General features: G+C 43.4%; 8 protein-coding genes across 16 annotated transcripts in view; 4 read left to right on the top strand and 4 right to left on the bottom strand.

Annotated features, from left to right (window-relative positions):
• The window catches only part of NOLC1 (nucleolar and coiled-body phosphoprotein 1), a 10,929-nt gene extending 4,015 nt beyond the window's left edge, over positions 1 to 6,914 (bottom strand). The window contains exons 1-11 of the mRNA XM_058841741.1: positions 6,775 to 6,914; positions 6,610 to 6,665; positions 6,409 to 6,533; positions 5,202 to 5,317; positions 4,287 to 4,428; positions 3,695 to 3,798; positions 2,889 to 3,039; positions 2,211 to 2,351; positions 1,729 to 1,818; positions 328 to 474; positions 1 to 111 (exon numbers count right to left, since the gene is read on the bottom strand). The exon at positions 1 to 111 is cut by the window's left edge and continues 456 nt beyond it. Of these exons, the coding sequence (XP_058697724.1) occupies positions 1 to 111; positions 328 to 474; positions 1,729 to 1,818; positions 2,211 to 2,351; positions 2,889 to 3,039; positions 3,695 to 3,798; positions 4,287 to 4,428; positions 5,202 to 5,317; positions 6,409 to 6,533; positions 6,610 to 6,665; positions 6,775 to 6,885 (1,294 nt within the window). The 5' untranslated portion in view covers positions 6,886 to 6,914. The remainder of the gene's footprint in view (positions 112 to 327; positions 475 to 1,728; positions 1,819 to 2,210; positions 2,352 to 2,888; positions 3,040 to 3,694; positions 3,799 to 4,286; positions 4,429 to 5,201; positions 5,318 to 6,408; positions 6,534 to 6,609; positions 6,666 to 6,774) is intronic.
• Positions 6,915 to 11,165: 4,251 nt separating this feature from the next.
• Positions 11,166 to 46,890, top strand: PIK3AP1 (phosphoinositide-3-kinase adaptor protein 1). Of its 2 annotated transcripts, XM_058841738.1 has the most exons (17): positions 11,166 to 11,355; positions 16,976 to 17,392; positions 28,778 to 28,926; positions 29,755 to 29,899; positions 31,435 to 31,577; positions 32,744 to 32,876; positions 33,621 to 33,817; positions 36,038 to 36,227; positions 39,061 to 39,156; positions 39,673 to 39,852; positions 40,607 to 40,669; positions 41,323 to 41,528; positions 43,071 to 43,143; positions 43,480 to 43,635; positions 45,351 to 45,421; positions 45,605 to 45,714; positions 46,793 to 46,890. In XM_058841738.1, the coding sequence occupies exons 1-17, from the start codon at positions 11,343 to 11,345 to the stop codon at positions 46,845 to 46,847; spliced, it is 2,397 nt and encodes a 798-aa protein (XP_058697721.1). In that variant the 5' UTR covers positions 11,166 to 11,342; the 3' UTR covers positions 46,848 to 46,890. The 2 variants fall into 2 exon arrangements, with proteins under 2 accessions (XP_058697721.1, XP_058697722.1); XM_058841739.1 differs by lacking the exon at positions 16,976 to 17,392.
• A 4,620-nt stretch (positions 46,891 to 51,510) lies between these two features.
• Positions 51,511 to 96,515, top strand: TM9SF3 (transmembrane 9 superfamily member 3). The gene is made up of 15 exons (XM_058841743.1): positions 51,511 to 51,670; positions 59,603 to 59,798; positions 66,084 to 66,206; positions 70,968 to 71,128; positions 73,268 to 73,345; positions 74,263 to 74,394; positions 74,911 to 75,077; positions 77,444 to 77,538; positions 79,411 to 79,541; positions 88,078 to 88,217; positions 89,738 to 89,806; positions 89,899 to 90,045; positions 90,203 to 90,286; positions 90,392 to 90,468; positions 94,881 to 96,515. Exons 1-15 carry the CDS (start codon positions 51,593 to 51,595, stop codon positions 94,946 to 94,948), a joined length of 1,746 nt encoding a protein of 581 aa, XP_058697726.1. The 5' UTR covers positions 51,511 to 51,592; the 3' UTR covers positions 94,949 to 96,515.
• An 8,867-nt stretch (positions 96,516 to 105,382) lies between these two features.
• On the top strand, positions 105,383 to 201,757 carry TLL2 (tolloid like 2). 6 transcript variants are annotated; one of them, XM_058841724.1, is made up of 21 exons: positions 105,383 to 105,565; positions 136,900 to 137,010; positions 163,016 to 163,087; positions 165,527 to 165,697; positions 166,495 to 166,612; positions 167,001 to 167,179; positions 167,474 to 167,579; positions 172,558 to 172,682; positions 176,577 to 176,692; positions 178,607 to 178,709; positions 181,492 to 181,608; positions 185,043 to 185,188; positions 186,130 to 186,325; positions 189,617 to 189,742; positions 191,467 to 191,627; positions 193,002 to 193,182; positions 194,473 to 194,598; positions 195,422 to 195,549; positions 196,305 to 196,518; positions 197,534 to 197,784; positions 198,980 to 201,757. In XM_058841724.1, the coding sequence occupies exons 1-21, from the start codon at positions 105,415 to 105,417 to the stop codon at positions 199,112 to 199,114; spliced, it is 3,033 nt and encodes a 1,010-aa protein (XP_058697707.1). In that variant the 5' UTR covers positions 105,383 to 105,414; the 3' UTR covers positions 199,115 to 201,757. The 6 variants fall into 6 exon arrangements, with proteins under 6 accessions (XP_058697707.1, XP_058697709.1, XP_058697708.1 ...); XM_058841726.1 differs by lacking the exon at positions 136,900 to 137,010; XM_058841725.1 differs by lacking the exon at positions 163,016 to 163,087.
• A 2,504-nt stretch (positions 201,758 to 204,261) lies between these two features.
• LOC131580484 (cytochrome P450 2C19-like) lies at positions 204,262 to 210,389 on the bottom strand. Its single transcript, XM_058841746.1, has 9 exons — positions 210,190 to 210,389; positions 209,689 to 209,851; positions 208,990 to 209,139; positions 208,524 to 208,684; positions 207,945 to 208,121; positions 207,295 to 207,436; positions 206,801 to 206,988; positions 205,509 to 205,650; positions 204,262 to 204,820 (listed from the first exon to the last, which is right to left on the bottom strand). The coding sequence occupies exons 1-9, from the start codon at positions 210,367 to 210,369 to the stop codon at positions 204,639 to 204,641; spliced, it is 1,485 nt and encodes a 494-aa protein (XP_058697729.1). The 5' UTR covers positions 210,370 to 210,389; the 3' UTR covers positions 204,262 to 204,638.
• A 14,592-nt stretch (positions 210,390 to 224,981) lies between these two features.
• Positions 224,982 to 238,277, bottom strand: LOC131580483 (cytochrome P450 2C20-like). Its single transcript, XM_058841745.1, has 9 exons — positions 238,065 to 238,277; positions 237,564 to 237,726; positions 236,865 to 237,014; positions 229,251 to 229,411; positions 228,672 to 228,848; positions 228,023 to 228,164; positions 227,521 to 227,708; positions 226,229 to 226,370; positions 224,982 to 225,540 (listed from the first exon to the last, which is right to left on the bottom strand). Exons 1-9 carry the CDS (start codon positions 238,242 to 238,244, stop codon positions 225,359 to 225,361), a joined length of 1,485 nt encoding a protein of 494 aa, XP_058697728.1. The 5' UTR covers positions 238,245 to 238,277; the 3' UTR covers positions 224,982 to 225,358.
• Positions 238,278 to 241,585: 3,308 nt separating this feature from the next.
• On the top strand, positions 241,586 to 250,392 carry ZP4 (zona pellucida glycoprotein 4). 3 transcript variants are annotated; one of them, XM_058841759.1, is made up of 12 exons: positions 241,586 to 242,106; positions 242,441 to 242,562; positions 242,641 to 242,743; positions 243,301 to 243,456; positions 243,848 to 244,035; positions 244,186 to 244,283; positions 244,622 to 244,752; positions 244,940 to 245,129; positions 245,204 to 245,351; positions 246,667 to 246,745; positions 247,069 to 247,185; positions 247,309 to 250,392. In XM_058841759.1, exons 1-12 carry the CDS (start codon positions 241,908 to 241,910, stop codon positions 247,440 to 247,442), a joined length of 1,665 nt encoding a protein of 554 aa, XP_058697742.1. In that variant the 5' UTR covers positions 241,586 to 241,907; the 3' UTR covers positions 247,443 to 250,392. The 3 variants fall into 3 exon arrangements, with proteins under 3 accessions (XP_058697742.1, XP_058697739.1, XP_058697740.1); XM_058841757.1 differs by lacking the exon at positions 241,586 to 242,106 and adding an exon at positions 242,265 to 242,367 and having other exon boundaries at positions 242,470 to 242,928; XM_058841756.1 differs by lacking the exon at positions 241,586 to 242,106 and having other exon boundaries at positions 242,252 to 242,928.
• A 56-nt stretch (positions 250,393 to 250,448) lies between these two features.
• On the bottom strand, positions 250,449 to 281,188 carry LOC131580487 (uncharacterized). The gene is made up of 9 exons (XM_058841760.1): positions 280,967 to 281,188; positions 270,929 to 271,782; positions 263,592 to 263,753; positions 260,893 to 261,079; positions 259,979 to 260,130; positions 258,699 to 258,725; positions 257,131 to 257,249; positions 253,150 to 253,274; positions 250,449 to 252,648 (listed from the first exon to the last, which is right to left on the bottom strand). The coding sequence occupies exons 1-8, from the start codon at positions 281,010 to 281,012 to the stop codon at positions 253,178 to 253,180; spliced, it is 1,644 nt and encodes a 547-aa protein (XP_058697743.1). The 5' UTR covers positions 281,013 to 281,188; the 3' UTR covers positions 250,449 to 252,648; positions 253,150 to 253,177.
• Between the last annotated feature and the right edge of the window lie 2,881 nt (positions 281,189 to 284,069).

Below are 284,069 nucleotides of genomic sequence, written 5' to 3'. Positions count from 1 at the left end.
CGGAGCTACTTTGTGCTTTCTTTGTGACAGCTGGTGACTTCTTTGCTGCAGGGGTTGCTGCTTTAGTTGTGGGCTTCACAGGAGCTGCCTTCTTGTCAGAACTATCAGAATCTAGAACAGAAAGAAAAACAGCAACGAAGACTAAGTCCCATTCCTTTAACACAAGGCTAACATTCAGATTCAGCACTGTACACAGTACATCTGCTTGAAACAACACTTCAGTGGGTATTCCTGTCCAACTGCACCCTCAGACCGTGCCTAGAAACAGAAAGGTCTGAACAAGAACAACATGCATGTACAAATTCTCCTTTTCTCCCATTCCAATACCTGAGCTGTCTGAGGAAGAACTGGAGTCTTTCTTTGCTTGTCCAGGCTTGACAACTACTTTTGCTGGTTTAGAAGTATTCTTTATCACAGGTTGTTTAGCAGGGAGCTTATTCCCTACCTTCTTTTTATCATCTTCAGAGCTGGAATCTAAAAAAACCAAAAAATGTTCTCCAAGTTAATAGGCTTAATGTGCAGGTTACTTTAGTGGTAACATGTATGTAATTTACGGGTAAGTGAAAAGCAAAATGGCTTGTGGCTCAAGGCAAGGGGACAACATTCATTTTTCCACACATCTTCTTTGTTGTGAGAAAGTGAAAACTAACAGTTTAAGTTCTTCACTAAGGCATGCACAAGGAAGTAAATATTTGGAGAAAAATGTAGAAGAGGTACTGAGTAAAGAACTTTAGAGAAAGTACCAGTATCATCAAACTTGGGGAGAAGAAACATTGAAAAAAGAATCTATGTGGTAAGGATCAAAAAAAACCATAAAAAATTAAGATATAGAGTTGGCAAAGCATAAAAAGTGAGGCAGCAACAGCACAGTATCTCATTTTAGCTACCTCCCCTATCAGATGAGATAGCAGCAGCTTGAAAATGGAGACTTCTTGAGAACAAATACACTTTTGTATTGTGTTACATGAATCTGGAATGTTAAACCTGATCTATTCCAGTATTTCTGAACACTTTAAACAGCAATCAAAAACTTGACAATTTTGAGAGAAACTATGTAACAAAACCAGAAAACACAGAACTGCTGACATTCACTGGAGTGTCACACAAGTGACACAAGTGCTAGGACTAGCTGACTGCAGACAGACTGGCAGCTGCCACCCAGTCCCTGCCATGGCACCAGAGATGCTGAGATATGCCACAGGAACATCTTGAACTCAGAGGGAAACTGTAGCACACAGGGAACTTACATGGCAAATACCAAAACTCAAACCTGGTCGACAGGAGAGACAAAGCACACTGCTCCCATTTGTAGTGTCACATTAGGAGAAGGCAGGCATCTTCTAAGTCTATTTCAAACTTCATATGGTGATTACATTTTTATTTCAGAAGCTTCTCCAAACACAATAGAGTAACAAATCCCAAAAATCTCAAGACACAGATGCCCAAGAAGAGTTTAACCATTAAACTTCTGTGAGAAAGCTGATTCACAATTCCCTGCTCTTTTCAACCAGTAATATGGGGACTTTTCTGCACTTGCCAATGGTCTTGTCTCATGGTCATACTCCACCTTGAATTGCAGGCTGCTGGTTTCCAATTTCACATCTTGCTAGCCATGGAGACTGAAGTTTTTAAGCTGATACGCTAAGGCTCTCAGACACACCACTATGGGGCAACTTGACCAGTAAAAATATTAACACAAAAGAATCAGAGCTTGATTTCTTGAATTACCTGAGTCACTGTCAGAACTGGATTCAGCCTTCTTGTTAGTCACAGCTTTCTTCTGGGGGGCAGGGATTGTTTTAGCTACTGCTGTTTTGCCTGCAAAAGCAAGTTTAAAATTCATAGGCCACATCCACACCAAACCTCTGTCCCAAGATCCACACTTTAGCAGGTGTGAAAAACCTCCATTCTCAGTACACCAGCCACTCAGCCAGCCCACTGGAAGCCATGCAAGAACTTGGCTTATTCCCACTAAACTAGATCCCAGTGACTTTTCAAATCAGCATGTGCAAATCCAACCTGACCACAGTTCAGATCCACGAGTTGCACACAGTGTTGTTTGTGAAGCCTTCAAATTAATCAGAAGCATCCAGAAGAGCAAATAACAACACAGAGCAAAGACAAATGGCTTTTCTGAGGAAACCAAGACCTCAAAACCTTGTTGGCACAATGTAGTACTTTCCCTGCAGCCTCTCCTCCTCACAACATACCTGCTTCTGCCTTTGAGGGCACCTGCTCTGCCTCATCACTGCTGTCTGAAGAGTCACTGCTCTCAGCCTTTTTTGCAGGAGCCTTAGCAAGGCCCTTCTTTGTCTGTGCTCCTTGAGGAGGTGGTACAGCACTGTATGGACCTATGAATAGAAACACAGCATTCAGATGCCTGCATGATAATGTGAGCAGCACAAGAAGTTTGTTTTAGTTAGAATAAAGCACTTCTGCTATTCACTTCCATTTATTCCCCTTCTGTAGCTACAATCCAACACTAGCTTCTAATCTGAAAGATTATACCCACCCTGCTGCTACCTCCTTGTTTCTACTCTTTGAGTTTAACTCTCCTCTTGAGGTTCAGCTGACCCAATCATCTCTGCAGAAGTTTTCTCTGCACTTTTAGAAGAACAGGAGCTTGTCAGCAAACTTTTTCAGAAAACAAAAACCAAACCCAGATACGTCAATTTTTTAATGTTTTCATTTATTGCTTTCTCAAATCCTCTGGTTAGAGAGTCAGACTGACCTTGGATGATAGACCTGATACTCACAGCAGGTCTCTACTGGAATCCTAAAGACATTATACCACACTGAACAGAGGCTCATTTAGCGCATCAGCTGGACTGCCACTGAATGGCCCTGGATACTTCACAAAAAAACCCTATTTAGTATCTTTTACATACCAGACTTTGGCTTTTGTTTTGCAGGTGGCTCTTCATCGTCTGAGCTGTCAGAGGAGTCCTCACTACTGGAACTCTTCTTGGCACGTTTGGTTTTCCCTGGACATGCCTGAGTGGCTGCAGGTTTTGGCAGAGGTGATTTCTTGGGAACAACCTTATCAAAAGAAATATACATTAAAAAAGGAAATTGCAGGAATCTTGTGAGGACAACTGAATGTGGATCTTGCTTAATTCCACACCTCACTTAAGAGCAAATTCTCAAGACAAAGGGAAAAAGATTAACAGAGATTCTCAAATGCAAATTTTAAGAAACATATGAGCACCATTATCTTTCTAGCTCCTCTGCTATTGTTTTCTGCTCCATGAACCCTTAAGGAGGAACTCCTCTGGACAAAAGGGCCAAGGACTGACTGAAATTCAGCAACTGCCACACGATTAAAAACAACTATGATTATTTTTGTGTTGCAGGAAACATTTTTAAACACTCACTAGTGGAAAACTCAAATTTACAGACAGCTAAACATGAAAGAGTCAGGCCAAAGCAACTTTATATAATAGAGACACAATGTCGTTATGACACAAGAAGATGTTTTCCTGGTAAAGGAAGGAGCAGAGAAAGCAGTAGGAAGGGATTAGGGAAGAAAGCAGCACTTGGAGAGATGCTAGAACACATAATCCCATTGTACGAAGGAGAAGCAGGTGTAAGCATGTCGAGCACAGCTTCTGTGTAGTCTGTGCCTGCAAGATGGTAACAACCAGTCTTACTAGATTTCTACACTGTTCATGAAGCTTTTCATAGTCTAATTTACCTTTTTTGGTGCAGCCTTTTCCTCATCAGAATCTTCACTGCTGCTGCTACTGCTTGCTGCTTTTCCATTGACAACTTTGGTGGCTGCCTGGGCAGCTTTACCTCCTTTTGAGAGAAGTAAAAAGGGACATTGCAAAACATGCTATGGTAGATGAGGGAAAATTACATTGAGCAGTGAGTATCTTAGAGAGAAAAGAACCACAGAAGCCTATAGAAAAGATTAAGGCAGTACTGCAAAAGTGTCGGTTTATCCTACTGCAACCTCAGAGGAAGCATTCTGGAAACTGTGTCTTCTAACTTATGGGAAATTCCAGAACTAAAGGCTTAGTAAAGATCTTCTGGGAATTTTGAGGGGAAGACCATGGTAAAAGCAAAACATAAACAGTTATTCAAACAATGCAGTGTTCAGGACCAGATGCTATATTTCCATTCAGTTCTACACCTCTATGTCAGAACAAACTAGACTGCAGTGCAAATGGCAGTGAAAGCAGATTTTCAGACTGCTATGGTAATACATGTATAGGTACAGACCCCAGCACTCCTCCTCTGCTTTTTTGATTTTGCTGTTTTTCATGATACACATTAACAGGTACCTGATTTAGGTGTTGCTGGTTTTGGTGGTTGCTTCTTTGGTGCTCCTTCATCTGAGCTGCTTGAGTCAGAACTGGAACTCTCTGCTTTCTTCTGAGGCTGGATTTTGGTTCCAGCTGGCTTCACCACAGGTTTTGCACCTTTCTATACAACAGCAGGAAAAACTGATTAACCCTTGAAGTCATGAGGGGAAAATAAGGCTAGTAAGATAGACACGTACACAGAGTGTACAGCTATCTTTCACAGAGATTTGAAAACACCACTCTGCTTCGTGTTCAGGGTCTCAAAATCCTGGGATAACATTTTTGCTCTAGAAAAACTCCCAGAAATGCACTGGAAGCCTCCTTTGCACATCAGTCTCCAGTTCTGCCTCCTCAAAATGGGGCAGGTCTGAGGCTAGCACAGTTCTCTTCCTTCTACAGATCACACTAGCTTGAAGGCTGAAAATACTGACTGGGCAACTCTAGCTGGTCTCCTCTAGTGTACAATGTTATCACTCTTCCTCCCCTGACATCATTCTTCCTTGCCTCCACTTCAAGACCATGACTGCAGCAAGAAAAAGGAAAGAGAAGATTCTCTTTTTACATAAACACACACATATATAAAAATCAAACTTACAGTAACAACTGTACGTAAATCTTTCTTTGCAAAGGAAACAAGCCCTGGCAGTCTTAGCATAAAAGCAAGGACCAGATTTGGGTATGAAACAAAGTGTGTGTAGGACAAAAAATTAGTTTTTCCTGGGACCAGTCCAAATGGCACTACAGAAATGTCTTTTTGTTTTGTATCTGCAGCAGCCTGGGCACTTCATAGTTCAGGACAAGTAAGCCAAACTTCACATGCAATTCTGTTGGTTAAATTTGCTATTATTCATCACTGTCAAATGCGCATTAAAGATACTGGAAACAAAAGCCAACCTTTGCTGGCTTCTTCTCCTCCTCCGAGTCTGAATCATCACTGGAGTCCTCACTGCTGCTCTCTGCCATCTTGGCTGCAGGAACTGCTTTTACTTTGGGCACAGCTGATGCTTTAGCTGCAAATAAGAGACAGCACACATTGATGACAAGTTAATTCACAATTTTCATGTACCTATATCCTGCACTAGCAGATATCAGAGCGAAAGGATATATTAGGGTCATTAAACCATGACTGAAATTCATAATACTTACTTTGTTTCTTGAGCAGTGTGTGGCAGACTGCTCCAAAATGGGTAAGCAAAAAGATAAAAGCAATTCCAGACTTTATCTCTGTTGCACACTAATTTAAGTGCAGGCTTCTATCACCAAAAAGGACAGCCCACAAAGAAAGAACACCCCCCAAACTGAGATAATATTAGCTGGGTCTCCACACCTTTTGGCTCAAAGAAACCTGCTGAACAAGTACAGACTGGTGCTCGCAAAGAGAACCACTGCAATGCCATGTTAAGGTTCCAGACACCTACACGTGTTTTAGCCAAATCCATTTCCTGGTTACTGATTGCTTTTTAATAACATGGAGCAAAATAAATAGTTTTGTTTCATGTTATATTTACAACTGCCCTTATCAAATAAAAATCAGATCTATGTTCAAATTCAGCTTTAGGATGGCTCAAGTTGAAGACGTATTTTCTTTCTGTGTCTCTCCCTCTCCTCATTCATTCCTCCTCTCTGGCAAATCTACTGCTAGGCACACACAATCTTGTGTATAGTGATTAATGAAAGCCACAAGAACAATTTCAGATAAAAGGGAAAAGTTTAGCTCACCACATAGCAAAGTGCAGCACAGGGATGTATTTTTTGACAGCACTAGTACATGAGCTTGAAAGAAAAAAAGGGTAGCAACCTCACACAAGCAGCAGGTGAGCAGGGATGCCTGGCATTTCTCTGGAATGGCTAAAACCTACGGGATACAAACTCTGCTGCACCTAAAGTTTAACGAGATAGAGACCTCTCTTAACTAAAATTAACAAATCTTCCATGTCATGGGCAAAAGGCCATGCCAAAATCGAGATCAGTCAATACAAACTTAATCCCTTACAGCTGCTGAAAGAACTCCGAAGAGCTAGTGAAGTTGAGCTCTAAAAGCACGTGAAAAGCCAATGCCAAGCACAACCCCGGTCTGCACTGGGGCCGCCCATAAACCTACCCGGCTTCTTGGCCGGGGGTTTCTCATCCTCCTCGCTGGAGCTGCTGCTGCTGCTGCTGGCGGACGGCTTCCTCTTCGCCTGGGCGCCGTTCGGGACCAGCTTTCTCTTCCTGGCCGCTGGAGACCTGTGGGCAGAGGGGCTGAGCGGGGCCCTGCGGGGGGGGCCCGGGCGGAGGGCACCCGCATCCCGAGGGGACTTACTGCAGCCAGTAGGCGAAGATGTCCAGGAGGGAGGCCGCGTTGGGGTCCTGCTCCTTCTAAAGCGAGAGAGGCCGCGTCAGCCAGTGTCAGTCACTCAGTCAGTCGGTCACTGAGCTCCCTTCCCGCCCCGCCCCACCCTGTCCCGCCCCGTCCCGTCCCGCTCACCGCCGCCGCCTCCCTGGCGAAGGCGCGCGCGGCGCCCTGGCAGCCGCTCTCGCGCAGGAACGCGAGCACGAGGGGGAACAGGTCGCTGGGCACGGGCCGCCGCTCCGCCATGATGCCCACGCTGACACGTGCCGCGCGCGCACGCGCCGACTCCAGCGTGCGTGCGTGCGTGCGTGAATGCGTGCGTGCGTGCGTGGTGCGTGCGTGCGTGCGGCCGCGGCCGCCCCGGTGCGGCTGCTGAGTTACCGAGCCGCGCCGCCTCGGGGCTCGGTGGTGGCGCGGACGGAGCGCGGGCAAGGACACTTGTGTCGTGAGGGCACGGGGAAATGCCCCTCAGCGCTGGTGCCTGCGTCAAGGCAACGCGCTGTGCCGAACGGCTGCCTGTGGTGCAAAGGCAGGAGAGGGGCTGGGAACCCGGCAGAGCCCACTAGATTCTGGAAGCGGGAAGACTTAGACTTAAGTTCGCTTAAGCCTCGCCAGTTTACTCCTACTTGTAATCCGTTTTAAATCACTGAAAGGACAGTGCTGGGGAGCGGGAGTGAGGAGCCGGGGGAATGCCGGCGAGCAGGAGTTGGGTTGCTGTGGGCAGAGTCCTCAGCAGCGGGGCTCAGCCCCGCACGGCTGGAGCGCGGCCCGCGGAGAGCGGGGCGCTGCTCGCAGGGTTCAGCGGTAGGCTCAGGAAACATGAGATGTGAAGCATCTGAACCCCTACAGCAACACGCTGCATACTCCTACTAAATCCATACAGGAGCAAAGGGAGTTGGTAAAAGTAGCACCATGATCCTAACGCGGCAGCCTATAAGGGAGAGACAGAAAAGGAATTTGAGACAAGGCTATCTACAATATAGGCTTGAAGGGCTTCAAGGTTGGAGATAGGGTATGAAACAGGTATAGCTCAAGTAAATGCTGAAGACTTGGCCTCGACCTTAAGTGGAGCTTCTGGACCTACGCAGAAGGGTGGATGTGGAAGCCCCAGACGAGGCTGAGCAGGACAAGCTTAGTGTGTTAGTGTACTCAGAACCCTGATGAGGATGAGATTTCGTTCACCTGTTGTATACTGCTGTGGCTTTAGTTACTTTTCCAGGGAAGTTTGTTTCCTGTAAAACTGGAGGTTTGCTCTTTTGGACGTAGCTCTGTATTTCTGCCTTTGTGATGGATGGCACTCTTCTTCAATAGCGTGTGCTATAAAGCTTGCTGATGGCCAAGGAAGAAGAGAGTCTTGTGCTTAGAGTCTAGATTTAGGGCTGCCAGGGTAAAAAAAAACAGTGGTAGGTAGGCAGTGTTTTGCTTTTTACTTCTCCCCTACCTAGCCCTCTTCACTTAACTCTTTCCAAATATTGCTGTTCTGTGCTGTCTGGATGTTCTCTGCCTTTGTTCCTAATGAACATACACAATTGGGTGGGCTCTGTTCTCAGCAAAGCATGGCTGTTGCTGGTGTTTCTGGAAGGCTCCATGTTTGCACTCATGGGGAAATAGAAGTCAGCTCTTGTGGTATTTTGTACTGTAAGATTCTGTCGTTTTGTACAGGTGCTGTTGCCTGTGTAGCAGAAAAGGAGTGTACAGCTGAGGCTTGGTTAGATGTGTTTACTTGTTTTTGAGATGCCCTGCCCCTTTTATGTATGGAATAACATGGGGGTGTGTTCCAGAATGGAAACTGTTTCCAGGAACTAATATTTCTTGTTTTTTGTAGTTTCCCTCTACAGTAACCTACAGCTGCAAGCTTAATCTGCAAAGCTCAGTAAACTTTTGTACTTTTGCCTGCATTGGAAAGGAAAAGATGCAGCTTTTGCTGATAAACTATGGTTATTTTAAGCCCTGCTGTGTGAAGTAACTTCTGTGACGGACCAGGGAAATTTCTCACTGTGTTTGCTTCCCTGGCTCACTTTGCTTCTCCTCTGGTTAATAAGTATCTCCCTCTCCTGCCTGGCCTTTTCCAGTTTGGTCTGTTCCCTGTGCTGTGTGGCAGCTTCTCTTCAAAGGTGTGCAGCTCCCTAGGTGTGTTCCCCTTGTGCCTGCAGCTGTCCAGATGAATTGGCAGGGAAAGCTATTTTGTCCATGTATTCCTCAAGAGTAGTGGGAGATCCTGAGATCTAAAAAGCAGGCAAATTCCACTGATTTATGTTACTGCGTGTGAATTCCTTTGTTCCCCTCACCTACTCCTCATAACTCTTTTCAGTCCTCCCCTTGGCTCCCATATCTGTTGTTAAGGCTGCAGGGAGAGCTGTGCATGGGATCTTTCTAATATTACAGTAACTAAACTGTCCCCAGCACGCAAGGTCAGGCAGCTCCAGTGCAGAGCAGAGCAGGACAATCCCCTCCCTTGCCCGGCTGCCGATGCTGTCCCTGATGCCCCCCAGGACACGGCTGCCCCTCCTGGCTGCCAGGGCACTGCTGACTCATGTTCAGCTTGCCATCGACCAGGACCCCTAGGTCCGTTTCTGCAGCACTGCTTTCCAGCCTCTCTCATTTCCCAGCTTGTCTCAGAAGAGAACATTTCCACGAGAAGTTTCTGGCCTTTCCACTCTTTTCATGAGCGAGAAAAAGTGAAGAGAGCGTGAATATTCAAACACTTACTCAATCCTTTCCTTGTTAATGCTTGTAACTACCTAGCAAGAAAAGCATTGGCTCCAGAAAGAGCAATCTAGTCGTTTTCTTTGGACAGGGATAAGACACCCCCTTGAGAATAATGCTGCAAATGCAGCTGTGCTCATGTGCTGCAGTGAACTGAAGTGAGGAAGGACTTTTAAAGTCAATTTTGGGCAAGGTAGAATAAAATGCTCCATTTTCTGTCTCTCTGTTTTGTTTTTTCTTTAGGAGGTTTGTGTTTGTTAAGCCTTCCTACTGTTCTAGGGAGCAAAGAGGCTTTTCCCTCAATTTGTCATCTGAATTTTTAGCTGGAGGTTGCTGAAACAACACCAGCAGCTATTTTATGTAAGCTCATTTGTGGAGGCGCATTAATTTCACTTTAGAGACTTGGGAAGTTTAAATGCTAAAGAGGTTTCTTGTGGGCTTTGCATTGATTAAATAAAATGCAGAGTATCCTAAGTGACACTGACAGACATGGAGAAGCCCTGTGGGTTTTCCTGGAAGCTGACTCTGCTTGCCCTTTCTGTGATACTGCAAGGCTTTAAAGAGAGAGAATTTAAAAACTCATTTCATAAGTGCATGTTGAAATTCCCATCTAACATCAGAGAGATGGTTGTTTTTAACTTTTTATACTGGAAGCTAGAAGATACACAGCTTTACAAGGGAAATAATGTGGAACAGTCATAAAGTCATACATGTGGTTATTAATCTGTTTTAATAGTTCTTAATATATACTTGTTCCATAATAGTAAAATAATTTGCTTAGAGGCTCTATTTTCCAACTAGTTAACTTTGGTCTTTCACATAAATCCCATGTTGGTTCTGTATTTGCACACTTCTCTAGTGCCCATGTGTTCTTTATTCTAGTGTATATTTTTGGGATGATTCAGAGGGGAAAGTTATGGTTCTTCTTTGCATACCTGGAGTTACTCATGAGGCTCTATCATCAGGAAGTGCTTTTTGTCCTAGTACTTTCCTACTGAGAGAACAAACACCTTAGTTTTGGCAGACAAGCAGTGGTACATGGTTTGTAAGTTTGAAGTAGGTTTTGAGTAAAGATTTGAAGGTAACAAGAGAGTTTGACCAACTTGTAGGAGTTGATGAATGGAAAATAGTTGGTTTCTTTCTGCTTGTAACCACTTCTATTCTAACATTACTGGTGACATTAAGCTGCATACAGAATGTGCACTGACTGCTTGGGAAGGACTGCCTCGACTGGGAAACCAGATTGTAAGGGGTTTGCTTTTGCTATGCTGAAATCCATCAGCGAAAGATCTCACCTGTACAAGTGGGGTTTTTTATGTTTGCAAAGGAATAGGCTGAATAATTTAGGAAGAATCTGTTACTTTGTCTTCAGTAACAAAATTAATCAATCAATCGAGTCCTCTGTGAACAGTAACAGTGTCCTTCTGCTGCTTATTGTCTCTGTAGTCAAACATGAGCATAGTCTTACAAAAACTGGTAAATCTCTTTTGAAAGACAGCATCTTCTAGAGGAAAACACAGAACATCAAGCTACTTCATTTTGTAGGGAACAACTTTGCTTCCCCTTAGGAGTTTTCCTTGCTCATAGAAGACACGACAAAACCTAAGTTAGGGATAAAGCAGATATTGCTCGTTCTTTCCCACAGCTATCGCTCCGGGTTTGTCGAGACCGTTGTATCACTAACACAACTTTTTCTCGTTGCAGCGCTGTTTCCTCGGCCACCTAAGGAAAGCGTAGCTGGAAAAGGCCGTTTCTCTCATTGGGGAAGAGTCCCGCCGAGTACCGGGAAGGCGACGCAGAGCCGGGCAGGAGCAGCCCCGAGCCCGGTTCTGCAGGGGGCGCCGCGGGCGGGAGGCGGGGCCGGGAGGAGCGCGGTGCCGTGTCCTGTGCCGTGTCCTGTGCCGGGGGCGAGGGACCGGCCGCGGGGGGATGCACCGCCTTGCCGCGCCGCCGATGTGAGGGAAGGGGAGCGGCCCCTTCCCCGCCAGCCCCGGACCATGGCGCCCCCCGGTAGGTACCGCGGCTGTCGTCCCGGGAGCCGCGGGGAAGCGGCGGGGTTTCTCCGCCCGGTCGCGCTGCGCGGGGCCCCGCTGTGCTCCGGCGGGCCGGGGCTCTCTGCGGCTGCCCCGCGCCAGGGTGCCGGCAAGCGGAGCGGAGCGGGGCCCTGGGCGCTCCCCCCGCGGGGCGATGCCGCTGCGCGGCTCTGCGCGCCCCTGGCGCCCCGCTGCTGACGGACGGGGCTCAGGGAACCCTGGCGCCCTTCAGAGCAGCGGGGGCTCCTTTGCTCGTAGCCGGGCTGCAGCGCTGTTGCTTCACTTGTCTGGAGCTCAGGGCACCTGCTGGCGGACTTTCCCTGCGGCTTAAGTGCATTTCGGCTTGGCCGATCAGCGAGCTCTGAGGGAGGGTGTTCTGTAGTGTAATTTGCCCCTGTCCGCCTTTACCACTTGCATGTTCTTCTGTGATATTTTATAGAGAAGTCAGTTTTTTCTAAATACGGCTTTATCCTTCAGCACCATTTCCTTTTGGAGCTATGACTTGGTGGCCCTTGCCACAGTGGCACAGGATCACAAGCTGAGCTAGTTTGCCATAGTTGAAAATGTTTTAGCTATCATATGTGCAGGTAAAAGTATCTAAAATAGAGTTGCAAACTCGAGGGGAGAGGGGTTTAGCCTGTATTGTGTAAGTCTTGTTAGTGCCCGATTTGCAAGTTCCTCTCCTTGCAGGGAAGTGTATGGGTTTCATCTAAAAAAGGAAAAAACGTGCCATTCTCAGGGTGTGAAGCAACATTTGAGTTTCATTGACGCATATCTCCTTGTGAGGTAAAAATAAGCTAAACGGTGGCCTCAGGAGACTTGTGGGCAAAACTACTTTTCTCCTTATAAACAAGGTGATTTCACAGAGACCCTTAAAAAGAGAACAACTTTAGATTAATGTATCATAATGCAAGTCCCTTGTTCCTCTCTGTGAAGTTTGGTTTGCAGAAATTTTATCTGCTTTGATTCTGCTATTTCCTCTCACTTGTCTGCAGTATTTTATTTAAAGTGAAGATTTTCTATTCCAGTTGAGATAAGAAGTCTCACTAGGATGTTAATAATTATTGCATGTGATCACTATTACTGTGCATTCCATGTATGCAGAGGGTGTATTTATTTAATCGTGCATCACTTAAATACACACACTTCACATACTGAAATATGGAAGGTGCCGAGGACTTCTCTTAAATGTCTAAGAGCAGTTTCTATCACCTCCTGGAAGTGCTCTCTCTTTTAAGAATATGATTATTAAGACACTTTGGGTTGTGTTTCCTTTATACCATAGACAATTGTCTTTCATGAAGAGTGAAGTCCCATCTATCAAGGATTGTTATTTTGGACAGCAATATTTCTGTATCCTACATACCCATAATGAATTGCAAAACACACTGGAATAGGTTACATAATGCCTTTCTTATGTAGTCAGAATTGGAGATGGATTTTTTCTAGCAGATGAAAATATGCCACTGCATATGATCCTCTGAGCTGGAGTGAAGGATTTAGTCTCAGTTTTTTTACCTGGTCTGTGGACAATGAGAAGTCATGATCTGCTTATGAGGGGTATGTGAAAGATGACACAGAAAAGTTGTGTATTACTACAAGCCCTGAATATCCTTCATGGGGTCCACAAGTATAGTAGCAAACTTCATGATCTATAAATTGAAAAAGGGTCAAACCTTTTGGCTTATGGAATGAAATAATGTAATAACAGTTGATAATGTAAGATGTAGTCTTACCTAGAGCTGATATTCCAGCTTCCCACAGTATTGTTTAGCTATTTCAGTGGCAATCAGAACCATATGAGATGGCCATAAACCACTATTACATGTTTGGGCTGAACCTGAAGATCATCACCTTATTACTTGCAGACAGTTTGGAGATGAGCCTGATTTGTTTGCTTCTCAGAGAGGGACTGTGAAGATGTGACATGGTCATGTATACTTCTATTCTCTTGCCATGAGCATATGTGATTTTTACTGAATTGTTTCATCCTCTTCCATTCTGTGCAGTTTGTAAGCTAGGGAAAGCTTTGTATCATGTCGTTTGTGCTCTTTGATTTGGGGGGGCTTACACTTCAGTTGTAGGTCTTAGGCATTTCTGTGGTACTGGTTTGTAATGTCAGTCTGTTATCATTGCTGTATAGTGAAGTGTGCAGCTAAACATTGATGAAGCAGTTACAGCTGGAAAGCAGTTCAAAGGTTCTGTTTTATCATTGCAAACTGCAACAGAACTGCATCTTCATGATCTTGTGTGAAATAAATGAACATGCTCTGCAGTGTTGTTAGTAGTGCCAAAATTTTGTAAACACAGGTAAAAGTATTTTTAATACTCTAAGCTTAGGACTCCAGTAACAAGGTATTGTTAAAATTTAAACTAGATCACACTTGAGAGTGTGAAAGATAGGCTTGTGCTAGCCAACCATTTTTCTTCATCTTGTATATAGTGTTCATATATTTCTTCCTTAAACTGAGGACTTTTCCAAAACCAGCCTGTCAAACCATCCATCTGAGAGCAAGGTTTAAGGAAATAAAATGTTAGGTATTCATCAAAGGATTCCCCTATATGTGTACAATAGGCAGAGTGTACATTATGTTTTGACCTGTGCTCTGTGAGTTTTTGTGATGTTTGAAGAATAGTGAAAAACCTCCCTGTAATGTTCTGTACTCTTTTTACAGTGTTCCCTCAGCATTGGACAGTAGTTAATGCTGGAAAGGCAGCTATTTGGTTAGACAAATAATAGCATGATCCAGGAAGGAGAGTCCTATGTCATTCTTCTTTTAAAGGAGAATGTTGCAATTGAAATGATTTCTAGATTTTTGTGGGTTTTTTTTAAACACTCCCAATGCTGACTTAAGCTTATTTAGCTCTGCAAGACCCACTTCCAGTATTTTTGCTTATTAACATGGGATGTTACTTTGTCTCCACAAGTGGAGTCAGTAATTTTATTTCTCACTTCTCGTTTTAGGAGCATTGTTCCTCAGTTTATTGTGTATGTGTAAAAGGCTGTAGAAGCTGAGGTAAGAAGGCCTGAGTAGAGCTTGTACAGCTCTGTTCAGGGGAATGGTGCTCTCATAGAGCAGTGCTAGTTAGGAAATCAATACCTTTCCTAAACACCAGAGGAAGTTCCTTCCTGCTGGATGCAAAGGTTGCCCTGCTCGGGCAGGGAATTTGCAGTGAGTCTGTCAAGTTTGCATCCTTTATCTACATGGCGGTGAATGGAGGGATTCTTTGATACTTTGTACCCCTGCAGTGCAAGGCACGTTTAAATTCAATGGCTCTTCCACCCTGTCTCTGTGCACAGCTGCTTACTTACATTGAAAGCCTGGAGAAGGGCCTGTTGGCCCACAAGTATGGTTGTGGAAGCTGTGTGCTTCTTAAAAGTGAATGACAGGATTAGTTGTTCCATTTTACAGAATGTCAAAGTGTGCAGGAGGCCATTACTGATTTTTCCAGAGACTGGAGGTGGGGCTGCTGCCAGAGAGCACCAGGGTAGGACTTTAAGAGCTTTAGGCACACCTCAGGGAGTCATTGTGTGCTCTCCTCATCTGTTGAGGTCGGGCTCAGCTGGCCATGGTGCAGTGTGTGGGCTCCATTCTCAGCAGACAGTTGTGCTGTCCTTTCCCACTGTAATGCATGTAAATCAGCCCAGGGCAGTGGAAGCAGAAGTCTGTGGTACATCTCCCTTTCTAGACTAAAACTTGAATTCTGCTTGGTTTTCATGTTTTTGCTCCTGTAATTCTGTTGTCTTTGCCAGGTGGTGTTCAGCGACCATCAGTGATATTTTGGCAGTGGTGGTGTGCTCACTGGTGTGAAAGCCATCTTTTTTTACAGCAGTTCTGCACTCTTAGCTTAAAGGTCCCAAGGTCATGAGTCCTGAGGACTCTGCTTTATGAGTTTGCTGGATCCTCTCCTTTGGGAGCACTGTCTCCTACAAGCCCCCATCTGTGCTTCAGGAGCTGTACTCACGCACAAACATGCAGCTGTCCTAGTGAATATGTCAGCAGTGCACTGTCCATGTTCTCCTTAGCTAGGATATCATCCTTTCACTGCTAGGGACTTCCTTATTTATGCAGGTAGCCATAACACTATTAGTCAAGCACTGAGCACATCTCCATTCAGTCGTATCACTGCTGCTGAACTACAGTTTAAAGCTGCTAATTTTATAGTTTAGGCCTGGGATCCCTCAGCCTAGACATTGTTTCAGTCTTAATGACGTTTCTGGGGAAGGTGATAGAATAAAGTCTTTGGAGACCGTGCAATTTTGGTTGAATTTTTCTAAGATGACTGCAAAACTGTCATCTTCTGTTCTGGTAAGTGCACTCTGCAGATCCTCTTTTTGGCTGCCAAATTTTAGGCATTGCTCTCTGCTTTAATTGGAAAAATTTGCCTTTGCTTGCTTCATGATGGAGATGAGTTGGAAATGTTGACATTTCTGAAGAGTCAAACTGGAATTAGAAGACAATTTGTTAACAAGATTTTAAATACTCAACTCTGGAATTTACCATGGGCCTCTGCTGTAAACCTCAATTTTGGGTAAACTTCTTCACAGGTAAATGGAAAAATTAAATTTAGATGTAAAAGTTTCCTTGAGATTGGTAGAAGAGCACTGCATCGTGTCACACTGGTTCAATTTGCATCTAGTCTTAGAAAGCTGTTAACATTTTTAAGTGCTTTTGTGCCAGAGCACAGAAATGCATGAGCTTGTAGGTACAAGCTGTCTCTAGAGAATTATGGGAGAAGTCAACTTTGGTGAGCATATTTTGGGCTGTCTTATGGCTAACACTATTGTATTAGCTCTTTCCCTCTGAAGAGAGTGTTTGTTATTCCAAAAATTGTTGGGAAAACTTTCTGTGACAGTTTTGAGAAAGAACCCTAACATGGCTTTGTGAAATGTCTGAAGCCTGAAGGACAGAGTGGCTGTGGTGTGAGCACTGGGACTGATGTTCCCTTAGTTACATGCATACTTTGCAGGCAGTTTGCTTTCTGCTGCAATGAGAGCAAATATCTAACACCACGGGGGCCATAGTGACTTCCTGTAAGCATTGTGTGACCTAATTTAAATAAAGGACTTTGTTATTTTAGATGTCCTGTTTGGTGTCTGCTCCACTTGGGCTTGTAATGATCTGCAGTTGTGTTGCAGAGACCCTATAATTGCCTAAAATTATTTTAACTTTTAGTGTGAGAGTGAACTCCCCTTTTCAAGCTAGTTTGTTTTGAAAGTCTGGTTTTTGTGGGTTTTTTTTTTCCTATAAGAACACTTTAAATCTATAAATCTCTGTGTGTAGTTTATTTCACTTGAAACTACATAGGAAATGCTCTTATTTATAGGAAGAACATTTAATTTTTTTTTCATTTTTAAGAATGAAAAAACTACTTAAATTTAATGGAGTAGATGCAAGCAGGAGTTCATTCACCCTTAGAATTGCTTTGTGGCTGTGAACGCCTCACTTTGGATAGAACTACTGTTCTTTTGAAATGCTTTGTAGTTTCTGACAGGAATTAGAGACAGTGCTGTGGGTTTTTTGGTTGCAAAGCTGTGGGTCAGTTCATGGTTTGAATTTAATCCTTTTTCCTGTGATCATCTTGCACCTGTTCAGGAGCCCCTGGAGAATATGACGTGCTGATTGTGTATGCAAGTGACGCCACTGAATGGTGTCAGTACCTCCAGAACCTCTTCCTCTTTACTTGGCATGTTCGACAGCATCGCATTCTGAGCTACCAGCTGGAAGACGACTCTGCCATCTCCCACCAGGAGCTGGACCTGTTCAGCAGGAGTCGGAGTATCATCCTTTTGCTTTCTGCTGAGCTGGTGCAGAGCTTTTATGTTCCTCACATCCTGCAGAGCCTTCAGGAAGCTTTATGGCCCCCGTACAAAGTAGTCAAGCTGTTCTGTGGTGTTACGGACTGTGACGACTATTTGACCTTTTTCAAGGACTGGTCTCAGTGGCAAGAACTCACAAATGATGATGAGCCTGATGCTTACCTTGCAGCTGTCAAGAAGGCTATTTCAGAAGGTAAGACCATAGCTAGGAGCTGTGCTTTCTGGTTGGAGGAGGGAGATACATGGTACTGTTTATTCTTATTTTAACTCTGGTAATGTACTTTACTTAAACAGCAAACTAAAGCAAATTGTCCAACCCTTGTAAACTAGAAAGTTATGCAAGCATATTTTTTCTATTCCTGGTCGGTTGGTCCCTAATTCAGGAGAAATTACCAGCAACTCACAGAGAACTTCTGAATTTGAGGTTTTCTTGGGTGCCTGCTTTTGAAGCAAATTGCAAATGAAAGCTTTCTATGTTTAAATTTCTGCCTGTAAATATTGTATTCTGCAGTTTATTGAGACAAATTAATGGAAAATTGTCTTTCATTAATATAGTTTAAGGAAAAGAATTCTCTTTTTCTTCTGACTTGTTTCTGTCATATCAGAACAAAAATAAAGTCTAATACATATTCTCTAGCACTGGGCTAGAGAACGTAGATTGTAGAAGATATAACTATACTGGCAACAGATCACTGTGTTACTTACAATGAAAAGCAGAGATTGATTAAAGAATAGCACTGATGGCCTTAAAAATAACCCAACCAGTCTGAAAGTGATCACCTTGTAACTAGTGTAGAGGACTTACTAGCACAGTAGTATTAACAGCTGGAGACTATACAAGCCCAATGTACTGAGTTTTAATTGTTTCCAAACTTTCTATACCCTAGAAGACTGTGTAGAATTCCCTTCTCATTGTTTCTGTTGAAATGAAGGTGGAGAGCTCTGAGCAGTCATGCTGCTCTGTGTATTTTTATGACATTACCATAGGTAGGGTTATAGTATTCTTTGTCAGCCTCAGCAAGACTGGAATCCTGCAGTTGCATCTTGGTTTAAGGTTTATCTCTATACCATGGCATAAATGAGGCAGTGTGTCTAGTGTTGTGTGCATAAAGATGCATTATGCCAGGATGCAACAACTGCAATAATCATGATGACAAATTTATCACAGTAAAAATAAATTTTGAATGTATGATCTTGGCTAAAACAGTTCCCCTGAAAAAAGATTATTTAGGGATTATGCTGAAGATGTCACTCAGATAACCAGGTTGCAACAGATAATTCTCTTAGTATGTTTTAAAAATCGTTGTAAAGTGAAATTTGCATCTCCCTTTCACACACCCCTCTAAAACATCTTGTTTTCCCAATGCTAGAGCTAAACCAAACCTAGAGCTTAAGTAGTTTGGCTCCTTTCCTTTCAGTCTGGAAAAAGACAGAAAACGGTGGCTGAACTTTTATACTCTGCAAAATAAAACCAAATGGAGATTAAATTAGCCTTTCTGACACTTTGTGTCAAAAGCAAAATTTAGGTACTGTTTTCTTCCAAACTCGGCTCTAGAACACAGAACCAATATTTTCTTGATTTAAAATATTCTGTTCAAAACTGGGGAGATTTATTAGTGTTAATAGTGTTACTAAACATACCCAGGACTGTCAAAGTTATTTTAGCCCAGACTAGGAGTGAGTTCTAGTGTAGTTGAAGAGTGTGTGAGAATACAAAGGGATGTTGATTCTGAAGTCTTTCCCCAGAGGCAGTTCTTGCCAGTCTTGCTGCCAAGCTTGCTGCATTCTGAGCAGCAATTTAGTGGGCTTCTTGGCTTTTTAGTTGGCTGGCTGCCAGACATCTATTACAAAACTTAGGGTAAGGCTCTAGAGTCTGACTTCTCACAGTTGGATCTTCTCCATCTGTGCTGCAAATTAGCACGTGCTGAAACAAACTGTGCTTTGGCTTTATGTAGGTGGTGTTTTGAAAGGGAGTTTGTTGCTGTTTCTACATGACAAAAAATAAGCTTGTTTTCTGTTTTCTCACTTTAATAAGAATACACTGATCTCAAACTGACTCCAGCGTATCTGGAAAATACTTGACTGAGAGAAAAAATGGGATAAAAGTAAACTCACTTGCTGTGGAGTCTGCTGTAACACGATATGGATAGTTTGGCACACAAAGATTCAGAATTTCTGGAATTCTGTTACTGTTATGGCAGTCATAGCTGATGTGGTTGTCACCTGCATGCCATATCAGGTGTTTGTTTTGTGCACATCAGAGCAGTTGCAAAGGTGAGCCCTCTGCTGTCACTCTGATTCTTGTGAAGGAAGAAACTATTTAAGATAGGCTACCTTCATGGCCAAAGTATTTGGATGAATGTATCAAATACTACTTCTGTGTGGGGAAAAAATTACTCAGTGACCTCCTCTATTGTGTGATTCTCCACAAGTTTTGTGAATGGCCTCAAATGCAAATGTTCTGATATTTCCCCTGAAGACAGCCCCAGGTGTAGATAGTTCCTTTTTTTGGGTGAAACTGTGAAAACTTTCTTCTTGATTGGTGAAAAAAAAATCTGCTGTATGGTTTGGTTGCAGCATGGGTAACTTAAAATGTTTGTGACAGCAGACCTCTCCCACAAAGAAACACAGCCTCTGCTCTGGTCTTAGTTAAATCTGAATTTTTCCTGATTAAGGCAGTCCTTAATTCTTACAGCACTTAGCAGAAAAAGTTCATGACCGTATTTGAAATGGTTTGGGCCTGGATGTCTTACTCTGGGAAATACTTCTCTTCACATGCACTTGCCTGTACTTCTAACAGCAGTGTCAAAACTGGGCCTGATGCTAAAATGACTCAGCTTCAGCTTCCTAACTGCTGAATCCTGAGCTAGTGAGGCGTGGTACGGGGGTACAGGACGTGGTTAGGGCAAATTCTTCTCCAGAGGCTTCACACTGGTCCTGTGCAGGCTGTGATGTTGCCTCTAGCAAAGCTCTTAGCTGCGGTTTGTTTAGGGCATCATGGGAACATGACACCCTCCAGACATCACATGCTGCAACCTATTTTAATTTTTATTAGTTTACTATGAATTCAGAAATGAGGAACCATTAATCTAGTCTTTTTGACAATTGTGTCCCGCTCTTGCTCTCTTGTAGATGTGGTATTTTTACTTCTAAAGTTTCTCAATTCTGGAAATCTACAGAGCACATGATGGTTTGCATTTACAGGTACTTCTGTAAAGGGGACTTTTTCAGATTATGCAATAACTGTGTTAAGAGGATGGAAATCATAGAATTATTACGGCTGGAAAAGATCTTCAAGATGGAGTCCAACTACTGACCTAACACTGCTAAGTCTGTCACTAAACCATGTCCTTCAATACCACATCGACATGATTTTTTGGAACAGTTCCAGGGATGGTGATCCCTCCACTTGCTTGGGCAGCCTGTTTTGATGCTTGACCACCCTTTCAGTGAAGAAACTTTTCATAGTATCCAATCTAAGCCTCCCCTGAAGCAACTTGAAGCTCTTTCATCTTGTCCTATTGCATATTTCCTGGGAGAAGAGAGTCTACAGCCTCCTCTCTGGTAGCTGTAGAAAGCACTAAGTTCCCCCCAAGTCTTCTTTTCTCTACATTAAACAATCTTGCTCAGGATGTCTCTGTACACACCAGCTCAGGCCCAGGAGGGTATTGTCACTAGCCAGGGTGTGGTGACCAGCCTGCTGCTTAACCCCTCTTGCCTGGCTTGTGATAGCTCTGCTGTGTGCATTGAGCAGCTGGGAGTCAGAGGTGCACAGTAGGAGTCAGTGATCTTTGTCTTCCTCATGTGTTCTCAGAGCTCACTTGACATTTCAATTGCTCCAGTTTATTTGTCCCTACTTATGTTGCTTTGAAACATTTCAAATTTCCCACTTTAAAAGCTGATGTTTCCAAAGCATTTTCTAATTAATCAGTGGCTTTGAGATTTCTGTATTCAAGCCATCTCTTGTGGGTAAAAGCACAGGGAAGTCCACATCTGCCTGAGATTGCTGAGTTCAGCAGCTGTGAACTGTGCTGCTGAAGGGCAAGTGCCGCCTTGGCTGAGCAGAGCTCTTGAGCACTGGGACAAGAATGAAAGGGGAGTACCAATAAACTCTTTGTGAAATAAGAGGGTCAGAAGTCAGTGTAAGGAATCATACAGTGAAGATGGAGGGCCTTGGACAGTAAGAAGGAAGATGAGAACTGTTTTTGAGCTTTGTAGATCAGAAGAGCTGAAATGTTACTCCACCTTCTGAGGGGCTCATTGAGAGATGCTGGAGACCAGGGCAGTACGCTTTTTTTGAGAGGGAAATGGCATAAAAAGAACCACATAAGCTGTATAATTCTTCCTTCTGTTCATGTCAAATAATTAAATTCCTGGCTTTCTTCTGTTGCACTGATGAAACCACAGGTGAAACTTGAGAGCATATCATTCAGGTTGGAAGGGACCTCTTGAGATGATCTAAACTTTTTGCTCAAGCAGTTAGATAAAGCAGGTTGCCAAAGATCATTTTCAGTTGGGTTTTGAATGTCTCTGCAGGTGGAGACTGCAGGACTTCACAGCCTCTCTGAGCAACCTGTTCCAGTGTTTGACCACCCTCAAGAGTAACAAAACATTTTTTTTGTGTTCAGATGGAACTTCATACATTTTAGCTTGTGTGTATTGCTTCTTTTCCTGTCAGTGGGCACTGTGGAAAAGAGTCTGGCTCCCTATTTTTCGTTTTCTCCTATCTTGTCAATATAAGATTCCCCCGAGTCTCCTTTTCTCCAGGCTGAAGAGTTCCAGCTCTTGTAGCCTCTCCTCTTATGAAAGATGCTGTGGTTCCTTAATCATCTTTATGGTCCTGTGCTGGACTCAAGCTGTAAAGATAAAGCAACCTTGGAATAAGTTACTCAGAATTTAAGATCATGTTGGACAGATGTTCTCAACTGTTTCTCAGCTCAGGTGAAGTTGTAGTACATGTGAGATTTCCTTCAGTTTTATTCTTCTGTAATTATTTGATTGCTTGCTTTTGCTAATAGTTGCCATTTAGGGCTAGAGACCTAAATTCACAATGTATTTTTAAGTTTGGCAAGAACTGCCACGTGGTGTTTACTTCTGGGTCTCAGTGCTCTGTGGAGGAATATTTTCTGAGTAGTTCTCAGAAATTATTAATATCTCAGCGAATTACATCCAGCATTAACTTCTTCCAGCTTGTTGAAGTGGCCTTGAAGACATGAGGTGGTAGCATGCAGTTCTCTCTCCCTCCTCTTTGAAGGGGTAAAATGAATTCTTAAAATGAATTCTTAAACCTGTCTATTGTGTTTAAACATAAAATGTGGTTCTTTGACCCTGCTCATTTTAGAGGAGCAGGTGAGCTATTAGTCAGCCCTCTGGGTGCAAATGAGAGCCCACTTTGTTATATGGGAGCTCAGCAGCCTGTCTACTCCTCACTGCCTATCAAGGAGAGGAAATTGTGATGCTCTTGCACAGGAGTTCAGGTTGAGAGAACATGCTGGTAGCATGCCTCTCTATGCATGGGTATACATGGCTGATGCTGGAAAGTTAGAGACTTTATAGAGCTGGTTAAAGCAATTGGAGAAACCTTAACTAAGCCCCCAAGTGATAGTGAGAGTTCTCTGAGAGAAATGCATGGATGTTCTTATCCATCTATAGCATATGGAATCAAGCAGTTAAAATAATCTTCCCAGCTGGAGGATTGATTAATTCTTTGTCATCAAGGTTGTTTCATAAAGTCCCAGTTTATTTACATAAAAAAGCAGTACTTCATGGGTTTTCTTTCATGGCAGTATAAAATTCAAGCAGTGCTAGCATAGGTGCATAGCTTTCTAAACAGAGACAATGAAATGATAGCCCAGAAATAGTAAAGGACATAAACAGTTGTGGTTAAGAAGCTTCAGACTATAATAGTCTTTATTCACCTTGTAAATACTACTAGTATTTCTCTGTGGCTTGTGGTTCTGACAATCTCCTCACAGGTTGCTTTATGGTGACGTCTAAGACTAATTCTAGGTATCTGCTAATGATGCAAGGCTTTAAGACACTCGCTTAAAGTAAGAGACCAGTGGCCATCACTGATCACATTCAAGCCTGGAGCAGCTGAAGTAATTTCTGAAAAATCTTGGCAGAAGTATGTGGTCAAGACAAAGATGCTTTACAGAGTGGGTCTGAAGTGATGCATGGAATAGAATTCAGGTTATTTCACAGACCCTTCATGTGTACTTGGACAGTTGTTTTGCTTCCAGGGTTGAATTTTGTAAGATTTTCGTGGCTGTTTGTTATTACTTCAGAAAACTTTTGACGTGTTTTTTCTCAAGTGACTTGAGAGTAACAGTGTGTCTTGAGTTTTCCAGGAGGGAGTTTGACCAATGGCATAGGCTGACCTCAGCATGGAATACTGCGAAAGAGTGTCTGCCTTATTCTCCACCTTTCATCTGTCTGGATGATCGGGTGTGGCGTTGGACTGCAAGGGTGGTATTTCAAGAGAAATTATTTGAAGGAGAGGGCAGGGATGACTGCCCTTGCAGTAGTTATGTGGTCTTAGATCTACTGAACCCAATTATAGAACCACACATTCAGTCAAACAGTGACTGGTGGGATATTTCCAAACAGCTGCCCAACTCTCTGAGGTGGAGTTCCGTGTTTGTAGGTTTTGATGGGGTCTGTCTTTTCTGTCACGCAAGCATTATGTATTGTGCTTAGATTGAAGGTCCTGCAAGAGGAGATAATGAATTAGCAGTTTGGATGTTCATGTTTCTTACCTGTGGCTTCTCAGGAAGACTTGAATCAGTAATGAATATAATGTGATTCTTGGCACCCTTGAAAGTCATAAGAGGTGTGCATATGTTGTCTCTTTCTGCCAAAAGTAGTGGAAGTGAACTATTCCAGCCTCTCTTGCTTGAGATTTTGGTCATGTACTTAATGTCTGTTGTCTGTATGGCCAGAACCCTGCTTCTTCCTCAATGTCTTCCCCATCTGTGTCCTGTTCCTGTGCACCCCAGCTAGCTCTTTAGGTTTATACACTTGATCCAGTCACAAAGTTACACTAGACCTGCAAGAACCTTAGCAAAACTTGACATTGTAAAATACACCTTGTTTCCTTGATGAAGGACGAGGAATAGTTTATTGTTGTTTCAAGCTTTGCACGACATATGAAACATGACTATGCTCTTTGTAGAATTGAAAATCTGTTTGTAGGTGCTGTGCTTGTAGATGAGCTATTGGAGTGAGGGGTTTGGAGAGAAGGGGGAGATATCCCACACTTTTTTGTTCTGTATGGACCACTTTACAAAGTCTTAAATTTTCCTTTGTTTTGTTCATCTCACTTGCTGTTTTTCTGCATGCTTCTCTCCACTCAGTTGAAACGGGAAGTGTTGCTACAGTATCACCCAGTTCTGAGGGTTTATCACAAGGTGTTTCTCTGATGTGCATTTATCCCCTTAGTAAAAGAGGGGCTCTGATGTTAGCATGATGAAAGATAACTTTTCCTGCTTTCCCAGACTACTTGTCAGTACTTTGTCTGATTCTTGCAAAGGCAGCTGGAGTTGCTTTGGGGGACTTAATGGCCTTGTTAGTACTTGGGAAAGGATACTGGCCAGTTGCAAACTTCAGGTAAAAGCAGGAGCTCTCTTTGAGGGTCTTCCCTCTTGTTCTAAGCATAGCAAAGTCAAAGTCTGAGGCCTTGTGAGAGCTGATTGTCTCAACTGATTGATGGACAGAATGGGAGGTGTTTACAAATGTCAGAGAGGGGCTGGTCTCCACACACAGAACGTAGAGACAAGCTATTGCCCAGTTGTGCCATTAGCATTAATATCTGGGTGACGGAGTGCTCTGGACTGACTGCTGAGTTCTTCCAAGCACTCACATGTCCTGTGGTGTAAGGGCTGACTTGTGAGAAACCACAGCTGTCGGCTCCATGCCGATAGCCTGCCAGCTTTGCCAGGAGGAAATGGATGATAGGGCAAGCTGTGTGTGCTCTACAGCAGCAGGTCAAAATAACTGGCTGCTTCATGAGTTTCTGAAGCTGCTAAATGGCTCTTGAAGTACATGTCCCTGGGCTTTTCCCTGGGGTAAGTGTCTGCAGGACAGCTGTGCAGGGAGCCCAGCAGGGCAAGCAAGAAGGGTATGAGGCTGCTGTCAGCAGCTCAGCTGCTGATGTGTCCTGGAGGGGGGCATGTTCTTCAAGGGGAAATGTGGTTGGGTTTCTTGGACCGCATCTCCTCCCCTTGCTGCTGTTCTCACAAGTATTTCACAGACTGTCAAGTGAGGCTTGAGGTAGCCTCTGTTTAAAAGGGAACAGAAAAGAGCCTCTTACAACCACGAGTGTTGACCTACAGCACATGATCATGGAGAAACTTAATTCAGGTATTCACTTAACTTTAATGAGTGTTGATCTCCTCAGTGATGGCCTCTCTAGGCTGGCTATTATTGCAATGTTATAACTGCTGAATCTGTATATGCAAATAGGTTGTCATTACTCAAGAATCTTAGTGTGTGGGAAACCTGCTCTAACAATGCTTTAGAGCATGGATATTATCAAATGTAATGGGATGATTTCCTTTTCCAGTGCTTGCATGTTCATGAGTCAGTCACTAGCACATGACTGGAACTTGCAAGATGAATCATAGGATCACCTCACTGCTTATGTGGGAATTCGGTACTTCGCAATTTCACTATTTTCTGAATGAAAAAACAAATGAATAATTCATACCTGAAACTCTGAGTGCCGGTTCCTTCAGTTATTAATCCAATTACTGATTAACATTGCATGCTTCTTCCTGTATTACCTAACAGCTTTTTGTTCACATGACCTCCAGGCAGTCCATTCTGTTACAAGAATGCAGAAGTGCAATACCAGAACTTCTTAAAAGCTCTCATTATTCTTTATTCTGTAAGTTGTTTCTAGTATCAAACAACACTGTTAAAACAGAGAGACCAGGGGGCTTTTTCTCTCTTGCCCTGCCATTTATCCTTGCTTGCTGTGTATGTTGTAGCTAAGGCCCACAGCTTTGGTTTGATTTTTCTCCAGGAACCACATGTTCTCAAGGACCACATGTTGGCAAAGTGAGGTAAAAATTACCATGCTAATGGTTCTGTATTGGGTTGGGGATGAAGCCCTGAGGATCAGGATCCTGGCAAGCGTCCATTTGTGTGTATGTTGCAGGAACATCAGTGTGTTGCTGTGTTTTGGTCATCATTGTCTCTCTCATCTGCTGTGAGCTTAGACTTTCTGATTTAGTCATCTCAACAGAGATTGCAGGGACACTATTCTAGTAACAGCTGCCTCTTCTCCCCCAAAAGATTTGGCATCTAGCTCTGCATAAACCGAACACCTGAACTGATAGCTGACATATAAGGGAGGGATGTGGGACCAGTGCTTTGTCTCCTGTATGCAGAAGGGCTGCCTGGCACTCCCAGGTGAGAGTAGTCTATGTTTCTCTAAGAGAAGGGTTCCCAAAATGGTTCTTGCAGTTGATGACTTTGAACAGTATTGATTGAAACACTGAGTTAAGGAATATAATGCCTCTGTTAATTTTCTCTAATACTTGGTACCAGTCTGAAAATCCCAGAGACCTCTAGTGCAGCCTTCAGCCTTGTGTCAAAACAGTTGCTTAGCAAAATCTTCAGATTTGGTCCAGTATTAAATTCTGTTTGCTAAATTACATGTATTGTTCTAGGTTTGTTAAAGAAACATTGATATCAGTGGTCATGCCTTACTTGAACTTCTGAGTTGCACATTTTTGGCTCTGCTCTTTCTACAGCAAACATTAAAGCAGCAATCTACTTGTACTCATGTGAGAGGGCTTATTTGCCATGTGGGGAGATTCACATACTTAGTAAAGTGTGTGTGCACCACAGTTTGTGGAAAACATTTCAGCTGAATGATTTGCTAAAGTTTTGTGGCTTAAAACTTGTCTCCTGAGAGCAAAGTTAATTTAATATAATTCCTAAAATCCCATTTAAATGTATTGAAAATATTTTTTAAAGAATTGTGTGACAAAGCACTTCAAATACCCCAAGTTCAAGTCTTTGGTGGTAATAATAATAATAACAACAGCAACAACCACAACAACAACAACCACAACAACAACAACAACAACAACAATAATAATAATAACAACAATAATAATGAAATCTACATTAAAATTTCAGACTGACTTCTAGCTTCGGTTTTAAACTAGGAAGACATGAGCTCCTAATGGTGGCCCACTTATAGTCATTTTGGCTCTCTTGATTTGTGGAAAATTGATGTACTTGGAGATTGGGACATTCTGAGTGAAATCTGAATTCCTGGTAGCTTCTCTCTATGGATGCCACAGGTTTGGCAGCACAGTACATCACTTAGGTCTTTCTCATCAGGACTGAGCATTTTAAATGGAATGTTTCTTATAAGAACAATGACAGTCCAAGTCTGAGATTTTATCTGGTAAATAATTTGTACTACTCTTTACAGATGTGTTTTATAATAAGTAGTAAATAACATGTAAGTTCCAAAATGTTGTCTTAAATCCTTGACTGCTTCACAGGCTTACAAAGTTTGGGAAATTCTCACTACAGGAGATAGTTTTATGAAGTCATGATAGTCTTCTGACAAAATTGAGTTAGTGACTTTCACCTTGTGTTCTGGGAGATGGGGAGGCGGGAATGGTGTGAACCATGTGAATCAAGAAGTAGAAACTAGCTGAAAAAGTGTTCTGTACTAAGTAGCTACGTACTTTTCTTTTGTTTCCTTTCTCTAGCTGAGAAAAGTATTTCCTGGCAGGGATAGGTAATTTCTTTTCATTCTGGCTAGGTTTTTTTCAGCCAGTGGTATCAGTTTGTTTGCACTTCTGTCAATATCCATGATGGTTTTGGGAAATGAGAGTGAGAACATTGTTTTGTACACATGTATTGTAGGCTTACATGTGTTTATTCTGCTCTTGATTCTGTTTACGTAAAGTGCTGTTACTTTACAATGCAAAGGTTCTGGTACTTTTCAATTTCACTCTTGTGTAGATACTGGAGTTTATGGTTCTTGCTCAACGAACAGAACCTCTTTAAACTACTATTATGTTTTATTTTTTGATGCAATACTGAGCTTGGGAGTTGGGGTAAGCAGCATTGAGAAAACTAACGATGCTACTGAAATGACAGAAACATTGGTTTTCATGTTTTACTTTAGGGATGTAATACTAAAGGCTGCTGCCTATCCTACAGTGTATTTAGAGTGCTGCTTGAGTCAGATGAGTTCAGATACCAGTCATTCTCACATTAGACATTCACATGCTAATTTTCCTGTCTAACATGAGGGGAGTATCCAGCTCAGCAAAGAGTGCTACTGTTGTTCTGTAAGCATATTCAGTGCTACTCTACTGCTTTTATGTCTTTGTGAGTTTCCCCCTTGAATCCACTTAAGGGAAAAAAGGAGGAAACTCTGTAGTTTCCCTTTCTTCAACTAGATCCCCTTTTCTGAGCATTACTTTGAGCGGAATTACAAGTTCCACCCCACCACTTTCACGGCTGTTTTTCAGGATGGATGTGTGTGATAAGCATTTTCAGCTAAGGGGAGTGCTGCAACAGAACTCTGTATACTTTATTTTAGACTCAGGCTGTGACTCTGTGACTGATACAGAAACAGAAGACGAGAAGAATCCAGCTGACTCCCACAGACTTGCCATGAGTGAAGAACATGAATCATCCAAGAGCACTGGGGACCGTCCATTGGTGCAGCCCAACCGCATACAATGTGGGGTACTGTATGTCCACTCCTTGGGCTATGTTCTTACTGTGAGCTGGTGCAACTCATCATGCTGCTTTGTAATGGTCAGCTTTACAGGCCTGGAAATTAGTCCTGAATTATTCTTCTGTCACCTTCCTGCTCAGCCCCCTGTCCTCCATGTCTCTTCTTTCATGGACTTGGCTCCCTTGTCCCAGGAGTAGCTTGGTAATGTGCAGTGCTTAGAGCTGTCCAGGCTGTGCTGTCACTTAATGACTGTCTCATTAACATAGCTGCTTGGCTTGGGTGCTGTGAGGTTCACACTCTTCCCTTCCTCTGTTCTGGTGGAAAGTGCAGTAAGCTGACTCTAATGAACTTGCTAACTCCACAGCCAGCATCCAGTCTAATATGATAATTGTGGTGCATGCATTGCAAGTGACCCTGAAAAGCTTGGATCATGGCTTCTTGTCTGAAAACCAGCACTTTTTAGTATAGCATATCCTCAGATGGAAAGAGTCCAAGTTTCTTCTTTTTGTTTCTGTTTAGAATGCAGCTGTGCTGCTTAAGGGAAGAGATGGATTGAGTTGAAAGTAAATAATTTTACAAATCTATCCCTAATCAGTTTATAAATCTATCTAATAAATCTGGAAGTCTATCAGTTTAATGCTTGTATCTATACTGGTACAAGCTGTAGCAGAAGTCATCTAGCCAGTTAGTCTGTGACTGGGAGATGCTCCTCAAAACCATTCAAAATTGTGAAAATTATAGATGGTAATTGATATGTTAGTTGCAATGAGAACAAAATCCCTAGAAAATGGACTTAAGTGTCTTTGTTTTGTGTGTTGTAATGCCTTTTGTCTTAGGTGCAGACAACAGTTTATATTATCATGAAATGTAAACTAGATGGTGAAATGAAAACTGAAGTTGAATTTTCTCCAGAGAATGCATCCTCTGTGCGTGTGCTGGCTGAGATGGAGAATGAATACACAATTTCTGTGAAGGCTCCAAGTAAGATGGACTGAGATTTTTTTTCCCTTCCCTCTCCTTACCCATTGCTTCATTTCTATCTCGACCTATCTGTCCTGAGAGCTGCCAGGGGGATAAAGGGATTGCAATGCAGAAAAGCTTGAGTCCAGGAAATCTTGAACTTGCATTCTCACCCATGATACTTTTGATGAGGAACTGAGAGAGACTGCTGCTTGTGGGCTTTGTTTTCCCTCCAGCAGCAGTAGTGTTGCAGGGACACCTTGGTGAGAGTTCTGAGAACGGATTGCAGCTTGTGGAGCACTTTGAACTTAGTTGTGTGTTATGACCACCATATTAGCATTGGCAGGGCACCAAGAGAGAAGGTAAGCGCCAGTAAATAATTACATGACTATAACGGCATGTGTTTAATGTGTAGTGATTTCTGTGATCATAGCTGAAACTATTTATTCTGGCTTACCTTTTAATTTAGATATGTTCTGTCACTCTAAATATTTACATTTACAAAACTGAAGGTTGTCTTAATTTTAGGTTCACTGAATTTTAAAGGCATGATTTCAGACCCTTAAAGATTGATATTATTTTCCCAGCATTATTTTATTTATTCTACTTTGGTCTGACCTATTGAAGAGTCATTCTGCCATTCTTTCTGAGAATAGAGACTAATAGTCATTATAGCAACTACCACAAAGTCAGTGAAGTGGGTTGATTTAAAGAAGGTGACCTCATGAACATATAAAGGCTTAATTTAATCTGTCTTAAGTCAAGAGTTATGATATAAACACTGACCTGGAAACTAACTTGTACTTTGAATTATAAACATGACCTTCACATTGATGGAGTGTACAATGTAAGCTCTGAAGTTTCTAACAGTAAGGTGAATAATCTGAATTCCTTTATGTTATTAACTGTTTTATCATCTCCTGAGTTGTTAACAGGGAAAGACTATTTTTGGTGGGATTCAAATTACCTGCGTTTCAAAGAGAAAGTTCAGACTTATAAATGCATACTAGACAAAACATCAAGAAGCTCCAAAGTACAGGTAGAAAATAACCCTTTGCACAGGTTAAGTTGCAAAGCTGAAATTCCTTTTAATTGATTTTATTCAGAGACTAGTGAGGCTAACAGAGGTTGCAAAATCTCTAGTAACTTTTCTGATTTCTCTCCTCTTCTTCCCCAGCTCTTTGTATTTATGGTATGGCTTTATGGACAGCTCCAGGGAAGCCAGGGGTGGAGAGATGTGAGGCTTTCTAGTTCAAGGTGGAGTACTTTTAGCATTAGTGATCCAGTCTACTGCTAGCAGAGGACCTAGCAGGTTATGTGCATTGACGTAGCTATAAAGAAGATAGTTCCAAAGTACTTTCCTACCTAGTGTTTCAAGATCATGACTCTTTTCCTGACTTTTCATTAATTCAAGACATCATAATTGATTATATAGCAAAAACTGTTTTGCTACCCATCTGGCAGTCTATCCAAATGCCTCCTGTCCTCTCAGTATATCATGCGAACTCATGCCCATTGTTCATGCTAATGGTGATTTTTGCTCTTTCTTTTCAAAGATTTAACCTCTGGGACAGTGCCCCTGAGGATATATTCAGGGGACTTGATGGTGGGGGAAACAAGTGTCACTTACCATACTGACATGGAGGAAATCAGCAATCTGTTGGCTAATGCAGCCAACCCTGTACAGTTCATGTGCCAGGTAAGGACTTTAGCAAACAGCTGCTTTGGAAACCAGCTCTTTCAAGGCTAGACAAGTAGGCATAAGCAAAAGTGCTTACCGTGAAGTAGCTCTTCTGAAATGAAGAAATGCAAGGTTATTTAGGGATTTTCACCTAACTCTAATATCCCCTTTTATTGAAAGCATGGGTGTTTTTTCTGTCTCTGGAGCACATAGCTGCCTAAGGTGAGTCAGGTTATCAAACTAAGAAAAAAAATGCGGTCAATCAACACCCACATTTAGACCTTGATGACTTCAAAAGATTGGAATGACAGAAGTTGATATAACAGAAAGTACCACAAAGAAATAAATTGTTTTGGAATTTGCACCTAGGGGTTATTAAAAAAAAAAAAAGATGTGAATAGTAGAAATGATTCCTATTAGCTGGAGGAAGCAGAGTAGCATAAAACAATTTGTTGATTCTTAACACTTACTTTTTCAATGCAACCACTCAGTTTTCCTATTCTGTTTTGTTCAGTTGGGGTACCTGAACCCTATTAGAGGGGTAAAGCTTGCACAAGGAAGTTTTCTGCTATGTTGCCCTGTTGCCCGCCTGCATGTTCCTGATCCCATGATCTGCCATGTAATGGAAGCCTACAGAGTAGGCATACAGAGTAGTCTTGTTAGTCACCAATATACCTGGGGCAGGGGAGCCTGTGTTTCTCTTGCTTTTTAGTTCAAGTTGTGGAGCAGTTGGTACTGGTTGATGCCTCTGCTTGGGGAATATGCCTGCTTCTCAGTGGTAAAGAACCCATTCAAAAGCCAAACCCAGAGCATGTACCAGAACAATTCAAAATGGAAAAGTGTATAATTAAAGCAGGAGTGACATTTCATTGGAACAGCTTCAGAAGTAAGTGTATGTACCTGCCAAGAATGTAGGAACCAAGTTTTCTGTGCTCCCTGTTGCATGAGTGACTTTCTCATTGCATTCTGTCTTGTGGAGTATACAGTTCTCATCTATTGAGCTTGATGATAACTCTGTTTCTGCACCAGGAAGCTATCCAAGTTCTTTGTTTGATGTGAACATTTTTACCTTCTGCATGCCTACTGTTTTCTGATTGTGTTAAATAATAAAAACACCGTATAAATCTCACCTTAACTGAATCTCCAGACTCAACCAAACAAAAGTGCTTTCCATTTATCTGTAGGCCTTTAAAATTGTGCCATATAGCATAGAAGCCCTGGACAAACTGTTGACTGAGTCACTCAAGAAGAACATTCCTGCCAGTGGTCTACACCTGTTTGGAATCAACCAGCTGGAAGAAGAAGATATGACAGCAAGTAAGTTTAGAGTCTTGGTTTATTTTTTTTATTTTCTTTGTATTAATTGTTTTACCTTGACGCACCTTAATGCTGCAGTGTGTGGTACCTGCACAGGCTGTCTCAAAAACCTTGGATCTCAGCCAGAAAGTTTAATTTCTGATGATATCTATAGAAAGGAGATTACCATTTGAGTCAGGTGACCCTTTTTTTATTACATGTATCATTCTCACTTCCCTGCACTGTGGCAGATGCTGCTATGTAGACAGCTTCAAACCAGAATGAAAAGATGATGTTTCTCAAATGTCTCCCCAGGTTTTCTGCTTTGTTCTTCTCTGTCTCATGTGCCATTTCTCCACAGCCCAGTCCTTTTCCCCAAACCCCATAACTCTAAGATACGCAGTGGGCACTGAGAAGTTGGGTTGGTATGCTGTCTTTTTGTAATGATGGTCTAAGAAGCCCTTACAAGTCTGTGATCCTACATACCTCTAAGCTATTACAGCACCGTATTCCCCACTAAAAGGTTATAGGACTTAAGCCTGGAGATGCTCGAGATAATTTGTGCAGTTAGCTCGATTCTGAAACCATATATATATATATATATATATATATATATATATATATGGTTTCAGAATATATATATTTTCAGTGATTTCACAGCTGCTTTGGTCTTTGGTCTCTGTGTTTGCTGTGTCTGTTTCTCACCTATTGGATCTGTTGCTACCAGAGAAAATCTTACGTGCTAATGGGCTCCTGTTCTCACAGATCAGAGGGATGAAGAGTTGCCAACACTGCTTCACTTCTCTGCGAGATATGGGCTGAAGAACCTTACTGCCTTGCTGCTTACATGCCCTGGAGCACTGCAGGCCTACAGCGTAGCCAACAAGTATGGCCACTATCCAAACACCATAGCAGAAAAGCATGGCTTTAAGGATCTCCGCCAATTCATTGATGAATATGTGGTAAGAGGAAGCTGAGCAGCCTTTCTGCCTTATCCCACACCTGGTGTAGCTCTGTCACCAGCTTAGCACTTAGTGTTGCTTCAGCAAGAGTGTTGGGGTAATAAAGTGTGTTGTGGTAGGGTGTAGAGTACAGGCATCCAGCCACACCGAAAGCTTTCAGGCTGGAGGGTTAATTGTGTCTCTGGAGCCAAGGAAGTTCCTGGGGCTATTGCACAGAGCAAGTAAGATGGAAGCAGAGACTGTCATGCTGGCTTCCATTCCTCCATGCATCTGATGAAGTTTCTGCAGAGGTGTGGCTGGTGCCTAGTGTACTCTTCTAGTTCTGATCTTGGGAAAAGAGCCCCTTCATCCAGCTTACTTTAGGGCATAATGTGAGAACAGAAAATGTTTGGGAAGGTACAATTTGAGGTGCTCTCTTATTAGTTGTAGTATAGTCAGGATTGCTTACAAGCTCATTCACAGCTGATCTGTGTAGTCTGCCTGTTTCAGGTGATAGCCATTTCTCCTTGCATTGGTATAGTTGTCCATTCCCTATTTGTTCTTTCAGGGTTCCAAATTGACAGTTCATTTCTCTTTGAGCTAACCCCAACCCCAGAAAACAGAACTCTGACTTTTCCAGATTATGACACGGACCTGACTCCAGCTGCCCTAAGCAATAGTTTCTGTGCAGTACTTGGGTAGGCATAGAGTTTCTCCTTTTGTGTCAGTTTGAGCTGTTTCTGGCCTGTATGCTTCAAAATAAAAAAGGAAGTCCTTGACTCAGGTCACATGAATTCTACTTGCCTTTGCTTTAGGTTGAAAAGTTGTGTTTAATTTTCCTTAACGTTGTCTAAGTGCTGGGTGATAGATCTTCCAGCTTTAGTGTGGTTCTGCCTGCCAGTTATTGTAGTATTTAAGCCGTATTTTAGGAGGCATGCGTAGTTCCTGGACTTGGGCCTTGCTTCTTGAATTTATACATTAGAGATAAATAAAAGTAATTCCATATTCTGAGATCAGGAGAGCTGCAGAAACTGTAAATTGTGTGATCAAAATCTTTGCATTGGGGTAAGTGAGAGACGTGCATGAAGTCCTTCCAACCTCTCATTGCAGTACTGTGCTCCTCCCATATTCTCTCCACCAGCACAGTGACAGAGCTGTGTTAAGAGCAGGTCCTCCTTAGCGACCATCAAGCTTCAGTGCAGCACAGTACAAAGCACACTAATCATCTGCAACAGTGTGACCACTGCAAGGTAGTGACCACTATCACCAGTAGTATGGATGTCTGAAAATCACAGTAAACCCATTTACTCACCTAATTTTCTCTCTGGCAAAGGTTCCTCTGCACCTCTGTAAGAATAGCTTGTTGCATGAACTGCTGGCCTGACCCATTTTGACTGCAGAAGGAAGCCTGTGTAGACAGCTTTGACACACGTGCCCTGTGGATTGAGGGCCCATGAGTCGACATTTGTGGATGGAAGAATATCTTGTTGTATTGCAACTGTTAAGATGGCTGTGCTTGTGACATAATTGGAATTTGGGAAGGAGGATGGGATGAAGCTTTACATTTTGCTTCCTTGTGTGTGATTTGGTGAAGCTCTGCTTTCCCCCCCGGTCTATGTTGTAAATGCATAAGTAAGGATTCTGCTCTCCTGGGAATCAGAAGTTGCCTGTATTACATGAACTGCTGCCTGCTGTGAGGTTTCCTGTTAATATCACAGAAAAGGGTCTGCGTGCTCCCACTCTGGGGTGTTACATGCTGCTGCTAATGCCAAGAAACTGAAACTAAATCTACATCAAAGCTAAAACTTTGCTATTTTGCAGGTGCTCTGTATGTGATAAGCTTTCCGCCTTATGGTTAGCTATGTGTGCCCCAAAATAGCCTTTGACAAGCATTTGTATTTTTAGAATGAGCTGTGCTTATGTTGTGGGAGTTTGCAGACATTGGGTAGGACATGAATGTGATGGAGTGAGAGGCTGTAATGGCTACTCAGAATGTGTCAGCAGCCCTTGTTTCATCTCTATTACTTATTAATACAACATAGATCTCAAAAGTTTGTCCCAGATAGCTGTAGTGGGGATTTAAGTCACTTGAGAAACCTTAATCTTTGGGAATGAGCTGTCTTCAGAGGTTTTTTCCATCATTGATGAAAAAGTGAGGTATCTTTTGCTTGCTTTTATTCTCTAGACTATTTATTTAAAAGATACTTAATTTTTTTTTGTCTTGCCCTCTTTCTTCTCCAGGAAACTGTAGATATGCTAAAGAGTCACATTAAGGAAGAGCTGATGCAAGGCGAGGAGGATGAGTCTGTTTATGAGTCCATGGCTCATCTGTCCACTGATCTGTTAATGAAATGTTCCTTGAATCCAGGCTCCGATGAAGAGCTTTATGAATCCATGGCTGGATTTGCCCCTGGTGCCCCAGAAGATCTTTGTATGTATATTCATCGAATTACAGAATCATGGGAAGGTTTGGGTTAGAAGGTACCTCTAAAGATCACCTAGTCCAAGCCCTCTGCAATGGGCAGAGACATCTTTAGATCAGATTGCTCAGAGCCCTGTCTCTCTTACACATAGGTAGTGCCTCACTTACAGCTTTTCTGCTCTCCCCACAAGGAAACTATGCTGCAGTTCTAACATTGGCTGACTGATAAAATTGCTCTATACCTTTTTTTAATTACTAGTGTAAAACATCAAGAGCTATTTCTTCAGTGTTTCAAGGACTCCTTGAACCCTGAGCAAATAAATTAACATATGGAAATGAGACTAAATTTTCTACCATGTCCTGCTTTTTCTTCCTGAGGACTGGGTACCTAGGAACATTCTGACACTGACAGCTAAAAAACTAAAACAACACTATGTAAGATGTGATTTTACTGACAACTGGGAGACTGAAAAACAAGAGCTGAGGTTCTAGCTCAACAACTTGAGAGCAAAAGAAAGTGAACATCTAGAAATATGTGTACCCAAAAGATTATAAATTAAAAAAATCATTATTCTAATCTTCTTGGTTTATTGCTAAAAATAAAGAATAATTCTGATAAATATGCATATGTTTAACCTTTTCATTATTGCATTGATATTCAGTGAGGCAAATTGAAAATATCAAATTAAGTTCCTATGTTAAGCAATTGTAAATTTGCTGTTCTTATTCACCTGTTTGGTCTGACTTCATCCCACTGATCTGTTTTATGAGTCCCATAATGAGCAGCGAATTTAGCTTCTTATATTTTAAGTACCTCCTTAAGGTACTTAAGAACTTCTTGTGTTTCTGCAGTTTTTAAGTTTACTGCTTCAAGGAAAAAAACTTTCTTTTTGAAACACTTGTGCTTATGGGCTATATTTGTCTTGGGCTGCTTTTCTCCTCTTTTTGATTAAATGATACTATAAAACACATTTTTGTTGATTATGGAATCCAGATAACTGTGTTGGTTCTTTCCTTGAAATCATAAACTCTTTTCTGCTAAGTGTTGTTGGCCACTGTAGGGATGGTTTTCCTATCAAGACCAGGATTATTCTGCCTTCAGGTGGAGATAAGCAGTAAATCAGGTTGGACTTGTATGGAACAAAGCTGCTTTTGTTTGCAGTAATGAAAGTTAGAGTTTCTAGATGCTTGGTAGGTCTGCCTGTCATCAGTGCACTTCTGAATGGGGTTGATTCACTAAGCCTGTTAGGAGGGCTAAAAACAAGCTCAACACTACTAAACCAAACTTCCCTTTTTCCAGGCCTGAAATGCCCAGATCTCCCAGAAAATATGCATGGAATTTTCCTGGAAATTGAGCTCCCTTTAATTTAGGACTTTTGAACTGGACTCTGAAAAGCCTCTCTTTCCTGCTTCTTATGGAGTTCTAGTGTGTTGCCTTTACACACAAAGCTCTGCTGCCTTCTATTCAGGAGTCTTTTATTCAAATTCTCTGTTTTCCTTACCTGGTCTGTTAGCCTTTGCCCGAAGAATATTAGCAGCTTCTCTGAACAGTGCTTAAAATCTACCTGTATTGTAACAGATAAGTTTAAATTGGCACAGTTCTCAGCACTTAGATTGATTCTCTCAAAGTGAAAGTGTTTCAATATTATTTAGAATACCAGCATACAGGCAAACCCTCCTGTGAATCAAATGAAATTAATGGGAGTGCTGGCTGGTTTAGAGCTGCCATCACAAATAAAGGATTTAAGCTTTTGTACTGACTTGAAGGTTTGTGAGGATGGTTCACTAGAAAATCATAATTAATTTCCTTTGAAGTGCTTTTTCTAGGAATTACCCTTATGTGAGTAGATATGGGTGTGGTGTAGAGGATAATACCAGGGCTATTTTAGGTGTAGTCATACTGTGACAGTGTGCCCCTTTAATGTGATCAGGATGTGTTTCCACCACAGTTTTTCCAAGGCTGATCAAAGGAAGGTTAGATACCACAAGATCAATTTTTCTGGCAGGAACTTGTTTGAGAATAAGGTAACAGAGGACTGGAGCCACTGTAATGAGTTAAAACTATTCCATATTCTCACATGTAACCCAAACTATCTAGTTTACATAGGAGTAGATCTATGACATAGAAATAGATATGCCTCAAAAATTCACTTATATCAGTAAGCCTCAGCAGTCTATTCATATCTCTCTTGTTTTTAAGATCTTAGGAACATGCTTACCTAACATTTTCTTTTCACTTTAAGATTAGTTTTAGCGTACAATGAGGTTGACCTTTTTCTTTAAATTCAGAATTCTTATGTCAAAATGCTGAATTAACAAAGCACCTTATTGTTTGCTGTCAGTCTTTCCTCACTACTGAATTATCATCTGACCCTCTAAACACTTTCCAGATCCAAGTAATTAACTCAGCCAACTATTTTGACTTTATTCCAATAAATAAAACAAGCACTGTCTTATATGTCATGGGAAAACTTTAATGTCTTGTTTTTCCAAGTCACACAGTTTCCTCTCAGGAGCACTCTACAGAGACCAAAACTTTCACCTGGTCAATGCACACTCAAGAATAGCCGAAACTCAGTGCCTGTTTGAAACCTAGTCAGAACTTCTCAATAGCATTTTTAATCATCCTCAAGTGCAAGCATCAGGCAGCTGGAAAAAAATTGTGCAGCGTAGACTGAACATAGCAACTTAGAACTCTTTTTTGAGGAAAACGTCTGGTCATTTGCCCAGCTTCTTTGATTGTCACCATAAAGTAAAGATCCAGTTTATTATATCATATTACATCATTCCATGTATTGAAGGATATAATTAACAGGTGCATCTTTCTGGGGATTTCTTTCAGATGTAGAGATGCTTCAATCCAAACCAGACACTGCAGTTGCTGGAGATGACGTTTCTATAACTACAAAAGACTCGATGCTCCGCAAGTTTTTAGAAGGTGAGACCTATTTTGAGGGAAGGATGGCAGTAGCACAGTTAAAGCAATTAAATAGAAGCTGAGATTTCTTCATGAACTCTTAAGGATAGAAGATAGTCCACTGTTTGCTTTTTTCAGAGAAAGGACTAGTTCTCTGTTGTACTGTGTGGACCATCACACATAGCTTTTGGAAACCATTGGTCTGTTTGATTTGTTCACTATTAAAATATGTCAATTAACTGAAACTAATTAAATAACTGTTTCTCAAATTCTTAAAGGGGGTTAGGAGATTTTTCACTATTTCTTCAAAACAGATGGTACAGGCATAGTGGCAAACTGTTACATGCTACTAGATGTTAATGACTTTATCAAGTCCTGTCATGAAGGTCTTTGGTACATTTAAGGTACTGCAAAACTGGATGGTTTTGGCTGTGAAATGGCCAGCTTGGTAAGAATGTGGTACATAATGTATCTGGAGGGAATCAGTGTTCAGTAAAGTGGCCAGGCTGCTTTCTGACAAACTCTGCTCTGTTGTAGGTGGTAGCATGGATGTGCCAGATTCTGAGGAAGGAGGTCACGAGCAGTATGGTGAAGATGTGTACTACTCAGTGGAACAAGACCCTTTTCCACAGGAAATGGCTAACAGGCCTCCAGTTCCTGTTCCAAGACCAGAATCTAGCTCTCCACATCCAGACAATGAGCTGTACATCTCCAAAAGTGAGTTGGTTGCCAGTGGAAATGGAGACCAGTTAACTGTAGAATGGCATTGACATGGGCTCCAGTTGCCAAATGTCAGGATCCCTGGATTATTTGACTCTAGAGTTAGGTTGCCTTTGGGATCCAATTCCATATCTGTTTATTCATCATCCCCTAAAAATGTGGGGATGTTATATCCCAAGATCTTGGCCTAAGCTTGCTCTTCATGGAAGCAGTAGCATGACAGATTACCCCCAAATGGTATAAACAAATCCAACTAAATAGGAAAGATCCTGATATTATAAGGACATGATCAGGCTAATAAATTGAGACATTGCTGATCTGTAATGGTATCATTGATTCAACTGCATTTATATAGGACATGATTTTGTACCTCAATACCTCCCTCTGAGGTGGGGTTTTATTGAAATTGAAGAAGATTGTTCTTCTTAATTCATTAGGGAGGTTTGGAAATCTTGATCATATATCGTGGACATTCTAACAAGAACCACAATGACATTTGAGTGAGTAATTTCAGTGACTTCTTCCCACTGTGACAGGACTATGGAGGAATTTCTCTTAGATTTCTCTTAGAGGTGGTTGAGGTCAATAGAAAGGGAATTCTACTGTACAAATCTTTATTTTTTTCAATGGGCTTAGAAGGGCAACAGAAGCTGTGATGAGGTGCAGAATTGTGTATGCTTGCCATATTCACCCTTGCTATTTCTGTCTTCATGAGATGCATTTCAGTATCTAAAGAATGTTTCTTTTGCAGTTTTTGCACAGAAGGCTCGAAGACCTGAGAATCTTTATGTCCCTAGAGGAAGGGTTAAGAAAGGTAAGGCAGAAGTTCACCCTGAAAGTCCTGTCAGTAATCCAGAAGCAGATCTGTTACGGTAGCTCCATTTGTGTGAAATATGACAGAATAGACTGTTTTGCAAAGCTCTGGGGGTAACAGTCCTCTATGAATGACCCAGTCTTTTTGACCTTTTGTGACACTGGGAACTTTTATAAGTGCAGAGTATGAGGGAAACACATCTCATGTCTTGGGAACTCTTCTTTCTATTAGAACTGAGTTAGAAAATGGCAACATCAGTAGAATGAGTTTTCAGTTTCTGGGCTTAAACTACATAGATTACCTAGATAGAGTCTAGCTTTGTGACTCTTAAGGTAAAAGCTCTCTCCTGTGAATTGCTGAGGAAGCAGGGCATTTTAAGGAATATGTTTTATGCTCTTTACTTAAATTACATTTTTAAGAGCAGAGCTTATCCCTGGGATATATTTGTATAAAGGCTACCTCTCAGCTGTGCTTTTAGACCTGACAAATAGTAGAATGACCTAAGAAGAAAACACTTCTTAGGTAGTCTGCACTACCTTTTTTTTTTTTTTTTTTAATGTCTGCTGGGTCAAGGGTGCTTGATCTCTCTGTATTCAGTGAAGAAGGTAGATGCTACAAGTTTAATAATATTTTTGCTGGTGTTCTCTCTTCAGAGACAATAGTCAGGCCTGTAAGGGACCTGTCTCAATCAAGTATCTATGACCCATTTGCTGGAATGAAAACCCCAGGTCAACGGCAGCTGATTACATTACAGGAGCAAGTGAAAATGGGCATGCTCACTGTGGATGAAGCTGTACTTCATTTTAAGGAGTGGCAACTGAACCAGAAAAAGAGATCAGAATCATTCCGGTTCCAGCAGGTACAGACTTACACTACTGTTTAAGAAATACAGCTGTCTCTCTAGGTAGATGTCACAAGCTTCTCAGTGTGGGTACATTTTTTTCCTGGTTGGAGCAGGAAGACTGCTACCATAGCTCCCCAGCCAGCAGAGTTCTTTCCTGCCATGGGGTGCTGTAAAACCAAGCAGCAGTTGGTTTTACAGATCTATTTGTCTTGCAGTAATATTGTCAGTTTTTGAAGATCTGTATACAAGGAATTGGATCAAATCCAGTTGGCTAAATCACCTTTCTAGAGGTCACCTAGCACCTGCCTGGTGGCAGAGGACTTCCATGATGAACATGTAATTTGTTGGTTCTCATCCATTTCAGATCAGTGACGATTCTGTGTCCTAGATGGTGTATTGGCTGTCAAGTCCTAGTTGGTAGATGATCTGATTTCTCCAATTGTTTGTTGATAGCTGCAGGACTGTTCTTTGCAGCTGGGCAAGGTCTAGCAATGGCTGTTAGTAAAAGCAGAATGTTTGAGTGGCTTAACAGAAAGAGGGAGTCATTTTGTTGGCAGCAATGACATAATGACTAGTGGAACTATTAGTTACAGTTTAAAATTTTCATTTTCAAGTTAGAGTGAGTCTCTCTCTTTAAAACCACTGACTGCTTCTTTTGGAGGCTTTTGTTCATGCTGTGGCAGTCTGGTCTCCAGTGGATGAGGTTTTGGAAGTTGTCAGAACAAAGGCAAGGCTTTTCTCCTCCTGGTTCTCACTCAGAAAGGTCCTCTCTACCCAGAAATAGTCAGAGGAGTCCCTTCTTCTACCAGAGAAGAGCACAGTGCTACTTAAGTAAATTGCTGTAGAAGAGACAAAGTGGCATGCTCTGTGCCCCATGCCATGAGCAACTTTCAAAGTCTCTGCTCTGAATTTTGCTTCATGGTACAGCAGTTGCTTCATCTGCTTTTCTACCTATCCAGGGGTTTCCTACTCTCACATCTGTACATATTTCCCTGCTGAAAAAAGCTGTCTTTTTTTCTGCCTACCTTTTTGTACTGTAAGGTGTAATATGCTGCCACACAATGGTGAAGACTCTTTGCTCCCAGTTACATTTCTTCACTGGGGATATCCTGAATTCTGAGTTGTACTCACACTCTGGGATGCACGGCAACATTTTGTGTCCATGTAGCCAGAATTATCTGTTCATTAGTACAGAAAGGATTGTGCAGTTACTCGATTGTGGGTCTTGTTTCTGTGCCAGTGTCACAGTACAAACAGAAAATACAGGGAGTTCTAAATCCAGTCTGCTGCTTATCTGCAACTGCCCATGTGTATGTGAACTTGACCTTAACATACATAATGAACATCAGAAAAAAGTTGGCTTCTGAAAGACACACATGGGTTTCTGAAAGGAATAGATTAAAACCTGTTGACATGGTTTGGACTTCAGCCAGGTCTAGCAAGCTTTGTTACAGCTTGCCTGCAAAGTTAGCTAAAATATAATACTGGTTTTTGTCAGAAAGCTTCTCATCTTCCTTTATCCAAAGCCCTGAATAGAATATCTTGTGATGTTTTTAGGAAAATCTGAAACGTCTACGAGACAGCATAACCAGGAGGCAAATGGAGAAGCAAAAAAAAGACAAAAGTGCAGGTAAAAGTCTTTGATTCTGATATTCTCTGGTAATGAAGCAGCTGAGCATATTAACATGCTCTTCAGGCAGTTGTGTGTCAGTGTGTATTGTGGTTCTGTGATATTTTAATATACACATCCATGTGCCACTTGGCAAAAACTTAGGGAAGCTGCTTTGCTCCTTGCTTTCACAGCCAAGAAAAGGATGCTCACATCTGTGGAGTGTATCTTGATTCATTCATGTAAAGTTATGATTATCCTTATGCAATTGTGTTTAACTCTGTTCTTAAGTGCAGAACTGTCTCTTGGAGGCTGTAATTGCATAGACCTTTCTGAGCTGTTAATTTTCCCTTCCAGATTTGGAAATTACAGTACCCATTCGACATTCTCTTAATACTTTTGGGAAGCCAGAATGTGGAATATATGAATATACCCCCAGGAAAAATGTTTTTCCACAAAAAAAGGAGTTAAAACGAGGAGACTGGAAAACAGAAAGCACATCCAGCACAACAAGTAAGCAAGTTCTGAGTGTCAGCATCCCTGCAGGAAAGCTGGATGGAACACACTTTCCATGCCTGACCCTGGAGTCAACCCAGGGGACAGGACTTCTGTTCTTGAATCCCAGCACTGACAATGCCACCTCAAATCTTGCATGCCTCAGGCCAGCTGTTCTCAAAACTGTAAAAGCAAGTCCAGGTGTGCATCAAGTGGTTTGGGCATCTTTTGTCTGCATCTCTGCAGGAGGAGAACCTGAAAGCTGAGCTTAAGATGCTCTTGAGCCTTCCCAGGGAAAGGATACCACCTGTCTTCAGTTATTAGATGGCAGCTGCTCTGTTCTTGGAAAGGATGCTCCCATGCTGTGATTGCCAGCAGGCTGTGTGCTCTTCTGGCCTGAAGGGCAGTTATATTTCAGGCTGGAAACTGGTCTCTACGTGTTGTTTCTTCAGTTGTTTTACATAAAGGACAGCATTTTTCATTGGTAACTGTGGGACCTCTTGAGTGACTTGGGCAGTCTGCACATGCTTTTCATTACATTTAATTGTGCAAATTAAATCCCTGCATTCTTGCTTTTACTGCAGACTGAGCATGCTATTTTTGCAGAAATCATTTAGGATCAATTTGGTTCTTTGAAAGGAAACCTGACTTCCTGTGAGGTTACTACCTTAGTGATTCTTGGCATGATACCACTGGCATACATCCAGAACAGGTGCCAGAGGCAGCTGGCAGAGCTGGCTGGCTGGCTGAGCCAGTAACTTGCATACAGGTACATGTGAGAGAAGTGTTAACAAGTCTGCAGAGCTCACTCTATGCGGCTTGGTGCTCTTTCTCATGGTGTGATTGTGAGAATGGACCCTACCACAGTATTTAGCACTCTTAAGTGCTGCTGTTTTCACCAGCTGATGAAACTTAGCAGGAAGGGACTGCATCTTAGAAGAAAACCTCTCTAGCCACCATTTCAGTGTAGAGGTTTCTGAATATTAGTGTCACAGGATTTCATAGCCCTATAGAATGTTATCTATTTATGATTGAAACCAGCCATAGCAGTGTAAGATATGTGTGTGAGTTGCTGTCACTTTTGGAGTTGGCACGACTGATTGCAAAAACAGTCTCGACTCTGAGTCCATGACAGTTAAATGGGTTTATATAGATGGGTGCTGAAGACTGAACAAACTTGTTTTCAGCTTGGGAACAGACTAGGAAATATTCCTGTGATGAGTGAGGGTTGTTGTAAGAGGGGGTAGTAAACAATTATTTATTTGGAACAATAACTTCTTAAGCAGTCACTCCAGAAATGAATATGTGACAGAGCTCAGAGCTATCTATCTTCTTTTTAAAGATATGGGGACTGATAATTTAAATGTACATAAGTGTTGAATGTGTAACCCTTGTGAAAATACGTGCCTGACTTGCCAGATGATATTGGCATTGGATCTTTTCAGTTAGATTATGGTTTGTGAGTATTTAACCAGAAGACTGGATAAAGAAAGATAAGACAGAAATTTTCTAGAAAGAAAGCATAATTGAATGGCTTGGTCCTGCGGTTTGTGTTGTATGAAATGTTGTTATTTGGATCCTGAACACAGGAGAAAAGCCAGTGAAAATAAACAAATCTAAACAAGCATTATGTGTGCAAGAATTAAGCATGAGGTTAGAAAGAGCCCTGAGTTAGGGATTTGCTGTTAAATCCACCAGGGTTTATTAATCACTTTTTGTCTTGCTTACTCCAGGTAGTGCAAGTAACCGCTCCAGCACTCGGAGTATATTGAGTGTCAGCAGTGGGATGGAAGGGGACAGTGAGGTAAGCTCTGTGTACTGCTGTGCACTGTTCTGCTGTCCCTAACTACATGCCTTTGTTTTCATGCAAAAAAGAGCTCAGAGCTGGCATTGCATTTAGAGAAATGCCGAAACATAGCCACTTCTTTTGTGAAAACACCAAGAACCGGATTATGCTGTTCTGTAAACACTTCTCTTCGTTTTGTAGGACAGTGAAGTCCCAGAAACAGCAAGGAGCCGCAGCCCAGTTTCTCACCAAGTAGATAGGCTTCCTTTCCCAGAAAGGCCTCCCAGAGTGCCTCCTCGAGGTGCAAGCAGGTAAAGCTAAAATGCAGCTTAAAATGTGTGCTTTCATTGAATCCATATGGAAGCTTTGGACAGAAAGCAAGGCAGTTAGCAAGGCAGAAAGTGAGTGTGTTTTTGAAAAAAGTCTACCAGACTGTCAACACGCAGAGTTAGGAATCGTAAGGTCATTGCTTCTTGTCTGCATGTGGAGGAATCTGTTTCCTAGTTGGTAACAAGGCTGTTGCAGTGCTGTCACTGAGGTTCATGCACAGCGAGGGGCAGCACCAGTGAAGGACACAACGCTTGCCACAGTAAGACTGACCCAAGTGGAGCCGAATCCTGCCCTTGGCAGATATTTAGTACCTGACCCTCCTGAAAATATCCTCTTGGAAGACACAAAGTGTAGTGCAGGAGGAAGTTCCTTTTGGGATTCTCTTGGACTTTTTTCTTTTTGCAAAGTTCAGATCTCTCCAAAGCATATATGTGTACATGTATTACTGGTCTCAAAGAAAGAACTGCACTGGTTTTATAAAAGGTGTTGAGGAGTTTTGCCTTGCTTTGATCATAAACTTAAATAACTTGTAAACATTCCTTTAGTTCAACCAGTGCAAGTCAATTAAATCTATTCCCCAAAAAGTTCTTTCAGTACAGATACTGATAAAATTCTCCAACTGTTAAAGCAGTAATTGCCACTGTGTGGGTGCAACAACAAGGTCTGTGTTGTTGCCTTGGCTTTGGTAAGGATATAGCTGGAATTTATCTGTAGTTAGTTTGAAAAAAGGTTTTGAATCTTTTGATCTCTTTCTATTGCATCTTCATTTCAGGAGAAAGTTACCATACTAAAAAAGTTTTGTTCCAACCAACTATTACAGAATCTCTTTCCAGTAATAGTAGAGTTACTGCAGCAGAAGAGCAGAAGAAATAGCTTGGACAGGAACAGTGCTCTGGCAGTTTGGCATCTGCTCTGTTGCTGAATCAACCTGTTTTTCTTCTTGTGTTACTATTGATGAAACAGTATGCTTATATATGATATTATTGCATGCAATGTGTTGTTCCAGAACTCTCTTTTCTACTACTTTTACATGCAATTTCATTCTCTGTCTTTTTATAGGCCTGTAAGCTGTGAAAACTTTTATCCTCCACCTGTGCCACCAAGAGGTCGCTGAATCTGTCAACATCTGTGGAATATAAGATTTTTTTTTCTGTTTATATATGTCTTTGTACAGATATTTTTTGGGCTGTCTTAAATTATTTATAAGTGGGACCCAAATGATTTCATCCCCTTTATCCCCCCTGAAACTCTGGTGACTTTTCCCATGATTTTCACAGGGACTTTTTTGCGTTCAGTAACTTTTTTTTAGTTGGAAGAATTTTGGTGCTTTGGGGCTTCAAGAAAAGGTGTCATCATTGGGAAGAACTTTGATGTGTGTCTTGGGAGCCCTGCACCAACATGAAGATGCCATTTGATCAAGAAAGCACATGTGTCCTTTTAGGAACTAAGTCCTGATAAGCATTGTTACCAAACCTCTCAATACAGTCTACCAGGGCGTGACTGGAAAACATGCTTTAAAAGTAAAGAAAATAAGATGTTTGAAAAATGATCATTACAGCAGGGACAGGTGAAAGTATTACTGCTTGGAATAACATTTTGGATACAATTATACTGACCTTTCAGAAGGTGTAGCATCCCCCTTTAGCTACTGCTATTAAACCATGGGGGGATGAGAAATTGTCTTCAAGAATGTATCTTGCATACAGCCTTAAAAATGCCTTTCCTTTTTCTGTTCCCTCCCTGAAGAGCACAGAAAAGGGGTTGTGTGTGCTGTATTCACCATGAAAATTCCCAAGATAGCTGGTAAGGGACCTTCTGTATCACAAACCAATGTACTTAAACCTTTTTCAGGAAGGGTGTAGGTATGGTGTTACAAAATCACATGACTGAGCTCTCAAATTAGAGAAGGAACTGGTGGTATTGCTGTGTTCTGTCTCTTTTACATGTGGTCATTATAGCAACAATATGAAGGCATTTCACTTCATACTCTGGAACAATAGAGAGTCTGCAATTATCAGTGCACACCTCTCACAAACACCAGCTGTATTTTAGCTGGCTGCAGTGAAAACAGCTTGGGGGCTGTACTCTGCTCTACTATTCATTTCTACCAATGTGAACCTGCAGCAGTTATGTCCAGTCTTTTTTCTGCCTGAGGGTTTACAAACTTTTAAGGAGGTTCCCTGGTTTGACTCTCTTCCAGGCCTTAAAATCTTCTGTGCATATCCCAACCCTTGGGAGACAAGATTAAGGCTCTGGTTGTCCATGAGTGACATAGATAGGAATTCTGCGAGATAACATTCAGGGCAGAGAATTAAACTTCATTACATACTTGGTTTTCAGGGATGAAAGAGGGGGAATGGCTTGAAAAACAGCATCTGTATTAGGTAATCCCTCTGGTATAGGTAGGACATGTAGAGCTTCTGTCTGATCATATCAGCTCCCCTTCATCTGTAGGAGAGCAGGTGATAGACTTGCAGTTCCTTTCTCTTGCAGGGTGGCAAACCCAATGTGTGAAGCTTCAGAAGTGACAGCAACTGTGACTTGACCAGCACTGAATGAAGGTGGAGAAGCCCTTTCTGCTTTCAGGGATATAGGCATATGCTAAATATCCTCTATGCATTAGACTCATAGAATTTGGGTGACTCCAAATGCAAATACCCTCTCCTTTTGATGACAGAGGCATGTTGTTGCAGGTGTTGTGCTGCATACACAGCACAACAGATACAGAGGTTTCCTTTCTGTTTTTCTGTTTTTGGTTTTTTTTTAATTTTAATTTATTTTTAAGGAACCTCAGTGCTGTCTCCAAGTAACTGCCTCTATAGACTCTTAGTGACAGTTTGCTTTTTCTCATTGTAGCCAGGGGAAGGATGAAGTGAGAGCTGCTTTCCTTTGCTCTTCTTGGAATGAAACATGGTTTCCAGCACTATTAGCTCAAATTGGAAGGAGGGAAGGAGGTTTTGGTGCTGAAATGAGGAAAACAGTGGCAAGGATAAGTGAAGAAATTAGAGATAAACTAGATAAACCGAAAGAAGAAATTCAGGAGCTTGGTTGTTTTCAGTTGCCACATATTTTGGTTTGCACACAGCTCCCTAGTTTTGCTCAAAAGTTCCCTATCTTCTTGGTGCTGACTGCAGCTGTGCCCTTGGAGCTGTGATGTGGTAAGAGGAATTTGTCTGCTTTCGCATCTGCCAGGTACAACATAAAGTAGAATTGTAGGATGTGGGTTAAAAGTGTAATAAGGCAGGAAATGAAGAGCAAATTATATGTGTATCATGCAAATTTTCTTTCAGCACTCTTGGACTGATGCAGCCCAAGGATCCATCTTTCCAAGCTAGTTTTAATTCTGCATCCTCTCCATGTTATAGCCAAGTCTCCTCTATGGGAGGGATTTATCTGAGTATTTGGCTTTAAAGATTCCTAATACCATGGTTGTGAACTGGATATTTATTGTGCTGTGGAGAGATGGTTATATCTGAATCCCAGAAAAGTAGCACATAAGTAGCATTTCAGTCCCTTTCCCTTTTGGAACTTAGATACTTCATTGCTCTGACCTGACCTATCACATAAAGCCTAATGCTGGTGGGGTTCTGGTTTGAAGTAGAGGTGAGCTGGGAAAAGTGGAGCTGAGCCATACTATAAATGCAGTCTGTTCAGGCCCCTTCTGCACTACTTAAGATAGGGAAATTGAAGCTGTAGTTTCAGGTGTTCCTGTCTCACTGTTGCTAGATTAGTGAGGGATCTCAGTAACCAACAACCACTGCAAGACTCTCACCCTATCAAGGAAAAAAGGAACAGCACTAAAATGGCTTTACTGTTAGATGCAGGTGAACAATTGGATGCAGACATGTCTTTCAAGCCTTTTACAGGCCAACAGTTATGCATTTCCTCAGCCACCAAAATCTGTGTTCCACATACGTTGGATTCATCTAATTGTTTTCAGCCTCTTAGATTTCAATGTATGAAGCCCCTGTATCTGTATTTTGTGCTGGTGAGCCTGTGGTGTGTGTTGTTTGCACCCAGGATGAGAAATGCACTGAATCTGAAGATTGGAAGAGACCAGAGAAGAAAACAGCATACGTGCAGATTGCTGGTTACTTGAGGAAGTGCTTGGGAGGGAAAGGGAACAGTGTTTCTGATGCATATTCAAGTTCAAGGACTGAACAGATAATAAAATCACTTGTAAAAACTTAAGTGGTCTGGCCAATTATAGGGACATCAACTAATCCGCCAGGTGCCAGCTGGCAGGCCTGGGGAAAGTGTTTGTTCTTTGTACAGCATGCCTTGCAAACCCTGCTGCAGCAGATGGCTCTGGTTGGCCCTGTTGCTGACTGAGAGACTTAAGTACTGAATAAACTGAAGATGCTGAAGTCTCCTCTCTGTGTCTCCCAAGGGTAAGCTACTCTATTTTGGACTGAGATGCAGTGACTAGAAAGAAACATATGGTGTTATCAAAACTGTCTAGGTTCTCTTTTTTTTTTAGTCTGTATGTGTGTGTGTAATACAAGCATGGCTTTTGCATGGGCTTTTGTAAGTATCTCTGCAGTGGCCTTGCTTCTACTGAAACAGTGCATGCACTACCTCCTGAATCTCTGGAAAAGGCTTCTTTCATATAAATGTACCTTGTGAAATATGTTCAGGGAAGGTAGACAGAATGTGTAAAACTTTAGCACAGGTGCTTTAGCACAGGTATGATGGTAACAGGGAAATCTGTTTTCTGTGTCATTTCTACAAAGCATGGATGACACGCAACAGCATGTCATCTGTTGTGTCTGCTTATTTGTTGTCTCTCTTTGATACGGTATAGCCCTCCCCGCTTTTTAAAAAGAATATATATGATAGCTTTTGACATTTTTTTACTGTATTTCTTGAATTTAAAAGTCGTCTGGTGGATCAATGTTCAATACCATGAGCTTTTTGGATTGGGGGCTTTGTTTGGTTTCAGTTTTTTACTGTGGACTTGTAGTTTGAGGTAAGTCCAGGTTTGAAGGAAGGTTTGTGGGCTTTGTCTTAGCCAGCACTGACAGAAAACTTGTCCTGAACAAAGTCCAGGTGCGGCTGTGCTGCCTCGGCGCCTGGTCTGGGCCCCTGCGGCTCTGTGCCCTCCTGCTGCTTGTGTGAGGGGCACAGAGAAGGGGCCTGTGTATTTCACACAGTCACAGAACCGATAAGCTTGGAAAAGATCTCTGAGAGCGTCGAGTCCAACCTCTGCCTGAACATCACCATCTCAAGTAGACCATGTCCAGTCTTTCCTTAAACACCTCCAGGGCCAGTGACCACCACCTCCCTTGGCAGCCCCTTCCAATGATCGACCATTCCGTGAAGAAACCGCGCCTAGTGTCCAAGCTTGAGGCCATGTCCTCTTGTCCTGTCACTGGTTCCCTGAGAGAAAACACCGCTGGAGCCTCCTTTCAGGCAGTTGTAGAGAGCGATAAGCCTAAGCCTCTTCCTCTCCATGCTCAACAGCAGTCCTGCTGCTCCCAGGACTTGTGCTCCAGAACTTACTTCTCCACAGCCCTGCGTCCCGCTTTCCTAAATGCCTTCAGGTTATTTTATAGATCAAAACGAAATATCAATTACAATTCCACCGCGTAAGAGCGGCGCTCCCATGCGCTCCTGCTGGCCGCGGTGTGTGCCAGCCCCGCGGGGCGCGGGCAGCCCGAGTCCCGCCCGGCCGCGCTCTGTGCCCGCCCGCGGCCCCTCCTGTGCCCGCCCGCCCCGCGGGGCTCCCGTAGCGCTCCCGTGGCGCCCCCGCGGTTCCGGCGGGCGGGCGGGTGACGTGGCGGGCGGGGCGGAAGTGGCGTCGGCGGCGGGCGCGGGCCGGTGCCGCGGCGGGGCCTGCTGGGGACGCCGAGGCCCGAGATGGCGGCGCCCGGGCTGCTACTGCTGCTCCTGCCGCTCCTGCCGCTGCGCGCCCGCGCCGACGAGCACGAGCACACGGTGAGGCGGCGCCCGGCTTCCCCGGGAGCGGCGCTCGGGCCGCGGCCCCCGTGCTGTGGAGGGCGGAGAGCGCGTCTCGGTGGGCGGGAGGGACGGGGAGCCGCGGGCCGCGGGGGCAGCGGGCGGAGCGGGCGGCTGCCGCCCCGCCGGGCTCCCTCCGCCCTGCTCGGGCTGTTCCGGCCGCGCGGGCCGGGATCGGGCCCCGCGCTCTGGCTCGGCGTGAGGGGGACGCCGGGGCGCTCGGGGCAGGGCCGCCCGGTTCTCTGATCCGGTTTGCACATCCTTGTGCGCCCGGGCGGGGTGTCCCACCTTTTCCTGGAGCAGATAAACGCCCTGGCAGGTACGCGTGCTTTGTTTGGAGAGCGCTGTTTGCTCTGCCCTCCTCTCGGGAAGATGTTTGCTCTTGCTTCAGAGCACAGGTCCGAGGCGGAGCGCGGTTCTGACAGCCCCGCGGGACAGGGGTGACAGCTCCCCTGGCAAGAGGCAGGGATAGCGTGGGAATGGGCTGGGGAGTGAGAGCAGGACGGGTACACTGCCACGGACCCGCAAGAAAAATGGGTGTATAAAATACTACTGATGTGAGCGCTCACGCATCGGCGTGAAAATAGTTTTTCTGAAGTGCTCCCAATATTACCCCAAAAGAATCTCTAGGAAAAAAATACCAGCGCTTCGTCAGTTTCTGATTTTACATCGGAGTGTTGTTTCCCATGTGTGAGAAAGTGGAAGTTTGTGTGATAAGCTGAGATGTGATTTTAGAACGAAACTTTCCTGAAAACCATCTCTGTTTCCTGCAAGTGGAGTGGATTAGAATGTGGCTGTGATTAAACACTGGGCTTGTCTGACTGGCAGGACTTTTCTTGCTCTTGAGCAGCCTGGCTGGTAAACACTTGCTGAGTTTCTTAACATAGTTTTCTTAAGGTGAGGTGTGGTAAAGCTTACCAAGTGTTCTTAATAAAACAGATAGATAGTACTGATAGTTTTTGTATAAGTGCTAGGTAATTAGTTGCCTCATTCTGTGCATTTTTGAGGACTTAAAACTGGTTAGGACTGTGTTTATTTTTTGAAAGGGAAAGAGATTTATTGGTGCTGCAATTAATGACAGAAAAGTTAATCTAATATTCAGTACTTTCAAGAAACAGATATTCTTCGAACTAGTTTAGGTCCCAGTTTTGTTGCTGAACCTATGCTTCAGAGTGAGGCTTCTGCTGAGGTGAGATGGTTTTCAACATAGCACTGTGTTTACTTTAAGGGCTGGTTGACTTAAGGGATTATTCATTACTAAATTAATATTGGTAATCTTCTAGGGAAAAAAAATAAAGCTGCTCACTGAATTTATTTGGGTTTGAGCACTCCATTCAAAAGTAATTTCTGATATTTTTTATGTCTTCTGAATGATTACCTGAACAATTATCCATGGAAATCACAAATTCCTTTTGAAGGCTTGTCATTTTTTTCATCTAAACAACTCAGCTCTGAGGGATTATAAGTCTATTTTGGTTTAGTATTCTCGTTCACATAGTGTCCAGTTTATTAACTGGATAGGTTATGTGATAGGTTAGGAATAGTTGGTGTAGAAAGACAGTTACCTTTTTTTGGAAGGCTGTCTCCTTGCTTGGGTATTTTGATATTTTAATCTTGTGTGGGAGATTGAAGTGGAAGCATTAGTGGCATGAATGAAACATGACCAGGGTTTTGTAGTAGAATACTGATTTTAAGATAAAGAACCTGAAGGAAGCATTCCTTAAATACGGCATTTAAATGAATTTTAGTTTTAAGTATGATTGCAGTTGGAAGGTTAATTTTCTTATAACCCAAGTGCATTACTACATTTTGAAGGCTCTGCTTGCTTTTGGAGAAGTGGAAGGAAAATTTAGGATTTGGTAATCTCAAACTAAATTTTCACTGACTTTAAGACTTGAGACCTGTAGGTAGGAATACACATCCTTATCCTTCCATTTCCTCAGTGTGCAGCTCCCTGGGGGAAGGAAGGTGTGCTGGTGCGTCCTGACACAGCTGTACAGGGTGTTATCAGTGCTCAGCATGTTGGACATACAGAACTGCTGCCTTAAGCTTTTAGTGCTGCTATCACATGGAATAATATGCAGTGTGTGCTATAATATGTATTATATGTGTCTTTTATTTTGTAATTGTGGACATCTAAGCAAATACTATAAAAGATAACTGTGGGAGGACTCTGCATAAAGCTCTAGGTCTATGCTATTGTTTCTGGAGATACTAGGTATGGATAGGGTTGTTGAATCAACAGCTATATTCCTTATCTTAAATTTGAATTAATCTTTAAAAATCACATCTGCCTTTCTTTGGAGGGAGAATAGTGTAAATACAATTACAAGATAAAGACATGGGTATTTAAAATGAATAGTAAGTGAAGAGAAATTTTTGACACATCATTTAAAAATCTCTATTGTCTAAAGACGGTACAGCAGCATAACTTCAGACCACAACAGAATAGTTTATCAGGAGCTAACTGAAAACTTGTCTGGTGATTCTGTAACTTATTTTCATGCTTCAGTACATGTCATGAACTTGCTCATTGCCTGTATTATAATAATTGCAACATTATTTGAAAGTTGTCCTTTTATTAGTGGAAATTATAGTATCAATGGGGTACTGGTGACCTTATCACAATGTATACTGATCCTGCAGAAATAGGGCTGGGGGGCTCCTGCCTGGCCTTTGCTTTCGCATCTTCTGTTGCTAGACATGTTGGAATTGATGATCAAATAGACAAACAATAAAACATTCTGAAATATCCTGTGGTTTTTGTTGCAGTAGAATGATCTAGAGAGTAGGTAACATTTTAATTATAATGTTGTTTCAGTTTAATTGTCTGTGCTCTCTAAAATAGAAATAAATGAAAAACATTGAAAAATAAACAAAACCCAGCCTATATTGTCTAGTAAAATTCCTAATTTAATATGGTTTAAAAAAGGTATTTTGCTTGACCAATGAAGTACGTTAAAACCCTGAGCATGTAAGGCTTATTTAAAATTAGTATATAAAATTAGGAACTGTGTATAGTATCTGAAAATCGTCAGTTAGAGAAACACTGTGAAAAACATTTCAATTCATGTAAAATACTTATTTGCATGTGAAGTTGTGCTCAGATGAGCAGCCTGATTCCTCTTTGAAGTTGTGTTTCCATTTTGAAGAGGTGAAATAAATGTCATGGAAGCAGGACGTGGTGTGCTGAGCAATCTTGTGCATCTAGGAAGTGTAGCAGTAAAAGTACTGCATGTACAGTAGTTCAGCCTGTGCCACCAGTACAGTTCTAGACACATCTTGGTAGGCCTAAAATTCAGAGAGCAATAAAGAAGTGTTTCTAGAAATAGCCTGCTTTGTCCTAAGGAGAGCATAAGGCTGAAATCCGCAGTTTAATAGGGTGTGGCTGTGAGGTGCAAACATTGAGTATTATCACAGTGCTCAATAGATAGAATATCTGTAAGATACTGACGACTACAGGCCTGGGATATTACTCTCCAAGTGAGTCTTGCTTGCTGTCTCCTGTATTTCTTGTCCTGCTTCTACATCTTTGCTTTGCCAGTAACAAATAATATAGGTCCTTTTCTCCCCCTGAAAGTTGTTAATTTTGGAGAGCATCATTCCAGACTTCTGCTTGAGAAAAGGAGTAAAATTGTATATTTTCTAAAAGAAACTGTCTTGATTTGAATTTATTTTGCTGAATCATCACATGAGATTTGGCAGTTGTAATCCTCTTTTTGTCTCCCATTGTTTTTTTGCGAAGTGTTTTCCTGGTTTAAAGAAGATTATCAGCAACCTGACAGTCTCATATCTTTTTCTACAATCTTTCATATACTGACTTAATCTAGCCTTAATTGTTTTGTAGAATAAATAGTCTATTTTTAGGGTTAAGAGTGCTAATTTCTGCAGTTGTGCAAAGAGAACATAAAGTTGCTTTCTACACCATGAGTGCCCTATTGGGTAACAGGAAGGAAAGGTTCATGTGCTGTACTGAAGGTCGTGTCAATGTTGCTATACTTGAATAGTTTCTAAACTGTATAGATATATGGAAATGGCCTTCATATTAAGCCTCCAAGTGGTGTACACCCCCAGCTTTTCCCTAATTGTATTACACAGAAGAGATCCACTCCTGGCCAGGTCAGACTGCACAAGCTTCCTGCCAGTTTAGTGTTCTGCTACAGGGAGCTAGAGTGGACCCATCGATACCAGCTACAAGGAGGAGCTGTAGATGGGTTGGATGTGATTTTAGCTTGCACAGGCACATCCCTGCAGCCCAGTGAGCAGGCAGCATGGTCATATTGTGCTGCTTTGGAACAGATGTCCTCAGCTGTGATCAGGGTTGTAGATGATATGTAGCTGCACTTGAGGTGCAGCGTGGCAATTACAGAAAAAAAGTTTCTGAAGGTTTGTCTCCCATAGCTTAATAGCTGTATGGTAGGTAACTTGTGTCAATGCTGAGACTTTTCAGGCTGCATCTAAATATATCACTATATATTCCATAGTTACAGGAATTACTGAGCTGATATTAAACATAGTGCAGAAAAATATACAAAGCTTACAGACATATTTTCATAAATTACATTAAGTGAAACATAAAAAATTTGTGGTTTATAGCATTCTGTCACATGTGGAAGTACTGAACTATGTGAGTAGCGCTACTGTGACCAAGTTGTTAAATGCTTATGTCTGTGAATATAATTAGGATATCTGAGCTGCATGCAGTATATTATCCCTTCATATGAACCAAAACCAGAAGAGCTTGCTGAGATACACCAGAGTACAGATTGCAGCATCTTCTTTGTTGACCTTCTTTGCCTTGTCATTTACTATGTTCAGCTTGGCCTACTTTAGGTTCTCTCTCTCATAGCATGACCTTTTTGCTAAAAGGTATGCTGTATGTAAGCCTTCTCAAAACCTAGCAATCCTCATGAAAAGGTGACAGTATAGTCTCTTACTAGATACTCTAGTGCTTTGTCTTGCAGAAATAAGTTTTCCTTTGTGTTGGCATTGCTATTTGTTGTAGATGATTTGATACTATGAATGCACTAATGAAACAGGGAAGAAAAAAAACCAGACAAAAAACCCACCATCAAACCGACACACTTGAGGTCTTTAATAGCACTGTGTTCTTGCCACCAAACTACCCTACCACTAGGCTAAGAATGTGAGGATGAGTTATGTCATGTCAGAGAAATGTATTTAAATGTGAAATTTAATAATTCAATAATTTAATAATTTAATTTATAATTGACAATGAGCAAAACCTAAAAAATGTTAAGAGAAGAAAATGTCCTTCAGTTTCTGCTAGACATTGCCCCCAAATTTAAGCTGAAGGTGCTTAAGTTGTCTTGCTTCCTACAATGGTCTTAATTTGAGGAGGCCACCAGGAACACGTGATGGATGGCAGACAGCTGTGCCTAAGGACAGTGAGTGAGGTGTTGTGTTTGTTTATGGAGCAGTCCTGAAAAGATTTATCTTGTGCTGCTCTGGGGTGGTTGTGAGAAAGTAGGAAGTAATAAATGCAGACTGAGTTCATTGCATCTGTTTGATGTGGCCCCTTTTCTCTCTAGAGCAGGCTGATGGCATCTTGGAGTCATTGTGGGAAAAACTTGTAAGTCCTGAAGAAGGACTAAGCCCCATGCAGATAAGAGACAAGCGAAGAGCAGATTTGTTATTGCAGATGTTGTAACTACTATTTAGTTATATTGGTAGATCAGAAAACATAGCAAGATTTTGCATATTATGTTCTTAATCTGTTGGTTTCTGCCTCATCTGTCACTTCTGGTATAGTTCCAAAAATGTGGAGGTCCCAGCTCAGTATGAAGCATGTCAGAAAGAAGCAGCTAAGAAAAGCAGTGGTCAGTGCTTTCTTTATGCAGGCAGTCAAAGATGAACTCACAGACCTAAGGATGTTGTCATATTCTATTACTGAAGGCTGAGCAGAGACATAGGTCAGCTCACATGCAAGCTGTTTGGTACAAGTAGTGCTAAAGTGGGTTCTTGACAAATTAAGACCATTTTGAGAAAGGGCTGGAAATATGTTCTGCAGCTGTTAGAGGAAGAAACAGAAGACATGATAGAAATAACAGGCTAGGAAGAGATATGGACCAGCTTGTCCCGTGCTCCCTTGGCAAGAGCTAGAGGTGGATTTGAAGTGCAGATTCCACTGTCTGCTTCTGCAGCTGAGGGGGTTGGAGCTGTGATTTTGCTTTCTTTCTGTTTTCTTTACCAACTTTCTTTAGACAAGTGTGCCGCACTGGTATAACATTTCTGGTTGCTGGCAGAGAGGAGGAATGTCTACTTTCTCTTATTTACTTTTTATTTGATGCTTCTTTGACATTCTTTAGCTGTCAGAAATGCTCTGAAGTGTGTGTTCTGCAAAGGGGCAGGTTTGTGAAACTGAGAAGTGTTTGGTCTCTGCTGCAGCTCAGAATGAAATTAGTAAGATATTTTAAGTTTCTTGTTGGAAACCACTCATGTAAGAGGCTGGAACAACCTTTGGACTTCTTTTTAAACAAAAAAGATGAGCCCTTAATTGAGATGGTGTGTTAGTTTAAAGGGATTAAATTATTTTCCAAAGCATGTTTGTTTAAATCCTTGTGTTTAACTTTTAAACATTTAATCTGAATAATTTTTTTTCATTCTGCATATACTTAATTATTTCTGCATTAACCTCTTGGTATGACTGTGGTTGTTCAGAATAAATGGAGTTGAAGAACCTTAGTTTGTTTTTTAAAAAGGGAGATGCAGAACTGTATTCAGTATTTCAGCTGTGCACTATATAATAGCTATGTCTAATTAATATTTTACTTCGTTTTCTTCTCCAAGGTGTTCTGTGTCTGTGTTTTGGTCTTATAATAGTACTTTATACTTCTGTACCTAAAAAATTCAGGACCTATGTAGTGATTTACTTTCATGTATATATAGTTATAAGTAGGGGTTTTTTCTGCCTTAGAAGTTATATAACTATCCCTGTCCCTCTTATTCTGTTGCAGTTATAGGTGAAGAAGTTGTTTTGCATCGGAGACTTTGTGTATTAATTAGCAAATCTAATACTTCGTCCAGATACATACAGATATAATGCAAATTATTATTTCAGATCATTTAATTTTCCTGAATTTGTCCAGTATTTGAATACTGATAGATTAATGGCTCTAAGTATTTTTTTGTTGTTGTTCAGAAGTAATAAGGGCTTGAAAAAAATTACTGGCTCCTAGACAAGGAATATGTTTTCCTGGCTAGCAATAGCTGTGGAAAGTGAAGAGTGAATGTTCCCTGAGAGAATTTCATGTCAGCCACCAGACTTCTTGCTGTTCTGTTTTTTCACTGTGGGAATGTTGGAAATGCATCAAAACACAGTTCTTCTGTCTGACTTTGGTTCTTGGCTACTGTAGGTATGCAACAGTTTAATTTTAGTGCTTCCTGTGAGGCATTGTGCTCTTCTGGGAATTTTGAATGCAATTTATACCCTTGCTAAAAAGAAAGGGAGCTGCATTTTAGGAAAATACAGAATATCTGTCCGTGTGGGTAGATTGCCTGACTACTTTGCTAAGATCTTGTTTAACAAGACATTAGTTTGGTGTTTCTTTCAGTTGAGATAAGCAGAGTTTTGCTTTTAACTGATCTGTGTTGTTACAAAATTAGTAAAAGCTTAATTATTTTCAAGACTTCTGTTTTTTTCCACTTCTGCTTGCTGATAGGTTCTAAGAAACTGTATGATCAACTTGGCTTTTCTTTTTCTATGAAAATAGGCTGGAAATTTATCCTGGAATCCCTATCATGCAAAAGACAAAAGTGCTCAACTGTCTTTAAATGTGACTGTTTCCTGTGATTGAACAATCCTGCCCTCCTAGTTAATATGAATGAGAACTTCTTGAACATTTTTATTCTGCTGGGCTTCTCATCTAACTCAGTAACTTTATCTTTCAGTACCAAGATAAAGAGGAAGTTGTTCTATGGATGAATACTGTAGGACCCTACCACAATCGCCAAGAAACATACAAATACTTCTCTCTCCCTTTCTGTGTGGGATCAAAAAAAAGCATCAGCCATTACCATGAAACCCTAGGGGAAGCACTTCAAGGAGTTGAATTGGAATTTAGTGGTCTTGACATCAAATTCAAAGGTAAGTGATTCAAAATGTATTTAATCACTTAAAAAAATACACAAATTCTTCAAACTTGGTCTTTTAATGAGAAGAACTGAAATTTTCTTGCTGCTGGCAACTGAGTGTGTTTTGTATCATTGATTGGTACACCCTTCAAGGTTACTGGCACTGGCTTTTGAGTTTACAGTGAAGTTTCCATCTACCTTGAAGGAATATGCTTGCAGCAGATATTGCTTCTGAAGTAATTGATACCATTTTACAAAGTAAAACTAAGTTTTCTGCATATGTTTCCTATGATGATGAATACTTGCAGATTCACTGCAATTGCAAAGGTATAGCAAGGGCTCAACATCTCAAAGTTCCACTGCAACATGAAGTTGATGATTTTATCCTTCTGATTACTGTCCTCTTTAAAATAACTTTGACAAATACCTTTATAGTGCTAACTCATCATACACCAGTCAGGATGGAGCAGGATGAAGCTGGTTTGGTTGGTTTTTTTTTCTGTTGTTTCCTGTCCTCACCATTTTGCCATACTGTTACAGAGAAGACATTTAACTTCTTTTGCAAATGTATTTCTTGGTATTAAGGCCTGAGTCTTCTGTTGCATAATTTCTCTGCGTGTGTCCTTTCAGATATCTATAGCTAGTAGTTGCAGAACTTCAAACAGTAACAGATTATTTTTGCCTCTTGAATTTTAACATTTATTAATTTAATTCAATTTATGTTTCTGTGTATCTTTTTTTCCAGAATACTACACTTCATTGCATCACTAGTGTTTAACTGGATGGAGAACTTATACATAGTATCTCTTGTCTGAGCATTTACAGTCAGATGGGATTTAGTTTCTGTAAGCTGTAAAAGTTTTATCCAAAAGTGGACATCTGCAAAATAAAAGACCTAATCATGTTTTTGCTAGCAGTAGGATAAGTTGAATAAAAGATTTTTAGAAAGTTTATTAATACCTTAAATTCTTCATAATTTTTAATTTGCATAGAGGATAGCATTGCCACACTAAAGGATTTTGGAGTTGAATCTTTCCTTTTAAGAAAGAAGCAGTACCTGTACAAACACTGGGAAACAGTCCTCCTACTGGTTTTTAACACTTGTAGTGTGCTGAAAATTTTGCTCAATGTGGGAGAAATGTTTTCTTGTCAAACCTCATAGAATGTATTCAGAACATAAAATGGAAAAACAGTGAAGGCAACTGGCAGCAATTTAACACAGTGGTGAAGATTAACAAAACTTCTGTTATCAGAATATAGTAAATGTTTGTACAGCCAGTTCGATGTGTAATTTTTACTTCAAGTACCCCAACTTTACAAAGAGATTCTCTTATTCCTGTGACAAATGCACCCTGTAGCTGCAGTACCAAATTGAAAAGACTAGAAGGTTTGTGAATTTAAGTTTACTGCAATGATGTAGCCAAAGCATAGAATTTTAAAAAATTTAATTCTTGTTATTAACACCTTGGAGCTTGGTAGATTGATAATCCATATTGGACTTGAATTGAGCTCCCAACCAAAGTGGCTGCAGGTCAGATGTTCTCAGTAAAGCAGATGGTACTTGGAAGCTTCCTAAGTATGTGTACAGGATGTGTGAAGCTGCACGTGTGCACTTCAGTTTTTTCTCTTGAAGTCTGTGTCCTCTGGATATAAGATGAGGACAATAATCTCCTTGCTGTTAACTGTTATCCAGCAGCTTCTACATCAGGAGCTGTTTTAGTATTTTTAGCAGTGGTCCATGAAGTGAAATGGGAGTCAGCTCTATTTTATTATCCTTAATATGCTGTTGAAAGTATTAAAATACTACTTTTTCTACATTTTAGAGTAGTAAGTATAAATTAATTGGAACTGTAATTATTACTATTTAGTATGAAATTAGTATTTAATATAAAATTATGTAAAATTTGTGTAATTCAAATCCCCTTGATACACAGGTTTTAAAAATAAAGAACTAGAGCAGAGGATTACAGTAGTTAAATTCATGTTTTTAGAAGCTTAAAAGCTGTCATAAACCCACTACAATTTATATCCAATTTATGTGTTATAAAATTTGGATTTCATAGACCAGTCCTCAAAGTTTAGCATTTGTATGAAGAAATCTTTTCCAGTTTGATTGTTGAAATGTGATGCTAGCTCAGTTTTTTGGTGATATTTTAAAGGTAGACCTTGTTCTTTGTGGAAGTGGTGTTCACTTTTTTTTTTTTTTTTTTTTTTTTTGTAACTAGATTGTATCAGTGAAATTGAATTTTTTTTTTTTGTAATGAATAAGTTTTATTTATGTGTGATTGATACTGGCTTCAGCTCAGCATCAGTGTTCCAGAAGCTGCTGCAATTAAACTGAAACAGAGTTGTTGGTGTTTTTGTGGTCGTTTGGTTTTTTGGTTGGTTTTTGTTTTCCTTTTTCCTTTCTGTTGACAGATAGAGGCTTGGTTGGTACCGATAGATTCATGTGTTCTTAAGTAAAAGATAGGGCTTTAAGGAGTGTTAAGTATCTAAAATCTGCAGCTGAAATAGTTATGATAATAAGTAATAAACTTTCACAGATTTTCTTCATGAATATGTGAATCATATCTAAGTTCTGAGTTAAAAGGCATCTGTGCTTTTCTTTATGTGCGTTTAGCATTATGGCAGGATTACCACTTGCAGGCATTTCTTTCTCTTTAAAATATTGTATGAGTTTACAAAATTAAATTCATTTTGAACTTCATACTTTTAGGCTTTTATCTTCCAAAGTGAGTAAAAGTGAAATAGAATTGTTCTAATAAATAGCTTCTGCAATAAAAAATAATTCCCTTCGCAACATTGTTTGACTGGACAACAGTAGCAGGTAAGTGTGAAGCTGCATGTTGTTCATCATATTCAAAGAATTGTTTAGGCTGCAGCTGTTATTAGCTGAAGTACTAAACTGTTTAAGTGAAACTGGCAGTTGAATCAGTAGGCATTGCCTGTATTTTTTGAACTAGAATAAAAAAATTATGATTCTGCAGAAGTGTGCCCTTCTGAGAGTGAAGGTTTCCACCTGAACTCCCATGGTGGTGACTGGTGGGAAAAATGTAGAGTCTATTCAAATCTCCATGAAGTAGTTTTTCTTGTTTTATTAAGTGGCGTATGAAGGGATACATGTTATGGTACAAGATCGCTGGATTTTCCTTCTGTTTCAATATGGACAATGTTCTTATATCACAGGTCTCAAATCTGTATAAGTACCTGTGTGAAGGAAGAAATTAATTATTAACATACACTTATATTGAAATATAACTTTTAAGTTTTTGGTTGGCTTAATTATCTTTTCAAGCTAAATCTAGGATAATGCTTTTTAATGAATATGTCAAGTTCTTTACTTAAGTATTTGAATGACATTATCTGTTATATCTGAGATGTAGTAAATTATTAAATGTATTGAACATTGCTATAATAGCAATTTGAAAATAGCAGTTTGAAAATTAATTTTTGATATTACCATACAGTGCCATTAAAGAAGAATTTAAAGGGGAAAAGTATGTTTTAACAAAATTGCATTTTGTACATCTTCGGAAATGTTACTAAATGACCATTTTTCTAATGGGAGAATTCTTCATCCAAACTTTCTTCTGGTACACCTCTAGAAGGATGACATTGAGAGCTGTCAGATATAATGAGGTTTTATATGGTTCACATGTTTGAATAAAACCCCATTGATCTGACTGTCCGTAGGAGATCTGAAATCCAGCTAAGCACACTTGCTTTTCTCATGAATCATGCTTTTAAAAAAAATTCCCAAATGTGCTACTGACATTACTGAAGCTTTATTACATAGCAGATATTACCTCTTTCACATCCCTGATACAAAGGCACCACAAAACCTGCCTTTAAGCTTGCTCTCCTCTAGGATACACATCCAGCCATAACTTTGATTAGAATTCTCTAACATATGCAAAACCTTAGATCTGGTCAAGCTGTAATTAAGTAGACATCAGATTCCTCAGCCACCAAATTATGTTCTAAGCTTCTTTCATTTAATAATTTAACACAGTGGGTTTAAGCTTGACCACCTAATCCTGTCCTGTAACTAAACAAGAGCTTCAGCTGTTAGTGGCTGGAAAAAGGAGCACTTGTCTTCCTTCACTTGTTTTAAAGGGAGGTGAGAGGAACTGTACTGTGCAGTATGGCTGACATTATATTCCATATATGTAATGTCACGTCTGGGTTTTGCAGAGGTTGTTTCCAGTGATTCTGCTGGTGTTTTGTGTGTGTGCCTTGGAGCAGCTTGTAACACAGTTAATCCAGATTTGACTATACTCTCTCTGTGATGTCTTCTGGTATTCTGAATACTGGGAACAAGATGTGTAAAAATGGGTGAAGACAGGTTTTTTTGCGGCACGCTGCTATCTGCAGCCTTGTGTCAGTGCAGTTGTTTCACTTCAAATGATATTCCAAAGTCCATTTTTTCTAACAGCAGCAAACCTCGCTGTTTATATCCTAAAGCATTATATGTAGAATAGCTCATTTCAATTGGTAAAACAAACAAGTGGCAAATTCCACAGTATGAAAACCCATGGAGTAATTTCTAGAGTAGGTTATGGTCTAACCTACCTGTGCTGGTGCCACTGTGAACCCAAGTCACCTAAAGCCAGCCTGGCCCTCATGATACTTCTCCAAAACATGCTTCTTGCTTTGGCCCTGGGAAATGCTTTCTTTAACAGCCTCTATCAGTTTCTCTTTCGCCTGTATTAATTCATGGCTTGATCTGTGTGTTGAGCAATCCTTTGCGTCAAAAAATGTACTATTAGAAAGGTGTTATCTTTTATCTGAACATAGTATGACAGTGAAGTGACAAATATTTTGGAAAGAATCCCTACTTAACAAGAAATCCAGAAAATAATAATTCTGGGGTTTGTGAATTGGCACTTTTTTCCCCCTTTTAATTAATGTCAAGACAATTAAAAAAATCTGTTAAAATGAAAAAGTTCCAAGCAGAAGCATTTTGCGTGTGGAGGGAAGCATAGTCCAAAAATATAGGATCCAGCTCAGTAGAGGCATAAGTGCAAACTTGAGTTTGTACGTCTGTTTCTGCTGTCCTTTAATGGCTTCCTTCTCTTGAATGTACCAGTCAGTACTGGCCCTGAGAATGTTGTCTGTGCAAAGTCTTCTTGTTACATTTGGTGTACATTTGTTGACTTGAATGGTTTTGTTACTCTCTTTTTTCTCCAGAAAAAAAGTTTTGTTGATCAGGTATACATGGCATATTTTTATTTTTGTTGTTATCAGAGAAATTATGTTTTCTGTTAGAAATATTCTGCTTGCTGTGCTCTTTCTGTGCTAGTGATTTGATTTTCCTTTTAAGCTTTATATTGTAGTTAGTGTATCAAAGAATGTATGCTGAATTTTGATACAAATCAGAGCTGTACTTAGGGCATAAATTAATTTTATCTACTAAAATGGGTCCTCAATTCCAGTGATGACAAAAATATGAGAAGCTGGAATTCTTTACTTTTACTGTGTTTCACTATTTGTAGCATGAAAATGATTGCTAAGATGTAGATGAGGGAACTTGTCTCTGAATACATTGCTATCTGAAGTCTTGTAAATATGAGACCTTTTGTCTTTCTTCACTTGAAAAGGAGACATTAGGGAAGGAAACTGGGATGCAAAAGAATGGCTGCTAACAGTATAACTTAGGAATTGTAGGAGGGGAAGAATAACTTTCTGGCTGAAATAGGGGGATTTATTTTATTTGAAAATGCAGCTTCTTGCACATTCTTTGCATTATTCCTATTATTGTCTTCTCTCCTTTTTTTCTCTTTACTCTAATCGCTTTGTTTCTTCCTTAGTGGTAGTTTCTTCAAAATTGCTGAGAACTTTAAAAAGTTTTATGTTTTTTTACAGACGTTATTCCTAGTCTGTGAAGCTGATTATACTAAAATAGAGAGATAATGTTGTAAACAGTTTTAGGTATTTGTTAATAATTTCTTACCTCTTGTTAAAGTTAGAGAGATCTCATTATCTGTTCAGGTGAATCTGCCATCAGCTTTTGTACCTTAATTTAGTGGGGGTGAAGCAGCAAAAGGATACTGTGAAATCTTTCCTTAGTACAAGTCCAGTATGTGGGAAGCCTCTGCATGCAGAAGTGTAGATTTCTGAACACAGTCATGTGTTTGCTTTAATGGTTCCTTTTTAATTGTTCTTTTTGTTACCTACTTGAGGATAGCCAAGGGGGCTTGGAGACTTCAGCACTGTCCATTCCTCCATTTGCTTGGTTCACCTTCACTTTGAGCCAGCTCATTAATAAATCTTTAACTGTGCTTTAATTTTTTTGCAGATGATGTAATGCAGACTACTTACTGTGAAGTTGACTTGGACAAGGGAAGAAGAGATGCATTTGTGTATGCTATCAAAAATCACTATTGGTACCAGATGTATATTGATGACTTGCCAATATGGGGTGAGTGATGCTATGCATTAATGACTGGATTACACATACTCAAGTCCTGTGCTAGTGGGTTTCATGGAGTCATTTAATGACTAAACTTTGTTACAAGAATATGAATCTGACATGCAAGTCAAATTCAGAAGAAGATGAAATGAAGTAATAGAGGATGAAGTCTTAAGCTGCACTAGAGGAGGGTTAGGTTGAGCATTAGGAAGCACTTCTTCACAGAAGGGATGATTAGACTTTGGAATGGGCTGCCCAGGGAGGTGTCTAAGGAAAGACTGGATGTGTCACTCAGTGCCATGGTCTATTTGACGAGATGGTGTTGGGTCATAGGTTGTACTTGATGATCTCAGTGGTCTTTTCCAGCCTAATCAATTCTGTGTGAAATAAGTTGAAGGCTTATTGCATTGAAAGAACAGTAGGATGGCTGTACTACTGAAATACAAAAACAGTGAAAAGCTGTTTTGTTTCTCAAGCCCTGATTTAATAACTGTAAGTTCCTAGGTTTAAATCTGTTCAAATGTTCAAGTGAGTGGTAATTAGATATTTTACACATACGGTCCATGTTATTGTAATCATGAATAACATGTTTCATAAAATTATTTGAGAGTTGAAACTTTATTTTGCTACTTTTTTATTACGCATGCAAAAACTGTTTTGTTTACTTTTATGGTAATTCAGTAGCTGTTAACAGTGTTGCTTTGTAGTCTGTGTTTATATGGAGATTTATTTCACTTATTCATTTACAGTTCTCAAAATTTCTCTTGCTGAGTATTCTTAATCTGGGCCTAGAAGTGCTTGTGTCTTGAATAAAATTGTATCTTTATTGCCATTGTCTCCTAAGGTCTCTGTGTTTTGTTGCTCTCTCATAAACTGTGATCACATACCTAGTAAAGAGTGCTCTGCAGATTGCACTTTGCATTGATAGCAATCAACCAAACTGTCAAAGGCCTAATCTCCCTGTTGTAGATGTAAACTGAAAGGAAATGAAAAGCAGCCATAAAATGTTTTGGTAAGGTAAGGTCTTTGTTGCCTGTGTTCCGTGGAAGAGGTAAACCTGGCTAAACTAAAAAAAATCTCACACCACCTACAAAAATGCTGTTCAAGTCATGCAAGAAAAGTTCTTTGTTAGCTGGTATGAATACTGCTATCCATCATTCATTAATTTTGACAAAGGGTGGGTTTTTTTAGCTCTTTTTTACTTTAATTTGTTTTAGAAAATATCTGTCTGATGAGCATGGCAGAAATATTGACACTTTATTTATTTATTGTCTATCTGGTAGCCAGGAAGATCTGGGTTTTTTTTGGTTTTGCTTTGATGTATCTGTTTTTAGGAGATACCATTATAATGCCTGAAGAGAAGTAATTAATATTGATTTTGTTCTTTTCAGCTGATTTGCTTATTGTGTGTAATGGCTCTGTAGCTGGGCTTGGAGTAGACCAGAATTACTCTGTGGGGCCTTTACTGTACTAATTGTGCAATTGCTGGTAGGCTTTTTAAAAGCATGCATCAGTGACAGTTGTTGCTACAATACTTTTTATGGCTTTGGCCTTTCAGCAAAAGACCAGTGAATTATTTTTCTATACTAGTGGCAGGGATGTACCCTTTGAATTGCCCAAGGATGATGGATGCTAAGCTGACTGTTTTTGAATCCTATGAGGCTAACAAGTCTTGGAGGCTTTCTTTTTTAGGATTTATTTTTCTGGTCATGTTTCATCATCTAAAATGCCAAAGAACAAAAAATACCTACTAAATCTTATATACACTGACAACTTTTATGCTCTCAGATAAAAAAATCTGGTTTTCTGTGATTGCATTGTTTTTAATGTTTCCCAATAGTATGCTTTTTATGCACAAGAAGTCAGCTAGAAAATGTGTAGAATCTAGGTAGCATCTTTCTAAGATACTAGGAAGCTGCTTTTGATAGTTTGGAACCAGGATCTCAAGCTGTTCTGCAAAATAGGGGACTACAGGATCATAAGTACTGGTAATATTGTGTAAGGATATAATCTGACATCAGTTGTGAAAACAGGTGGTGCTAACAGTTTTGATCTGTGTCTCCTGCAGGTTAGGTAGAAGTAGCAGGACTGCAGATTGGTCAATATTAGCCTCAGTTTTATTCAGGAAAATTAATGAATTCTTGGTGGGAGGCTGAGAAAGGAGTGGATGCACCGGAACCAATCAGAGGTGTTTATCTGCAAGTCTGAATATTTTGGACCTTTGTGTTCCCAGTACAGTGGAGAAAACTGGGAATATACCTTATCTGTAATTGGTTTTCCTGTGTCTCTGTTCAACAACAGAAAGGTTTCAGGCTCTGAGTGCTGCTTAAAACTTAAAGCACTGAGACTTGTTGCAACTGAACAGTTTACGTACTTCTGTTATGAATATGACATGAATGATGCTGTACACATGGCTCTGCCAGCTTGCTGGTGCCTTTGAGTGTGTTGCATAAACTTCTCTAGTACCATGTAATGTGGTGGCAGGTAGAGAGGCTAAAGAAAGCAAATATCTTTTGCTTGATTGTCATTGCATAGCTGTAACTATTTCTAAATAGTTACTAAATTTCAGTAATTATAATGAAGAAAATCATTAGTACTATTTAAGATATGTGGGTGTAAGAAGTGAAGTAGTTATGGCATCTCTGAAATACTCTAAATACTGAGAAAGAGTTTTTTGGTTTCGTGAAGAAAATGTCTGGAACTGGTTACCCTCAGCTTGCATTGAAAATAGCTTTTTCTGAGTGACTTTTTTTGTTACTGTGTGAAGGTTATCATGTTGATCCATTTCATTTAGGTGGTCTGTCTTGAGAACCTTACTAGCCAGCCTGTATTGTATATACTGTGTGACCCAATATCCTGGTTTTTTCCATTGTTGCTTCACATCTTGTAGCTGTATTAAACCAAAATTTTGTTCCGTAAATGTAGATGGCTGGAGTCCTTTTTTAGTGCTAGCAAAAGAAAGTTCTCTCTTGAAGAATATAAAAGAAAAGGATTCAGATGGTGCTAATGTTTGCTGAGAATTCTAGGCAACTTCTCTTTGATTCTGTTCTTAGAGCAGACCATTCACTTCTCAGAGCTCATCCCAGATGAATTCATGTCACTCCTCCTGTCTCCTGGCAAACTTTGGTTAGGTTCATCCTTTATGTTCTTTGTGGTTTTCCACCTTGCTAAGGCTTACTGATATCAGACATATTCAGAAACATTAATTCTTAATTCACCCTAGAAGTCCTCAAAGTACCTGTAAGGAGTACTCTATTTTCAGTAAAGACTAGGCATAAATTAACCTTTCTTAACTGCTGATAACTGAAGGTAATGACATCAAACTGCTATTTGAGGGCTCTGGAAGATTTACACTATTTTGTAACCTGAAAAAGGCAAGCAGATCTTTTTAAGTGCATTCAGAAAAAAAATATTCCATTTAATATTTTTTCCTGAATTGATGTCCTACAGTGGAGAGAGACTAGGCTTGATTGTTTCAGGACATTCCCTAAGTATGTGAAGCACTGTGTTGTTAGTTCATTCCTTCAGTGAGTGATTGATCAGAATGTCCTTTAAGTAGTTTAGAGGTCTGTATTGTCATGGTTCTGGATTCTGCCATGGGAACAGATGGCATGGCAGGTGCCAGGCTGTATGGTAGAGGCACAAACTGGCACCTGTTTTGTGTAGATGGCATATACAAGGCAATCCTGACAGATGAGCATGAGAAAAAAACTTGACAGAAAAATACCACTTTGAAAATTAAAAAACACAGGTGATGCTCAAAGGCCCTTCCTTCATATGCCTGGTGCTTTGTGATAGCCTGTTCCATGTCCTTCACCTACTTGTTTTCCCATTCCCGTCATCCTTATGTGTCTTGAGTGCTGCTTTTTTGTCACTTCACATCTTTTACATCTTTTATGTGATCTTTGATCTTGACATCAAAGGTGACACTTACAGCCTGGGAACTTGTTGACTGTTAAACTTTTATCTGTTTTCACACAGCATAGCACAATCTCTGGAATTCTTCTGTAGCAGATGAGACATTTTGCACTAACTTACTGAAAATTAAGACCTTAATTGTAGAATGGTCTGGATAGTTTGAGTTGGCAGGGAGCATAAAGATCATCTTGTTCCAACCCCACCCCCTGCCCTGGGCAGGGACACCTTCCACTAGATCAAGTTGCACAGAGCTCAGTCCAGCCTGGCCTTGAACACTTTCAGAGGTGGTACAGCCACAGCTTCTCTTGGGCAACCTGTTCCAGTGTCTCACCACTCTCACAGTAAAGAATTTCTTTCTAATATAAAACCACATTTTTGGCAAGCATTGGAAACTTGTGCGCAAATGAAAGCAAAAAACATGCGTTGGGAAGTCAGCTAATGAGGATTACAGAGAGAAAGAGGAAGAACAATGAATGGACAGGTGTAAGATGGGAAATTATAGAGGTCTTGGCTAAGTTCTGTTAGGGAAAGTGAATCTCTGTTTAGCCAGTTATTTATCTGATAAGAATTGCAAATAAAAGTACAGGCACTGTTGTTGAGTCTTCTGCAGTGTTTGTAGCTGCATGGTTTTTCTTTTAGTGCCATTACAAAATGCTTCTTTCAGAGACCTATGGATTGAAAGTGGAATCCAGATATTGGAATAAAAGAGGAGCATAAGGTCTTCTGTGTTCTCTTTGTTTATGTTGCTTTTTTTAGCTGGCAAAACTTTTGTAATACATATTTTAAAAAAATAAATGCAAAATATTTGAAAAGCATACCTGTAATAGATGCTTACACTTGTTTCCTGTACAGGGATTGTTGGAGAAGCAGATGAAAATGGAGAAGATTATTACCTTTGGACTTACAAAAAGCTTGAAATTGGTTTCAATGGAAATAGAATTGTAGATGTCAATCTGACCAGTGAAGGAAAGGTGAAATTGGTACCAAACACAAAAATCCAGATGTCATATTCAGTAAGTAATTTGGTGATGGACCTGTAATAAGAAATTCTGCATGGTGAAATAGCTCAAAAATAGGTACTCGTATATTACAGTATGTACTGATATGTTGGGCTGTGTTAGAAGAAGATGCATCTTCACTCCTTCAATGATTTTGTCTTATTGCTAAAAAACTGTGTCAGTTTTATTAAAAACAAATGTAAAATTATGATTTTTTAAGTATTCCAATCAAACTGGATCTTCTATAATGTGCAGAAAAGTGTTTTAGTGGGAAAGGAAGATACCCTGAAAGGATGGAGACTAGATGTAAAGAGGACTTATGAGTAGGTGTACATCATCTTCATGTTTAGACTTCTGATGTTGGTATCATAGGTTTGAACTGGATTCTGAGCTAGGATAAGAACCCACTGTAAGCCTTTATGCAAACAGTTAGTATCAAAATTTACTTTGTTTTGCAATTCCAATAGAAATTTATTATTTACATGATAAATAAGATTTTAAGTTTCTTTTTTCTGAAGCTCTCTGCTGTTGAGTTGCTGTGATAAAAGCTAATGAGTAAACAATGCTTGCTGATTGAGACAAATTAATTTTTTCAGTTTTCCTCTTTATTTAATTGATGTTACTTAAATGAAGTGATGGTTCACTTGCCATGTTCAACACATTTGTATAGTGAAACCATTTTTTAATGCATTGCTTTTCTTCCATGCATTAGCAGTGGATGTCAGCATAGGATTTTATTTCAGAGAATATTCTTGCCACAAGTACATTTCTCCTGGGCTGAATAAGTTGTATAGTTTGAAGTGTAGATAACTGGGTTTTGTATGTGCTTTTTAGAATTACATTCACACTAATTTCCCTATTTTTGCTGCAAAACGGATAGTAGAAATTTCAGAATTTGCAATTTCAAATTCTGCCAGCATTGTGAAGTCCATTTGCTCTATATTTTAAGTTGGACAGATTTGAGCCAGTAATGAAAATAATATAAGATATTCCCTTCAAATTTTTTAGTGTACAAAGGTAAATTCTTTTGGCACCACTGGGCAATTGCTGGGCTGGCCTGTGTGTGGTGTTTAATTCACAAATTGTCACTGATGGATTTGTTCTAAGTTGTGCTTCATAGTGGCAGATGCTCTAATGAGACATGTATCTGCTTGAAACCATTTTGAAAGCTACTAATGTTTTGAGCTATTAATCTTGAACAAGGTTGTAATTTGAACTGAGGAACATTAGTATCAAACCTCAAAGTGAGTAGTGCTGGCATCTAGGGGTTTTTATATGTCTCAGAACTGTGGTGAGTGGAATATTCATTCTACATTTATATGCTTTTTTCTATACTCAGTAGGACAGCGGCTTTTGGAAGGGATAGTTCCTTCTCATGTATTTTAAAATAGATATGTGCAAGGGGCTGCATTCATTTCAGTATCACTAAAAATCCTGATAATTTTTGGCATGCTTTTGCACAAAGGTTTTTAGGTAGGCTTGTATTTAGTTTGTAAAATTATTTTAATTTTAATTTTTAAATTAATTCTTGCAAAAATTCTCAAAAATACTTTGTACTACCATATTAGCACCATATAGTTCATTAATGCAATTATATTTTCCAAATCCAAACCAGTCCTCTCTGCAGCTGGTGGAGAACTGACAGTAATGTGCTTACTGTTACCCTGTGATAGTCTGTCCATAAACACATACTTTTCCTGTTGATTTCAGAGTCATTTATTGGCAATTGACATGTCTAGATTCATAGTAATTATGTGTGTATATATATATATATTATATATATATATATATATATAAAATATAGATTCTATAATCATGAAAAAGGTTTGTTGTATTTGACAGCTACAAATTGTATCTTTGGTTAGCCTCACAGCAGAGAGCGAGAACTGAGGCAGTGCAAGACTGATTCTTCCTTGTTCTTAAACATAAGCATTGGACAAGATTAGATCCATGAGGCAAGGTGATGTTCATTCTATGCCTGACCTGGATGCCAGTCTTTAAAAACATCATTCCATGTTTTTTTGCCAAACTCCATTCATATTGAAGAAAACTTCTAAAATGGATGATTTTTAATATGTGTTCTGGGTTTCTGCATGTGAGTATAGCTAAAAATACTGTAAGGAGCTTTTGAAATAGAAATATTTCTCTCTTCAGGTGAAATGGAAGAAATCAGATGTGAAGTTTGAAGACCGATTTGACAAGTATCTTGACCCATCTTTCTTTCAGCACAGAGTATGTATTGTTCTAAGACAGCCTTATATTACATCCCTTTAAAATGGTTGCATTAGTTTAGATGTCATGCAATTTTTTGATTATGCCTTTGAATTTTCAGATTTTCTAGGTGTTCTGGGACAATAAAGCAGGGAGGTCTGACTGTTGTTTAGGTGGTAGTGCTGCTGCTAAAATAGGATGGCTCCATTTTTTTAGAGGGCTTCAATAAATACCCAGGCAAGCTTCAGGTCTGCAGAAAATACAGGGTAGTTCAAGAAAATACATTCAGGTGACCAGAAGCAATGAAACTTCAGGGACACGACTGTGCAACTGTGTAAGCTGAATTAGTGCAGTTAGCCATAGACTTCTTTCTGAAGTAAATGCAGAGCAAAAAGCATTAGCCTAAACCAGTTGGCACTACCAGTTGTGTTTAAATCTGAGGTTGTAATCTCCTTAAGGACAGTGTACTGAGCTGTCTACTTTCTGAAAGTAGAGACTTTGTGTTCTGTTTGGAGCTCAGTGAAAACCAGAAGGATATGCTTTTGAGAGCAAAAATAATGCTGCTGCACATTTTGATCCTCTGTAAAGCAATAATTCCTTTGGCTTTGCTACTTAAACCTCTTCTTTAGGAAGGCAGCAGTACATCCTGTTGCCTTTTGCTTACCAAGGGAGTGTACACAGCCAGTTGTTCAAACTTTGCTGCTGCTTAAACTAACTTTGTCCTGAGCAAGGCTGGCTGTTAAAAAGGTTTATGTATGGAGTTTCATGGGCCAGTTTTAGTGTCGCTTTCTAAAAATGTGGTGTTAGTTACAATAGGGTTTATTGTTACTTAGCTAATGCTGACAAGCTATCCTTGTAGGCAACAAGTTATCCTTCTTGGAACAATTTGAAACACATTTACAGTTCTGAACCTTATTGGGTGTGTTTTCTTTTTCTAGATTCACTGGTTTTCAATTTTCAATTCCTTTATGATGGTGATCTTTCTGGTTGGCCTGGTGTCTATGATATTAATGAGAACTTTGCGAAAAGATTATGCAAGATACAGCAAGGAGGAAGAAATGGATGATATGGTAAGATCTGCATTCACGCTTTAAAATCTCTTTTTAGGGCTTATTGTTTTCCTGTCATACATTCATTGTGTTAGCAACTCTGAATGGCTTTCTTCAGTTGGACAGAAAATGCCTTTTGTGTGTCTTGAAAGTGTTAATGGTTTCTTTATAACATGCTTTTAGGTTGCAACTGAAAAATCTCTGTAGTCACTGTGTTAACATTCATATCCAACCTTAGGATAAACTTAGGACTTTGTAGTAGAAGCCTGATGTACTCCTAAGCACCTCAGAGGCTTTAGGGACAGGGAGGGATTCTAGATTTTATTGTGTTGTACATTCAGGTAGTAATTTGTTGTTGTCTTCCATAAGCATCTGAAAAGTAAACTTTTCTGTTAGATTTGATGCATTCAGAAGAGAAGACACACTTCACTTGAAGTTTGCTTTATTAAATCAGACCTTTTGTTTTTTATGTAGCTTGTGTGTTTGTCTTTAATTGTCATGACTAGACTTAAAATTTGTTGTTGTTGTTGTTCCCAGGACAGAGATCTAGGTGATGAGTATGGGTGGAAGCAGGTCCATGGAGATGTGTTTAGACCATCCAGTCATCCTCTAATATTTTCATCGCTTATTGGTTCTGGCTGTCAAATTTTTGCTGTGTCTCTTATAGTCATTATTGTTGCAATGATAGAAGATTTATACACAGAGTAAGTATAATTGTGCCATGTCTTCCATATATAAATGTTTAAGTGAACAAATTAATTACAAAAATTATCGTTCTAACTGGCCTGAAAAAAGTGTTTGAGAGACTTTAGTTGTATTCTGTAGATCAGATGTAGTATTAACAAGTGCTCTTTTAATTTGTAATGAAACATTTTTCTATTGTTATCACATTAGTCAGTCTCCTTTAATTTTCTCTTGTAGTGCTTGCTTTTTGAATGATTTATTAGGAAACTAGGTTGACGTTCTGCAGAATCATTAGTAGATAATATGGGAAATACACGTATCCAAAGTTACACATTTCACTCCTGGTTTCATCCAGAGTAACAAGGTGTTAGTATATTTCTGACCCTCTTTCCTCACCATGTCCTGTGAAGACTGAAATAAGAGTGTGCTCTGTTGTGAATAGTCCTGTTTTCTGCTGACAAGTCAGTATTAAGTCAGTCTTATCACAAGTCTGCTTGGGAATGAAAATGTAATTACTTAAGTTCTTTTGAACACGTAATGCTCAGCCTGTGTTGATGTCAAATCCCAATAAACAGGTGGGTTGTGGTCCTGACTGGAAAGAATCAATTTAAAAAAAATAAATAATATTCAAGTTTAAATTTAACACACTACATGTGGTTCAGCTGTTTTCTTCCTGTACTTCTTAATTTGATTGAGATTTTTGGGTTACTGGGTGAGCTTCATCTGTTTCCGTAGTGATTGTATTTTGGGTGTTGGAGGGCATTATTGGCTTGTGTTTTGGGTTTTTTACAAGTGATTTGTTTTAAGCAGTGACTAAAACTTTCATCTGTGAATATCACTTGTAACTTTTTTTAACAAGTTGTAATACTTCTAATGTGCCACTAGAGAGAACTCTTGCTTTTCAATTTAGTGGCTTTTTAATGGTGTGTTTAAAAAGCCACTCTGTAGTACCAGAATCTTGGCATATTTTCATTTTTCATAGGGTGTTATTCCCCTCCTTGTGCCTCATGGTTATATTTCTAGGTATATATACACACTTTTAATTGTGTAGCATGTCAGCCCTTTAGAGGACAGAATTAAATCATTTCTGAATGTATGTGCCCTGTAGGGAAGCTGTAAGTTAGTCATGTCAGTTGTAAAACGTATCAGAACAGTCTTTTTTGAAAAGATATGTACCCTTAGTCTTTTATTGCAATAGGCCTTTCTGTCACTTTCAAAGTGAATTTAATTCTGGGTGCGTAGTGGAACAATTGACCAAATGTGGTGCAGACAATTCTTATGTTTAGGAAAATAGAACCAGGTCTGGTGTTTTTACTGGTAGCCTGGATTTACACAGTGGCAGTGCCATTTCAGACTGTGCCTGCTCTTGGGGGTTTTGCATGTGTTTCTAAATTGTCTTAAGTTACAAGAAATTTTTAAAAAACTAATTTTGGCAAAAGAGTCTTTCAGTGTGTGTGACCAGCAGGTATATTTGCTTTGGTGGTGCAGTCATGGAAGCTTAAGTGCTAAAGATTGCTTCTTTGAATGCAATTTCCTTTTGAATTTCCTCAAAAACCAAAATGGCAGTAACTAGAATCTCTCAGAGCAGCTAATTTGAAGAAAGTACAGTAAGTCAGCTGAAAACCTACTGCTGTTTGCTGTCAAAGAATATCAGAGGGATGTGGAGAAACAACTCCATTAATGAATAACATTTATATCTTCCTATTCTTAGATATGATCTTTTAAAATACATTTGGAAATGGCTTCTTTGATTTAAAATTATTAGCTTTGATGTAAAATTTCAGAAAAATTATGCCAAAATTAGTAGTCCAGGATTTAATGGGGTGACATTTAAAAATTACTAAGCTCTTCTGATTGCACTACTTAATGCTGATTTGTGACTTCATTATGGTATTTATAGTTTCGAAATCTAATTTTCTGCCAGATGAACACTTTCGATCTTAAAAGTTAATTTCTGGAGATGGCAGAAACATTATTCACAATCTTAGTGTATTTTTGTTAATACTGGCCTTTTGACATTTTATCTGCAGTTGAATCTTACACTTAATGTATGTCATGTAAACAGTTGTTTATGCAAAAAGTATACACATCCGAATGTCAGAGTATATTTATCAGAGGTGAGATTCTGTACTCCAGTTAAAATAGATGCACGTTAGAAAATAATGCAGTACGTCAAAACTCTCTTTCCTACATTGAATTAGACTTGGCCAAAGCCTTGTATACAAACAGTTCTCATTCTTATGCAGATTTTACAGTTTAAGCATGTCTAAATATTTGTATTGCTTAAAAACGTTAAATAACTGCTTCTGCTAAAAATACAGGGGTTTTTTTGCTCTAATCCTGTTTGGTTTTGTATTTCACTTATCAAAAACATCCCTTCTTGTAGGAGAGGATCAATGCTTAGTACAGCTATATTTGTTTATGCTGCAACATCGCCAGTGAATGGATATTTTGGAGGAAGCCTTTATGCTAGACAAGGAGGTAAATTGTTTTCATGTTTCAGCATTTTCACTGCATTGTTAAATGGAGAAGTTATTATATTCTGATTTACAGCAATGTAGAAGTAGCTTCATGGACTTAGACGGAATTCATTAGATTCCTAATAAACAGAAAATATTTTGAGTATATTTAACTTTCATATTATCTACTCAGTCAGTACTGCCTACGCTTTCTAAAAAGGTAACTGAAGTCTTAGGTTAGTTTAAAAGAGCTAAAGAACTGTTAACAGTTGTGACTTCTGAATTGCTTGTTATACTCTTGTGTATAATTTTTGGCTCATGACATGCACAGAATATAATAGCCTTTCCCTTTTGTTTAACATGTTAAACAGCTCACATCACCTTCTCCAGACAACTCCTAAATGGTCCTCTTCTGTACATACTAGTGGGGATGTTAGGCTAACACAAAAAGGATAACTATAGATTATTTACCAGGCCATTAATTGCAGATGGGGAGAACTGTTGATATCATCTTTTAAAAAAAGTTGTTCTATTTTCCAGTATATGCTTTACTTTGTACTTAGCAAATCAAAATGAGCATCAGTAGAGAGCAGAAGCCAAATAAAATTGACAGAAGATTTGAACAGACTGTCTTCAAATGCTCCTCACTATGCCTCTGAGTTAGAACCAGTTAGATTCTTGCAGTGCACTAGCTTCATCCATTCCCTATGCTGCAATAAAAGAATAATCAATATCTGTTATTTTCTAGAGTGCTTAGAAAAAATAATTCTGGTAAGTTCACAAAAAAAAAATCTGTATCTTTTTAGCATGATATACAGGTTAGTGTTCAATCTCAACTTCGAGTTTGGAGGTTAGAAGTTTATCCTCATGTGGCTTGTTTATAAACCTAGTAATTTGTACCAAAACCAATCTAGTTAGAAAAGGGTTGCTGTGCTGTAATGTATTGTGCTCTATAGTTGAGCCAGATACGCTTTTTTTTTACAGGTAAACATATATCAAACTGTGAAATTCTGATTATGTTGGCTTGTGGTGAAAATACATATGATTGTCTTGAAAAAATATGCTTTTTTAAATTCTTTTTATTTACTGCATATTAATATCATGGTGTATAAATATAGGCAGTATTTAAGAGCATAAAAAGTACAGGGAAGATATCTACAGATAGGGAAAAGTTTTAAGGTATTGCCCAAAAGGATTTCTTTGAGCTCCTCAGGGAGCTCTAAACTTAGTAATAACAGCTAACAAGTGTTCTGTTCCCTTGATGCTTAGAGTTTAGAAATCACTTTCTTTCTACCTTTTCTGCTGTTGAAGATGTCAAGAGTCCATTTACCATATGGTAAATGCTGTGGCATTTTGCTTTCTACCAGAGATGGCCATTTCCTTAATGCATCCTGAATGTGTGTAATCAGCTTGGTTGGATCAAGCCAAGCCAGAGCAGCTGTACTGCTGAGTTGTCCTGGGAGCAGTGCTGAGCTCTCCTGCGCTCTCAGGGTGGGAGCAGGTTCTGCACAGGGCCAGCTCTGCTGTCTCTGTCTCATCTCATCTGCAGCTACATCCACCCTTAGGTTTCACACCCTGGGTTCTTTGTTCAGCTTAGTCAGCATGTGCTGTTCTTCAGCTGAAAGGTTCTCATGCTGTGTCCCTTTTCTTGTCTTTTCACCTGGCCCACTAAAGAGATTAATGTGCTGAACCTTGTGAGTTACCAGGAGTCAGATAAAACTTAGTTTGCTCTTAGCTCTTGTGCTGATGTAGTATGTTGTTACTTATTTCTTTCACTTTTTGTGGGAGAAGCAGCCAAACATGTAAATTCTGGAGTGCTTGCTAATAATTTTTTTTTTAAAAAAAAAAAAAAAGCTGTATCTGACCAGTCCCATTGAAATGTCCCTTCTTACAGGAAGGCGATGGATAAAGCAGATGTTCATTGGAGCCTTCCTAATTCCAGCAATGGTGTGTGGAACTGCCTTCTTCATCAACTTCATTGCCATCTATTACCATGCTTCAAGAGCTATACCCTTTGCAACCATGGTGAGTTGTTTTATTGGAAAGTATAAACTCCACAGTACACACAGAAAAATTAGATTTATTTTTTTTTTAATCTAAATACATTCGTAAGTAGTAGCTTTTTCTAATGAGAAATTTGTCATGGGACGGGGTTAAGGTGCTTCAAGTATAATTTATTTTAATCACGAAAACAATAGCTGCTGGATGCCAAAACCAGTCCTATCTCTGCTTAAAGTGACACTTTTGCTTTGTATTTAAGCATAGCATTTTAACAATGTGGAAAGTGATCAACCTGAATTTCCTTCTGGATGGCCAGTGCAAAATTAAATACAAAGGGATTCCAAGTGAAAGATACTTCTAAGCTGTTGCAATCAAGCAAAAAAATAAAAATAAATGATCAGGCAACAATATTAGATAAGACATTCTGAGCAAATCTGTCTTTACGAAAATGATTCAATCCTTTCACTTTGTTTAGTGTTATTTATTGTCCAGTTATGGTCTTGTGTCTGTACATTTACCCCCTCACTTGAAAAACTATGCTTGTTGTAGTACTTTTTCATTTAGTCATGATGACATTGTCTATTTCCATTGTCAAGATTTTGTTTGTGTTGGTCCCTTTCAAGCAACCTCAAAAAATGCTGTGAATAAAATGTAGGAAATAATCACTTGCCACTTGGGCAGAATTTCTTTTTGAACTTGTAAGGGCTAGTGTTTTAAAATATAATTTTTCTGAAATACACACCATAAAGTTGCTTTTTCTAATTTTGTGCAATAGCACTGTTAACTTAAAAGAATATCTTAATACAGGAAGTCTTGTTTTCTTTTCAGTAATATCTGTAGCAAACCTTGGAATTTAACATCTTTTATAGATTTCTTCTTTGCATATCAGTTTCTGTGATTTGTTAGGTTGTTCAAATAATTCAGAGACATTCAAGTAGCCTTGGATTTCTTTCTTAGTTTAAATCTACCACAAAATGAAGCTTAGTACCAGAAGTTTATGTCTTAGATATTGTATTATTTGGGTTTATGGTGGAAATTCAGTATGTGACTGAAAATACTTCTAAGGAATACATTGTTAATGAATGAATGTGGTAGAGATGATAAATGCTAACAAGAGAGACAATTCTTAGTTTCAGGCAAAGACTTTCAATAATTTTTTACTGATGGAGGAGTCAACCTGTGTACATTGCTGGTTCTAGTCACCTCCTTATTAGCAGTATTTTCAAAGCATGCATAAATACCAGCTTTTTACATTGAATTCATTTTTATAAAACCACTAAATGTAATATAAAGCTAAACATGTTTATAAACTCTTCACTTATTTTTTCTGGTTTTCTTCTTTTAGAAATTAGATTAAAATTCTATCTTTGAATATGTTTGTGTCAGTTGGTCAGTGTCCCAAAGCAATATTGTGGTGCTTTTAATTTTCTACTCTAGCATCCATATACAATACTGTCATAAAAGTTTACAGTGTTGATCTTTGATATGTGCAAAGAGACTCTGTTTTACTGCTAAGCAAGCAGTTATGGCATCTCATTTCTCACTCGTATTCTCATTTGGAGGCCAGGAATGCTGAGGGAAGGCGATTCCACATGTGCTGAAGTTTGTCTTGTGAATTTGTTCAACTGATTTGTATTTTAAGACCACAGGCACGTGTATGGAAAAGCAAATGGATATATAAATCTTCAGGGTGCACTTCATCAGGATGTTAGGACTCTGTACACACAGTGATTTTAATGTTTGCAAGGTTTTATGAAAGCATTTGAATCATTGTGACTGTGGCAATAAAACTTAAGTGGAGTTAGCAGGTTATGAATCGGAAACTTCATCAGAATGAGCAACGCTCTAATGACTTCAAATCAACAAGCTGGTTTGTAGAAGGAAATGGAAATTTTTTGCAATTACCATGTTATGCCTCAGGTTGAAGTCCCCAGGAGCCCTCTGGCTTTATGGATGAGATCCCTTTGTGTCTTTCCACCTCTGTTTTCAATGTAAAGAAGCTTCCAGAACTGTCTAATGTAAATTTGCTGCTTTCTTGGGGAAATAAAACCTCTGCCACCTAAATGTACTAGAACACAGAAATAACTTCCTTTACCCTGGCATGTTTTGAAACCACCCTCCTTGATTTAAATTGTTGGCAAGTATTGCCCCTTCATCTTGTCCGCTGTAAATCTGGAAAAAGCAGAAATTGAGTTGCTGAAAAAAGTTCCTTAGCTAAAAGGTTGCTAAGAGACTATTCTTAAACATGTCATCCTGTACTTTGCCAGTTTTGCATTGCCACTTCCCAGTGAAGTATGTAAGTAGTCTTTGTGACTTAATTCTTCTCTCCAGAGGAATTTTCCTGTGGAATTTAGGCAAGGGCAGCTGGTAGAATCAAATCCAGAACATCCAAATTAACACCTATCTTTCACCTACCTGGTGTCTGCTTTTCTACACTTTGTCTTGAAGTCCTCAAGTTGATTGGGCTCTTCAGGACCTTCATGCATCTCATTGTAATCTGTTTTGAACTTGAAAACTTCATTCAGCTTGTATAACTCATTCCTGGTGTCTGGGATCTCCTTGAAGATGTGGCAGAGCCTGGGAATATGCAAAGCTTGTTTCTGAAATGATTCTTCAGTCTTGGGACTCTGCCCTTAGCCCTTTTAGATAAACTTGCAAGCTGTCTTACCTATGGAATGACAAATGTTCTGCAGTGTAGTAAGCAATGAGCATGAACAAAGGCTTAATCTCTTCCTTGGAGTAGCTTTCAGCTGCCCTTCCCTTCAGAATGATATCAAGAATGTGACAGATTTTGTTCAAATATGAGACCTTTTTAAAACTTAATGCATTAAAGCTTTTAACTCCCAGAGCATATGAAAGAGAGAAAATCTCTGTTTTTTTCACTCATCCCTTCACCTTTATGGAAATGCAATGGGTACTGTTCAATTATTCATGCCTTTAGAGTCCAAATTTGATTTTTTGGTGTATTTTGTTTATTATGTCCTCTTACTGGTGAACATTGAGTTCTGAAGTTGTTATATATCTTGGCGTACTTTTGCTTGATGTTTGTCAGTCTTTCTAGTATATTTAACATTCATCTTCATATTTTTTATGTTTGTATTATGTGTAAAAAGTGGAGCGTGGAAGATTTAAGAAGAATTTTAAATAATGGCATGTGACATCACTTCATAATATGTTTGAGGAGTATGGTATACTAATTCTGTGCAGAATTTCTATAGAGTACAGCATGATTGAATTTGAAGGGATTTGAAGGGACCGTTTTAATTCTGGCATTTTATAAGTTGTGACTGCTTACATTCTTCTGTGAGTGATGCATAATTTAAAGATTTCCATTAAGGTTACTGTGACTAATGTAATATTCGGACTGCAAAATCTATGCAGCCTCTACTAACTGTTTCAAGATTTATCATTTTTGTTTTGTTTGAACAGTAGGTTCCTTTGGGGCTAAGGTTTCCAGTGTGCATTTTTAATGATTTAATTAAATAAGGTTAAGCACAGTGTATTTCTCTTGGGGTTTAGACCCTATTGTTTGCATATTTTGTACCTTGTTTTGAAAAGGAAAAAGTATGTCCTCCAACAGATAGCTTAATCCAAGCTGCAGCTTTCCCTGACCGCTTTGAGTTGATATGAGTATTGACTGCCACTAAAAAAAGAAGGCCTGGTAGTGCCAATGATTTTCATGCCTTGAGCCAGATAAAGAAATATACCTGGCTAAAAATAGGAAAAAAATCCTGTTATACATGCATTCAGCAGGGTGCTTCCTCAGTTGCTTGAAAGTGACTGTGGAACCCTTGGTCAAACTCCTTTGTTTTGCTAAAAATAGCCACAGCTTAATTCTTCTGCCTGCATTTTCAACAATTCAATTTATTACCCAAAGCAACATTCTAGATTAACAAATTAGTTGTACTAAAACTAATAACTCTTTATTTTAAACCATTCCATTCCATTCCATTCCATTCCATTCCATTCCATTCCATTCCATTCCATTCCATTCCATTCCATTCCATTCCATTCCATTCCATTCCATTCCATTCCATTCCATTCCTTGTAATGTTTGGACAATGTGCAGAAAACTGTTGCATTATACAAATTTAGTAACCACTCTATGGGAGGGAGTCTCATGACTAAGAGTGCATTTTTGTAGCTGACAGGGAAGATCAAGCTGCTGCTTTGACAGTTAATTTGTATTGCTTTTCTTCCCTGTGCATTAAGCAGACATGGCACCATAGCCTGCCAGTAGCTGTTTAATATTAGATATGCTCATAAAAATTTTAATTACCACCTTTGAAAGAAGTTTAATCTACAGTTGTCAGAAAATATGAAACACATGGCACTAGGAAATAAATTATATCCCTCTTGACAATGTTTCCTTTCAAATATGGAAAACTGAATTCTGCACATTCAGTCAAGGGCAGTAGAGTATTTTTTCCCCATCAAAACAAAAAGGAGTTAGAAAGAATGTAGGCTTGGTCAGGTTGACAATCTCTTCTATGGCAACTAAAACCCACAAACTAAATTGGCTGCGAGTGTACAAATAAGACATTTGTACAACAAAATTGCAATCGTCAATAAATATTTTTTAATGTACTGGCTTGGTAAAAAAACTCTCATAATTTGTTTTGGGTAACATGGTTTATAGAGAACCTCTGCTTGTTTGCTTGATAAGAAAACAGGTTTGAAGATGTACTGTATTTGCCTCTTTGCATAATTTGTGTTTTATGAAGTAGCAGTTAAAAGTTTCTCTGAATTTCTCATGGCTGATGTTACAGTAATAACTCTTAAAACACTCATAAAGACACAACTTTATGGTCTCTGCCTGTCACGCAACTACAGTTACTTGGAGCGGATTTTTTAGTATGTTGTCAGTGACTTTGGCAGGAAGGCAGAGCAGGTATGTGTGTTGATCATGTCTTTATTTCTCCTTCCCATTTGTGATGGTGAAGTAGAGGCCATTAAGGGCCTGTACTGCTTTTCCCATTGTATTCTTATTCTTGGAAACCTTTTAGGCAGAAATCTTATAATTTCAACTTTAAGACACTTGTTACCCCAGTACCCTGTGTTTGCTTCAGTTAGGATTTAGACTCTGTAGGTTTGGATATTGCCCAGCCTGCAAACACTGTCCTTATCATCTGTAGCTACAGGCACTACCTGTTTAGTTTGAGAAGAGGGGCACTGATTTTACCTCAGACCAGTAATTAAGAGGAACATGCCTGAAAAACACCAGCTATCTCCAGTCATCTCTCGAATCCAGAGAAGGCTTGTTATTGCCAAGAGTGGAGAAAGTTGTTTTACCAGTCATCAATCTGAGCAGGTAGGCTACCTGTGAGTCAGGTAATGAGTGGAAAGCAAGAAGGAAGATGCTGCTGAGTTTAACATGATGTGTACAACCAGTACTGGTTTTGTTGGTCATCTTACTAAGACCAGCAGGTTGCTGTAATTAGGATCGTCTTATCTCAGTAGAAAGAACATGCACATCATCTTCATTTTGGACAGCTTATCAGGGCCAGGTTGGGAGTAGGAGGCATTCCTGAGTCTGTGGTATGGTTCATCCTTGTTTGCTCGGTTGTGTCTCCTTTGCACTCCAGAATTAGCTCAGATAATTGTTGGACTCCTGAAATGGCTTCAGGACAAAAGGAAAAAAATGTACTTTTAGGTATCCTCAGAACACAGCACAGCATTAAGACAGGTGGCATTTCACTGTTTAACAAAATGTTGACTTTGTTTAATGCTGCTGTTGGGTATCACTGAAGATGCTGGTTGTTCTGTTTGAAATCAGTTAATTTTTCAGCTGAATGAATAACAGGATGTAAGATGTTACACCACTATCAATCATACTTTGACTGATCTGATAATGAAACCACAAGCACTCAGATTTTCTGGCAGATGCCAATTATAGGTGTACTGGGGATAGCTTGACTTACTGAAGTCGTTATTCAAGGAACCCTTGGTCTTTCTCGTGGTCTTGTTTTATGCAGATGAACATTTCAGATTTCAAAGTTGCTGCTGAGTCACTTTCCCAGATAACACAACCACCAAGCTCTGCTGGATCAAATTGAGCCCTTTCCTTTCCCACCTGATTTGAAGCCATTCAGCTCTGCAGAGGGTGTCACTAGAATGAAATGCTGCTGACAGTCTTGTTTCATCCAGGAGTTTGCCAGCTAATCAGTAATTAGGCCTGGATGTTCCTTGCTTGGCTCCTTGTCCGAGGTTATAATCTTTCTGTGTGGATTCTGTGAAATAGATATTTTGCAAGATGGACAAATACAAGATGCTAAGTGTTGTTCTAGGTGAGCTTCGAGCCTAAGGCTGTTCCTGAGCAGTTTCTTTATGCAGTAAAGCAGTGGATTATTTTTCTACCACTGTCCCCAGTCAGGTAAAATTTTTAAGATCAAGAAATTAAGCTACAGTCATCTTAAAACCTGTACTATAAAAGACCATTGTGGCTTCATGAGCAGTAGAGATGCCCTTTCACCCTGCCTGGGTCTGAGCTTTCTGCCTCAGCCAGGTGTGAAACCTACCTGCCAGAACAGCACCACGGAGCACAGTGGACCACCCACCACATCCAGAGGGCCTTGCTGCAGGAAGCAGAGCACAGTCTTCTTGAAAATGGAAGTGGTTTCAGTATGTTCAGCTCAGAAATCCTTTGGATCTTATCCAAGCCTTAATTCTTACACTTCTCTACTTACCCACTGCACCTCAAACAAGCTGGGACTATTTGGTGAGGATTGTAATAAATGTAGCACTCAAGATGATGTTCTTCGATGTTTCTGATACTTTTTGACATTTTTCTCTGAAAATTCTCATCTGCTCATTCACATAGACTGAACTGTTTTCAAGGGCAGAAACTGTATCCAGTGAGTGAGTTGTATGCTTCTCCTGAAATTTATTCTTAGGCAACCTCAGTGTCCTACTTAAAACTTTATGCTTGCTTACCTGTGTTTTTTGAGTAATGGAAGATAAATGGGAGATACTAAATTAATTGTGTAAAAACTGCTTTATTGTTAATATATTTATACTTCAAGTATAAGTACAACTTAGTGTCTCCTTATTTACCAGTGACATTTCATATTTTAGTGATTCATGAAGTAATTCTTTAATAACCTCTCCTCAAAGATATACAGAGCAGTCTGGAAAGTGCTTCTGCTTGTTGACCCACCAGTTTGGTGTACCCCTCCTGTGAAGCATGAAGGCTTGCTCCATCCAACCCCAGGCAATGTTTTCCCTTCACATCTGACCTAAGTTAGCTAGTAATAGAAGAATAACCCACTGACTTTAGTCAAATGTTGCCTTAAATTTGTGTGACTCACCTAATGTTAAGTTTGTATTATAATGTCATTCTTTCTTTTCAGCTGCTTGCTGTAGATTTCTTAGATACAACACACATGAGCAGCTTTTATTTATCCTCAGAGTAACTGCTTCTTAAGCAAGTCAATCTGTGCTCATAGATCTGTTCCTCTCTCTGTTGTTTTGCATTAACCTGCTACCATGGACTTTGCATTTTGCTGGAGTGAAGACAAATGTAGCTCCTTTGCTCAGGAGGCACCAGGGTGTACACAGAGCCTCAGGCAACAAAGCCATTAAAAGGCAGTATTTTCATATGTTTGCATAGAAAAGGTCACCAGGTCAGTATTCAGTACTGTGGTGATGGCATTGTGGGCAACTGTTCTGTCTTTAGTTATCAATATCAAAAAGCTACCAAACTGTCTAATGCTATTTCTTTTTGTGCTAAAGAGTTATGAGTAGAGAATGTCTTGCTTAACACTTGAAATTTTCCTATTTTTGGGAGATAAATTATGTTGTGTTTAAGGAACAGAGAAGATGGAGCTACATAAGTGTAGTGGCATAAAAAGATTCATAATTTTTAGATTTTTAGAGAGGCTTTGGAAAGAGCATTGAAGCATTGGCTTGACCTTTCCTGTATTGTGCAGAAACTTGATTTCTATATATTAGTAGGGTCATTGTGCTTCTAAATTGTGTATCTTTGCATACCAGTGGTCACTGGTTTCTTTGTTAGTCTGTGTTCATAGTTGCCTGGTTGGTGCATAGTGGAAAAAAATTGAACCCAAAATTGAATCAAAATTGGTAGCATTCTTACATGGTTTTGTTTTTCTTATTGGGTTGGTTGCTTGGTTGCCTTGGGTTGGGTTTTTTTTATCGGATTAAAAATTTTGCACCCATGCTAGATGTTAGTTCCCAGAGCTAGCACTCTCTGCAAAACTGTAAAAGGTGCTGACAACACTTTCTGTTATGAATTACCATGAAGATTTCCTTTTATTTCTTGTGCAATGTATTGAGTATAATGATTAGGTGGAAACAGTAAAGCAAACTGTAATGGTTCTGTTCTCTCAGTTGATGGATGAAAATATACTTTAATAATGTTTATTAGAAAGTTTCTCAGGGAAAAAATGCTTCTATTTGATAAAATACATATTGACTAATGCTTCGTAAGTAGGAGTATGATTCTACAGCAATAACTACTAAAGACTAATACTGGTTCATTATCTTCTTTTGTTGTCTTAGACCTCTTTTTTTAATTGCAGCTGTAATTTTTTGCTTGCAGGTGGCAGTGTGCTGTATTTGTTTCTTTGTCATCCTTCCACTGAACCTTGTTGGGACTATTCTTGGCCGAAATCTGTCAGGACAACCTAATTTTCCATGTCGTGTCAATGCAGTGCCTCGTCCTATACCAGAGAAGAAATGGTAAAGACAAGCATAAATATTAATTAGAAATATTTACTTCAGTATGGCTTTTCTGGTGTTCAGCTTTAATGGAATAACTCTTTTGAGTTGTGCCTAGAAGAACTGCTCAACTGACATTTTCTTAATATGATTTATTTTTCTTTGAATTAAAACACCGTGGTTAATAGTTGCAGCAGATTTTACACTCCTGGATCACTGATTCACATTTTGCCTGAAATGCTCTTTAGTCCCTGTGTAAAAGGGGTGGTGCCTACTCAATTCTTGTATAGATATATTGACACTAAAACCTCTCGTCTGAAGTTAATGCCTCTTACAGGTTTAGGATTGAGTGTGCCTTAGAGGCAGAACTGTTCTGATTAGTGGTCTCCTTACACAAGCTGAGACATATTTGTAGGGGGGAAGCTTGCAATGCTGTTCACAATTCTGTACTTAGGTTGATGGCACGGAGCCTAAAATATTGCAGGTATATGGTTTAAACGGTGAAGAAGCCTTTATAATTTTTGAAGTGAATGTAAAGTGGTGCCAAGTCTCAAAAAGTATATCTATTTTTTTGGAAAATTATGAATGCAATCACTTTTTCCGATTAATTTAATTCTGAGGTGAGAGCAACAAGCTACAGAAATTGAAATATCCTCAGAGGATTTTTTAATAGACTTTTCTCGCTTTCCCTTGTTCAGGGGAATGGAACAGACAAAGTGAAAGGGGCACTGAGACATGTAAGCCTGTAATATCCAAGAAGTGCAGCACACTTAGTCTCTTGTTAGTGGTGGGTTGTGCAGCTCAGATTTTAGAATTTAATTTATATTGTGACCTGTATCTTGGGAATCTGATGGATTTTTCTGGATCAGCATGACAGTTAAATAAACTTCTACTTCATGATGATGGAGTTACACACCACCAACTTAGACAAGTCTCCCTATAAATAATAAAAGCTGCAAATTAAATCACTGATTCCTGGCTGGATTCAGCATCATTGCAAGTACTATAGAGAGGTCACCTTTTAGTGCGTGTCTTCTACAGGTAGCTGGGTATTCATTTTTAGCTATATGTTCATGACTCAGTATAGCATTAAAAATGAATAGTGGTTCTTATTTATATAACCATTATCCTGTGAAATTTTCCTTGCACTTTTTGCTGTATTTGTAGCCATCAACAGCACTATGTTTTCACTGCTTTCATTCAGGGCTAGTGGGTGTCATGGGGCTTGATTGCTTAGGCCCTTTTTGTCAAGAAAAATTCTTACTATGGCCTTGAGGCTGGCTAGAAAGCTAACCTTATTATGCCTGTAGGTGATAGGCATGAGCCTCATGTTTTGTTTCAGCTTTCCCCAAGAGTAACTTTTTGTTTTATCCATACATGTGACATTTTTGAGGGAATCTTTCTAATCTGCTGGTATGACACAAATGTTCTTGTTAGTGTGTCTTTTAAACAATGCTCTGTGCTATATTAATTATCTGGTCTTAATATGTTTGTAAATGAAAAATTTCAATTGTCTCTAAACTAATCCTAATATCTTTCAGGTTCATGGAACCAGCTGTTATTGTTTGCCTAGGTGGAATCCTCCCTTTTGGATCAATTTTTATTGAAATGTGAGTACGTCAGCTGTTTCCCAGTTTGATTAAAAAGTTACAGTTTAAGTCAATTTACAGTATCATCTGCATATTTTGTTTACTCTCTTCAGGTATTTCATTTTTACTTCATTCTGGGCTTACAAGATCTACTATGTTTATGGCTTTATGATGCTGGTTCTGGTTATCCTCTGCATTGTGACAGTTTGTGTGACCATCGTTTGTACGTATTTCCTGCTAAATGCAGAGGATTACAGGTGGTAAGTGTTGCACTATTTTCATCATTAACCAGATTGTGAGACTTTTGTAGAAAAGTAGTGTTTCTTCAGTCTAGATGGGTCTTTTTCAAGTGCATTGTGCATCTTCTTGGGAAGCTTTTTGGCTAGTTGTATGATGGACATGTGTGTTTACTTTCAGGCAATGGACAAGCTTTCTTTCTGCGGCGTCAACTGCGATTTATGTTTACATGTACTCCTTTTACTACTACTTTTTCAAGACAAAGTAAGTGATAGTTTTCTTGCTTGACTATCTGTATTGCCACATAAGTTTTATTGATTAAAAATACAGGGGAAACACCTAGTATAAATTTCTATCTTTCTTTTTCAGGATGTATGGCTTGTTTCAAACATCATTTTACTTTGGTTATATGGCAGTATTTAGCACAGCTTTGGGAATAATGTGTGGTAAGTTCCAGATATTTTGATGGTTTTTTAACAAATTTTTTCAGACTCCTATTTCTGACTTAGTTCATGGTTTTAGTGGTGGAATGTCTGCAAGATCTACTCAAAAAGTCTTTGAGAAGAATCTGAAGAGTCTTCTGCTTATACTTGGTTCCTGCCTTATATAGGAGATTCCTATGGATTGTGTCTTCTGATAGGAAGATAATTTATGTATTGTGCATGGAATTTCACCCTCTGTGCAAGCTTGAAAGACTCAGTATTTGGCAAGAAATCCCGCAAAATAAATTCCAAATAAAGCTGAGGCAATGCTAGCATTTTGCTTTGGATTTTTACTGTCACCTGAGACAAGGAGCTTGTTGCAGCCATTGAGACATCAATGTTAGCACAATATTGATGACAGTACCATATGTATCTTGTGGCATGTATATATGAGGGTGAGCAGAACAAAGGACTGAGAGCTTGAGGGTAACATTTGAGAAATAAGTATTGCAATCTTCACAAGCGAGGAGAGTGCAGGGTACTCCTGTGTGCAGCTGGATTTCATTGCTTTTAAAGATACTATTTTGACAGATGTTTAGAGAAAAACAGTTCATGGCAGGGAGGTGATCTGATAAAACCAAACACTTGTTCACATGTTAACTTTATTTTTATCATTTCCTTTATGACTGTCAGAAGGTGCTCCTTGATTCTTTTGCACTTTTCTATAATGTTTTTTTTGTTGGTGATCCTAATTTAATACTTCTTCACAGTAAATTAATAGTCCTGTAACTAGTGGGAAGATTTCTTAGATTTGAGACATGAGATGTCTTACAGGAACTTGAAGTCTGTAGAGTATACATTTCTTGATATATCAATAGAGTGGGTAATATCACGCTGCTTTATGAAAAGGGAAGGGAATTCATCACTTAACAGCTGAGTACCTGTTCCCCTTTTCTCTCATACAATGTAATTTGCTTCATCAGGTTCTTGGCACATTACAAGACTTCCCTGCTGTTTTGGTAGTCTTGCAGCCATTTTTTTTCTTTAATAGGCTTATACTTTTCAGCTCTAATGTTTTCTTTCTAAAGTGCTCAGGCCAGTATTGATTAAAATGTCTGTGATGCAGAAGCCAAACTTGTCCACCAGTTTCTGTAATTAAAATGTGTTTTAAAACACAAAAAAAGAAGATTGTCAAATGCTTTCTTCTCACGGTAGGACACTATTTGATGGAATATTAGAGTAAAATCCAAATTTTTCGAAACCAGAAAATACTTCAGCACACTAAACTTTATTTCCACAGCTCTATTGAGATTTCTTTTTGTCTTTGTAAATGTGTTGAAAGAGAAGCTGTGAGATTCTTTTTTACTGAGAAGTGCCATTTTCAGCATGTGGAGTGGAGGAAAAAAAAATCCCCTGTCAAAAAGCATTTGTGTAGGGAACTTGCAGCCATTGAGGTCTAACAAAGACATTTGTGTTAAAGAATTGTGCAGTGTGTGTGCTACTGACTGTAGGTCTGTGAAAAGTGTGTGGAGCTGTTCTTTGGAGGCTCACACGGGTGGGCGTGTTGGGTATCACAGTTGGATGTGAGATGAACTAGTTAGGGCCCAAAGCAGCCACAGAGAAACTCTCTGTAGGCATGGATCCTCCAGCTCTGGGTTTAATGCTCTTGACAATGCCTAGTGAACTCGATCCCACATGTAGTGGGATGCTTTGATCCACAAAGTTTGCTGCTTTCTGCAGAGCATCTCAGTTCTGGGACCGGACAGTAGGGAGCCCGTGAGAATTTCCAAACCTTTTGAGCTCCTCATGTTTCCCTCTTAATGGCAGAAAAGACTCATTTCCCAACTTAGTGGAGGGCTTAGGAACTATGAAACGTAGAAAGGCCTCTTGCCATACCACTCTTGAGCACTCAGATAAGTCCTGTAAGTATACTTAAAGAGCTTTCAAAAGAATTTGATGCTTATAAAGTCACATTAGTAATTGCTAATTGGTTTGAAGTAATAGATGAGAATCTCTTTTTACTTTGTGGTTGTTCTTCCTCAGTATTTGGATTTTTCTCTTTATTTAAAAGCTTGTTGTTCTGCTGAAATACGCTTGCAGTCTATTTCTGCTAAACAAATATAGACCATAACGAGGTTATAAATATCATCTGGTAAGGTGTTTAATAAATAAATAAAATATTTTCCTTTACTATGTTTTGGGTTTTTTTTATTCAAATGAGCCAGCTGCCCTGCATCTGAATCAGGAGGACATTCTTTAGTCCTCATTGCCCAGGGTTTCTGCCTCCCTGCCCCATGTTTTATTCAATGCCTGTGAAGTAGCCTTGAGGCTTAACTTCTGCCTTGGGTATTGGCCATTAGTGGCCTTCATGGATAAGGCACCTCTGATTCAGAATAGGTTATGATTTGTTTATAGGGATGAGAGCTTGTGGTCTCATGTGACTACTACTCTCTACTCCTCCCCCTCACTTCCACCTCATGCATTCTCTAGATCCCAAGTGAAAAACGTTAATGCTTTGTTCTCTCAAATCTCGGTGGTATCTGGCATCACATCACTAGAGGAACTCTTAAAGAACAAGTTCTGGAATGTATCTCAGTTTAGCTACAGAAGTGGGCATTGGATCTGTTGGCAGTGTTTGCTTAAACAGGAAAAGCTTGGTAAATCTTAAAGCAGGTGTCCAGTGCCATTAGTTTGTTCATTTACGTTGTAAGACAGAAGATTAATTTCTTGACAAGCTGCAGAAAAATCTGCATGTGCTTCTGTATGATTCCAAGTTCACATCAGCTTTTCACAGCCCGTGCTTGGGTCTGTCCAGGTGCTGCTGCAGTGGTCTTTCCTTGAACAGGCAGGCCTTCCTTTTGCTGCATCCTCAGCTAGCTTGCAAGCAGCAACCTGATCTTGTGTGTGCTGTACTTGTTTTAATTGAACTCTACTTTGCCCAAGTTAGTAATGCAAATCCCTTGGTTTGCTGGCCAGTGGAATGGTTGCCATGATATTTATACAACTTGAAATGCTATGCTGTACAGAAGCTGAATCCACAAGCTCTTTACTGCTCCAAAAACATTGGAATGATTTATTATTATTTATTTAGGTTTGCCTTGAATGTTGGGCTTTTGAGGGTCTAAAAATCAAAACTTTGTGAAAGCTTAATGGCTGACTTCATAAATTATCCCATCAGTCTCCAGGATTTAAAGAACTCTTCAGGATCTGAATAATTCCATAGTCAGCAATGCCAGCTGCAGGTCTGTACAGCCTTAATATGTAAAGGCAGAACAACCACTTTATATTTTTACTGGAAAGTTTGGCATAAAAATTTTAGCATGGGTTAGACTTCTTTATTTAACATGTCTTCTGCAGTTCTGGTGCATAATAGTTCACGGCAATACTTTATTCTGGGCTTTTCTTCATTGCTTCAAGGAAGGAAAATATCTTTTGTCTTAAGAGTGTTCTTTACCAGCCATCCAAGCATTTAATGTTAGGAATTTGCTGTAGTGATTTACAGACCCAGACTTCTTTATCCATCCCTGTGTTGGCAGTCAGACAGCAGTTGTCTCTAATTCTTGCCTGATTTTCAACTTCACTTCAAACATGATGATTAGCCAAATTGACTTACTCTCATTTTGCTTGGAAGAATTGAAGACATTCCCTGCTGATGTTGTAAGACCACAGAATTTACTGATCCTGGCAAACCTGAGGTTCTGGGTTTGACCAGGTAGGTTACTGAATCTCTTTCTGAGAAGAGGCCCTAGTCCAGTGCATTTCTTCAATTTTTCTGGATGTCCTTAATACTGCAGTATTTTGGGTTTAGCATAGACTGTTGCCCCTATCAAAAACTCAGTGACCTGTTCTTTTATTACTGCTGTGACAATGCATACTTTGCTCATGACTCTTACTAATTTGAAAACCACAGGTTGCAATTTCTTTAACTACTAACTGCTACTTGTTAATGTCTTAGTACAGACCTCCTTGGAGTGTAAGACTCCTGGGACGGGGATCTATTATTATTTGTGCTTTGTGGGAGGGAAGAAGCCATCTGCCAATAAAACACTCATCCAGAAGGCATGTAACTTATAATAAAAACCCGCCCTCCCATCCACCTTCCCTGCAGAGTGGGTGATTGTATGTTTTTTACCCTCTGCTCAGAAAAAATGGACTTGGTTATTGGCAGCAGTAGGGGGGCTGCTATATTTATCAAGGCCAAGTGAGCGTGGCCTCTTGGTAAGATGGCTTAATGGATTTGGATTGCTAGACAGGGAAAGTTCCTGTCAGCCACTCAGGGGCAATATGGATGATTAGAGTTTGAGAACAAGTATTTCAGGTAGAGAAGTTTCTGTGTGCAGAGTATGTGTGCCTCTAAGTGTGTGTGGTTTACACCATTGGCTTGTTTTGATGATCAGCTCTCTAACATATTTAATATTTTTTGGTTTATTTTGCAGGAGCTATTGGTTACATGGGAACAAGTGCCTTTGTTCGTAAAATCTACACTAATGTGAAAATTGACTAAGGAAATAAGAAAATTGAACTATGGATCAGCTCCTGTTTTCCTGGGGATGAACTTGCACAGCAAAAAGCGCGAGAAGAGATTTGGGTTTTAACACTGGGCACTATATGGGTCTCCATTTTGTGGATGGCTTAAAGTAACATCTATTTCATTGATCCTAGGTTCTTACTGACTGCTTTCTCCAACTGTTCACAGCAAATGCTTGGATTATATGCAGTAGGCATTACTACAGTATGTGGCTAATCTTTCCCCCCAAAAAAACCATCAAAAAACAAAAAACCTAGCTCATTAAAGATGAATAGACTAGCTCTCTTCAGTGAAGAGGACAAACGGTTTGTTTAAAGCATTTGTTCCATTCAATAAAAAGAGGGAAACTTGGCTGCTAAAACTACTTGATTAGTAGTCTTCCTGGTACTCAACATTTCTAAATTATGTAAAAATGCTGTTCCAGAAAGATTACTCTTCTGATTTTTACTGCCATTACCAGGATAGGAGGTATGTTTTGTATTTTCAACTCCAGGTGCTTTTTGGTTTATTTGCAGTATCAACTACCCTACACTCATTTGTTTAAAAAATAATTTAAACATATATAAAACTCCCATATGCATGTAATATATCGGCTATTGTTCTAGTTGGACCAACTTCCCTTTATTTATCTTTAAAGTAATATCCAGCTACATCTTAAATCCATCCAAAGAAAATACAGTCTGAAGACGGGGCGTGTTCTCTGCAATGCAATTTACTGTACAGTTAGAAAGCAAAATGTTAAATGAAAAGGATTGTTTGTTTTTTAATAAATACTCTGAGGTCTAGATTAAAACAAAACCAACATTTTAACTGAATGTCTAAAGTGATTCTCCTTTTTTCCAAGTTAGTCATGCATATTTTTTTGGGGTTTGGGTTGAATGAAGATTTTCCTTTAGACATCATACAAGGGGTAATAAGTGTATATAACATTAAATAATGTAACTTAGGTGTAGATCCCAAATGTATTTGGATGTACAGATTTACTACAGAGTACTTTTTCTGATGATTCGGTGTAAAAATGTGTGAATTCGGGTGGCTTTTTACATCTTGCCTGCCATTGCATGAAAAGTTGGGGTTTCTTCACAATGTGTGTATGTCATGCTTTTCTGTTCTATTTCTCAAGCTCTTACAGGAATTAAATTTGTAATTTAGAACATTTTAATTTTTGTTAATCCTATCTGAACACTTGTGTAACATCAAAAGCACAGTTGCTTTAGAGTGTTCAGAAAACTAAAATAAACTTTTCGGACAAAAATGTTTTGATTGTGAAAATAGATGAGTTTGCAATTGAGAATGTTTGAAAAGGCAATACTGCTGAGCACCAGTTTCTGTATACAATATTAGTGTGGTTTTCATCTATCAACTCCCTCTTGCTTTGAATTCAGAATTTGCTTACAACTGTATTGCACAATACAACTCCGAAGTGAATGACCAACCCAAAAAGATTCTTCTTGGCTGTGGAGAAGTGTTTTGTGATCCAGCCAGTGTACTGGGGAAAGTGGGGGTGAGTGTGGACTGAAATAAACGGGCAAATAAAGGTTAAGTCTTTCTAAGATGACTGTTAATTATGCACTGTACTTAGTTAGAAATATCGTGAATGTGTTTGTGACAGATTTGAGAGCCATTGGGCTTGATTTTTTCATGGGGTTTTTTTAGACATCTGCCATGTAGGGATGTTTTCATCAGTGTGGCTGTCTGAAATAGAGCACCTGCCATGGTGAAGGAAACTTCCTGATTTTAAAAAATGAGCCAAGTACTTGTATTGATTAGCACTGTACTGTTTCTATATAAAAAATACTGATAATGCAGTAGCCACAATGAGAAATATCCATATTTAGCTTGGGCAAACTGTACAGGTAGGTAATAGTGGGAAGCAGTGCATCCTGCTGCATATGGCTTCTGGAAAGTATTTGAGCTTTCTGCTCTGATTTCCCTGGCCAATTTTAACCAATCTGTCAGAAAATAATTAAGTTTTGCTTCAAGTGAATCATTGGTGTCTATGGGTAAATACTCTGCTGCTAAACAGAATAATTTTTTTTTATTTTTTAGTTTTGAAGTACAGGCCAATTTTAAGAGGAGCTTATAAACTGGATCAACAGTTAGTTTGTCTTTGATCCAAAACATGGAGACTTAAAGCAAAGAATGAATTTTGTACAAGTACGTGGTAGTGCATACGGCTGTGGGAAGCCCTCTTTTCATCCTTGTTCTTCTAAATCTGAAGTGAGAAGCCATTATCTCATCACAATAAATACATTAAGTACTCTGCCAAGATAAAAGTTTTCTTAAAGGGAATGTTTTGATAATGGGTCTGCTTCTCTGTTTAGAGCACTGCTGTGTGATTAGTCTATCAGAAACTTCACTAAACCATTTGTGAATTTCATTTAATCACTTTTTAATGCCACAGGATGGTGGGCTGCCTACTTGCTTTTTCTGTCCTGGCATTACTGGCTTTTGCATATCCAGATAGGATTGTGTATCTTCTAAAGTGACATTGGAAAGATACTGCACAGGCATTGCTTTTGTTTCTGCAAGCAAGTTCCTCCGGAGAAGTACTGTGTTTAAATAATTGACATTTTTATACATCCACCCTAGCACGTAAGTTGGGTGTTTGCTTTGTTTTCCCCCTTTTGGTTTCTGAAGGAGTGCAAAACGTGACCAGTTTTCAACAGCTTGTCTTTATGGTTGCTGTTTGGGGCAAGGCTGTTTGCTCCCCTTCCCCCTCCTTGCCCTCCTCCCCAAAAATGTGGGTATAGCTTGAACCATCTTGCTTAATAGAAATTGGAAGCTCTCTGCTTAGATGATGTAGTCCTTCCTCTTTTATGGAAGAAATAAAGATCTTACAGACAATACTCTTCTTACCCTGGTTGTTTCTTAAGAGTTTCTGGTTCTTGAATTCAGGCTTTTTGATAACTCTTCAGTTGGCTGCTCAGTGCTTTTCTTCCCACTTCTTGGTACAGGGGCCAGGGATTTGGGTAAATAGTTGCATAAGCAATAGACAGTATTGACCAAATGTTTTAGGTAAATACAATTGTAAATATTTTCAGTTGAGGCAGAGTGCAACATAGAAAGCGCCTCTTGTAATTCATATATGAAAATATGTGGTGAATGCTGGATTGGAGGGAATGGAGACTGCAAATAATCATTACATTATGCTCTTTTTGATGTCTGAATGTTTTGAAGACACAGTGTCAATTAATTCCTCCCCAGAATTACATTCCAAAATGTATAAAGGGCACACAAATTGTTTTCTATAGGATATTCCCAGGTGTATTTCTTTAACAAGTTTCAGGTTAAAAAACAAACCCAAAACATTAACACTTTTTACACTTCTGTACTAAAGCAGTAAAATTGATAGCACATTCTTATCGCTGTCATTACTGCAGAGCTAACACAAATGAGAAAGTTACATTTTGCTCTAACTTCACCTGCATCTAGCCAAATTTGCCCAATGAAGGGCAAATATATACACAGGTGAACTGAAGACAGCAAAATTCTGTAACTGTGAGTGCTTCAGGAATTTCTCCACTGGAATCTGTCCAGAAAGCATCAGCCCAGGAAAAGACAAGTCTCCTGTCCAGTCTGTGGACAAGTAAACCAAACAATTGGAGCTGGAGTTTAAGGCTCCTGTTATCTTGAATGAATTCTTGACTCTGCAGCTTATGGTTCATTTCAGGTCTGTTGGAACTGTAGATTGACAAAGTACTCCAGTTTTGGATCCCTTGGATCTTTTCCGGATTAATGCACTATGGCAGAGCAGCCCTGCAATAGCTGTTAGCACTGCTGCTGTCTAAAATCAGTGTCTCATACCAGGGTTAGCCCTGAAGTCACAAAAGCCCCTGCTGTTGATGGACTTCTTTTGGAATAAAGTCACACTTGAAAGTGTTGGAGCAGTGTGTTTATGACTTGCATTCTTCAGGAGCATCACATCTCATTTGAAAAAGAAAAAAAAAAAAAAAAATAATTTTTTTTTTGGTGCCACTTGTGTTCCAAAGCCTTTTAAGAGAACATTTTCATTCTGCTAAATGGCTTTAGTGAGAAAATCCTCAAAACTTGCAGATGAGACATCTGCATGTGCATTCTGCAAGTAGTGTGCTTTTATCTAGGAGTATGTTTCCAGTTCAGGAAAGGGGTTCTTCCTTACTTTCAGGATTTACTTTCATTCAGTGGTTCTGGAATTTTTCTTCCAATTTTGGAGGTTTGGCTTGTGCAGGGAAACTGTAAAGATGGTGTGAGGACCCATGAATCTGGAAGGCTTTATGTAATTTTTGGAGAGAAATCACTTTAAAGGGCAAAATTTGTTTGGGAAAAGAGTAAGAAAACGGCTTTTTTATCTGGTGGACTAACCTATTTGAAAGGCACACCTTGAAACAGATAATGCTGTTAACAATGTCGTTGCCTCCAGCCCTATACCAGTTACAGCATTTTTATTTTCATCAGTGTGTTTGCTACAGTGCAAGGCTTTTGTAAAAAACCAAGGACTCATCTGCCTTGGACTCAACCCCTGTGAACAAGGGGCTGATACTGCCTGGTACCAGCATTTTTTGCTTATTGATGTGTTGATTTTCTCACCAGCTCTTAATAATACAATACAGAACGATTTGTCAGGTATCTCTGGAGGTTCTACCCTGCTGAGGCTTGTTTTGATATGAAAAGCAAACTATCTGAACTTTCCTTACGTTCTAGATACATCTCCTTCAGGACCATGGGCTTGGAGCACTCCAAAGCATACCTTCACAAGCTTGTGCTTATCCTTCAGCTAGCATCGGGTAGCTACAGCATTCCAGAAGACATATGCATTTGTAGAATTGGGAGTTTATGTACAATTAACATAATACCTAATTTTACATAACTGTTATTTTAGGGTTCTCCTAATACTGTGAGGTGTGCTTACCCATATGATGCAGTGGTTACCTAGATAGATTCCAGTTCACCAAAGCCTAGACCTAAGTCCTGTAAACTGGAAATGCTGGATCTGGGTGAGAAAGGCTAGTCTCCAACAGTTCTGTGTAACAGGCTGCCCAACCTAGAAAAACATGCTACAGTTAGACGCCATAGAGTGATTTTTTTTTTTCTGAACCTATATGTCACAAGCTTTTATTTGGTCTCTGAGATGTTTTGAGAGCTGTAGTAACTTTTTCTGAGAAGCTTCCAAACAGAGCTGAGAACATCATGTGAGACTGAATTCAAGGAAGCTTTTGTGGCTGCTCATTCTCATTTTCCAAAGGTTTGTATCAGGAATTTCACACTTAAAGCACTAAGCAAGGCATAGTGGTTTTCTGTGCTACTAGACATGTAATTCTCCTTTAGATTTCATTTTATGCTGTTTTTTCATTCCAAATCACTTCTCTTACCACTTTATTGGGCTGAGAAAAGTGAGTTATGTAATTTAGTGTGAGGCTTCTCTTGCTCTGCTACACAGGAGTAACTACAAGAATGGGGTGGAAATATTCTCCTTATTTTCTTAGTGTCTGACCAGACATCAGCAGGTGAATAGTGAACATTACCTACTGTTTGCTTTAAAAAGGTGTGAGAGTTTTACAGAGTCAGGCACCCATTTACTTGCAAGAATTGGAGGCCTGCCTGATAAAATGTTGAAGAAATACCATTATATTACTTGAGTTCTGCATTTGGATTCTGCAGAATAATTTTTAGTAATTTTAATTGGCAAGATAAAAGGTGATTTTTTGTTGAGAATTTTTTTCCATTTATCTCACTACCAAAGTGATCAAACACCCACCTTTGTCTGAAGCTGAAATTACCATAATTTTTAATTATGTGTATAGTAAAATAAATAATGAAAAAGGAAATCACTGTTCCTGGTTTTAGTCATCTAAAGAGTGACTTGTAAGATGAACCTGTTTTAAGGTGTTGCTTACCTAAGAAGAGGAAATACCTTTGTGTTCTCTGTCTGTGGTTTGGATGAAGATGTTACTGTAGTTAAATCTCCATACAGAAATCCTGTGCAGATGCTGTAACTGGGAAAATTCTCTAAGACAATTTTTGATGGATCAGCATCTCTGCTTTTCTGAGAGATTCATTAAATTCTACCCATTTGTCAAAGAGCCTTAACTCAGGTAGCATATATTCCAGCCTCTGTAAAGGCCTGTGAACAGGGAAATGCAACTATCCCATCTTCATCTCATAACAGAGGACTGGAGATATATTTATACTTCCCCAGATTTACTCCTCTGCGTAAAGACAAGGGGAAGAAAAAAAAAAAAAACAAACCAGAATTAAAAAGACAGAACTTTCCCTATGGCAAAAAGTACTTTGGAAAAACCAATGGATTCAGTTCTTCAAATTTTGAACAGCAGATGCTTTTCCAAAGATGTTCCCATGCCCTTCTTCTTAACCTTGCAGCAGAGATCACCAAAACCACCAGTTTCACTCAATGCTTTCCAAGCATAACTGACTCCTGTGTGAACCCTGAAAATGGATTTTTTTAACTAATGAAACACCAGTTTGACATGCCTCAGTTTGGGAAATAGTGGTCAAGCCAAAATTCATGCTTCCAGATAAGACAGATTTCTCTCCCTGTCCCCCACAGCTTGTCCCTATACAACTCAAATTTACCCCAAAATATCTTGGTTTTTCTCACCAAGGATTGCACTAATGATGGAGAAAATGTATGGTACTTTTTTATGTGGGGTGAATTCAAATCCTGCTGCTACTTTGGTGAACAAAAAGGAATTTTCCAACCAGGGCTTAGTTCTAGTTTCTCTAAGTGTCACTGCCTGTTAAGACAAGGCTGTTGTTAATTATACATTGAGTTGTTAATGTACAGGTGAATGTGCCTGTGACTGCAGTGAGCTCTGTACAGTGGATTTCAGAACCCCTGGAACACACTTAAGCACATATGTTGTCAGCAACTTAAAAGATTCCTTTTAGGTAGCAAATCATTTAACCTTATGGGAGGTACTTCCTGGGTGGTAATGCAATAAACTTGATAAAAAATTACCCACCCCAATCTACTGGACAAGAAACTAAAATGGGTGATGGAAGGAAGAGAGAGCAGGGGTTGATACTTATTTTATCACCTGGATTTGTCTGTGACTGCTCAGGGAAGAAGGGACATCCCAAGAGTGGTCAACTCTAGGAGTGATAAGGGAGTTGAGAGCAATAGACTGCTAGATATAAACCAGAGAAAAAAGGAGATGGGGAAGTGAAGAGGTTTTGTCAGGGTAGGAAGCCTGTAATGGTACTGAGTTAAATGACCCTCTGCTAGGAGGCTCTGTCCTTCTAAGGGAGGGTGATGGTTCTGCAGAGGACTCCATGGTGCCTGTAGGCAGGGATGCAGCTCATTGGGCTACACCTGCAGCAGAAGTCCTTTCCTAGCATAAAAAGAAGCAATGGAAGAAGTTTAAAGAGGAATGAGGGGCACTAGAAATGCAGAGGGAAGAAGAAAGAGAATGCCCTGGGTTCAGAGAGTTTTGCTCCATCTCTCCAGGACTCAATCTGCCCTTGTATCAGTGATGCAAATACCTTGGTTTGTTTGGTTTTTTGTAAACTTGGCAGCAGCTGTGGAATCAGCCGTGGGACAGGCTCCAAGGGAGAGGTGCCTCAGTCACTTTGTTAGAATTGGAGCCCAAGTGCTGGCAAGAGGGAAGAAGCAGGTCTTGTGGAAGACCTTACTAAATTTTGTGTGTGTTTTGGCCTCAGGACATATTGTGTGCAGGGATATTCCATTAGCACTAAGTAGCTCACACATAGCTTAGCTCGTGGATGCTATTCAGAAAGAGCTGTGTGCATTCTTGCTCAGCGAGGCTTGAAAGGACAGTGGATTTTGTCTGCATGTGTTGGGCAGGAGAGGGTTCTGCAAAGGAAAAGACTGCCTTTGACAGCAATGGGTATGGATTGTTTTCTTTCCAGATAATTAACTATTGGTGTCACGAGTTGCTCTGCTGATGTGAGACTTCACTGACTTTTTAATAGCTCAGATGAGACAGATCCTTTCACAGGGCTTTCTGTGTTCCTTAGCTGCTCTGATGTGGCTCTGCCAATCAAGATGATGTGAGCTTATCTCCTAAACACCAGGTAGCAGTCACTGCTCTGGGTACACTGCTTTGGCTGCCAGTTGCAAAGTGCAACTTTTGGTAGTGAGAACTACCAAAATTGGTAATTGGTAGTGAGAACTACTTCAGGAAGGTTTGAGCAGTTCTTATGTTAGAGACTTCCAGAGTTCCCCATAGTAAGGCAACATTATTTTTTGTGTGTGGATAATAGTGATAGACTCCTCTGAACTCCCTCACAAACTCACTCTAATTGCACAATTAAGGATCCATATTTTAATTTGCTCTCTTCCTCCTTCAAAGCTGTAAGATGTCCTCTTCTACACCCATCCGTGTCTACAATAGAGGTTCTGTGTGCAGAAGAGGCTGGGCTCCCCATTACAGACTGTCATGCTGGAAGAGCTTAACAAGCAGTTTCCATGTGGTCAGAAGATTTTTCTTAGTGGGAGACAGCCCAGCTTTCCACAGGGATGACAAGGATTCATGGTGCTGATCAGGGAAGATGTTGACCACCCTTACAAGGGTTCAAGCTTTTGTTTTTCAGCTTCCCATACCCTCAGAAAGTTATATTGCCAGGATCTTTTTGCAGAGACAGAAGAGCAGCTAGTGTTCACCCCATAAAAGCTGGGAGTTCTGAAACACAGGGAGCGGATCAGCTTTTCATTTTAAAATAATGATTAGACTGCTCTTCCATCTGAAAAAAAGAAAGTAGCAACCTAATACAGAAAAAGTAAAAATAGTTAGTGTGTAAATAGGCAGTATAAAACTCAGGAAATGGATAAAGGTACCTTACTCAGATTAGTCTTGATGGCTGTTTGCACTCCTCTTCAAAAACCTATAGTGATGGAAATTCCCTGGTTCTTCATGGCAATCTGCTCTAGAACTTCCCTGTTTTAGTGCTAGAAAGCTTGCCTGAAACCTAGAACTTCCTTAGTTCATTGAACATCAGCTGTAGGAAACTCCAGTGTGATTAGCAGACCTGTTCACCATGATCCTCATGTCAGAGTTTGATGCAGCCTTTTTGGCTTCTGTGAAGAAGACAGTTTTGAAGACAGTTTTAAATATTAAATGAGAGGTGGGGGCAACAGTCAGGAACAGTTTGCAGTAGACTGTGTTGCTGAATCATGTTGTGCCCTTTTGTGCTGAGTTATCATTCATTGCTGTAGGCTGCAATAGAAGGGACAAATTTATGGTTGGCAAATGATTATTTGCCAGTAAATAAATTGAGTGAAGGGAGGACTTGGAACCTGTGCTGTATTGGGAAATGCTGCTTGATGATCCTGCTGTGGGAGCTTGGAAATACACAGCTGAAGGAGCAGTTCTGACACAGAACATGGTGGTGTACACGTTCACCCCAAGAACACCCCACGGAGCTTGTACCCTTGTCAGCTCTCCGCTCACCGGGACGGCAGCTGTACCCTCTCTGCCGAACGCTGCATCTGCTGAGCAGCGTGAGCACAGATCACCTACCTGTAAATACTGCTCCAGCCTCAGCCTAACATCTTGTCAGACCAGAGGCCCTGCTAGGGAGTGTTGAATTCATATGGAAACAGCCGGCTGGCTTTTGTGAGATTATTTGTAAAGACGATTCAGCACCCAGTGAGATGGCTGGGCTTTGGGCATCCACCCTTTCCCTGTCACTAAGCAAACAGCAGCCATGGTGCCTGTTCATCGACCTCCATCACGAGCCATAAAAGTATGATGCTTTCCAGTGTGTTACCCCGTGCTCTGCTGTTAGAGATGTCCAAGGTATCATACCGGCTCAGACAGACACTAGATCAGATACCAAGGTGTAGATTTTGGTGCGATTGAGCATCTTGAATGTGATCCATCTTCCTGATTTCCCAGGCTTTGCTGCATATGGATCATCCCAAAGCCCAAATTTCCAGTAAAATGACAGCCTAGTTGCCCCTGAAAACTACTGTGAAAAGCAGGTGAGAGGGATAAATGCACACCTTGATATTTAGTCCCATCTTTCTTAACTTCTCCCATTCTTTGGTTTGCAGTGATTTTTTTCCCCATCACGGTCTAACAACTCCACTTACGCACACTTTTAAGGCTGCGCTGTGAAACGTTGATTCTCCCGGCGGCGGATCGGCTAATTCTCTTTGGCTGCCCCTCAAGTGCCGACTGAGGGAAAGCAATGCCCGGTGAGGGTGGTGGCAGCTACCGGCATCATTAGCAGTTTTTAACGCTTTATGTATTTCATTACCGCTCGCTCCCGAGTGCGGCGGGAGGCGGCGGCGGCGCGCGGGCCCCCCGCGGCCGGGGCGGGGCGGGGCCTGGGCGGGGCCGAGGCGCGGGCGCGGCTCTGATTGGCTGGCGGCGCCGTGAGTGGCAGCGGCGGCGCCCCCCGCGGCCCCGGGGCCGCCGCCGCCGCGCAGTGCCCGCACCCCGGGCAGCCGCGCCGCCCGCTCCGCCCGCGCCGCCGCCATGGGCCGCGGGGCCGCCCCGCTCCGCCGCCTGCTGCTCTCCCTGCTCCTGCTGCCTGCCGCGGGGACGGGCGCGCCCGGAGCCTCCTTGACGCTGGGGCAACCGGAGACGGCGGAGGAGCCGATGGAGTACCGCGACCCTTGCAAAGCCGGTAGGGAAGCGTGCCGGCTGCAACTCTGGGAGAAGTTTGGAAGCGCGGCGGCGGTGGACAGGTGTCCCTGCGAGGCGCTCCCCGGTACCCCGGGTCCGCCCGGCCGAACCGTGCCCAGGCTCACCTGGCGGCGGCGGGAGTCCCCCGGGCCGGCCGGGAGCGTGCCCGGCATCCCGCTGCCTCCCCAGACACGGCGGGCACCGGCCGAGCTGCCCCGGGCGAGCTGCGGGAGGGCTCCGGTCGCCTCCAGCCCGCGCCCCGCTGCCCGCCTTGCCTGGGGCTGTAGCCCCGGGTGGGAGGCTGTGCCTGGCTTTTCTTTTGTAAATCGCCCCGCGCTCCCACGCCGCTCCCCCACCTGTGCCGCTCCTCCCGGGCGAGATTCCCCTCCGCAAAGCCGGGGAAATGCCGTGCTCTGCATTCAGGGCTTGGGGGCTCTCCCCCCGCCCCACCCCTAAGCATTTTGGCTTTTTCTGTGTATTTTCATAGCCCTTTGGCAGCTGTCGGAGCTGGCCCCGAGCTCTGTCCGGCCCGCAGTTGCGGTGCGTGTCCCGGAGCGGCGGAGCTTGGCGGGGCTGCCCGGGGCGGCAGAGCCGGCGAGACCCGCCTCGCACACAGCCCGGCCTCCCGGGGCATCCAGGTACTCACAGCTGCCTCTGTGCGAGTTACCACATCTCTCCAGGAAGCCTCCGGCTGCTCCCTCCATCCCTTTCTTGGAGTTTTTCGTTCTCTTGTCATACTGCGCTCTGCTGGTTCTGAGTTCGTTGCTTTTTATCTGTTTGAGTTCTAAAAGAGCTCCTGTCATCCCAAATGCTGCATTAATTAATTTAAAGAGAATACGGACCCAGATTTAGCCTCTGAAAAACTAGAAGGTGCTCTTGATGTGAGTGTAACTCGTTTTGGTTCCAGCTGTTGGAGAATGTTGTAGTCTTGTGAATTGTTTCTCTGCTGAGAAATTGGCAGCTGATACCTTGTGAGTTGTGTTACATTGACAGATAATTTTGTGTCCTGTTTTCTTAATACTGTAGGAGTTGAAAAGAGAAAGGTATTTCTTTGTGTGTGATGTCCTTGGTCTCCTGAGTTGGGGCTTTGCCTCCTGAATGTGCTCCTCGATGCTACTCAGTGTCCCTTGGTGATAGCTGCTCTTGTTATCAGCTCTCTCCTGCCTGCTTTTGCGGTACTTGCAGCCGTATCTGCTCACATAGAAGAGCTCTGTCAATGTGATGTCTTTCAGAGCTTCTCTGCCTGGTACAGCAAGTTTAGCTGGCTTTGTATGTAGGCTGAGTGTGGTGGGTTTCCTTCCAAAATTCAGCTCAGTCCTCTCTAGAGGGTATTTTTTGCACAAAACATTCCCTTGATCAGCAAGTCATTTGTCATTTGATATATACTTTGGTGTGTGTGGAGGTTAATTCTTTGTAATGAATATGGGATCCAGCCCAAACATGCTTTACTGTATTTGTGTCTGCTTCTAAATGGTAATGGATTGATCTCTCTTTCTAGTGAAACTAGTTGTTAGTAACACAGCTGTGGTTTAGACTTGGAGAGCTACAGGTACAGTGCTTGCGTCTTCCTATTTGAAAATGTATTATCATTGCTTTCTCCTCAAAATTATACCATTATCTCTGCTGCCTCACTTGCCCTTGTGACTGCTGGGTGCTGCTGTCAGATCAAGTACACAGAAGATGAGGAATGCTTCTTTAAGGACCCCACAGAGGACATTTACTTTATTTGACTTCTCTACATCTAACAGGGAACCTGTGGCAGAAAAGAGGGAAAAAATGTTTTCCCTGCCTTCTGTTTGTCTGCTTTCATTGCAGGACCTTTTATTTATTTATTTTTTTCCTGCAGTCTCCTCATTTCCCAAGTTCTCTCCCTCTCACTTCTGCATGCACGTAGAAAAGACCCAGGACTGCCAAGGACAGCCTTCCTTCATTTACATCAACAATTCTTCTTGTGATGGACAGAAAAACTTTGTGTGTGTTATTCCTGTTAATTCAATTCAGGCAGAATCAATCACAGAAATTATCTTTATTTTCTGACTTCTCAGTGTTTGCCCTTTATGTTTTTCCAATGTCTTCTTTCCAATAGAAAGGGAGGAGTGAACAAGACCTGTGGAGGTCACACAGGTGATTCCTTTCCTCGCAGGAGCAGGCTGGTGTTTCTGGCAGTGCTGGCACAGAGCTGGCTGTGCTGGCAGCCTGGCCCAGCACTGCTCTGGCTTCCTGACCTGGGGCTCCAGTAGTGCAGTTTGGGTTTGTCTCTCACCACTCTGTGCATGTGTGGAGGACAGTACAGTGCCTTCTGCTTTGCTGTAGCCTCCTGCACTGGTGTGCATCATTACTGGCTTTCTCAAGTTTCCATCTTGTTTTATGTAGAAGAAAGAGACTTTCAGTGTGTCCTGACTGGCTGTATTTCCAGGCTCTCTGATCCAGTTTCTCTTCATTTGACTGTGTCCAACTAAAGTGCAGAGCACTTGGAGAACAGGACACTCCTTACGTGCTGTGTACCTCTCTCAGTGTACTGAATAGTTCCAGTTTTTAAAGTTAGCCCCAAGACAAGCCAAACAAGGCTTGTACCACAAGGACCTGTGCTAGACCCTGTCTTGCATTCACAACCTTCTTCCTCTTCCTGTCTTAGACCATCAGCACCAGGTGGAGCTAGGCAGGAGTTCTCTGCTGCAAGCACCATCTCAGAGGGTTAGCTGAGATAAGATTAATAAGTGATCTATTTCTATTGGTGAAACAAGGTGAAGACACCCTTAATAGAGTTGCCCTCCAAGAGGGCCTGTCTGGGCTGTGATCTAATGCCTGTATGGGAAGTCTATCACACTCTGTTCCTTTTGAACTATAGCAGTGACAAGTCTTCTTAACCTCCTTAGGCCTGAGTTCCTCCACTCGTGGGACAGTGTCGGGATCTGTCAAGAAGCATGACTGGAGAGGGCAATGGCTGCAGACCTGCTGTGAAATGCTCAGGTGTCTGGTATGTTTTGCAAGGGGAAACAGGTGGTCTGTGGAGACAGAGCTGGCACTATGAGACCTGTGGTGATGCTTCCATCGCTGCCGTAGGCTCCTGTGCGCGGTCCTGTGGCTGCAGATCATATGAAGGCTCTTTGCCCATTGTGAAGACAAGCTGCTGCTCTTCTTACATGATTTCCAAAGCTGTTAAAACTATAGTGCTTTACTTATTTCTTTTTATTATCTTCTTTTATTTTTTCTAATTTCCTGTGGGCTAATGGCTGTGGCCCAGAAGCTGTGATGGATTTAAATCTGGCAGGTTGTGATGTGAAAGCTTGGCAGTTCCTCACCCCTGCAGCTCATGCCCTGAGGTTGAGTGCAGACTGTTGATGGTTGTTCTGCTGGACTGGGAGTGGAAAGCCTGGCACATGCTCCTCTCTGTTGCATTAGTGGAGGATGTAATAATCTCCTGCAGCAAAGCAGGAAGGACAGCACAGGGCAGTAACCTCCTAAAGCACTGCAACCACTGAGCTACTTGTATCAACACCTGCCCAGTTACCGAGGCTCAGATGATGGGCCAGCTCCACTGCTCCACAACTCCACTGCTGCTCAAGCCCTTAACTGCACCCATCCAGGATTTTCTTTTCCTAATGTGGCTGCTTTCTTGCCTTTTTGTAAGGCAGAAAGAAACAAGGAGCTTCCTGGGTGGCTGATCAAGGGACAGCTGAGGCAGCACTGCCCTGTCAGGTTGACTTGCTGGAGAAGGTGGCAGTGCTGGCTCTGTGGGGTGGATTTTGCTGAGTGTTGTAGCAGTCACTGGAGCTTTTCAAAGGCAATAGTACAAAGGTTCCTGCCCAGAACTGCTCTGTAATAGATGGGAAAATGTCATAAGGCTCACCTGTGCTTTGGATGGATCTGCTGCTCAGAGGATCCAGTTAAGGACACCCAGGCCAGTGTGCAGGTCTGAATGAGGCTGTATGACAGGCAGGCAGCAGCAGGAACCATGGATGCCTTCTAAACAAAACAAGCATGTCCTTCTGAGATGTCAGGCTAACTGGAACCAAAGGAATTAAATAGACTGTAATTTGTTCTGGTAGTTATTTGGTTGCAAGCTTGTACAAATTTGAGGTGAAGAACAAAATCTCTGAGGTTCAAAGTGACTTCTGGGGATAATATCATCCCACTTGGGTCAACAGTGGGAGGGGTAACTAGGAGGGAGGGCTGGGCATTGAATAACTTGTCCTCTGGTTGTGTACAGGCTTGATGATCCCTTCCTTCCAGCTCAAACCTGCCCTGAGGCTCTTTTCCACTTGCCAGGTGGGGAGAAAAAGCTGCAGTTTGGCTTCACCATCTTGATTCCTGGGTACTTTGGCTCCTAATGTGGTATTTCCTGCCTTTTGTGAGCTGGAGGTGCAGTGCAATAGCACATCTTCTAGGTGGGGGGTGGTCTACTGAGGGTGTTGGAGTCCTGTTTCTCTCTGCTCTGGGCAGTTCATCCTGGTGTGACATGTCCTGACTACAGGCTGACCAAGTCTGGGCACTGACCAACCTACATGTCCAGGCTCCCAGGCCAAACACAGTTTGTCTGTGCAGGTGTTTGCACTGGGAGGTTGGCAGAGCTGCCTGCTCAGCCATGGGCTCCTGAGGCACAGGCCAGAGGGGCTCTGCTGCCTCCCTGTGTCTCAGGAGTCCTTCAGGAGGGTTTGTGTTCCTGAGGAGAGCCGCACCAAGGAGGAGTTGCCTGTAGGTACAATGAGCCTTGCATTCGAGCTCAGTTTCTTTCCGTGAGACTTTGATCTCTCCATGGTTTTTGCTCTGGGCCGATGCTTGCAGTGCTCTGGGCTGGCAAAGCCCGGCCTGGGGAGGCTGCAAAGCAGAGCAGGGCTCTGGCAGGGAGATAGTGCCTGGAAAGTGAATTAGTCCCCGTGGATTTTGTGGAGTTCTCAGGATATGAGTTCAAAAGGGGAAGAACTGAGGCAAGAGGTATGAAGGGGTGTCAACTGAGCAGCAATTCCATATCTCCTGTTTCTTTATCGCTAGAAAAATTATTAGAAAAGCAGTTTGGCAGTGATAGATCATCTTTTCGTGCAAGCCAAGGCTCCTTCAAGTGTGGATGCTGCTTGTTCATCACAGGGTGCTGCTGTGCATCCTTGTGCCTGCTCCACCTGCTGATTTGATCCACTAACTTCTAAACATCCTGTGTATTTAGAGTTCTCACACCCAGTGCTGTCCTGAGAGCTGTGAATTGTGCTTCATTGTTGTTCTGTTCCTCACAGCTCTTCCTCTGTAAAGGCACAGTGCCTTTTGTTCTAGAGAATGCACATTTCATTCGGGCTGTGGTGCAAACGTCTGGAGTCAGGTGCAGACATTTCTGTGGGCAGCTGAGGAATTTGCTGTTAGGACCTGAAAGCCTCGAGGGAGTAATCAAATGGTAAAGGGGAGGCAGCCTAAAGTAAAGTCTGGGTCTTTTGAATGTTGCTTGGGTTTTTTGAGAGATGCAGATGGTGTTTTCCCAGTTGGAAGCATGGATCCATCATGTTAGCAGGGCAACCAGAATGCTCTTTGCAGGCTGTGCTATGGATCCAGCCCACTCAGTTCTTGACAAGAACTTTCCTCCAATCTTGCAAGTGGTCCTGTTTAGTTTGGCAATGGTGGGAGCACTGGCAGAGTGAATGCCAAACTGCCCTTTGCTTGGGAATCCCAGAATCCTGTGAAGAAATCTCATGTCCATCTTACAGATTTTCTATACAGCTTCGAGGCCTCTGGGCTTGTATGGAAAGAGGCAGTGCAGCCGTGGTGAAGGTAGCAGTCCTCTGCTGTGGGGTTGTAGAAGAGAGTGGGACCCAGGGGCGGTCATTGTGGTGGTGGCAGTGCTGGGAGCTGAGTCCTGGTCTCCTGACTTCAGAAGGTATTCCATCTTCTCGCCTTCCAGAAAAGGAAGATTCCTTCCTTTGCCACCAATGCTTATAGGAGTGCTTTGAGAGAAGAGTCTGGGACATAACCCAGTCTGTGGAATCTTCAGTGCTAAGCTGATGGAAACTTTTATAGAGGAAGGAGAGAGCTCTCACTGGCTCTCATTCCCTTTGCATTTTTTCCCTGGTATATTGCAGGAAGGGTTAAATACTCAAGGAGGAAATTGACTCTGACTCTTTTTGGGTGGTCTGGGAAAGAATGAGAGACCAGACTGTTCAGTCTTTAATTTACCTGCTTTGGGGAGATGACAGCAGTTACAGAGCGGAAAACAGGTGGGTGAAAACTACTGGAGTCACTCTTCAGTGATCCAGATGTTTGCCATTGAGGAGGCAGAGCTCCAGCAGAAGTTTCCTCCTCAAAGGGAAGGTTTTAGGTGCCTTTGATTATAATCCTAGCTGAGCACAAGCTAATGGCTCTGGCTTTAAAAAATAATAACCACCAACCCTTTTATTGCACCTGAGATTCCTCAGTGGGGAAGTCAATGGCCTGGGGAATTGGAGAGCAAAACCTTATGATCACTGCAACTTGAGATCTGGGTCTGAAGTCCTTCCAGTGTTTGCCCGTCTTCTTGGGATCTGACTGAATCATGCCTGATCTCTCACACTTCTTGGGATGTGTTGGATCTGCTTGGCTTGTAGGAGATGTAACCCTCTGTGTTTTACCTACACCTTGGGATTTAGCAATGGACAGGACAGAAGATGGGCAAATTTAGGACAGAGGACTTCCCCCCCCCCCCTTAAAAAAGTCTGGTAGGGTGGGGAAGAGGTGCTTATAGTTGTCATGGATACTTGTCCTGAGCTTTTATTGAACTTCCTGAACTGGGTGCAGTTCACAGGTGTCTGCCCTTGACCATAGCCTGCACAGGTGGAATCAAGGAATGCTGCTTGTTCTTCAGCTGATTTGTAGCATAAGATTAGTAAGTCACACAGTCCCAGAAAAAGGTATTTGGAAACTGTGCTTTAAGTCTCTCAGGATTTAAAAGTCCACAAAGCTGAGGATTTTGGTTGGAGGTACTTTGCATTTGTGTAATACATTATACTTTTGCATTGTGCTTGGAGATTTTATTCTCTTCCTGCTCTAACCTGTGTAGCATGCCTTGCTAATGGTTAACACAAGAAGTTGCTGCATTTGCTGGTAACCCAGCTCTAGCTTGCTGCTAAAACTGTGCCTGTGGGTGTCTCCCAGGTGAGCAGCTCCTGGCCCAGTCTGGGGAAGAGCTGTGTGGCTGTAGATTGCCACTGCAAACTGCTTGGGCTCGCACTTCAGTCCTTGGGAAATTGACAGCACCATGATACATTCTAACGTGCTTTCCCTGATACTTTAATTTCCTTCTTTTTTCCCCTGGCTTTTGCTACAGAGACCTTTGTGCTCTCTGCCTGCTTCCCTCTGTGTTTCCTACAGATTCGATTAAGATGTTCCCCCATCCTTTTGCTGAAGCCCTCTCCAAACCCTGCCTGGAGAAGTGCTCAGGTCCTTCTCTGCTTCCAGCCTTGGGTGTTCTGCCTTCTCCCCCAGGCTTCTCCTGACACCTCCTGTCCCATCCTGGCAGTAACTCCCAGAGGTTAGCAGGTTCCTCTAGCCCTGCTTGCCCAGAGCAGCCCTGCTGTGCACCCACCTGCTGTGCTGCACTCTATCAGGCAGTGCTGGGCAACAGAGGCTGCTGGCTGTAATAAATGGGCTGCTCTGCCCAGCTCCCCTTCCCTTTGACAAACAGGAGGGGAGTGTAGGGCTGGCTTCTGTGAGTGCAGAGCTGTCTGTGCTGGGGAGGTGGTGATGGGAATGGGGGGACAGTGACCTGACAGGGCAGTCTGTATGCTGATTTGGAGATGGGCAGGCTTGGCAGAAAGGAGGCACCTCTGACACTGAATGACTCTGTTGTCCTGGATCACAAGTATTGCAGGTATTAAGCTGCAACAAAACCACTTTCAACTAGTGCTGAAATGTGATTTCAGTACTCAGAAGAGATAGATGACTAAGCAGAAACTGGCTGTTGTTTTGATTCAGCTACTAGGACTTCTGGGTTTGTTTGGTTTTTGGCTTTTTTTTCTCCTTTGTCGCAGCTGAGCTTCCAGAAATGCTGATCTCCAAGCGTACTTTGATGTTCCCATTCTAGCACTTCCTGAACAGGAAGGTTCCCTGTCAATAGAAACTGCTTAAATGTGCCAGGAAGCCCTTTATTAAAGAACTGTCAATGACTGATTTCCCCATCTTGGCCAGTTTGTGTCAGCCTATCTTGCTATGGAGAGAAATCTCTTACTGCATGTTGAGAAGGAAGCCCCCGGGAAATCCCAGCAACTGGTAAATCCTGGTTTCTCAAACCTTTGGTTTGCGTGGTAAAAACAGTCAGAGACCCACAGCTGCTGCTGGTCCATGAATCAGCTCAACTTTAGACCTGAATGGAAATTCACATCCTCTCAAGTCATTTTGTGTTCATGTAAATGTCAGCACTTGAGTAAAAAGCATCTGTTTAATTTTTCCATCCACAAACCCCAATGCTATTCACAGAGCAAACCATACCACAATGTTATGAGACAGAAATTCAAGTCTGCTGAGTGCTTGATCTCTTTGTGAGAGCTGTTGTTGGGCGTACAGTTGGGTCCCTCTGCCTCCTTATTAGAAGAGACCGATTGTGGCAAGACTGGGTGCTGGGAATTACCTTTCTTCACTTTTCATGTCACCGTCATGCCAGTCTCACACTCCTCCATCAGCGTGACTCTGAATTTAGCATTGTCTGCAAAGAAGCATTGCCTAATCTGCAGCACTTTCATTTGCTCAGAACTTTGGCAAAATTGGCAAAATTTGTTTGGCATTTTGCATGCTGAGTTTCAGGTGGGACCTGCTGGGGGATGTTCATTTCAAAGAGCAGGCTTTGAAAGAGACAGATGTAATTACAACCTGTGCCCTTCTTCCCTCTAACAGTGGCTGTACCTGACAGAAGGGCATGTCCCAGCTCCAGATATCTGCTGTGAAGGACTGTCCACACTGCTGTGTTGGCAATGTGTGTGGTGAAGGCATTGGTTCAGTAAGGCATTGGTTTTGCTTTGAAATTCCTCAGATATAAAAATCCTTAAACTCACTAGACTTGCTAAGTCAAAACTCACAGAAATGCCGGTGTTAGATCTGCTTTGGAGCTTGAGGTGTAGCTCCTTGGGCATGAAGGCAGATGATGTGACAGGGAACTCTGACTAGAACAGCTATCCTGTGCAACCAATCTAACCTGAGACTGCATTAAATATGAGTAACAAAGCGGATTTCTGGCTGCATTATCCATGTATCTGTTGCAGAAATTGGGTAGTGGGTAATAGACAAGGCAGCTGCTGCAGGAGAAGCTTTTACAGCTGCATGGCAGAGGTGTTTGAGCTGTACTGGAGTCAGGATGGCCCAAATGAGAAACATCCATTGGTAAATTATTCTTGCAGACAGTGGGGGAACCCAATATTATGACCTGCAAGTTCAGTGGACTTGGAAAAAAATGGAACTCCTGCACTTCCATTTCCCACACTGAGTACCTTGGACTGAAGTAGATCTATTCCTTGGGTCACTTGTCAGTAGCTCAAACTTGATGTGGGCAGGGGAGTGATAAAGCAGCACGGGTCTGTGCTTTATCTATGGGGCCTGCCACTAGGACTCCAGAATTCTTCTGCCTTCAGATGTGTTTGATATTCCAGAGGTCTAATTCAGCCTTCTGTTATCACCAGATCTTGTACCCTGCCATTGCCCAGATGCTTATTTGTTGTTGTTTGGGGCTTTTTTTGCCTGTGCATTTCCTGCAAAGGTGAGGAGCAGAACATTATATAAAAGTGAGTTTTGAAAAGATTTGGCCGTGGTGCCAAGAGCTGTCGGTGTGATTTTCACAGTGTGATTTCTGGTGCAGTCTGTTTTTCATGGTTCTATTGCACTTACAGCAGAGACCCATAGACCATTTTCTTTTGACTGTGCTGGTACTGCTGACCCAAGCAGGCAGAGATGCTCTGGCTCTTGGGGCTGATCCTTTGAGGGGGCAGGGGTGCCTGTCAGGCTGGTTTTGCCCTGGAAGAGGAGTCTGGTTTTTGCCCTGCTGCTGACGGTGGAAGAGTGTTTTCCTCAGTGACGCTCAGAGCTGCAGCTGCTGCCTGTACCAAGCTGCTGATGTGCTGTGCAGTTGACCGCTGTCTGGATTTAATCTCTAACCTTTGATTGTTCTTGAAAGCATGTTCTAGGGATTTCATTCCCACCCACACTGCTCCTGTGACCCCTTCCATTTCCTGGGTGTTTAAGTACAGAACAGAAAAGATTCATTAACCTGGTAAGTAACCTCTTTTTATGAGGGAAGTGATTTTCCGTCACGCTCTGTTAGATCCTATTGATTTCTGTTTTTCCCCTAGTTGGCTTCTTTTTCCATATATTCTCCCCTTTGTCATGCTTCAGTAGGAAGGTGATACGTGATATGCTGGTTTGGGTTTTTTGGTGGTTTTTTTCTGTTTCCTGGGCAAAGGGCTGGGATCTCCTAAGGCCATCGCTCAAGTGCCCACATCTCTGCCTTTTCTTGGAAAGCTTTGTTGTCAAGGCAAACTGCTGGTTGGTAATAGGATGTTGACATGAGGAGTAAAACCTCCTGGCTGCCCTCTTTTGTATTGATGTTGAAAAGAGCATCTTTTTCTCTCTTTGCCCATTGTACAATCCCTCATCTCTTGGCAGAGGTGTGACACATTTGCCATGGGGTTTGCAAGCATGCATGAAATGGAGACCTCAAACCATCACGTGTGCCTGCTCTTTCTGTCCTCCTGGGCTGTGGCAGTGGCTGGATCCTGGTGCTTTTGTGGTGAAATGGAAGAGCTGCCAGGTTTGGGTTTGTCCCAGAGGCCTGCTGTTACAGGGATTGGTTGTGGCAAGTGTGCGGGGAAGAGGCATCTCCTTGGATCTGAGTGGGAGGGCTTGGGGGTGTCCCTTGTTTCAGAAGGGTGTCATTCTGTGCAAAATTCCACACAGGGAATGGGCAAAGTGCTTGCTTCCCAGCCAGTTCCCCTCATACTGTGCACATTTGTGTATTTCTCCCTCTGGACAGACATCTCTGTGCTATTGCAGGTATTGCAAAGATAAAATATTACAAATATTACAGTGCTAAATACATGCAGTCTCATCAAGACGCCTTGGTTTTGAGAAGGCTGTTGTTGTTTTCTGAGGTACTTGATTTTTAGACAGAGCCTTTCTGTGATTCAAGGCAGATATTCCTGTAGCTGGAGAAATAGTTTTCTTACCAAAAATACATTTTCATCTTTTGTGTTAATTTCTCAACTTCCATGTTTCTTGCTAAATTCCTCTTCTTAATGTATAAATGTTCTATGCTGGTCCTTTGTTTGACTATTGCAATTGAAGTGTCAAAGGCTTAAAGTCTAAGGGAGTATTGTTGTTTCTCTTAGTTTTGTGTTGTTACAGGACGGTGCATTCTGTAGCCATGGTTGCTTAGTTGGTCCCAGTGCTGCTCAGGTTCAGCTGATCCCAGTGATCAGCTTTGCCCAAATAGAGGAGCAGAGCTCTGTGTGGCCATCTAGGTTGTCCTAAAGAAAGGTGCATGAAGAACAGATCCTATTTATTTATGAATCTGAGGCTGTGCTTTCCCTGAAGCAGGGAATTAAACCCGAGGGGTCAGTGGAGGGGTATGAGTTCTGTCTGCAGACGGATCCGTAGTGGTGCAGAGTGGGGAGCTGTGCTCCCAGCTCTCAGCACAACAGGACCTGACTCTCTGGTGCCAGGCTGTTGGAAGCCTTGCTTTCATGGTTCACTACAACATGTGGGGAAAGAGGAAAAAGGTAATTGGGAGTTTTTATTGGGAAAGGGGGTGTATACTTCAGTGAGTTGAATACACCAGAAATCTGCTGAAGACCTTACAGGATCATAGTCTTTGCTGTTAGTTGTAAGCAGCTGTGAGGAAAAAAAACCCAACAAACTGAAATGTCTTAAAATGCCTTTGATCAAACATTTAAAGTTGTTTTCCTCTTATTGCTTTCAAGGTTTTGAACTTTGAGTCTGTGGTGGTTGTTTTTTTGTTTTTGGTTTTTTTAAGTTTCTACATGTCCTTCATTAACCCCAAAGGCTCCTAACATAAAGGGACACTGTAATCTGTACACATTAATGCAAGTTGAGAGGTTGGAAGGTCTCATAGCAAAACAGGGAAGGTTGGTAATGTTGCTGTCAGCAGAGGGTGGCACCATCAAAGGCACAGCTGGATGTGGGCCTGGCTAGGGAGGCTTGGGATTCTCTAAAACACTTTGGAATGATGTGTTCTATCTGTAAATGCAGGACTGGAGCTTGGTGACCCCTTCCCTTAGGACTACTTTCAGAATGCAAAAGTGTCCTTCCAGTTGATGTGAAGGCTCAAAGGATTGTGTTCAGGGGCGTGCAGGTCTTCCTTCCTGTGTGAGGAGTGGACCTCTGCTCTGCTCTGTGGTGTGATGCCAGCAGCTTCTGCTTCCTCAAGGGCTGGTCTGAGGATGCCATTGGCTTCTGAAGAGGGAGACTCTGGAATGAGCCATGTCCTGAATGGACTGGAAGTGAAGGGCAGGGTTGTGCCTCTTCTCTCCTGGATTTGCTGGCAGGGGGGCAGAGAGGGTGACAGATACACCAGAAGCTCTGTGCATCCTGGGGCTCTTGTTACTCATTGTCAAAAACTGCAGCAAACTCTGTTACGTTGTCACAAGCCAAGGTCCTGGCCTTGTCTCCATCCCCCTGCCTTGCCCTGAGTTTTGCTAACATGCATGAATACAGAGTCCTGAAATTCAGGTTCATGGTTCCAAAGTTCATGGTCTTGAGAATAAACAAAAAACTATTGTGGTGGCTGAGAGCTGCATACCCCATTAACCCAGAATCATGAATATTTATCGTGATGGATTACAAAAGAACATAGAGACTATATTGTATTTCCTATAACTTTATTTCCATGGCATCTTTTCTTGGTGGGTCACTTTAATGTAAGCTTTGCTTATTTAGTTGCACACTTTAAGCCGATTAACTTTTTACTAATAAAATGTGTGTTGCCTCCCTTTGTCCCAGCTACCATTTGTTTGTACCTACACTCCTGTGACAAAGAGTCCCAGAGAAATGCTTTAAGCTCTGGATAAATCCCACTGCTGGAGGCTTTGGCCCAGCTGAATGTGTCTGAGCTGATTTCAGCCTTGCATTTTCCCTTTCCCTCTCTTGCCTCCTCCAAGTTGGACCCTCGAAGCAAGGTCTTTGCCTCAAACACCTTTCCACTCTTGAAGCCATTTGTGGTGCTCTGGGGCTAGCAGAAATTATTCAGCCTGTTAGTGCTCTCTGAACTGGGCTGGAGTAAAACTGTAAGTGGTGGGAATTGGAGTTTTCCAGCCATGAAGACTGGTCTGTGGCTCTGTATCTTCAGTAGTTTCCCAGCTGGTAACCACGGTATTTCCTGCTTACAAAATTTGCCCTGTTATTCAGTGTCCAAAATACTGCATGTTTTACTGTGACTTCTCTCTCAGAGAAGTATCATCCCAGAGAGATGATTACATCCTGCCATTTTGTTAAAGACCCTCCATAAAAACTATCCTTTTTCACCAAGACAATTCAGACCAGAACTTTAAAAGTTAGTTGGGAGCCAAAAGGCATGGATAAGCACTTGGAAAATACTTTTGAAAGGCCTTTTATTAATCTGTTCTTTTATATTTGGAGCTTTGCTAAAGCTAAAATGATCCCTTAGAAATGTACTGTTAATACTTAAGAATGACTGACCTGCTTCAAAACAAACTCTGTAACCTGTTTTCATTGGGGCAGCAGTAAATGCCAAAGGAGATGTAGAAAAGCAGGGTAAGACAGAGTGGTTTGTGCAGAAAGTCTCCCTGACTGCTGTTGATCCACAATCCCCTGTCCAGAGATGGCTCATTGTACTGGATAGCTTTATCTTCCACCTACTTGCTTTTTGAGCCTGTGTAGGCTTTGAGCATCCACAGCCTGCTGGAATAACAAGTGCCAGAGCTTAACTGCAGTATCCCTGTGCTCCTTTCTATTCACCTGTAAAGCAGTCAGAGCATCTGGTGTCTCGAGGTTTGGTGTTGCATACCCGTTTCCACTCTTGTCTCCTTTTACACCAAAGCTTCCCATGTGTTGGCTCTTGTCTTGGGGAGATTTGAGGAACTCAGCATTTTTAATTGCAGGAAATGCTCATCTTTTTCTGTTGAAGGAAAATCCCTTTCTTTAAGAAGTCAGATGGAAAAGGAGGGGAAACATTGAGGGCAGTAGCAGGCAGCCATGCTCCACACCTTGTGGGAGCTGCTTAGTGCTTCTCTGCAGCACACTGTAGCAGATCATACGAGCTTACAACTGGCTTTAGCTGGTTTGGGATTCTACTTAGGAGCTAGGGGTGACCCAGGAAGAGCAGTTTTAAGGAGCAATGGAGAGGGACACTTCTTAGCCTGTGAAAGTTCACAACCTCTCCTCATTCTGTTGGCACCTGCAAAACATGAAGTGGCCATGCAAGTCCTTTGGGTAGCTCATACTCAGTATTCCCTGCTGATGGCAGGAGCATGTGTATTTAGTGTAGTGCATTGGTTTCCCTCTTCAGAGGAATATTTCGGGGTTTAATTATTGTTTCAGATTTGTGAAGTTCCTTGGGATTTTTTCCCCAAACTTTCCCAGTGGCTGCTTGTCCTCTGTGTAGGACTGGTGGAGCAGATGAGGTTTCACATGAGTCACGATAGATTTTCAGTATCAGGTGTGTGGGTGCAAAAGGGTGTATTAGCATCAAGCCCAGAGAAATACACTGATGTGCTTGACCATTCCTTTGCTCTCTCACCCACTGTACCACACTTGTAACCTTTCCTGAGCAGTCAGACCTGGTAAGGAAACAAAGCCAGGCATGTGAAGCCATCACCAGCTGTGGAAATAAGGGTTCCCCATCCAGTCACACCCAGTTCCTCTGTGACAGTTATGCCATGTCCTGCAGTAGGGACACTTTTGGTGTTAAAGAACACTGTGAGCCCATCCTGCCTAACCAGCACGTTAGCTGTGCCAAACACAGCTTTGTTTGAGGAATATGGGACGTTGGAAACGGAATTATGTTTTCTCAGCTACCTTGAATATTACTTTTCTCAACATCCTCAGACTGCTAGGTCCTGGTAATACCCCATCTTTTCAGTGGACTTTCCTGCTTTCAGCTCTTCAGTGTCTAACGGTGAAGGAGCTCCGTCCTCTCTTGCACCTAGGTACATGAAGATTGGATGAAGGTTTGCTGCCCACAATACTGCAGGTCTGTGCAAAATCTGGAGGGGAATAGGAAGAGCACAGCTTGAAAACCTCCATGTTAGTCTATGCTGCTTTATGGTGGTTTTTAATCCTGTGCAAGCTGTGTACCATGCAGGGGAGCACTGGCATTTGATGGGTGCTGATGTGGCTGCAGAGGGATGACTGACAGAAGGGGGAGCAGATCTGCTGCTGCTAGGTTGTTACAATAGCTGAATAGATGGGAATGGTTTTTGATGGAGACAGTCCTTCTGGAAAGTGCCTGCATTTTGCTTTCCACTGATCCAGAGCTGGCTCTGAGAGGGTGAGCCAGAGGCAAATCTTTGTTGTCATCCTTTGTGCTAATGGTGGGAGGGAAAGGGGTTTACTGCTGCTTCCTCAGGCTCTCCTGCTGAGCTGATCCCTTGTCCATGGCATCTTCTGGAGGAGCAGGAGAGACTGAAAACCAGCAGCCACTGGAGCAAACACCTTAGCACCACCTCTTCTTTCTAACCCAGGACAAGTGTCCTGCAGTAAATGAGCCACTTTCTATTTTGGTGCCTTCCTTTTTTTCCTAGCAGGGCTGGTGACCCTGCCTGCTGCTGATACTCAGGGTTGCTCATGATAAGGCCTGGCTTAAAGCTGTGGGACAGGAATTAGATTCTGTTTTGCAGGTTTTTTGGGCTGGAATTTTCCCTGACTAGTCAGCCTGTGGTTGGGAAGTGTTTTTAGAGCCTGAGCCAAAAAAGGGCTTCGTTGTCTCAGAGCAAGGCTAGCACAGAGACCGTACTGGCACTGCTCAATCCTGGCAACTGCCTCACAGCAGCTCTGGTCCCTCTCACTTTTGCTCCCTGCTTTTGTCAAACTTCAATCTCCCACTTCAAAGACAGGCACACTCCTGACACAAGACTTGGCTATCCAGAGGGCACAAACAGCTTGTCAGGGGAAGAACTTTCTGTGTAATGATATTTTATTAAAGCTGAGAAATGTCAGAATTGAAGTTTGCTTTTATGCCTCCAGCCCTGCCCTGCTGAGGTGTTGTGATAGGCGCTCATCATGCGATTGCATGACACTGCACCAGGAACAGATCCAGTGGTGTGGCGGAGGGCACTGATTTGCACAGAGATCCTTTCTCCTCTCTTGCAGAGCCAGGGAGACACACACAGAGCAAGGATGAAAAAAGATCCTTGCTAGCCTTGTGCTTTACTGGGTGTTTGGCATAGGAGCATATGGATCACTTGCAAAAGTGCCAAGTACTTGCTGTCACAAAGTGGGGAGCAGAGCTTTGGCAAGGACTAGGCTAATGCACAGGGTGCAGCTGAGGTGTTTCAGAGGGGCATGGCCAGCAGAAATGCTTTTGATTTATATGTTTATATAGTTGAATATTTGCTATGTAAGCTTATGAGTGTTTGTGAAGGCCTGGGATGAGTATCTCTGCCTGATACTTTGTATTCAGGACAAAGCTGGAAAGTGAGGGGTGGACATACTGAGGCAGAAGTGCACCCACTGCCTAAGGGTCCAGCAACTGCTCACTGACCCAGCCCTGTCCACTGATGCTGCAGTCATGGCCACTTTATTCCAGTTTAAAGCTGGGCTGCTGTTGAGGAAGAAGGTCTTTCCTCTCATCCTCCTTCTCCCAGTATCAGTGAGCTGTAGGAGCTGAGCACAAAGAGGGACTGATCTGGTTTTTATTCAGAACCAAAAGGTTTTTTATTTTCTAGTCCTCTGAAAGGCCATAGGAACAAGTGATTGGAAAGGAAGATGGGATGTAAAGAGATATACCCAGCTGCTTCTGGGAGAGTAAATGAATAATTCTGCAAGCTGCATATTGTCTACAGTTGATGGGATTTCTGTTGTGCATGTGCTTGTCTCATCCTGTTTGCTTGTCTGGAGAGTCATGGCTGTAGTTTACCTTCCCTGGGAGACCCTACAGCTTCCATGAAGTGGTAGATTTCCTGTACTGACAGTCAGACATGACTGGAAAGCACTTGGGATGAGTTAGCAGTCAGGGTGCTGTGAAAGGTAGTCGATAGTTCCATATGTCTGAGGCATAAGCCTTGTTGAGTGTCATCTTCTCCTGGATGCCTGAGGGAGCAGAACTCAGCTCAGGCCTTCTCTGGGAGGTGAAGGATTAATGATGCCTCCTACAAATTGCTGAGCACTATCTTTCTATGCTGGCTCTTCACATCTGCTGTAGTGGGATACAGTGCTAAATGCCATGAAAGGCCTTTAAATGGCAAGCAGCTTCTACCTGAGATCCTCCTGATTCCAGAGCCTTTGATTCTGGTCTGGACCTGCAATCTACAAGCAATTACATTTTGTATGAGTTCCACCACCTTGCCTTTAGAGATGGTGATGTGTTGATTTTAATTCTATTCCCAATCTCCAGTGTACTGATTTCTGTTCATGAGTAGACTTGTGTGTTCTGCAGTGCTATCCCCAAAAGCAAAGAAGACTGTGCTGGAGAGCCTGAATATGAGCCTGAGTGCTTTCTGACACCAGTCTTCCATTACTGTAGGCTCACATGTGCTCCAGGCTTCCTGCAAAGTTTAGGGCATAACTTATGAAATAACTCCTGTAATTTGGACCCATGGGAAGAGGCTGAACTGGAGAGGACCCTGCACTAATGGTGGAGGAAGCAGGGGTGGCTGCTGTTAGTATGCTGAATTGCACAGCATTTTCATTCATTCCAGCTGTTTAATGGGATTACATGAGGAGTGGCTTCTGCCTGCAGACATTTAGTGCCTATGGAAATCTGCAGCTGTCTGAGTCGGTTACATGCAAATCCCACGTCTCCCCTTTACGCATAGGAATTTCTGAATGACAGAAACCATGTGAATCAACTGCATGAGTAATTTTTCATGTGCTTCACCCAATATCAATCTTGAGGGATATTTTCTTTTAACTGAGTCTGTGGTCCCCAACAGCTTCCCCAAGGAAGAAGGAGATGCTGCAAGGTGGCCACTAGATGTAGGAGTAGGATAGCTTTGGTGAGTGTGTATCCCCTTACCCTTAGCAATGGGAGACAGCCCCCTGTGCAAGGCAGTGTGGAGCTGGATGTTCTCATATTCCACTTGGTCTGACTGCCCTTTCTGCCTGGTGAAGTGGCAAGGAGTAGGCATCTTCCATCCTCAAGAAAGGAAGAGGAGCTCTAGCACCTTGGTGCTGGTCAGCAGTGGATGGTCTGTCTAACAGTGGAGCACTGAGGTAGAGATCTGAGACACCCAGCTCTATCCTGGATTCTGTAACCATAAAATAATCACTTCTTCAGGACAGGCTGAGAAACATATCTTTGAGTGGCTTTTTAGGGCACCTGTTTGGTGCCTGCTCCAGCAAGCTCTGTCTGAAGAGGCAATGTGGATTTTACTGTGCAAGGCCAGTTCCAGTAGGCACGGGCTCTGCGCTGCACTTCCCTGGGTGCAAGTACAACGTGCCATTGTTGATAAGGAAAATAGTGGCATCTGTTTACTTTCCCCTTTGAATTTTTAAATCCTTCTAATAGCTTCCTGTCTGTTTCTGAATAGAGATATTTACTGTATGCTGCCCTGACTGGATCTACCTCTTGGAGGGCAGTAATGCTGGGTGAAGGCCTTACTGACAGTCCTCCCATCTACACTTCTACAGACCATTGCTTTGGATGTGGTCTAGCTGTAATGTGGCAAGTGACCTCAGGCAGGCTGCAATAGAGGAGAAAGCCACTGTGGGTACTTTAGAAGTCAAATGATAGCTTCTGGTGTCACAGAAACATGTGAAAACATGAAATTATAGCTTATATGGAGCCACAGAGCTTCACTTATGCTTTGAGCAATTCCAGCAGTTACAGCTTGGTGTCCAGTGGCAATGTCTGGATAAGGACTGAGCAAAAAGCATGGCTGTTCTATGAGTAAGTAACATTTTCTGGAGCAAGGAGCAGGAGGTGGTTACCCTGATAGAGGTTAATGAAACACTGGAACAGATTGCCCAGAGAGGTGGCAGCTGCCCCATCCCTGAAAGCATTCAAGGTCAGGTTGGATGGGGTTCTGAGCAACCAGCTCTAGTAGAAAGTGTCCCTGTTCATTGCAGGTGGTTAGAACTGGACCTTTAAAGGTTCTTTCCAACCCAAACCCTTCTATGATTTCCACGTGTTGAGGTGTTCATCACAGGTCTTTTCCAAAGTCTTCCCGCCCTGATCTGTAAAGTGTGTTGCTGCAGTGGCATGATCCCAGGAGGAGGCAGTGTTTGGACCAGTCAGCAACATCTGACTGTGGAAGGGGCTGGGGAAGCCCAGGCAGACCTGCGAACAAAGGAGCTGTTGCTCCAAGATGAAACTTTTCTCTGTGGAAGCCAGACAATCTTCCCATTTATTTGCAAGTGGCATTTGGTCACAGCTCTTTGGCAACATATGGAAACTGTTTAAATTAGCCACATGAGCCATGCGTGAAACAGATGCATGTTCTTGAGCAGGCTTTTATCGTTGATGTTTGAGCGAGTGAAGGGTGCAGCTGGCTTGCTTGGGAAGTGCGAACATGTCCTCACCCAGATGTAGTGCTTGAAGTGAAATAGAACTAGCATGTTAAAGAATGTATCAATAAAGACCAACTTCTCATGGGTACCCTACTGCAATAAATAATATGGATGGAGGTTATGACACTTTACCTTTCACTGCTTTCTTGGCTGCTCACAGCTGGTGCAGGATCAGTTGTGTCAAAAGAAGACAAGTGTGATGGATTGACTTCCTTGCTAGCATCTTTCACTTGTATGCTGGTCTGTCAACAACCTACTTCAAAACTCTGAGGTCTGATCAGAGCACAATTCTACACCTTTCTGAGCAATCTTGGTGAATACAGCATAAAGTGATCTTGAAGAAAACAGAAAACTGTGGCTGCTGTGACCTTTGGGTGTGAATCTTGGGAGCAATTTTGTATGGTGAGAAATTGCACCCAAGACTGACGCTTCTGTAACTGGAGCTACAACAGCCTCTGAAGCCGTGTGGAGCTCTGTACAGGGGGAGGTTTGTGCTGCTACACAGTCCTGGATGCTCACTGTGGTGTTTATGGCTGTGACAATAAAAATGCCCTTGAATATTGAGAGCTTTGACTTTATGTATGCCAGCTGTGATGGGATAGACCAAGGTGGGAGTCACTGAGAAATCAGTGATTGTTGCTGTAGATGTTTGGGTGATGGAGTTTAGCTGATGTGGAACAGTAACACCAAAACACAAGAACAGAGCATTTATGGCAGTGATACTCAGAAAAGGGAAAGGAAGCAATGAACATTTTGGGACATCAGAAAGAACCATCCGAAGGAAAGCCATGGTACAGACCTCTCCTGTGAGGGCAGCGCTGTGATTTTGTGTGCTGCACAGGGGTGTCTGCACAATGCACTATTTATAGAGAGGTGTGCTGCTGCCAGATCTGTAGCAAAGCAGACTGGAGGGGTGCCTGGCGGAGCAGGCTGGCTGCATCCTCTGCTCTGTGTCTACAGCTGCAATTCCAGAGAGGCATTTGAACAGGCTGCTGGTGAGCCTTATGAGCCACAGAAGGGGATGCAGGAGATCCTGTTTACTCTGTGTAAATGGTGAGGCAAGCACTGGGCTTTTTTAAGGTTTCTTATAGGAGTTTGAAACAGACAGAGAATGACCAGAGGGGCACATGGTGTTTTAGGGGTTCTAGAACCAAGTGTCTCTCTGAACCAAGAGTCCTTTCAGCAGCCTGTGCTCTGGGCTGTGCTATGCTGAACTACCAGCACAGTACCCACCTGGAGCACCTCTGTCTCCAGCAGGATTGTCCCCTTCTGGGGAAGCCAGAATCTTTGAATCACATGATGCGAGAGGGCAGGTTTCAGTGACCAAGGTGAATTGCTTGGTAAATGCCTGCTTCTGGGCAAGTTGGTGGTACAGGGAGTTTCCCTGAGGTGCATACTGTAGTGTGAGTGCCCCTTCCCAGACACTGGTGGGCTGAACCCTTTCCCAGGCTTGTGGACACCAGCAGCCACCTGATGAGCATGAACAGCCCTTGTGTGGAGGGGATTCCCATGGCTTCAAATGTAAAACCAGTGCATTTTCAAAATGAACAGGTGAGCCAAACAGCTGTTTGTGATGGCAAATACTGATACTTTGACTGATGGATGAAACTGGGTGGAGCATCTCTTGTGATGTGCTTTGACGTCTCATTTGTTTTTATTCATATGCTTCTTTGGACTGTTTTGCTGGTGGTGAAACTCTCTGGGAAGCATCCTTGTCCCAGGTGTTGCGCTAGCAATGTTTTGTGTATTACAGGGGGTGGAACACTTCATTTTGAAAGGTTATTTTTAACCTCTAAGTATTTGTGGTGAGGCCAGTCCAGGATGGTGACTGGACAGCAAGGAAGGGCTGCGTTCCCTGCCAGGGTGAGTGATTTCCACACTTCCTTACTGAGATTGCCACTGTAATTTTTCATCCAAGAAGTGTTTGTAAAGTTTGATTTTTGTAGAGAAGAGTGAAGAAAGGATATAATCTGCTGCTCTCTTTTTGTTTTGTCTTTGGTTGTTCATTTAGGAGTTTTTTCGTTTGTTTATTGGAGGGGAAATAAACTTTTTCTGTTGTTGTTTTGCCCCTTATTAATACAACATAAATACTATGTTTAAAGGCTCAGCATGTGCCTGGGACAGTGCTGATGCCAGCTTGGGACAGTTCTCTCCAAAACTTGAATTGCTTAGTGCTTTGCTGTGTTATGCTTGTCCATTTCCTCTGCTATCATCTCTTGCTTTTTATTGATGCTGTGACTTGGCAGCTTGTGAGGCCCCCAGTCCTGTGGGGAGACCTTCATTCCCTGGACTGAGCTGTGGTCCTTTCTGGATTGCAGAGCAGGAATGTGGCATTTGCTTAGCTCCTGAGATCTCGTGCAAGGATGACTTTTTCTTGTCTTTTTTCCTGGGACACCTGTGCCTGGCTTAAGGCACAAACTTCGCTGTAATCTGGGGTGCCTTTGGTTACATCCCATGCCCCCACCACACTGTCAGTGCTGCAGCCACTCTGGCTTCTAATCTCATTCTGATCTCTTCATTGTGGTGTTTCTGGCAACCCAAATTCCCCACCCAGGCCTGAGAATTTAACATCAGCACATTTGCATGACTGATCGGATTTGTCTCGCTTCTGTGACGACATTGTTTCTATGGAAAATTAATGGATTCTCACGTTGTATTTTTAATGGCTGAAACCACCTCCCTGCCCACCCTCCCATCCCTGAGCTTTCAGAGGGAAAGTCTGTAAACAGCTCAAATTAGCTATCCTCCATAAATAGCTCCCATTTCTTCCCTGCCTGCTGTTCGTTTCTATTTTCTCTTGCAACGGTGCTGCAACACTCCTCTCCTGGTGTTGGTGGATAAAGAACAATGAGTAAAATGAGCCTATGTTTGCTTTCCTTGTCTGGCCCTTGAATAGATGTGATCTATCATGAACTGCCTCCTTTCATCCAGGACCATGTGGTTTTAAATTGTCAGCCTGCCTTAAAGTTTGCTCCAATCAGGCCTGCTTTGCCACCTTCCTTTTTTGAGGATGCAGCTCAGTTCATGGCTCCGCTTCTTTTCATTTTTGCCATGAGCCAATTTCTTCCGGGGGTCGGCAGGTGGCAGGGAATTTTCTGCCTATCTGGGGAATTCCCATTCCCCTGTTGCAGTGCTTAGGGTGAGAACAGTGAGGTTTTGACACCTGTGTGTGTCTGGCCACTTGAAGGAAAAGCATCCTTCCTCAAATAATGCAATTTGAAATAAAATGTGTTCAGTGTGGCAACAGTGCTTAGCCACTGAACCATTCCAAATGAAATTAGAAGAGTTTGTCTCAAATTTTCTTCTGTCATCTCTAAAGTTTTGTTTCTCATCTTAATTTTGAAGAGTAAGTCCCGGGCAAGTACCATGGTATGGGAATTATCTGAGGTAAAGGTCTGACCTGGATGTTTCCTCCCAGAAGACTGGAACTGGTGGCCATAAGGCTCAGAAAGTCCTGTGGATCAGCTGCTAAGGGACAGGCAATATTTTAAGTCAAGGTCTCCTAACTCATGGTACCAAAACCAGTAGTGATGAACAAGAGCCTGAATTCCTGGGACAGAAACTGCTGGCAGCCAGTCTTCATGCCTGTCCTTGAGGTGATGCTGGGGTAAGAAGGTGATCCCTAGCTACTCTCATCCTTAAGTGGTTGACTGGTGACACTCAGGGCCTGGGGTCCCTACAAGGCAAAGGAGAAGGTCCCGTGAGAAGAGTCTGTTCCATTGCTGCACAGCTGGGCTGAGCTTGGTTTTCCTTATACTGGAGTGTGCTTGCTGCTAAGGATCCTGCTTTCAGCCCCACGAGCCCAGCGTGGGACACTGACTCTTGCTGAGAGCTGGTCAAGATTTTAGGGACCTCGGCTGAGGTTTTTTTTCCTACCTTCTGGTTGTAGGTCCAGATAGCTCTGGAGTGCCAAACCAGCCTGGTACCTCAGCCAGGAGGCCGTGTTTACCAGCAGAACAGGCTTTTAATAATGCTTTGGTAACTGAGATACACTGCTACAAATGGCAGGCAGGAAACTACAGGGACCTGATGTGTTAGTTACTCAGGACAAAAACATTGTCAGTTTTTTAGGCAAAAATGATGAAGATAGGGAAATGAGATGGGTTGCTTTGATTTTTTGTGGTCTGGGGGAAAAGGGGGCAAGAGAGAATCTTCTCTCTGCTGGCAGAGGCTGTGCTGAAGCAATGGACTATGCAAAGTGTTACTGTTCTGGATGTTGTTGTTGCTCGGGGCTTTGGATTATATTAGCATGGAAAAAATGCCTCCAAGGGAAGGGGCACAAATCACATCTTGGCCAATAGGGAGGGAAAGAGGACTATAAAACAGAAAATCAATTTAATACTCAGTGGGTGTTTGCAGCGTGCTCACCCTTCCTTCAAATTGCCAAAGGAAAGATTAATTAAAGTTATATTGAGCAGCAAAAATTATGAAGGGGGTGAGATGGGGCTTGTGTAGTTCAGCTTTCTCCATAATTAATTGACAAAAACATTCTTGGATTTCATTACCCAGAACCTTGCCATCTCCTGTTTTTAAAGGGTGGCTGAAGCAATGCTGGATTTCCAAGACAGCATTGCTGCCTTGCAGGTTGAGCTAGCAAGGGTCACTTCATGGGCACTTGGAGAAAGGGCTTCCTCTCTCAAATAATGCCACTGTGCTATTTATGGGTCTTATCATTTAAGATCAGACTACAAAATCCTTTTATCTGGACGTGGTTTTGATTCCTGGTTCCCACTTCTAGTGAGATTGAGCTGTGGTGTGCAGGCGTTGGCAGGGGATGGACACAGCTGGTTCTTGGGTCTCTTGTCTTTGTCTGCTGCCTTCATTTAACCAAAATAACTTTGGGCAGGGTGTGACAAAAGCTGTTGGAGAATCACAGCCATGGTGGAATGGATAGAATTCAGGAAGGATACCTGTGTCCATCAGGTAGCAGGATGGGGCCAGAGTTGCCTGGTCAGGAAAGCCAAGTGAGTTGCTGAGGTTGGTTTCACTTGAAAGGGAGTGAGGTCTCCGAGTGAATTTACCTGCTTTTGGGGTCCTTTGAGGATGTTTGTCTGTCTGTTTTGGGGGTGAGCAGAGCTCAAACTCTGTGTTTGTGAGCCCATGATAGTTTCTCTCTAAAGTCTGTTTCCTGCCTTCACAAAAAATGTGGCCGAGAGGCACTCTGCAGACCGTGTACAGGTTTCAGGGAGAAAAATTCAGAGGTGCACAGGGGAGCAGCTGGAAACCAGGAAGGCGCTCTTAAGCACTGGGCATCAACAGCAGCCTCCAGCTATCCCCGGACAGCGCTCTCGGATCAGGGTGCAGGTGTTTCACCATCCCAGGGCCCATAGAGGGAGCTGCTTTGCTGCCTGTGGCACGGCATTCCAGCCTCTTGTGGCACGGCATTCCAGCCTCTTGTGGCACGGCATTCCAGCCTCTTGTGGCACGGCATTCCAGCCTCTTGTGGCACGGCATTCCAGCCTCTTGTGGCACGGCATTCCAGCCTCTTGTGGCACGGCATTCCAGCTGTGTGTGCTCACATATGCCCTACTGCACTGCTCATTTTCCCAGGAATGGGTTCATTGATTATTGGATTGGTGTGACTACCATGCTGAGGTAGAAAAGATGAAGACCTTGAGTGAGGGGTAACCAGCAGCAGCAGAGCTGTGCATTTTAAAATGAAAATACCTTTCTCCCAACCTGATTCTGGCAAGCTCTATTGCTCATTTCATGGTTAAAATAACTTGGTATTCGGTCCAGGGATAGCAAAGCTGAGCATTGTGTAAGCTCATGTGTATGTTTGCAGTTTTGAACAAACTCAAGCTCAAAGTATTTATTTATTCCTGCATTGTCACCTTCCAGGATAGGAAATCCATTGAATATGAATCAGGATTCATAACTGGGTGTCCTGCAGATCCTTCCCAAGAGAGGGTGCTTTAGGACCACTACACATGATAATTTAGGCAGTTTAGGTTTCTGCAGAAATCTGAATAGCGGTTTGGACTCTGATTCCCAGGAGATACTGATGTTTTTGAAATATTTTTTGCCGTTTAGAAGCAGACCATGTTCATAGACATTCCTACACAAACTGAGAGTAATTTCTGAAACAGAATGTGCTCCCTGGACAGGGGAACTTCCCACTGAAGATAGAATCACCAAGTCCCTATTGCCAGGACACTCCACTGAGGCCAGATACCAGCTCTGACTCCAAACACCCTTGCTGAGTGGAGCTGGTTACCACCAGAGCCTCCACGGCAGCTTATCCCCAGAGGTGGCCAGTGGGAAACTTCTGATCATTCCTACTGAGGAGAAACAAACTGATCTGGATGAAAACACAATGCCTGAATGTGGCAGTTTTTATGCTTTTTGTTTACTAGTCTCTCATCTTCCTTTTTCTTCAGTGTTCGATGCTCATGATCTGGCCCTTATTTCCAAGCTGCTGGTCTGGGATTTTTTCTCTCTTTTCTTTCACTCGTTTCTGCCTTATTTTGAGGCTTTGCTTTTCCCTCTGACACAGCTGTTACTTTGCCCTGAGGAATGTATTGAGTTTTTTCTCTAAGGTATAAATCTTAGCAAACTTCAGAACATTGTTCTGTTGGTTCCTGTGCCAGCAGGAGGTTCAGCAACAGACCTGTCTTCCTGCGAGGAAAGAAATATGGAGCTGCCGGGAACGTGCTTTGATCTGTTGATTTATTTTCTTATTGTTAGACTGCAAAGTGTTAGCCCTAACGAGAGCGTGGCTAGCCCTGAAAATTAAATCTCCCACCACTCAGACCAGTCAGGTTGGGAAGCATTCTGCAAGTGCTCAAAAATAACTTGGCATGTTTTTGCTGGTGTGTGAGGAGTTGCTGTTTGCCAGGAGATGGGATGTGTTACCATGCCCTCGTATGCCCAGCACCCCTTGCCAGGTGCTCCTGTTGCTCAGGTGGGAGGGACACTGTTTTTCTCTTGTACTATTTGGACATGGTACAGTCAGTTCTAGAACAAAAGGAACTAATTGGTGCCCTAGGACCTTTCCATAATGTACATGATGGGCAGAGATATGGGTGGGGATAGAGACTGTGCCTTAGAGATGCACATGTGATTGATCTCATGGGTGGGATCAGAGCACATCCTACCTTTGCACTGTGAGGCACTGAGGGTGTGGCCCCTCACTTGGGTGGCACAGCTGGGTCTGTGTCAGGCTGTGTCAGTCACCTGCCTGTGATGCTCACTGAAGATGCCAAGGTTAATTGTGCAAGCACTTCTTCCTTGTATATTTTGTACTGGCACCGGTCATGAGGTACCTCTGCTTGGGAGCCCAGCTATTATCTACACACAGGGGTTGGGAATGCTAGTGAAAATTGAGTGTGGATTGTGAGTAGTGATGAAACATATCTGAGGCACCTACTTGGGTTCACACTGTTCTTTGTTTAACCTGCCCTTTCCTGTATTGCCCTGTGGGACACCTGCTCAAAAAGAGCAGCAAAACTGTGTTAGAACTTTGCTAGAAGGACTGAAAGGAAATCTGTCAGTGTGAGCTGTGCCAGCTAGCTGCAAATGCAGAGAAGATCCTTGGGCTGGTGGCATACACAGCTTAGTGTGACCCCTTAGGAAGAGGGCCCCTTTGACTCAAATTGGAAGACATAGTCTTTAACCTAGGTTCAGATCCCATTCAGCACTTAAAACCTGCCATGTTTTAATAAGAGCTTCAGATGGTGAGTCTGTATTTGAGGTGGAGGGGGATGGAGGGTGCTTTCCTGGCAGGCAGGGGTATACATGTTTCCAAAGTCTCTCTTTCTGTCAATCTCTGTCACAGCTGGTTCTGATCAGTGCTAGAGGGAAAATTGCAGTGGTCTCCCACAGCATGCAGAGGGTGACTGCTTTGCTGGTCCCTGTCATCAGGGTAAACCTATGGCCTATACTGATGCTGGAAGGGTGTCTTCCTGGCAAGAGTTTGTGGCAGGCAAATGGATGAAAGGATTGCTCCAGCTTGGTGGATGAAGATCAGTACAGACACTGAGTGATGTTTTTCAGGTATGGAGTTACATTTTTCTTCTGGCACCTCGAGTGGCTTATGTTCTTGTAGAAGCTTGTAGCTTCTGTAGCTGACTGTGGTGAGGGTGAAGATACCCATCCCCAGGAATTTGTTTTGAGGTGTTACAGATAAGCCTGGTTTTAACAAATTGCAGCAGTACATTTTGGGTTGAGATGTATTTTTAGGAACAATATTATTTAGTTTTCTGTCAGAATACCATAATCTTTTGGTGACTTATTCTTTTCCTTATGTGTCTTCGAAGGAGAGAAAAAAACCCAGAAATTACAAGATTCTTCTCAAAAAAACTGTATGAAACAGACTTTTCATGGAAAATGAAAGTTTTAAACAGTTGTAAACACTTCTGAATTAAATTCTCATGAGAGACAGCAAAATTATTTTTCTCCCCTGAAATACGATTGTGCAACTGAGAACCAGAGAAAGGAGAAAATGCAAATGGGGAATAGGAGAAGGGTGGCTTTAGGGGGGAAGAAGCAAGTTGGAGGTGATTCACAGAGAAAGGGGTGAAGTTTTTAGAAAGAAGACACTTTGTGCTGTCACATTGCTGGGGACTCCCCAAAATATTACTGTGGCAAATGAGGACTGTGGAGACATTGATTGTTTTGGGCTCTGGATGTGGGGGAAGCACCTGGAAAAACTGTTGAGCCTGTCCTTTGCCCAGAAGGAAGCGTTCTCCTTCCCAGTGCCACCTGCCCTACTTTCCTTGTGTCATGGCACCTCTGTGCTCAGCACACAATTCAGATGTCAGCCTGTGGACTGTTTTCCTGTGGGAGAAATGTGCTGAGAATGCAGACAGGTTCCCAGGCTGCTTTTTTCATTTTGGTGCTGAATTTGTTTGTTAAACACAGTCATCCTTCCCCTTTGCCCAGCAGACAAATGCTGTCTGGTTGCATATGCTGAGGGGGTGGTGAGGTTCAGCATTCAGGTGGTTGGTGCAGGTTACCAGTCATGCAGAGAAGCAAAGTCTCTCATATTGGCCCCATCAAGCTCAATAAGAGCTGCTCTGTTCTTACTATCCAGAGCGATTAATGCATTTTCTCAAAGAAAAGCTGGCATGCTGCTGCACTGTGTGTTAAGAGTTTGCACCTGGGTGTACACTACAGAGCTCTGCCAAGAGAAAGTCTTGTTTCCAAGCTTGTTAGCCTGCTGTTTGGAGATTTATATTTTTTGTTTCTTTCTTTATTTTTCTTTATTTCTTTCTTTCTTTCCTTCTTTTTTTTTTGGAAATCCTCCCACATTAAATTAAAACGGAGAACTTAGTAAAAGAAACCAGAAGGGATGGTTTGAGATACTTCATTTGCCAGCAGGCTCTGAACTTGTGACCCTTTAAAATAAAGTACTTGGGCTTTCCTGTGGGACGGCTCCCTCTGGGTGGAGGCAGGCTTTCAGGCTTGCATGTCTTTGGGGACTTTGACAGCACAGGAGAAGTTGCAGTGTAGCATTCTCAGCCAGGACTTCCAGCAAGGAAAATTGTTCAGCTGGTCGGGGACTGTGATAAATCATGGTTCCCCTGGAGCACGCTGGGACTGCAGAGAGCTGGAAATAAATGCCAGGGAAATTCTGCTTTTGTAGTGGGCTATCTTTCAGGATGATGTATGGCTTTGTAACAGAAAGAGATCCCATTGCTAGAACTGGGGGGAAACTGCTGCCTTGCATTGGGAAGGAAAAAGTAACAATTCCATTGGTGTAAATCCACGCTGCAGGCTTGCCCTGAAAGCTGTGTTTTGGCATGGCTGCCTTAGCCTGAGAAACAGACTGTGTGGTACTAGTGGAAAAGAGCCACTGAGAGCCCAGGGTGGTGGCAATTAGCTGGGACAGTAGGTTGACAAGAGGATAGGGAATGCTGGCAGGTGGCCAGTACAGTAATGACTTACCAAACGTGGCTGGGGAGGTAATTGGATGGCATGGGATGCCATTTGCATCTCTGCCTCTTGACTGCTACATTGTTCTGGGCAGGTGATTTCTGTGGATGGAGAAAATGTCTTCTCCTCAGATTGCAGGAAAAAGAGCATGTTTGGCTGTACTGGTAGACTTGTTACCTGGTGGGGATCTGCCTGTGTTTTGTGTTCTCTGTTTGAGTGACGGCTTGGATTGCCCAGAGGTTGGGGAGATCCCGAGTTCTCTGTTTGTGTAGCAAATGGAGGGTCTACCCTAGTTACTAATGATGTTGGTCTGTGTATAGATTTGTCACTATGTCCACTTCTGGGACTGGGTTTTGGTAGCAATTTTAAGGAGACCCTGTCAGAAAGCTAGAGCCAGCCTCTCTTGAGGCTGCCATGGCCAGGTAAACAGGGGAGACAGCTTTGTCCCAGGGAAAGGGAGAAGCAGCAGAGTCACCCTCTGCTCATGCCAGGGCTCTGCTGCTTGTAGCAGGCAGTAGCAAGCAAAGATTTATTTCCATGCCCACATCCCAGACCAGTGACATAGGCAAATGCTCTTGTACTGAGGGGCTGAGATGCAGAATAGAGGAATCAGGTGCTACATCAGAACCAGTACCATGTTGTGTCAGAGAAAACTCTGAGTTAACCTTTCTTAATACAATTGCTATGGATCTGATTGCAAGTTTCTGATATTCAGGCAAAGGTCTGTATTCCATTTGGTCTTGGCAGTAAAAGGGAGATGATTGGTAAAGCACACTGGTTTCTCAGGCCTAATGTGCATTGATCAGTTATGTTACTAGTGTAGCAATGGGATGGTTTTCCCCCTCAAGGTAATGTAAATGTTGACTTAACTAGAGAAGTAAAAAGAAGTTTCATCAAATCTGGTCATTGTTGCAGTCAGTGCCTTAGCATTGTTCCTTGTCTGTCTGACCGAGCTCTCTTCAACTGTATCATTAATTAATTTGCTCTCTTTTTTCATATTTTTCATCAGCCTGTACAGGCTTCTTGTATGAGTTTTAAGAGCTCTGTAATCTGTTTATCTCTGAAAGATCTGCTAGGCTTGGTCAACTGCCTCATTGCCTGTGTGTTTATTTTGTTCAAATACTCAAAATGGTACCTACACACTGTGCAGCATCAGCTCAGCCAGGATACTCCAGGGGTATGATTTTTTGCACTCAAATGATTTCTAGTCTGTTTCTCTGAGCTGTGAATGTCAAGTGATATGTTTACCTTATTTTGCTGACTTCTGACTGAAATTCAAATATTTTTACAAAATTGAAAACTCTTCAAACTTAAATCTAAGGAACTGATTCACAAGGGGGCAAGTAACTGGTGTTTCTTTAGCGAAGTTGAAGTGGTAGGCTGGCTCTCAGGTTGGATTGGGACCAATGCAGTGTGTCTGGGTGTGTGAGGTCCTGTAGCTTTTGGGTATACACTGCTGAGCTCAAGTGCTTCACTGCTGTCCTCCAGACTTATACACATCATTCACTCTGAGCTGTGACTTACCCAGCTCCATCACAGGCTTTAATGAGGAGTGAACACCACCTCGCTGAGAGTCACACCTGTATGAAGGAGTGGGACAAAGACTCCCAGCTAATCGTCTCATTTTGGTGGATCTGTGTTGTGACTTAATATAAGCGCTGTCCCTTGGCCTCCACTGATGTCCACTGTTTGTACTTTCAGAACTTTGACCTTTTTCTGGTCCATGAAGTCATTGCCTTCCAGGTGTGCTCCAAGCCAGATGGGAACTGTACCTTCCTTCCAAAATAAAAACTAAACTAATTGCACTTTGTTTCTCTCCAGCTGCCTTTTGGGGAGATATCGCTTTAGATGAAGATGATCTGAAGTTGTTTCAAATAGACAGAACTGTTGACTTAACGAAGCACTCAGATGGCAACGCAAGACACACTTCAGGTAAGGGCAGCCCTGGGGTGGTGATGCCTTTTTTCACCTGGTTTTGTCCTTAGGGAAGGGGGACTTCGATTTCACTCATGTTGCTGTTCCCACAGCCAGGGCATTGTGTGTGGAGCTTAGTTATGGCACTGAGGGTGGGATCCAACTCTGAAATTTGTTAAAGAAAAAACAAGTCACAATGTGATGTAGCCAAATCCTATCTTGTCTGAGGGAGATTTTCATATTTATAGCACTGGTCTTTTTCTATGAGGAAATACCTTTTTTGCTAATTTGGAAGGAAATGTGTTTGAAGTTGGGCCACTCAGTTTGTCAAGAGTTCTGACCTTTATTGTGCTCCTTTTTCTTTCACTGTATGATCTTAATGGAATAACACATTTTTTCAGCTGTCTACCAAGTAAAACCCACTGCAGTCATGCATACAGACTGCCCTAGAAGTGATACCCTAATCAAAATAGGTTAACAATTGTGTTGATTTTCTGTAAAGCGTGTGCTCATTTTGTCCCCCTATGCAACTCTAATGTATGCTCGGTCTCATGCCAGACCAAAGGTGTTTCTTGACTCAGGAACTCTGACTGGACTCCAGCTCTAACAGTCTCTGAAACACTCTGCAGATGGTTCAGAGGGCTCCCCACAGTGTTTTTCCCTCTAGTTCACTTTATGCTGCAAGAGAAATTGCTGGAAGTCTGAGCTCTGAGAGGTACCTGAGGGATTGGAGACAAAGAAGCTCAGAACAAACTTCTGTTTTTCTTTGCTGTTCTGCCTCTAGGTTAGCAAGTAGGGTGAGAGAGTGGGTAGAGGCAAAAATCAATGAAATTGTATATTCACCTGACCACTGTGCAACTCAGCTCTTTTATCATTTGAAAGCACTGGTGGCTGGTTCTCTTCCCTTGTAACTGCTTAGCTTTGGCTTCAGAGCATCTAAGTACCATGGAGGTCTGGTTTGGGGATGAGTGTTCCAGATTCCCATTGGGATGAGGGTGAAAGATGACACATACAACACAGGCATACTTAATTGTCAGTGTAACTGAAATTCTACATAAAGAAGCGCTGTCCAGTTCTTCAGATTGTAATAAATTATGGTTGTATTAAAAATTCGGAGTATATAAGAAAGATATGTTTTGTAGAAACAAAACTAAATATAAAGCATGGAAAAGCCTCTCCCCCCAAGTGGGATGAGGCTTTCTGCCGAGAGGTTGCTGATTACCAGCAACGCCCAAGATAACTAACCAAAACTGGCCCATCAACCCAAACAAACACACAGGACACGGACCATCAGGAAAACAATGACACTGGCTCGGGAAATTATCTACCTCCGGATCCAAGCAACGCCCTGCGGATTCCAGTGGGTAGAGAAACTGATCAATCGAAAAAGACAAGTTCCAAAAGAAAAGCCTCGCCAGACTCAAACATCTCTGTGTCGAAGAAGCAATCAGGGAAAACAAAGGAGGAAACCCGGCCAAGATATTCATCGGCACCAGCCCGGATTCCACCACCCTGTCATGAAAACTTTAACTTTGCAACACACAGAGTCTCCTTTGCATGAGAGGAGACTCTGGCCGGACACAAAAATAATATCATCATTCTAGGGCAGGAAATCCATTCACTGGACAATCAAGGACACTTGGTGAATGGAACTTGCCTGGAATTTTGGCCTGAGGACTTAAAAATCCTATAAAACCCCAATCCTGAGGCTGCTCAGACGTGGATTTGGGAAACCTATACCTCCGGTGTAGACCCCTGTCCACCCAGCGCTGCGCTGTTCTTTTTATTGTGGGTTTTTATCGCTGTTTCTGTTTATTATTGTTTATTAATAAATTTCTCTTTGATTTTATCCCAAAATTGCCTTTGCATTTATAACAGATTGGTGCCGTGACTCGGATCGGAAAAACTGTGGGAGAACCTCGCTATCCAGGGGGGTACCCCCGCTGATTTCAGCGGCCTGGGAAGCCGAGAACCTCCGCAGTTCACTCCGACACCCGAACCAAATTTAGGCTGAGGTAAAAACCACAATAAAAGAGAAATACGGATCCAGGAAGAGCTCGGGAAAAGAAGCCGCGGCTTGGTAGCTCATAAAAAGTCAGTTGTGCACGAAGACATCCTCGCAGGAAAATTGCTGTAAGTACTGCAAGGTTGAGCGGAGTGATTGGGCAAGCGTGTGTGAGACGTGATCTGATCACGGAGCGAGAGCGGACTCCAAAGCCGCGGTTCCATCCTCCCGCAAGGGAATTGGCCGGCCACGGAGGAAGCGAGTCGGGGTGAGAGGACTCTCTCTACACGTTTGTAAAGCCTGGGGCCAAAGGGGTGCTCTGGGGGACTGGTCACGAAGGGCTGGAAGAGGAAGAGGACGTCCAGTAGAGCTCGGGAAAGAGTAAACTCTTCTAGCAATCAGGACCCAGGAGAGGTCCGGAGGAGAGATCAAAGCGCTAAGAAAAACCCCGGAACAGCAATCCGAGAAGGTGAGTATTAGCAGACTTTTTGACTCTCAAACTACAAACACAACGCAGAATACTAGGTAAGACTTTTGTTTTTTTCCTTCACCATGGGACAGAAAAAGAGTAAAGTGCAAAAACCAGTAGACGCGAGAAACCCTTCCATAGAAACGAAGGAATTGTTAGACATCCCACCAGAAAGTCCTTTGGGTTGGTTGTTAAAAGAGTGGGAAAATTGCCCTGAAAGGAAAAGGAAGTCCAAGGCAAAAATGATCTACTATTGTGCCGAGGTTTGGGGTGGACAGAAACTGAGGCCCCATCTCACTTGGCCAATATTAGGAACATTTGAAAAGTGGACGTGCAATGAGTTACTCTCGTATGTAGAGAGCAAGGTCCCCTCGGACTCCGAGGAACCGGAATATGCCCGACTCTGGCTAAAGGCCAGAGTAGGACTATTTCCGATCAAACTAAAAGATGAAACAAAAACAGAAACCTGGGAGCCCCTGGATCATTTACCTCCTCCATACCACGGGCCTGCAGGGTCTCCCGTGGTGGACCAAGTGGTGCCATCAGCTCCCACGAGCCAGCTGGCACAACCAAGTGAAGCACACGCATCGCGAACAGGGGAACCGGCGCCAGCAGTGGTTCCGGTGGCCCCTCCCCTGGCTCCTCCTGTGGGAACCGCGACCGCCGCGGTTTCCCAAGAAACCATGGTAGCGCAAAATAGGGGATCTCCGTATCCCCCATTGCCCGTCCCGTTGCCCCAGCCAGATCCCCCAACTTTGGAAAGGGGGATCCTTCATAATAACCTAGCGGCAACTGATTTTTCATCAGCAATAAAGGAACAAACTCTCAAAAACCCCTATTCCCCCCCCTCAAGCAGGACTCGGTTTAAGTCTAGACAGATGAGTGAGGAATGGGAAGAGAATGAGAATAGGCACAGAATGTTCCCTCTCAGGGAAGTGCCTACTGCTCCAGGAGTGATTGGATTTGTGAATGTACCCCTAAATTCAGGGGATGTGCGGGCATTTAAGAAAGAGATGGGAAGATTGTTGGATGATCCGTTTGGAGTGGCAGAAAGGTTGGATGAATTTTTAGGCAGTAGCATTTATACCTATGAAGATCTCATGGCTATCTTGAGATCTCTGTTTAGTCAAGAGGAAAGAGAAATGATTAAACAAGCTGGTATCAGGGAGTGGGAGCGGCGAAACCCTCAGGGAACGCCAGGCACTCAAAAGTGGCCGAGCGTAAGCCCGAGTTGGAACGCCCAAACAGAGGATGGTAGAAGGAGCATGAATGATTTAAGGAATATAATTGTGCAAGGAATAAGGGAAGCGGTTCCCCGGGGCCAAAATATTAGTAAGGTGTTTGGGGAATGTCAAGGGAAAGAGGAATCCCCCACCGAGTGGTTGGAAAGATTACGGCGAAGTCTGCAGATCTATTCTGGGACGGACCCTAGTTCTCCGGTAGGAGAAGTGTTACTTAAAACACAGTTCGTGGCGAAATCATGGGAGGATATTAGAAAGAAATTGGAAAAGATTGAAGGGTGGCAGGAGAAAGGTCTCCAAGAGCTTCTGAGGGAAGCTCAAAAGATTTACATGAGGAGAGAAGACGAGAAACAGAAACTTCAGGCCAAAATACTGGTGGCCGCAGTAAAAGAAGCTCAGAAACAAGAACAGGCACACGGCAAGTTTAAAACAGCGCCGAAAAAGCCGCAGGAGCCACAGAAGAATGGCTCCGCCCCGCGGAGAGATCCCCCAGAATGTTTTTACTGTAAGAAAGTAGGACACATACAAAGGAATTGCCACCAGAAAATGAAAGATGAAAAGGTATTTCAAGAAGATTAGGGAGGTCTTGGGCTCTTTCAGATGGGGATGATAACAGCAAAAGAGCCCTTGATAAAATTAAAAGTAGGTCCCCATCGCGAGGAAATAGAATTTTTGGTTGACACGGGAGCTGAGAGAAGCACCCTGCAAAAATTACCACGGGGATGCGTGGTAAGTAAGGAAAAGGTAGTGGTAATCGGTGCGAAGGGAGATCCCTTCAAAGTTTCTGTAATTAAAAATGTGGAAATAGAGTCTGAAAATAAAATATGCCTAGGAAATTTGTTATTAGTAGAAGAAGCCGATTACAATTTGTTAGGTAGAGATATGATTGTCTCATTGGGTATAAACATTGTCGTAAAGAATTCTGAATTAGTAATAAAGATATTCCATTTGACTCCAAAAGATGAAAAGGAAATCGATCCCAAAGTGTGGCATTCAAAAGGGGAGGTGGGGAAATTAGATATTACCCCCATCAAAATTGAAATAGAAAACCCAGAGGACCCGATAAGGGTAAAACAATACCCCATCCCGATAGAAGGGAAAAGGGGTCTGAAACTAGTAATTGATGACCTCCTTAGAGGAGGTACCCTCGAACCCTGCATGTCTCAACATAACACCCCCATCCTGGCAGTGAAAAAAAGCGGATGGGAGCTTCCGACTGGTGCAGGATCTCAGGGCAGTAAATGCTAGGACCCGAACCAGGTTTCCGGTAGTGGCAAATCCTTATACTTTACTTAACAGACTCTCACCCGAGGATGTATGGTACAGTGTAATTGATTTAAAAGACGCATTTTGGACTTGTCCTTTGGATGAAGGGAGTAGGAACTTCTTTGCCTTTCAATGGGAGGATCCGGACACAAACAGAAATCAACAGTTAAGGTGGACGGTCCTCCCACAGGGGTTTGTGGAATCACCCAATTTATTTGGACAGGCATTGGAACAATTACTTACTGAATTCATTCCAGAAGAAGGGACAAAGCTCTTACAATATGTAGATGATTTATTAATTGCTGGAACCATGGAGGAAAAGGTCAGAAAAAGTACAATTTCATTATTGAATTTTCTGGGGAAAAAGGGGTTGAAAGTATCAAAATCCAAACTGCAGTTCACGGAGCCCGAGGTAAAATATCTGGGACATTGGATTTCTCAAGGGAAAAAGATGCTAGATCCTGACAGAGTGGCCGGGATTTTGGTGCTCCCAGCCCCAAAAACGAAAAGACAAATCAGGCAATTTTTAGGGCTCCTGGGATATTGCAGACAGTGGATTGAAGGATACAGTGAAAAAGTAAAATTTTTGTATGAAAGATTAAACACAGATAGAGTAAAATGGACCACACAGGATGAAAGCAAGTTTCAGGAATTGAAAACTGCACTTATAACTGCTCCTGTTCTAACCTTGCCAGACACAAATAAAGAATTCCAGCTATTTGTTGATGTAAGTGGACAAACAGCCCAAGGAGTTCTGACCCAGGAGTGGGCAGAAAAGAAGAAGCCCATAGGATTTTTATCAAAAATCCTAGATCCAGTCAGTCGAGGGTGGCCCACTTGCTTGCAAGCAATTGTTGCAGTAGCTCTGTTAGTCGGGGAAGCAAAAAAGATAACTTTTGGAGCCTCTTTGACAGTCTACACCCCACACGATGTAAGAACTATCTTACAACAAAAAGCCGAGAAATGGCTAACTGATTCGAGGCTTCTGAAATATGAAGCCATGCTAATTAGTTCGCCGGGCCTCGAGTTGAGGACAACTACTGTCCAAAACCCGGCGCAATTTTTGTTTGGGGAACCAACAGGTGAGCTGTTGCATAATTGCATTGAAGCAGTGGAATTGCAAACTAAGGTAAGACCAGATCTGGAAGATCAAGAGTTAGAAGGGGGAGAAAAATGGTTTATTGATGGTTCATCAAAAATGGTAGAAGGAAAAAGAAAGTCAGGTTATGCCATCATAAATGGTAAGACTGAACAAATCATAGAATCAGGTCCTTTGCAAGCATGTTGGTCGGCTCAAGCCTGTGAACTGTTTGCACTCTTAAGAGCCCTCAAAGGCCTGAAGGGAAAAAGGGGAACTATTTTCACCGATTCGAAGTATGCATTTGGGGTAGTGCATACTTTTGGAAAAATATGGGAAGAAAGAGGTTTAATAAACACCAAGGGAAAAAGACTAATACATGGAGAAATAATTAAACAAATCTTAGAAGCTATCAGGGAGCCCCAGGAGATATCAGTAGTCCATGTAAAAGGACACCAAACTGGGTGGCGGTTTCACACCAGGGGAAACAATCTAGCGGACAAAGAGGCGAAACGAGCTGCGTTACTGGCGGTAAGTATTCCCGAGATCAGTCCCAAAGAAACCCCAGAAGTGTCCGTGCTTCTTTCAGAGAAGGAGCAAGAAGATTTCCAGAAGGTAGGTGGATATTTTAAAGAAAATAAATGGTGGTTGCCAGACGGGAGGGAGCTGGTTCCAAAAAGTATAGCGAGAGGAATACTCAGGAGATTGCATGAACAAACCCACTGGGGAACCCGGGCACTGGCTGAACAATTTTTAAAATTTTTCGGATGTAAAGGAATTTTTGAACTTGCCAAGCAAGAGGTACAGGGGTGCGTGATATGCCAGAAAGTAAATCGTGCCAATTCAAAACAAACAAATTGGGGTGGCCGGCCACTTTCGTATAGGCCATTCGAGAGAATCCAGGTAGATTTCACGGAACTACCGAAGATTGGGAGAAATAGATATTTATTAGTAATAGTGGATAAACTGACACATTGGGTCGAGGCATTTCCCAGAGCAAAGGCTACGGCCCAAACCGTATCTAAAATTCTACTAGAGGAAATAATTCCTAGATATGGGATAGTAGACCATATCGATTCTGATCAAGGGACTCACTTCACTTCGAAAATCATCAAACAACTGTCAGATGCATTGGGAATCAGATGGCAATATCACACCCCCTGGCACCCTCAAAGCTCGGGACAAGTTGAGAGGATGAATCAAACCTTAAAGTCACAATTATCCAAATTAATAATCGAAACAAAAATGACTTGGATCCGATGTCTTCCTTTAGCTTTGTTAAATATCCGGACCATGCCTCATTCTGAAACCGGTTTATCCCCTTTTGAAATGCTATATGGAATGCCATATAGGCATGGGATGCCGGTGGCACACCCTCAAATAGAGGATGTGCAATTACAACCTTATCTCATTTCTATAAATAAAAATCTACAGGAACTCCGGAAAAAGGGATTGATTCCTCAGAGCACAACCTTGGGATTTCCAGTTCACAAAATCCAGCCGGGCGACAAAGTATTGATTAAAGTGTGGAGGGAACTTCCCCTCAGTCCGCATTGGGAAGGTCCCTTCCTCGTTCTCCTGACCACGGACACTGCTGTACGAACGGCCGAGAAAGGGTGGACACACTTTTCTCGGGCCAAGAAGGTTCCGGATTGCCAAGCCCCCGAGTGGAAGATCACCACCCCGCCAGGAGATTTGAAAATCAAGCTCCGAAGGCACAACAAATGAACAATAGCGAGAAGATAAGTTGTAATATCCGCGATTGTTATTGTTTCCCGTTTATACATTTTAAGTGCGCTTATTGTAAGCAGATTTGGGTAACTCATTGCATAAGGGGTTATAAACCAAGGGGATTGTGCACTAGGTGCTACGAAAAAGAGCTAGACCAGACCAATCGATTCCTGATACTTGCGACTCGAGCGGGCCTTTTGGAACTTGACTCTCCGGAGTGGTTCCTGTTTTACCAAAAAGGATTAAGGGGTCAGCTTGATTGCAAAGCAGACCCCTTGGAAATTGAGTGCCGAAGGACCATAAAAGTACCTTGTAGATTTGAACCAGTTAAAGCCTCTCGGTGGGCAACCTTCAAGCGGAGGTTTGCCATCAGGACATCAAGGGCCCCTGAAGACAGTCCTTGCTGCCGGGAAGATGGTTATCCCCGCCGTATACTTTTGTACGGGCGGAGGGAATGGCAGAGGGATGCAATTGTGGGGAATCCTGATGTCCCTGAGCCTAGTCATGTACTCGATCAAGAAAATAGAGGCCGAGGCCCCCCTAGGGGAGGCTCCCCAGGGGAAGTGTGAGCAGTGTCAGACTGCCCCAGAAAGCGAGCTCATGACCAAGTGCCCTTCGGAACTACAGGCAGGTATTTGTTGGTTAAACGGCACTCAGCTTGAATTATGTAAATCAGAAAGGAAAATCTGGTGCTCAAACTCGGGAGCAAGTATCAAGGAAAAACCTATTCGGAACCTGGAAGGAATAGGGGCTGCTGAGACCCACTTCCGAAACAAAAGAGAAATAAAGGGAATTCCCCCAATCGAGGTCTGTGGACAGTGTAATAAGACTGTCTGGATTGGGGGAAAGAAGCATTCGACGTTTTTGGCATACCACCGAGTTAACCCTACCTGCTACAATGAAGCAAGCTTAAAACCGTGCATGATGGGGGGAAAGCTGTACTGGGAAGGGAAAAATGTAAAACACGAGACAAGGCTGACATTCAATAATGAACCTATAATTTTGGAATTATTGAAGTCAGACGATGAGAACTCGTGTCTTCAATTCGACCCAGTGTTTTGCTTTTCAAAGGATGAAAAGGGATTGGATCCAGAAAGTAAAATAAAGCAAATAGCTATAGATCTAAAACGGAAAGAAATGGAAAATAAAAAGAAAAGGCTGGAGCAAGAGAGGTTAAACTCTCTCAGCGAACAATATGAATTATTAGAGAAACAATACGATAATTGGAAATTACCCAGCCCTAACCAAAACTTGTTTGTTGACTTAATGCAGGAAATAGCCACTGAATTAGGTATATCCAACTGCTGGATATGCGGTGGTTTAAAATCAGCAGAGAGGTGGCCATGGAAAGGAGAGGGATTGACCCCGGAACAAATATTAAAAGGGACAGAATTAAAATTCTCAAAAACTACCCGGAGGCCAGAGGGATGGGTCATAGATGACCGAATAATTGGAACGTTTTGCATTAGCCGGGAGGGAAAAGAGTTTACCGATTTGGTAGGATACACTCCGTGTGTAAATACACTCACGGTAAACTCAGAAAAGAAAACAAAAATCTGGCACCCGGAATCGCCCGAAGGATATTGGATCTCCTATCGGGAAAACAATTGTGAATGGGTAGAGACTATTGGATTGTGTTGGAACAAGAAACCGGGGGCCAATCCCTTCCATGTTTTCATAGGCCTGAGGGATTATTGGGAGGATCCGGCAAAAACTAATAAAAACTGGGAAGCTCCCGATGGAATTTACTGGATATGCGGGAAAAAGGCATACAGTGAATTACCTCGGAAGTGGAAAGGGTCATGCACACTGGGACTAATTCGGCCGTTTTTCTTCACCCTACCAAAAGATGAGAGTAAATCCCTAGGGGCTCCCCTCTTTGAAACTTTAGCCCGACAAAAGAGGGATCTAAAAAAGATATTACCGATAGCAGGAGGGAGCCAGAAATGGAACGAGGAAGAATGGCCGGCCGAGAGAATCATACAATACTATGGTCCGGCCACCTGGGCGAATGATGGCAGTTGGGGTTATAGAACCCCCATTTATCTTCTGAATCGGCTCATTCGACTGCAAGCGGTAATGGAGGTAGTTTCCAATCACACCTCAGAAGCCCTGGAACTCCTAGCAAGGCAACATTCTCAAATGAGGGCCTTTGTTTACCAGAACAGACTAGCCCTCGATTACTTGCTAGCTGAGGAGGGAGGGGTGTGCGGGAGATTCAATGAATCGGAGTGTTGCATGGAAATAGATGATTATGGCGAAACTATAAAGGGACTAGCTGCAGAAATCAAGAAAGTGGCACATGTGCCCGTTCAAAAATGGAATTCTATTCTACAAGCCTCTTGGTGGGATCAAATTTTCGGTCAAGGGGCTTGGTGGAAAAAGCTAGTATTCTTTATAGGATGTTCAATAGCCGGAATCATCTTTTTACCTTGTTTAATTCCTTGCCTGATTAGGCTAATACAATCTGTAGTGCAAGGAATGCAAATTGCCGCCCTCCCAATAGATCCAGAAAAATCACAAGATAAAAGTGCCCTTCTTTCTAAATTGCTGGTTTTAGAAGAAGAGAAAGAGAGTAATAAGGCATTAAGGGCCTTAGAAAAATTTGAAAACGAACATATGCTGACCACCAAAATTGACAATTAGACAAAGAAAAATGATGATGGAAAAAGAATAAGAAAAGGATACTTTTCTTTAAAAGGAGTGTAAAATAACGAATTTTTAAATGTGATAAATTATTAGGTGGGGGACTGTAATAAATTATGGTTGTATTAAAAATTCGGAGTATATAAGAAAGATATGTTTTGTAGAAACAAAACTAAATATAAAGCATGGAAAAGCCTCTCCCCCCAAGTGGGATGAGGCTTTCTGCCGAGAGGTTGCTGATTACCAGCAACGCCCAAGATAACTAACCAAAACTGGCCCATCAACCCAAACAAACACACAGGACACGGACCATCAGGAAAACAATGACACTGGCTCGGGAAATTATCTACCTCCGGATCCAAGCAACGCCCTGCGGATTCCAGTGGGTAGAGAAACTGATCAATCGAAAAAGACAAGTTCCAAAAGAAAAGCCTCGCCAGACTCAAACATCTCTGTGTCGAAGAAGCAATCAGGGAAAACAAAGGAGGAAACCCGGCCAAGATATTCATCGGCACCAGCCCGGATTCCACCACCCTGTCATGAAAACTTTAACTTTGCAACACACAGAGTCTCCTTTGCATGAGAGGAGACTCTGGCCGGACACAAAAATAATATCATCATTCTAGGGCAGGAAATCCATTCACTGGACAATCAAGGACACTTGGTGAATGGAACTTGCCTGGAATTTTGGCCTGAGGACTTAAAAATCCTATAAAACCCCAATCCTGAGGCTGCTCAGACGTGGATTTGGGAAACCTATACCTCCGGTGTAGACCCCTGTCCACCCAGCGCTGCGCTGTTCTTTTTATTGTGGGTTTTTATCGCTGTTTCTGTTTATTATTGTTTATTAATAAATTTCTCTTTGATTTTATCCCAAAATTGCCTTTGCATTTATAACAAGATTATGGGTAGCTCCCTGGAAATGCCATTGTCCTGCATTGCCATGTCACTTAGCTCATTCATGTTGTGCTTTTGGCTGTCACACATTCTTAGGTGGTAGGGTATTAGGAGCAGAAGACATATCAGAAAATGAGGACTAAGTGGGACAGGCAGCATTAATCTCTTTCACATCCCTTTGTTGATTCCTGAAGTTAGATGAGGACACTACTGGGAAAGCAAAGTCAGATGATGTTTGAATGTATCGGTTTTCTCTGGTAACTTTTTTAGTTGTCGTGTCTAGCGCATTCCTTTCACTTGGCACTGGTGCCAGACCTGTGCCATCTGGAAAATGAACTGGATTTTATAACTCACATCTGTAACATGTAATGCTGGCTCTGGTCTCTAACAGCCATGGCTTGGGTGGTGTGGTTGGACCAGTCTCTTCCTTGCACTTTTTACTGGTGCATCATACAATGCTTTGCCTTGGGTGAATGGGGATGTCACCTCATTCACTTTCCCTTGTCCTCATCTCTAGCAGGTATCATTTGTAGCCCTGGGAGTGCAGCTGACAAATGGGCAGCCCCTGTGACTATGATGCTTTCTGCAGAGCACACACAGGGGGATCTCTGTGGTCACCTGCCCTGTGAGGGGCTCTCTGCAGGGGCAGGAAGGGTTGATTTTTCTCTTGTGAGGCTTGTTTGAGACTAATGTGAATTGTAAGAGGGTGGCCTACTTCAGCATGGTGGAGATTGGACTCCATTCTTCCCTGGGAGAAAATCCTACTCCCTGTTTTATTTCCAGTGGGAAGAATGCAACCTCTGTACAGAAACAGCCTAAGACCCTTCATGAATGGAACCCCTTGAATTATAACATTTCAGAGTTTCCTAAAGCTGTTAATCGGATTAGTTGTATAGTGGAGGAAGTACTTAATACGTATATACAGACACACAGGCTCTGCGGATCTGGGAGCTGCAGTTCTGAACATGTTATTAGGCCAGGCATTCTTCTTGCCTGCTGCTGTTCCCGTGTTCCCAGAAAATGCTGTTCAGCTGGGAGGAGAAGGGAAGATTGTGCCACACTGCTAGGCTGTTTATAGGTGTTCACCCTAATAGCTTGTGGGGAGCACCCACAGCTGTCAGGCTCTGCAGGAAGATTGAGGTTCCCATGTGCTTAGGAGTGATGGGGCACGTGGTCCTCTGCATCCAACCACATTGTACTGCTTGAGGGAAAGCTGAGCCTTGCCTGGTAAAGACAGAGGCTGTCAGATGTTTCAAGTTTTCCCCTTCTTCATCCTCTCCCAGTCATTGTCCAGAAAATAGCTAGGTACTTCTCTGGGTCCTTGGGAGAGAGGGGCAGGGAATCGGAGAGCTGTTTGGATTCTGCCACAGATCTCTGTCCTGAGCTTAATTTCACAGCATGAGTGTGCTTCAGGCTTGTTTTCTCCATTAATTTCCTGCGTGCAGAAATGCAGTGTTCATTTTTCAGAAACTAAAAATTTGTGATCCTGCTTTAGAGTGGAATGCCTTGAAGTTCAGTGTTTCCAAGAATTTTTTCAGCAAGTATTGGAGTTAGCGTTTTATTCCTAGTATCTGAAAACCATGGACCAAATAGCATTGTCTTCTTGGTAAAGTCACAGAGCAGGATCATGGTTCCTTCCCTCTGAGGAATGCTGGCTCAAGGCTCTCTGGCAATCCCCTCAAAAACTGCTCATGCAGATTTTAGGGTGGCTGTCTCCTTGGTACCTTACTTCAGTGCTCCAGCAATGATGTTCCTCTTTGTCTGGATTTCTCTGTCCAGTAATCTCTGCCAGATTCTTTTGTGTTAGTGGTCACATTGGGAATTGAAATGACACATGGATTTGCATCAGTTGTGTTATGTACTTAAAGCCTTCTGGAGTGCAGCATGTGACCTGATAGTCCTACTTCATGTGAGCAGTCTCATCTGCTCCAAAGGAGCTTCCTTCCTAAAAATTTATCAGGAAGAGTACAGGTCAAGCATCTGAAAACTGCAGTAGGTTTTCAATAGCATCTTGTGTGCAAATATCCTTCTCTGGTGCATTTATAAAAGTGGAGTTTTCTTCAGGCCCTGTTGAGGGAAAGGCAGGCATGGTGGTGGTCTCTGGCTGAGTGGAGCCCATTTAATCAAAGCAGTTGTTAGATGTCTGCATGTTGATCTCTGTTGACTTGGCTAAAGCTCTGAGCTGTGTGAGTTAGTAGAGGATGTTTGTATGTGGTGCAGATTAACTGTGAGTGGATGCCAGGAAATGGGCTCTTCCAAGAGGGTGCGGAGCTACCAACTAGATAATTGCTTGTCAAGACCCTTTCATGATTTCCCTGAAGGTTTTTTCTAAAGCACTGTCCTCCAACCCAATTTTAGATTGTGATTGTTACATGACTTCTGGGCTTGTTTCCACAGGTCTCTCAACCTCAGCTGTTTTACCTGAAACCTAGTTTTACTCTCATCAATGATCTGGCAAAAGAGCTGTTTAAAGTTGAACATTTGACCTTTCTTTGAGTTAAGATTTTTCTAGTTTTCTAAACCAGGATTTTATTTTTTTTCCATCATTGGCTGTTCTCCTTTGAACCTAAGTTCTAAACTCAGAGACTTGCTTATGATATCTTTGTTTGTTGCTTTATATTATAAGATATTTTGCAGACCAAACTGTCCTCCGCATCACCTGCTCATCCTGCTATCACCATCTGTAATACCATAAAAAATCTGCCAAACAAGGAATTTCTCCTCTTCCTTAAAAATGTTTTGCAGCTAGAAGAAGGGACAAACAATGAGGCATATTGTTAAAATGCAGGTCTTAGCTGCCTCCCTCTGCTTCTGTGGGATCAAGTTTAGATGCTATGTTTACTATGAAAATCAGGTGTTCTCATGCAGTGGTGTTGAAATGGATACCCTCAGGATTTGAACCTTTAGAGAGACAGTAATGGTTCAGAACATAATGAAATTAATCTGTTACTTGGAGATCTGCCAGTGAGTGCTATCTCAGCAAGCCCATGCATCACCAACTCCTAATCGCTTTGATGAAAGATTTTTCAAGAAGCTTGTAGTTCTGAAAAGTTTCTCATATTTTTTTTTAAACTCTAGTGAAAATATTTACTTTTACAATATAATTTAGTTTAGAAGAAATTTGACTGAAAGCTTTGAGGATTCATCTGCTGCAGTGAGAAAAAAAGAGAATCCAGAGGCAGGCTGGGGGATTGCACAGTGTCACCTCTCTCTTGGACCCAAATGAGTTCACTGGTGCAAGGTGATTGTCTGCTGAAGCATTAGCCACAGAGGAAGAAGACCTTATTTCTTGCCATGCCTCTTAGAGGTATGTGCCCGTTTAATACTAACTGGCTTGATGTAAGTTTTTACTGGCATTTTAGGGATTATGAGGACTTTTCTGATACATTGCCCCTTTACCTGATTTTTGTATCATAGAGACAGACAGTTTATAGTCCTGAAAGGCACCTTTGTTAGTATGAAGGGCACGTCTCTTCAGGGTTTGTCAGCAGCAGATCAGAAGCCAAGGGAGTCTGGCTGCCCTCACTGCTGCCATGCTGTGCTGGGCTTGCTGCTGAGAAGCTGACTCCATATCCCACTGTCGCCAAGAATGCTTTTCAAGAACAGTCTAAACAAGTTTTCTTTACCTCTCATCCTGAGAGGTTTTTAGGCTCATGGCTTGAAGGCCTTGATGAGCCTTTCACACTGCCACAAATGACTGGCAGAAGAAATTCAAAGAGCACCTTTTCTAGCTAGAGTAATGCTTCAGATAACAGTGCAACTGGGAGAAGGATATATTTGAATCCAGGCTCTCTACTGAAATCCGGGGAAACAGAGGCTGCTGTCAGTGACTGGAGGCTCTGACAGCAAATTCATGCAGATAATTCTCTGATAAATGAGGCAGACAGGAGTCCTGCATTAAAACTTGTCTTAAGAGCAGGGACCTGGTTCATTGGCAGCAGCTCTGCTGGTCTTGAGTGTGCTGTGAAAATACAGACAGCTACTCTGCTGCCTCACCACATCTGCACAAGGACCCATCTACAACAGGGTGCTTTGGTTTTTATTATTTTAAGATGCTCGTGGTGACTGTCTCTGGTTGCATTCTTGAGGGAAAGGCATTGATTCCCATGTAAGCTGGATTTGCTTGCTGGATAGGTCGCTGGAGAGAAATGCTCCTGCTAAGACTTGTGCTGCTTAACTTCAGGGTAGAGAGCAAGACTTCCCTTGCTGGAATTAAGTGGAATACTTAAGGTTCTGGTGGCAGTCACAAGCAGGATTTCTGCTGTTTCACTTTGTGAGAGCTTGTGTGCTTACATCAGAGTCCTCTTGAATGCTACTTGTGTGTTTCTAGTGAAATTTAACTTGGTGCAAAATATACTTCTAGAAGACTGCAAAATCCAGGGATTTAGACTGTGACTAACTGAGATTCCAGGGAAGATCTGATTTATGGATTTGAAAGCAAGACTGTTAATTTCAGCTGACTTGACACATGCTTGCCAAACTCAGCTGGTTTTCCCCTTGTAACTCATATTTGGTGCTCTACTGTAGTGTCACTTGATTCAGGGTAGGAGTGGGCTTCAGCATTGCTGAACATTTCACAGAACCACAGAGTCATAGCATTTAGGGCTGCTTGGAGCCCAACCTTTAATTAATTTAGGCTTAGAGCAAGTCTATGGATTGTGCTAACTTAACCTGAGCTGTATTGGTCATAATTGGCCAGGAGCAGTGCAAGTAACTTTGTACGTGCTGTAACATAACCCACATCTGTGAACTCTCTGCAGGGGTCTGCTGTTTCCCTGGGAAATCTTTAGTGAAGGTTGCTTCCTCCTGTGTGAGCAGAGGAGCATCTTTGTTCCAACAGACCTGTCTGAGGGCTCTGTCCAGCTGTCTGCATAGCTCCTTTCAGATTTCCACAACACGTGACATGCACTCTGGGGATGACTCTTTGCAATCCAGGCACATTCTTAACAGGAAGAGGAGTCCCAAGAGTGGAAAGGTAGGTGCCTAGAGCCTAGCCTGATGCTGAGGTTTGGTTAGCTGTGCCAAATGATTTTCCTATGACTAGCCCAAATGTTTACCTCTGTGAGTCGATTCAATCAGGGGTTTTACCAGAGCAGACAACCATGAAATGAATTTCCCACAGTTCTGTAGTTTGTAAGGCAAAGCAGGAGCTCCCCTTTGGAAGAACTGAGTAAGTCCTCTAGGGCCAAGAGTGTTCTGCTTTTCTGAATTACCCCATCCCAAATATACACTTCTGTGCAATAAGCCAGTGATCTCTCTGCAGAAAAGCATATACTGTGGGTTTTTTTTCTCCTAGCCCAGAGTCTTAGTCCTATTTCAGCTTTCTCAGACTTGCCTGTTATCTCCAGCACAAAGGCAACTGTCTAGGAATCCCATACACTTAGCCGATGAACCTTCTAATTCCCCCTGTAGATAAGACACTACCATGAGAAAATGCCTATCTTTAGGTTTGATATTTTCACACCAAATGCTTTTCTTTATGGGTTTCTGAGTGTCAGCTCTAAGTCTTTTCTGGAAATTATTGAGAGAGATTTTTCTTAGGGAGGCACTTTTTCTAGTCACAGGACTAGAATCTGCCAGTCTGGTGCTTGATGGTAGGAGAGGAGAGAAGGGGACCAAGTCAAGATGCTGAAGCATGGAGCATGTATGTGTGCAAAGGGGACGGATCCCCCTTGTAAGGTTGGAGGAGAAACCTTGAGTCAGGAGAGCATGGCTGTCAGGAGCAGGGAAGTCAGATTGTTGGCCACATCTGCCTGTTCTCAGGGACTGCCAGTGCCTTGCTGTGCAGTGAGTGCTGCTTGTGATCTGCCTGAGCAGCAACAAGAGATGCTAGAGTCTTTACTCCACCTGTCCCACCAACAGATATGCAGGCTCTGATTTTCTTTCAGCTAGAGTCTTTCCAGTATGCCATTTTTCTTTGAAACCAGGTGGGACTAGTGGGCTTGCAGTATTCCTTTACACACTTGGCTTCCAGACTTGTGACAAACAGAGAAATGACATCTATCTCCTTTTTCCCCTTTGCTTGTAATAAAGGTTCTGCAGGGCAGGGTGAAGACAGTCCCAAGCAATAGGTGCTGAGTACACCTGAATGGACAGAGCACAGCCTGAATGACACAGCTCTCTTACTTGCTCCACATTTCCTGTGGACTAAGATGTTCTTTTTCCTCTTGTCTAAGCTCCCAGTGGCAGCTGGTCACATGCACCACAAAGTTTGTTTTGTAAATGCACTGTTCCCTGAAATCAAGTTTTCTGGTTGGTGGCCTTCCACCTGTCAAAATAAGTGGTTTGATTTCTGTTGTGCAGTCAATGTTCAGCCTTACACAGTTTTTTTTTAGTGGTTTTATGAGCTCTGCAATATTGCTCAAATGAATCCGTCCAAGCAATAAAACTTTCTCCATTGTAACAAAAATCCCCAGCTATTTCAAACTCTGCCACTTACTCATTCGTAGTGGAAACTTTAGTTGTGCTTATCTTGTGAGTCACAATTTATATGCTTCTTTCAGAAATCATCCAGGAAGGCAAGTAACTCAGTATCACTCTTGTCAAATGCTGCACTTCAGAAATTAGATAGCATGGATTTTGTTAATGAGCAATTAACATTATTTAAGCACCCAAAACATCTGCAGAAACTATCCATTGATGCCGTGGTTGAAGCTGCTTCCAAACAGCCTGTTTCTGTAGTTTCCTCCTATTCAGCATGGTGCCACCATCAGCTTGGAGCATAGCTGCAGCTTTGGGCATAGCTGCTGCAGCTCCTGCACGGATGATGCCAAATCCCTGCTGCTTCCCGCCCAACTTTGCCAGGTTTTGGCTCCCAGCCCCACTACTTTTCCTGTCCTCAAAGGTCTCTTGGGCACATCTAAAGCACCTGGAAGTTGGCACTATTAACCCTTTCAGGAGCTGGGGTAATCACCATGTAGGAGCATATATAACATCTGATTTCTGTTTGCAACTGTCGTGCTCTTGATCGCTCTTAATTAAATTTTCTTTTGCTCTCTTCTACAGCTGGTGTATCACATTTGGAGGCTGTTCCTTTTACTGATGCCAGAAGAGTCTGAATGGTCTTTTGTGTTTAAGTGGAGGTTATTAAATAGCTTTATATTAATTAACTGTGATGAAGGGAACACATGGGCAAATGTACTTGAGGAGATCAATTTATCCATATGGAAATTACATTGAAAGTTAAATCCATTACCCTAATTGTAAAATTCGACAGTGCTTAGCCAATAACTGTGGAATTGACTAAATCATGCATTTGTGCTTCAGAGCTGGGCAAATGCCTAGTTTCCTTGAATATTTGCTCAAATGAAAAATTGTATTTGCCTCAATTGCATATGCTGCCTTGTCATTTCTGAGAGTGTTTTAGGCAAATGAGTTTAGAGGCGGAAACAGTCCATGAAAGAGTAGTATCTAATATGCTCTGAGAGCCGTCATTGCAGGATGGTCACTCTGAAAGGCTGGCTGGATTGGTTGTCTTGACCCTCAGGCTCACTACTTTCAAGCAGGGATGTTGCTGTGTCCACAAAATAAAAGTAGCTTACACTGGTCAGAAAAATGTCTGGAAGGTCCAGGGAACAATCAATTGCCAAAATGGCTTTTTGGACAATAGCAAACAGCAAATAAATTAGAAGTTGTAAACTGCTCGTGGTTGATTCTGAACAGAAAGGGGTTACATTTGTGGAATAAATGTGTTCACTTTGAACCACTTGTTCAGGCTTAATTTGGAGACAAGGCTGATGCTTGTAGCTGCAGTGGACAAAACCCCTTTGCTGCAGCTCCTCTTTTCAAATGGTGAGGACAAAGTATTTATTCAGCTGTCAAGTGGGGAAAGAAAGCAAATTAGTTTTAGGCTGGAACACTGGACTGTGTTTGCTGTTGTGTTTCTGAGGCCAGATGGTGACTTGGACAGCCCCGGGGAATGGGTAACAAGTTTCTCCAGGGCAAAGATCAGAAGCAAAAGGAAATATTCAGATTATCTTGCAGTTCCACTTCCTAGAGAGGAAAAGGGAGTGTGAGATGCATCAGGCTGTGTTTGGGAGGGGATTAGCCACTCCTTCTCTGCAGTTGTTGCTCTTGCTGAATCCTGGAGTCAGTTTGTGGTAGAGTGGGTTTGAGACCTGACTCTCCCTGCAAACTGCAGCTGTCCCTGGGGAGGACAGGGCAGCTCCAGCAGCACCTCCTGGGGCAGCTTGCTCTGTGAGGAAAGTGCTTCTGCCCTTCATCCTCAGCTCTCCCATGGCTCTGCTAATGACAGCAAAATATTTGGGCACCTCTTTCACCAAGGAGTCAGGGAAGACCTTGGGGAAGGAGATGGTCTAAGGTTACCTAACAGTGGCTATATTTGACTTGTGCTTCCAAAGTGGTTTAAGTCCCACTTGTCTAGCCTCACTGCTGGTCCCTGCCTCAGTTTCCCTGGTTTGGCAGCTGGTTTCAGGTGCTCTTTAAATGAGCTGTGGTGGAGTTGGTAGGTAACCAAGCAGATGAGCTGTCTCAGCTATCTTGGGCTGCTCAACTGCCTGTTAAACACGGTTCAGGCTCCCAGGGCATGAGAAGGTACCAAAAGCTCTCCAAGAAGCTCCAGGACTATGAATGTCTGAATGTAGAGGTATAAAGTGAAGCGGAAGAAAGGTCTCTCTAGTGGAACAAAACATTCTCCATGGAAGGAGTTTTAATTCCATTCAAACATAACTTAGCTTCCCATTTAAGTGTTTTCATTTTGAGTTAAGTTTTATCCAGTATAAACAAGGTAGGGGGAAAACAAGAGGATTAGGAATGCTGAAGGGGAGGAGTGGCCTGGCTGGGTTGCTGAGAGCCCCAGGCTCCCTGGAAGCCACAGCTGGAGCAGGGCAGGGAGCTGCTGCAGGGCAGCACAGGGAACAGGGCATCTGGAGCAGCCTGGGGTGCACTGAGGCTGAAGAAATGAGACTTCAGGTCAGCAGGAAAGGAATGTCAGTCAAGGAGGACTGTGAGGTTGGTACTGTCTTCTAGGACAGCAGTGGGAAGCCCAAGCCAGCTTGTACAGTTTCCTTATTGCCTGCAAGTTCACTTGTTTCTCCTTCCTTCCAAAAGAGAGATGGGGAGGGAAGGTGATTTTTGTGAGTTGAGAGGAATGTAACAGAGAGGCAGACACCTGTTAGGAATAGATCCTGATCCATCAGATTGACAAGAAATCAAGTGCAAGGGGATGGGGATAGTTGGTACTATGCATTGCTCAATTTATATGCTGGGAAGGGAGAAGCCTTACACCATGTGTGGGGACCTGGCTAAGCAACAGGGACATGCACATGCCAGAATACTCATGTACTCACTTTAGCTTTTCATTTTCACTTATCTCAGTAAAAGCACTAAAGCAGGGCTCTTTCTCACTGGAAGAAACCAGGGAGATGATGCAGGTTGTAGGTAACTTTTTTCTTTCTTTCATCTCTCATTTATCCATCTTTTTACTCTAGGGAATAGAATTGATCATTACAGCCCATGAGAAAAGACCCCTTTCAGTCTTACCAGTCCTTCCTTTTATCCAGAGAATGTTGATCCCCTCAAGCATTAACTCTCAGTTGAAAGGTTGGTGGAGAGATTGAGTCAGATTGTCCCCTTTCTTGCAATGCCTTCTTTAAAAACAAGGTGCATCACTTTATAAAAGTAATGTTGCCACTTCCAGAAGAGCAGGGAGTATGAAGGGAAAATATAAGGTGTCTGGGAATGGTGCTGCCTGCCCTTCTGTTCTGCCTGCTATACCACTCCAAATATAGCTGGCCAGCAGAAGATCTTGGTCCATTAAATACTTTGCAGCTCATGTCTGTGGCAGCCCTGGGTTTGCTTAGCTGTACTCACCTTCCTCCTCTAATGAACTTCCCTGTGAGGCCAGTGTCCTCCTTCCCTGCACAAGCATTCACAGCTGATGTGGAGATGACACATCTGCCTGTCAAGCCTCTGGACCTTGGGACTCTCCTGAGTTATTGCAGCTAGTCAGCTTACTCTGAATATGAAAAACAGATTCCTGCAGGGAATTTGGGGTTCAGAATTCTTCCTTTCTTTAATTTATTTTCTTTAAGTAAATTGAGGGAACTCCAGCTATTCCACTGACAGGAAATGCTGAAGGATATATCTCAAATCATTTGCTCAGATCTCCAGGGTATGGGGGTTTATGAAAGGTTTTTGCTATAGACTCTCCACCAGCTCTGGGAAACATCTGTTCTGCATTCTGAATGCATTTTCCCAGCAGAAATTGTTTTAATAAAATCATCACTTTTTCTGTGCTTAGAAAACCCAGTGAAATAAAGTTTTTTCCTATGCTAAACAGTTCTTGATCACTGGTTAATGAAGTTAAAAACTGCATGTCACATTGTTTGACTTTTCCTGTTTTTCCAGGAGCTTCTCTGATGGTCATAATATGACAGAACTCACCAGAGCTGAAACTCTGAAGAATGACTAATATTTAATGTTAACTGCACTACTTGGTTTTGTTGGTGCTTCATTTCAGTCTCTGTTTGAAATCCAGTCTCTAAGCTGTGGCATGTGAATAACCTATATATTGAATGAAACTATGGAAGCAGGGTGTTCTAAGGCATAGGTAGGGGAGGTGAAATCATTAAAAAATTTCCAAAAGTATTTTTTTTAAATTGCTGTGTTGTGACCCAGCTCTGAAATGGCCTTTTCTCCACGGTAAGATATATTAGAAAAAGTCTTGCTGCAGTTCGATTCACCTGAGAGCAAATAATTATGTGCACAGCCAAGTTACTCTCTGCTAAATCAGAAAAATTGGAAAATCTGTCAAAGTCCTCGGTGCTCACAGTGGACTCCTTTGTCCTCAGCAGAGGTGACGAGCATATGGGTGGTAGCTACCTTCAAAGTTCAGCTGTGGAACCTCTCCCTGTGTGGACAGCAACCAGGAAAGGGAAAGGACAACTCCATGAACATGAGGAAATTCTTCACTGGTCTGGAGAGGAAAAATTATCCTGGCTTGGACCTGTTCTGAAAGTGGTTTTGATTTTAATGGGAACTTTTACAGTTTGGAAAAAAAGGGGGTGTTGCAAGTTTCATCCCATCCAATTTCCCATGTAAAGGTATTCTGTGTTCTCAGACTGCAGTTTTTCAGACAACTACAATTCCTATTGTCTCTAGTTGGGTTTTACACTAACGTTATAGATAGGCATAATTTAAAAATGAAGCTTGACTCAGGATAGACTGGTGTTTCTCCTTTGCTTTCAGCTGGGTAACTCATCTTGTCTCAGAGTAGCGTTTTCCAATGAAAGCTCAAAGACAGATGGTGCTAAAATATTTTGGAAGTCAGCTGCCCCTCAAGCAGTTTTGAGGTCTTAAATAGACCCAATAGGAGGGTGGTAGATATTTCTGGGCCAACTACATGCATTCTGATTCACCAGCAGGCTGCTTCATTGCTTTGCCTGGCTTTCCTCTTCTTTTTTCAGACAAGAACCCCCTCATGGTCCATAAGCAAGTGGAAGAAGCAGAGAAGCTTTAGTTAACAAGAGATCTGACAGTCCCCTCTTTGGTGATAGAGCCCTACCTGGGCTTGAGCAAAAAAATCAAACTAGAACATGCACAGCAATAAATACCTTCAATCCAAAATTGCATCTTGTCAAAAACACATTTTCAGGTCTGATATATTACTACTTCTCCAAGTCCCCCCCTCTCTTATTGGAAGTAAGGGTACTGAATGGAGTCTGCTTCCTGCTTTTCCTTCAGGTTGCACATCTCTTGCCTGTGCTAGTGGTGCAAGGGAACTGCAAACAGTGTAGTTTTGGTGGCATGCTTTGTGCACTCTCTCTCTCTCTCTTAATGTTTTGTCCTTTATTTTGGTTTCAGCTGAACAACTTGGACTTCATTTAACAAAACTGGATTTTCATTTTCCTCTCCTGGGAGAGAGAAGCTGCTTTCTTCCCAACAGTGCCCCAGCCTGCTGCTTTCAGCTTCACTGGACCCTTACCTCAGGCTGCTTCCAGTTCCTAAAAACAATTTATACACCTGTTCTTCAGCCACGCTTGCAGACATGGTGGATTTATCTCGGATTTTTGATGCTTTCAAGCTACGGGACATTTCTTTCAGTTAGCCAAGCTCCCTTGGCCGTGCTGGTCTGTGAGAAACAGAAAAAGAAGTTGTACAAGTGCACTGTAGGTAGAAGATGAAATATTCCTCAGCCTGGGTAGAGAATCTCTTTTGTGTCTCTGCCAGGTCATGCACAGAAATTAAGTTACCTAGCTAGGAAGTCCAGCAGTGTTCTGCTGGGGTTGCAGCTGTTAAGTAGGACAAATTATTAGGAAGAATTGAATTACAAAAATGTGGAGGTTAAGAGGGTTTAGGAGATCTAGTACAGCTCTCTGCATGGAGACATGACCTAACAAATTCTGTATCTTCAAATGGCTGTGGGAGAGGCAGACAGAAGTCAGGCTGAAGAAAGATGAGTGGTGGTCTAGCACAGAGGCAGGTGGAAAGTACTGAGGGTAAAAGTGCTCTTGGGGGGCTTGTTAACTGCTGGATATCCATTAAAGTCAATGTCATGTCTTTGTGGGATACCAAGCCTGCTTTTATTGGCTTTCCACAGAGCACGATGTCAAACTGAAAATCTCCCTTCTCCTCTTCAGTGTTTCCAATGATAATGGGCTTCAGTACATACACGGGCATTTCATGCTCTGGAGCAGTAACACTGGAATATGTTCTGCTTTTGGATGTGACAGAGTAGTCTGACAGAGAGGTGCAACTTCAGGAATGTGTTGAGGGGACAACAGGACCTACACATTACCTGCAACCTATGTGCAGCTGCTTCCAGATACAAGGTGCATTTCTTGGCTTCCTTATTTATTGTTAATGGCATATCAGTTCTGCTGGGATCCTACATTAGCCCTCTCTTGGAAAGAATCAGAAGAGGACTAAATGCCAAGTCAGTTTAATTTTTGGGATATCATTAGGCATCATGATGATAGGAAATCATGAAGTGAATCAGAAAAGAATCTTCTAAAATTGACATGTTTGATTCCAAGCACCCTTGTGGGACGCAAGGTTGTGGGTGCTCCCTGTCTGTACGAGTGAGATTAGAGTTTGAAAATATCTAGTGTATGTGCACCCCCATATCTGGCCTTTGTGTAGTGCTCTCCCTTTTCATGGGCTACAATAAGACAAAATATGCAAAGATGATGTAGATTTCATTAGTCACACTAGTTTATTCAAACCTCTTCTTTGCATAAGAAACCAAGGCCTGCACTGATCTCTGGGAAAGAATGTGCTCCCAGCTTGGAAAAGCCGTGTGCTCGAATGGCACCACGGCACAGCAGAGGTCAGCAGCTCGGGCACAGGAGAGGGGCCCGGCTCTAGGGTTTGGTGCCATCATTTGCAATTCAATCCCATGCAGCTCCCTCTTAGGAGAACAATTCACTAAATACAGAGTTGTTCTTTTTCCCTAATTCACCATATAATTCACCTCCTAAGTTCAATTAAGAAGCAATCTGTTTGTGACTGGAAGCAAGCTGCATTTATTTAGAAATACAAAATTATCCTTTGCCTCAGCAAAGGCTGCATGCCTTAATAATTCTGGTGATGAATGGCTAGTTGGGGTTTCCTTTAAATGGAATGAGATATTGTGTGAAGAATAGCATACTTTGCGGGGGTAGGGGTGGGAGAACTCCTGGGGATGTAAAACTGAGAAGAGGAACTTTTGTTGAGCTTGGGCTAAGGAAGTGACGAGGACGAGGGCATGAAAGAAAACAAAGGGAAATCTTAGGATGGGACACTGAAGCTGGAAAAGAGTGATAGAGTTCAGAGCAATCCATCTTGTTGAATCAGGCTTGTTCCTGTTCACACATCTAGTGGCTTTTGTCCAGCCAAGCTCTGTTAAACTATGGCACTTCCTCTGGGAGACAAACCCCTGATTTACTGTGTCTCTTGGACCAGGAAGCTCTAACCTATAGCCAGCTGAGAGTCTGTGTATTTTATTTTCTTCTGAATTGTTTTGTAACTATCTTTCATTGTAATTTTCCTGATACTCATATCAGTTATAGTAGTATAATGTTGGAGATTTGTTACCATCCTGTCAGTCCTTCTCCAAGGTGCGAGAGATATACCTTTTCCCCTGTCCTTGCCCTGTTGGACCAGCTGGAGAAGGATTTGCTAGAAGCCAGGTCCAGAGCAAATGAGAGTTTTCCAGCTGGCAAGGCAAGACTGCTTCAGTGACTGGAAGATGTCCAGCTGTCTTCAAAGTGAGACATTCCTCTTTGGAAGTGTCCACACTGCATCCAGCAGTGCTGTATGACCAACAGCGTATTCCTTTCTGCGTGTGGTGGTTTACCATGCTCTTCATGCTTTATTTTCTCACCATGACTACAGAAACTTGCTCTTGCAATATCTCTACAGAGATCAGCTCATTCAGCTCCTGCTCTCATTAAGTCTTGATGAAATGAAGCCTTCCCTAGAAGAGACTTTCTGCCTATTCAGCATATGGAAAAACTTAGGCCATGGAATGGTAATGAGTTGCAAGGTGTCACTGTAAGCTAGGAACAAATCCAGGAGAAGTGCCTATCTATATCAAGAGTTTAGTCCCTGCTCCCTGAACAGGGAAAGCAGAGTGTTTCTGTGGCCAGCAGACCCCGAACTGGCATTACTGATAGCTGTTGTCCTTTCCACGTCAGAGCTCTGCCAGCCAGCTCACCAGAGATGAGTCTCTGCTCTTCTTTCCTTTGCAGGAGGCCTGGGAGAAGAGGTGTCAAGTGAAAATGCCACTTCAACCGACCATAGTGACAACACAGTTAAAAAGGGTAATGTGGAACCCCACCCAGACCTTTGGGTATCTTTTATTTACTTTTTTTACCCCATGTAAAAACATATTTTTGTACTGTTTCATATGCATGTTTGCCTCTATCCCTGGGAGACCAGCCCTGCCCAGGCAATTTTGCTGTTGGTGAGCTCTCTGAAAAGGGTGGGTTTGTCTTGTATTATGTGGTGGGTTGACCCCAGCCAGAAGCCAAGCACCCAGTCACTATTCCCCTCTTCCAGCAGGAGAGGTGAGAAAACAGGAAAAGCAAGAGTAAAAAACCACATTGGTTGAGATAAAGTCAATTTAATAAGTGAATGAATGGGGAAAAAATAACCAAACTGATATCAAGGCAGCTGCTCACCCCCACCCACAAGCAGCCCCTGCTAGAAGAATGTGTCAGGCCTCTCTGGGGAGGAGAATTCAACTAATTTCAGTTGTTAAAGGCAGAAAACTATAGCAGGAGTTAGGAGCAGTTACAGGATTGGTGAGGAGAATTTGCCCAAGAGTTGCTGATGAGGAATGGAAGCACTGGTGGCACAGAGGGGTGGACCCAGAGTCCCCTGTGCAGAGCTGCTGCTGCACCAGGCACAGGAGACTGCAGGGCAGACACCTCCTCACTTGGGTTTGCTATCAGGACCTGTCCATGTGCTGTTCCACAGAGATTTTGGGCAGGCCCCAGGAGCAGTTTGTGAGTAGAAAACAAGACTATGTCCATCTTGAGACCCTCTCTCTTCTTCTAGCTGTGGCCCTTTTAATGCCTGTGCTGGTGCCTGGTACCAGCAGTATGCAGGAGAGTGGCTTCTCCTTTGTTGGGAGAACCCCCAGCCTCAGAGCATCTGCCTTCCAGGATCCAGCAGCTAGCTTGGGGATGGGGCAGCTTTTGAAATGCCAGGAAGGTGCTTAGAGGAACAAAAGGCAAATTCCCTTTTTTGTCCTGCAGCTCAGAGAAAGGTCTTCAGCAGGAAGGGCTTGACCTGGTGAAGCAGGAGGGAGGGTTTAAAGTTCATTCTTTTCATTCCCCTACACTGCCTGAATTTCCTTCCCATTGTACTGATCCCCTCAGCCTTGACAGTAGTGGTTTGCTTACTGGTGCTTCAGCTGGAGGGATGAATAGGGGAAGAGGCTCTCAGCAGCCCCCCTGGTCACTAGAGGAAGGTCATAACAGGACCTGTGCCTTTTAATAACCCAGTAGCCCCTGTCCTTGGAAAGTAAATCTGTGGCCAGACTTGCTGATTTACATACAAATTGCCATCCTCTTGGGCTTCACAGCGGCCCACTGGTGAGTCACCATCAGCAGTGCTGCTCCTCAAAGTGACGAGGGATGTTCACCTTGGTGTGACCCTTCAAGCCAGCACTCTCTGAAGGCATAGAAACCCCTGTGCTCTGTTATTCCTTTGCCCTAGTCCAGCTGATGAGTCGGCTGTGCAAGACAGGGAGCTTATCTTACATTTAGAGGTTTGTAAAGCACAGCTGGACTGTGGCTGCTTTGAGGGTTTGAGTTGCCCATAGCACCTCAATTAGGGGATGAACAACCAGGAAGCTTTGAGTAAAGGATATTTTGGGTAAAGGTGTCAGACTCACACCACATTAAAAGTGCAACTCACATAGGCATAACCAGTATCTGAGCAGAGCTGCAGCAGCACAGATGCAGGGCAAGGTACAGGGTCTGCCTAGAAAGCCTGTATGAATCCTCTTGCAGATTTTAAGGCCAGTGCTGAACATCACACAACCAGGACTCCTCTACCCTTTGTAACAAGAAATTAAATGTGTTCTGCTTTCTCTTTTGTATTTTTGCTCCTTTTCATTAAAATGAAAAGATTCAGCATGGATGGAGATTTGAGTTTCTGTTTTTCCATCCTGAACACCCCTCCTCCAACAGAGACTCTGATCTTTATAGATTTCCAAACCACCCAAGACCTGGTATGTGAAACCAAAGTGATACTTTTCAGTCTTGAGTACAGATTTCAGAATTAGGAGTCTGTCACCTTCTTCCGAGGCCAACTCAAATGAACATTCGCAATAGAACAAACCGTTCTCTGCAGATGAGTGGATAGGTAGGGCAAGTGAGAATAGGGCAAGTGACACCTAGGCTTGTTTGATTCCACCTCCTGCTCCCCTTGTTTAAGGACTGTGTCCCCATCTGTGAAGTTGCTGGTGCAGACTGAGTGGCTAGAGAAAGGAAGGATGTACTTTTACATCCTAATGGGAGAACACCTTTGGTGTAGAGCGTATGGAGGCTCCAAAACAAGAAGGTTCCTTTTTCTATAGATTAGCAGTCTCAAAGTCCCCAAAAAATCACTGGCAAATCTGGCTATGACTTCTGGTTTGGTTTAACACCTTGCTTTTTCTTTTTATCTTTTTCTGAAGCTCCAGGGTTTTACCTGAGGGCTGCACGTGGAACTAAAGAGGATTTAAATAGTGTTGCCACTCTGTCTTGCAGACGGCAGGCAGAACACAACGCTTGCACGGAGCCCAAAGAGGAAGGAATATAAAGATGAGTCTGGGATGGATACACACTCCTCTCCCAGAGTGCGCAGGGCAACCACATCCAGGGCTGAGAGGATCTGGCCGGGGGGGGTCATCCCCTATGTGATCGGAGGAAATTTCACTGGTCAGTAGTGAAAACATTGCTTTCTGTTTGCCATGGGGTTTGTGTCTCAAACTGTGTGGGAAATCTCTGGAGCAGAGTTCTTCCACAAATGACGCAGGTCCTTGGGAATCTGTCTCCTGAGGTAGGGTGGGAACGTCATTGCACAAGGAACTATGCACTGTGGAAGCCTGAAGCTGAGGTGTGCAGTGAGATGATTCTTCTCTTGGAGTCCAAGAAATACTTGAGTGACTAAGTCACTTTTCTTTAGGGACCAGCACCTGTGGGCTGTGCTCACCCCCTGTTTTTCCAGACGAGAATCCTCTCTGCTGTTGGAAGAGCAGAAGCAGAAGTACTCTGGGTTCCTGACAATAGCTTTGCCTTAGTTCTGAGGAGCATGTGTGGCACTCATAAGATTCCTGGGTCTTGAAAGATGTGCATGGTCATTACTTCATGTCATGAGAGCAAATTTGGCATATCACTTAGTAGCTGGTGTTCAGATCAGATCACCTGGCAGCTCTGCCAGAATGGCCTGTACCTAGAGAGGTGACAGGTTTTATGTTCACAAATATTGATGTACTTAATCTGTAAAGTTTGCTATCTGTTTAATTGGAACAGTAAATTCATCAGGCACAAGGAGAGAAAAGATGATACAGGAAGGTAATGCTATAGCTGGAAGAGGGCCCAGAGTCCAAGAGGTGTCTACAGGCATAAGATTGGCTGTTTGAAAGGTTGGCTGTTCCCATTCCCAGATGAAGTCTGTTAGAGATTTTCCTGAAAGTCAGGCCTTCACTGTTTGCTCCTCTTGATTTCTTTTCCAGGAACCCAAAGAGCTATCTTCAAGCAAGCAATGAGGCACTGGGAGAAGCACACTTGTGTGACCTTTGTGGAGAGAACTGATGAAGAGAGCTTCATTGTGTTCACATACAGAACATGTGGGTAAGTGAAGCACACGTTCCCTGCAGCTCTCTATTGCAAACAGCGCTTTCAGTGAAACGTGGCTTTCTAAGTCTAGCCCAGAATAGACCAATGGCTGCATTGGAGAATCTGTCACTTTCAGTGAGGATTGCTAGGATAGTTTAGTATTTGCTCAGAAGATGCGAATTGCTTCTGGATTATTTTTTCCTGGGATAATACTTAAGTGTACATGTGTGACTTTATAGATATGCACTTTTTTCTTTATGTTTTCTTTGTACTTACATGTAAGTACATAAGTATATGCAACTGCTGGCCTGTCCTGAACCCTGCCAGATGTTCTCTGTTCCTATGTTTTAGAGTTCCTCAAGTCACTGATGTTCCGCATGGGTTTGTGGGTTATTTTTTCCAGGTGTTGCTCCTACGTGGGCCGCCGAGGAGGAGGCCCTCAGGCTATATCCATTGGAAAGAACTGTGACAAGTTTGGTATTGTGGCTCACGAGCTGGGTCATGTGGTGGGCTTCTGGCATGAGCACACACGGCCTGACAGGGACCAGCATGTCACTATCATCAGAGAGAACATACAGCAAGGTAAAATCACACTTCAGGTTATTCCACCTGGCTTTTGGCTGGCTTTTTTCACACTTGTGGAAAATGCTGGTGGCTTGAGGGTTGGGATGGAGAAGAAATATTGCTGTCCTTGTCTAGAATAAGGGTCAAAATAGCTATTTGAATAAACATTTTGGATGTCCAGTTGGAATTGTTGAAACATAGGAGCATATCCATTTCATTCTAGGCTCACACAAGTAGAACTCTTCTTTTTTTTTTTTTTTTTTTTTCCTCTAAGAGTGGTTTGTTTCTTTTCCTTTTTGTTTGTCATCACAGGTCAGGAGTACAACTTTTTAAAGATGGAAGCTGGGGAAGTGAACTCACTTGGAGAGACCTATGACTTTGACAGCATCATGCACTATGCTCGGAACACGTTCTCCAGGTGATAATTCAAGGTTACATGTCCTTAGGACTATTTTGGTAGTTGTGGTTGACTCTGTGGGATATATAGAGCCTAGAAGGAGACCTGTGATCTATTGCTGCATTGCAAGGCTTGAAAAATATTTGAAAAAGCAAGGTGGGTGTAGTCTGCTGGACTCTTGTTTTCCCCTTTCCATTATACTTACTCAGTAATAATACGGGTAATCTCAAAGAGTTTCCAAAGCCTTGCTGACATTCTTTGCAGCCTTCCCAGGCAGCCCATGTGTATGCATATCTGCCCATGTGCAAGTTGGCTAATACTAAAACAAGCTTTGAATCTCATGATTGTCCAGCTTCTGCTTTGGAGTCACAGTACAACCATCAGAGTCTCTAGTGGTTGTGCCAAGAGAGAGTTTAGATCATGATCTTTAATTACTTCTAATTTTTCTAGTTTTTTCTAATGTTTCTTTCTGACCATTTCTGCATGAGCTTTCAATCATGGCCTCTGCAGCTGTGTGGTTCTGTGTGACTGGGTTTTTTCATGGAGGAGTTATCAGTCCTGCCCAAACTAAATGCTAGTTTCTGCATAGGCTGTTTGTCCTTGACTCCCATCTCATACCTCCGGATGGAGCTCATTCTCTGATCAGCCTGCTCTGCTGGATACAGAGGTGATATAAACATAGTTATGTCCTGTATTTGGAATGAGAGTTACTGGATGACCAGATTCATTTTGCTGCATTGTTGGAAGTTTTCTTCTATAAATCCTACTGTTGCTCTTTCCCAAGAGCTTTTTGTCACTACATACTGTGAGTAAAGGGGTTGGAAGGTACAGTGGAAGTATTCACACTCTTGGAAAATTTTTGTTGTAAAAATTAAAGATGTCTTTAGGACTTCTTAAATTTTCTTACTCCCCAGTTGCATTGAAGGGCCAAACCTGTTATTTTGTGCTTTTGTTTTGACAACTTCACACCAACCAGAGGAAAATTGTCAAACATGCTGAAATGCTGCTTGTTGTGGCAGGAGGAGATGGTGTCTGGGTAATTCGGAGATTTCTTTGCATCAGATATCTAAAGCAAACAATTTTTCTTCCCTTGAGGCATCTGCTGGATGCTTCCAGCATTTGCTAAACTCTAAATGGTTAGAATTTTCTTGCACAAAAGCAGGATTAAGTTATTACCGCCATTTATATTGTGGATGCCTTTGAGTCTGTGTCTGTTGAAAACTAGGGTCCTTCAGAGAATTGCTGGGCCAAAATAGGATAAAAATGGCAAGAGTCCTGCTAGATTTAAATTGGTGCTCGATAAGATTTTTAAGTCTGTTTTCTTTAAGCCCTTTGTCTCTGTGACCCACCCTTACCCCAGTTGCAGTCTTTGTGCAATAATTGAACTGAGCACTAAGTGCCTCTGTAGGCTGATTGTGCTCTTACCACAGCTAAGCAGTGCTGGCAATAAGGCACTTTGCCTTATTTTATAAGGCACTTACTTTGCCAAGACCTGTCTTGACATCTGCTCCCCTGAGGGAGCAAAGCATTGACCAGCCGGAGAGACTGGTGGGTGTATGTGCCCATCCTTCCCACCTCACTGAGGTTTGTGGGTGCTGTCCAATTGCAGACCAAACTGACAAAAGCACAGAGTCTATGAAGATGTGAAGAATTTCCAGCAAGTTTCATTAAGATCAGTGGCTAGGAAAGGGAGAGTGTTCCTGCTTGGCCCTGCAAGGGAAGGGCTGCACTGAGTGTGTTGTTACATTAGCAGACACCCAAAAGCCGACATAAATTGGTTTGAGCACCTGACCAGTGGAGATGGATGTGTGAGTGAGCAGGGGAAAGACACACAGTCATGTCTGTGAATTACTCTTTTGTAGCAATTCTTACCTGGAACTTAGTACAACCTTGTTTTAAACTTCAGTCAGTATTGATGATAGTAAGTCATATGGTGCTTGCCATGGTAAATGCTGCTGTAAATCCTGGGCCCTTTTTATTCTAAACTTTTTACCTAGGGCAGAAAGGTACAGCTTTTCTGAGATCTGGTGAGTCCTAGCAGTGGAAATTATTTCCAGTGATACTTTTGAGGATTGATGTAGAGTCACTCCTTTCCATTTCATAGCAAAACATGCCTCTTATTTTTGTCTATGGCTAATAGAAATAGGAGTATGGCATAAGAGACTGTAATGGCAGCAGGAACAAGTTTTTACCTCTGTTATCATCTATATCAGAAATTTGCCTGTTTTGCAGAGTGTGGCTGCAGGCTTTTGTTTCCTGGTGCATTCCTTACAGACATGGCAGCAATCTAAACTGAATGTTGCCATATGATGAAACAATTTCGTTTACAACTGTCAAGACCCATAAACGGCAACTTAGCAGGAAGGTTTAAACTCCCACAAAACCCTAAGCAAGTAGCTGGTTTCCTTAATTCAGTAAGTGGCTTGCTAGTAGACATGGCAGCACAGTCTGGAGTTACAAAACAGGATTTCTGCAAAACTTGTGTTCAAATTAGGACGTAGGTAGCACTGCCTCCATGTCCAGGGACCACATCTTGTATTTGCAATGCGCTGTCCCAATCCTGCACAAGACATACACTGATCCTCCAGTGGTTTTAATGTGTGAAGAGTCATGTTGTCTCTCTTCTGCACATGGAGATATAAATACAGAATTGGGACAAAAGGTGGCTGCCTACCCCTGGGTCCTTAGCTTGCTTTGAATATCTGTTTCCTTGTGTGTTGTTTAGGCACCTGTATTTTCTACCGTGTCTACTGGGACATGAATGTTTAGCATTTGTTGAGATCAGTTGATAATTTCATATCATTGGCCTGGCACTTTGCACGTTCAGGGTGCCATGTGGATGCTAATGACTTGTGTGAGTCTCTTCTCAAACTCTGTTGTTCGTAGCTGGTAGGAATGGTGAGGTGTTGTGCTTGGCTTACGCCTCCATTGGGCAGCTAATGCATGTTCTGCCCCTGCCTGGACAGCAAGAGAATGGGGCATCCAGGATTCATGGGTTCTTCTCCTAACTCTGAGAGGAGAGTTTAGATATTTTACTCAAGAGTGGTTCCGGTGTTAGACTTCCTGAGCTGCTCTGTTTAATGATGTCTGTTTGTTGTTTATTAACTTTTGAGTCAAAGTATTTGCACTTTTAGAGACACTCACCAAATATGCAACTTTACAGTCCAAATGCTTTTAAGCAGATGAGGTTTGGGTGGACAGCATGGGGCTTTTAGTGGTTTGGGCCATACAGGGTCTCCTGTTCTTGGTTCCCTCGACAGCAAAATGAGAGAAACTGTACTTACTGCTCTGTAGTTGGGAGTCATGTTCAGCAATGCATGTGAAAGGAGAAAAAATTCAATTGGAGGAAGAAGCTAAACCAAAAATCTTTCTGCCTGAGCATAGAATACAGCCTTCTGGAAGAAAATGTGTTTGGCAGGTAACAAGGGCAGTTTGAAGTTATGGGTTGTTTGCTTTGTGTGAGCAGTGCCTGAGGTATACACAATGTGTAGAAAGCTGAGGGCTGTGAGTGCACAGTTGTGAGGGCTGGAGTGGGAAAAAGAATCAAAAGTTTGCATGTGCAAGTCGTGGTTTTTCTGTTAAACTCTGTCATTCTTCCCTGGTTGAGCCTGGAGATCTGCAGAAAGCATTTCAGAGGCCACAGAAGTATGTCCCTGCCAAATGTGGAGTTCTTCTATGAACTCCTGAGGAGGCTTGAAAATTTACTTTGAGCAAACTGACCAGTTTCTGTGCTTGTGGTGTTTCTGGAATTGGAGGATTTACTTTCAATACATAACTTAAATAAATTCAGCCCAAGGCATGCAACTGGCATATAGAATAACATACTGAATTTATAAATTGAAATTTGAGGGACTCATCTCACATCTTGTAAGTATCGGTTTTGGTGCTGATCAGGAGTTTTTCTACTGCTGAAAATATGGCAGCATCTTCTATGCAACAATTGATTCCAGTTTTCAAAACAGATTAAATTCCTTTCTCTTTATTTCTTTCTTCGGTTTGAATATTTACAAAACAATTTCCCCCCTTCCCTCTCCACCTCTGGACTAGGTAGTACTAAAATTATTGCTTCTGCCTTGATTTCCCATTGGACTCTCTGGATAGTTATATCCTGTCCTTCAGAAAGAGCAGTCTGCCTCACTGTGCTGATGCTGAAGGTTAAGCTCGGTGTTAGCCTTGGCACCCCCAAGCCTGTTTGGCATTCAGGGATGCAGCAAAAGGTTCCTGTGGCCTGGAGCCTGCCTGCAAGAGCTTGGATTTTGCCAACCTGGAGTTCAGGTTTCTGATTCCCTCCCTCCTTCCCTACAGTCCTAATGCTCCCTTGGGGTCTCTTTTTGCGTGCAAGCTCTTGCTTGGCTGCATGGACTGCATTTTGATAGAAATGAGGCCTGAGCTTAAATCCTTCCCTGGACTGAGATCAGAAGTGCAGTAAAAGAGCTCCTGAGTGTGAAGCACATGGAAGAAATAGTAGCAAGTAAAAAGAGGCAGAGACAAGTGAGTTACTAGCTCGGAAACTCATACAGATCAAAGGTGTAGAGTGCATGATCTTTTCCTCTTGTCTGTGGCAGCCCCAGTCACTGCCAGCCCAACCCCATCTGCTACTGGGACAACTCCTCTTCACTCTGCTTCTTTGGCTTGAACACCAGATCTGTGCTCCTGCTGAGCCAGATGTGCCATGAACCGTCTGCAGGAATATTTCATTGCTTTTTCTGATTTATGGCAAGGAATGTGCTACCTCAAACAGAGGCAGCAGCAATTTTGAGATATCCAAGAGGAATTTTCTGGCTTGGCAGAGTTGCTTGTACATTTGGAAGCTGTCTGCTATAGTGAGAAGCCTGTCTTGAGATAGTTAGCCATTATTAGAAGCTGAACCACTATTGCTGGTTAGCATGGGATATATGGTCATGGGGATGGGGTGTGGGAGGCCTGCCAGCTCTACTGTCTGTTCATTGTGTCATTTTCCCTACTTCACTGCTCTGTGTCTCTCTGCTCTTCCTTTTAGAGGAGTTTTCCTCGACACCATCCTTCCCCGCCGTGATGATAACGGGGTCCGGCCAACTATTGGTCAGCGAATCCGCCTGAGCCAGGGAGACATTGCTCAGGCAAGGAAGCTGTACAAATGCCCAGGTAAATACGGCCTGGGGAGATGGATCCTGCTTTATTACAGACACTTGGTTTTTGTGGAAGGCACTGGAGTTCAAGAGCACCATAACGATCTCTTTGAGGAAAGAGACTTGGGAAACACAGACTATCAAATGTTTTAGGCTGGAGCCATGGGGGAGAAGTGACCTTGCCTAAAACGTGTCTCCTGTTAGTACTTTGCAAGTATTCTTGTTGTGTTTGGGGTTTCAGATTAGTCCAGTGTAGGCTCTATTCTATCCAATTAGAAAATAAAACCAATGTGTAAGACGATGGGCAGAGTGGGGACTAGGAGTTAGCAAAATGGTGGAAAGATGTCTGGTAGACTGAGGCCCTGGAAAGAGGTGGATAACTGGTGTGCAAATCCATGTTTTCCTGTATCCAACTACAGGTCAGAAAGTAGGAGTCCATAAGGGTCTAGAATGAATTCTGAGGGCTTCATCCTCTATAAGTTTGAAGATTACTGCTTTTAGCTTAGGTGGTATAACTTTTAGGTCTGTTAGTTCCAATTAACCTTTTTTTTTTCTTTTTACCTCATCATTACATTTTTATTTTTGCACTCATCATTATCTCTAAATTGATTTTGCTTGAATAAAATTTTGTTCTTACAAATTTATCTCATGGATTGATTTAGGGGTTAATTTGTTTTGCAATATGTTTTTTGATCAAGTCAGATTTAATCCAACCAGGATTTTCATTCTCATAGCTGGAAGAATCAATTGTAGATTTAGACTTCTCAAGGCAAGCTGAAAAGCCACTTTGGCCTGAGGTACTAACTAAAAGCTCCAAAGCAACTTTCCTTAAAATGTGGACTCTTCTGTGAGTCTCAAGTTTTCTATTTGCGAAGTAGAACTTTTCCTACTTTTTTTTTCCCCACAAAGCTTTAGCAGAGGTTATTGCAGTTCAGAACATACTAGGCAGCAATAATAATAATATATTATTAATTAATAATAATATATTATTATTAAATAATAATTAATTAATTATTAACTAAATAATTAGAGATTTAAGCCTAGTAAACATTTTTTTTTTCCAAATATCTGTTGTTCTGCTTTGGTCTTTGGTTTTTTTCTTTGCATCAACATTTATACACAGGCTGCATCTTAGAAGAAGAGGTGTAAGATATTTAATGACATCAACATCTTTGCCATTTGAATCTGTAGCTTGAAAAGTTTTCTTCCTCTGCAAAATACAAAGCAAAGGAGTTCAAAACCAAAGGACTTCATCTGTGTGCTCAAGTGGGGTCTGAACGAGACTTTAGGATGAAGACACCTTGTTTGGCAGTCAAGCTGAGGATTTTAGGGTAAAGAGCAGCAACATAATTCAGAAGTTGAGTGGCAGATGGCTTCCCTTTTAGAAAGAGAGTCTCCATCTGAGAATACCTGATAACATCTCCAAAAAAAAAGAGCTAGTATGGTGGAGGATGAGTTACAAGCATTCACTGGAATCAGCCAGAACAACTGCTGTGTCTCTTGTAAGAAACAGGGCTCTCCAGCTCATTAGACTGGAGCTCATGTGCCTGCTACAGTTAGGGCTTGCTTAGCTTGTCCATTCTAAAACCCTGCTGTTTTAAATTGCTCTTAATTCCTCAGAGCTTATACCTGCTGGGTTAAAGTTAGTGCCAAGCCAGGTGAAATCAAATGAAATTTGCTGAAGGAATTTCTGGAAGGCAAGAATGCAGTCTGCTACATAGTAGTTAATGCTAGATTTTCTATGGCTGCACTGTTGATGATTTGATGACTAGTCACTACAAAAGCTTTGAAACAGCTCATCCTGCTGTCTTGTGCTGTGCTAAAGGAAAAATGCTTGTGTAGCAGTGCTAATTGTGCAGGAATGGTTAAACTGTAAATTGACAACGGTCCTACATTCTCTGGGCATTTTCAAAAAGATACAGTGTACCAGTAATCAGCTGATGAGCTGTAAGTGCCTGTCACTCAACTGCTTCATTTACAAATGAGTTTTGAGGCATTCACCTTACTGCTTTGCTTTTCACCTCTGTTCCTTTCTACCTGCTCCATTTCTTGGATCCCAGAAGTGCCAGACAATTGCTTTGTTGTACCTCTTGTCTTCTCTGCTAAGAGGAGTACAATGATATTGCTTTTTAGGGTGCTCTGCAAGAGGCTGTGCTCTCCCCGCAGAGATGCACTGCTCACTGTGGTGCTTCCCCCTGCACTGCCAGCGTTCCTGCACGCTGGGCAGCCAGCCTGTCACAGTGCCTGGGGAGTTTCCTCTGCAGGGCTCAGAGCCTTACATGGGTCTCCTCTCGTATTTCAGCAAAGCAATCTTTGCAAGTAGACACAATGGTACCTGTTCCATAATTACAGTCTTGCCGGTAGCTGTGTGGTTGCGCTCTGGGAGAATTAAGTCTGGGCTGTTGGAAACCTTGACTGTGGTTCAGCCGAGGGCAATAATCTCATGTCACTATGGTCATGTTGTGCATGTTTCCCATGATTTAGAGCTCCCTTTATCATTTCATGTTTATTTAAATAGATTATTAAGCAGAGAAAAAGAGCATTTACCTATCCTGGTGAGTTATGGATTGGAATTCCCTCTTTATTAAAAAAAAAAAAAAAAAAAAAAATTAAAAAACTTCTTTCTGTGTCCCCACGCTTGTTCATCTAGTCTGATCTATCAAGCTGTGGATCAAACTTCCTTAGGGAAATTAAGTAATTCTGACCTAGGTAACTCCTTCTCCCCTGCTTGAACATATTAAACTTTTTCACTGGAACCAGTCTCTTTTCACCTCCAACTGCCAACCCGCCCATCTAAATGTAATCATGGCTGCAAAATTACCGTGTGATAGCATCAAGTAGAGGAACAACCCCTGTCATTTCCATGAGAAAGGGAAGGCCTTGTCAGATCTTTCAAAGCACTGCTGCTCAATCAGGGATTTTTGGGGGCTGCCTTGCTGTCTCTGAGGAAACAGAGTTGCAGGATCAGGGGGGCTTTATAAAATCAGTTGGTTCTGAAACTGGAAGAACAGCTGGGAAGCAGGCAAGGTCCCTGCACCTTGCAATTGCCATTTGGATGTGTCTAGTGGGCACTGTCAAGGAAATGGAAGCTTTGATATTTGTGGTCCTCCCACCCAGCCAGTCAGCTGCTCTGCAGATGTGGATGATCACTCCTTGTTCCAGCTCTGTCATCCTGGCTCAGAGAGCAGAACTACAGTAGTCACAGCTGTTCCAGATGTTGGGAGCTGTGGTTCCCTAAAGGATCATATACATGTGCATATTTTTTGCTTCCCAAAAGTCACTCTGGGATCTACATTTCATCAACTGCAGCAGGCCACAAAACAGGAAGTTGAAGAGCAATGGGCTGCTGTGCTCATGTTTTGTCCTGTGCAGTGTAGTGGCTGGGAAGGTGCTGAGCAGCTGAAGCATGAGGGTGATGGGACTTGCCCTGCTTTTATTAGGATGTTTTAAGCCCAGAAAAGACAATTTACAATGACAACTAAGGAGAACTTCATTGAGCAGCTTGTAATGAAGGGAAAACAGGTTTGCTGGCAGCAGTGTGGGCTTGTGAGGTGGGATGGGGTTAATACTTTGCATTTGATTAGTGAATGAGACATTCCTCAACTGAAACCTGAAAGTGCTGGCATGTGGAAGGAAAATGAAGGAAGAAGGCTTCAAGCTTCTTTGGTAGCTGTATCATCTGTGTCCTTGCACTGATCATCTTTTTATCCCAGAAATTCTGACAAATTTCACATCACCCCTTTGGCACAGCCTCAGGTGCTCAGTGACCTTTGGCCAGTACCATGAATGAGCACTGCTGGAGTACCAGCCACCAGCCTGCACACAGCAGCCACAAGCAGGCAGTTTGGTAGACCCTGATGTTTTTCAGAGTCACTCCTTTCTGAGAGACTTTTTTTCCCCTCTCCTGCAGCTTGTGGAGAGACCTTGCAAGACTCAACAGGTAATTTCTCAGCCCCTGGCTTTCCAAATGGCTACCCCTCCTATTCCCACTGTGTCTGGAGGATCTCGGTGACCCCAGGGGAGAAGGTAGGTGCCACAGCAGCACAAGGTATACTCTGCACTTCCCTCATGTGAGGTTTTGCCTGGGATGACAGTGTTAGAACCTGCCAGAAGATCTCTGCATCCCTGGTGTGCAGGAATGGAGCCTGGGAAGGCTCCTGAGCACCACTCAGGAGAGAGATGGAGTCAGGAATACATGGTACAACACATGAGTGTAGGAGAGAAGTGGTGATGCTGGAGCAGAGCCCCTCACATCTCTGGGCTGTGTGTTGATCTCTGATCCTCCCTCTCAGTTTGAGACTGAACCCTGCATGGACATTTCTTGCCACCTGTTAACTTTGGCAAGTGCACATTCCACAGCCAGTCAGATGAGTTAGATAAAATATGCTGCAATCTGGGGTCCTGAAGGGAGCTGAGGAGCCATGAGTGACATCTGTGGCCTGCCCCTGTCATGCAGGCATAATGTCCCTGTCAGGGAACTCCCACTTCCTGACATGAAACGCCAAGCCCCGCTGCACATCAATCACACACCCTGTCCACTTTTCCTCCCAGCTCCTTTTGTTTTATTGATCTTCCTGTAGAAATTAAATCTTTCCTTAATCCAGCAACACCAGCCCTTCAGGCCTGTCACGCCATACCAGGCTGCAAGAATGAGCAGCCCAGCTTGGGAGCTCCTTGGCAGAGTGACTTTGCTGAGGATCACCCTCAAGACATGCTTAAGACTCAGACTCGGACAAAGAAGCGCAGAGCTCGTTTGCCTGGCTCCAGGACCTGTTTCTGTCACCTGCAAGCCCAGTCCCATGCCATGCTGAGCTCCTGCCATCAGCTGCAGGGAGAGCATCGCTGGGGCAAGAGGGCCAAGAGCTGTCCAGGTTTGACAACTGTGGCACTGAGAGATTCGTGGTGTCAGTCTTAGTATAAACTCTCCCTTTGCTTCTCAGCCTCTGCAGAGTTGTGTTAGGAAGGACCCAGCATCTAAATGCTGAACCACTAATGTTAAAAAAGAAATAAAGAATTGATTCCAGATTAAATGCTTAAATTTACCTGTTTAACCCAATGCAGTGATTGGTGCAAATTCTTGAGTTGTTAGTTGAGAAGGGATATTTGGCTTATAGCGTTTATCTGCATAGAAACAGATGAATCTCCTTTTGCTGTCCAAAGTCAGAATACTGCAAAAATGTGCAAAATGTGAGTGATATCATTACAGACTGCACTCTGCACACCCAACCAGGACTTTGGGGGAGAACATCCATTTTACTATAAAGACATTTCTGTGACTATGTTCAGATTTTGGGTGTAAATAAATTATATGGGTCAAATCTTGCCAGAAGAAAAATATAAGTACACACCAATGGTGACCTCCATAGGCGACCTCCCAGACCAAGTCTGGTGATCCATCTTAGAGAGAAAGGAGACTAAAATAATAACATTTTAATGCCAAGCTCTGTTTGGTAAAGCCACTGAACACAATTGCATCACAGTGATGGTGTGAATCTGATAGAATATGGAACCTAATTAGCAAAATTAGACATTTATTACAAGTATCATTTATATGCAGGTATAGACCCCAAACATGTGTGGTTTGTGACAATGTCTTTCTCTATGATTTTCACATTACTCAAAACCAAAGAGTTTAATTTTAAAAATCCAAACTGGGCTTTTTTTCACGTAACATTTTACTAACTGAGAAGTATTGCATTTGAATGACAGAGTTGATAGTAAAGGGCTCTCTGCAGTCATACATTGTCATGGTTTCATTAAAACACCTTGAGAAGTCTTTCTTTTTTGAGAAAAGGTGGTGTACAAATCTTACGAAAGGCCCAACTCTCTTTGGCTGTAAACTCACTTAGGCAGTGCTGTAGTGAAAATGAAACAATCTGTAGGGTCTTCTCTTTAAAGTAACTCCCTCCCCAAAGAGAAATGTGCACTCTCTCCTTGCAGATTATGTTAAATTTCACATCAATGGACTTATTTAAAAGTCGCCTTTGCTGGTATGATTATGTGGAGGTGCGTGATGGCTACTGGAGGAAGGCTCCGTTACTGGGTGAGTGGCTGTTTCATTTTAATTGCATTTTGTGTATTCTTCTTGATGCTTTGGAGAGTGGGTGGGGAAAACAAACAGAAACAAACTTTCCTTTACTTGGAAGAATCCTACGTCCAGCCAGTGCACTGGCCATCCTTTATTGTCTCTATCCAGAGATGTCGGTGTGCTGTATTCACTCCCAGTGATCCATGTTCCAAGCCCTGTGGTCACAAAAGCTTTACTCCTTTCTTTTCCACCCTGAGAAATGAGGCAGGGAGGGAAGCAAGCCAGGGCCCTGGCTGGGACTGAAAATGTGGTCTCTGGAGTTTTGTTATTGCTCTTTCCTAAGTCCAGGGAAGGACTGTCAGGCAGTCAGAATGAAGCAGCTGCACAGCTCCCGACCCAAGCTTCTGCCATTATTTCTCATGAATTTGTGTTTACAAATACACAGTGCTCTGTACTTCGAACCTCTGTAGTCCTAGAAGGAAGCTTGCTAGGCCACGCCATGTAAAATTGTGCAAAGACTCCACTCTGCTCCCGCTCCCAGAGATCTCTAGGAAGTTAATCTGTATCCTCCCTGTTTCTCTGCCTGCTGCTATCATAACTGCAAGTCTTCTGTCACCTTGAGTGGTTCAAGAGTCCCACTGCCTCTGATCCTGATCTCATGCCCTAGGCTCGGTGTCCCAAACATGTAAAATGCAGCACTGCAAACAGCCCTTTCTGTCTAAAAGGAAAGAAGTAATCAAGCTTGGCATCATCCCCAGCTGTGTTAGAGGGGCTGCACCCCTGCTGCAGCACAGGACTGGGCTAGGTAGCATTGGGTCAGAGGGTTTAGGGTGGTTTGGGTGTTCTCCTTGGCCCCACTGCACATCCTAGCCCTGCTACCAGGTGAGGTGCTGAGGCTGAAGCCATGCTGCTTCCCAGGTTTCAGGGGACCCACCTTTCAGGGCAGTTGGCACCCGGTTTTACTGCTTACTGCCTATTTTGGGATTGGCAGCATATCCTGCTGTTCTCTTCTGCGTATGTGTCAGGTAACATTGCTCCAGCAGCTGCAACTTAGCTCCTCGTTATTTTTTTGTTCTGCTGAGTAATTTAAAGGTACTTCAGAAGCCAAGCACCTCCCTGTCCCACTAGTGCAGGTGGACTTGGGAGTGTTTCCATCTGGAAGGAGACACTGCAGGAGTGGCCATGGTTCCCGCATGGGGCTGAGCCCATGAAATTAGGTCAGAAGAGGCAGACAGACGGCAATTCAGCAGGGGGTGAGGAGGGGGATTAGTGTGAATTGTGAAAGCACGGGCTTCTTGTGGAGAGAAAAAATACATGTGTGCTGCATATTTTCCCAGGGAAGTGTGTGAAAACCCAGCCTTTAAATGGTGTATAACTTTTTATGAATGGGCCCTTTATCACACTCTGAGGAGCTTGCTCATTCTCGTTCCTCATCTGCGTTTCCTCTTCTTGACACCCTTGTTAAACTCCAAGTCTAAATCCAAGAGGAAGTTGCTCAGTGACCCTAGAGGAAGAAGCTTTGCAGTGCTGATGCTGTTTTTAGCATTCCCTTTGGGAGTGGAGATGGGGGATGCTATTGATATGCTGCAGGACTGCCTCAACAGCACTGGGCAGATTGGGGGCACAATCGTAGCTGAGTAAGGCTGGGTCTGAGATAATATTTGGATGGGTGACTCTGTAAGAAAAAAAAATGTGTTAGTGAAGCTTCCATTCCCAGCCAGTTAATGGGAAATATGATGTTGTCTTGAAGGTAAGGCATTAACCAGGTTTTTACCCAGCGGAAATTGTTCAAAGATGCCTTTGCCTGGTGTTGGAAGGCCAGGATCCCTATCACCACTGTCCTGACTGAATTCAACCTGAAGAACTTCTGTTTGCGTCTGTCAGATTCTGACTGGGATTCAGCTGGACAGGGGGCCAAGACTATGTTGAATTCAGTGTATTGCCCTGCTGCTGTCAGCCGAAGTGAAAAACCGTTTTTGCTCTGTGCAAGCTCCTGACCCAAGTGCAGGTCCCTGCCTATCAGTGCATACTTGGTGCTTGCTCTGTTTCTGTGAAGAGCTTCTGGCTTCAATAGAGGAGCCACCAAATTGGGGTTGTTGAGGTTGTCTGGGCTGAGATGCTATCTGCAGCTGTTCTCTTTCAAGATTCATTCCTACAAAATTTGGCAAAATTTGGGAGTTTAACAGTGCTGGTACATGCCAGAGAGCTCAAAGCTGGGGGAATCATTGAGCAAAATGTCTTCTGGTCTCTTTCTCTTGAAAGAAATTAAATGACTGCAGAAGCTTAACCAGGATTTGTTGAAGAGAGAGTAAGTGGGTTTTTTTGTCATCAGCATGGCCATGTCCTACCCTTGGTTTGACTTGGAGTATTTGCTCCTGAGTGCTAAATGCTGAAGGAGTTTTCAAGGCTTAGCAGGTGGAAAGGACATTTCCTAATGCCACATCTCTAGAAGGACAGGGTCATGTTTCCCGAACATGGTATCTCATTTGCTCAATTACGTGATCAAGACAAGAGCCCTTTTGAATTTACCAGGGCAATAGAGTTTTCATCCATAATATCTGGATTCTCCCAGCTGAAGAGAACTCCAATTCACTTAATAATAGAAAAGAATAGGAATTAATGAAGGGGGGACACAGAAACTTATTCAAAAGCACAATTGATGGGAATGAAAGGGTGCTTTACACAAGCACACTCCTTGAACCAAAGACTCTGCTTCCCAGAGTCACAGGTGCCCATTATGCTGTTCTGTCCCTCAGGAGATTATAGAGATCCTTATTGTCTCTTTCATGTCTTCTAGGTAGATTTTGTGGTGACAAGATTCCTGAACCAGTAATCTCCACGGACAGCAGGCTGTGGATCGAGTTCCGGAGCAGCAGTAACATCCTGGGCAAAGGCTTCTTTGTGGTCTATGAAGGTACATTCCTTAGCTAGAAATCTGCATTGTATGGAGAAGACTAAACAAGGTGCAGGGGTTTTATGGGATCAGCAGGAGTTCTGCTGCACTGTGTGGTTGGATACAGCCATGCTCTTGTGTTTACGGGAATTGGCAGATTTTGTGGCTTGTTTCAGTAGACAAGGCATGGATTTTCCAACTAGGTTGTCATATTTTAGGAGGCACAATAAGATGGGAATGCAAAGCAATAGCTACCATACTTAGGCCAGGTTCTCTTTGCTCTAACCAGCCCCTGCAAGCAGCAGTGTGTGGAGCAAGAGTTTCTTTCAGCATTTTAACAGGCGAACTTCTGTTTGGGATCATACATTCTATATCACGTAATACAGATTGTCTTGGGCTGCTTCTGTTTGGTTGGTTGGGGTTTTTTTGAGTTCTCAAATGCAAAGATTGTTCTTTTGTTTCTCCTTTGTATGTTTTAGTTACAGAAAATTGGTAATTAGCATGTCAGATCTTCTACAGGTCAGGTATTATAGAAACTTGCATGGCATTGAGATGATGAAACCATTTCAGAGGAGGAGTAATACTACCACAGTCATTAAAAATCAGTAACTTCCCTTTTCCATATAGGCTTGTGTTTTTTGCAGTAATGATTCTAAAATGTATGAAAAGCCCTCATTGTTTTCTGAGAAACAGGCATTTTTCTTAGAAATACCAGTGGTGTCAACAGTATTGAGGTTGACTGTATTGATACCGACATTGCATCATCTTCTTTCCTCAGCCACAGGAACAAGCATAATGCTGGAAGCCCAGTGCCCAAGTGTCTCATAAACTCATGAATAATGATACTAACAGAGGGAAGTGAAGCAAACATGGGACTGTTGGGGAAGTGCAAATAAAGCATATGAGGATTTCACAGCAGTTTGGGACTAACAAATCTGTTTCACTGGAGAAATATCTGGTTTCTGCAGGAATTGTTGCCCCAGAGACAGAGGTAGCTTGCCTGATGTTGGGTTTTTTTAAACATCTCTCCTGAAAAGCAGCTGTTGCCTGAACCATGTGGTTTGTAACACCCCCTTTATGGTAGTTTGTTGGAATTAGAAGCGATCAAATTAGCCTGTATGGCATCATCCTTCATATTGCTAAATGGTATTGGAAGAAAAAAAAGTTCACATTGGCTGCATTCCAAAGTCACTTTGCAAAGTGACTTTGTTTTCTCTTGACAATTTCCCGTATTTCCTGTTGATTAATAAATGATCCCTAAAGATTCAGTAAATATGAGCTTGCTCCACTTGACTTTTGAATAGAGCAACTGAAGGTAGAATGCATCTAGTGGTCGAGCAAACTCCATATTTTCCTGCCTCTTCAAGAGTGCTTTTTTATATAACCCTTTCCTGCAAGAAATTTCCCGTTGTAAGGCTGTGAGATCCATGGCTATGCCTGAGAGCAAGCACAGAATATGACTGGTGTGAACCAGCTTGTACTACAGGTACAGTGATGGCCCGTTGCACAGTTCCATTCTTACCTCTGGATGATTGAAGGGAATGCTTAAGCATTGAATATCTCAGCCTCCTCTTGTCAGAACAGCAGGTAGACAGATTATCTACATGTCTCTCCATAATTTATTTGCTGAAATAGATGTTCCAGAAATCTTCTTTAATCCCTATTTCCCTCTTAAGCAAGTTCTGATAATGTCTGGTTTCTTTTGCCCTTTGCAAAGCGGCTTGTTTAGCTGTTTTGTGACTTATGTGCTTAGGCAGTAAAGGTAGTTTTTATTTCCAGGAGGGATTGCATATAAGTTAATTTTCTATAAATTTTTGTCCAAAATCTTTCTCTGCTGCCATTAGTTCCTCTTTTTCTTTTGAACTCCTCCCTCATGTTTAGCACTGCTTCTCTGTCTACTGCTTTAGTGACAGTGCATATGAATGCTCATGCATCTGAGCTTTTCTGGAAACTGTGGGTGAGGACTGATTTTTGGATTTGGATTCCTCCAAATCTTGTCCCTAAAGTTTTCAGGAGATGGGAGGAAAGAGGCAGAAGCATGCAGCCACATGACGGTAGAATTACTTGATACTAAATGACAATTTATGCAGTGAAAGTGTCCTCTTGGTTCAGTCATTCTGTTGCCTTTCTTTCATGAGATTTAAGATGGGATGATGCTTTTTTTTTTGCCCTACAGCACTGCTGACAGCCCCAAATTTCCCATCACTGTTGTCTTCTCAGGCTCTACCAGATGTTCTTTCCATTTTGCTGTAAGGCTCTTCCAAGTATAACTGATGCTCAGCTGTGTCAGTGTGAACTTCTGCAGTGGATAGAGAAATTATTTGTTGGCTGACAGTTTCATGGCTCTTAGGGAAAAAAAAAGGTCCTCTGCTCTTTAGTCCTCTTTCTGTTAGGTGGGGGTAGATAGTTCTTTAAAGGCTCCTTCAGAAGTTTCCTCAAGCACCACTTGTTGCTCTGAATATATGAATTCAGATTGCAATCTAAATTATGCTCTGCAGCTGAATCTTTGGCTGCAACTTTTTGGTGGTGCTTTAGCACTGATCCTGTAGGAAAGAGGTTAGCTGCACTAATGAAGCAATGCTTTTAACTCGGTTACATTAGCAGCTTATAATGCAAGACCAAGATAGTGTTACCCAATACAAGCATTTTGCAGGACATTACAAGGAGACTCATATCTGAATTGCCAATGCAATGCCTTGTGGGGAGAAGCCAAGGGTGAGGATGGTTGATATCCGGCAGGTGTCACTGCAGTACCATCTCTCTCGTACTTTCTGTTGGTGCTTTTTGTTTCCTTGACTTTATGCACAGCCAAAACATTCATGTGTTTTGTAGATGTGTGCTGTGCCTCATGGGTAGTACAGGTTTTATTTAGCCTGTGATCTTTCATCTCTTACATAGTCTTGCAGACAATTTTGCTGAACTGCTGTTGTATTCAAGATCTTTACTGGTTTTGTATTAAACCAGACTTCCATTAAATTTTCTATTTCAGTATTTAAATTTGCTCTTATATTTGGCACTAAAACTTAATTTTTCAAGCACAGCAGTCAGCCTGATGGTCTGGTGGTGAACAGCTCAAGTTGTGCTTGTTAATATTGCCATCGTGTGGCTGGATTCAATTTGATTTGCAACTTCTCCCCCCTCCCACACCCTCCCCCCAGCTTTTCTTGGTTCCTAGTGCTGGTAGCAGGTTTCAAGCAGATATGAAGGTGAGCAGGAGTATGAACATCACACATTTATAAAAATTCTCTGTCCCAGTGAGCTCACCTTCTGAGGATATTAGCTCAGCAATATGGAGACACTGTCATAAAACAGAATGTTAGATTTTTAAAAATCCATGACTTGTGTGTTGCCTTTGTATAGTAAGCAAGACTGAAACACATTTGTTGAGAAAGATGCATATGGAGCTGTCTTTACCTACAGAGAAACTTGCAATCTCCTGTTTCTTTTTTATGAAGCTATTTGCGGTGGAGAAATACACAAAGATGCTGGCCAGATCCAGTCTCCCAATTACCCAGATGACTACAGACCTTCCAAAGAGTGTGTCTGGAAGATCACAGTTTCTGAGGGTTTCCACATAGGAATCACCTTCCAAGCCTTTGAGGTAAGAAATGTCATTGCATCTTATATTACAGATATTATTTTTTTTTGCCTCTACAAACCCTTTAGAATTAAGTAGAAAATGGTAATAATAATAGTAATAATAAAAGAATCTTTTGACTACTTCAGAGTATCATTTACCTTACCAGATGTTTGCTCAAAGATTTTGATTTTTGAAGTTTAAAATATGCTGAGTTTTCAAAAACTGTTACTCTAGACAGAATGGATTAGAAGACACTCAAAAGTGTTGATGTCAGATAGGGACTTATGAGTCCTTAAATTTTCACTCTGGTCAAATGGAAGTAAGTGGTCAAAATCCAGGCAAAAAACTCTTGTTGGTGTCAGTGGGACTTGTCAGATTGTAGGATGTGGCTCCCCAAAGAAATATCATGGTCCCAGATGGCAGATGACTTTGAAGAGCTCACAAAAAGTTTTCTTCCAGTGGTTATAAGACGTTTTACACTCTTAGCTACATGCCAGTGATCAGTCCCTGATTACTGATGTTAACTGTCCTGATTAATGTCCTGTCACAGACAGGAGGGGACAGGACCTTGGTTGGTGCATAAATCTCATCTGTCCCACAGGCTGCTGTGGCTTGTGTACACTCACCATGCTTGTCCTGTAAAGGGCTGACACCACTACCTCCCCACAGCTATTCCTTCATCCATTTTGTTTGTAGTTGTTCTGCTCTGTTTCTTACAGCTTCTCTTGCAAAAGCAGTTTGTAGATAGTCAGGGACTGGGTTTCACTGCAGGATAACCACGAAGTAGTGTCAGAACTGAGATGTGCCTAGGCTTGAATGCAATTTGAACTGCAGAAGAGCTCAGTGGCATCCACAGGAAGTACTTAGTTGTAGCCAGTTGTTTGGGGAGCTGGTCTGTGTCACTGGGCTGTCTGGAAGAACTCTGACTAGTGAGGTACAGGCACACGCTTTTCCTGTTGCAGATTGAGTGGCATGATGCCTGCTCTTATGACTACCTGGAGATCCGAGATGGCCTCACTGAGCAGAGCCCGCTCATCGGCCACTTCTGTGGCTACGAGAAGCCAGAAGACATCAAATCCAGTTCAAACAAAGTCTGGATGAAGTTTGCATCTGATGCCACCATCAATAAAGCAGGCTTTGCAGCAAATTTCTTTAAAGGTATGTGATCTAATACCTCTTACAAAGCTGGGGACAATTATTCCCTTAAGCTACTGCCATCCACAAATCAATTAATTCTCTCAACCTGTTCCAACCTCTTCATGCATTATCATTCTGTTTACTTGTACTTAGGATTTGTTTGTGCAATTTGTTTGCAGATATAGAATTTATGTACAAACTGCTTTGAGAGTGTAGAGGGGGTTGATGCTGAGGCAGGGGCACCTCCTCCCTGACTAGGACAGAGATGAACTCTGCTGGGGTGGTGTCAGCATAAATGTTGTACAGCTGGATGGAATATTACCTCCATTTAGCCATGCCAGAGGACACTGATGTTCTCAAAGAAGTACTAATACTGCACGAGGAGCGTTAAAAACAGCTCTCTGCTTAAGTTCTATTCCAAAATAAACCTCTGGAGAGAGGGTAAATCTAAATGCAAGCAGAGTCCCAGTAAAAGAATACTGAGACCTTTAGGAGACAAATGTGTTCCTAAACTGAGATTCTCTTCAGGAAGATGTGAAACTAAGATTTTTAAATTTTTTCTTTTTTTAAGAGCTGGACCCTAGAAATGGTCTTTTACCAGCATCCTGGTGACTTGATAGAGGCAAGAGCCAAATATTCAACTGCTTGGTAAAATACCTGTGGAGCTGCTGAGGGTCAAATGGTTATGTTTGTCTTAGGTTCAGTGGCACTTGTACAGAAATAATAGTTGCAATGCCAATATTTGGATTGCATAAGTCCTTTATTTATTTCTACCTTAACTTAGTGTGTTAAGGGTGTTATGGTCTCTTCAGGTTTCTCAAATTTTCAGGAGAATGTACTGTGTGAATTAAACTTTATTTCATGAACTTAAGACTTTAAACAAACAGACATGTCAGGGCTCAATCCACTTGGCTCAGACTAGTCTATCCTATGAATTCACTTATTCACCATTCAAGGCATAAATTGTCATAATTTATAACCCATAATTCTTAAACCATGCACTTAAGTGAAAAAAAAAAAAAGGTAAATAAAGTTTAATTCATAGATTATATTGGCCTGTAAATTGGAGAGGTCTTAATGGACTGTGACAAAGAGTGATTGCAAGATCACTGGCAAATACTGTGACATTTGATCTCAGGCCCCGGACAACTTTCACAGTGCCTAGACTTCCTTGTTTAAATTTCTCAGGTTCCATAAAGGCACAGAGAATTCTTCTTCCTAAAGATATTTTGGCTCCTTTCAGGAGCGAACAGTGCAGGCTGACTGTGGCAGAGATGTCTTTCAGAGATGAACACTGCATGGAAACATAACAAGTCCTTCTCTAAAATCTGAGTTTCACCTCAGTTTCACAAGTTTGTAGGGGAAGAAAGTTTCTTTTTTTTTTTTTTTTTTTTTAATGTAAAAGTGTGTAAACTTGTCCACTAGTACAATTGGAGACACAGGTATTTTCTTCATTCAGGAGTTTTTGCTGGCAGACTAGATCTTTCAGTGTCTGCTCAGATTTCTTACAGGTTTCTGGTTTGAACCAGAAACCATGTAGCTTGTGGATGTTAGAGCGTTTAAAGTCCATGCCAGTAAATTCAGCTGAGGAGTGAGGTTTTGTTTGCACCAAGCATCACAGTAGTCATAGCTGCACAATTTCTAGCCAGCTTGCACTGTGGGCAGACCTGATGTCTGTGTGCAAAAACTGTGTAGACACACATGCAGGATATATGTGGAGTTTCAAGCTGGAATCTGAAGTCTGCAGTCTCTACCTCCATATCCAGCAGGATTGTGACTGCCAGGCACTCCATGAGCAAAGGGAACAAATTAGATGGCTCTGCAGGCACTCTTCAGACTGCTTCTCATAGCTGATTGAGCAATAGGTAAGCTTTGCCTTAATGAATTATGAAAGGAATAGAGCTACAATTAAATGTCTTACAACACTGAAAGAAAATAATTTAGCCTAAAAAATCAGAGTTAAGGATGGAATTGAATGCTATGCTTCGTGAGAATATGCAATGGTAATGTGTCAGTTTTCAGAGAAACTAAATCTGCAATCAGCTTAGAGAGGGTAAGTCATTGGTCACACCCAGGATGCATTGCCAGGAAGATACGGAGATCAATTATCTCATGTCCACCCCAGTCAGGTATGTCTCATGGGATTATCTCCAGGATTATTCTTGTTAGTTATCTTCATTTTGGTGACAAATTGTTTGTATCAATGAAGTCTATTTTTATATGGTTGAAGTGTTAGTTCATCTACCTGGAGCAGGGGAGAAGAATGAGAAGGAGCCTCAAGGACATGTGGCTCCCGATCCCCTCCTGCCTTTGCACACTCGTGGCTTTGCTGATGGGGCTGAGTGTAACTTGTAGGGGTACAAGGCAGGAGGAGAGGGGCTTGGAGTGAGCCAGGAAAAGGAAGCAGGAAGATCTTTTCTGTAAGTGTTTTAACATATTTGTTTTCAGTTTTGGTTTCCCCATACCTAAACCAGCACTCAAACATTTATATTAATTGGCAGTAAATTAAGTTAAATTCCCCAAAATTGAGTCTGTTTGAACACAACAGTAATTGGTGGATAATTTGTCTATCTCAACCCAAAACTTTCTTACTCATATGCTTCCTGTGTTCTTCCTTCCACTTCCATGGGAGTGGTGGGCCAGGGAGTGAACCAACAGCTAGGTGGAAGTTTGGCTGCTGGCTGAGGCTAACCCACCACAGCCATGTTAATTAAACCATCTATTAAGGAATACCTGTGGAATCAGGGGTCAGGGTGAGAAGCCAGTGGCTATCTTTATATTAAAATATCAGTTCAGGTTGTTGAGATGTGGTTGAAGAACCCAACATCAAGGTCTAGGGTGACAAGACTTTGCGTGCCTGTGAAAAGGCAGAACTATGTGCGTGTCCTGCCAGCTCCTTTGTGGCACCCTGTCCCATGGGGTATGACCTCCCTCTGCTCCATTACTGTGTGTGCCACTATGGGTTGGTTCCTGGTAGCTCAAGTTACTCAAGAGCGTGAGAAGTTTAAAACAAACAAACAAAACAAAGCCAAAAAATGGTGTATGAGAACAAAAGGCAGTGAAGTCTTTACAGGAGACAGTGTTTTCCTGCTCATGTCTGAAAAAAGCGCTGTTGGCTGGCAGTAATGGCAGTCCTTTATGGTTCTGGTGTTAGGAGAGCTTCAGCACTTGTGAGCTTTGCGGCACTGCCTGCTCCACAGTCTTGGCTCAGCAGTCAGTGCTCTGTTCCCTCTGTCCAGAAGGGTTGTATGAGGAATATCAGGGTGTTTGGGTGGTCAGGAAAGTGTGACTTGCTCTGGTTTCTCCTGACAGAGATGGATGAATGTTCTCTGCCGGACAATGGTGGGTGTGAGCAGCACTGTGAGAACACACTGGGCAGTTACAAATGCACCTGTGAGCCTGGCTATGAGTTGACAGCTGATAAAAAGAGCTGTGAAGGTAAGTTACCTACAGATTGAGCCATCTGACTGTAGGATATGTATACAGCTAAAAATGGAATTGAACAGTCTTGGAAGTTATTTTCCTTGCCCCTGCATCCTCTTTATTTCACTTTATTTTCACCCAAATGAATTTTTTTTTTGTTGTTAACATCGTCCATTGAAAAACAAGTTTAGGTTAAAAAAACCCTGAGAGTACTCTGATTTATACTGCCGAACATCCCTAAAACAGTTGTCATTCATGGCTGGAGATTGCTGTTCAGACCAGATCTCCCACAGTGCAACATAAGGGAAGCAGGCATTACAACATAACCACCAAGTGGCCACAAAGTATTTAAATCTAACACCGAATTTATTTGTTTTTCAAAAAGGAATTTACTTCATATAATAAAATATCAATGTTTTGTCTGCATGCAAAACAGGCTTTTCCATACTGAAGAGAATTTTCCTCCCTTCCTCTTTTATGGAGGAAAAAAGCCTCATGTCTATAATAGAAGCTGTGTCAGCTTTCTAGAGAGTTCATCTCATGCAATAAGTGTTGCTTCTGCCAACAACACGGCTGTCGGTGTGCTGAGAATCCATCCATTGTTCTTCTCTCTGAACTCTGTCTGTAGGGACATTTAGGGAGCTCCACATTCTATCAGTGGTGCTCTCAACATCACCCAGTTTTCCCTGACTTCTGCTTTTGTCAAACTGTTTGGGTAAGAGTGCTGTTGGCTTGGTGAGGGCAGTCAGGTCTGTGCAAAAGGCTTTTGAAAGCTTTTTTTTTTTTTTTGCTTTTTTTTTTTAATTTCTTGCAATTTTAGTAAGCCAGTTACTAAATTGCAATAACTTGGAAGGGGTTTTTTTGTGGGCAAAACAGAAAGGATAGTCTTTGAAACTGTAGCAATATACATCAGAGTAAATAGCTTTTTTTTTTTTTTTTTTTTTTCTCCAAAACTGCTCGCTCGCTACTCTATATTGCAGCTGCTCCCTCAGGTTAGTCCTCTTAATGCAAAATGATGCTGAGAACAAGACACAGAAAGCTTTTATCCCTGTAGGTTTCGAAGATGTGGTCATATCTCTTTATTCTCAAGAAATAGCAAGAAAAAAAAAACATTAAAAAATTGCTTTGTTGCAAATGGAATTTTGCAGCAAATTGAGGTTTACTCCTTTGAGGTAACAGCCCTGCCTTCCCACAAGAGGATGAAGTTGAGATGTCTTAAATTTTTAAGGAAATAGGATAATAAAGCTAAATCTTGACTTTGCCTTCAACTTTCCCTAGAGAAGATGCAATCCAAATATAATAAACCACTGAAAGGTTGACAGGGATGTCTTGCCTAGGATTCCATTATTGTGTAATTATTATTCCATTACTGATAAACTTGCAATAGTAAGGTTTGTAGCACCGAGTGTAGGTGAATTTACCAAGCTGGCCTTTACAACTGTGTTGTGCAGGTCAAGTCAACCAATTCACAGTAAGCCCAAGGACAGAGATTAGAAAGGAAATCAGTCCTACATGGTGGCTCTCAGGGCCATAGCCTCACTGGGTGTGTTTGAGGGGTGAGTTACAGCAGGTGAAGTTTCTTTCTTCACACTTCCCAGCATTTTAAGCCTGTTATGGAGGCTGGGATTTGAAATGTGCCACCAACCAAGATCTGGTTTATTTGCTAGTTAGCACTGTGGCCCAATCTGTGTGTTTGAACAGAACCAAGTAAAACTTGTGTTCATTTATTGCCTCTCCAGCTGCCTGTGGGGGCTTCATCACCAAGCTCAATGGGACCATTACTAGCCCTGGATGGCCCAAGGAATATCCTACTAACAAAAACTGCGTCTGGCAGGTGGTAGCTCCAGCCCAGTACCGGATCTCTCTGCAGTTCGAAGTGTTTGAGCTGGAAGGCAATGATGTACGTAACCAGTCCCTGCATCTCAGAGGTGGGACTACTGGCTAAATCAGAACTGGATAAATCCTTGGGGTACAAGGAAGTGGAGGCTCTGTCTTACTGGTGGAGCTTCTGGTTGTTTCCCACCCTCTATGTAATTACACCAATAACAGTGACTGTTCTCCTTGAAGTCTGGATTTTCTTTCTCTATCGATTGGAAGGATTAAAGCTGTTCTATTATAAGTGGATGCACTGGTTTAACCCAATCTGGCAACTAAGCACCACACAACTGCTCACTCACTTTCCCACAGTGGAATGGGAGAGAAAATCTGAAATGTAAAAGTGAGAGAAACTCATGGGTTGGGACAAAGACAGTTTAATAGATAAAGCAAAAGCCATGCATGCAAGCAAAGAAAAATGAGGAATTAGTTCACTGCTTCCCATGGGCAGGCAGGCGTTCAGCCAGCCCCAGGAGACCAGGGCTCCATCACACATAATAGTTACTTGGGAGGACAAACAGTGTCCCTCTAAATGTCTCCCCTTACTCCTTCTTCCCTCTAATCACTCCCACTTTATATTCTGGGTATGATGTCCTGTGGTATGGAATATCCATTTGGTCAGTGAGGATCAGCTGTCCTGGCTGTGTCCCCTCCCAGCTCCCTGAGCATCCCCCACCTCCTCACTGCTGGAGCAGTACAAGAAGCAAAAAATGGTCTTGACTCTGTGCAACTCCTGCTCAGCAATAACAAAACCTCTTGATAGTATCAACCCTTTTCTCAGCACAAATCCAAAACATAGCCCAGTACCAGTCACCATGAAGAAAATTAAATCTATCCCAGCCAAAACCAGCACAATCGACTTCTTTTCTCTACCAGTTTTGCATAACTGTAGGTATTTTCCATCCCTAATAGGTGTTCTGCCTCCCACCTCCCCAGTGCTGCTTTTGCAGGAAAATAGTTGGAAATGAATACTAAAGTAGAGTTCTTCAAGGATAAAGGAATTAACAGGAAAAGAGTCTGTTCTCTGCCATGCACGGTGGAGTTTGAACAAAGCGTTCAGGTCTGAGTTTCCCTGCTGTAAATTGGAGCAGTGGCACTTCCATAATTCAGGAGGCTGCTAAAGTTCATTCAACATTGTCAGGTTCTTGTATAAGGTGGAAATAATTACTTTTGCTAAATTCAATGGTACCTTTGCTATTCTGAAAAGCACACTCATGCTTTAAGATCAGGGCAGCAAGCGATGGGGTGAGAAAACTGACAGAGGAGATTTTGGGCAAGTTAGGAGTGCATTTGAGTACAAGGCTGTTTCTGTTCCTTCTCAGTGAAGCCTCTGTCCCCTTCCTCTGAAATGCTCTGTTCCAAGGCCACAGAGCTGAGAAATCTCTTCCTCTCTTGGCAGGTCTGTAAATATGACTATGTTGAGGTTCGTAGCGAGCTGGCTTCTGATTCCAAGCTACATGGCAAATTTTGCGGCTCAGAGAAGCCCGAAGTAATCACATCATATGGCAACAACATGAGGCTGGAGTTCAAATCAGACAACACTGTCTCCAAGAAAGGCTTTAAAGTTCACTACTTCTCTGGTATGTGACTGTATTCTTTCCCTTGCTTAGGTGTCTCCTCTAACTGAACCTCTTGGTTCTGGTGAACTTTCTTCAACATCCTGTCAGAGCCTGGCATGGTTCATTAAATCTAAAACCATGGTTGCTCTGTTCTGTGCCATCTTCATCTTGTGTTCTCAGTGCAGTGTATGTCCAGTTTCATAGTGTGGTGTCAGCAAGATGCATGGGTTCCATCAATGCCTTCAATCCTTCTACAGCAGGAAGCAATGTGGAACCTAACCCTAGAAGTTATTTCCATCCCTAGAGTATTAAAGGAAAGCTTTTTCCTCTAAAACTAGAAGATTTAGAAAATTTCCAGTAGTGTTCTATATAGCAATCATTGCCATCAAAGCAGCATGTACAAGTGGAAGTTTTTCATCCTCTGTTCTCATTCCTTTGTCAGAGATATACCTTGTTGACAGGCAGTTCTGGAGGTTAACTGTATGCCATTTGGAAGTAGAAATTCAATATTGTTCTGTCTTTTCAGCAGAGTCCTAGCAGTATTAATGCTTTTTGGGAGAATGATCAGGCAAAATGACCTTGAATTAGAACAGGTACAGAGTAGAATCAGGGCTAAGGTTTTGACTTATTAAATCTAACAGGAGGAAGGATGAGGTGGGTATGATTCATCTAGAAATGCATTTGGGAGTGAGGAGACAGATGAAATTAATGAGATCTAGGGAGAGCATTATCCCAGTAGAAATTGAAGATAAACTTCTCATAAATTAAATTGGACTGGAAACCATGAGCAGATCCTATGCTCAGAAAGTGAGATTGAGGAGTGCATAGTCCTGAACACACAGGAGTCAAGATCCTGTGGGGCATATTTCAGCTTCATGGAACAGCTCATACCTTAGGTCTTCATCACCTGTCTGTTTATGCTCAGGCAGAACTATTTAGAAATGGAGGCTCATCAGAGCACATAAGAGCTTAAAAATATAAAGTAGCTTTTTATCTCAGCTAGTGAATTTCTGTGATGCTTTTCCTGGACTCTGTTCTTAAAGAATGAGATGCTGCTCTAGGTTTCTTTAACCTAGGAGCCTTTAACCAATAAACTTACATTGTAAAATAGAGCACATTTGTGATACATTTTATAGAATGTAAGGCAGTTGAAGAGAATAGATCTGGGCTAAAAAGCTGACTGGACTAGTCCAGCAGTAGAGATGGAGGTTTGCATTGCTATCTGCTAGCCTGGGTATGGGGCTCTCAGCTGGTGACTGTGGTAGCCTGTGTCCCTGTCAACTCAGTGTTTGTTGGTTTGATCCTGCCCAGACAAGGACGAATGCTCCAAAGACAACGGTGGTTGCCAGCACGAATGTATCAACACCTTTGGGAGCTATATGTGCCAGTGCAGAAATGGCTTCATGCTGCATGAAAACGGCCATGACTGTAAAGAAGGTAAAGTCCCCACTCCTGCCCTTGGGAAAGCCAAGATACTTCAAACACTATTTGGTTCAGGGTGCTTCCTGCCCTGTGCTGAAAGGCAGTTTGTACAGCATACTAGGCAAGGGCACTGAAAAAGCCCCAGCTATCTGAAAAACTGGCTAGAGATAGGACTGTGACCTTTCCCTAGTCTTGCTCTCTGTATGCCCACAGGGAATGGACAGGGTGGGGATGAGAAATTGGACTTGCAAAAGGAGCAGTTGTGGGACATCATCATTAGACTGGTCACTGCTGCTTCATTTAATTATTGTGTTTGAGTCAGAAGAGAAAGGATGGGCTGATCTAACCACCTGCTGGTGCCAAGACTAACTTTCTTCCTTCACCCCTATCCCTACTATGTGCTCCCATGGCTTTCCTGTATATGGTCTCTGGTCCTTGTCTGACCTCTCCATGAGCTGATACAACTCTCTAAATTGGCGAAACAATGCAAGGCTGAGATAGCACCTGTCAACATTGTGGAGGGGTTGACATCATGGCCCTAGGAACAGGGCAGATGAGGTGAAGAAGTGGGAGAATAGATTAAGGGTGTGAGGACATAGGTTGGGTTAATGAGGCCCAGGAGAGTGAGATGGTCCATTTCACCATCTGCCAGGTTAGCTCAAAAAAAGTATAGGACAAACCCACCAGAACTATGGAGTGATACTAAAAGGTCGTGTTTGGTGACTGAAGCCTTCTGTATCTGTGCCCTGCGGAGGGTCTCAGTGGGCAGAGAGGACCACATAGGACCCTACAGGGTTGCCACATGAGACTTGCCCCAATGCAATTTCTCTCTCCCAAGCTGGTTGCGAGCACAAACTGAGTGGTGCAGAGGGAATGATGAGCAGTCCCAACTGGCCTGACAAGTATCCCAGCCGGAAAGAATGCACCTGGGACATCTCTGCAACACCTGGCCACCGAGTGAAAGTAGTGAGTAACCAGAGAGCGGGTGTGTGAGGCAAGAAGCAGGCTGGGTTGTGAGGAGCTGAAGTGACTTCCCACCACCACTGTGTGAGTGGGAGGCTGGTGCCCTCAGGTCCCATTTGGGGCTCTTGGAGGCGTGTTTCCTGGGAGGCTGCCCTGGCTTGCAAAAGGGCAGAAAGTCTCAGAGGTACACAAGGCAGAGAAGATAGCTTAGAGGAGACTTCAGCATATGACAGCTGTGGAGTACTGCCCTCTGTAAACAGATGGCATAAGTGCCCTCCCACACCTACCCCTCCTTGTGAGACACTCTGCTGGGGCCATATCTACATAAAGTGGTGGCTGAGCCCCTCTGAAGCCCTGATGCAAATGGCAGGACATACCCAAAGCTGTGCCAATGGCCCATGTGTTGGGGGAAATAATCCCTGTGCTCAGGGGAAGAAATATTGCAGAACAGCCTGTCTGATATGCTGGGCAGAATTTCCAGCTAGAAAAATAAGTGTTATAAAAGGCTTGCAGTTGATAACTGCTGTCATGCACTCATGTGAGGCAGCAAGGCTGAGGCAACACAGCACACTGATATGGAATTCTGATCTTTGCCACCCTGAGATTTCTCTTGGCTGCAAGCACATTATTCTGTTTTAGTTTGTGGGGAGAGTGAGACAGATGTACCATTTGATCTGTTTCTCACTTCGCATTTCAGCCTGTGCTAAATCACATACTCAGATTTACAGCTGTCTTAATTCTCCATATTCTTGCTCTAGACCTTCAATGAGTTTGAGATTGAGCAGCACCAAGAATGTGCCTATGACCACTTAGAAATGTATGATGGGCCCAACAGCAAGTCACCTATCCTTGGCCGCTTCTGTGGCAGCAAGAAACCAGACCCTGTAGTGGCTTCTACCAACAAGATGTTCCTCAGGTTTTACTCTGATGCTTCTGTGCAAAGGAGAGGTTTCCAGGCAAAGCACAGCACAGGTAAGCTGGTTGCCTGCCAATACCCCAGTGCCAGAAGATGTCATCAAGTCCTACTACATTTTTCACTAGGTGAAAACAGACACACCTTTCTCCTCAATAATCATAGCCTAAATTTTAAGTGGTGTACATTCAGTTCCAAGACCACTGCCAGTGCCAGCATAAATACCAGCTCCCATAATAGCTCAGAATTCTCTTGGTGTTGGACATTCCTGTCCAGGCTCTTTTGTTTAAATTGGAGGTATTTGAGCAACAATCCCTTTTGTTCTACATGAGCCATTGGAAAAGGAGGTGATGCAATTTAGCCCGTGTACTGGCCCACCCCCAGAACAGGCCCACGTTAGATTGATTATGGTAGAAGCAGAGCTGTGCTGTGGACAGACACAGCTTGAGCCTCCTGTCTGTGGCAGCACAGGTGGGCGTGTTGTGCCCGCATTCATTTCTCTGAAATCCCTGCTACTGTAAAGAGATGAAACATGCTGGAAGTGGCCATGCACATGACACCGGTGAAGAAGCGTCTTCCTCATTGGCTGCAGGAAAACTCTGCTAAAGCAGGCACATTCTGCACAAACACAGGGCTACTTTTGTGCATTGTGTGGGCAGAAAAGGATTGTTTTGGTCCCTAGTTTCTGATGTGCTTCCACTTCCTAATGACAAAATACTTGGGGTCAGAAATTCATTTACAGAAAAAGTACAAAGAACAAAGCAATTGGTTTTTAATACAATACAATTTCCCAGAGTATGTGTCAAGAACTCTATCCTGCCAGTTTAAACTGATCGCCTATTTCCATGTGTGTTCTGTACCAAAAAGGGGAAGTTCCTCCAAGCTCTGTGGGTCTTTGGAGTCATGGGTGACTGTAGAATTCACTGGTTTATTGTAGTTTAGTGCAGTGTTTATTTACTTTCCCTAACGCACTTCAAGCTGGAGGTCTTCTCTGCTCATGACTGATCCAAAAGTGGGATGAGTCTTTGTTGTAAGGACTTTGAGAGACTGTTTTGTGTCCTTTTTTCCCTTCAGAGTGTGGTGGGCTCTTAAAGGCTGAAGTACAAGCTAAGGATCTGTATTCCCATGCTCAATTTGGGGACAACAACTACCCAAGTCAAGCCAACTGTGAATGGGTGATTGTAGCTGAAGATGGTTATGGGGTGGAGCTAATATTCCAGATATTCGAGATAGAGGAGGAGGCTGACTGTGGGTACGACTACATGGAGGTTTACGATGGTTACGACAGCACTGCACCCCGTCTGGGACGCTTCTGTGGCTCCGGGGTAAGATGTGATAGTGATGATTTCAGAGGGATTGCTGAGAGTGGCAAGGAAGTATCCTCATATTGTTTTTGGAGTGGGGCAGCTGTCACAAACTGGTACTGAGAATGCTTTGGGGCATTTGCGTTTTGCTTCTTTCCCTTCCACAGGCAATTACAGCCATTTTATCTGATGTTGTTTATCTGATGTTCCAGTGTTGGCTGGAAGATCCTTACTGGCTGACTGTCCTTTTTAGCCCAGGGCCATGTACAGCAGCACGAGACTGCCACGCTGCTGTGCCCCAGCCCTGCCATGGAAGTGTTGTGTAGATGTGGGAACTGGCTTCCAAAGGCCAGTTTTATTCCCTGTTGCTTCTTGGCTCAAGCCAAGTTATGTTGTGGCCATGCTTTGGCAAGGGTGAACGGTGAAGGGACTTAGAGCTGTGTGATGCTTGCTGCCTTTAGGATGGCATGCTGTCTCCTAAACTGTCACCTGCATCTCCATTTCCAGGAGTGATTCTAGTATGAGTAATGGTGTGTGGTTTTTGAAATCAGAGGGTCTGTGTTTGATTTCTCTAGGCCTTTAGCAATGAAATGGAGATGTTTCTTATTGTATTTAAAGAGAGGCAATCAGAGAGTAGGTGTGTGGAAGAAGTTCTCACAAACTGGGGGAATGGTCTGGAAAATAAACAAAGGCATAGCAGCTTAGTGTGAAAAAGCTCAGGGCAGCTGGGTAGTAATCTACCTACCTGCACACTGACAGATGAAGAATGGCTGGGAAGGGGAAGCACAAGGAGATGGCAGCAGGTCACAACAGTGTGGGAAATAACCAGAATTGTTATGTAAGATAAGCACCTGAGTTATTTGAACCCTGGGATAGCCTCAGCTGCCAAACAGGTTCCAGTTTGTATTGTCTCATGTCCTGAAAAAAAAATGACGAATTAGAGTAAACCTGAAGACTGGAACAAGAATATTCAGGGAGGCCTGTGAAAAAAGTACCTGGAAAAACTGGGATTGTCGAGTGGACTGGCATCAGTCTTCAAACATAAAGAGCAAAGGAATATGCTTAGGAAGGCAGATCAGGACAGGAGGTACTGGGCATTTAAGTCTTCATATTTACTGGCCAATCTGTCTTCACTGTGGGCTTAAACACTTGTATCATGGTGCAGACAGTTATTTAGTCTTGACCACTGTGTGCTGTCTTCTCTCCTTTTCTGCAGCCTCTGGAAGAAATCTACTCTGCAGGGGATTCCATTATGATTCAGTTCCATACAGATGACACCATCAACAAGAAAGGATTTCATGCCCGATACATAAGTACCAAATTTCAGGATGCATTGCACATGAGAAAATAGTTTGACTGCTCCTCACAGATACTCTCCATCTGAAGACTGAGACATTTAAGTGTGATCTTTGTCTTTTTTTTTTTTTAAAGTTTCTGTGCACTTGGCCAAAAGCAGTGTACAGTATTTTCTGTAACTAAAACTAAATCCAGTCTCAAAGGTTTGCCTCTGCAATTATTAGCATGACCCTTTCTTGTTAACCTACCCAGGACCAAAAAATTGGCTTTTAATCATAGCTGCCAGGGCATAAACATTGTATTTTGCACAACTTGCCATGGGGCTGAATGAAGACTGAACTTGAACTGAGAATGGCCTTCGTCTCTTGCATATCTTGTTTCTAGGTGACATTTCCCAAGCATCCACATGAGCTGTCTGAACGTACTTTCTGGAGCAGGTGTTTTGGACAGACAACCAGTAGGATTTTTTCAAAGGACTTTGTGAGCTACCCACTCTCCCCTACCTGCTCCAACTACTCTGTGCAATAAGAGAACAGCCAGATGGCTGTGCCTGCATCACTCTTTCTGTCCTCTCTGTTATTGTCTTATTGTTGAGTGGAGAGCAAGGAAGGGACAGGGACAGCCCTCTTTAGGGCTCCTAGCTACTTGGATTCCATGGAAGGAGAAGGACCCAGTGTTTGGTTTGTAGTAATTGTCATGGATTATGTTGAATGGAAGTACTTCAATGCAGTGCCCAAGGGAAGGGTGATGGCTGACATGGAAATGCTGTGGTGGGATGCAAGGCATTACTGTGTCATGGTGGCAAAGCTTAGTAACAGGAGTGCTGACAGGATGCTCCAGTTACACCACCGTGCAAAGCAGCTCAGAGGGCTGTGGTAGCAGTCCAGGCCCTGTCTTAAATAAGGAATCTCTCCTCACTCCACCCATGCCTGCTTTCTCAGCCTTCTTTGCGCCGCTTCCTTTCCTTACTACCACTTCCCTGCAAGCCCTTCTCCCCAGGGCTCCCTACCACAACCTAGGGGTGCTCTGCAACTTCATCTGGCCAGAACATCTCACGGAAGGAAACTCTGGGCCCGGGGGAGTCAGAGTGTCCCTGAGGCAAAGGGACACAGGCCATGCTACAGGTCAGCTTTGGTGATCTCTGGGAACCTTTCAGACGTGTGCAAGCCGCAGGCATGGGGCTAGAAATGGAAGAGTTCTTCTGGTTTCTGCTTCCTCCCTGTTTGTCACTGGTGCATGGCCCAGTCTCTTAACTTCATGGCAAGGGTGCAAGTGAGATGGTGACTTTGACTTAGGCTCAGAGATGTTCTTGTTTTGCTTGTGAAAGCTATCCAGCCACAGACTTGAAGATTTAACAGGTAGTTTGGTGCTTCTTTCAGAAAAAAATAAGGAAAAGTGTTTTAGGAGAAGCACTGTAACTGAGCAGTTGACATGGGAGGAAAAAAAATACTTTATTCTGAATGTTTCATTAAGGCACTCATGGGCAATTATGAGCTAAAAGCTGAGGTATGTTAGCTTTAATAAAATATTTATAATCCAAGGATTACTATGTTTACATAACCATTGTGCTGTCAGACTTTGGAGTGGCACCTCCTCTCTTGTGTATGATTGTGGAGAAGTGTGGGACCAGTGCCACTGTCCAGCACAAACAACATTCCTGGAGAATAAGGGTATTTTCAGAAGGATAATAAATAGACCCAGCCCTCTCCAGAAATCCATGAATAGAATATGGTCCAAGTATTGTGAATACTAGGAGAAGCAAATGCATGAAAATTTTTTCTTGCTTAGAACAAGAAAAGTAAAGTAATTTATACACAGACACACAGAGAGGATTATATGTATATAAAATGTGCATGTAGAAGACCAGTAGTCAAAGCCTTAATAAGTGTAATGTGAACAATACTGTACTGTTGACTATAGCTTCATTGCAGGCTGCATAAAATCATGTTTTTTCTGTTCTGATTTTTGTTTTTTTTATTTGTTTTATTTTAGCTCTGCTTTGTTTCTATTTTCAAATATTGTGGCCTTTTTACCTCTGATCTCAAGCTGTTTGACCATGCAGGTCTGGGGAAGTGAGCTCTGCTAGATGGGGTGTGCATTTGTCCTTCTCTTCCTTGCTCCAGTTCAAGCAAAATTACAGTGGCTCAGGTCTGGAAATAAAAGTGTGGCATCAATCCCTGTTCAACAGAAGCAGAGTTTCAGACGACAAGCAGCAGTTCAAGTTTTCTGACCTTTTAGTGGCAGCAATGGCTCTAGGGAAAAGTGACTATAGCAGGTTCCCATGTACTTTAACATCTTTATTCCGTGTTCTGGTAATTTCCCATCCACCCCAGACTGGTTTGATGCAGATGCTTGCAATGTGGTTTGACAGATCTACTACACTTGTTAATGTTCATCCAGGTGTCTTTTGTGACAGTGTGTTCACAAATGTTGTACTGTGCATTCCAACCAATAATCTATGTAGAATATTTCTGCTGTACTGACTGGACTTAACAGTCAATAATTCTAAATGAGTGAAATTTTCTTAAGAAAAAAAAATGTCAAATCCTCTGATGTGTGAATATGTATTCTGGTCTTTGTGTGGTTTTACATTTCACTAACTAAAATAATTTTTAGAGAGGCAAAAGAAGAGGGTGTGGGAACAACCACAAACGTACCTGTGCCCAGAACAAATCTCTGCATTCATTAAAGACTCTGGATTCAGTTGCACATTCTGTTGCATGGATGCATTTTCCACTTCTTCAAGGGGAGGAAACTTCTCCTTACATTCCTTGTTCTTCTAACTGTTGTTTGTGTCTACTGCTAATACCAGGAAGAAACTTTCCTGTGGGCCTTCAGGCTCATATTGGCTATTGCAATCCAGGGAGTATTTAGAAAGTGGGGCAGAGAAAGAAGTTGGCCAGCCAAAGGGCTACATTGTTCCATGTGTTGCTCACACTTTAGGGGCTGAGAAGCAGGTCTGCAGTGAAAAATATCAGGGATCTGAGAATTAGTCCCTAAGTATTTTTCAAAGGGCTAGCTCAATTGCTACACTACAGCCTATGGCCCTCAGCAGCAGGTCCCAAAGACCCAGAGACGTGAAACTCCTGTGTGAAGGACAGCAGGATGAGGCAGTTGTTCCGTACTGCAAAGTTTTAGTCCACATTCCGTGGAAGCAAAATGCTGCTAAGGTAGCACCTAAAATGCTTTTCTTCCTCTTTCTCTCCACTGCTTGATGTCTACCCCGCTTGCTAAGGACTATGTCTGTGTTCTTTCCTCAAGACACACCTAGTTCATTTATGTCCCACCACCCAGGACAGTTGCTGTGGTGTGTGTCACAGCTACCCAAACCTTCACGGTATCTGGATTTCCTCCCAGCTGTTCCCAAAGGCAAAGCAGCAATGGAGATGAAGTAAGGAAAAAGCATCCCCATGTAGCCTCCTGCACCAGAGTACCCAGTGGCACAACTTACTTCAGACAAAGAATGATGCCTCAGACCAGACAAGCTCATTGGTCTCAGCATCAAGCCAGTAGAAATCTTCCACTTTGTCCTGGCATTTCCAGCAAATGTTCTGGCAGATGAGGTGGTGGCCTTAGAAAGTGAAAGCAGGATTCCTCTCTGTGCCTCATTTTAAACGTGCTCTTAGAGCCAGAAGCTGCCTTATTTGCCCTAGAGCTGGTAAAAAAGAGATGGAGGCTCCAGTGCCCTGAAACCCAGCTTCCCATGTGTATGCCAGAGCCTGGATGTGCTGGGAGCCAGCCAGCTTGTCTGAGTCAGCCCAAGAGAAATTCCATCATCTCTTCGCTTTGCAGGTCCCGCATGTATTAGCAGGAAGAGAAGCTTATCCTAAAAGGAGCAGTAACCCTGACATTGGGCAGTCTGCTATTACTGCATACAGGAATTTGTCATGGAGAAGCATGAAGTGGTGAGTGGGAGTTGGATTTGCTTAGGATGTGCTGAATATTATCCCAGATATTATCCCCTGTGTGGTTCTTTATCCCCTGTTTAGTAGGAGAACATTTTCTCACTGCCCTGTGCTTCTCATGCAGTTGTTTGTGAATTATTGATAGTTGTTGTTTGTCACGGTTTTGTTCATTGCCTCAGATGAATCAGCATCCCGGTGGGCAGGAAGGACGTGAATACGAATCATCCCCTCCAAGACCTCCATTTGTAAACCTTTTTTTAACTTGTTCTCAACAAAGCATACGTGCTGCTGAGTTGCAGGACTGTCTCGAAGGGGGCAGCCTTAGACTAATGGAATCCTCAAGGTAATCTCCTCCCCATTGTGCCTGGGTCTCCTACATGTCTGCTGGTTGTGCTTGCACGTCTGCGCATTTGATGCAAACCCAGATGAGCAGTCAGCAATGGTTTGCCATTGTTTTAGAGTACACAAACATTACAGCTGCAGTCTTCATGGGAAAAAATGGAGGGACGGACCTGAGATGCGAGCAAATACACTATTTCCATCAGAATAATGCTAAACATTTCCAAAGGGAGGTGGGAATTCTTGCACACTGTTTTCTTGGCAGTACTCACATGGTCTCTGAGTGCCTTGTGACAACCAATGTCAGAACTTATATTTTGCCACTAGGACTTCTATATGACCATGACGCAGGGGACAACAAGTATCTATGTAAGTGAAGATGAAGACAAGCACAAACTGAACAGCCAAGCACAACCAAAGGCCACAGGAGCAAAGAAGCCCAGAAGAAAGTCATCTGTGGTGGAATATTTTTACAAAAACCATCTGGCCTCTTACTGAGAGAAGAGCACCAAATTGTAGCTGGGGCCAGAAATAAAAGACACTACCCTTTTCCTAAGTTAATAAATTTTAATAAAGAGCATCTAAATGCCTGAAGGGATACTAATGGTAGAAAAGCGGTGCCAGAGAGTTGGTTGCAGTATCCAGTGCTCAGCTAAGTGATCTCCTTGCACTAGCCTGCAAAAAGGCATGAATGCATTCTTTTCATTTGCAGACAGGCTGCAGGGCACCCTTCCCCTCCAGCACCGTGAGCCTTCTGGACTGGTGGTGTGCTGTGACTGCTCTGGAGCTCCTTGTAGGCAGCAGCAGTGAGCACAGTGGATGACAAAGGCAGGATCCTTGCCCAGGAGGGACAGCCCTTCCCACACAGGGTGCTGGCCACAGGCGCTGCAGACCTACTCTGCAGTGCAGCAGCAGATGGGGGCACTGCCCCAAGCCAAATTAAATAACAGCTCAAATCTTCCTAAATAGATTTTTGTTTATTGGATCATGAATGTACAGACATGCAGCACTGTCCATCTGCAAAGCATGGTCTCCACACGCGGTGGGAGCAGCCACAGGAGCTCTGTTGCTGAGAAAACCAGCTGTTTGATGCAGCCACTGTGCTCAATGATCTTGAGCACCAGTGCAAGAGGCTGCAATATCACCCAGGGCCTCCTGCGGTGTGGTGGAGTTCTAGGAGGTTTCAGGAGTCTCTGTGCATGTAATCCAAACCTGTGTGTGGACTGCCTTCTTGAAGGCCTAGGAAAGGTGGGCCAGTGCTCCTGCTGTTGATTTTCATAAAGAAGTTCAAAGGAATAGCCAGTTTCAGGACACTGGAGAGTGGCTCAGTGCTTTTCAGCGGGGGACAGCGCAGAGCTGGTAGACAGGAGGTACATTGCTTGTCCCACTCAGAGTCGGGGTTATGTTGAGCTCCTGGGGGTTGACAACAGACTTCAAAGTAAAGTTCTGCAAGATGGTGGCTATCAGCAAGAATATCTCCATTCGTGCCAGGCCCTCTCCAGGGCATATTCGTTTTCCTGAAAGTGAAAGCAGAAAATAGAACTCAGTGGGTGTTTCTGAGTAGACCAGAGTTTGGACTAAGCAGCTGTGTTGCACAGCCCTGTTTACTACTCACAGCCAGAGCAGTGAGATGAGTGTCGGGGTTACCGAGGACATTTTCAAGAGAAGAATTTGTTGGCAAAAGACCCTTGACAGTTTGGATGGGTGTGTGAAGGAAGAACAGGAGCAGGAGATGACTTAACCATGGAGGGAGCATCACGGGACTCAAGATGAGAGAGAGCAGGGTGGCATAATGCACAGATGAGAAAGTGGAAGGTTGGGCCTATTGGTAGGTGAATGGTTGTGTGTGGCCTAAGAGGTACTTAAAAGGTTCTGTGGAAAAGTGGAGCTACCTCAAAAAGATTTGTTCAGGACAACTTGGGTGGTTGTGTAGGAAGGTGACAGGTATTGTAGACAGTGACAGGTGACAGTGACATCATTACATTGACAGGTCCTAGTAGGAGATTTGAGAAGCTGACAGGCCTGTAGAAGATGGGAAATGCCCCTGGAGATGGGAGCAGCAGGGAGGAGTTATCCAGAGAGCAGTGAGCCCCAAGGAAGCGCCAGTGGGACTGTGTTGGGAAGAGGCAGTTGTGTGTTGCAGGGAAGGGCAGGGCAGTCACCAGAGGAGGAGGCTGACAGGAAAAGAGCAAACCCGTGCTTTACCTGCTGAGAAGGGCATGAAGAAGTCGCTCTTCCTAAAGCTGCCATTCTCGTTCAAGAAATGTCCAGGATTGAACTCATGTGGGTTTGGAAACTCTTTACTGTCGTGGTGCACAGAAGTGAGGACAGGGTAAATCGTGGTGCCCTGAAGTAACACAAGAAGAACAGAACATGAAAGGCAGGCAAATTAGATCACTCAATCTGCCTGCCTGCCAAGCTGAGACTGTGCTGCCCTGTATAACCCTACCAGTGCCTTTGGTTTCCTTTTGGGACCCTCCTTGAGAGGAGGCAGCTTTAGGGAGACCCTATTGAATGTCACAGCACTTGTTGCTCTTCCTGAATTCTCCCTCTCGTCTCCAGAACATTCATCCTCCCCTTCCTCTGGTCATCTGGGAACACCCCACCTAATTCTTTTTTCTTGGTGTTTCACAATAATGACCTTGTAGATGCACCATATCCGTATTTTTTTCTGCAAGTCCAAAATATCAAAAGCACATAAGGTTGTGGAAAAGAAGCTTCTGTGGAATTCGCCTCTTGTCACAAATTTCTCCTGCCACAATCCTCGACCTTCCCACTTCCTGGCCAGCCATTAACAGGGGCAGGAGTATTCAGCAGCAATAACACAAGAGTTCTCTGCTGGTAACTGAGCAGTTCTCTGGGTGCTGCCTTATGATTTTACACAGACAGCTGGAAATCACACCACCAGCAGCCCATGTACTGCTGTTTCCCAACTGCCCACAGTCACTCAGAAGAGCAATGAGCTCTGCTGCAGCAGGCCAGGCCAAGCCATGGGCTGCTCTAGCCCACCAGCCCACCTCTGGCAGTGGCCAGCAGAGACTGCCTCAGGAAGCGTGCTAGAACAGAGCAAACAGGTTTGGCTTGCTCCATTCAATGCAAACATACTCTACAGCATTTTGTGGCTCAGAGGCTTTCTGTGCTCAGTAAGCAGCAACTGACTTTGCTCCCAAGCATGTGCATAAGCTATCCTGGATGGTGGTGAGCAGCTGCTCAACTTTGCTGCCTTTTGTATGAAGAATGACTGCTCTGGGTGTTTGTGAACCCACTGTGCTTCTGCAAATAGGTAAAGCTGCAGAGCAAGGGAACAAAAGTGTTGGTCAGAGCTCCTCTTCTGGTCTTGGCCTATGGAACATCAACAAGGGAGTGCAAGTGAGCTACAGCTGCCTGAGGATAAAACCCTCACAAAGGGCTGCGTGAAAACAAGGTCAGGCCACAACAATTCTGACTTGTGGCTTGTAACTGACAGCCCAAGAGCTGCTGAACTTGAGGGAGCTAACCTTAGGAATGACGTAGTCTCTGAAGCTGGTGTCTTTGGTCACAGTGTGAGGGAGAGCCAGGGGGATAAGAGAAATGAAGCGCTGGATTTCATGGACCACAGCATCTGTATAGGGCATCTGGGTCCGGTCTGCCACACAAGGTTTTCTTGATCGTCCTACTACCTGGTCAATCTCTTCTTGAACTTTCTCTGTCATGAGAAGCACAAACCATCAAATGGGTAAATAATATCAAACCTATTTAAATAGATTGCCCTAAGCTGTTTGCAAATCACAGATGGCAGAAGCATTAAGTTGTTTCTGATGTTGACTGGAACACAGCTCCACTGCTGCCCATGCAAAGAAAGTTCTCCTATTGATTTGGCTAAAAAAAGTTGTGGACACAGTCAGGTCCCAGAGAGAGAGAGACTAGGAGAAGATCTGGGAGAAGGATGTGGTGTTAGTCATGTGCCAAACCCAGGGAAATAGCCAGTAAGGAGAAGGACACAAACTGGTACCTTGTATCTTTGGATGTTTGAGTAGAAGCAGAAGCCCATATCGTACAGTGGTGCTTGTTGTCTCAGTTCCAGCAAGGAACAAGTCGAAGGTGCTTGTTATCAGGTTCTTCATGTGGAAACTGGAATTGGGACGATCTTTCTCCTAAGGAAAAGGCTTTGTTTTTTTCTCTGATTGAGATGAGAAAAGGGGCCTTTTCTCATGTTTTCCCAGCCCTGCCTTTTCTCCTAGAGCTGTTGCATTTCTCTGCTAAGGTGCAGCAGCCATCTGGGATGTTGCAATGCTACCTTGAGCAGTAAACTCAATACCAACCTTCTTTTAGGCTGTACACTGAATGGCACTCCACTGCTTGTTTGCTGTGCCAAATGCTTTCCAGTGAAAGAACTGCAAGAGCAGACTGAAAAAGTCCCTGTACTTTGGTGAAAGCAGAGGAAGCTCTCCCTCTCAGAACAGCTGCAGCTAGTGGTGGCTGGTGAGCATGCAGACCCAGAGCTATAAGCAATAATACAGGCAATATCTGGGGGTGTTGTTGCTGATTTCCCATTGCACAGCTGACTGGGAAGGGGTCATCCCAATGTCTGTGTTACTCATGAGAGGGAAGGACTCAACATAGGTGTGTTTGGGGAGAAGCTGGGCCCATCTATCTCCTTACCTCCTGCATTTTGCAGAGGAAACAGTCGATGAAATCCTGCGGGGAGTTGGGATCTAGGCAGGCTTGGTGCAACTTCACCTCCTCTGCTACAAAGGCTTTTAGAGAATCAAATTCTGCAAATATATTGTTGTGTGGACCAGGCAGGTAATCCAGGATATTTGAGAACATCTGGTAGAGCTGGAAAGAAAGAAACAGGAAGGTCCCCAGTATGACATTTGCCCCATCCTTTGATATTAGCCAAAAGCTCAGGAAAACCACAACCCTGCCCACTGAGCCAAGCTGAAGGACTGTGATGCTGGGCAGTCTGGCAGGGCTTGCTTAGTAGTAGTAGTAGTAGTAGTAATAGTAGTAGTAGGAACCTTAGAAGTGGAGAAGGGTGTCCTGGACTATTGGGAAACTGCACTTAGCTGGCAAAGCCAACTCCAGCTTTGGTGAGGGAGTTTCTTGCTCTTGAATGCAATGCCTTCAGTGCAGCAGAGCAGGGTCCTAATTAGAAGATTGAAATGGAACTCCATTGGGAGGGAGGCCTCCTGCTCCCCTGGGAGAACGTTGCCAGTGTGAAATGCCTACTGAAAATACCTGTCCCCAGCGGGAGTTCATCATATCAAAGATGTTGTTCATGTTGCTCATCAGAGCCAGGAACTTCTTGTCCTTGTAATCATATCGTTTCCCAAAGACAATGGAGCATATGACATTGGAGACAACACAGCTCAGCATGTAGGTTGGGTCAAAAGGTGTTCCTGTGATTGCAGAAAAGTTACAGACTATAAAAAAAATACCCATGAAATGTTGTATATCTACTAATGGCTACTGTGGGTAACCTGAACTCTGGTTATCAGTGGAAATATCCGATCAGTCTCTGAGTGACACAGAAGGGTCCTCCAAAGAGAATAGAACATGACCACCAAATTATTACAGCTTTGTGATAAGGGGTAGCTGGTGCATGGACCAAATCCATAGGAACTTCATTCCTTGCTAAAGATGTGCGCTCCCCTAATACAGCCTATTTTTTTCAAACATAAAATATATTAAAAATGGACTGTACCCTTTGTTTTGTTTATCTCTTCCAGCAAGTAGTCAGATTCCTCCTGTATCCTCTCTTCAATGCTCCTCTTCCCCATTCCAAAGTTCCGCAGAGTGGCGAGAGAAAACCGCCGGACTTGTAACCATGGCTCATTGTTGCTAAAAATAATCCCTGCAGAGAAAGAAGGAAGAGAGGGACTTGTCACCATGGCTCATTGTTGCTAAAAGCAATCCCTGCAGAGGAAGAAGGAAGAGGGAAGACCTGTCTTGGGCATGCTGGGTGTGAGATGAGCAGTGGCTCATGGTGACAGTGAATCCTGTCCCTGGAGAGCACTGACATGGCAGTGTCACAGCGTACTGTGGTTTGGAGGTTTGTAGTCCAACTGCCTGCTTTTGGCCTTCTTCACTACATGCCCAACTACCTTGTGAATAATTCATCACTAACCCATAGACAATTTCCCTTGCTACAGCTGCTGGTTGCTGCCCCTTTCCATTTCCCTGCCCAGCTTTGAGGACAACCTGGCTCCCCTTCTCTGCTACCTCTCACCCTTTGAAGTGGTGGAAGTCAGCAATTACAGTCCTCTCTGGCTTTCCCTCTCCAGGTGGGTTGCACCCACCCCTTGCTGCTTTCCCTCATGCAAGGTACACTCCAGCTCTAATCTGCTGAAACATCCTCAGCCCTTCCCTTCTCCTTCAGCAGCAGCTCAGACAGCAGCCATACCTAATCCATTGTTAGCCCTGTCTCCAATTGCCATGTGTCCTCTGGCAGCAAACTCGTCTGCGCGATCAAGCAAGGCTTCTTTTACCACATCATGACCATGCAGCACCACCACTGGGTCAGAGCCCAGGTGCACTGTGAACACTGGTCCATACTCTTCACTGAGCTGTAAAAATGCAAGAGAGAACATGGTCATGGAGCACATAGTGAGGAAGAGTGGGAATGTCTCCTTGCTGGTGCCTCCCACAGCAGGCGGTTAGCCTCACACATTGGTAACATCAAGATTTGGTTCTCTCGTGATAAATGTGGCTGTGGAGATGGCTCCCACTTATCAGGCCCTGAACAACATAGCAACAGCAATGAGGGAAAGCAGCTGCAAGCCCCATGACTTTTCTGCTCCTCTGGAATTGCAAGTCATTGAGCCATAGCCACAAGCTGACCCACTGCACAAATCCCACACATTTCTCACCCACAGCAGAAAGAGAGAAGAAGAAGTGGCCTTACCTTCTGGAGGGTTTTGGCCAAGTTACTTGGTTTCACCTGCAGCAGGTTACCTATAATGGGAAGGGGAGCTGGTCCTGGAGGCATCTTCCCCTTTCCAGGCCTTCCTTTCCATGCTGCAAAGGAGAGCAGGCAAGCAATGCAAACCAGGAGGACAACGGTGACTCCTCCCAGGAGCTCCATTTGCTTCTGTGGCTCAGGAGGGAGTGACTCTGGCTGTCAGATTCTGAGTTTATATACCGAAGGTCTGTGTTAGCTCAAGACCAGATTTTGGGTCACACGGCTGAGTCAGTCAGTGTTACTAGTCAATCATTTGTTAGATTGCCCTGTGTTATGAAACTAAGACTTTTATTGGTATTAATTGTTCATTGAAGACACACCTTATCTCAAACAACTGCAGACGCCAACAGAGATTAGGATATCTGTCATGTGTTCATAAAACTTGTTTCACCTAGAGTTAACTGTTACAGAGATCATGCGAGGGGCACACTCTCCTACTGAGGCACTCACAGATATTCACTGTCACAAGAGCACCTTCCAAGTACTTCAGTGACATTTGGGTTTTGTGTACTTCAGGATTGATTGTGCAAGCCCTCAGTGGTGTGACCCATCGTTCATTGTTCCTGAAATCTTCCTGACATTATTAGTAAAGTTCATACTGCGTGTGATTTGCCCAAGGACATGTAATTGTGTTTTCCCCAGTGCACAGCAATAGCCTCAGTCTCTCTCCCTAGGGGCGTCTGGCCTCACAAGGGAGGAAAGTATAAAATCTCCATCTAGAAAGGCCAGAAAGGTCTCCAGACATGACAATAGACAAGAAAGGACTTGCTGGGTGAGATAAAATGAAGATGTAAGAAAAGGGAACGAGATCTTGAGACTCTGACCTCTTCAAGGTCTCCTAGAGGAGAACAAGAGAAAAACAGTCAGAGAAGAGAGAAATCCAGAACTTGAGAGAGTCTTTGTGAAATGGCTTCCCAAGCGGGACAAAGATGCCCTTGCCCAAGGCTGGATATAGACCACTGCAACCTGGCAACTGGTCCTTGCTCTTACCAAAGAAGCTCATCTAACCTGCAGCTGGAAGCTGCCATGCAGAGGTTCTTGTTTTGTTGATGTCTGACTCCACTCTGAGGAGCAAGTGCCCTGGAAGTTCCCTAGGTGCTCTGGGAGACAGCAGAGCATGTCCAGTGTGTTGCAAGGGCTTAACAAAGAGCTGGGGGCTTCCTGCCCAAGGTTACTCAGGGCCAGTGGGTACCTGTGGGGTCCCAAGAGCAGTGGCAATGGCTGGTAGAAACAACCCTCAGAGCTGTGCTCAGCTTGTTCAGTCTGGCCTTAACCCTCCTCTCCTGAACTGTGAGACATTTGCAGGAAAAACTGATCAGAAGGTGTTGCAAGGATAGGGGATGTGGGACTTGGTGGGAACTAGCAAGTGGCCCGGGTGAACTGAGTATTTTGTTGGAGCGTGCAGTGTTTGCTGTACAGGAGTGTATTGATGTGAGTTCCCTTCCACTCAGTGGAGCTAGTGAAGGTATCCATCCCTTGCAAAAGTTTTTGTTCCTTCCCTACAGAAGAGAGTTCTAAGTCAATGTTGTTCTCTTGGATAGATGCACTAATTTGCTTGTTGTTCTCTTTAAATCTCATTTTACTTCTTAGAGAGCCATACTCAAATACTTTGGTGGAAAATCTGAATTGCCAAGGACTTTTGGCTGGTTGCTGATCTACTGACCCAATTTCTGCATCCTCTCAGATGCAATTGGGGCAGTTCATGGAAGTTCATGTAGGTTCATGATTGCATCTAATGAAAGGAAAGTTCATGAGAGTTTGCACTGCCACGTGAAGTAGCTGCCAGCTACCAGGGTTCATGACGTCACCACCGTGTCTACAAAGTTCCCTTGTTCCCATGACACTCATTGATCAGACTAGAGGTCCATAGAGATGTTTCTTCATCAGCCTTCATCCTCTGCATGTCCTTCCTGTCTGTGGTGGTCTTGGGTGCTATCTGAACTGCTGCTTACTGCTGGGTCACTGTAATGCATGAATGTTGCTAAAGGGCACAAAATTATTCACTCTGACACCTCTCAGTGTCAGAACAGCAAAGGCAACCTTTATTCTCTGACTCCAGTGTTTATAGATTCTCATCAATGACCAGGGATTGGATAATTAAGTTACCACCTTCCCAAGCACACTGGTCATGCGAAACTTCCATCAAAAGAAGTTTCTCAGAAGGAATGTGATAAACAACTTATGTTTATTATGTGTGTTTCCATGGGAAACTAACTAAACTATGATAGCATTATTAGAAGGTTTTAATTTTCAGGGAGACCTCTCACCCTTTCTCTTTTAAAATAGAAAAAGAAAAAAGAAAAATGGACAATATTCTGAACAATCAAAAAGGATAATAAACAATGTTCTCAACAATCAGAAGGCTCTAGTTTCTGGAAAATATCTCACCTTTTCTCCATTACAAGAAACAAAAATGAAAATTTTTTCACTGTCTGTTTGTGGAGGGGCAATCGGGGTGATCACTCACATCGTCGGCATCTGAGTCATCATCTGATGGCCCATCCATTTGATGATTTTGAATTTGCTCACGGTCTCCAACCTGCCTGTCAGCTGGATTTTTCCTTTGTGGTCACAGGTCAGGACAAACGCGCTTTGCAGATACCCAGCGTACCCACACCCCGAAGCAATAAGGTCATGGGGACCTTCCAATGATCTATGTAGAATATTTCTGCTGTACTGACTGGACTTAACAGTCAATAATTCTAAATGAGTGAAATTTTCTTAAGAAAAAGCCCTCTGATGTGTGAACATGTATTCTGGTCTTTGTGTGGTTTTACATTTCACTAACTAAAATAATTTTTAGAGAGGCAAAAGAAGAGGGTGTGGGAACAACCACAAATGTACCTGTGCCCAGAACAAATCTCTGCATTCATTAAAGACTCTGGATTCAGTTGCACATTCTGTTGCATGGATGCATTTTCCACATCTCCAAGGGGAGGAAACTTCTCCTTACATTCCTTGTTCTTCTAACTGTTGTTTGTGTCTACTGCTAATACCAGGAAGAAACTTTCCTGTGGGCCTTCAGGCTCATATTGGCTATTGCAATCAAGGGAGTATTTAGAAAGTGGGGCAGAGAAAGAAGTTGGCCAGCCAAAGGGCTACATTGTTCCATGTGTTGCTCACACTTTAGGGGCTGAGAAGCAGGTCTGCAGTGAAAAATATCAGGGATCTGAGAATTAGTCCCTAAGTATTTTTCAAAGGGCTAGCTCAATTGCTACACTACAGCCTATGGCCCTCAGCAGCAGGTCCCAAAGACCCAGAGACGTGAAACTCCTGTGTGAAGGACAGCAGGATGAGGCAGTTGTTCCGTACTGCAAAGTTTTAGTCCACATTCCGTGGAAGCAAAATGCTGCTAAGGTAGCACCTAAAATGCTTTTCTTCCTCTTTCTCTCCACTGCTTGATGTCTACCCCGCTTGCTAAGGACTATGTCTGTGTTCTTTCCTCAAGACACACCTAGTTCATTTATGTCCCACCACCCAGGACAGTTGCTGTGGTGTGTGTCACAGCTACCCAAACCTTCACGGTATCTGGATTTCCTCCCAGCTGTTCCCAAAGGCAAAGCAGCAATGGAGATGAAGTAAGGAAAAAGCATCCCCATGTAGCCTCCTGCACCAGAGTACCCAGTGGCACAACTTACTTCAGACAAAGAATGATGCCTCAGACCAGACAAGCTCATTGGTCTCAGCATCAAGCCAGTAGAAATCTTCCACTTTGTCCTGGCATTTCCAGCAAATGTTCTGGCAGATGAGGTGGTGGCCTTAGAAAGTGAAAGCAGGATTCCTCTCTGTGCCTCATTTTAAACGTGCTCTTAGAGCCAGAAGCTGCCTTATTTGCCCTAGAGCTGGTAAAAAAGAGATGGAGGCTCCAGTGCCCTGAAACCCAGCTTCCCATGTGTATGCCAGAGCCTGGATGTGCTGGGAGCCAGCCAGCTTGTCTGAGTCAGCCCAAGAGAAATTCCATCATCTCTTCGCTTTGCAGGTCCCGCATGTATTAGCAGGAAGAGAAGCTTATCCTAAAAGGAGCAGCACCCCTGACATTGGGCAGTCTGCTATTACTGCATACAGGAATTTGTCATGGAGAAGCATGAAGTGGTGAGTGGGAGTTGGATTTGCTTAGGATGTGTTGAATATTATCCCAGATATTATCCCCTGTGTGGTTCTTTATCCCCTGTTTAGTAGGATATTGAGAATCCGCCAGCTATTCACCAGTCTTCACAGAAGTAATCGTGAACACCATTTCTTTCTATTATTAACACACCTTTTATAGGGTTCTACAGGGTCCGCGGGCAGAGCAAGCTACTATTGGCTAATACACACAAGTTTACATTTTTTCCCTTGTACACAAGAATATTGTTTTGCTTTACTCTCTCTTCTGCAGGCAAGTTTCAAGGATTTTAGCCCTTAATATCACAACTTATTCCAGAGGCTGATTTGTGCAGACAGGCCTTTACTAATATATTGTGCCCACCCTCTGCTAAAAAACTCTCTGTAATTCCCCCTTTCTCTTTTTGCACAAACCAGGTTTTGGATGCAGCTCGTTCTACACTTTCGAAAACACAAGATAACATACAACTTACAAGCATTATCACCATTAACCCTATAAGTAGCATCCATCCCCCTCCAGCACAAGAAACCTCAACCATCCAGTGATGCCCCCGCTGGCAAACCAACTTCCAATGGAGTCACTATCTTCTTTCAGGGCATGCAACCCATCCTGTAGCTGATGTAGCTGCTTGTGGATGGAAACTGAATGATCAGTAAGATTCAAACAGCACATGCCTTCAAATTCCTCACAACCATGTCCTTGCGCTAGGTGCAAAAAATCAATTGCAGCTCGATTTTGTAATACTGCATGACGTACACTACTCACATCGGCTGAAAGTTCATTTAACATTGTGGATGTTAAGTTTAATTCTTTCCTAGTCCAGCAAGTGAGCCTTTTTAGAGTGGCTAGACTTTTTGCGGCAGCTGCTCCTGGAATGAAAAAGCAGGTTGCCCATATTATACCGCGATTCCAAAAGTCTGGGTTTCTAACATCATCACATTGTAATTCATTTGGGCTTTGCTTTGACCGTCTATTGGTTTTCATTTTGTTAGCCACATTTAGCAATTGATGTAAGCTTGGGTGGAACAAAGTAAGTTTCCCAAGATAACATGGCCCTCCATGTGGACTAGCAGGAATTCCATTCCATGCCCTATCCCCACAGATTAGGAAGATGGAACTAGGTAATCGCTTTGGTAATCATCCTGTGAGATTGCACTGTGAGTAAAAAGCTTTACTCTCAGTGGCAGTAACAAGATCAACTATGGGGTTGACTGTAGCCCAGCGCTGTGTTACTTTGTCAGGATGACTTTTTGTCGGGGGCTCAAACATCATCCATCCACCTGAGGTATTGGTGGAACCTAGCAGATCTAATTTTTCTGGGGGCTCCATGGTAACATTAAGAACCTCAATAATTCTCGCTTGCCAGCAGGCTTCGAGCTGTCTAGATGTGAAACCAATGATGTGATTGCACTCTTGCAGCATTACCGATCGATTCAGTCGAGTCTCATTACTAACTAAACCTTTAAATGCTGGAGGATCCCATTCAGGGACTCCTACGAGACAGGTGCAAAAAGGATCTCCAGGTGTGGCTAGGCTTAAACACATCGATTTTTGACTGGTCAGGTGTGCTAAGGTGACCCATGTGTTCTGTCACTTTTGGGTATTAGTCAGCAGACAGCTGGTTGGAACTATACACAGCACAATTACCATAAGCAGTTTGTCCCATGCAATTGACATCATGTTTGCAAACTCACGGCTAAAACTTTAACGTTAAATGAACTTTCAAAGATGCTTACACTAGCTCTTGAAGGGGGAACACTTATACCTTATACTAATATAATGATCACTACACAAGTTAAACTCCTTATCTTAACTATTATCTATCTACTTTTAACACACGTGCTCTGGTATATAAGTAGTCCAAGTGTGAAAGCAATTTGCTGAAAGGGTAAACACACAGCTAAAATTTGTTTCGTGCACAATTAGATAGAGTCTCTGCACTCTTCTCAGATATTTACAGGAATTTCTCACAAACAGACTATGACTTGACACGATTCAGTCTTGAAACATCTGTTGTTCTCGTGGTGTCAGCTGGCAGCCAATCAGAGACTGACTGAGGGCATCAACGTTCTGATTGTTCTTCAGATCTTTCGTGGCTGGTTTGGTCCATCGGCTAGGCACCCATAGCAGTCCAGCATCTGTGGAAACACAACTGTAACCACGCCCATTAAATAGCAATGGACTTGGTCCCTCCCAGATACCTGTCTTTGGGTTCTTGTAGTACAACTTAACTTCTGGGGTAGCTTGCATCTTTACTTGACTATTGTGAATTACCACTGGGGGTTGCTCTAAATCTCCAACTAAACTAAGGAAATTTAGAGTGAATAACACTTGCTGCAATCGAATGGTAGGGTCTAATTGTTCAGATGTTTTTTGCATACTTAAATACTCTTTTAAGGTCCTATGGGCTCTTTCTACAATGGCCTGTCCAGTTGACACATGAGGAATTCCAGTTACATGTTTGACTCCCCATCTTTGTAAGAACCGAGAAACTCGTGTTCCTACATATGCAGGCCCATTGTCTGTTTTTATTTCTTTCGGAACTCCCATTACAGCAAAGCATGCTACCAAATGTCGAATTACATGTATGCTTTTTTCTCCTACTTGTGCAGTGGCCCAAACCATTTTTGAAAAGGTATCTACTGTAACATGTACGTATTTGAGGCGACCAAATTCAGGCACATGTGTTACATCCATTTGCCAAATTTCACAGCCTTGAAGACCCCTAGGGTTAACACCTAAGCCTAGAGTGGTTCCATATTGACTGCATTGTGGACAGGATCTTACAATGCCTTGTGCATCAGTTAAGCTGATATTGTCTCTGTAAGGCTTCTGCGGCTTCATGCGGCTTGCATGACTCTCTCTTGCAGCTGCGGAAGAGTCTCTTGGTGCTGCTACAACAGGACTGACAAGCGTATCAGCATTGCCTTCTCCGAGACCTAATTCTGTTTGATGACTGCGAATGTGAATGATGCAACAGGGCTCATTTCTGTCCTCTATAGATCTTTTGATTTGAAAAAAGAGTTGACACAATCACTTATTATCTGGTGGCTTGATGAGAGCGTCTTCAATACGTTGTATCACTCCTACCACATACAATGAATCTGATACAATGTTCAGCTTACTGTCTCACCAATGAGACAGTGCCCATGCGACGGCTCTAAGTTCAAATGTCTGCAGTGAGTCATGTGCATCTCCACCTATAGTTTTCCTTCTCAAACTCAAGTCTTCTTGCCAGGTACAGGCTGCTTTTTTCTGCTGACCTCCTGCCTTTTAGCGGCTGCTTCACGACTTTGGGCTGTTGCAACCACCGCTGCCTTAAGATGATCTGCAGGCGTGGGTCTCTAGGTTGCCTGTTGTGTACAGTTCCTGGATAGCTGAGCAGCGCTAATTGAATTGGTTCTCAGTGTCTCAGCATCCACTCAAAATTTTCTACCGTTATTGGCAGACGGATATGTTCCGGCTCAGCACCACTAATTTCCACAATTCGTGTTCTTGCTTTTTTGATGAGATACGCAATTGCTTCTGTCCTCTGCCAAATACTCATTGGTGGCGTATATGGCGTAAAAATCCACTCAAGGATCGCTAAAGGCTCTGCACATTTCTTCGCTAATTGCACTAACCATAGCTTCTTGGCAGGCTGCTTGGCACCTCGACGGCTCTTAGGTGGGCCTTGTCCCCCTTTCTCTTTTTGCCAAGCAGGCCACTGAAATATGACAGCACATGGGACAATAGAGTGGTTACAAATCAGAAGACCTAAAGGCACATCTGGCAATCTTCTGTCTGCTGGTGTTGAAAGCAGTTTCTTCCCTAGATAAATGAGACAGCTGTTCTGATTTGCAGAAAGGGTAGTTGGAGTTGGCAGGTCTGTACCTTTTAAGAGGCTCATTAAGGGTGCTATCTCATCATTTCGGATACCGGCAATGGATTGTACCCATTGCAGATCTCCAACAAGCCTTTGTGCATCATTAAGGGTGCAGATCTCAGTGGTTAATTCCAATTTTTGTGGGTGGACCGACGAAGATGTCAGAATCCACCCTAGGTACTTCCATGAGGCTTGTTTTTGAATTTTTTCTGGGGCAACCACCAAGCCTTTCGCTGCAAGCTAGGTGGTGATAAATGTGAGATCTTCATCTTAGAATGGATCACATTGACAAAACAAGATGTCATCCATGTAGTGATAGATAATTGTCTGGGAGAGCTTGGCCCGCACAAGTGTCAGTGCCCAGTGCACAAACAGTTGGCACATTGTTGGAGAATTTTTCATCCCCTGTGGAAGGACCACCCACTCAAATCTCTGAGATGGACTTTCTTTGTTGACTGATGGCAAAGTGAAGGCAAATCTCACTGTGTCTTCTTTTTGCACGGGTATTGTGAAGAAACAGTCTTTCAAATCTATGACTAGAAGATGCCATTCTTGTGGCAGCATTGTGGGAGAGGGCATCCCTGGTTGTAATGCTCCCATTGCCCGCATTTGGTCATTTACCTTGCGCAGATCATGCAGCAATCGCCATTTTCCAGACTTCTTTGGGATGACAAAAATTGGAGTATTCCATGGGCTGAGCGATGGTTGGATATGCTTTGCTGGTAGCTGTTCTTTGACAAGTTTGTGCGCAATTGCTAGTTGCTCCTGAGAGAGAGGCCACTGCTCAACCCACACAGGCTCATTAGATTTCCACTGAATCCTTGGGGTTGACGGCCTGTCAGCAGTGGTGACTAATGAAAAAGCGATTGATTGGGAAGAGTTAGTGTCGCCCTGAGCTGGCTGAGAACATCTCGACCAATAAGCCCTCCAAGGCTTCCAGGCAAAGGCATGATGTATGGACATAAGGTGGTAGTCTGTCCTTCAGGAAATCGAAATTGGATCGGGTGTACACTTCTCAGCGGTGTGGAGTATCCTCCTACACCTTGTACCGAGCTTAAGGCTCTGTGGAGAGGCCATTCTCTTGGCCACCAAACTCGGCTCGATGACATCAGCTCCTGTGTCTAGCATCATCTTGACTCTTTGCTGCTTTGATCCATGGCACAGGGTGATTTCAATTACTGGCTGATGACTCATTTGTTGAACGAGATTCACCACTGTGTCTCCTGTTGACCCAAATCCTCTGTCTCCATGTCTAGGAGCACTTTGAAAAATGTCTTTCTCAGTTGCCACCTTTTGAATAACACCAATTGAGCAATTCGTGTTTCCACTTTTGTAAGTGGAGGAGCTAAGGTGTAGGCACAAACTTGGATTTCACCAGTATAATCAGCATCAATGACTCCTGGGAGAACAATAAGTCCTGCAATTCCAGCAGATGATCTCCCAGTCAACAAAACACCAAGTGCACTGGTAACAGAATAAACAGGTCCTGTAACTCCAGTTGGGATTTTGCAGATGGTGCTGTCGATGAGTGTGACATCTACTGATGCTGCCAAATCAATTCCCAGGCTTCCCCTTGTTGCTGGTGGGTTGAGCTGCTGAATAGAGTTGGGCCGGCAACCTGTGTCCCCGCGCGGCGGCTCTTCGCGCTCCTGTTCACATTTTTTGCGAGCTGGCATGCAGCAGTGGCATGAGTGTCAATTTGGCATCGGTCACACCACACAGGAACTCAACAGGATTTTCCAAAGTGCCCTCTGTCGCCACATCAATAACAGATGGCTGGAGGTGTAGTGGAAGGTTTGCGTCCGCTTCCCAGTTTACTGACTGCAGCAACAAGTAGACTTGTAGTTGGCTTGATGGCTTCTGCAACGGCATTGGCCATTAGCTGTCCTTGTTGCGTCTGATTTATTCGCAGGGCAATATCTAGCATGTCTCCCACATCTGCTTGCTTTGAGAGTGTGGCAAGGTGTAGTGGTTTAGATTTGCTAATTTAATTTTCCCAGCCAATGCACCAAATAAATGTCATGGTTTTAAAGCAGTAACTAAAAAAATTACTTACTTCTTGCTGTGAGATATGGATTAGAACAAGAGCAAAACAGGCTTAAAAGGAAATAAAGAAAGTTTATTAACAAAACTACAAGAATAAGAACAACAGAATAAACTTTCCAGAAAACCCTTTTATCCCTCACTACCCACCATTCCCTTGTTCACATGACAACATAGGGACAAAAAACTTTGGAACTTTGGTGTTTAAAACAGTCCTAATTCCTCCTAGAGTCTTTTCATCAGCCTTTGTAGAGAAACATAAGTCTTCTTCTGCTAATCTATGGAGTTTCTCACAAGAAACCTATTTCTGTTATAGTTTTCTATTTCTCTGATGCCAGCTGCCCGGAAATCTGCCATCAGTTCAATCCTCCCATTTCACATCACTCTGAGGTGTGTATGGGCCATGAGTCTAGGGATATAATTTTTTAAGGATAAGTTTTTCAAAGGCAAAAGTCCTCTTCATCTGTTTCTGTGAGCTTTTCTGGGAACAGTTTTCTCATTGCCCCCAAAGCCTCAAATCTTCGCCTCACTCTGTTCCAGCACTTCACTGTATCACAATTACTCTACTTTTTACTCAAAATCCACACTTTGAACACTCTATTCCTCCCAATATACTTTGTCATGAATTAAAGGAGTTTTTTTCAAAACACTATTGTCCATCTCCATAGCTTTAACAGAAAACTATCCCCATCTAAAACTTAACTCTTTTCCTCACTGTCTTTGATGGTTTTATGATGTCTTCTTCATGTTGATTGTCTTTCTCTCTGTCTCTCTGGGAAAAAAGTAATCTGTACGTTTTATCCAGGTAGTAAAAGAATTTAAGTCTTGGAAAAGCTGCAGATGTTCACAGTGTCAGGTTTCAGTCCAGCAGCAGAAACTACAAACTAAGCCAAGCTGGTGGGCTCCATTTCTCTTTCCACCCCCCCCGTCCTCTGCGGCCTTGTCCGGCCTGGAGGTGGGGGGAGGAGGCCAAGACAGAGCCTTGTTACCTTGTCAGAAGCAGGAAACACAAGGAGAACAAGAGAGCTCTGGTTTTACATCTTAAGGTGGTGTTCACAAGTTGATCTCACTTTTCAATGGTTAAAACTGCTGTCAATTCTTAGAAATGACTGATAATTGGTCAGGAGAAAAGACTCCCATCAGCCACCAGCAGCTTCAACTTCTTTAGCTCCCAAAGCTATCTTAAAGGTAAAGTCACCCCATGACACAAGGATAGGTTTTATCTTCGAGTTGGCATTCTCAAAAGCTAACAGTTTAAACATGTTCTGTTTTGCCTCTTCAGTCATATCGTTCTGAGCTTTTAGGGCTGCTGACAGACGATCGATGAAATGGGGATAGGGTTCTGTGAGGCCTTGCCGTACTGTTGTGAAGGAAGGATGAGGCTTTGAATCAGGCACAGCATTAAAGGCTTGACAAGCAAGCTGTGCAGACAAATGATGCATTGCAAGAGGGTAGTTTAACTGTACAGCCATATGACTGTAGATTCCTGAACCGGTGAGCATGTCAGGATTAAGTCTGTATAATACATCATTTTGATTTCGAGGTCAATTGGCTTCTAGAACTGCTAACCCTTTCCATTCCTTCTCCCACGCCATAAGCTGTGATGGAGTTAAAAGCAGACGTGCAAGATTTTGGCTGTCTATGGGACTATTAACATCAGAGGTGAACCGCCAATCCAATGCAATGTTTGCAGCTTCAGATTTAATGCCATGCTCAGTAGCTGTATTTTTGGCTTGCTGCAAGATCTTCCAGTCATGCTGTTCATAACGTGGATTTTGCTGATCATATAAAATGGGACAAGCGACTGCCCCTACTGCTTGCCATTCTCCCTCAAGGATTGCATCTCGAATGATGCCAGACCACCTCTGCTGTGCTCTGTGTTTTCTGTTCTCTTCCTCCAAGGTGATAGAGCTAGAACAAGGTTGTGGTGTTGACAGTGTTTCCAAAGGTGGAGCAGATGGTTCAGGATGCAGCATATCCTGTAGCTGTTGAACTGACTCTGCTCACTGTCTCGGTGTTTGCTGCAGAGCTGCTTTCTCTTGTTGAGGCTGTGCTCTATTTGCACATAGGGTTTGTTCAATCTGAGCTTGAAGCTATTGCACGAGCTGCTCTATTTGTTGTTGCCATTCCAGTAGCACTTTCTTTGATGTATCATTGTCATCAACTGGCTCTGCTCCTGCTGCAGGCCGTCCGTCATCGGAGTGCATAGAGATATTATCGTCTGAGGGGAGAGGGATGTCCTGCAGTCTTCCCCAGTGAACAGTAGAACATGGCATCGAAGGGTAGATCTTTGGTTTGCACTTTATGGCTCTTGTTTCTGCTGATGTATCAGGCTCTGCCTGGATGGAGCTGGCGCCCGCTCCTTCTGGGAGAGCCGTCATTTCCACATCCGCGTTCGGCAGGGTAACTACCGGCTTACGCTCCGCTGGCGCAACCGGAGTCTGAGAGGGCTCCACCAGCTTGGCCAGAGCCGGAGAGGGCTCCGCCGACGCGAGTGCAGCCACATCGGAGCACCCCTGGGATTTTAAAAGTTTTAAAAGACACTGTGCTACACTGCTTCCCTGTGAGCCACTTCGCTGGCCGGACATTCCCAACCCCAAAAAATGCACTCAAATGGCTAACGGACTTGGCAGGAGGTGGCTGCGGCGCATCTGTCTCGGACGGCGCCATGGCATCTAAAGCAGCGGCTGCTACTGAAGATTCTGCCTTCATATCCCTTAAGGTATTTAACACAATTTTCCATACTGAACCGAGGGCTATTATGTCTTTACTCTTTCCCGTGATTGCCGTTTCCCACATCAGATTTCCAACATCCATCCATTCCACTGCAAAAAAGCAGTGGGGGCACTAGAAAATGCCCATGATTTTTCGTCCATATAATGAGCTTATTCAGGTCCTTTTCCCTGGCTGCTTTACCTCGTTTAATGCAGTTTTTCGCCACCGCAAATTCCACCTCCATGCTAGCGGCAAACGGCAAGGGGGGGAAGGTTGCGACCCCTCTACAGCATCCCCACCCCTCGGACTCCCCCAGCGACTTGTCCCCTCCTTGATAAGCGAGCCGCCTATCTGGTACCGATCCAAGGCAGCATCTATCTGCGCTCAGATCCGCTCCACCAACCTCGGTCCAATGCTCCGTCCCACCGTGAGTGGACCCACCGAAGCCCCCCTGCCCGCAGGGTGTCCCTGTTCGGGTGCCAGATAATGAGAATCCGCCAGCTATTCACCAGTCTTCACAGAAGTAATCGTGAACACCGCTTCTTTCTATTATTAACACACCTTTTATAGGGTTCTACAGGGTCCGCGGGCAGAGCAAGCTACTATTGGCTAATACACACAAGTTTACATTTTTTCCCTTGTACAAAGAATATTGTTTTGCTTTACTCTCTCTTCTGCAGGCAAGTTTCAAGGATTTTAGCCCTTAATATCACAACTTATTCCAGAGGCTGATTTGTGTAGACAGGCCTTTACTAATATATCGTGCCCATCCTCTGCTAAAAAACTCTCTATAGTAGGAGAACATTTTCTCACTGCCCTGTGCTTCTCATGCAGTTGTTTGTGAATTATTGATAGTTGTTGTTTGTCACGGTTTTGTTCATTGCCTCAGATGAATCAGCATCCCGGTGGGCAGGAAGGACGTGAATACGAATCATCCCCTCCAAGACCTCCATTTGTAAACCTTTTTTTAACTTGTTCTCAACAAAGCATACGTGCTGCTGAGTTGCAGGACTGTCTCGAAGGGGGCAGCCTTAGACTAATGGAATCCTCAAGGTAATCTCCTCCCCATTGTGCCTGGGTCTCCTACATGTCTGCTGGTTGTGCTTGCATGTCTGCGCATTTGATGCAAACCCAGATGAGCAGTCAGCAATGGTTTGCCATTGTTTTAGAGTACACAAACATTACAGCTGCAGTCTTCATGGGAAAAAATGGAGGGACGGACCTGAGATGCGAGCAAATACACTATTTCCATCAGAATAATGCTAAACATTTCCAAAGGGAGGTGGGAATTCTTGCACACTGTTTTCTTGGCAGTACTCACATGGTCTCTGAGTGCCTTGTGACAACCAATGTCAGAACTTATATTTGGCCACTAGGACTTCTATATGACCATGACACAGGGGACAACAAGTATCTATGTAAGTGAAGATGAAGACAAGCACAAACTGAACAGCCAAGCACAACCAAAGGCCACAGGAACACAGAAGCCCAGAAGAAAGTCATCTGTGGTGGAATATTTTTACAAAAACCATCTGGCCTCTTACTGAGAGAAGAGCACCAAATTGTAGCTGGGGCCAGAAATAAAAGACACTACCCTTTTCCTAAGTTAATAAATTTTAATAAAGAGCATCTAAATGCCTGAAGGAATACTAATGGTAGAAAAGCGGTGCCAGAGAGTTGGTTGCAGTATCCAGTGCTCAGCTAAGTGATCTCCTTGCACTAGCCTGCAAAAAGGCATGAATGCATTCTTTTCATTTGCAGACAGGCTGCAGGGCACCCTTCCCCTCCAGCACCGTGAGCCTTCTGGACTGGTGGTGTGCTGTGACTGCTCTGGAGCTCCTTGTAGGCAGCAGCAGTGAGCACAGTGGATGACAAAGGCAGGATCCTTGCCCAGGAGGGACAGCCCTTCCCACACAGGGTGCTGGCCACAGGCGCTGCAGACCTACTCTGCAGTGCAGCAGCAGATGGGGGCACTGCCCCAAGCCAAATTAAATAACAGCTCAAATCTTCCTAAATAGATTTTTGTTTATTGGATCATGAATGTACAGACATGCAGCACTGTCCATCTGCAAAGCATGGTCTCCACACGCGGTGGGAGCAGCCACAGGAGCTCTGTTGCTGAGAAAACCAGCTGTTTGATGCAGCCACTGTGCTCAATGATCTTGAGCACCAGTGCAAGAGGCTGCAATATCACCCAGGGCCTCCTGCGGTGTGGTGGAGTTCTAGGAGGTTTCAGGAGTCTCTGTGCATGTAATCCAAACCTGTGTGTGGACTGCCTTCTTGAAGGCCTAGGAAAGGTGGGCCAGTGCTCCTGCTGTTGATTTTCATAAAGAAGTTCAAAGGAATAGCCAGTTTCAGGACACTGGAGAGTGGCTCAGTGCTTTTCAGCGGGGGACAGCGCAGAGCTGGTAGACAGGAGGTACATTGCCTGTCCCACTCAGAGTCGGGGTTATGTTGAGCTCCTGGGGGTTGACAACAGACTTCAAAGTAAAGTTCTGCAAGATGGTGGCTATCAGCAAGAATATCTCCATTCGTGCCAGGCCCTCTCCAGGGCATATTCGTTTTCCTGAAAGTGAAAGCAGAAAATAGAACTCAGTGGGTGTTTCTGAGTAGACCAGAGTTTGGACTAAGCAGCTGTGTTGCACAGCCCTGTTTACTACTCACAGCCAGAGCAGTGAGATGAGTGTCGAGGTTACCGAGGACATTTTCAAGAGAAGAATTTGTTGGCAAAAGACTCTTGACAGTTTGGATGGGTGTGTGAAGGAAGAACAGGAGCAGGAGATGACTTAACCATGGAGGGAGCATCACGGGACTCAAGATGAGAAAGAGCAGGGTGGCATAATGCACAGATGAGAAAGTGGAAGGTTGGGCCTATTGGTAGGTGAATGGTTGTGTGTGGCCTAAGAGGTACTTAAAAGGTTCTGTGGAAAAGTGGAGCTACCTCAAAAAGATTTGTTCAGGACAACTTGGGTGGTTGTGTAGGAAGGTGACAGGTATTGTAGACAGTGACAGGTGACAGTGACATCATTACATTGACAGGTCCTAGTAGGAGATTTGAGAAGCTGACAGGCCTGTAGAAGATGGGAAATGCCCCTGGAGATGGGAGCAGCAGGGAGGAGTTATCCAGAGAGCAGTGAGCCCCAAGGAAGCGCCAGTGGGACTGTGTTGGGAAGAGGCAGTTGTGTGTTGCAGGGAAGGGCAGGGCAGTCACCAGAGGAGGAGGCTGACAGGAAAAGAGCAAACCTGTGCTTTACCTGCTGAGAAGGGCATGAAGAAGTCGCTCTTCCTAAAGCTGCCATTCTCGTTCAAGAAATGTCCAGGATTGAACTCATGTGGGTTTGGAAACTCTTTACTGTCGTGAAGGACAGAAGTGAGGACAGGGTAAATCGTGGTGCCCTGAAGTAACACAAGAAGAATAGAACATGAAAGGCAGGCAAATTAGATCACTCAATCTGCCTGCCTGCCAAGTTGAGACTGTGCTGCCCTGTATAACCCTACCAGTGCCTTTGGTTTCCTTTTGGGACCCTCCTTGAGAGGAGGCAGCTTTAGGGAGACCCTATTGAATGTCACAGCACTTGTTGCTCTTCCTGAATTCTCCCTCTCGTCTCCAGAACATTCATCCTCCCCTTTCTCTGGTCATCTGGGAACACCCCACCTAATTCTTTTTTCTTGGTGTTTCACAATAATGACCTTGTAGATGCACCATATCCGTATTTTTTTCTGCAAGTCCAAAATATCAAAAGTACATAAGGTTGTGGAAAAGAAGCTTCTGTGGAATTCGCCTCTTGTCACAAATTTCTCCTGCCACAATCCTCGACCTTCCCACTTCCTGGCCAGCCATTAACAGGGGCAGGAGTATTCAGCAGCAATAACACAAGAGTTCTCTGCTGGTAACTGAGCAGTTCTCTGGGTGCTGCCTTATGATTTTACACAGACAGCTGGAAATCACACCACCAGCAGCCCATGTACTGCTGTTTCCCAACTGCCCACAGTCACTCAGAAGAGCAATGAGCTCTGCTGCAGCAGGCCAGGCCAAGCCATGGGCTGCTCTAGCCCACCAGCCCACCTCTGGCAGTGGCCAGCAGAGACTGCCTCAGGAAGCGTGCTAGAACAGAGCAAACAGGTTTGGCTTGCTCCATTCAATGCAAACATACTCTACAGCATTTTGTGGCTCAAGGGTTTTCTGTGCTCAGTAAGCAGCAACTGACTTTGCTCCCAAGCATGTGCATAAGCTATCCTGGATGGTGGTGAGCAGCTGCTCAACTTTGCTGCCTTTTGTATGAAGAATGACTGCTCTGGGTGTTTGTGAACCCACTGTGCTTCTGCAAATAGGTAAAGCTGCAGAGCAAGGGAACAAAAGTGTTGGTCAGAGCTCCTCTTCTGGTCTTGGCCTATGGAACATCAACAAGGGAGTGCAAGTGAGCTACAGCTGCCTGAGGATAAAACCCTCACAAAGGGCTGCGTGAAAACAAGGTCAGGCCACAACAATTCTGACTTGTGGCTTGTAACTGACAGCCCAAGAGCTGCTGAACTTGAGGGAGCTAACCTTAGGAATGACGTAGTCTCTGAAGCTGGTGTCTTTGGTCACAGTATGAGGGACAGCCAGGGGAATAAGAGAAATGAAGCGCTGGATTTCATGGACCACGGCATCTGTATAGGGCATCTGGGTCCGGTCTGCCACACAAGGTTTTCTTGATCGTCCTACTACCTGGTCAATCTCTTCTTGAACTTTCTCTGTCATGAGAGGCAGAAACCATCAAATGGGTAAATAATATCAAACCTATTTAAATAGATTGCCCTAAGCTGTTTGCAAATCACAGATGGCAGAAGCATTAAGTTGTTTTTGATGTTGACTGGAACACAGCTCCACTGCTGCCCATGCAAAGAAAGTTCTCCTATTGTTTTGGCTAAATAAAGATGTGGACACAGTCAGGTCCCAGAGAGAGAGAGAGAGAGAGACAAGGGGAAAATCTGGGAGAAGGATGTGGTGTTAGTCATGTGCCAGACCCAGGGAAATAGCCAGTAAGGAGAAGGACACAAACTGGTACCTTGTATCTTTGGATATTTGAGTAGAAGCAGAAGCCCATATCGTACAGTGGTGCTTGTTGTCTCAGTTCCAGCAAGGAACAAGTCGAAGGTGCTTGTTATCAGGTTCTTCATGTGGAAACTGGAATTGGGACGATCTTTCTCCTAAGGAAAAGGCTTTGTTTTTTCTCTGATTGAGATGAGAAAAGGGGCCTTTTCTCATGTTTTCCCAGCCCTGCCTTTTCTCCTAGAGCTGTTGCATTTCTCTGCTAAGGTGCAGCAGCCATCTGGGATGTTGCAATGCTACCTTGAGCAGTAAACTCAATACCAATCTTCTTTTAGGCTGTACACTGAATGGCACTCCACTACTTGTTTGCTGTGCCAAATGCTTTCCAGTGAAAGAACTGCAAGAGCAGACTGAAAAAGTCCCTGTGCTTTGGTGAAAGCAGAGGAAGCTCTCCCTCTCAGAACAGCTGCAGCTAGTGGTGGCTGGTGAGCATGCAGACCCAGAGCTATAAGCAATAATACAGGCAATATCTGGGGGTGTTGTTGCTGATTTCCCATTGCACAGCTGACTGGGAAGGGGTCATCCCAATGTCTGTGTTACTCATGAGAGGGAAGGACTCAACATAGGTGTGTTTGGGGAGAAGCTGGGCCCATCTATCTCCTTACCTCCTGCATTTTGCAGAGGAAACAGTCGATGAAATCCTGCGGGGAGTTGGGATCTAGGCAGGCTTGGTGCAACTTCACCTCCTCTGCTACAAAGGCTTTTAGAGAATCAATTTCTGCAAATATATTGTTGTGTGGACCAGGCAGGTAATCCAGGATATTTGAGAACATCTGGTAGAGCTGGAAAGAAAGAAACAGGAAGGTCCCCAGTATGACATTTGCCCCATCCTTTGATATTAGCCAAAAGCTCAGGAAAACCACAACCCTGCCCACTGAGCCAAGCTGAAGGACTGTGATGCTGGGCAGTCTGGCAGGGCTTGCTTAGTAGTAGTAGTAGTAGTAGTAATAGTAGTAGTAGGAACCTTAGAAGTGGAGAAGGGTGTCCTGGACTATTGGGAAACTGCACTTAGCTGGCAAAGCCAACTCCAGCTTTGGTGAGGGAGTTTCTTGCTCTTGAATGCAATGCCTTCAGTGCAGCAGAGCAGGGTCCTAATTAGAAGATTGAAATGGAACTCCATTGGGAGGGAGGCCTCCTGCTCCCCTGGGAGAACGTTGCCAGTGTGAAATGCCTACTGAAAATACCTGTCCCCAGCGGGAGTTCATCATCTCAAAGATGTTGTTCATGTTGTTCATCAGAGCCAGGAACTTCTTGTCCTTGTAATCATATCGTTTCCCAAAGACAATGGAGCATATGACATTGGAGACAACACAGCTCAGCATGTAGGTTGGGTCAAAAGGTGTTCCTGTGATTGCAGAAAAGTTACAGACTATAAAAAAAATACCCATGAAATGTTGTATATCTACTAATGGCTACTGTGGGTAATCTGACCTCTGGTTATTAGTGGAAATATCCGATCAGTCTCTGAGTGACACAGAAGGGTCCTCCAAAGAGAATAGAACATGACCACAAAATTGCTACAGCTTTGAAATAAAGGGTAGCTGGTGCATGGACCAAATCCACAGGGACTTCATTCCTTGCTAAAGATGTGAGCTCCCCTAATACAGCCTATTTTTTTTTGTTGTAGTGCATCTAAAAAATCTTGGTATCTCCCAAGAGTAAAACTCACCTCTGGTTTGTGCAGTGTTAGTTCCTACCTGAAAACCTTCTTTCCCTTCCCCCTTCCCATTGGCTGTGACCTCCCTGCATCCCCTAATCACCCCTGCTTCCTGGTATAAGAGATAAGACCCAGAGCATTTGGGTCACTCTCTTGCCCCGGATGGAGGACAGACAATAAACCCGGGATTATTCCAGCAAATTTGAGCCGCTTGTGTCTAGATACTTTGAGTCCATGTTGTATCCACTCCAGGACCCCCTCCGCTGCCTGAACCCAGAGACAAGCAGGCTCTCACCACGGGGGGTGGGACAGAGGGGTCCCATTGGGGAGAAGGATTGCAACAGAGTGGCGCCCCATGGTAGGGGCTGAACAAGCCCAGGTTCAAAGGCTTATCAAAGCCAGGGTGTGCCGTTCTTTGGAGACTTTGGATGCAGTTTAAAAAATACAGCAAAAAAAGTTTCTGAAAAGGAGTCGAAAATCCTCCAGCACCAGGGGACCGATTCCAGGGCAACAAGTATCTTTCCACCACCAGAAAACGACAGAAAAAGGTAAGATTGAACTCCGACACCGGGCTGGGAGGGGTTGAGAGTGAAACAGACCCCGGGGGACTGTGTTCCGTTTAACTCCTTCCCAGCGGCAGCAGCCCCGAGTGTGTGGGGTTCCCCCAGCCGTGGGCAGAGATGGGGTGGGGGGGGAGAGGGAATTCTCCCTGCTGCCTGTACAGGGTGAGTTTAATTGTAATCCTTTTGGTGCAACTTTGTTTTCTGTGGTAGGGAAAATAGACAGATTGTGTGCAGAGCTGCAGTGACCTCCAAAATGGGATCCCGGCTCTGCACACAAGAAAGAAGTCATACACAAAAAATACAGAATTTTTTAAAAACAACAAATGTAAAAATTTCAAAACATAAGATAAAACAGTTTGTATCATATTTGACTCAGCAAAGTGAACAGATTGAATTGTTGAAATTAGATTCAGTAACTGCCTGGGATGAAATTGGAAATTTATTAACCTTAAAAATAGAAGGAGGAGACAAATCAGCCCTGAAATTCCTCCTGATTTTTCTTTTAATTCGAAAAGAATTAGTTAACAGAGAAATAAAAATGGAAGACAAACAAGTACCACAGTATCCACGTAACTTTCCTAACTTTTCCCCCAAAACCTCTGTTCCCCCACTAGAAAAGATACCCGAGACAAACCATACAAGTTCTAGTCCGGTGTGTCTCTCTCAGTCACCCAGTCCTGCCTCACAAGCCATCAAGGCTCCCTCCCTATACCCTTGCAGTGTTACAGAAAATGTATCTTCATATCCCCACATGGCTGAGAGCCAAAATGGCACTGGCCACGTGTTTCCCGGCCACATGGTGAATCCCCCTGGGTGTCCCCTTTCTCCTACCCATAATCCCTTCCACCCACCGGTACCCACCCATAACCCTTATCACAACCCCTTTGTTCACCCTGACATTCCACCCTGCTCCACCCCCCAGCCCTGCTTGGCCCCACCCTATGACCCTGCCCCCCGAGGCTGTAACCCTATCCCCTATCCCTCCGCCCCCTGTCCCGTGGGGAGGAGGGGCGGGGAGGGAGAGAGTTACACCCCTTGCTCCTGCAGAGGGGCAGGGGGAGGGGTGTCCCGGCCCTGCCCTTCAGGTGGGGGGTGCGAGCCTACAGGGCCTGGCGTGGGGGGGGCGTGGACCCTCTCCCGGCTTCTGCGGGGGTGGGGCTGGGTCTCTCCACAAGCCCGATGAGGGAATGGGAACCCCAGGACCCGGCATGGGGGGAGGCAGATCCCCGGAGCCCGGTGTGAAGGGGGGCGGAACCCTGAGGCCTGGCATGGGAGGATGCAGACCCCTGGAACCCGGCGTGGGGGAGGGCGGAACCTTGGAGCCCGGCGTGGGGGGGGCAGACCCCCGGAGCCCGGCGTGGGGGAGGGTGGAACCTCGGAGCCCGGCGGGGGGGAGGGCGGACCCCCAGGGCCCGGCGTGGGGGGGGGGCTGCCCCCCGCCCGGCTCCTGCGGGGGAGGAGCTGTGTCTCTCCACAGGTGTGGGGAAGGAACCGGCACCCTGGGGCTCGGCGTTGAGGGGTGCGGGCAAGGAAGCCCAGGGAATGCTGGCCCTGGAGAAGATGAAGTTATGCTAACAGCACCTCCTGTAGTATACAGTAACAGCAGAGGAGCAATGCAATTACAACATCAGCCTTTCACTTACCAAGTAATCCAAGATATTTGTAAAATTAAAAATTATTTTGGTCGTGATAGTGAAGTCTTAAGGAGAATAATAAGAACTACATTGAAATCTCAGGATTTAATTCCTGCAGATATTAAAGATTTATTTTGGTGTTTGCTGACTCCCTCTGAATATGATCTTTGGGAAAGCTTATGGAAAAGATCGTTAACAAAACTCCTAGCTGAACTCAAACAAAGTAATCAAAATGCACATGATACAGAAAACAATGAAATCACTTTAGAACATTTATGTGGGGAGGGAAATTGGATTAATCCTGCCGATCAAGTGAGAATATTAACAAAGTTTGTTGCAGATAAAGTTTGTGATGTGGCTGAAAACATTTTTTACCAATTACCAACAGCTGATATTCAAGTCAGTTATGTTAATATTAACCAGTTTCCATGTGAGAGTTTCTTACAGTTTGTAGATCATCTTAGGCGACAGATACAGAGACAAGTTAAAGAACCAGTGGCCCAGATGGAACTGCTTAAAGAAATGGCCCAAAGAAATGCCAACGAGGCTTGTCGTAGAGTAATTCTGAGTCTACCTATTAACCCTCCACCCACCATAGCAGATATGATTGAAGCGTGTGCCCAGAAAGCAGACTTGTATAGTGTACACAACAAGAAACCAGGCAACCTAAGGACAGTGGCAGCAGTGACACCAGGAATGAACAAGCCACAGATGTCACCAGGACAGCTGCAGCACATCGTCTGTTTCCAGTGCAAGAGGCCAGGACATTTTGCAAGGAACTGTCCTCAAACCCAGCAAAAAGGGAAACAGCAGAAAGGAGCTATAGAAAATCAACCAAAAACCTAAAGTTTCAGTGCTTTTCTGTCAAGCGCAGAGACATAAAAATGACAGACCCGAAGCAAAAAAAAGACTCTGTTTTATTGGGAAAAGGGGAAGAAAGGGAGCGGGATGGGAGACTGCAGAAATATAATCGTGAGGAACGTTTGCCTAATAAGGTCTGGCAACCGCAAAAGCGATTCAGACTTGTAACTTCTAAAGCTTTTTGTTTCAGATCTGATCGATGGACTGTCGTTGGAGTAGGTTTGCAGGATAATTCACAAGACCTGGCTGGACTGGATAGTAGGTATTTTGTTGCTGGAGACACAGCACACACACCAATAGAGATTGAGGTGGCTCCCATGACAATTAAAGGAGACCTAACACACCTCACTCTCTTGGCTAGGTGCCCCCAACCACCTTTTTATATAGACAAAGGGCAGGTAATAGCCCAGGTGATCCCTGTTCCAGCAGAAGTCCCAGTAGATGACAAAGCACCGGGAGTCTACTGGGCAGAAGTAGTGGGTGAAGGCAAGCCCATTATGGGGTGTAATTTAACACATAAATCAGAACATCTCCATGTAGAAGGGTTAATTGATACGGGGGCAGATGTGACCATCATACCGGAGAAGGTGTGGCCCTCACATTGGGAACTACAACTGGTGGCAGGAAAAATACAGGGTGTTGGAGGGATGAAACTGGCAAAAAATTGCTAAAGATATCGTCCAGATTGAAGGCCCGGACGGTAGGATAGCTAGTGTCCGACCTTTTGTTATTTTGTTATTTTGTTACAAGTGCCCCCTGTGGGGGAGAGATACCATGTCGCAGTGGGGGTGAAATTAACAATTCCTGAGACACCTCAAGATTTTTTGATAGAGGCCACTGTAAAGCGTCCTGTCCAAAAGCTATCTTGGGTAGATAATAATCCAGTTTGGGTGAACCAGTGGCCTCTCAGCAAACAAAAACTTGGAGCGCTAGAAAAATTGGTGGAAGAAGAATTGGCCAAAGGACACATAGTAGAAACAACCAGCCCTTGGAATTCCCTGGTGTTTGTAATAAAAAAGCCAGGGAAAGATAAATGGTGTCTCCTTCAAGATTTGAGAGAAATAAACAAAAAAATACAAGACATGGGATCTCTCCAACCAGGAATGCCATCCCCAACCATGCTATCACAAGATTGGCTACTAGCAGTACTGGATATTAAAGATTGCTTTTTTCAAATTCCCCTGCATCCAGCTGATGCGCCAAGGTTTGCCTTTTCCATTCCTACAATTAACAGGGAAGCTCCAATGAAACGGTACCACTGGACAGTATTACCTCAGGGGATGAAAGCCAGCCCCTTCATCTGCCAGTGGTATGTGGGGTCATTGCTGTCCTCAGTGCATGCTGAAAAGAGAGAGGCTATCATTTTGCATTACATGGACGATATTTTAATATGCTGTCCCAATAACAACACACTGAAAGATACCTTGAGTGGTTAAAGTTTTAACCTCTGCTGGATTCCAATTGCAGGAAGACAAAGTTCAAAGGATGCCACCTTGGAAATACCTGGGCCTGGAAATTACTGCATGGACTGTTGTTCCACAAAAATTGGAAATTATTGGTAATCCCAAAAGTCTAGCAGATCTCCATTCTCTATGCGGGTCACTAAACTGGGTCAGACCATGTCTAGGTCTCACAAATGAGGACCTGAGTCCCCTACTCAATTTATTGAAAGGGGAGAGAGAGTTACTGTCTCCCAGGGAGCTGACTCCAGAAGCAAAAACTGTAATTGAAAAGGCACAAAAGGCCTTGACAGAAAGACAGGCGCACCGCTTCAAACCAGAGCTGCCTTTCAAATTTATTGTCCTGGGGAAATTGCCACACCTACATGGGTTAATATTCCAATGGGCCGAGGGGCAGAGAGACCTACTCTTAATAGAATGGGTTTTCCTCTCCCATCAAAGACCCAAAACTTTCACCAACCACAAGAGCTGATGGCTCAGCTGATTCAAAAGGCCAGAGTAAGGCTGCGGGAACTGGCAGATTGTGACTTTATGTGTATTCACCTCCCAGTCAAGCTCTCTGGAGAAGGCAAAAACTCCCCTGAGAGACTGACCAAAGAGATGTTTGAGCATCTGCTGCAGAGCAATGCTAACCTCCAGTTAGCTCTGGACAGCTATAGTGGGCAAATTTCAGTTCATGCACCATCACACAAATTGTTTCATGAGGAATTCCATGTCATTCCTCGTGAGAAAAGGAGCCGAAGGCCACACAAAGTGCTCACAGTGTTCACTGATGCATCTGGGACATCCCACAAGTCAGTGATGACTTGGAGAAATCCACAGACTCAGCTTTGGGAAGCTGATGTTGAGTTTGTAGAGGGGTCAACCCAGATAGCTGAACTAGCTGCAGTCGTGAGAGCCTTTGAGAAATTTTCAGAACCAATTAATTTGGTTACGGACTCAGCCTACGTAGCAGGAGTGGTGTCCAGAGCGGAACAGGCAGTTCTCAAGGACATTGAGAACGAACATCTCTTTAGATTGCTTTCAAAACTGATTTACTTGGTCTCGAATAGAGAACAACCTTTCTATGTGATGCATATAAGGTCTCACACCCCGTTGCCAGGTGAAATCGCTGAGGGGAACTGGAAGGCGGATTCCCTTGCTGCCCCAGCTGAAAAGGTGTGTCTCCCAGATGTGTTTCAACAGGCAAAAATAAGTCACCAGCAATACCATCAAAACATGCCAGGGCTGATACGTCAGTTCCAGCTGACATGGGGTCAGGCTAAAGCCATTGTGGCTACCTGTCCCAATTGTCAGCTCCAAGCAATGCCATCATTAGGCATCGGAGTTAATCCCCGAGGCCTTAAGAGCTGTGAGGTGTGGCAAACAGATATCACTCACATGCCCAGTTTTGGTCGCCTTGAGTATGTACATGTGAGTATTGGTACATACTCAGGAGCGGTGTATGCCTCTGCTCATGCAGGAGAAAAGTCTGTGCATGCTAAACAACACTTAGTACAGGCCTTTTCCGTATTGGGAATCCCTAAAGAAATTAAAACAGATAATGGCCCAGAGTATAAATCCAAGGAGTTCCTGGAATTTGTCCAGCAGTGGGGAGTGGAACATAAAACTGGCATCCCCCACTCCCCCACAGGTCAGGCTGTAATCGAGCGTACACACCAGACGCTCAAACAAGTCCTAGCCAGGCAAGGTAGCGAGGCAGCGTGGATGTCTCCACAACAGAAACTCTGTAAAGCTCTGTTTACCATTAACTTCCTAAATTACTCATTTGAAAACATGAATCCTCCTGTAACTCAGCATTTTAACAGTGGTGATCAGTTTAAATTGTCACAGCATCAACCAGTTTTAATCAGGGACCCTGAAACTTGGCAAACCAAGGGTCCCTATGAACTTGTCACCTGGGGGCGTGGTTACACATGTGTATCCACCCCTTCAGGCCCCCGATGGATTCCTCAGAAATGGGTAAAACCTTTTGTTCCAAAGAATCCAGCACCAGCAAGAAGAGAAGAGAAGCAAGTGGCTGTTGCTTCCAAGAGAAGACGCTGCTGAAGAGAGCAAGAAGAAACCTCTCTAGCCTCTCACCTGCATACTGTAACTGTGAATATGTTTTAAAAAATTTCTGTTTCCTTTTTTTTTTTTAGAAACAACCTACCTCTTACTCAAATCCATGTTTCTCATTTTTGTATAACAGAAAAGAGTGAGGTGTTGTAGTGCATCTAAAAAATCTTGGTATCTCCCAAGAGTAAAACTCACCTCTGGTTTGTGCAGTGTTAGTTCCTACCTGAAAACCTTCTTTCCCTTCCCCCTTCCCATTGGCTGTGACCTCCCTGCATCCCCTAATCACCCCTGCTTCCTGGTATAAGAGATAAGACCCAGAGCATTTGGGTCACTCTCTTGCCCCGGATGGAGGACAGACAATAAACCCGGGATTATTCCAGCAAATTTGAGCCTCTTGTGTCTAGATACTTTGAGTCCATGTTGTATCCACTCCAGGACCCCCTCCGCTGCCTGAACCCAGAGACAAGCAGGCTCTCACCACGGGGGGTAGGACAGAGGGGTCCCATCGGGGAGAAGGATTGCAACATTTTTTCAAACATAAACTATATTAAAAAAGCGACTGTACCCTGTGTTTTGTTGATCTCTTCCAACATGTAGTCAGATTCCTCCTGTATCCTCTCTTCAATGCTCCTCTTCCCCATTCCAAAATTCCGCAGAGTGGTGAGAGAAAACCGCCGGACTTGTAACCATGGCTCATTGTTGCTAAAAATAATCCCTGCAGAGAAAGAAGGAAGAGAGGGACTTGTCACCATGGCTCATTGTTGCTAAAAGCAATCCCTGCAGAGGACGAAGGAAGAGGGAAGACCTGTCTTGGGCATGCTGGGTGTGAGATGAGCAGTGGCTCATGGTGACAGTGAATCCTGTCCCTGGAGAGCACTGACATGGCAGTGTCACAGCGTACTGTGGTTTGGAGGTTTGTAGTCCAACTGCCTGCTTTTGGCCTTCTTCACTACATGCCCAACTACCTTGTGAATAATTCATCACTAACCCATAGACAATTTCCCTTGCTACAGCTGCTGGTTGCTGCCCCTTTCCATTTCCCTGCCCAGCTTTGAGGACAACCTGGCTCCCCTTCTCTGCTACCTCTCACCCTTTGAAGTGGTGGAAGTCAGCAATTACAGTCCTCTCTGGCTTTCCCTCTCCAGGTGGGTTGCACCCACCCCTTGCTGCTTTCCCTCATGCAAGGTACACTCCAGCTCTAATCTGCTGAAACATCCTCAGCCCTTCCCTTCTCCTTCAGCAGCAGCTCAGACAGCAGCCATACCTAATCCATTGTTAGCCCTGTCTCCAATTGCCATGTGTCCTCTGGCAGCAAACTCGTCTGCGCGATCAAGCAAGGCTTCTTTTACCACATCATGACCATGCAGCACCACCACTGGGTCAGAGCCCAGGTGCACTGTGAACACTGGTCCATACTCTTCACTGAGCTGTAAAAATGCAAGAGAGAACATGGTCATGGAGCACATAGTGAGGAAGAGTGGGAATGTCTCCTTGCTGGTGCCTCCCACAGCAGGCAGTTAGCCTCACACATTGGTAACATCAAGATTTGGTTCTCTCGTGATAAATGTGGCTGTGGAGATGGCTCCCACTTATCAGGCCCTGAACAACATAGCAACAGCAATGAGGGAAAGCAGCTGCAAGCCCCATGACTTTTCTGCTCCTCTGGAATTGCAAGTCATTGAGCCATAGCCACAAGCTGACCCACTGCACAAATCCCACACATTTCTCACCCACAGCAGAAAGAGAGAAGAAGAAGTGGCCTTACCTTCTGGAGGGTTTTGGCCAAGTTACTTGGTTTCACCTGCAGCAGGTTACCTATAATGGGAAGGGGAGCTGGTCCTGGAGGCATCTTCCCCTTTCCAGGCCTTCCTTTCCATGCTGCAAAGGAGAGCAGGCAAGCAATGCAAACCAGGAGGACAACAGTGACTCCTCCCAGGAGCTCCATTTGCTTCTGTGGCTCAGGAGGGAGTGACTCTGGCTGTCAGATTCTGAGTTTATATACCGAAGGTCTTTGTTAGCTCAAGATCAGATTTTGGGTCACATGGCTGAGTCAGTCAGTGTTACTAGTCAATCATTTGTTAGATCACCCTGTGTTATGAAACTAAGACTTTTATTGGTATTAATTATTCACTGAAGACACACCTTATCTCAAACAACTGCAGACGCCAACAGAGATTAGGATATCTGTCATGTGTTCATAAAACTTGTTTCACCTAGAGTTAACTGTTACAGAGATCATGCGAGGGGCACACTCTCCTACTGAGGCACTCACAGATATTCACTGTCACAAGAGCACCTTCCAAGTACTTCAGTGACATTTGGGTTTTGTGTACTTCAGGATTGATTGTGCAAGCCCTCAGTGGTGTGAGCCACCGTTCATCGTTCCTGAAATCTTCCTGACATTATTAGTAAAGTTCATACTGCGTGTGATTTGCCCAAGGACATGTAATTGTGTTTTCCCCAGTGCACAGCAATAGCCTCAGTCTCTCTCCCTAGGGGCGTCTGGCCTCACAAGGGAGGAAAGTATAAAATCTCTATCTAGAAAGGCCAGAAAGGTCTCCAGACATGACAATAGACAAGAAAGGACTTGCTGGGTGAGACAAAATGAAGATGTAAGAAAAGGGAACGAGACCTTGAGACTCTGACCTCATCAAGGTCTCCTAGAGGAGAACAAGAGAAAAACAGTCAGAGAAGAGAGAAATCCAGAACTTGAGAGAGTCTTTGTGAAATGGCTTCCCAAGCGGGACAAAGATGCCCTTGCCCAAGGCTGGATATAGACCTCTGCAACCTGGCAACTGGTCCTTGCTCTTACCAAAGAAGCTCATCTAACCTGCAGCTGGAAGCTGCCATGCAGAGGTTCTTGTTTTGTTGATGTCTGACTCCACTCTGAGGAGCAAGTGCCCTGGAAGTTCCCTAGGTGCTTTGGGAGACAGCAGAGCATGTCCAGTGTGTTGCAAGGGCTTAAGAAAGAGCTGGGGGCTTCCTGCCCAAGGTTACTCAGGACCAGTGGGTACTTGTGGGGTCCCAAGAGCAGTGGCAATGGCTGGTAGAAACAACCCTCAGAGCTGTGCTCAGCTTGTTCAGTCTGGCCTTAACCCTCCTTCTCTCCTGAACTGTGAGACATTTGCAGGAAAAACTGATCAGAAGTGTTGCAAGGATAGGGGATGTGGGATTTGGTGAGAATTAGCAAGTGGCCTGGGTGAACTGAGTGGTTCCTTGGAGTGTGCAGTGTTTGCTGTACAGGAGTGTATTGATGTGAGTTCCCTTCCACTCAGTGGAGCTAGTGAAGGTATTCATCCCTTACAAATTTTTTATACCTTCCCTACAGAAGAGAGTTCTAAGTCATTGTTGTTCTCTTGGATAGATGCAATAATTTTCTTGTTGTTCTCTTTAAATCTCATTTTACTTCTTAGAGAGCCATACTCAAATACTTTGGTGGAAAAACTGAATTGCCAACAACTTCTGGCTAGTTGCTGATCTGCTGGCCAAATTTCTGCATCAGATGCAATCGGAGAAGTTCCTGGAAGTTCATGTAGGTTCATGGACTTGCATCTAATGAAAGGAAAGTTCATGAGAGTTTGCATTGCTACATGAAGTAGCTGCCAGCTACCAGGGTTCATGACATCACCACCGTGTCTACAAAGTTCCCTTGTTCCCATGACATTTATTGATCAGACTAGAGGTCCATAGAGATGTTTCTTCACCAGCCTTCATCCTCTGCATGTCCTTCCTGTCTGTGGTGGTCTTGGGTGCTACCTAAACTGGTGCTTACTGCTGGGTCACTGTAATGCATGAGAAGTATCAAAGGGGTGAAGAAAAGATTTCTGAGGAAGAGAGACCTGCTTGATTAATTTCAGCTAGGCTGCTTTCCACTTTCCATAACAACTTCTTTCAAACAAAGCATTTAATTTCCATGAATTATAGGCTCATTTGAAGAGCCTCCCATCCCTACATGCTCAAACACAACTGTTTGGTGTCTGTGTAGGAACTAGGAAAGGGCAGTTACCTGAAACAGTTCTCAGCACAGGTACTCTTTGGTGGATCTACAGCACTTCTGGGGTTGTTTCATGTAGAATTATTCTTCAGGTCCATGTAGACACTCTTGCTGTCAGCACAAGTAAAGTATTGATGGATTAAAGTGTAATAAAAGTACTTCTCTATAGCTCCAAAGTACTTTACTGATTTTTACCAATTATCAGTAGGTAATGCAGTCCAAGGAAGCATTTGGCAATCATGCAGTGATTATGCAATTTGGGCATGCACAGTGCTCAGCTTCTAAAGATATGAAGCCTCTCTACCAGCCAGAGTCCAAATGTTTTCCCTGGGTGTCTCTCCACTGTCACCACCCAGTGCCCAGGAAGGCACCGTGGGGAGCACAATTGGTTCATGAGGGCTGCTCAAGTCTCAGCCACACAGGCAGCCTGTCAAGATCCATTGTCTCCATCTCCTGTTGTGCAGAGCTGCTGGTAAGATTTTATACATTGTGTAGCAGCCATCCTGGTTGGTGCATGAAATTAGCAGAGGTAGGCACAGTGATGTTCTTCACCATGTGTCTAGCTGGGATCACAGTATCTTGTACAGCTGTGCAGCAAAGACAGGCTGCGGGCTGAAGTGGAAGAGCAAAGGAAATGCCTCCCTCAGACTCAGCTGCTCACTGTGCCTGTGATGAGGGCTGGCTGGGCCCAGTGTACTGATGCTGTACAGTGCTGTGCAGACATCCAGGAGCTGGAGGGTCTGAAACGTGAAGACATTCACAGTTCCATTGCATGGAGGCAGAAACGTGTGGAAAGATGGACAGTGAGGGATTCACTTGGTGTGGCTGCCTGATGTGTGGCTGGGGAGAAGGCCCTCCGTGAGACTTTGCAGTTACAGACAGGCAATGGTTGCTGGCAGACAGAGTTTTCTCTGGGATCACAGAGGCTCCCCTTCCCTGTGCTTCAAGCCCATCTCTCTCAGGGGCCCACCTGCCAGTTTTTGGGGGGAGGGGTCCCAGAGAGCATACCATCCTGCCACTTAGCAGGCCTGAACCAGTCCTGCAACTATATCTGTATAAACACATTGCAAACAGGGCCACACTGCAGAAAGTCCACAGCCAGGAGTGTTTATGGGGGATCACCACTGTCTAGGAATGAAAAGCCTCCCGAGTTCCCATGATTTCTCAGATTTTATGTGGAGGGCTATTCCTGTGCTTTTATGTCAGCACCCTGTGTCCGGCATTTGAACCTGTATAACCTTTTAAAGAGTAGAAGAGCATTATTACTAAGTTTCTTGCATTCATGCTGTGGAATGAGCAATTAGAACATAGGGCACATGTGGAGAAGCAACCATATTTCCTGCATGTCCCAACCATGGGAAGAATTCAGGGTAGGAAAAAAGGTTTGAAGACCTTCCTGGGGCTCCACAGTATGAACCCATCTCTTGACATTAGCTCAACTCTTGCCTTTTGGTTTTCTTCAAAAAGTGCAAGCAGACTCTGCTGAGTTCAGGTGAGGGCAATGGAAGGTGTTAAACTGCTGGGCTGGGTCCACCTGGACACTTCAGGGATTTCTGGTTCCACCTGGCTCCACAATTTGAAAGGTCTAGGCTAAGAGCCTAGTAAGAGAGCAGGATGGGTGTTGTAGGGCAGTCTAGGGCTGCATCAGGAGCTATGCTCTTCTGGGTGTTTCTTGGTCCCCTGGCTTTGGTTCTAGGGGCTCATGTCAGTGTTTTTTCTGATCCTACCCTGCTGACTTGTGGCCAAAAAAGCTTACAGCTCACCTTACCTCCAGGCTGGGAAGGGAATGCTTCATTTGTGCTGACTACTTGGGGTGAGGCAATATCAAGAGGCATTTTTAGCCATATGTTTGCCCAAATGCAGAGGTGCATGGAATAAGAAAGGAACAGGTTTTGATGTCAAGTGTTGTTGAACAGCTTCTGTGTGTCTTGCATAATCAGGGGGCTGTTTATATGACACAGCAGTCAAGGACTTGGTTGAGTGCTGTGCCTGGATCTAGATGTCTTAGCTGCTGGGTTCTCTCACTGCTGTTTCAGACCCTAATACTGGCTATGTCCCTATTTCCTACAGAAGGGTAGGATTGTAGTGGGTCTGATCCAGACCCTGTGGGAGTCTGAAGCCCCTGCTGCTGTGTCCTCTTTCCTTAGATACTGAAGGGAAGGCACATGCTCTGCAGAATGACTCTGGCTGTGGGCTCTTGGTATCTGGGACTCCAGATGGCTCCAGGAAAGTATCAGTCTCTTATGCTGGCTGTTATGTCTTTGAGTGGGTGAGTGACCTTAGAGATTCTGCTGGGACTGTAACTACTGGTGCTCTGGCTGTCCTGACTGGTGTGGCTTTCCCCTAGGATCACAATTACCTTATACTGGTTGGGCTTGAAGGAACAGATGTTGCTGGGCAAAAGGTTCTTTATGAAGAGAGGCTGCTCAGGTGCCCTGTGGACCTTCCTGGTAAGATAAAAGCACCTGTCAGAATCTTGTGGTGATGACTGCCATTCCTTTCAGATGGCTGTTCCTAGTCAGTTTGGGGGCTAGGAAAGATGACTTACTGCTGTGCAGAAAACTCCATGGAAAACAGTTTGGACTTAGGAGCCCCCAGCTTGCTGGAGACTTGTGCCTCTCTTCAGGGTCAGCCGGTGAGTATGTTCATTGTGTCTTCCAGCCATATTCTGGCTACATGAGTTCCTGCAAGCTCAGGGATTGAACTGGAGACTAGGTGCAATGGTTTTCTTAACTACCAAGAGTTGATTTAGAATGCTTTATCTTGACAGATCCAATGCAAGTCCAGTTTCCTGCACATGGCCTCAGAGGGAGTCTGTTCCATGGAAATATAGGTCCCTCCTGGGCAGGCTTCCATGCCAGATCCAGGCCATGTGTTTGACTCTACCCTGACTCTCATTTCTCTTGATTTGTATGCAGAGTCACCAGGACACTTTCAGTCAGTGTCTTTCCTGTCTTTGTCTCCTTGCTCTTGTGCTTTCGCTGCAAAGACCTGCTGTTTTTTCCAGCCCTGGATGCTCCAAGCAGTAGTGTCTGTTCAGTTGTTCCCAGCCAGGACCGGCTGCCGTGTGCCTCCCTGCTCATCAGCCAGGGAGACTGTGAAGCACGAGGCTGTTGCTATGACCCCAGAGACAGCGTGAAGCCTTGCTACTTTGGTAACACAGGTAAACCTGAGCAGCTGTTCTCCCTCCTTTCTGAGCTGCTGCAAAACATTTCTCACCAATCTCACAAGGATTTCTCACTATGCTGGCAGGGCAAGCTTGGTGTTTACCACTCCTGCAGGTGGCTCAGGGCTATGTTTTTGGCTGCCAAGAATATCATGTCCCAGTGAAGCATCCAGCATTTTCCACCGTATTGCAACAGACTTGGTTTTGTGCCCAGCATCCGTGTTGTTGTTGGAGCTGGTTGCACTTGTCTTGCCATTCTTAGCACATTTTGTGGGTTAAAGACAGGACAGCTTGCAGGACTTGTTGGTCTTGTCTTGGTTGTGATGTTAGGGTCTCCTTTCCATCCCTCCTATTTCTGAGCTCCAACTGATTATATCTTTTTCTCCAGTGACAGCTCATTGCACACCAGATGACCAGTTTTCCATAGCTGTTTCTCGAGATGCAACCCTGCCACCTGTTGCCCTGGACTCAGTGCAACTGGCCAGTGGACACAGTACTGGCTGTGTCCCTGTCCTGACAAACAATGCCTTTGTTGTGTACCAGTTTCCACTCTCGGCCTGTGGCACTACTTTTCAGGTAAGAGATGCAGCTGTTGCTAGGCTGGAAGAGCTGGAACAACCTGGCATGGTTTTGGCTGCTTAATGGACATCCTATAAACTTCCAGAGGCCAAGTGCTGTTCTCCAGCCTGACTTTACCACAGTGATGGTGCCTATCTGTCATTCCAGATAACTGGAGACCAGGTCATATATGAGAATGAGTTGGTGGCAAGCAGGGATGTGAAGACTGGGAGCCTTGGCTCTGTCACTAGGGATAGCATTTTCAGGTATTATCCTGGGGCTGATGTTGCTGGGAGTCATTGTGTTCAATATCACTAGAGAAATTCCTGCTTATCACAAGCTCTGAATTCACATGAGGACACTGGTGTAGGTTAAAGACTGGTATATCTCTAATTAGTAGGAATTAAGCTGTTGTTGATCAGTGACAATCTGCAGATTCTCAAATCTAAACACTAAAGAGAATTTCAAGTATTTGTTAAAAGGGAGTGTTGGAAGGAAGGGGATATAAATAATTAAATCAGATGATACATTGCCATATTGGAGAAAGAGGGTATCAGAGTGGCTTTTCTTATTTTCCTGATTTGGAGCTTTCCTTTCCCCCCAGGTTACATGTCCGATGTAGTTATTCCATCAGTGGGAGCTCCATTCCCTTGAGTGTTCAGGTCTTCACATTGCCACCACTCCCTGCTGTGTCCCAGCCAGGTCCTCTGTCTTTGGAGCTGCATGTTGCCTCAGGTAGGAGAAGTTTGCAGGACCTACTCAAGCCTCTCGGTGCAGGGCTCTGGTCTCTGAAGAGTAATAGTGGAGTACTGATGGGTTAACCCACACTGCTTCTCTGCCATCAGGGCACCTACTGCTATAAAGGATGCCTATTCCTGTTTCTTCCTGCTCCTAAATATCTTTTGGGTTTCTTTTGCCCCAGATGGAAGCTACACTTCCTACTATACAGACAGTGACTATCCTGTTCTGAAGACTCTGAGAGAGCCTGTTTATGCAGAAGTCAAGATCCTTCAGAGAACAGACCCTGACTTGATTTTAGTTCTGCACCACTGCTGGGCCACACCAAGCTCCAGCCCCCAGCAACAGATGCAGTGGCCAATTTTGGTGGATGGGTAAGTGACTTGTAAAAAACTTTGGGTTAGGGGAATAACTTGCTCTTTTTTCACTGTTTACCTTTCCTCCTCAGATGCCCTTATGCAGGGGACAACTATCAGACACAGCTGATGCCTCTGAGTTTCACCTCAGGACTACTGTTCCCCTCTCATTACCAGCGTTTCACCCTCTACACATCCACCTTTGTGGACCCCACTTCCCAAGGGAAGCTCTCTGGGCTGGTAAAATCCTGTCCTGGCTGCCTAGCTTCATATTGAAGACAAGTTAATTGTGCAAGCAATAAGAACCTTTCCATAACTATGAATCTCTTGGCCTCCTTGGGGAAGTGGAACGAAGACTAGTAAAATCCCCTGCTGAAACAGAAGGGGAGAGGTTGATGCAAAAAAACCTTATTCCCTGAAGTGAATGTGGTAGAGGTAAGAGACATCACTGGAGGGGTGTGACAAAAGATGTGGCTACTAGAATGGTAGTAGTTTACTTAAGCAAGTGTTAGCTTGTTTGGTGAATTAGATTAGGGTGTGTGCTCTAGCTATGCTAATCGATGTTCTCTAAACTAAATTTCTTGGCCAAAATCACTTGGAAACAACTTGGAGTACCTTTTGAAGCATCTGGGGTCTGAATCTCATTGAGCTCCTCCAGCTGTTACATGAAATTCACCCTGCCTTGTACTGTTTGCTCAGTGTTCCTAGGATCAACTAATACTCAAAATTTGTCTCAGCTGTACTTAACAAAGTTCACAGTGAAGTGGTGCTCCGGCAGCAGCATTCCAGGAGTCAGGGAGAAGTGCTGTAAAGCTGGATTTGACCGAGTTTGAAAGTGTACGGTGTAAGGGTTCCGAAGTGGACAGCAGAGGGCTCCAAGGCTACAGCCTGGATGTGAAACCAGCCCGACAGACTTTCCTGCTTTCCCCCGAAGGTCCAGGTGTGCTAGTATGGAGCTAACTCTCCTCATAGCAGCCCATTTGCTGCTGTGGTTTTGGATTTGTCGCTAAAACAGTGTTGAAAACAGATGTTCTTGCAGTTTTCTGAATAGCACTTGCAGAACACCAAGGCTTTCTTTCTCTTCATTCTGCCGTCTCTCAACCCCAAGTGAGTAGGCATGGGATAGGCTAGAAGCTGGGATGCAGCTGAGCCGACTAAAAATGACTGAAGGAATACTCCATGCTGCACGATTTTATGCTCAGCAGTAAGCATTAGGGGATTTAATCTTCCAGTGTAGCTGGTGCTCTGCCTGAGCACTGGTCTGCCTGTAGGAGCAGGGAAGGTGACTTGCCCTTACATCACTTGTGCTTTAGGGCTCTTTCTTCCCTCTCCTCCTGTCCTCCACTTATTTAACTGTCTTTATTGCTCCAGCTACAGGTTTTCTTGATTTTGTTCTTCCTATTCTTTCTCTGCCCTGCTGGGGCAGAGGAGGGGGAATGAATAAGAGGCAGCATGGGTGTTCAGCTGTTGGCTGGGGTCAAAGCACCACACTAGGCTATCACCAGTCTCCAGACACTGCCTGAGGGATTTCAGGCTGTGTTCCATTTTTCTCTAGGTGTACCTGCACTGCAGTGCTTTGGTGTGCCACCAGTCTGTAAAGGAGTCCTGTGTCACCACTTGTCCTTCCAGTGTCAGTAAGTGTCCTGGCCTTCTCCTTCCCTTCCAAAGGGGCAGCAAGGGCCTAGTCTCCAAGCTGGGGAGTAGGAGACATGTATCCTATGGAGTAATTCCCTTGAAGCACAGACAGCTTGACAAAGCATTTCCTGCTCTTTTCCACTGACTAAGGGCTCTTCTTATGCCAAAAAGACAGAGGTCTTCACAGGCTAAGGTCTATGTGGCCTCACGTGGAAACTGTGGCCTTCAGAGCTTCCTGTGTGTTGAGAAGCTGACCTGCAAAAAGTTTGGTGACTTCAGGGCTACACCTCTTCTTACCTACAACCTTCACCTTGCTGTGTAGGGGGTAAAAGGAGTGCTGAGCATCCTTTTCAGGAGGGCACTTCCCACGTCTCTGGCAAAGGCCCTGTGATTTTCCTCCAGGATGAGCTAAGACAGTACACAGCCAAGGATGGCCTCAGTAAGTGTGGCAGCAGAGCAGGGGAAGGGGGCTGGTCTAAGGCTTTTCTACAGAAAGGCTGAGCCCCTCTAAAGCATCCCTGTGCCTCACTGGGAGCATTAACTGGGGTGTCTCTCCCCACAGGAGTGACAGTGCAGGCTGCAGCCCCCTGGGCTCTGGGATTTGCTGCTGTGACAACTGGGACAGCTCCGTTTGTGGTGCTTGTGGTTTCTGTGCTGTGGCAAAGGAAGGTGTCAGCAACACATGAAATCAACTGATTGCAATAAAGTGACTGCCAAACCCATTTGTTTGGTGGTACCCCTTCCCCTGGAGACTCTAGCTGTAAGCCTTTATTTATGAGGCAAAAATTACCCCAGTGGCTTTGAAAGCCTTCCAAATGCTCTGAATTCATCTCAGTCTGGAATTCTTCTGCTCTGGGTTTGGTGTTATCTGTCTGCCTTGGACAAGCTGGAGACCTTGTCAAGGCCTGGGCTGCAGACTGAGGCAGGTTTGATGCTGGGTGGTGTTGGCATTTCTGTTAATGAATATAGTGGCTTTCAAAAGTAGTGACCTAGGCTCCATTCAAACACTGAGCAGAAGTGCAGCAAAACTCACTAAAAGCAGATCCTGCAGCTGCTTCTCTGGGGATGCAGAGCAGTTGTTTTGACTGTGCCAAGGAGCTGGGAATTGCCCACTTGTCCCTAAGTCACTAGGTAAGTTAGAGCTGTGCTCATGTGGCAGGACTGGAAAGCAAGGATGCCAAAGCACTACACAAATGGGCCTTCCTAATGATGCTGTGCATTAACCTGCCTTTCTTGCCCTAGAAACAGAAAAGGATAGGCGGCATTTTTCTGGTGAATGAGAACATGGAAACATCATTCCAAGTGGGGAAAAAAATAAAAGGGCCTAGATGGTTTGAACTTCAGGAGAAAAAAAAAAAAAATCAAAGTTTAGAGCTTAATTTTAAGTCTTCATGTGACAGCAGGCTGTTAGGAGTGTTCATAGGTCTTGGATTAAAGCTAGTTTGACATCACTCTTGGCATAAAAGTGCTTTTCATAATTTTTTAACTTATTTCTTTTAGATGAGAAATATAACTTGCCATTTTGAGCATCAGGAGCAGCTCAGTGTGGTGTTGTCAGTCCCAGCAGCTGGGCAGCATCCCTCTTTGCTTTCTGAGGCCCTGGGTGAAAACAGTGCAGCAAAACCCTCCAGGGAGTAGAGGGAAAATGGGGTTCCACCCCCTTCTTCCTGCCCAGCCTGGGGGGAGCCCTGGTGCTTGCACTTACACTGAGAGCTGCTTACAGCTGATGGGATAGTCCTTGAGGGGAAGGAAAAATGCTTTTCCCTATTTTCCTCTAAGGCTTGATTAGAAGTTCTTCCTGTTAAGGGCAGGACAGAAGTCTTAATTGTATTGCTTTGGGGCCTTCAAAAGGGAAGAGTAGCACTTGCACATGGAAGCAAAAAAACTGATCAGTAGCTTGCTTGAGGCAGCAGATGTTGTTCTTTCTAATTAGGTTCTGCTGCTACTATGTGATTGGAGGGTATTAATGAGTGGTGGGATCTGCATTTTAATTCCTTTCCTATTCCAAGGAACTTCAGGAGTAATCTTGTTTTTTATTTTTCTAGTAGAAATACTTTTCCCTGCTACTGTCAGGATAACCAGTGATCTTTGCCTTGCACACTTTCAAAATCTAACCAGAAGAAAAGACAACCAAGTTGTAAGGTGGGAGGGAGATGGAGATCACAGGCTGGAAAAAACTATCATCAGAAGATAGGTCAAACAGCCTCCTCTTCTGGAGCAGGCCTCTGGCAATTAAATTACTTTGGTCCAGGTGGGGCTCTGTCTGGGAAAGCTGAGTATAAATTCATAACGTGCCTCATGAAAAGTCTTTAGTAGCAGTCTGTAATGTTAATTAACTGGGCAATTAGAAGAGTAATATAAACCACACCTTCTCAGTGCACCAGGCAGGGTGCTCTGGCACTGATCTTAATTGTGTGTGTGTAAGCTAAGACCTAAAGACCTTCTGTCTGCTACTGGACCCTTCCTGTGCCTCAGTAAGAGAGACAGAAATATTTGCTTAGAGAGCTTAGATGACTATGTGGATGATGAAGGGGCTGTGAGAGTCAAGTCCCTGCTGCCCTTTGTTGAGTTCCTGAACCATCCCAAAGTGGCAGGGAGCTCTGGGTGTGTATCCTATGGGAATTGCATGGATTCTCCTGCAGGGACTGTACCTTTTGCTGCAGAGCTGTGCGTAGCAGGCTGGTATGTGTAGGGTACTTGCAGTGCTAAGTGGAGGTGGGTGAGCAAAGAAATAAATTTAATTCCCTGCTCCACTCTGGGGAGTCTTATGTGTTTAAGGCTTGCTACTTGGTCCTCATCTGGCAGGAAGGCTGTGAGCAGCAGTGGGATGAGTTGTTCTTTTGAAGCACTGGTACAGGGTGAAAGGCAGCCTTCAGGTTTCCTCCTCTGTTGCATGGGCCCTGTGTTCACTGTCTGTTCTCCAACACCACTGGGGTGTTTAGTGGCTCTCATAACTCCTGTTTGTCAATACTTGCTTCTGCAAAAAAGTGTATTCTTTCCCTTCTACCTTCACAGATACACTTCTGGCTTACTTTTTTTTGAGGCCTCTCTTTAGCTGAGTCTCATTGACTTTTCACCGTTACTTTCTTTTAATTACCTGTGTGTTGCTTCTTGTGTCAGCACCCTCTTTAGCTTCACTCTGTGTCACCTGGTTATACAGTTCAGTTAAAGCTGAACAGTTATACAATTATAGCTATACAGTTCAGTTAAAGCTGTTGGGCAGTGTGGTACATGGTGGCTTAGACACCTGCAGGGGAAAGGAAGTTGCTCTGTCCAGGAGGGTGCTGCTGGCTGGGAATCAAGGCTGAGGCTAGTTAAGATCTGTCATTTGAGGCTGTTGTGTAGTGCTGCTACTGAACCCAGAATGTCAGAAAGAAACCCCAGTGCTGAGCATCAGTGCACTTTGCTCCAGTGCCTTCACTGATTCTTTTTGGGAGTGCTGTGTGTGTTGCCTGTCTGTGGAAGCAAAGCCCAGAAACAGCACCTAATAAAAGGCTGCTCACAATTAATGCATGTGTTTTTTCATACCTGAACTTTCAAAAGGCTCTCCTCACCCTCTAACTCCTTCAGAACAGCACCTACTTCCAAAGAGCAAACTTGCTTATTTGCCAAAGTTAAAGATGTTGTTTAAAAGCTTGGAGGTAACAATTCCTTTCTTAAGTAGCTGTGCTCACCTGACACCCTAAAGGTGCTCATTAATAAAATATTGAAAACAATTATCGTAATAGTGATGCTTTTATTAAATTTCTTATGCTTAGATTACAATGGATCCTGGAGTGCAGAACTATACAGTATATTACACATTATAAATACATTTATTTCTGAAAATACATGAACATATTTAATATAATGCTATAATAAAGAAGAGTGCTAGTTTTAGTTAAAAAAATACAAAAAACACCCCAAACACAAAACATTCAACAAGCTTATACCATGAAGAGAGAGGGTTGTAGAAAATACCGGTTCATGATGCTATGTCTTAAAACACTTTAAATTCAGTTTGCACTGATTCACATTCTGTACAGTCTGTAAAAAAGCTGGAGGAATAATGGAGGATGTAAGTTAAGTTAATGCAGGATTTTTGTCCCCTGTATTTATGGAGATATATGGAATATTCACAGAATAATCAAGTCATAAATCTTTCTAGCTTTGGATGAAGCTAGCAAGATATAGAGTGAATAAGCAAGTCCTGCACCAGCAGCTACAACTGAAAAATTAAACACAGCACCTACTTTAGGGTGCTAACCTTGAGTCAGCACAGCCTTTTTCTTTTTAATGGGGGTTTGGGTTGTGGGGTTTGGTGATTGTTTATGTGGGGTTTTTTTTGAGATGCTAAGTAACAACAGTAGCAATCCTTCTGCGTACTTGAACCCTGCCCTCACTCATCCCTGCAAACTCTACCAGCCTGGGAATGCCTGGCTGAGATGCTCTGAATCCAGAAAAGATCCTGCTCTGGTTTGGAGGACTCCAACAGCTCCAGCTGATGTGGATGAGCAAGGGAAAAGCATCTGTTATTGAAAGACTAAGCTTGCTGAAACCTATCATTCCTGCCAGCTTCTCAGGCATGTTGGGATTGGGGAGGGATTTTTAAACAGCAATTACTTGACATGTAATTATATTATGATTTATTTAATCCTTTATCATGAAGCAATGCCAGTTCACTTAAATCTTTACTCCATGTGTATTAATTATTTTGCCAGTACCAATAGGAGCTAGTGTGCAGAGACCTCTGCAATCACGGGACTTTCAGAAGCATGCACTGCCTGTTCCCTGAGTCAGGAAGCAGTGGACATGTGGCAATAAGGCAGCCACCACACACAGTCATAGTGTTACACAGTTGTTAGTGTATTCCAAAAGAGCACCAGTTTATAAAGGATGTCTTTGAATTACTTTCCCTTGCAGCCTTGCTCTCCTCAGCTCTTCCCAATAGAGAGAGCGCAGGCAGAGCTGTACAGTACTGTCCCACCTACAGCCTCAGTCCCCCACCTGCACCAACAGAGCACTTCAATGGAACTTAAAAGCAGGAATTCAAGCCTGGTGTCCTGTCCCCCATCAAAAAAAGAAAAGAGAAAAAAAGGAAAAAAATTATTTTTTTAAAAAAAAAGACTAATTACAGTGGCTGGGTGTGGGGCAGAGACTGCTCGGGATGCCCCCTCCAGTCTCTCGAAAGGTTGATTCCTGCACTGCTGCTTACTCTGGTCTTTACAATGAGCATCTACAATGGCAACTTCTGTGCAGGGTAGCACCAGAGTCCAGGGGCCTCTGCAGAAGGAGCAGGCCCACAGGCTGGGATGCTAACTGTGGATTCAGGAATGACCCTAACTTTACGTACTTTGTGTTCCTGTTGGATTCCAGTGAAATGGCACAGATGGCCATAGGCTGCTCTGAAGGGAAGAACTGTGCTGGGGACAGAGACTGCAACTCAGGTTCCCCAGAGGGAGGAGGCTGTCCTTTCAACAGCCACATCTGCCCTGGGCAATGAGTCTCTGGCACTCCTCTAGATGATGCTATGTGCCATGAAGCTAATATTTATTTCAGTTGGAGAAGTCTCCAGAAAGTAATGGTAGTTTCAAGGCTTCAGTGTTTCAGGTAATTCTGTTCCCAGCCCAGAGAATAGGAAGAATTTCCAAATGTTACAAGTCCCTGTTGCTTGTGTTGCCAAGATGCTAACAACAATTTTCATCTGTGGCTTGACTTTTTAAAGTACACTTCAGATTCAGGAGCGAAGCCATACATAGCTGAGCATATATATGCACACAAAACCTTCTCAACATCCCCCTTCCCTCTTTCCCTTCCAACACTTAATTCAGAATTGCTCTGTTGACAATTGTAGAACATAGATTGCGCAGAGTAACCCTGGGATTCTTGATTTTGTGTCCTTCAGTATTCTTGCCTTGACTTTCTGAAACAGAAACATGCAGTGAATATGAGATTAGATAGAGCTTCTCTGTATTTAGCCTGTGGGCTGAGTTGGGAAGGTGCAAGATGAAGCTGAGGCTGATTTTCTTTTAGTCTTTATTATGTAGATTGTCTCTTTCCCAAGACACCTTGTTGGCTTATTATTTGGAAGTCTTTTGACTGACTGCAGATAAATTAATTCAGTGTCTTTTATGTTTTGTAAAAGGCTGTGTAATGTAGCCTGTATGACTACAGTTGCCTTTAAACTGTGGGTTAACAAAAAAAAAATGCAATCAACCAAAAGCTGGGGAGCTATTAAAATGAAGATGTATGGGTTAGTTCTCAGTAGGCATCAATCCACGTCATTTGAACTTCAAGAATTGGACCTGTTTCTGTCTTTGCAAGCTGGAGTGTGTCTGGATGAAGGAACAGGACTGCCCCGTTTTTGTGCAGAGAAGAGGTGAAAAACCCCAACCCACAAAGAAACGCATGCTGCTTTACTTACTTCAGCTTGCTCCATTTGGCTCAGATTATCAGAAAGGACATAAGTTTTCGTTCTTTGTATTTTGTCCCAGAACAATCATGGAGTTCCTCTCAGTTTTCCTCAGCTCTGAAGACATAATATCTGGCCTTAACGAATGGAAAAATACAACTGAAGTTGACAGTGTCCAGAATGCATGGCTGTGTTCTTAACATTAATATGCTGTGCATATGTATCTAAGCTATACCAAATACAGTTTCCCCCTCTCCAGTCTGAAATTCCGTAACAGATGCTATCCAAATATTTGTGGCAACATCCAGAAAGAGAGCCACAAGATGCAGCACTTGGCAGGGAGCCACATTGTAATGGATGGACACAAACATCCTTTTGTTCAGAGCAGCCAGTATTTTCTGCCTAGCTGGAAGAAAGGGGATAGACTTGTGGCTGAATGTCACAGGGAAGTTAAAATTTCTGGCCTAAAATAGTAAGTAAGAAATGAAGTGCTTTGAAGAGCAACACTAAGCTAGCTGCTATGGACTGTCTCCCGCTTATTTTTTTGTTAGTTATTTATTACATATGATTAAAACAAGTATAATGCATTCTGTTTACTTTGAATGACTTAATTAGCTCAGGCCTCCAGAGCTTATGAGAGACAAACCTTTTAAAACACTTCCTAGACACATCTTTAAAAGAGGCTCTGTTAAAGAAAAAAAAGCTGGTGTTTGGTTTTTGGTGTATGGTTTTTTTGAATCAATATTTGAAAGTTATTTACAAAAAAATAAATAGCTAATAGCTATTTACTTCAAATCTTCAGTTTAAAAAATCTTCTACTCAAAGTCCTCACTAATGTGATGTAGACTATTTTGTGAACTACTACTGGGTTTTTTTCTAAGTGTTGTACATTTTTATGTTCTGTTCTGCACTTAGTTCTTTTGCAATGGACTGGTCAATCTTCTGTCTTGATGTTTTTTTTAATTCTTAGATGGTTTCTCAACCCTGAGCACAGGGTTGAGAACACCTTAGTATTAATCTTCCATGTGAAGAACATAATTTGGATCTGAGTCGGAGGTTCTTGGGCCACTTTCAACCTTTACTGCACAGTATTGAAGATGGGGTTTTGTAATGTTAGAACTGCACTGTCCTTGGTAGCTTACCTCACACTAACCACAAAGTAGGCATCATATGGCAGCAAGCTTTTGGTGGCTTCAAACTGAAATGATCATCTTTACCATGAAAAATACTGTATATGAGGTTAGCTCATGCCCATGCATCTGCATTAAACTTACAGCTCCCATAGATACCCAGATGGGTATATCTGCACTGCAATGTCAGGAGGGGATTGCCCAAAGCTTCCTACATTAGATCCTGCCCTGCAAAGTAGAGGACCACGTGCTGCTTAAGTTCACAACACCATAATGAAGTCAGCCATCAGTCTGTTCTGGTTCTTTGCACAGAATAGATGGTGCTTTGCAGGAGCAAACGTATTAGCAGGAAAAGGAAAATGAAATGAAAACCTGAGCCTGCTTAGAACAATGTATGACAAACCACTGAGTCCTATGCCAGTGTGTTTACCTTGGCAGACCTCCCCTCTCCCCTGCTAGAAGAACCAAATTGTCTCTGCTATGAGAATTCTTTTGTAGATGTTAAAAAATAAATAAATAAAAAAAGACAGAAAATAAAAACAAAACAACCACCCTGGAGCAGATCATTCATCATACACAGGGTAGGATCATGAAAGGGGATTTGCTTTGACCTAGTTACAAAAACAAAAACAAAGAGACTTTCTCTAATTGCCCAAATGACTCAAGTGGGACTGGGTGTCAAAAGCAACAAATCTCTGACTCCTTCAGAACTGTATGTTAATACAGGGCACCAGGCTCCAGCCTGTTCCAGTGCAAGACCTGGAGCCCAAGAAAGCTTGGTTAAGCAAAAGCCAGCCAACTCCATATGTGTGCATGTACAAACAGGACCAGGAGCCAGGACAAACATGTTTCATAAATTATAACAAAGACAGTGGCTTTAAATGCTAAGAGTATCAGGGCTTCAAGGTTTGCTTTGCCAAGAACTGCAGATGCATGAGACTTTATTGCTTTATCATTCTGGTACTGCCACAGGAAGGGTCTGTCTTTCTGTCCAGCAGCATTTGCTGGTCTGTCATTGATCCACTACGCCTAACTTTTTACTTCATAGGAGCCTGAGGGCAACTGCATATCCAAACTGCCACATAAACAAGGTGCCCAACTTTTCCACACACCAATGAAAAGAACAGGGTTGGTATATGGCTGTTGCTGGGTTTGGGATAAAAAGAGCAAGACCAAATACAGACTGGGCTGGGGAATAAAAACTAAATGAAGGAGAAAAGGAAATGGAAGGAGATAAGGGGCATGAGTAGAGGCAAGGGTTTTATGTAGATATATGGGAGAAGAAAATTAGTGGAAGAAAAGGCCATTCATCAGCCACTGAAAACAGCCTGCAACAATCAGTGAACAAGAGCTCTGAAGATGCCTGGATACAGACAGGCAAAAAACCTGTACATTTGGCATCTCACTGTACAGCATTTCCATGAAAGCAGTAGTTGTCAATTCTAGGAGACTAATTTCTAGGGAGGTAGAATTTCAGCTAGTAGCTATTGGTCTGACTCTTCATTGGAAATGCATCAATTAAGGCAGCTCAGGACCTAGCCTTCAATTCTAATGCAGGGAGTGCTGGTGCTGTCCTCTGTGCTGCAGAGATGAGGCAAGCAAAAGATTACAGAGACAGAACTTTTCTGAAACCCAAATAAAAGTGCTGGTTCTATTCAGGTTTAGAGGGAAGGTTCACAGAAGTTTGTATTTTTTTCCCCAGCTGGTTCACCATCTATTTTAGATGGAACTGTTTGATCTCCCTCTGCTTTGTGTTTCTTTCAGTTTCCCAAACAATAGGAGGAAGCTGTCCTGTTACGTGTGCTTGGGCCCCAACCAACCTTTTCCCAGCTGGAAAAGTCACTCCATGTATTACAGAGGGGTTTTTTTTCCCAGCTGTAATTATAAGATTCCCAGTTCCCAAATGCATTTTGTAAGGTAGGTACAGACTGTCTTAAGGGGAACAATAGAAAATTCCTGAGTGCTTAAACAACTGCTGTTTCCCCACCATCACCCCCTCTAAAACCGGAGGAGGGCTTAAGCACATTTAAGCTGTTCTGCTGAAGGTTACTGAGATCTCAGCTGAAAAAACATACAGGGAGGTGCACAGCTCCACGTAATGCTCCTGCTTTGGTGACTAAGATACCCAGGCTCTTCCTGTTACCTGATTACATACACAAACACTCCAAATTCACCAGAGTAGCTGGGAGGACTTGGCAAGTGCACAGGGAATATCTGTGCAAGGGGTAGCTGGCAGAAGTGTCAGATGGACACACGCAACACAGTTTACCTCAGAGACCAGGCTACAACCAGCTTGGTAGACAAACTTGCCCAAGGGAGAAGCATGGATCACTTAATAGAAATAGAAATAGAAAGACCTCATATTTGACCCAAATATTAATCTACAGCAACAAACAGGTCCCACCCATGAGCACACATTCAGCAAACTTCATCTCTTCTTCCTCTGACAAAAACCATCCAGCTGATCCTGACTGTCCCATCCCAACACACATCAAGTACAATATGGTCTGTCCCACTGGATGAAAGGTGGGAAAGCAGACTGCAATGCTTAAGAGGGAGCAGAAAGACAAATAATTGGGCTATAGAATGGTTCTGTCTAGTTGTCATCATCCTCTTGCCCTACTGGGGAGAAGTACCTTATTTTAGAGACCCTAATGTTTCCATGATTCTCACATGAGTAATATCCAGCTGGGATCCTAGAACATCTGGGCACTAAGGAAGCAAATGCTGCTGCTAGCCAGGACCAGCATATGCAATGGAAATAAGGTAAGGAGTGGTCTTCTCCAGGCAGCAACAATGAGAGGTAAACCTTCTACCACCTCCTCCCAACACTAAATTAAAATCTCCCACAGCATTCTCTCACCTATACAACTGTGGGCAGGACCTCTTCAGAGCAGCAGAGGACAGCCCCAGCTTGCTCTGGTTTGTCAACCGTGTCTTCCTCATAAGATCTCTCATTTTCCTCCAAGCATGGCTCTCACCCTAGGGAGCAAAAAGAAACCACAACTTAAAAGGAAATTTACTGGCAGAATTCATCTGGTCAACATATGATATTTTGGGGTACTCCAGGGTGGTGGGAAGAAGGAAGATTCTTCATTTCAGAGAGATAGGGGTCAGGGCCCACAAAATAATTTTTAACACTGCAATGATGCCCAGTGGCCAGCCTGCACCTATATAGGACACAAGGAGACAGGATGGATGAACTCTGAGTAATACCATCTTTTTTTGTATTTTGTTTGGTAGCATTTCTCTGCCTAGGACTCTGCTGTTCTTTCTAATTTAGGATTTCAGAGAGTGAGGGCACCTCACTGGTGAATGCTGAGTAGCTGCCTAAGGGCACGTTTTACCCTATTGTCATTCTGTGTTAAAAGAGAAGATGGGTTTGGTTTCCTATCTACTCACATGCCCGCAGGGGGCCTTTACAACAAAAACCAAAAAAGCAGTTTCACTCTCTTATCCTTTCTATTAGGCCAGGTGCATTGGTATCAGCCTTTTTTAAGGTGGTAGCTTTTGTGGATCATGAATTAGAAGAGATCAAGCCTTTGTTTCCCTGTCACGTCAGCAAGCCACAGCTATTGGGCCCTTACATTTGAAATGCTAATAGAGATTATCACGAGGTCAAGGAGTCTCAGGAGGCCATCTCTAATCTTTGTTCTCTCCAGGACGGAATCATCTGGACCCGTGAACTAAATGGAGCTATGAGTAAAAAAATTTAATGTTTTGTTTGGTTTTTTTAATATAGTTTTAAATTTCCTAAAGCGATGACTGTAAAACCTGGGGAACAGAACAAAAATTATCATGTCCCAGAACTAGCATAATGGTGAGAAATTATTCCCATTTCAGTGAATTTCTCAAATTATTTTCATGTTCCTGACACTGTTCTGCCCTGTCCCGAGGTTACTCCTCACTGTGCGCTGCTGCTGCTGTGCCACCAGCAGAGCCATTACTACAGGAGTTGTGGCCACCTTGAGTGCATAACCTGGCACCTGCCCAGCCACACTTATTAGCCTCAGCAATGCCTATTGCAATAGTTCTTCTTGGGAATCTGCAAAGTTTTCAGTTCAAAACTTCAGATGAGGTCATGGCTCAGCTGAGAACTGCAACACCTGATTCAGTGCTATTGGGTTAATCACCTGTAAGTAAGACTGTTTACTCATGGAAATAGCAAACCTCTGTGTTTACTACTCTGATTAATGTGTGCTGTGGAAGGGTTTGGAGGCCTTAGCAGTTAGTCCCTCGTTGTGCTGGTGTTGTCTCAGACAAGCGAGCACTGCTGATACCGAAGAAAGCCCGGGCCAGCTGATGCTTCTGTTGTCCATGAGAGTAAACCTCAGGGATGAGGAAACCTCTGGTTCATACGGTGCTGTGCACCACGTGCACGTACTCTCTGAATATGTAGACACAAATATATTCTGCAAAGGTAGTACATACCGAGGTGTTCTTGCTGATGTCCAGAGCCTGAAAACAAAAGGCAAACACATTGTTAAAGACCAAGACAGTGAGACCATCTCCCAGCATTTGCAACAGACTAGGCTCTGTTCTCAGCTCTGCCCTGGAATGTAGCCACAGCCTTGGTGAGTCCTTTATCTCTTTTTAGACTCAGTCCTTCACATGAGTGATAGTCCCTTCTTTCTCCTTCCACCTCTTGCACTCTGTTTTGTGTTTAAACTGCCAGTTCATGTTTATAGTACCTCGTAGCCTGGGGATGAGTGTAACAGGCAGAATTCCCACATAGTACCCGCACTGTAGGAATAAATCATGCATTTCATGTTCAGGATACAAAATCCAATACTAAGTGACAATACTAAGGTGTGATGTAACAAGAGAGAATGAGGATTCAGTTTAAAGAGCATGGACCTTGATTCTACAGTCCTGTGAAGTCATCAGAACTTCCCACATGCTTAAAATACTCAAGAAGCTGGCTGGACACACAACAGAGCATGGAGCACCTTTCAGGCTTCAGCCTTAATTTGGGTTCTGAAGTTCATTGAAGTGTTTGTGACCTATTTGCAACTTAAGGGTGGAAATTTCATGAGGTCTTTCCCGTGAGAGACCTACTCCTTCCTCTTTCCTGTTTGCAAGGCTGGGAATACTCTGATTAGAGTCTCTGCTCTGGCATTTCAGCACTTCTGAACCCCACCGGAACCTGAAAGTGCTGATGCAAACACAAACAATGGGAAAGAAAGGGAGAGGAAAGCATTCATTCTTGCTCTCTCGGACTTCAGTGACACAGATTTGCTGAAACACATTCCCTGGAACATGCTTTGAGGACTGGAGCTAATTACATTGATATGCTGCCAGTGTGGTAAGTGTGGCCAGCTAAGGATTGGTCCACTAAAATTTTTACTAGTGGTAATGAATGCTTGGTATAATCTCACTAGCATCAGAAGTGGAGATACTTAGGACAGTCCACACAGTAAGTTATTTGGAGTTGGTGAGGACTAAACTCCATGCTGCTGTCTGCAGTGCTCCTCTCCCCTACACCAGTGATCCATTTGTGCCTTTCTTGGCATAAAGACATTGTCTTTCTTCATTTAAGGTTGGGAGCAGAGGGACACAGACCCCCCTGATCCTGGCTGGCCCAGCTCCACTCAGTAGCAGATCGGGTTGACTTGCACTCCTGGCACCTCGCTCTGACCTGCCTGAGCAGAACTTCTCTCTGCTTCTCCCACAGGTACCACTCAGAGTCAGATTCCAAGTCTATCACTCACCTTTCTTACTGCAGAATCCTTTGACAGAAAAGCCTGTCCCTCAGCCATACTCCCAACTTCTCTGAACTCATTCTCCTTGTTCCTATTGTTTGATGACTTCCTGAGCCCCACCATTGGCTGGCTCTTTCCTGATTCCAGGTATCTCTCACTTCCTGCAATGAAATGCAAGGACTTATTTCTGAGCAGTGTCCTGCTAGAATGGCCTCTGGGCAGTGCTGGCAGGAAGTTATGACTTCAGATGGACCCTAAGGACTTAAAGATGGGATAAGAACCTGCAATTAAGTTGTTCTGTGTTTCACCAGGTACTAGAAACAAGTTGAAATACAAGGTTTGAAATAAACCGATCAGCCTCATTTAGTGAGCTGGTTCACATCTAACAGACTTTTCATCTGGTTTTGTCATCAGTAGGCTGAGCCCAGTGTTTCTCAGCCTTCTGGAAAAGTTGGTCTCTGGATCCAAGCTTTGCAGCTGGGGCTTATTTCCACTTGGTCTATAGAATAAGTCATCCTCCAGGAATGTGTTCTGTGCCTACTTGAGAGGGTAGAAGACAGGCATAAGGCTTTCCATCTTAGATCAGCTCATACCTTGCCTGGGTGAGAGAGGCTCCACTAACAGTCCCATTCAGGCATGATAAGTTTCCAAAAGACCTGTTTTATAATTCATTTGTCCTAATCTTTACAGCCACAGCTGGAAAGCAAAAAAATCCAATTCACACGCATGAAGCAGCCAGTGTTAAAATCTTAGGTATACACAGAGTGTTTTAAATTGCTTCTCTTGGATTTCAGCAGAGTTTAGTTCTATTAAAACTTTGCTCTGTTCCCAGCTGTCTTTCCTAGGGAAAAGAAAGTGGCTGGTAAGCTGGTTTGACCAAGTGGTGGCAAATGGAAGAGCAGGTTAGAGGTATTTGAACTCACCATTGCAGCTGCTCAGCTTCTCAGTGTTTGTTCCTATTTCTGGGATGATGGAAAGGTCAGAAGGGTTTCCAGTCTGAACCAAGAGGCTGTGAGGTCTGCTCCTCCCAGCAAAACTTGTTTTCATGTCTTGATATGAGTTAAGGAAGATACTGGCAGCTCCACAGGAGCAATGCTGTAGAAGATATTCCTGTACCAGACAAAAGGAAAGTATGTAGGCTCTCAGGCTGCAACAGCCCAAGGTAATAGGGGGTGTAACACTACAGAGAAATTGTAAACATTCCAACCCAGGGATGTCCATCCTTGTCCTGAGACCCACCAGAACCCAGACAAATTATTTAATTCTCTAAAAGGCTGAACAACCTGTAGCGGGTAATACAGAGCTTTCATGGCTTCATTAGCATTTAACTTAAATTGCCTGATACTCAGTATCTTTTCAGTTTGTTTCCCAGAAGGAAATTGATACAAGTTTCTGAACAGAGAGCTGCTCAGCTAAGGCATTAGTGTAAATAAACAGATCAGTTATAACAATGACTCATATTTTAAGATGTTATTTGTTTTGGAGCATGCACAGACAACAATATCTTGTATTTTTATTGATGGGATGCCATCGTTTTCTTGCATGTTACCAGCCAGATTGACTGTATGTGGTACTTAAGTCAGTCTACTTCTGCTGTTGCTGGTGGGGTGAGGAAGGGGAAATTTTCGACCTTGCACAACCGCATTGTAGAAGAGTTTAGTAGGGTAGGAAGGAAGGGAGCTTTATCCAGCTGAAGCAGAAAGGGAACCAAACTGTTTACTGGTGTTGGAACCAGGACAGGCCAACACCAGTTTAGCACCTCTGGAGACCCTCAAGCAACTGACAGTTTCAATGTCACTTCTCATCTGGATATGTTGTCACAGCAGTGTGGCACTTTGCTTTACCTATACCTTTGGTAGAAGCTTAGAAAATCTGATGAATGATGCTGGTTTTGGCCCATGGTACTATAGATTTCCCTGTAAAGCAAAGGACGTGGAGCAGCAGTGCTCCCTTTGTGTCCCAGGATCAAAACCATCATTGCAGTGGTGATGTATGTGCACCTTTCAAGAACATCATTGCGAGCATTGCTTATCTACAATCCTCATGACCAGCGCTTAATATGATGCTAAACCCACGTTTTGGGGGTTGTGTCTTCCTTAGCCGTGTCTGGGACATGGAAACCTTTCCATGCTCATAGTCTGCATGGAGAGTGAACATGGTTTGTAAAGGAGTCTTTGGATGCTCTCCAAATTGTGGATGGCAATCTTCAAGTTTCATGGCAAATGGGGTAGCAGTGTTCCTCTTCTATTCAGAGGGGTGATGACTGAAGAACAAAATAATGGAGAGCTGCTCAAATACATGAGATGCAGGCACCACAGGATACCTGAGAGCATCCAGTTTTGTAGACTGTGCTGCAAGCACTGAATGTTATATCTAATGATCCAGTTCTCCACTGAACAGTATGAGACAAATGCATCTGAGAAGACACTGCTGGGAGACCTTCAGAAATACCAAAAAGATCAAAGTTTCAAATATTTAAATGAAAGCGCAGTGCCTTTCATTTCAGTGGGAGCTGGGGAAGGGGCACGTATATCAGATGAGTTTGCAGCTTGGAAGAGTTACTTTGAGCAATGACTCACAGTTGTAAAGCTTCAGGAAATGTGTTAGTAATTCCCAGGCTCTATGTAGGAGGCTGCATTCCTGTGAGTGTGAGAGATGGGTACATGGAAATGACAAGCTACTCTGCTCTGCAACCTGACTCAGAACTTGGCTTTGGCTCTGAGGAGGTGTCAGTCACCTACTGCAGATCCAGTCCCAGCAGGTGGGAGAGCAGCACCAGGGGAACAATGACACTATCAGCAGAATAAAAGACTCACCACAGCACAGCTGGGAAGAAATAGCTGAGTGTGATAAACCCTTTCTCTTCCTTTGGGGAGTGTTAAAATAAACAAAAAGGCAAGGGAGGAAAAAAGATGGAAATCTGGTGTGATGACTGAAGAGGTGGGGTAGAGCTTAATAAAATATGCAGGGATTAAAAAGTACTGATGGAAATGCTAGGAAGACCCTGACATTATTTGCAAATTTAACTCAAATTTTCCAGCTAACTCTGTCTGATTAAAATGACAAATGGGAACACTGAAATGGTTTAATGTCAGAGATTCTTAATCTGACAGCTCAGGAGCACAGGAAGGGAAAAAAAAGCATGGAGCTGGGTCATGGTATTGCTGATCTCATTCCCCTTGTGTCTGTTCTGTGAAAAATTCTGGGATTTTGACAGTTTGAAACAAGAAGGAAATTAAAGATCTTATAATTCAAAATACAATTGCTAAGGAGCTCTGTAGATTTTGTTTTGAAAGTGTTGAGGAGAGATGTGTTCTTAGGAAATTTACAGCTGTGAAAAGAAAGTTACTGACTTAGAGCAGGCCATTGCATAAGGTGAGGAGGGTGCTTTTTAACTCAACAGAAGCAAGCACATTTGGGAAACAAAACTGAGTAAGAACAGAAACTCAAGCCCAGCCTCAGGAGCCTAAACCCATTTCACCTCCCTGAAGACCACAGTACCCAGCCCAGGTGGGTGTTGGATATGGAAAACTGACATCTTCCTGCACACAGGACTTTCTGTTTGGGCCTTGAGTTTCTTATTTGTGTTACTCTACTGCTCAATGGAAGATACTATGCTTACCTCTTTTATCTGACTCATCTTCTGCTCCTTCTGCAAGCTGCACACTTGTTTTTGGAGACGCAGATTGTGCTCCTGAAGTTGCCCAATCTTCTCAATCAGTTGGCAGATGTGTTCTAGGTATCCCAGACCAGATCCCAGGGCTTTGCTGTTACTTTGGTTCACCTGCAATGATAATGCATCTTGGACCATGGAGTAACAGAGCAATTTTTACTAGCAGCTGAGAGCCCTGCACACTCCTTATGTGTCCTGTGATAAAGTCAGGCTTCCTCTTGCAAGGGCTTTTGGTCTTGCCACAGATTTGTGCTAGAGCATTACTTGCTGAAGCTCTTTTCTGGATTTCTCAGCAATTTCCACTGTCAGAGGGATTCTTCTGACTGATCACAGGCTGATGCAGAGGAAAACCTCATGACAGCCTGTTTCTAGTTCCACCTCCCAGGCTAATTTTTGTCCTTTACTGGCCACAGAAGCCTTATAAACAAATATGGTTCTACTGTATGCTGTGAATGGCTGGGGCTAGTGAGGCTCACTTAGCCCATAATCCTCAGTGCAAGTCACACTAATGTGTACTGAAGCTGGGCTTGGCTCCTACCCAAAGGCACATATCTGCAGGTTGCATTGATTTGCCGAGTTGTGACCAACTTGGGTGTGCACTTTTGTCTGCTGTACTCTGGCCCTCCTCATTGGTGTGTCTGTGAGAGAAACGTACGTGAATCAAGCTGCCAAAGTGAAAGAACTTCTTTCCACTAGTCTTTAGTAGATCTCAGCTTACATCCCTGCTGCTACTTTCTCAGTCTTGAAGGGATACCTGAAGAAAGTTCGCAGGATCAACTTTGCTGTCTGGCTGTGGAAAGATAACCTCTACCACCGATTTCTCTTCACCCAGGACCTGCCAGAGTCCCACTGCTGCTCAGCCAAGGGCAGTGCTGGAGACAGAGAATAATCCTATGGCAGAAGAAAAGCAACGATGCTTCCCAGCCTCCTGCTCTGCACCTCACCATTTCTGGTGCCAGGGCTTGCCCATGCACAGCGAGTGTCCTCCCCTGTGCCATGATCAGACTGTGTCAAACGTGCTGCTAACAAACACATGCAGGGGCTCACTTCCACCTTGGCGCTGCCTGCTGATGTGTGTGTGATATCAGTGAGTAAAATAAGCCTCGATCTTTACAAAAGCCATGCTCTAAGTTTATCTTACTTCAAAAAATAAGTTCCCTCTACAAAAGCAGGAAGCTTACTCTGTCTCCTTTCCCACAACAATCTACATTTTTGGGGAAATGCCAACCCTGGGACTCTTCCTGTCTTTTCATTATGTCAGAAAGCTCATGGTGTGTTCAAAAATAATCAACATTAGGATTTACTTCTCTTTAAACAAATGATGATACAACGTTATTTATAAACAGGTATTATTAAATCCAGATGCTTTTGTGTCTGAAGCTGGGACAGAGGTTGTTGACTCCAAGTCAAGCAGTCATTCATTTCATGGCTTTTATTTTCCTCTCAGGCAGAGCCTGCAAGAAGCAGTGGCTAGATAAAAGTTACTCAGACATAAAACTGAGTATTTACTGTGGCTGTGCAATGGGAAGGGGCACAGCCACAAGACCCCAAGGGAGAACTAAGCCTCTGTGGTATCTGGTGGGAAAAGGTTGAATCAAAAGCACTACAATGAACATATCTAAAAGCAATTAGGGATTTGGGGTGCCCAGCTTCAGAAGTATAATTTTCAGAAAGTACATGGGTATCAGCTTGTGAAAATTTGGCCATTTTGAGCTGTCCCAAAATGAACAGTCTTTTTTTATACACTGTTCCAATGGATAGTCAGAAGTTCCTTATTATCCCTGAAAATACAGGCTTTCTGCCACACTGCACCCTCTTTTTGCACATCTAGCAACTCCCCTTCCTGCCAGTATGCTATTGCATGCCTCCTGGCATGCCTGTACTGCCCTAAGGAGACACTGAGCCAAATCCAACCCATTATAGCTGTGAAAACACAAGGGGAGGCTACAAAGGACAGATGAAGTCTTGGAGAATAGAATGGAGTAAAACATTTGGCTCTAACTTAGATTGGAGAAAAAGGATGGAGCATTTGACTGTGACCGCTTTCACTTATAGACCCTCTTTTTCCTCCGTATTTGTCCTCTGCTTAATGCTGCACGGTCCTGCCTCATGTCTGTGATTGCTGGGTTTGTAGGACAATATGGGCAGGGGGAGGAGAGAAGATTGTCCTGGTTTTCTGTGTTCTGTGTCTAGGGCTAAAGGCACTGGAAAGCAAAGGTGTGTTTGGGACGAGCATGTAAAAAAACCCCAGCTTTTAGCAAAAGTAAAAGAGAATCTCTAACTCCTGAGAGTAAATACAGGTGCCCAGAAAATGAGAGGGAAAAGCTGTAGAGTAGTTGTTTCAGGTGTCGGGGCAAGGTGGATCTACCCCTGTAGAGGACCTAAACCAGACTGACGGTTGGACTCAGCCATGCTGAAGATCCCTGTTACACAGCCAGCCTCCAGAGGCTGCTTAGGGCAGTTTGTGCTATTTTATAACAAATTAAAATGCATTTTATTGAAGTGATTTCAGAAAGCACAAATTAGGTAGACACTCCAGTGCTCACACATTTCTGCAGGGCCAGGCCCCTCTGTGGTCAGAATGCAATGGTAAAAACTTTAGTGTGCTTCAACCTGCCACAGGGCTGGTAAGCATTAGGATTGCTCAGATATGCCAGGTGTTCTATAGGGAATATTTGTGTAATTTAGCTGGTTGCACCCAAAACAATTGCACAGAGAGGGTCTCTATAGGAACCCTTCTTTTTTTTTCATAAACTAGAAATACCTAAAGACCCCTAGCTATCTTTTGGTGATGTCAAATGCAGCATAGGACTCTGGTCTGTCACGTTATGGTCTAACTCTTTTCCTCTCAGCATCTGTGAGACAGTTTTATGCAAGTAGTGAAGAGTCAGCAACCACAGGAAAACTGCAAACATTTTCCAGGATGTTTCTTCCATTCTCTCTGTCCTCCCAGTTGAAGCTTCATGATTGAAATTTGTCCTATTCTCGACATGGTAATTGTCAAGTAGTGTTGGAACAAAAGCTGTGTGCCCATTTTTGAGATGATGAAGCCTAGGAAGAAGGAAAAATATCTTGCCTACTTTTCTGTAAGGTAAAGATGTGGAGGACCATAAAGATACAATTTATGAATCAAATGGTTAAAGCTTCTCTGGGAAAGTAAGAATGTAATGTATAAATACATGCTAGATTTTGCTTTTAGATATAAGACTGAGCCAGATCCTCATCTGGAAGAAATAGAGTTAAAGGCTCCCAGCTATGCTGTGCTGAGTTACTCACGTTACCCTTTTTTGACCCTGAGGAGCACTTAAGGTGCACTACATTGACTGTACACCTGTATAACCAAAGAGGGATCTCTGCCCTTGTCAGTGCTCACCTGACTAAGTTCTGGGCACAGGTTTTCAGTATGTGTGTCCCGGGCAATAAACCATGACAGTTGTGCTGGCCCACAGATTTCTTAGGAAGCTTAAAAATACAGGATCAGCATCTGCACTGGGAACTTTGGCTTATCTAGAGCCCTCTGGTCAATATTTTGACTGATGTAAATCACATCTTTTCCTCTGTGGCTACCCAGCTCACAGAGATGGGAGCCTGTCCTCTTGTCTCAGGGGAACATTGTGCTCACTACAGTGTCTTATCACTACGACGATTTGAAGTTCAGGGGGATCTGCAAGAATGAGAGTTGCTTTCAAGTCTCTTGTCCAACTTGCATATAATCAAAATGCCTGATCATCTGGTCAGCACTTTGTCCAGCCTCATTTCAGCCATTATCTGTTGCTTGCATGCATGTGATGTGCTTTTCTACAGCTGGGCTCAATGGAGAACTGTCCTGGACCTGGCAGCAGGAGCTGAAGATGACGGGCAGTTTGCAGGGGAAGCTTTTCTTCGTTCAGACAAATGCTCACTGATGTATCTTGCATTGCCTTAGGTTTCTGCGCTTCACACAATGCTCTTCACTTTTCTTGTGGGTAGTTTTGGGCTCTATGCTCCATCCTGCCATACATCCCTCACTGCATGCTCTTGCCACGTGAGCATGGCCGGTACAGGCAGCATGGTCACTGTGCCACCGGACAGGGAACGTAACTACAAACCTCCCATCCTGGGCTCAGAGCAACCAATTAGTGACGCCACAGGCTGAGCGGGAAGCATTTGTCACTGGAAGCTGACAGCACCAAAAGGCTTGTGAATAACAGGAAAGAGAGGGATCGTGTTGTGTATTTCTGGCGGCTCCACCCTGCTGTCCAGGAGGGGCTGTGCTTGCTGATAGCTTCTGGTTTCCTCTGAGCGGCACGCACAGGCTAAGGGGGCTGACCATCACAGGTAGCTCTAACTTTCCCCTGAACTGTACCACTCTGTAGAGAAACATTTTGACTGCTTTGGCCCAGGATAAATAGCACTGTATAAGTAACTTCTTTTTTTTTTTTCATTTAATGATGACAGTGCTCCCATCCCTTTTCTTCTTCTAGGAATATGGGCTGCGCTATGGTTAATGTAAACTTTATGGAGTGTGAGGAAGTGTTTGTAAAGCAAAAGCATCAAAAGCTCTGTATCTTCAAACTTCAAGCTTAAAAGGAAATGCTTTTATTTAGGCTTCAAAGTTCTTTCTCTTGATGTTTGACAGCTTCCATTTTCTTTCATCTTTCAAAATGTAGGCAAATTTCGAAATAACAACAGTTCAAAACAAAAGATCAGAAAGCTTTGTCTAAAAATGCCGGACTGAAATGATTTGATGCATATTTTCAGCTAAAGCCATTCACCAACTGAATCCAAATGGTCAAAATATTTGGTCATTTCCAGTCTCTCTTTTTCAGCATTTTCCTTCCTGTTCTCTTGGAAGTGGCCACAGCAGTGAGGGATGGTCAGGAGGGTATCAAGGAACAACTTCATCCAGAGACTGAATCCTTGTTTGGTTGTGGTGAGCCAGTAAGCACAGTTGGCACTGCCACAGCCAGCTGGGCTGGGGAAACTCAACTGCTCTTCTGTTACTTTAAAGTACCCAAAAACCATCATCAGAACTGAGGAAGATGGTGTTACCTATAATTAAATAATGCTCACATTGACCATTAATTATAAGCCAGTGTAAGCACTCTTGCATTTCTATCAACATTAACTTAATGCAGCAGGAATTGATTTGATGGGGCAATTTGGTTTGCCATGTTCTTGCCAAGCAGGGTGGGAATATACTGTGATGGCCTGCTTTCTTTCAGACAACACTGATTTATTTCCAGGGGTATCTGAGTCTCTCAGAAGTCAACAGACCATAGCAGAGTTTGCTTTCTAGGTACCAATTTGTGTCTTGGACAGGTTACAGGCAAATGGAAAACCACAGAGAAAGCCTGGAGCAGAGCCTCAGATGGGATGAACCAAGATACATCTGTCAGCTGTACGGTCAGATGATCACCTGGACCTCACCTCTGAACAGATCTCTGTTGTATGACAGTGAGGACAGGTCAGCCTGGTGTAAGTTTGGTGAGGGCAGAAGGCTCTGCATCTGCCAGAGGCAGTCCTGGTGCTCTGAAGCACACAAGAAAGCAGCTGCTTTCTTGTCCCAGTTAACTTTGGTGCTACCTGGCATCCCAGCAGTTTAAGGAGTGCTGCTTTTGAGATACAGCAGCCTGGAGGTGTGCTGTGAAGAGGGGCAAACTTCCCCAGCATCTAGGTCACAGCTGTATTTACACAGCTCAAAAAACAAAGAAGAGTGCTCTAGGGCACAGAGCTTTAGCACTCAGCCAGTGAGGATATTAAAAAGGAGGGGAGATAAGCCACCAAGAGCTTCATTTCCTCTTCAGCTTCTTTCTAATTTATTCTCTTGTTTATTTAAATGCTTTGCTTTGGGAAACTGAGGCTCCATTTCACCAAGGGTTTAAAGGAATTTCACGGGCATACAGAGTTGTCAGACAAGACCAAATCTGGCTGCAAACTCTCCAGAGTGCAACAGAGAATTTAGGTAACTTTTTATGAAGTTTCCTTATGGTCAGATTCTGCTGCTCTCATCCTTTCTTGAGCTCTCTGCCAAATGGACATGTCTGTTTGGGATCTGTGCAAAATAGACATCTGCCATGTGTGAGATAGCTCTGGGGGAGGAAAACACTGCTCAGATGGATTGTTGTGTTGCTTGTACTGCCTTGATATGCAATGTTTACAGAAATGGGACATCTCTGACCTTCCTCACTGCTCAAGAGGGTTTGGCATGCTGAAGAGGAAGCCCAGTGTCTGATTGCTCAGGGCAGCAAGGTCAGGGTTAAATTATTTGCACAGCACACATCACTTGTTACTTGGCTTCCTCCCACCCATCTCCAATTCCAATTCATCATTATTACCACAATTAACACCCCAAAAAAAAATTCCTGCTAAGCACCATTTGACGCTTTTGTGTGTTTGTGACCCTCTTCACCTAGCCTGGCTTCCTCCTTTCCCTTTGTTCATGGGGCTCTTTGGTCTGTGTCTCTGTCAAGGATCAGCTCCCCACTGAGATCTTTGCTTTGCTGGCTCCTGGACCCCACCGCAGCGTACAGGCAAAGCAGTGATCTGTCTGCACTTCAGCAGCATGAGGCTCCAGGTAGAGAACTGGGGGAAGCGCTTACCAGCACCTGCCATGGGAGAAGGTGTACATAAGGGCTTTTAATCCTCTTGTCAATGTCACAGGGTACCCAGCAAGGGGAGAGAGAGGGAGTATGGATGGGGACAACCTGTTGAAATTAAGTCTTTGCAGTTTGGTCCATCATAGCTATGATGGCAAGTTAAAATGACAACTCCAACTCCAGCCCAACAGAAATGTGAATTTGTTAATTAGCTCCCTGCTCATGCATTATTTGAGACAGGACACAACAGGCCTAGACAGAAATTAATTAACCCTTAGGCAAGTTCTTTACAAATTTCAGTGCCCCAAAAGCAAGCCAGATGTTTCCAGAGACAGGAATAACCTGGTCTTGAAAATAAATGTATGTTCTGACCCCCACCCCATGTATCAGAGGATGATGACTAACTTCATAATCTTCATTTTGAGACCAGAATCATGTCCATACTTTCATCTAAGGCTTTTAGAAACACCAGACCTCAATGAGTCATTTGTCATCCTTACTAGACCTGATATTTATGAATTAATTCAGAATTTTACTGGTATGAAAAGAAATCATAAAAAACAATTACCATTTTTTACTGCTTACAAGTTTCAAGGGAGATATTCTACACCCACTCAGATGTGTCCAGTTTGTGACAAACAGGACTTGAACACTGACTGGGATGTTTGGACAGGCCTAGATTTAAGATTCAGTTAAGGTGTTTCTCACCTCACTCAGTCTACAGCATTCATCCATGTATTCGTCCAGGCTGTCACTTGTGGGATACTTCTTCAGCTGATGTTCATGGATCTGAAGGTCTTGCATGCTGCCAAAATTCTCTGTGAAACTGTCAGCAATTGTATTTGGCTCTTCTATGGGACCTGGGGTGGAAAGAACGCTTTCCCTGGAAAGGTCCATCTCTGGGGTATGTTCCTTTTCTGGAGACTGCTTGTCACCCTGGTCAAAATGTTCATCAGGACTTTCTTCCTGGGGGACATTGAAATCTTCAAGGGAAGCTGTAGGATCCTGCACAGCATCTGCCTCCTGGCTGTAGTAATCAGCTTGCTTTTTGCTCTCTGGATCTTGAATGCTAACTTTTCTGGCACGTTCTTTACATGTTCTCATTAACTGATGGTCAATTTCTGGAGAAGAAGAGGTACTAAGCACACCCGAGTCACAAAATGAGTCTCTGCTGTGAAGCACAAAGCTCTTCTCTGAGCCCGTCGGCGTTGATGGAGAATTAGCACCGCTTGGCAACTCAACCCCCGAGTCCTCAGATTCAAATTTGGAGAGTCTGTGAAGCCGGCACTTGGACTCGAAGGCACTGAGGTCAGGCAGGGTGGCTACATAGTCGGTGCTTGCCGGGCCATCCACATAGTCTGGACCTGCTGCTGTGGCTGCTGCATCTGGACTTGCCAGGCATCCTGGTGGGAGACTGGCACCGGGAAGTTGGGACTCTTCTGTGCAGGCTGTGTCAGCTGGAGCCTCTGGGATTAACCCTGGGTTTTGAATTCCTTCATTGCTCAGTATCTTCATGTGTGTTAACACGACTTTGTCCTCAGCTGGTGGGCTCTTCTTACCTGCTGAAAAGAAAACAAGTAGAAGGTCACAGGAGGCTACAAAACCCAGGGTCTAAGGCATCCCCTGAGGGATGTGGAATGTAAAACTGCTTCCACCAAGGCGGTAGAGGGGGACAGCCCTAATTTGTTTTTCTTGAGCTATGGAGCTTTCTTGTAGGCTTTGCTGCAACAAAAGCCTTGTGTTTCACAGCCTCAGAGACCTCCAGGGGGCTCATAAAAGCAGAATTCTGATTTGATAGATAGGTAGAAAACAACATATGTAGGCAGGTGACTTTTTGTAATTATCTGCCTATAGATGGAGAGATGTACATGTTCTTTTAGCCTGATAAACATTAATTTAAGGCTCAATTTTTTTTTTTTTTCTGATTAAATGCATTCTGAACCAGCATCAAAAAAAGAGTGAAATTAAATCAGTCTTCCTACAGGCTTAAGTGAATTTTTTGTTACAACAAGCAATTTGCAAACTCTGTTATACTCTGCAGTATTTTCTCCTCACATACATGTGACAAAAATCAAGTTCTGGTAAGAAAATCAAATGTAAAAGCACTGTAGATCTTTTTCATTCCCTATATAGTTTTAGCAATGAAGTAACATCTTTAAGTGAACTCCTCCCTTATTTGTAAAGACAAAAGAGATGGGGGCAACCATGTTCAAGAGCTTTTGCACATGGACAAAGAAGAATTGTTTTCAAGTCACAATTATTTTACACAGTAATGTGATAGAACAGTCTCTGGATGAAAGGCTGATCTTCAGGAGTCAAAAACTCCCAGGTTTTTCTTACTGTTTTTCTGAATATAATATTTCATAGTGGAAACTTCTTTATTATGAAGGTATAAGAGCCAGTGTGGAAGTTCTGCATCTACCTTTTAGCAACCTGCAAATCTCAGCTCCAAATGCATGTGTTTGTGGATTTGGAACCAAGATTTGATGCAGAACAAAACTTCGGTTTCTCTGGTATCTTTTCCCTTAGTGCCCAACCCAGCATGCTTGAGAGGACTACAATGCATACACTTTTCTGGATGTCTTACTTTCTACTTCATTTCCCACTCCTCTCTCTTTTTGCCTGAATCAGACCAGCAGCAGCTTCACAAATTCACCCCCAGTAATGGAAATGTCCCTAAGTAGGCAGGAAAGCCTGGGATCCACCCCACCAGCAGAGGATCAGGGAGAGCTCTGCTGTGCAGTTCTTGTTTGTGGTAACCCAGAAAGCTCCTCGTTTCAGAAAAAAACATCTTACAGCTTTAGCTCCTCCAGCTTGCTTCATGCAATGTACTTAGACAAGGGAGACTTTTACTCATTAAGGCCAAGCTAGCTCTTACATGGATCATTTTCTACTTTATTTGAATTCCCATCATTTGATCTTGAGAATTTCCTGGGCTACCACTGAAACATGCCCTTTGCTGTTCATACACACCCACTGATTTAATTTTACACTGGATTTTCATGAAGGGCAGCCAGTGATATATAATCTGATGGGCTTTTTGTGGCATGTAGTGCTAATAACCCTTATGTAACATTTGTTTATTATATACAGATTTGCACTGACTCCCTTAGCAGGAGTCACAGGCGCATTCCCAGTGCAAAGAGCCATGTTTGGGACAGTCAGTGCCAGACCTCAGCAATATAACACCAGGATGTTGCTGTGGTGAGGGAAAAGAAAAATACAATACAGGAAAGCACATCAGGAGCTGCCTGTGCTGGGCTCTGTTGTTATTCTTCCACTTTTGGGATATGCATGAGCGCCCCTGAACTGAGGACAAGGAATAGGGTGACTGGTTTGTAGCTTCTTGTACAGCAAAACATCAGCTGTAAGAGTGAGCTGGGTGCCAGGTCTTGGAAGGAGGAGGAGCAACTGAGTCACTTTGATTTCAAGTCAGGAGGATCTACCTGCTCAGCTGCAAGCACTTCTTGGCAGCCAGAGACAAAACCTTATATCTGCATGAAAAGGCTTACAGGCTCTTCTGATGGCATCACTACCCCAGCTGGCCAACATGTTTCACAAAAATTGTTTATCTTTTTTAGGCTGCAAACCACTGCTCTCAGCACTGTCAGGTCCTGCAAACCACAGTGTTTGAGCATTTCTGATTTATTCTTCCAACAACCTGTGACAAGGCAAAATGTTATCATCCCTCTACCACAGGATCAAAATAATGGCAAAGGATAACAGGATTTTGCAACACACTTAGGCACCTCATCCTCATTCATTCAATAATACTTTCCTGTGGTCAGTGAGGTCATCTGTGCTACAACAGAGAGATCTCCAATGATTAAGGCAGTGACCTGAAACTCAAGTTATTCTTGCTGCACCTCACTGACAAAACAGTGAGTGACAAAACAGTCTCCCTTCTTCCTCTCTTTTAACTGGATTATAGAATCTAAACCATGGGGCTTCCAACAAGCAGATTGTTCCTGCTACAGATCTCGAAAGAGGCATACAAAAACACTCAGCTCTTTCAAGCATGTTGCTAACAAACACCAAAATGGTGCAATTAAAGCTCATCTGGGCAATTGGGGGGGGGGGGGAATCGACTCAGACCCTTAGCTGCTATAAATTAACTCATTTCCAGGGCCCTTAACAGAACCGTGTCAGCTAATTTTGGCTGAGGGCTTGGCCTGTAAGTGCTTTGTTCAGCAATACCAGGGGCCCTGAGTAAAGCAAGGAAGGGAGATAACTCCTGCCTGGTACTGGAGGGAGTGTGCTGCAGGGGCATGGTTGCAAACAATCCTGCACAGGGGCTTCTGAAAGGAGGTGTAAAGAACTTTAGAGAGCTGAATGGTGGCATTAACAATAGTAAGATGTATTTACTTGTGCTGGAGGCCAGCCAGGTTTGACACTGCTGTTCCTGGGAATTTAGCCAAGATTTTTTGTTTGGTTGGTTGGTTGCTTTTGGTGGGTTTTTTTGTTTGTTTGTTTTTTGTTTTGTTTTGTTTCTTTTCCCCTGGACTGGTTTTCCACAATGCTCTGTGGTGGGGGTAAGATAGCAAATGCTGTAGCTTTTAGGAAGCTGGCTGATACGCTGGTGTGGCAGCCAGGGAATGAGTGGAGTTTTGTGTGTGTGCTTCGGAATCAGTACAGGCTCCTGAGGCATCTTCAGCATGTGTGCCCAGGCCAAACATTGGCCCAGGGTAGCTCGTGCTACTTGCCTAGTAGCCCTTTCAAAGAGTTATATGGCTCTTTAATCACCCTAGAGATATAGAAGGCTCTCTGGATTGAAATATATGCCTGTAACTGGTGGTAAGTGATCATGTGCAGCCTTGGGAAGCTGGTTTCCTGTGTCTGTAAAGCTGGAGAATCAGACTGCTTCCCAACTCACAAGGAGGTGGTGACAGCGGATTACCTAATACCTGAGGACAATTGGTAGGGAGTGAAAGGAATGATGCGTCCCATCTAGGTCTCTAGAATTTTACATCATGTTTGGATTGCTTTCTAGGATATTTCTATGGTGCAGTTAGCATAGCCTAATAGAGAAACTTCAATCTTTCAGAGGTAAATACCCTCCCATCAGCTCCTGTCCCAAGGCTTCCCTTTCTTGGGACTTTTAAGTCCAAGTTATTTTTCCAGTTGCACATAACTAGCAGCTGTCAGGACTCAGCCTGGTGTATTAGTACAGAGATCTCTGACCAGGAGAAAGAGGGCAGATACCTAAACATAAAATTATTTTCAAGCAATTTCTTTATCCCATGTAAGATGGATGCACAAGATGAACTCAAACAACTGCCCAGGAAAAACTCCCCTGCATTTCCAATCCTGCTCAAGCCCAATTCCTGCAAAAGCTCCCACCTTTCTAGTAAACCAAGCTAAAGTCTATATCCAAATCCTCATGCTCCAAAGCTGAAACCCATGTCTGATTTTTTTTTCTTTTTTCACCTATGCCTCTGGCTCAAAGCTGTGTTTCACTGGTAATTCCTCCAGTGCAAGACCTGTTAAACTCTGCTTCATCCCTGAGAGGGTCTGTGGCCTCTGATGCACTAACTTGAGTACCATAGCACATGTTTTTCTGATGTATGCAACTAATAGAAGCATTGGTGGACAGGAAGAGGCCAGGCTGGCAGTGGAGTGAGTGCTGCTACTGGCAGTAGAGAGCCATACCATACCAGCTCTGCTCTCTGCTGCTGTCTTCCCTTCTAGTCTCTGCCCACCTGTCTTCCCAAAATGTTCATCCTGATTTTTAGGCTACTTGGCATGGGGAGAATCTCTGTTAAGCATGGCACAACTGGAGCCAAAGCTTTGCTTGTCTTCATCTGCCACTGTCTTAAACAGGATAGCAGAGCTAGAGCCATGGCAGCCTTCTGCTTGTCTCTAGAACTGCTGCAAGGTCCATGAGCACAGCAAGCCCATCCACAGTGGGTGGTGCTGGCAGGCTTGTGAGAAAAGCCCAGAGATATTCAGAGATTCTATTCCTTTCCCTGCCACTGTGTACCACACATGCCACAAGACATGCAACGTCCTACACACTGCAGTTCATAAGGCCAGTACTTTCCAACTTTACTGTGCCACCAAAAATAAAGGGCATCACCAATGACTTGGATTGCTGGAGTAGCAGGGACTCTGCACAGCTACCCTGCGAAGGAAAACCAATGTCAAACCACAGCACTCCTACCAATCTATTTAGCCTGAAGTACAGAAGTAAGGTGCATGTGCAAAGTGCCAGAAAAGGTTTTTCAGCATCCTGTAGAGGACACAGCCTGCACAGTAACTCCTCCCTGGCTCCAGCTGTGCCAAGGATTAAACCCTGCCGTGCAGGATTGGTTCTGTGGTGGGGCTGTGGCCTCCAAGTAACAGAATAAGAGATGATTGTCACCTTTTGAGTCATTAGATAGCAGTGACTAGTGCACTGGAGTCAAACTCATGACCTAGAAATGAAAGGCTGCCTCTCCCATTCAGTCCTTGCATTCCTTCATTTTCCTTCCTTCCTTCCCTTACAAAAAGACTCCCTTAGTTTTGTCACTGTGCCACATTCTCTAGCACTGCTGGCAGAACGGCTCAGGTGGTATTTCCCTTTCATTTCGAAGAGGTGGGTTTTTTTCTCATCAATGATGAGGTCTCAATTTCCCAGCATTTAAGAGAGAAGGGGTCACTTCCTTTCTGAAACAATAGGCATTTTTTGCTGATGACTTTTCCCCCGTGCTCGCTGAAGGGTGGGGCTGGCACCTCCTCAGCAGCCCCCACGCACGGCAGGGCGTGCAGGAGCCGTGTCACCTCCCCGGCTGGCAAAGAGCTGTCCCCAGCACAGCCTCTGGGCTCCGGCAGGCTTGGCATGGACAGCACCTCACTGCTCACAGAAATTCAATTACTCTTACGCTTCCAAAAACTCCCAACTAACCCAACAAACAAAAAATGTCCCCAAACCAATAAACGAGTAACCACTACCAGATGAACCTCTGTGAGAAAAATCTACCTCCACACAGCTTTGCCATGGATTTCCAGGGGGTGGGGATCTCTCGGCTACCTGGTGCTTCACTGGGCTCTTGATCCCAATCCTGGCAGTGGCAGAGGCGCTACTTGGCACCAAAAGTCTGCAAACTATCTGCCTTCCCCAATGCTTTTCAAGCAGCATGCTGAGTGTGCTGCTGGAAGTTGGGTTGCCCAGTCTGAGCAAGGCTTCTTCTAAATTATGAGGATAATCGTGAGCTGAAAATTTTATACAGAAAGCTCCTCGCAGGGTCTGTGGTTTTCAGTGCACCAGTTACAACTTCTACCTACAACAGCAGAAACTTGTGAAGGCTTGAAAATCACTGTCAGAGGAAAGGTCGTGGTTTTTGTTGTTTTATTTAACCTGGTTTGCTTGTTATTTTGGGATATTTTACTGCAATTGTTACTGAAAAATTCACATTTGCAGGGGAACATGCTCCCATGTCATAACAGTATTTGCACGATAGACCCGATTCTCTAAACTTCAATTTATCCAGCTAGAGAAGTGAAATGCACGTGGATTTCATGAACATACATATACAATTTGATTTGCTCAAAATGTTGCATGCAAAGGAATAGTTATGACAAAGCTGAGATTTCAGATAGTCCTTGAAGAAAAAACACAAAGTACTTAGATCTCTTGGCTCCAAGGTGGTCTCTAGTCTCAATGTTAGTTAAGTGTGTGAAGTTCCTTAGGATCGTAGTTTGGTAATATAATGTGGCCAGAAATGTTATGGGTCCCCACAGGTGCAGCTTAGTAATGATAAATCCGTATAAAGTAGATGCCGAGAGAAAGATAACTGGGTTCAAGGACTCCGACTGAGGAGACATTAATTGCTTTAGTACCTATGTTTTAGAAAAGAGGCGATAATTATAGCTCTTTTCAAGCATTTGAGGAGGAATGAGAGGGAGATTGATTGATTGATTGTTTACTGACAGATATAGTTGGGAGAGCTAAAGAGGAAATGGATTTCCAAGTAGAGAGGCCACTTGACACTTTTACAGCTTGCTCCTAATCCATTCTAAGTGACCTGTGAAGTTTTTGAAACCAAACGACAGGTCTGATAGATTAGTGACCTCTGGCAGAAAGTCCCGGGGCACAGCAGGTCCCCTCAGACCACCTGGTTTATGAGTTACTTGTGTAGGCTGGCAGTCCCCAGCTTTTGGATCAACACCTGACCCTGAGCAACAGCACCAGCTAAAGCGCTGTTCCCATTCATTTCTGCATTTATACTGCAACTTATTTCTTTGTATCTCTGGACCAGTGGGAAAACCCTTGCCAAGGATAATTTTGGTGCGCAAGGATCAGTGCCCAAATTCTCCCTACTCTGCGGTATAACCCGTCCTGGGGGCTGGGGGAGGGAAGAGGTTCAGGCCCTACAATCACCTATGAGGCTTATTTGTGAGATTTTTATCAGGGAGATGACAGCTGCCGCTAAAAACCTGCAAATCCTTCTCCTTGGAAATTCCCATGTGTTCCTCCAAGAGAAAGGTTCAAAACCTTAAATAAAGGAAACAGTGCTTTCATGAGCAGCCCTGTATAACAGCAAAAGATTATTAAGCACACAACTCAGTGAGATGTCTGAGCAGAAATTGAAAACAATAGAAACAAATATATCACACATTGGCAAAAACTGTCTAATTTAGATCTTTTCCTTGTACATCTGATCTGCAGGCTGCCTCATATCACAGAGGATTATTCAGCCAGAAATTAACTAGGAGCCAGGAGGCCCTTTGCAAGGATGGAACGTGCCCCCCAGGGATGACAGGTATGTAGTATTTCAGGTTTTATTGCCTATAATAAGCTTGGATAAACAACTGTTCAATAGCCCCAAAGACCAAGGCCATTTAGACACCAGTGCTTCAACTGAAGCCAAAGGAACTCGAGAATTGTATTAGAAAGGTCACTGTTAACCCATTCTTCATGAGCAGTCATTGCTGTCCCTTAGTAAAACCCTGAAGAGCTGCTCCTGCTCAAACAAGGTAGCATTGGACAGGTGTAACCATACCCTGGCGTGTCTGAAATCTTTTATAGTTGGCAAGAGCCAAGAATGCTATTTCTGAATAGAGATGGCATCCAAGTCAGGACACGCATAATATTTGATGCCTTTTTCTAACTGAGATGATTGGAGAGTGCTATTGCTGCTTCTTATTTGGATAAATTCTAGCTGAGCCTCTTTTTGATCCCTCAGTGCTCTGTAGGATGACTGCTCCCCCACCAAAGCTTTCACCTACCTCATTAACCTCATTAACAATATTGCTGTGTCTGGGTGGTGAGGGACACCTCCATATGGAAGAGCAAGCTTCCTTTCACCCCCTAACCCTGCCAGCAGGTTTGCGCTATGTATCATGGAGGAAACAAGTTTATGGTCAAATTATATCCAGGGCAAAAAGGAGTGGTTTCCACCACACTGTAAAACACTCCTCAAACACCCTCCACATCTTATGGGGATGCTGGCATGTTCTCACAGCAGCACTGCTCTAGAGCCCTTTGTGTCACTGGGTAGCAGATTCCAGACTGAGCCAGGGCTGAGCAACGCGCTTCAGCAGTCCTGCTGGCAACAGCGTTTAACAGGCACCTCACAGAGGCTCCAGCTCACACTGAGCTCTAAGTAGCTGCCCCAGACCAGGACAGCTGGGAAGCACAATTCAAGCAGAGAGTACCTGAGTGGATGCCCAAGAATGTGGCGGCTCTGATGACTCCATGGGAACAATTGCTGCAGCACTCCAAGGAGGCAGGAGTTTGGCATAAGGATGGAAAGCCAGGACCCCAGGAGGTATAACCACCCCAAACACTTGGGTTTGCAACATTTTTACCGCCCTACTGTTTCACTGCACACTATATTTACACTCCGACAAACCCTGCCTGAATGCCAAGCAAACCAGCAGTGATGCCAATGAGACAGAACCTGCCGATCACGTTTACAGCTGCCACAAGCCAAGTTGAGGGGTAAAAACAGGGATGCTAAGAGAATTCTGCTTGTGAACTCAAAGCCTGCAACTCTGGCTAAGGTATATATATAATAACTAATATAGTGGCCCCATTATGCCTCTAAAAGGCATACTGAGACCACAAAATTTGTTTGCACAATAGGCTTAAAAAAAAGTTACAGGTGATCAGCTGCAGGACTATAGCTGCCTTTCCTGCCACGGTCGCCTCATCTGCACGGGAGGGAGCAAGTAAAACACTTCGAACCCGCGACAATCCCTGTTGTCTGGGGATGCACTAGCGTAGAAAGCGAGCCGATGTCCATTGCCCGGGCGGAGGGCAGCCCCGAGCCGCCTCTCGGTGGTGCCCGGACCCAGGCGGTGCCGGGAGCAGCTGCTCCGCTGGCCGCCGGTCCCGCGGCAGCACGGACCGCTCGGAGCCGCAGTGCTCCCGCCTCCCCTGCTCCTCTCTCCCGAGCTTTGTCGCGCTTACCAAGGCGAAACAAGCCCATTTAAGAGGAAATGAAACCGGTTCCTTAAGCGCAGTGTTTGTCGCCGCCGGCCCCGGGGCTGAGGGCCCGGCGGCCGAAGCGAGAGGGGACGCGCCCCTGGCAGCCTTACCTGCGAGGGGACAGAGGCAGCCGGAGAGCAGGGAGCGCAGCATGGGGCCGGGGCGGCAGCGGCGCCGTGCCCGTCCGCCGGGGCCCGGGAGCAGGGCGGGCCGGGATGGGCTTGTCCTAAGGATCGTCTGCACGGCCACTGAGGGGAAGGAAGGGGGTGGAAGGGGCGCGGGTCCGGGGAGGTGTTGGCAGCCGCCGGCTGGCCCCGGCGGGGCGGCCGACTCACCTCTCCAGGGCGCTTCCAGGGTGAAGCTCCGATGCCAGCTGAACATCCCGGCGGCAGCAGCTGCCCTCAGGGGCGGGCGGGGCGCGGGCACGGGGGTGCCATCGCTGCCGACCCTCCCCGAGCTGCTGCGCGTCCCCGGGCGGGCAGGCCGGGCTAGGGCATGGCGGGGGCAGCGCGGAGCGGGCAGCGCTGCCGGCGCGGAGGCTGCGGAGCGGCGGGCGGGCGCCCGGCCAGCAGTGACTTATAAAGGGAGCAGCCCAGAGGAATGTATCTCCTGTGGCTGATAAGCCGAGATGACTGGAGGGGTTTGAACTACCTTTGCAACCCTCGGAGAGGAGAGGGGGAGAGAGGGGAAAAAAAGGACAGGCGAGAAGGAAAAAAAAAATAAAAATCAGTGCTTGCATAATATCAATAAACAACTCCCCTCTCTAGTGGCAGGGAAGGCTGGAATGTTTTGGGTGGGGAGGAGAGAGAATAAAAGAGTAGAGTGGGTTTGCTGTTTTTTGGTGTTGGTTTTTTTGTTTTGTTTTGTTTTTTTCTTTTCAAGTTTTTTTCCTGTTCTCTATTTAAATTACATGTTATATGTTCATAATGCATAACTGCCTTGGTTGTCACTGGCACTGCAGTGGGTAAGGGGGGTGAGAAGCATGGTTCAGAACTGTCCTGGGTACAAGCTCCCATGGGCAGATTTGCAGTGTCACCCTACTGGAATGAACTCCAAACACACAAGCCAGCCATGAAGTGTTCTGGGATACCCTGGCATGGTTGAGCCCACTGGAGTGTTGTCTTGGGAAAAGTGTGGGAAATTACTCCTAGGCTAAGTTTAAGGAGTACAAGTTCCCTACAACAAGCAACCCCATAACCTATACGGGGTCTCTGCTTGCTAAGACAGCACCAGTCCTTGAATTGCTCCCCCATTCAGACTTCTGCTGACATGAGCACCCTCAGGAGAAAATGTGCTGCTCCACCGGTTAAACCGGCCTCATTCCGTGGACTTCAGCTGTCCATAGGATCATTGGCCCCAAGGAGAACACAGAGTGGTGCTACAAATGCCATGAGAAAGTGAGTGAGAGGGGAGCTGTCAGGGGAGATCAGTCCAGTTGCCCCATTTCTCTGCAGGTGCCAGCCCTCCTGTGCCTCTGCAACACACACTTCAGGCCAAGTATCAACTAAGGTGAATTCACTTTTTGCTGTAGCAGTCACTGGAGTTTGCTGGTTGGCACCAGCCACAATTTAAAGGTAACGTGTCTAACTGGCCCCTTTTCCCACCACATTGCTTTTGTATTATTAATTGCTCCCAAATTTGTGTCGTCTACCAAAAGGCATCTTTTCTCCTCAGGCTGGGAGGATTTGACTGCTCCCCCCTTGCTACCTACTGCAGTGAGATAGAGTTTTTGTGGGCTGCATCTGATTTTCTTGAAACACTCCAGACACTCAGGGTGCACCCAGCACCTATTCCTCTTTTTCTGGGAAATCAAAGGGTGTGGTTTACTGTGCAGACAGAGCCAGGTTGTCCACACTCTTTGGGCTGGTGAGAAGGAAAGCAGTAGGTTCCCTTGGGGAAGGAGGTCCATGTTTCCTCCACTGAGGGAGTGCTGTGGTTAGTGCTGTGTGCTTAGTGTGTGACATGCTGCCGTGCTCTGCCCATACAACCAGCTTGGACTCCCCTCTCAGCTCCCAGCTGCAGTGGGCAGACTTAAATTATTATAGCAGCAGAAAAGTAGTTACAGATGTCTTAGTATGTCTGCAATAGCAGAGCCAAAGGAATTCTGGGGACACAATTAGCTTCTCACCTTCAGCTCTGCTGCCCATACACCATTGCACTCTCTTTCTGCCATTGAGCTCCATTGTTTTGTACACTGCTGAGCACACTCCTATACTATCTGAAGACTCTTTTTTAAAAAATAACTAGTTTGGAGAAAGGAAAAAGCAATAATACTGATGTTTGTAAGTAGCTTCAGCTCAAAGCATTCTGAAAAGTATCTAATTTGTAGTAAGCAAAAGTGTATGACGCTATCAGAAATTGAAGTTCCTGAGGAGTCTCAAGCTCGCTCTTTCCAAGCTTGGTTTACCCCCTGTGTTCAACAAATGCTTGAGGCCAACAGAAATGACTGTGTTACCAAATATAATAAATAAAACAACCCACTGACAGTAAGCATTTGAACAAGAATAAAATATCCCCTGGAATGTGTGCAAGACATGTACTCTAGCCGTGGGCTAGGGCAAACATGGAATGAAAACGGCTGGCAGTGAGCACAAGATTTCAATGCTCTAGGTACTTTCACAAGAGGGTGTGTTTGTGTGCATGAAACTGATAATTAAATTGGAAATGCCCTGTGTTGACACAATATATGACAATGTTTAGAGTCTAGAGGGCTCCACAAAGCTGTTAGTTGTTGCATGTGATTACTTTTGTCTACACTTGGAAAGTTTTAGTAGCATAACTGTGTTTTATGTACTTTTTCAACTTTTATTTGCTATACTAGCATCAAGATGTTTTACACTTGAATAGTTTAGCATAGAATCAGAAAAAAAGCCTTAGGATGCTTAGGACTTTTATGCCAGTGTAAATGCATCTACTGAATCCAAAGGGAGATTTTACCAATTTGTGCTTGTATTATGAACAGCAGTGAAACCTTCCAAAGGGCAGATGCCACCAATTCCAGCCCTGATCAAAAACAGCCCACAGACAAGAAACAAAGATGATGCTTGGTTTTGGTGTCCAAGCTTGACAAAAATGCAGAAAAGGGAAACTGATTATTAATGTGCTTTTGTCTAAACCTTGTGAACACCCTTGACATGGGAAAGATCACGTTCCCTGTGTATATTGAACCCAGTTGCTGCTGAAGTACAACAAGAAAGGAAAGATGCCTCTATCTTGCAGCTTCATGTCTTGTCTGGCAGTGAGAGCATTGTCAGATCTCACCATTTAATTGGGAGTTTTGGGGAAGATCGACTCCTTTTCCTTAAAGTCCAGCTTGTTAGTGGGGGGAGCATGGGGTCCTGGGGCTGAGCTGTATGTTGCTGTCCTGGGGCAGGGCACAGGGATGAGAAGGAACCAGCCAGGCAGGGAAGTCAGGGACAGCCTGGCCCAGGGACTGTG

Source organism: Poecile atricapillus, chromosome 6 (assembly GCF_030490865.1).
Source record: "Poecile atricapillus isolate bPoeAtr1 chromosome 6, bPoeAtr1.hap1, whole genome shotgun sequence".
NCBI lineage: Eukaryota > Metazoa > Chordata > Aves > Passeriformes > Paridae > Poecile > Poecile atricapillus.
Note: the sequence above shows the minus strand (reverse complement) of the source record. Positions and strands in the feature narration are given on the sequence as shown.

What these genes read in the sequence shown, in the direction of transcription:
- PIK3AP1 (XM_058841738.1), top strand. An exon ending in CAAGAAGGCTATTTCAGAAG is followed by an intron (nt 17,393 to 28,777) that starts GTAAGACCATAG and finishes ACTTTATTTTAG; the next exon opens with ACTCAGGCTGTGACTCTGTG. An exon ending in AAAAAAAGACAAAAGTGCAG is followed by an intron (nt 43,144 to 43,479) that starts GTAAAAGTCTTT and finishes TTTCCCTTCCAG; the next exon opens with ATTTGGAAATTACAGTACCC.
- TM9SF3 (XM_058841743.1), top strand. Translation starts at nt 51,593, where the DNA reads ATGGCGGCGCCCGGGCTGCTACTGCTGCTCCTGCCGCTCCTGCCGCTG. An exon ending in CCGACGAGCACGAGCACACG is followed by an intron (nt 51,671 to 59,602) that starts GTGAGGCGGCGC and finishes TTTATCTTTCAG; the next exon opens with TACCAAGATAAAGAGGAAGT. An exon ending in CCTTTATGCTAGACAAGGAG is followed by an intron (nt 77,539 to 79,410) that starts GTAAATTGTTTT and finishes CCCTTCTTACAG; the next exon opens with GAAGGCGATGGATAAAGCAG.
- TLL2 (XM_058841724.1), top strand. Translation starts at nt 105,415, where the DNA reads ATGGGCCGCGGGGCCGCCCCGCTCCGCCGCCTGCTGCTCTCCCTGCTC. An exon ending in TTCACATACAGAACATGTGG is followed by an intron (nt 166,613 to 167,000) that starts GTAAGTGAAGCA and finishes TATTTTTTCCAG; the next exon opens with GTGTTGCTCCTACGTGGGCC. An exon ending in GACGCTTCTGTGGCTCCGGG is followed by an intron (nt 197,785 to 198,979) that starts GTAAGATGTGAT and finishes CCTTTTCTGCAG; the next exon opens with CCTCTGGAAGAAATCTACTC.
- LOC131580484 (XM_058841746.1), bottom strand. Translation starts at nt 210,369, where the DNA reads ATGGAGCTCCTGGGAGGAGTCACCGTTGTCCTCCTGGTTTGCATTGCT. An exon ending in TGGCCAAAACCCTCCAGAAG is followed by an intron (nt 209,852 to 210,189) that starts GTAAGGCCACTT and finishes GCATTTTTACAG; the next exon opens with CTCAGTGAAGAGTATGGACC. An exon ending in TGAACTCCCGCTGGGGACAG is followed by an intron (nt 208,122 to 208,523) that starts GTATTTTCAGTA and finishes CTTTCTTTCCAG; the next exon opens with CTCTACCAGATGTTCTCAAA.
- LOC131580483 (XM_058841745.1), bottom strand. Translation starts at nt 238,244, where the DNA reads ATGGAGCTCCTGGGAGGAGTCACTGTTGTCCTCCTGGTTTGCATTGCT. An exon ending in TCCTCTGCAAAATGCAGGAG is followed by an intron (nt 228,165 to 228,671) that starts GTAAGGAGATAG and finishes CCTTTTCCTTAG; the next exon opens with GAGAAAGATCGTCCCAATTC. An exon ending in CTTCATGCCCTTCTCAGCAG is followed by an intron (nt 225,541 to 226,228) that starts GTAAAGCACAGG and finishes TTTCACTTTCAG; the next exon opens with GAAAACGAATATGCCCTGGA.
- ZP4 (XM_058841759.1), top strand. Translation starts at nt 241,908, where the DNA reads ATGGGTGTTGTAGGGCAGTCTAGGGCTGCATCAGGAGCTATGCTCTTC. An exon ending in ATTTGTGCTGACTACTTGGG is followed by an intron (nt 242,107 to 242,440) that starts GTGAGGCAATAT and finishes CTCTTTCCTTAG; the next exon opens with ATACTGAAGGGAAGGCACAT. An exon ending in GCTGTTATGTCTTTGAGTGG is followed by an intron (nt 242,563 to 242,640) that starts GTGAGTGACCTT and finishes GCTTTCCCCTAG; the next exon opens with GATCACAATTACCTTATACT.
- LOC131580487 (XM_058841760.1), bottom strand. Translation starts at nt 281,012, where the DNA reads ATGTTCAGCTGGCATCGGAGCTTCACCCTGGAAGCGCCCTGGAGAG. An exon ending in AGGATTCTGCAGTAAGAAAG is followed by an intron (nt 258,726 to 259,978) that starts GTGAGTGATAGA and finishes TTTTGTTTTCAG; the next exon opens with GCTCTGGACATCAGCAAGAA. An exon ending in ACATCAGCAAGAACACCTCG is followed by an intron (nt 257,250 to 258,698) that starts GTATGTACTACC and finishes TTTGCTCCCTAG; the next exon opens with GGTGAGAGCCATGCTTGGAG.